The 288,358-nt window shown below is 37.6% G+C and overlaps 4 protein-coding genes and 1 long non-coding RNA gene across 6 annotated transcripts in view; 2 read left to right on the top strand and 3 right to left on the bottom strand.

Annotated features, from left to right (window-relative positions):
* Positions 1-7,755, top strand: part of Mocs2 (molybdenum cofactor synthesis 2) — a 25,968-nt gene extending 18,213 nt beyond the window's left edge. The window contains exon 6 of one of the 2 annotated variants that reach the window (XM_070041155.1): positions 5,153-7,755. In XM_070041155.1, the coding sequence (XP_069897256.1) occupies positions 5,153-5,221 (69 nt within the window). In that variant the 3' untranslated portion in view covers positions 5,222-7,755. The remainder of the gene's footprint in view (positions 1-5,152) is intronic. The other variant, XM_070041156.1, reaches the window with a different exon arrangement.
* Positions 7,756-11,507: 3,752 nt separating this feature from the next.
* On the bottom strand, positions 11,508-110,040 carry Itga2 (integrin subunit alpha 2). Its single transcript, XM_070041153.1, has 30 exons — positions 109,876-110,040; positions 81,339-81,459; positions 67,303-67,412; positions 65,279-65,370; positions 62,085-62,199; positions 61,795-61,922; positions 59,557-59,705; positions 56,898-57,048; positions 56,436-56,601; positions 54,618-54,694; positions 52,723-52,861; positions 50,875-51,020; positions 48,733-48,876; positions 47,444-47,647; positions 46,614-46,750; positions 43,994-44,133; positions 40,629-40,780; positions 38,460-38,570; positions 37,326-37,408; positions 36,470-36,611; positions 35,138-35,230; positions 33,837-33,913; positions 33,667-33,750; positions 27,622-27,724; positions 26,251-26,361; positions 24,851-24,955; positions 22,405-22,518; positions 18,883-18,972; positions 16,314-16,430; positions 11,508-15,756 (listed from the first exon to the last, which is right to left on the bottom strand). The coding sequence occupies exons 1-30, from the start codon at positions 109,952-109,954 to the stop codon at positions 15,676-15,678; spliced, it is 3,561 nt and encodes a 1,186-aa protein (XP_069897254.1). The 5' UTR covers positions 109,955-110,040; the 3' UTR covers positions 11,508-15,675.
* Positions 110,041-130,217: 20,177 nt separating this feature from the next.
* Itga1 (integrin subunit alpha 1) lies at positions 130,218-279,052 on the bottom strand. The gene is made up of 29 exons (XM_070041152.1): positions 278,507-279,052; positions 218,840-218,960; positions 205,463-205,575; positions 202,563-202,651; positions 202,335-202,446; positions 201,032-201,159; positions 189,228-189,376; positions 184,711-184,861; positions 175,657-175,822; positions 171,370-171,443; positions 170,262-170,406; positions 166,762-166,904; positions 166,008-166,151; positions 164,200-164,457; positions 161,228-161,358; positions 159,542-159,708; positions 158,095-158,231; positions 156,266-156,376; positions 154,413-154,622; positions 151,806-151,886; positions 148,702-148,778; positions 146,687-146,776; positions 144,084-144,186; positions 141,387-141,500; positions 139,357-139,461; positions 139,103-139,207; positions 137,876-137,968; positions 135,286-135,402; positions 130,218-132,868 (listed from the first exon to the last, which is right to left on the bottom strand). Exons 1-29 carry the CDS (start codon positions 278,565-278,567, stop codon positions 132,824-132,826), a joined length of 3,540 nt encoding a protein of 1,179 aa, XP_069897253.1. The 5' UTR covers positions 278,568-279,052; the 3' UTR covers positions 130,218-132,823.
* On the top strand, positions 185,076-202,637 carry LOC138840780 (uncharacterized). The gene is made up of 3 exons (XR_011376220.1): positions 185,076-185,158; positions 198,190-198,306; positions 202,566-202,637. It is a non-coding gene; the product is annotated as an uncharacterized lncRNA (long non-coding RNA).
* Pelo (pelota mRNA surveillance and ribosome rescue factor) lies at positions 257,516-264,027 on the bottom strand. The gene is made up of 2 exons (XM_070041151.1): positions 263,055-264,027; positions 257,516-262,774 (listed from the first exon to the last, which is right to left on the bottom strand). Exons 1-2 carry the CDS (start codon positions 263,778-263,780, stop codon positions 262,343-262,345), a joined length of 1,158 nt encoding a protein of 385 aa, XP_069897252.1. The 5' UTR covers positions 263,781-264,027; the 3' UTR covers positions 257,516-262,342.
* Positions 279,053-288,358: the final 9,306 nt, after the last annotated feature.

Genomic DNA, 288,358 nt, shown 5'->3' with positions numbered 1-288,358 from the left:
CATGCCTGTAATCCTAGCTACTGAAAGGCTGAGATCTTAGGATCATGGTCCAAAGTCAGCCTGGGCAGAAAAGACCCCATGAGACTCTTATCCCCAATTAACTGCTCAAAAACTGGAAGTGGAGCTGTGGCTCAAAATGGTAGATGAAGAATCCCAAATCTGAAAATAAGGCCACCGACTCAGTTAAACAGTACAATGAGTCTTTTTATTAGCTGTGCAGTGACTATACCTCTTTCCTTCCTTCCTTCCTTCCTTCCTTCCTTCCTTCCTTCCTTCCTTCCTTCCTTCCTTCCTTCCTTCCTTCCTTCCTTCCTTCCTTCCTTTCTTTCTTCTTTTCTTTCCTTCCCTTCCTTCCTTCCCTTCCTTCCTTCCCTCCCTCCCTCCCTCCCTCCCTCCCTCCCTCCCTCCCTCCCTCCCTCCCTCCCCTCCCTCCCTCCCTCCCTCCCTCCCTCCCTCCCTTTCTTTCTTTCTTTCTTTCTTTCTTTCTTTCTTTCTTTCTTTCTTTCTTTCTTTCTTTCTTTCTTTCTTTCTTTCTTTCTTTCTTTCTTTCTTTCTTTCTTTCTTTCTTTCTTTCTTTCTTTCTTTCTTTCTTTCTCTCTTTCTTTCTTGTGGGGTCTGAACTCTGGGCCTGGGTGCTGTCCTTCAGCTCTTTAGCTCAAAGCAAGCACTCTACACTTGAGCCACAGTGCCACTTCCCGGCTTTTTCTGCTTATGTGGTGCCTTAAAATCGAGCCCAGGGCCTCAGGCATGCCAGGCAAGCACTCTACCACTGAGCCACCTTCCCAGCCCTTCCCCACTATTTGAGTAGTGGGATGCAGTGAGAGCTGCATGGGAGGGGGTGTCGAGGCAAGCGAGCAGATTTACAGAAGCAAAACATAGCTTTGATTTGCAGAAGCAGAAGCAAAACACAGTCTTGAGCTGGTCAGCATGGCTAATGTTATTACTACTATAGATACTTGATTTAAAAAGTCAAAAAATATCCTTGGATTACAAAAGTCAAAACATATCCTTGGGTAGGGGTAGTCTATTTTACAGAAATGGTTTTTATTATAAGTTCCTAATACAGCAACAGTACATCTGGTGTTAAGCCTCAAGATTGTCAGTCGCCTTCAGCAAAGTTTATGGTAAATTGCAAAGCTGCCAGCTTGGTAAACTTGAGTGAGGGAGAGATGTTCTTTGGCTTTTTAGCAAGGATGGAAAAGGCTGAGGCTGACTACTGGCCATTTGACCCGGAGTTTTTCTCTACAGAGGGGTTCTGTCTTTAATATTTGGCCCCATTTTTAATAATCAATAATTTTGTCCTGTTTCTGATTTCACATGTTACATTCCTCCCTCCTTTTCTGTACATTTCAGATCTTTGATATGTGTCATCTTCCTTTCTAGCCAGGGGTGTATAACAAACCTACATATGTAGCACCATGAATATAGAAACTTTAGGCAAAAGACTGACCAAGTTAGGTGGGGTAGATGAACAATGTTCAAGGTCTCAACTGCTTCTGGGTTAGAGGCATCGCATCAGACGTGGCTTTGGTGTCAGGCTCTCTGCAGTATTATAGATGCCACTAGGTCTTTTACAAAGACAAGCTCTATCTTAAAACTCAACACATACCCACACCATCTTCCACTACTCGCACTGCTGCAACTTCTGTGGTTTGTCTTAATTTCCTTCTTTGAGCAAACATTTAAGACAATTCTTCCTTTTCAAGTCCTTTATAATCTTAACAGAAACCATTTTTTCTGTTTCCTCAATTCTCTTTCCAAAGTCTTTTCTTTATACTGTGTTATAAGCTCTGTCTTATAAAACTTTACACATTCTTTTTTCTTCCTGCTTCCTTATCTCATTAACAACTTTGTTATTACCCCCCCACACACACACCTTTTACATTTCTTAGAGCTTCTTTGCGGCTTGAGTTTAAAACTGTCCACTTTTTTTTTTTCCTTTGGCTTGTGGAACCAGGTTATCTTAGAATTGCTTCAAGACAGTTTACTGTGGGTCCACCCACAGGCTAAAGAAGAGACAGGGGCCAGCCTGGTGGGACTGCTGCTCCTAAGCTCACACACAGAAAGAAACAGGTTATTGCCAGAGCCAGCCATAACCATGACTATCATGAAGACAGAGTGGATTTCTCCGGTTCCTGGTGCCTTGAAGTGTCTAAGGCTGGCCAGAGATGATGTTCTGGCCCTCAATATCTACTGTGGGAGTAGAGAGGGTTACTGGATATCACAGAAGGAATGTCCCACAAAAATCTTAGTTTCAGCAGGTCTGAAGCGGTCTTCCAGTGGGAACCCGTCACAGGTGATGGCGTCAGGCGGAAGTCCAGTCCACTTTCACAACAGCGGAGGTAGTCAGGGTGATGGTGTGGATTTCCCTCCGGATGACTGTCAGGCTGTCTTTGAACTTTACCCAAAAGTGTGGGCAGTAGCAGCAGTAGCAGGGTCTCCTAGTGGCTCCAGTGGATGGTCACACCTCCTGCTGGGCTGCAAATTTCTACACAGGCTGGTTAAGGATACTTTATATAGGCTTGGCAGGCTGAGGCCCCGCTGGTTTTTAAGACAGTTCAGACAGTGGCCCAGGACAATTTACCAGGGTGACAACTTTTTACTAACCAGATATTTTCTTTTCTTTTCTTTTTTTTTTTGTTTTTTTTCCGGTCATGGGGCCTGAACTCTGGCCCGGGCGCTGTCCCTCAGCTCTTCAGCTGTCGACTAGTGCTCTACCACTTGAGCTTCAGTCCCACTTCTGGCTTTTTCTGCTTATGTGGTGCTGAAGAATTGAACCCAGGGCCTCATGAGCCATCTTCTCAGCCCCGAACCAGATATTTTCCTAAGCATACATAGAAGGCTTGGACTTGTAACCATCTCCAACAAGTGCAGTCTCCACATTTGCACACTTTCTCATGCCTCTTCTTTTTATCTATTTTGCCTCGCTTTTCCAAAACTGACTCTGGACCCTTGATCTTAAGTGGAGGTTGATGGGTGAAGATCCTCTTCTCTAACTTCTTCAAGCTGACTCAGGGTCTTTGACCCCACCTTGTCAGAAACCTAGAATCTTAGCCTATTTTACAAAGAGGTTACCAGGATTAGATGTTTAAGAACAATATTTTACTCCAAACTGGAAATTATATACGACTTTAATTTTTAACAACGGCACAGACCTTCTCTTGGGCTACAGCAGCAGCATAGCCTGTTTAGCACTTCGGTTTGCAAAAACATTTTTCTGGCTGGCTGAGGAACCTGATCTCTGTGACCCTAAAACCCAAGTTACCTGTGCAGGCCTTTAGACAGGTATCAATAGGGACACACTCTCAGGCTCACAAACTTCCCTTCCTGAACAGATGAATTTATGTGGCTGGTGCCAGTAGAATGCTAATCTTGAGAAAAAATGATTGGGGACAGAGCCTAAGCCCTGAGTTCAAGCCCCACAATCAACAAACAAACAAACAAAACAAGCATAAATAGATCCTGAGTACAGTAGTGTACACCTGTAATTACAGAATTTGGTTAGCTGGGGAGGAGGATCACATATTTCCATTCAACTTGGACTATACTGCAAGACCCTGTCAAAAAACAAAACAAAAAGGAGATTCTGGCTTGTTTCTATCAGTAAAGAGACCGTAAAAGAAGTCAAACCAACCAAGAGGAGGGAATTCTCGGTGCAATAGACCATTCTTAGGTGATAGACCCCTCCCTTGCCCCCGGTAGAGTACATTAGCTGCTGTACTTGGACAACTCTATTTTCACATCTAAGTCAGAATTGTCCCAACAGTGGACTTTTGAGAAGGTTGAGGGATTCCCTGAACAGCTTAGTGGATCAGAGAAGCAGAGCAGAAGACCGGGCATCCAATGGTTAAGCCTTGTCACTTTCCAGGGGGTTCCGGCATCAGTCATTGGGAAAAAGGAGCAAGTAGGACTTTAAAACCAAGGCCTGGAAAATTTAGGAGTCATAAAATCACAAACTCATTTTTTATTTCAGTAAAGCCCAAATATGACTGTCTTGCTATGACCTGAACAGCCACAATCTCATTAGAACATGAGAAAGGCTCAGAAGAGGGAGGGGCAGGAAGAGAATTGCACAGGAGCTATAGGCCTAGATGGCAAGGCGAGCTTTCTTTACCAGGACGAAGAGGATGCAGTCAGGTGGCAGAAAGCAGTGGCCCTTGACGATGAAGGACAAGGGCAGGAGTGGGGCACGGTCTCATTTTTATGCTTGGCAGATAAGCGAGGCTTTCTATTTATGTCTCTGTCTGTAGAGGCTTGGGGGATTTCAGGTTTTAGAAATGTATATCCATAAGCAGTTAGAGCAAATAAGAAACCATGACATCACCAAATGAAACAACACTTTAGTGTCCTTTAGGACTGCAAATTCTACAGATGTTTGTTTTGAGGAAATGAAATGAAGTAAATTTTAAGAGAACTCAGAAAAGCAACTCTGATATATGGAGATTGACAGCATTACCAAAAAATAAAAAAAAAGAAAGAAATCTTCAATTTGAAAACTAGAGTGAATAAACTCCAACCATTGGATTTAGATTCCTCTTCCTGCAGACATGGTATCCAATGAACATGGGGGGATAGTTCTATATATACTTTAGTCTCATTCTGCCTCGCCTGTGTAGATCATGTGATACAGGGAAGGGCACAGGTCAAGGAACACTGAACACTAGAATGCAGCTGAGCAGGAACTCAGTGGTGGAGTGCTCACGTGCCACACCCCTCACAAAAGAAATTATTTTCACAGGTAATGGAAATGTCTTATCTTAGAAAGGCGTATTTAGCATGTCAAAGTAGTAGGCATGTTTGGAAGAAAATGTGTTTAAAACTAAAGATTCTATCTTCTTCTGTCTTCTTCTACATAACCTAAACATAAAGTCTCTCATTTGAGTGGATGACCCAAATGGAATTAGTTGTTTATCCTCTGTGTCATGCAATGTGTAAGACCTCCTAGGATGACATGTTCATCATTGAAATTGGAGTCATTAAGTGGAGGAAACATGAATGTTTACTTTTTTGCTCTTGATGTCTTACATAAACATTGGTTGGTTTGTTAAACAGGAATGATGGGACTAGAGTCATTTGTCAGATTTGTTCAGATGTATTTTATTTGCTCATATTACAGTAATCTACTTTGATATGTTATGGTTCTGTCTTTCAGGAAATGTATGAAGAATCATCATCATCTTGGAAAACAAACAAAGAATGTTTTTGGGCCAACAACAAGTAGTCACATTTGTAGAACACTCAATATTAAATTTGGCAAACGTACTGCTGCTCACATTTTGATTTTTCTTCTCTACAAATGAAGATGATTCATTTATGCATCATCACTGAGGTGATGTCAACTCACTGACATCAAATTGGAGAAAAAGGAAGCAAATGAATTGATGTGAGTGATGAGGAGGACAGGATAACTGAAGTGTATTTGAGTATATTTACATATACTGAAATCAATAGGACAAGTCAGATGCAAGGACTGATGTCTATAGGTGTGTCTTTCCATGACTGACTTCGGATTGTCTCAGCTCAGGCTGAGGTGTGGTCTCTCCTGTTCTTATGTCTCAGAGAGTGTGCCCCTTCCCCAGATCAACTTTGTTATCAGACTTGATATTGTATATTAAATATTTTTTCAGAACTTATATAGTTTAGAAAATAAACCCTTGAATTCAGGAAGCTTAAAAATAAGCCATGCACCAGTGTCTCACACCTGTAATCCTAGCTACTCGGGATGCTGAGTTCTGAGGATCCTCTGGCAGAGAAATCCATTAGACTTGTATCTCCGATTAACCAGCAGAAAGCCAGAAGTGCAGGTGTGGTGCCACTTGACGCCTTGAGTTCAAATCCTACTCTACTGACACCAAAAAAAAGTTTAAAAATAGTATTTTTTTGCTTCTTAAAATTTGGTTATAATTGATAAAATATTTTATTTATAAAGTCTTCTAGTATTTTAGACCCATAATTGTGCCATAATAGTTTTCATATTTTTATTAGGTATTAATATGGTATCAATATACAAATTAGCATACAGGTGTGAAACTAGTAATATATGGTTTTTGTGTAAAAATATTAGTTGATGTTTAAAATTTGACCCACAGCTGTTTAAAGAAATTACGTTAAGGAAATGAATATAAAATTATATTATTTATTAAAGCATTTTCAGAAAATTTTCCTTTGGATATTTATACAACATTATCATTATTGAAGCCACAAATAGTTAATTTTCCAAGCCTTTCCATTTCCTTACAAATAGGGCGGTGTCATTCTTTCTGATGGAAGCATAGAATTCCATTATATGTATGTACTACATTTTCTTGACCTATTCGTCTACTGAGGGGCATCTGGGTTGGTTCCATATCTTAGTTGCTATGGTGAATAATGCGATAAACATAGTTGTGCTGGTAGCCTTGTTTGTGGTCATTTTGGTAAATACCCAGAAGTGGGATTGCTGGGTCATAGGGGAGCTCTATTTTGTGGAACCTCCATACTGCTTTCCAAAGTGATTGAACAAGTTTATACTCCCACCAACAATGCAGTAGGGTTCGCTTTTGGCCACATCCCCTCCAGCATCTGTTGTTAGATTTCTTGATTATAGCCATTCTAACTGGGATGAGGTGGAATCTCAATGTGTTTTGAGTTATATTTCCTTAATGGCCAGAGAAGTTGAGCATTTCTTCATGTGTCTATTGGCCATTCTTATTTGTTATTCAGAGAAGTCTCTAAGTCTGTAGCCCACTTATTAAAGGGGCAGTTGTTTCTTTGAGGATTTTTTTGGTGGGATTTAATTTTTTGAGTTCTGAATATATTTTAGATATGAGGCCCTTGTCCGTTGTATGGCTAGTGAAGATCTCCCAAACCGTGGGCTTTTTATTGATCTTGCTAGCTATGTCTTTTGCCATGCAGAAGCTTTGCAGTTTCATTCAATCCCATTTGTCCAACTTCTTTTGATTTGTTGTGTTTCTCGGTCTTTATTAAGAAAATTTTGGCCTGTGCCAAGGAGCCCTAGAGTTTCTCCTATTCTTTCCTGTAAGTGAAGTAAGCCAGACCCAAAGAAACATAGGTCCCATGGTTTCCTTCATTTGCAATAATTAGTATACATCTAGGATAATCTTTGCAGATGAGCTAATAGCTCAATAGCTGTGTACATAAGACCAGATAAGATGATACTAAGTGAAATGAATTACAAGACATGGACACAAGAGGTCCTTCTTTGTTGTTGTTTTTAATGTACAATATGATTTTTTGTTTCTTTTGTATGTTCTTTCTCCTGTGGTATATCCCCTGTATATGATTTTGGTTCCCTGGTATTGTATATATGTGTATTTGATTTAGGGGATGGAAGGGGAACAACAGAATGGCGAGACAAAGGACAAGGCGGGAACCAATGCAACAGCAACAGTCACAAGACACTATGTTGGAAATGATCTGTACAGCTTGGGGGTTAGGGTTGGGAGGGGAGGGAAAGTAGGAGAAAATTGAGGGAAGGGATAACAAGATTGACAAGAAATGTACTCATTACCTTACTGAAACCCCTCTGTACATCACCTTGACAATAAAAAATAATAAAAATACAAAAAATAGTTAAATTTTATAAAATATTTTTATATTAAACAATTCCTATACTAACCAATTTTTGGCTGGTCAACCCCTTCTGTCTTCATAGATATGAGTATGTAAGTCTCAGACAAAATATTTTGAAATAACTTCAGCTTTATTAAAGTACGTGTAACACATAAAAATTGTCGTGTATTTATCATATACAGTGTAATGTTTTGATAAATGTTTATGTTGTGAAGTGATTAGTACAGTGATTAGAGGATCACGCTTGTAGAACAACCCAGCAGAAATGTCCACAAGACTGCATTTTAGTGCACCATGAGGTGTCCCTGGCAGTGAACAGTGGCTACCTGTTGGGGAAGGGAAGCAGCTTCTAGAAGCTTCAGAATAAGTGAGGCGTTAGTAATGGAAGTCCCTTAGGTGGACAGGAAGCCGTGCTCCTTCCAGATGGCTGCTTGTGAATGGAGAATAGGATAGGCATATTTTGATATGTATAAATCTTAATCCTCTGACCCTTGGCTAGCGTTAAGGCCCTAGTGAAAGCTGTAAGTTCTGCCTTTTGTGAAGTAGTGCCAGGGGGGGAGAGAGAGGGGCAGAGAGCTGCTTTCAATGGCATAACCCACAATTCGGCTGCTGAGGGGGTAGGTGTGGAACTGCCATCTATGTACCAGGTATCTTCTGGGTCAGGAAGAGGGGCTTCGGAGATAGCTGTAAAAATGGGTTGTGAATCCCTCCAAGGTCTCTGTATAGGAGTGGGAAAGAGGGTTAGAATTGGATGGAATCAAAGTGGCTGGATTGAGAGGGGAGCAGCTTTCCAGGGAGAAGTCAGGGTTTTCAATGAAAGTAATATGAAGCAGCTGTAGGCAGGGAAGGGGAAGGGAAGACAGGGCTTCATGAATAAAAGGTCTGTGGGGGGAGCAAATGGTAGTGGGTTGGCCAAAAGTGAATTTTGTGCTCTCTTGTGCTAAGATGGCGGCTGCTGTCAAAGCTCAAAAGCAGGCTGGCCAGCCTTTTACCGTTAGGTGTAGTTGTTTTGAGAGGTAGGCCACAGGTCTAGACGAGGGGCCTGACATTTGTCCAAGAACCCCAAGGCCAATTCCCCACTTCTCAGTGACAGAGTATAAAGGATTTCTTAAGGTTGGGTAGAACTAGAGGTGGAGCCTGAACAAGCGCTTGTTTCAGTACCTTAAATGGGGTGTCAGTGGGCTTTGTGGGGTCCAGAGCTCTAGTAGAGAGCCCTTGGTTGCCTGATAAAGGGTTTAGCAAGTTAGCAAAACCAGGTATCCAAATACAAAGAAAGCTTGCAAGTTCCAGGAAAGACAGAATGTCCTTGGTTTGTGGGACAGAGAGAGACTGGACTTTTCTATCAAGAGTAATGCTTCTCTCTGTAGGAGTTATGGACAGATCTCTGGCTTTGTTATCTGGGCCTTGGAAGGGGAGAATCTATATCCTTTGGCCAATAGGAAGGTGAAGTCAGTTGTATATTGGCAACTCAAAGGGCTGCAAAGCAAGAGATTACCAACATACTGAAGAATGACACTAGCAGATACCTCAAGAGAGAGGAGGTCCTTTGCTAAAGCCTGTCCAAAAAATAGGGACTGTCTCAAAACCCTTGAGGAGGACTGTCCAGGTCAGCTGCTGTGCCCTGTAAGTATCTGGGTCCACCCAGGTAAAAGCAAAGAGGTTCTGACAGTCAGGATGCAAGGGCATTGTAAAAAAACACATCCTTAAGGTCCAGCAGGTGGTACCAGGAGGTATCTGTGAAAGGAGAGTATATGAGTTAGGCACAACCAGGTGAATAAGAAGGACTGCAGTGTTAACGCGCAGGTCCTGGACTAGGTGATAGGTTCCATCAGGTTTAACTACTGGCAGAGGGGTGTTAAAGTGGGAGTTAGTAGGTTTGAGAAATCCTTGTTTAAGAATGGGAAGGTTTTAAACTGTGCCTATGTTGAAGGGAAATGGGGTATTGGTATGTAATGGCTAAGGTCTTTAAGTTTAATGAGGACAGGAGTATGGTGTCTAGCCATAGTGGGTGTGGAAATATCCCAGAGAAGGGGGTGGACAAGATCTGGAGGGAGGGGGAAAGGATCTAGTTGGGAGGTCACAGGTGGGGTGCATCTAAGGATAAAAGTAGAATAGGCGTTGGCTGTTTGGGGACATATGCCTGTCATTCTAAGCCACATAGGCAACTGAGATCAGGATGATTAGGGTTGTAGGCCAGCCTCAAGGCTCCGCCAACATGGAGGGAAGTTGGATGTGGTATCAAGAGACCTTGTAATCCTGTTGTATCTACTGAAATGATTTTTGTGTAAGGACATTGGTTCAACAAATATTTGAGCATGCCCTCACTCCTATCTTGCAGTAGGTCTGCTGGGCTATGGCTGGTGTAGACTGGCTGTTACTGCCCTTGACACCCTTTCCTGCATGTCCCCATCTTGCCCTTCCTTTACAGATTCCTATGGTCTGCTTCCTGTCATTGTTTCAGTCTCTGATTAAATGATATTGCCACAGAGCATTCTGGGAGTACTCTAAGGAATCAAACCCAGAACCTCATGCATGGTAGGCAAGCATTCTACCACTAAACCACACTCTTAGCCCTGAGTATTCTATTTAAAACTGGAATACTGTCCCTTTACTCTGCCTCATGTTTATATTTTTATTATCTTTAAGTAGTTGTACAAAGGAATAGCCATTTCACAAAGCAGTTTATGAATATCATGTGTCTTGAGCAATATCAGCCTTTCCAATATTCTTAACCATCCCTCCCTCCCAAACCACCCTTCCCCCACTTAATTTTGTAGGATGTGTGTGTGTGTGTGTGTGTGTGTGTGTGTGCCAGTCTTGGGGCTTGTACTTGGCCTGGGTGCTGTCCCTGAGCTTTTCTTTTGCTCAAAGCTAGAACTCTACCACTTGAGCCACAGGTCTACTTCTGGCTTTTTGGTACTTTATTGGGGATAAAAGTCTCACAGATATTCCTGCTTGTGCTGGCTTTGAACTACTTATCCTCATATCTCAGTCTTCTGAGTAGCTAGGATTATAGGCCTGAGAGAGAATGCATTGAATTTTTGACTGCATCCTTCTCCCATCTCACTCCCCCTTTATCCACTGTCAACTTAATGTTACTTGCTGTGCATCTACTAGTTTGTCATACTCATTAGCTTATAAGCTTTATGAGATCAAGCTCATGTATATTTGTTGTAGGAATGAATACTAGTGCTGTTGATATTATGAATTGTTAAATATACATGACATTTACTGTAGCACTTTACCAATGTGAAGAGATATCTGGTTAAAATAATGAGAAGATAGGCACAATTTGTCTCCACCACTCCCTTTCTTTCTTCTATCCTCTGTCTTAAATACTAAGGAACTAATTAATTAGTATGTTAAATATCTCCGTCATGATTTGGGTGCTATAATTGTCTTATCCAGTAGAGGGCAGTATAGCAAGGGCTATAGTGAAAACAGCTTGAGTAGGTCCCGTTTTTGTTTTGCATGGAATAAAAAAAATGCACAACTGAACACATACATATACACAAACATATTATTGTGGGGGGGGGCAAGAAGGTTGTGGCAAGAGTGCCAAGAGGGGCGTGGGAGATGTGGACCCCTAATGCAGCCACCCACGTTCCATCATCTGTACAATGATGGTGATAGATGTACAGTGATGTCATGGTTTTAATCGTATTCACTTCAGCATGTTTAATTTTATGACAAAATATGTAACACCCCCTCCCTGCTTACTCTTCAAGTTTCTGTAACTGCTTATAACTATACCTTTGTAGGTTGCAGCAGTGTGGTGGATTTGTTTTCATAAGGATACTAGATACCTACGGCTAGTTACATTGTTAGTCTTCTTAAATCTTGAGTATGTTCTGAAGCAAAGCAAATCTGTAATGAAATTTATAACTTGTAAAAAATAAAAAGCCAAGGAAACTATATTTTCAAAACCATTTTAATATTCCTAATGTGGGAAGAAGAGCAATTTACAATGCAACTTTTAGGTTTTCTTCTCATACTACAATACAAATTAAAGCTCCTGGTTTATATTGATTACAAGTCCAGTTGGATTTTTGTTTCTCCAATGAAGTGTGCAACTTGATATACAAATGGATACATTCTTTTTTTTTATTTTTATGGAAGAGAAAAAAGACAAAACACATTTAACACCAAAGCCCTAATGCATCTTGTGTGAAGGAAATAGATAATTTCTTCTTTAAAAATATACACTTCCAACATAGTTGTGTGATATATACATTTACATTTTGACTTCATCTGCACAAACACATCAAGTACATTATAGGGCTTTCTATATGTACATAATAGACATATATTGTTCTTTAGATTCAAAGAAGTAGCTATGATTTTTAATTGCTTCAAATTTTATCCCTATGTTTACCTTTTATTTCTATGCATAATCTTTCAAATTAAAATGTATATGCCTAAATGTATGTGGAAGGAATACAAATTTATATGCACAATTTTTCTTTCTTTTTTTGGGGGGGGGGTCCAGTCATGGGGCCTGAACTCTGGGCCTGGGCGCTGTCCCTCAGCTCTTCAGCTCAAGGCTAGCGCTCTACCACTTGAGCCACAGCACCACTTCTGGCTTTTTCTGCTTATGTGGTGCTGAGGAATCAAACCAAGGGCCTCAGGCATGCAAGGCAAGCGCTCTACCACTGAGCCACCTTCCCAGCCCCACAATTTTTATGTGTAAAAGTTGAAAATATTAAATATGAACCAGGAAGCTCCACTAAATGTTTCCTCCTACCTTTTATTAATGATGTCTTAAAGAATGAGAATTTCATAGATTGAGTTATATCTGTATATCGGGATAAATATACTATAAAACTAAACCTTTTATAATAATTTTAGGATAGTCACTTTGGTGACTAATAGGCTTTTGTTTTCACAGTTGATATGCAACTTTCACTATTTCATAAAATAACATTGCTAGCTAGAAAAATTTCTGTCTAGTTCAGACTTCTCAATTTTCTGCTGGCATAAGCAATGTACAATTTTAAATCAATACAGTGTTTTCATCAAGCTACTTTGCTATTATTTTATAAGGCTTATGTGACAGTCATGCATAAAGCAACACGAAATTTTTACCATGTTCTATACACGTTGGTTATAGGCCATTTATGAAATGGAAACGTTAACATGACATCTTTTAAGGCCTTCCCTGACTTGCTTTTACAGGAAAAGTGTGATGGAATGAGAGCTGGGACTTGCTTTCAAAGGCTGTTTCCCCCACCCCTTGCATCAGTTCTTGCATGAAAAATAGGCACCTTTGCTTCAAAGCTCTAGAGAAACACTTGCAGGCAAGGTCTGCAGCCATGGCTGGCCTGAGCTGAGAGCAGGGGAAGCATGCTACCTGCTATCTGGTAGCAAGGATGCTGCTTATAGACATCCCTCCAGGCATGGGTCATATCCTCCTCCACCCAAAAGGAAACCACCAGACCCCAAATGACAGCAATGTCAAGACGGAAATGCCCTGAGCTCATGTTATTCCTAGACAAGTGGCTAAGCTTTTGAAACAGTGTCTTCCAGGCCATCTTCAGCCAAAGCTAGCCAGAATGCTCCTCAATATACGTAGGAGATGGCTTTTGTTTATTTATTTGCTATCAAAGGAAGAGGAGGCAGAATAAAATTAAAGCAATGGTGTGCTTTAGTCATTTGTATGTATATTGCAAAACTATATGTGCAATAGATACATCGTTTATTAACTTTTTTTGTCTACCTAATGACCAATGTCTCCACATTTTTTTAAATGAAAATTTTGGTTGGAATAACCCAGTGAATCCACACAGCTGTTAAAAGAATCAGGCTCTGGCATGGACAACTAAAGAATACCATGCTGTTTTTGCTATAAATCCCTGATGGCTTCCCTCCCCTCCCCCCCTCCGCCCCCATTCATTGTGCTTTGTAATACTAGGTAAGTCATTAACAGATCCAGATAGCCATCCTCCAGGGCTCAGGTCAGCAGAGCAGTCCGGGCTATCTGTAGGCACATTTGCAAATTCCCATTTTCCTTGGAAACCTCTGAGACATACATTCTCAGAGGATCGTCTGTTTACATTATATGAAATCCAGACAATAGAATTCTAAAACTAAATAATCTTCACTGCTGAACACAAGTCCTCCCATTCTATACTGAGAACACTTATGTTCACAGGGGCCCAGACTTGTCCAAAGCTTTAGGCATGCGGTATCTGACATAAAGTCATCCTGGCTACCTTTGCTTGATCCTTTCTCCTCCAGGTCCCTTAGAGAGTGTGTGGGTTCAGAGACAGACAGAAGAATGTGTAAGAAGTAGAAAAAAAATTGTATCCCTCCAATAAGGGGCCATGTATGTCATAATGACTGGATGCTGGTCCGGATGCAAATGTCTGGCCTTCATCCCACTATGGCCTTGGGCTGTGGTCCAAGCTTTGACTACGTTTGCCTCAGTCTTCTAGAAAGAACCACAGAGGATGCACCTGCTAATTCAGTGGTTTCCACCTTCCTCCTCCATATTTTTTTTTTTTAGAGATTCCTGAGACACTTGGCCTTGTTTATCACTGCATAAGCTCCCAACACTTAGAAATGTAATCAACAAATACATTTAGCAACAAAGGAAACTAGTGTCCCAAAGTTAGGGAGTTGGTACAGTAATTTACACAGTTGTGTGAATTAAATCAGATGACTTCTGTCCTCCCACCTGGCAAAGTAGTGGTTGGGGTATGGGAGATTTATATGAGGGGTGACAGGACTCTTGGAGATGAAGCAGGTCCAGGGGGCTTCTGACATGGGGGTTATGGGGTACCAAGGAAGGTGCCAGGAAGCAGGAGAGGGGTTCTGCAAGAGAGCTGGAAGTCTGCCTAAGAAATTGCTTGTTTCAAAAGTTCACTGAGTCTACCTGGCTGTTGTCTCATGCCTGTAATCCTAGCTACTCAAGAGGCTGAGATCTGAGGATCATGGGCAGGAAAGTCCATGAGACATTTAACCCTAATTAAGTAGCAAAAAAAAAAAAACTGGAAGTGAGGTGTGGCTCAAGTGATAGAGCACCAGTCTTGAATGAAAAAGCTAAGGGACAGCACATAGCCCCTGAGTTCAATCCTTAGTACCGGCATTTTTTAAAAAATAAAAAATCCCATTATATTCCTGCCAGCCAGCTAATCAAATCCTAAAAAAAAAGGACTGTTCTATATCCTAAAAGAAAGCAAATGTCCTCTTACTTCCTCTGACACAGGTTAGGCCTTCAGCAGGCAGCACTTGACCATAAATTGGTTATCTCATAGGTGATTAACAAAATCCTTTCTTGTGCTTTGGCTTCTAAAGGACTCCCCAACTCCCAACTGAAATGGAGTTGCCTTTGTAGAAGGTGACCTCTAAACACCCCTCTGTAATTCAAGCATGATTTAACAATTAGAGCAAGATAGGACTCTCAAAGAGGTATTCAGAGACTGGAGAAATGAACAGAAAGTTTAACCTAGTTTATAAATAAAATTGTCACTTAAAATATCCTCTGGCAACTTTAGGTGAGCAGCATAAATTGAAAAACAACCTGTGTTTTTGTTCCCTCCACTGCTGAACATGAATATTCATGACAGTTTTAAACACTGGAAGTACTCAGTATGGGATGCCATATTACACCCTCCTCCACAGTACGATGTGTTCGTATATGCTCAGTGATCAAATACGTTGGTAGGAAATAACATATATAATAGACTTACACCCTAGGTACTTCCACTTCTGTTGTTACTAATTTAAAAATCATCTTGAAGGGAATATTCCTTATCTCTTTAAACTCGGCAAAGTATAATTTTCTTCGCTTTGTCGGGCCTGGAAGCATTTCATGTTCTGACACAATACAGACTATCAAGTAAACTCTGGCTCAGCCAGTTTAAAGATTCCTTTTTCATCCCTGTATAAAATAATTGTTTTAACCCTTGATACCCGTAATGCCCACCCACCATTTCTTCAAACTGACCGGCAGTCTCTTTTATAATGCCAGGCTAATTTACCTGGACTGTTATTATAAAAAAAAAAAGTGGGACTTAAAAAAATAAACCCAATTGTGGTCATAGTAAGCCCTGGCTGGGCTGTGACCGGCCGTGGTCTCTGCGGTGGTATCTGCGGGGCTGTTCAGCTGTTGAGTTCCCTGGTCTCATTAACATCATCTGGGTTTTTCATCATTTTCTCATATTTTCTCTTGAAGAATCCAAGCTGTAAGGGGGTATGACATGAAACTATTAATGTCTACCAGAATGACAATTACCCTGACTTGATCATTACTCAGGGAGTATACATGCCAGATATAAGAACATCAAATTGTACCCACGAAGGATGCCCAACTCAAACAATACTCCTCCATGGCTTACATATGGCTTTGATCCACTGCTATCATGGTCACTGAGATCCTTCCAGAAACTTGAGGTGAGCGGGCTGCTGCTGTCTGCTACCTATCATCCATTTACTGGGGAAATTTATATCCAGAGAGTTTAATTGACCTGTACAAAATTAAATTTCTCAGGATCTATATATTTGAAGGTAAACAAAATGTTCAGGGTCCAGGATATAAGAACTTTCCTTTTAAAGGACAACCTTTTCACTGGTCTTCAAAGCCAAGAATAAACAAATTTCCATTTCTTTTCTCTGTGGTAGAGGAGGTACTAAATGATACTTAAGGATGTTTTTATTTTATTTTACTTTTTTTTTTGTAAGATAGTCCAAGGCAGAAATCTTCAGGAGCCTTGTATTTTAAAATAGGAAATTTTTCTTACCTTCCACAAAACTGCCACCAGGGCTGCCAGTAGAAGGATTCCAGCAATTATACTCCCTACTATGACCCCCGTTGGTATTTCAGCTTTCTCACCAGGTTTCATGATCATAAGGGCAATCTGCAAACAGATATTCACAATTCATTTTATCTCATTTGAGCACAGAAAGAGGTGTAATGGGACAGTACTTGTCTGTAAGCCTATAAATGCATGTCCAAAACTGGAAAGGACACAGGTCTCACTCAAGAGCAAGTTTTCTCTGGGTTTCTAAAATACTGATTTATCTTAAATTTGATTCAAACTTGGTATCAATTGTTGGAAAAGTTGTGACAATTATCTCAGGGTTCAGTTTGACCTTGACAGTGGTGACATTGTCCTTGTAGATAAACATGACTCTGAGTTTACTTCTGGCCAGTCTTTGTAGCACTGTAATGGAATGACAGCCCTAAGAGTTTTAACAGGAAAACTTCCTTGCCACAGTCTCTCATTTCTTCTTCTTCTTCTTTTTCCTCCTCCTCCTCCTCCTCCTCCTCTACCTCCTCCTCCTCCTCCTCCTCCTCCTCCTTCTTCTTCTTCCTGCTTCCTCTTTTTTTCTCCTTTCTTCCCTTCCTGTTCTTTATCCTCTGCTCTTCCTTTTCCTCTTCTTCCCTCTTTCCTTCCTTCATCCCCTTCTTCTTCTTTCTCTCTTCTCTTTTTGCCCTCTCTTCTCCTTTTTAATTGGGAAGATATTCATAACTATTTAGTTTACAAAAAATTCCCGAAGACTATGTTTTAGCACAAAAGAAGGGAATGATACCTAGTTCATTTACTTGAGTTAATGTTAAATTGCAGTGGCAAAGGCTTTGCTTTTGGTCATACATTTTGAGTTGGGAAAAACAGGAAGCTGAAGTTCATGGCTATTTCTCCTCATTTGAATCATCAAAGGCTAAAATAAAGTTTTTCATATGTCTATGAATAAAGTTACTATAAATTTCTGTAGCTCACTGTTTACTGGCACTCAGATACCTTCTTCTCTGTATTCAAGAGCTTCCTAATCTGGAATCTATGAATCTCTCTGGACCCATAGGTACAAAATTTTGTGCAATAGATATATAAATGGGCCAGGAGCCAATGGATCCCTGAAAAGAAATGATCATTTTTTTTCTATAGGCATGTTTCAATCTGTTGTTTGGATTCAACACATTATTTGATAAACTCAAAAACTATTGTTTGGATTCAAAACGTATTTTCAGATACACAGTAAAAGTTGATGTCTTATTTATGAACACTATTTAGAGGAAACCAGGAAAAGAAAAATCTAATAGGTTCATGAAAATTATTACTTTGACCTTTCAATTAATATGTTTTAAGATTGCTTTTTGAAAAAAAAATGACTTCAGCAGTTTTCCATGTTGTTTGAGCACTGCATTTTTCTAAAGTAAGCTTAAAAAAAATCTATTGTACTTTCTCCCTAGCCTAAGTTTACAGCTGTTTGAATCTGAAGTCTTCCATTTCCTCTGGCTCTGCTTCTGGTTTTCCATGCCCTGTCCCTGAAGGCAGGGTGTGGACTTTCACTGAGCTTCCTAAACTGGAGACCGAAAAGGGTCCTCTATTGTTTGGGATCATTTTCCCTGGGATAAAATGGGAAGGCAGTTCTGTGAGCTGTACTTTCAGGCATTGAGAGAGTCCCAAAGTTCATTGAGCCATTGGCTTTTCAACCTAGTCTGTAAGCTAGAGCAGTGGCTGGCGGCCAATTGCCCAGCTGGCCTCTGGGGCAGAGTCATGAACTTGCTTCCAGCTCTTAACAAAAGCACTGAGAGGAAAATGCTGGGGGCTCTGCCAGCAGATTAGCTGGGCATGGAAATCCTGCTCTATCTAAAAATGGCATGTGCTAACCAGAGTTTCAGTGCAAAGCAAAGTTGTCTATGCCAGCCCTAAGAACAGGGAGCTTTTGTTTTCTGTAAAAGTACAGTTCTCTGAAGAACTATTTATTATCAAGGGAGACATTTATAGTTCTTTATAATGTACGACCATGAATGGACATGTCACACATTGTTAGTGTCTGGTTCTAAGAAGTACTATTTGGGGGGAAAAAAGCTGGGAGGGGGGAGGGAAACTTTTATGCCTTTTTTTTTTTTTTTTTTAGAAATGCTTCTGCACTTCTTTTTAAAAAAGACTCCAATATGAATAAGCATGACTTATTTTGCAACCTGTGGTGCAGATAGATTTTGGCAGGCAGAGAGAAAGGGCGAGCTGATGGTGGTAGCTCAGGCATGGAGAAGAGTCACTATGGCATCTCAAATGAGACAGAGCTGGTTTTGTTATGCCTTTCTTTGGATCTCCCCACTTCTAGGAAAGCCAACTTTGCCAGCCTGGGAGGATGGGGATGGGGGGAGGGGTGGTAGCTGGAGGAGGGAGAGTGTATCACTGAGCTTTCTGAGAAGCCAACACCCTGGCCCATGCTCAACAGAATCAACATTCGCTGCTCAGAGGTTCGGAAGGACACTTCCACATGTACGTAGGTTAAGAGAATAAATATTCTATGATTTGGGAAACAGAACACCCATCCTAGGGAGGGAGGGGATGCACTCACTTTGACAATGTTATCTTCAATCACATAGAGCTGGGGATTATTTGTGTCGATTTCTGCAGCTGCAGTCAGCTGTACTGCCTGGAAAGTTGACTGGATCATAGGGGAAAAAAAGAGTACAATTTATCTTAACAGCAGACATTCATTGCAGAAAATGTGGCATGCTTATAATTTACTTATTTCCTGGTGGAATGTGACAAGAGCAAATACCAATCCTGAAGATTACAGAATCTTCAAGTGCTTGATATGGAGGTACATGAGGGTTGCTCATCAGATGCTGATGGACAAGGTTTAAAGCATGCAGAAGGAAGCTTATCATAGCCAATTAACCCAGTCCCTGGACATGACATCCAGACCTGGCCAGGGAAAACATCTCTTTGGGTGATCCAAACTTGAAAATGGTTGAAAAATAAGGGCTTAACAAAAATGAAGGTTTGTAGTTGGAAAGATTTCAAAAAGCTTAATGAAGCCAGAGACCCGGGAGAAAATTGCATATTTATATGCTTACCTAACTGAGTCATATAATGAAATGGAATGCCAACAACATGTAAAAGAAAATTTCTGTCTGGGCACATGTGTTGTAAAAAGCACATTACATACATGTATGAATATGTAAATGAAAGCCATTCATGTTTTTTTTTTTTTACCATCAATATAGACTCATTTAAAAAAAGAGGGAATAAAAGTACACTTGAGCTGGGCACTGGTGGTTTACACCTGTAATTCTAGCTACTCAGGAGGCTGAGATTTGAGGATCACAGTTCAAAGCCAGCCCAGGCAGAAAAGTCCCTGTGAGACTTTTTTCTCCAGTTAACCACTCAAAAACTGGAGGTGACACTGTTGCTCAAGTGGTAGAGTGTTAGCTTCTAGCACAAAGAGCATCAGGGACAACACCCAGGCCATAGTTCAAGCCCCCCATCTTTCCCAACAACAAAGTACACTTGAACTTGACTGTGCATGTCAGCAGCAAATACCTTGGCCTTTGGGCATGTTATATCACATCAAGAATATTTTCATATTTCCTCATCTGCTTGCTTCTATCACATAATCCTAGATGTGGCATAGGCATGTAGGAAGGACAATTTGCTTTATGCTGATGTCAATAGCAAGTCTCCTAGTATGAAATAAGTTTACGTGCATTCTTCAATGTAATTTTAGAAAAAAAACACCTATTTTTCAATGGAAACATTATTGATGTGTGCATTTCATTGTTGTCAGTGTTGGATCATTGTGGTAAAATACAGCACTCAGATTTTAGAACTGTTTTCACAAGCACTGGCTACTAAGGCTCAGTTTTTCTGGTTTCTAGGGTATAAGATCCAATAGACTCTGTGAAGTAATTTGCTGAAGTCTATGTAAGAGCCAGGAAGAGAGAATATATTTCCAAAAAGTGAGCAATTTATTTCTTTTCCACTGGCTCAGGCTCTGGTAATTCTTAATTCTCTCAAGATGAAAACTTGCATCATAACTTAACCCTGACCACTGGCATATGATGTATCCTACAAGGTTAGCTAGGAGAAGAAGATGTACTACACACTCCTAGAAGAGCTAGCATCTGGCAAGGTTCTCCTTTATAAATGGTGTCTAAGGCTGCTCTCTGTTTGGAAACTTGAGCAATCACTTTGTAATGAAATTACTTGAAGTGTGAGGTTGACAGAGGGGCAACACCAGAAAGCATCACATCAGTGGCCCATACAGGAAACAAGATCCTTATTCAAGACTGTGTCTCCCAGGTGGTCTAAGGAACATTCACTTAGCTGTTGATCCACTGTGAGGACCAGGTGATTTTCATGAAGGAGGAAGATGTGTAGGATGCGATAACAGTGCTCAGGTGGCTTCTCAGTTTAGCTCTCACAATCATGTTGAAAAAAATATATAAACAAGACACCTCAGTAGTTTGCTCAGAGGAATAAAACTGCTGCTTGTTGAATATTATTGACAAGATACGTTCAAAAGTTTTCTGGTTAAATGACGTACCTTTAAGCAAACTCTGGGAAACCCAAATGTTTTTTATAGAGCTGGTACGATTCTATTTGATGTGCAAAAGTCAGTGTTCCTTCCCAGTTGGCAAAGTTTGCTATGAAAACATTGCTCCTCAAATCCAAAGAGCCAATTGGTAAAACTTACACACCAAACTACAGTAACCAGGAAGGTGGTGTAGCTAAGAGCACATATTACATCTTACAGGACACTGAACGATCTTGGATGCTTTGAAGCAAATACAACTAACAAGAAATCAACTATAAATAAGTGAAAAAGCAACCGAATGCTTCATTTCTCCACTCCTCTGATACTGTATTTTCCTGTCATCTTTTACTACTCCCTTTTGATATTATGTCTTCATTTAAGAATATTGTTTGTATTTTGACTCCAGAAAGAGTCTAAGATGGAAGCTCTCTAATCCTACACTAATGTACCTAGTAAAGAATGATGGTTACTTTGTGAGACAATGAAAAAATTAGGGGGGGCGACTGGTTATATGCACCTTCAGAATGGATTCATTTGTTAGAAAAATAAATCCATTGAAAACCATACATTTCCAAGAGGTTTCAGACTAATTTATACTTTGTCACCTCAGTCTGAGGGTTGGCAAAAGGGATGAGTAAGCAGCCACTCAAGCAGCCAGTTTGAAGGTCAGTCTATGTTTACATTTTTTCATGCCAGATTCTAGCTACCCAAACTATCATAAAGAAGAAAACATTGACATTGTTTTTGGTACTTTCACTTCAATGGGAAGTGAAATGACCTTATAGTTGTGTTCTTCCTGAGCTCTCTTATTAGAGGAAGGGTAAAGAGGAGAGCCGAGTGGTTACCTGCTGTAATAGAGGAAGAGTGTCTCTCTGCTGGGTTCCCTGAATGAGAGACACAGACCTGTGCTTGTTGATCTGGATGTGGGGTTTGGGGAAGGAAACCAAGCAGATGCTCTCTGTAGCTAAGGTCAACAGAGGCAATCTTGACACTTTTCCTGTGGATCTTTCAGCTTGCTCTGTGTCTGTGTGGAGTCTGCAAAGCAGACCATAAACTCCTTCTATGATGCAGAGGCATAGCCAGGGGAAGTGAGCATTGATAAGCACTATTTTCCAGAGTAAAAGTGCTCTGGCATGGGTACTAGAATGTGGTGTGTGTGTGTGTGTGTGTGTGTGTGTGTGTGTGTGTGTGTGTGTGTGTGTGTGTGTGTGTGTGTGTGTGTGTGTGTGTACTGGATCTTGAACTCAGGGCCTGTGTACTGTCCCTTAGGTTTTTCTGCTCAAGGCTGGATCTCTACCATTTGATCCACCAGCTCTACTTCTGGCTTTCATTTTTGCTGGTTAATTGGAGATAAGAAGAATCTCAGACTTTCCCATCTGGACTGGCTTCCAACCTCAGTCCTCAGATCTTAGGCTCCTGAGTAGCTAGGATTACAGGTGTGAACGCTGGCTTCTAGCTAGGTACTAGAATTCTATTTCATTAAAGGGTAAGAACTTGATAATGAAGCCACACATTCCCTTGTGGTTGAAAAACCCAATAGATACAATGAATACTCACAGCAGCAAAAGTCCTATTCCAAATTCTGGTAGTCACATTGATGAAGTACTCTCCTTTCGTGTGAAGATCTTTCAGCCAGCAGGTGACATTACTACAGGCAACAGCTGGACAGCTCTTTCAGGTTGAAGTAAATAGTAAAAGAAGACAGCGTGTTAGGATAGGTGTAAATGCATAAGTGCTAGAATTTTACAAAGATAGATCAGACCCAACACTCAGTAGGCTCTAAGAAAAAAGGCAAAACCGTAAGCTATTCGTCCTTTAGCTCTTCTTCAAGGATTTAGATACTGTATTTCAAAATGTAAAATTATACAGGCAATTCTGTCTGTATAGTTTGCCTTAGGAGATAATCGGAAGAGTCTGGAACATAGGGCAGCAACCTTGCGATTGTACTCCTGAAGGTAAAATAAAATAACATTGTATAGAATAAGTAGTCAGACACGATGGTGCACAGCTTTGATCCCAGATGCAGGATGGTATTTAGATGACTACATGAGGATTTGAGGCCATCTGTGGCAAAAAGTTAAGGAGACCCTTGAGCTTGGTAGTGGGGGGGTGGCACATGCCTGTAATCCCTAGTTACTCAGTGGGCTGAAATCTAAAAGATTGGTTCAAAGTCTGCCTGCCTAGGGAAGTCTGTGAGTTTTATTTCCAATTAACCAGAGAAAATCCAGATGTGAAGATGTGGTTCAAGTAGTAGAGTACCAGTTTGAAAAAGCTAAGGGACAGTAACAAGTTCCTGAGTTCCAGTCACAGTACCCGCCCCCCGCTCCCCCCACACACACTCGAAAGACCCTGTCTCAAAGAGCAAAAATTTCAAACAACAACAAAAACAAGATGCAAGCTAGGTGTGGTCTTGTAAGCTTGTGGTCGAGCTACTGGACAGTAGGATTGAGATAAAAGAATTAAATCCTATCTGAAACAAAACTAAAACCAAAAGGGCTGGAGATGGCTGAAGTGGTAGAGCATCTAATTAACAAATATCAGGTCTTGAGTTCAAATCCCAGTACTAACCAAACCAACTAAACACAATGCAGTAATTGAATTGAACTTAATGATAAGATCATCTGTTTTTTTGGGAGGGGATGTGTGTGTGTGTGTGTGTGTGTGTGTGTGTGTGTGTGTGTGTGTGTGTGTGTTGGTCATGGGGCTTGGGCGCTGTCCCTGAGCTTTTATGCTCAAGGCTAGCACTCTAACCCTTTGAGCCACAGCTCCACTTCTAGTGTTTGAGTGGCTAATTGGAGATAAGAATCTCACAGGAACTTTTCTGCCTGGGCTGGCTTCAAACTACAATCCTCAGATCTCAGCCTCCTGAGTAGCTAGGATCACAGATGTGAGCCACCAGTGCTCAACTTAAAGATAACATTTTTAGGTCAACAAAAATGACAGAATCATGCTTATTAAGAGACAGGGAGAAGCACTGATCAACTTCAAGGCCGTGAAACTATTCCACATGAAGCTAAAATTATGGATATGGGTTATTATACATTGTCAAAAATCACAGGTGTGGATTTTTACAATGCCAACAGTGAACCTTAATGTTAACTACAGAGTTTTGGTGTAATGATAATAATGATGATGAGATATCACTGTAGGTTCATCAGTTGTAGCAAATGTATCACACAGATCCAGGATTTGGATAATACAAGCCATAGGCCTGATAGGATAGAAAATACATGGTAAATTCCTATAAATTCCACACAATTTTGCTCTGAACTGCTTACAATTTATGATACATTGTCTAAACGTCAACATGGCCCATTTATGTAGCAGCCTACATACACACACACAGACACACACACAGACACACACACAGACACACATGCATACACACATATACACAAACGTTGCACATAGGAAAAAACACAATTTTGTTCTCCTGTTTTTCCATTCCCCCTATCCTTCACAAAACAAAATAACTGCAGCAAAAAAACAAAGATATTTTAATATAGGGGAGATTTGTGGTTTGTTTGGGATTTGTAACTAATATGGGCCAAACACCACGCTTTACCAAAGAAGAAGGCATAGCTCAGCAGCAGGAGATAATGATACTAGGACCCAGAATTGGATAGCGTATTTAGCAGCTAAGTGAAAGACATCAGTAGTTATAAGTTAGGGAACTTAAGGGGTTTCATCTCTAAAGCATACTCCCAGATTCCTCACGACCCTAAGCAAATGTTTCTAAAGAACACATTGTTGAAACACAATAGTGTCATGTGTCCTTCTGACACTACGAATGGTGGACATGTATTCTGTTAGTCATAGAATAAGTAATCATTCCAAAAACATAAATTTGAGAATGTATTTTCTAAATCCTAACTGCTAGAGTTCATCTTAAATATGAGAATGCTGTGTGACAGGATGAGAACGCTGGTTGGAGGAAAGTTCTGAATTTCAGGTGAAACACAGGGATTGTCCAAAGGGAGTATCACTTGTTAACCGTTCTCACCAATTCTTTCATGCGCCAGAAGTTTTCACTCTTGAAAGACACAGAAGAGGAGGTCTGTCCTATTTTCAGTGGGTTTATTTCTGCTTTACAAGTGATATCACCAGTCTACAACAGAGAAGAGCAATGTCAGATTTGGGAAGCAAAATGGTTTACCCAGATCTTCTTGGCATGTCTGGAAATCTCACTGTTGCCCCAGGAGGTTAGTCTTTCGACTGTGCTTACTGGCCCAGACTTGTGCTTTGCCTAGAGTAAACGGCTGTGATGAACTGATGAACTTCACCTGCTTTTGCCTGGTGTGGATTAACCATAGTTTGTCCCTATAGGTTCACGAATTAGTATTGGAGGACTGGTCTACAGGGTGACAGTGTTGAGCAGGGATGGGGTCTGTAAGGGTTAGGACCTAGTGGAAAATCTAAAGGTTAATTACTTAAGAAGGGGTTGTGGCATTCCAGTTCCTCTCTCTACTTCGCAGTTTGAAAATGTGCCCTCCCCCCACTTACTTAGACTCCTACCATCACCACGATGCCCGTCTGAATTGAAATCCTGAGGATGCTGGCATCGTGCTCTTGAATCTCCAAAATATTATGTAAACCTCATGGTTTTTTCTTTTCTTTTCTTTTTGTAACTCTACCCAGTTTAGGTGTTTTGTTATAGTAGTGCAGAATGGACTGTGACACATCCCATCGGTGATGAAACAAAAACAAATTTGTAACAAAAACACCCTGGGAGTGATTTAGTTCAGGTTATTGGCTGTAGAACATTTTAGGAATTTAATTTCCTGTAGTTATTTGCACAATACAGGAGTCGCTTAGATCCGCTAAGTGCTGCATTAAAAGTGAGCCAATGTCAACCTGCTTTACTAGACAGGAACCTCTTGGTCCAGACTGCATGGCAAAATCGTCTGATGTGCATTCAGGATAAACACCAGTGACTTCATTGCCTGAACATAACAATTGTTTCAAAAGCTCCTGGGGTGATTCAAATGAATAACCAGAGTTGAGTTTAAGCTGGTGGAAGTCCAGGCTGATAGCCTGAAGACCAGCTACTAACTGAAGCTGTGTAGGCCTACTGTGTGCCCAGAGTATATTCAGCCTCTCACAGCTTGGACTTTTTCTCCAACAGGGCCTTGACAACGTCAGATCCTCACCTAATGAGACAGGGATGTTGAAATTATTTCTGCCAAATATAAATATCTAGAATCAGATATTTGTTTCCTTATAAGGGTATTCTACCTCTCATGTGAAATTAGATACTAGTTAACTGGGACCTGTAACACACAGGTGTTACCTTCTCCTCCTCAACTACATTAACTATCAAATGTCAGACACAATTGTTCTGAACTCCTCGGTTATTTCCATCCTGAAAGTATGCACACTGATGGGCAATTGTGTGATCCTTACTTTGTCTGTGTCCACCCCTGTCAGGTACATGAGTGGGTTCTTTTCTTTGGTGTACTGAGGGAGATGGATGACTACAGACGCCATGCTCACCGGAACAGTTCCTGTTGTGACCTACATGGAGAAGAAAGCATCCTACGATCACACCTGATCATACAGCACAAGGAAACCAGCAATTATCCTGGTCCTGATGAGGGGCCAGTATAAAGTGGTTACAATAGCAATTGACTAGCATTGGCTGGATGACCTTAACCTTGACCTTGCTTCAATGCTCATCTTGTTAAATAAAGATAATCAGAAATCGGGTAGATTTGTGCTGGTATACCATGTGCTATCACTGGTGAGTTTGGGTTCTAATTGGCCAATGTTGATGGACTACGGGTTGTTAAAAGTCTTTAACATTCCTAGAAATAATATGAGTACTAACTTGTCTGGGAATTAAATGGAATTATCCATATGTGTATACCATCTGATACAATGGCTAGTTTTATTACCCTCTGCAGATGTTAGGATGTTATTTATTTTACTTCAAATTGTCCTAGTAAAGAAATATGGCTATCATATTTTATAAATTAAAGTTTTGTGGATAATAAATCAAGATTATTTTATAATTTTTTAAACAATAAAAGTAAGGGGTAGAATCTATGTAATGTACAAAAATTGAATGTATTGAGTTACCCAGGCTGGTGAGTAAATTAATTTATTAATTTTTGACTTTTCCAAGTTCCTTCATATTATTATATTTTAAAACAGTTGCTTCTTTACAACAAAATTTCTCTGTACACAACTGCTTATCATGTTTAGACTAATAATTGCTTACTTACAATTATCCAGTCATATTTTAATTAATTTGACTCAAAATATTTTCTGATGCTCATTTTATAATGAATGTTCAAACTGTATTGGTCTCCAAGAACCAATTTGTATTATGATTTTATCCCAATAAAATTTATCCACAGAATTATCAGTGTCATAATTCCTTGTTGGTTAATATTGATGCCTTGAAAATGTTTCATTGGTAACTTCCCCAGGGCACATCACTAAGCATAAATTCCCGTTGTTTACTTATCTACTGTCTATCCCAGGGCTTCTCAGAGTATGGTACTTGGCCCCAGGTATCAGCATCAATATCCTTACCCAAGGATCTGATAGAAATGCACATGTTTAGGCTGACCCCAGACCCACTGAATCAGGAACTCAGGATGGAGCCCAGCCCTCTGTGTGATAGCAAGCCTGCCAGATGCTAGTTAATGCACGTTTAAATGTACAAACATTGGTGTATTCAACATCATCTTATTTCTGTTGTCTCTTCCCAGGGTAATTTTTTTTTCATTCCCTTTCCTCTTGACTTGCCATGATCACAAGCTCACCAACCTTAAGGGAAAAGACAAATTTTGGACCAATATCTTCAAAATTATTCACGACTAAAGGAACATTCTCCTCTGAAGAGACCTCATGAAAATTGATGTTGGTGGATCTGTTGAACGACACATGGAAAACCAAAGTTTTTAGTTTAGATGATATTCTATTTTTTAAGTATCTTCTACCTTAGATTATAAGTAAAGCATTTTAGCTTTAGTTACAAAAGCATCAAATAACTATTCTGCATTCACATCAAACTTTAAGAATTCACAGAAGAGAAAGAACATTTAGTATCTGTCCTTTTGTGTTTGACTACGCCCGGGAAGGTGAAGATAGAAACATCAACTACCATTGATTCCACCGTTGTATTGTCTTGATGCATTGAATGATCACCTTGTACCCCATAAATCTATCGTGTGTGAGTTTTTATTATAAGAATCTTAAAGTATTCAATTAAGATGATTTCTTATTATGGCCTATGCCTCTAAGACTAAAATATCATTTTAAAACATATCCTTTCATGGGCTTTCTGTCAAAAGTCTATGTGTTATGTGTTTATCAGTCAGCAAGTTCTAAAATAAGCATAAAAGTGCTACTTTAAAAATGATGGTTGGGGCTGGGAAGGCAGCTCAATGGTAGAGTGCTTGCCTTGCCTGCATGAGATCCTGGGTTCGATTCCTCAGCACCACATAAGCAGAAAATGCTGGAAGTGGCGCTGTGGCTGTAGTGGTAGAGCGCTAGCCTTGAGCTCCAGAGCTGAGGGACAGCTTCCAGGCCCAGAGTTCAGGCACCTCGACCAACAAAAACAAAACAAAACAAAAACTGATGGTTGAACTTGTTTTAAAATTAATACCAACTGATAGGTTAGTATTATGGACACTTATTTTATGTTGATTATATGCACAGAGTTGACGGGAAGGGCTTCTTACTCAGTAGGCTAGACTACAATGATGGGACACTGGTGAACTGCTGCTGCATTATGCTCTACTCAATGCCAATGAAACAAGATATACATTTCTCACATTTCTTCTTCTCCCACATCCTCCTCCCCTTCCCTTTTTTGTTCCCTTCCCTTCTCTTCCTTCATCTTTCTTTCTTTGATTCTATATTCCCTCCCTCCCTCCTTTTCTTCCTTCCTTCCTTCCTTCCTTCCTTCCTTCCTTCCTTTCTTCCTTCCTTCCTTCCTTCCTTCCTTCCTTCCTTCCTTCCTTCTTTCCTTCCTTCCTTCTTTCCTTCCTTCCTTCCTTCCCCAGCTCTATCTCTTTCTCCTTCCCTCCTCTCCCTGCTTTCTGTTTCAGTACTGGAGTTTAAACTGCCTGTGCTTTCTAGGAAGACTTTCAGCTTTCTGTCACTTGAGCCACATACCCAGCCTGCTTTTGCTTTAGTCATTTTATCAGGTAAAGTCTTATGTTTTTGCCTGGTGTCAGCCTCAGACCAAAATCCTCTAATCTATGATTTTCCAAGTAGCTTAGATCATAGGCATATTCTACTATGCCCTGGTTAAGTGACAATGAGTCTTCTTAAATTTTTGCCCTTGGGTTGGCCTTGAACTGTGATCCTCTCCATCTTTGCCTCCTAGGATTACAGGTGTGTGCTGTCATACCTGGAACCTTTTCTTTTTTTCTTTTGTACCAGTCCTGGACTTGAACTCAGGGTTTGGGCACAGTCTCTGAGGTTTTTCTTTTATTTCTTAAGGCTGGTGTTCTACCAGTTGAGCTACAGCTCCACTTCTGGCCTTTCAGTGATTAATTGGAGATAAGAGTCTCATGGACTTCTATCAGAAAGAATGACACTGCCCCATTTGTTAAGAAATGGAAAGACTTGGAAAAAATTATATTAAGTGAAATAAGCCAGACCTAAAGAAACATAAGTCCTATGGTTTCCCTTATCTGAAATAACTAGTATATGTCTAGGACAAGCAGAAGAGATCAAAAGCTATGTACATATGACCATATAAGATGATGCTAAGCGAAATGAACCCCAAGATAGGGACATAAAAGATTTTATCTTTCCTGTTGTTTTTTTAATGTATTTATAATGTACTATGTGATTTATTTTGTTTCTTTGTAAGTTTTTTCCCCCATGGTATAATGCCTGTTGTCACTGTATTTGATTTCAGTGTCTTGCATCTTGTATATATACATTTCTAATTTGGGGAGGGGAAGGGAAATAACAAAATGCTGAAACAAGGATACAGGATGGCCCATTGTAATAATGAGAGGTACAAACCACTATGTTGAAAATAAAGTTTACAACTTTGCGGCGGGATGGTAGGGGCAAAATAAAGGAGAGGGTAACAATGCTTGATAGGAAATGGACTCGTTACCTTGCTCATGTAATTGCAATCCCTCTGTACAGTATCTTTACAATAAAAAATATTTATTAAAAAAAAGAGTTTCATGGACTTTCCTGCCCAGGCTGACTTCAAACTTCAAAACTCAGATCTCAGCCTTCAGAGTAGCTAAGATTATGGTCATGAGCCACTGACACTCAGGTGTGTGTGTGTGTGTGTGTGTGTGTGTGTGTGTGTGTGTGTGTGTGTGTGTGTGTGTGTGTGTGTGTGTGTGTGTGTGTGTGTGTGTGTGTGTGTGTGTGTGTGTGTGTGTGTGTGTGTGTGTGTGTGTGTATTCCTTCATCCTACCAAGCTCTAGTTTCAAACCAACTTCAGTGGTTTAAGGATGGATTGAGAATTGATCAAATCTGCTTCCACCATTAGTGGGACACTAATAGAAAGGTGGGCCAGAGTTTTGATTGGGTAAGATCTGCTTCCACCATTAGTGGGACACTAATAGAAAGGTGGGCCAGAGTTTTGATTGGGTAAGATCTCAAGGCATTGATCTTCACCTGCTTTGCTTGGAATGCCAACAAATGTCTACAAGTAATGTAAGGCCAATGCTGGAGGGTCCTGCAGGCACCTCTCAGGTTGAGGGCGCATCTGCCACATTCTCACTTATTGCTGTGGCTTTGAGGCCAGACTAACTCAGCAGCTTATTTGGGTTGAGAGATGTGGGGGAACAGGTGGCAAGAAATGTGCACTGCACACTATCTCTATACATTCCCAATGACAATTTACCTTATTTATAGACGGTTGATTCTATTTCCTAATATAATTGCACTGGACACTTTCTGCTGTAGAATATGTTTGTTTCTACAAGGAACCTTCCTTCCCCCTGCTCTAAGTTGTTCCAAAGCTGAAAAGGAAACTATGTTATAGAGGTATTTAAACACACATGGAGTGTGTCAAGCTTATATGTGTGGAAGGAAATAATGATTCGTCAGCCTTTCATGGAAAATGGGAAGCCTGACTAGGACTTGAAACAGAAAGCCTGGCTATGTACGCATGAATTCATCTCTTTGCTTTCCAGACATGTCCATGCGAGTCCCTATCAGGGCCAATTTCTAAACTGATTAATGTGCTCTGACTTTTTGCATTTTAAAAGGATCTGACACTTTTCCATTTGCTATTTAAATTTTCTCTGGATTACTTGAGTTTTAAACAATATGGTTATAGTAGCGGTAAGCTATCCTCAAGGAATTTAGTTACCAAAAAGAAAAAAGAAAAAAAAGAATTTTACCAATTTTTCCATTTTACTCATCATATTTGTACAATGTAACTTCAAATGTATATAGTAGCAAATTGGTTGCTGAATGAGATATTCAATAATTGGTTGCTAGGGAATACACAAATTTTTTTCTCAAAGTTTGCCATGATAGTTACTAAAAGGTATTTCTTTGCAGTATTGCTTGTGATGGCTTAACAAACAAAATAAAAATGCAAACCAACCCAATATTTCATTAATATAGGAGTAGTTATATAAATTATGAACCATCCAGAAATAGAATAAATTAGATAATGTGTGCAATAATATGAAAACTTATGTTTGTACACATCTGTATATGTCTATGTATGTTACATGCACATATCCTGATTAAAAATTTCTCAGTAAATTGTTAACATCTCAAAATAATTCACGTGTGGAGCTTATCACCAGAGAAGAGCAATGGCTGACCTCCCTTCTCATTGTATTTCTGTAATGTTTGGATAGTCTATCGATGAATATCTGATGCTTTTCTTTTAGAATTTCTGGAGAATTGCCTGGTACAAGTTTAGGAGTTATTTTAGCTTTTATTCTCAATAATATAACTACACTTTTAATTATATATTTTAAAGAACAGTGGAATGTATTAGAATCCAAATTATCATCCCCATAATGAAAGCTAAGATGTCCTTTAGTAAAAGTGAAGGCCTATTTTCTCTTATCCTTCTTTCATGCTAAAGTATACAAGAAAACATTTGGCCACGGTAGGAGTGTGGAAAGACGAAAGGCTGTATTAACTAGAAGTGTTTAGGAAAAGAGAGAATCACAGTAAGATGGGAAAAGTTCAGCTAATGTGGCAATACCCATCCCTGTGGCTGCATTTGTTTTCAATGACTTATTTTAGCAACCAGAAATTCTTTGAAATGTGTAGTTACTGATTAATTTTTCAGGGATGGATGACTGGAGCTGCATTTTGCTTCTACTTGTGCCTTTGTAACTCACTTGATACAAAAACATTCCTTTCATCTTTGCTCATCTGTCTCAGCTCCAGACAGGGTGATATATTTTCCTTTTTGTTTTTGCTTAGTGAGTTATTGGGTGATCTGCATTTTCCATGCTTTTAGTAGTTAAGACAGTAAGGTAGGAATTAGAGCAGCCTGTCTCATTGGATTTCTTGGGAAAACACTGATGTGTGATTTTTGTTGTTTTGTTTTGTTTTTTAGATCATTGGTCTGTATAGAGAAGCTGCTTTGATGCTTCACCAGGAAGAAAGAGAATTCTGTTGTCAGGTATGGGAGTTGGCAGTCCCCATGGGCTGTCCACTTGCATCGCTGCGTCTATGCCATGAATCAACCTTGCTTCTGACTATGACTTATGGTGATATCAATCTCTTACCACCTGTTTCTCGGAACAATTTAAGACAGATGGTATTTGCCAGTAACATTTCAACCACTCCTCTTGGGTTCCCTTGCTTTGGGGAGGAAAGAATAGGAACAAAGTATTACTTCATGGATGGGTTCTTTTGGAAAATCCCTCATTTCCTCCTGCTTGGAAGAAAACCCTAATCAGGTCTGTTGAGAATTTTCCATTCAGAAGCTAGACTTTCCCAGCATGATAGTTCATGCTTATAATCCCATCTGGGGGGCTGGGGTTAGGAGAAGTTCAAGAATAGTCTAGGCAAAAAGAAGTTCACGAGACTCCTTCTTTACCCCTAGGTGGGTACAGTGGTATGACTCTGTCATCCAGATGTGCAATAGGCTCACATCAGGAGGACTGTAGTTCCAGGCCAGCCCATGAGATTCCATCTCAGTGGGAGAAGTTGGGCATGGTAGAACATGTCCGTCTATGCAACTACTATGAAAAACATAAAATAGAGGATCAGAGTCCAGGCATAGGCTCAAGAAAATCAAAAGAACCACTGTGAAAAAGGACAGGAAAGTACGACTCAGGTATAAAATATGCCCCAAACAGGCATGAGGCTTTAAGTTCAAATCTCAGTATGACCAAACAAAGACAACAAGAACAAAATCAAAGAGACTAGTTTTCCAATCTGACTCTTCAACCTGTGACTCCTGTCAATATATGTGGTGGATCTACTATGTAGAAGCTTGGTGCTGGGGTTTCCATGTCTAGGAAAGGGGACACTGCTTGACATCTCCTGTGCATAGTAGATAGTAGGACATGAGAAGGAAATTCTGGTTAACTCTCAGGGCCCTAAGCATCTGCTTCAACATCCCAGGAAGGTCTGCACCTCCTCTGAGAGTCTGCATGGGGCCTTCACCAAGGCAGAAGACTAAAGTACTTCTCCCTGACTTTCTAATGATGCTTTAAGTCGTAAAACCTGGATAGCCATTTAGACACCAATTTGTTTGTGGACTCCTCTTTGAGCTGCCAAGAGGAAGATAAATTATTCAGTGAGGACTAAGCATACAGAGAACTTAACCATGAGAAAACCGTGTTGTAAATCAGAGTGTTATCAACGGTCATAGGCTACCCATGTGTAAGAGGTTTTACCTACCTGGTTAAGTGAATTTCTGCATCATACAGGAGAGGAATTTTAAGGTCGACTGTATTATCTTCTGGATTAGATTCCTTACTCTCACTATGGAAACACATATTAAGAAATTACTTAAAGGGAAGCATTGTGAAAGAATGTCACCATCAATTCATGGCATCATTATGTTTTACCTGAAGGCTTGGAAAGAGATGGATGACTGATTCTGGACATTTTGGAGATCAAAATCAAAGTTGAAATTAAAAGTCACCTATACATGAAAGTAAAATTCATTAGTTTGTGATGCCTTATAGCCAGTAAAGAAAGTTTGCTATATAAACTCACTCCAGTTTGATCCTCCATTTTCTCTTTTTTACTCTATTTTTTTAAAGCATTTACAAAGGATTTGAATTGAAAATATGTTTATAAGTACAATGCATCTTGATCAATGTTACCCTTTCTGCATTTTCTGTATCTAAGGTGTGTGTGTGTGTGAATGTGAGTGAGTGTGAGTGTATGTGTGAATCTGAGTGTGTGTATGTGAATGTGTGTGTGTGAATGTGCGTATGTGTGTGAATGTGAGTGTGTGTGTGAATGTGAATGAGTGTGTATTGTGTGAATGTGTGTGTGACTGTAAGTGTGTGTATGTGTGTGAATGTGTGTGTGAATGTGTGTGAGTGTGAATGTGTGTATGTGTGTGAATGTGAATGTGAGTGTGTGTATGTGTGTGAATGTGTGAGTGTGAATGTGTGAATGTGTGTGAATGTGAGTGAGTGTGTGTGTGTGTGTGTGTGTGCGTGTGTGTGTGCGTGTGAATATTAGCATTTGTCTCAGGGCCTACTAACTGTTCCTTGGCTTTTTCACTCAAGGCTCGTGCTCTATCATTTGAGTCACCCCTCCACTTCTGGCCTTTTGCTGGCTAATTGGAGGTTAATGTCTTACAAACTTTCCTTCCCTGGCTGGTTTTGAGCCATGATCCTCAAATCTCAGACTACTGTGTAGCTGGGATTACAGGCATGAGCCACTAGCACATGGTTTACATGTTGTATTTTTTTGATTTGTAGACTGTCTTTTTTGTCTGCTTTGCTGTGATGTGCTCCTTTGAGGACTAGGAGAGCTTGAATTTCAATGACACTAGAAGTGATTGTACAACACACCCTTGTCAGAATTGCTAAGCCTCCTGCTTATCTGAAACTCCCTCACAAGGTTCACAGGACATCTTGATTCTGAAGGCTGCACTTTGTCTAATGTTGATCAACATACTCAAACAAAAAGAATTTTCCATATTGTATCTGCTTTGGGGGAAAAGTGCATAGAAGAAACTCTACTTTGATTCATCATTTCAAGGAAACAATTCAGTTAAAAACTTCTAAGTATGCTGCTGGTTGTTTTGTGATATCTATTACATGATACTTCCTTAAGACTACTTGTATTGGTAAATTAAAGAGTGCTAGCCAATATGGTTTTGGGAACTGAATAAATATATAAGCTGTACCTGTTGTTTGTTCTTTAAAGCCGGGTACCCCACATCACAGGTCACAGATTTTGGACGGGAATCAACCTCACAGGTAACTTCTGTTCCATCAACCTGAACCGGACCAAAGAAATAACAATGATTAATTGTGTGTGTGTGTGCAGGTTCCCAGTTGGTTCACATCAAAGTGGTTTATTGTCCACAGACTTGAAAATCTTAAGCTAAGTGAATTATTATTTTATTTTGTGTTGGTCCTGGGGCTTGAATTCAGGGCGTGCTATCCCTGAGCTTTTGTGCTCTAGGATAATATTCTACCACTTGAAGCACAGCTCCACTTCTGGCTTCTTTTTTGGTAGTTAATTGGGGATAATAGTCTCACAGTCTTTCCTATCTGGGCTGGCTTCAAACCACAATCCTCAGCTCACAGACTCCTGAATAGCTATATTACCGGCGTGGACCACTGGCACTTGGCTAAGTGCATTATTTTTTAATACTATTTTTATTATTAACTCTAAAGACTGTCCACAGTAAACCAAGGAATAGATTGAAAAATTGTCCTCCCCCTAGGAAAATAATGAATAGTTTTATTGTCTGAAACCACCAACAGATTGATACGCTATTTGGTATTCTTTAGCATATACCTTTTTCTTAATATTTTTGCGATGTAAAATTTCAGAGAACAAAATGTATGGCAACATTCACATTTTAAATACCTTAATATGATCTTAAAAAAAAGTTCGTCATAGGTGTTTCATTCTTAAAAGTAAGAAGTTACTCTTTGAGAAATTACCTTTAAACACTGAGGACAGGATAGTTTGAGATCTCTGAATCTATCAAATTTACATTAACTTTAAATGGGATAAAACCATCTTTTAATGTTTTCATCAAGTAGCTCACTTAAGAAATAGATTTTCCTTTGGTCCTTTTTTAAATGTCTGCGTGGCTTGTGGGTACAGAGGAAGGAGCAGGAGGAGAGCCCAGTGTGTTTCTGGTTTAGTGATCAGGTCAGCTTTGCTGGAATGTTGCATCTGGACAGCAACCACAACATCTGTGAACAAGTGTAGCACATCTGTGCGGTACATCTGTGTGGCACCACGGAAGCCTCAGCTCTCAGAGAATGTGACTGTGTGGCTGCCAAGTCAGGGGCAAAGGAAAGAGTGAGCTGAGCTGTCGAGCAGAATGGTCACCATATGGAACTGGGCCATGTTTTCAGGAGGTTTCACTAGCAGGAAGCCCAGGGTGGGATGGATTGGTTTGGCCTGGGATGTTTCTGCAGACCAAGTAGAAGCCAGGAAGGTTCCAGGAGAAAGCAGATAGTAATGGAGAGCAAGCAAGAAAGCCGTCCTCACATACCGGCATGGAGAATGAAGCGAAAAATAGGTTTTCTGAAAATTCAGCAACAATTTTAGTGTTGTAAGCATTTTCTTTTTTGTTTTTCAGTTGTACTGAAAATGTTAACCTTTTGTTTTGATTGCTGACGATAAAGGGTTGGTTTCTGTTGAAGCAAAGAAAAAGAAAAACATCATTCAAGTAAAACAGCAACAACAAAAACCAGAATTCAAAAACTTCATTTATTTAAGAAACAAGCTCTAGTTGAAACACTAAGACCATAGCTTAATAATGAAAAGCTTACTTTGCGTTCAGCTGATACTGTTATTTGGATGTTATCCAAATAACAATTTTATATTCTTTATTGCTTTGCTCTTTTGTGAATTATAGAAACTGAAATTTAGTTTTTAAAGGTCTTTATTATTATGACTGTTTCTTTTTCTTTGCTCTGTTTCTTTTTTGTTTCTATATGTGGTACTAGAGTTTGTACTCAGTACTTCAGACTTGGTAGGCAGGTACTCTACCACTTGAGCTATGTCCCTCTCCTTTTTTGCTTTAGTTATTTGGAGATAGTGTCTTATGTTTATACCTGGGCTGGCTGAGACTATAATCATCCTATTAATACTTTCCATATAGCTGGGATGGAAGACATATACAACTATATTCAGCTATTATTTGAGATAGGTCTTGAGATTGTTTTGCCTAGGTTGGCCTTGAATTGTGACCCATCTCTGCCTCCTGAGCTAGGATTACAGGCTGGGGCCAGTGTGCTCAATTGAGTATTGCTTTTATAGAGAAAAAAATCTCCAAAAATTGAATGAAGACACCTAGTGTGTCCTTTATTTCTACACTTTACATCGAGTTTCTAAATAGAACATACTGAGCATCTGGTAGCTGTTGGACATCCAGGACCAGATCAGAGATGCAAACTTTGTCACCAGCACAGTCCTTATGAAAAGGGATCTATGAAAAGGCAGGAGAGATTAAAGAGTTAAGAAATACAAAGTGCAAAGAAACACACACAGTATTATTCCAGTTCCATAATGTTCAAAGCCATGAAAAACCAAGCCATGTTTAACAAATACACTAGTGTTCAGCAAAGTCAAAGAGAAAGATGTTAGTAAATATAAAATTCAAGATAATGGTTTTTTTTAGGGGGAATCTAGATTAAAGTAGCTATAAGTGGGAGGTGGGTCATGGAACTTCAGATGCATTGGTCATAGCTTTTTAATCATGTTTTAATGGTCAATGCAAATTGCCTAAGTTTTCAAAAATTTCTTTAGTAAATATTTACTGATCATCTATGGTGTACTAGCCTCTTCTTTGGAGACCAGAAATAGCAGGGAAAAAGAAAAACAAAAACCATTATTTGTTTTTTTCATGGAACTGACATTCTAGTGAACTTTATACATAGCATCACTTAGTTCTGTCCTAAATGTGTGTGTGTGTGTGTGTGTGTGTGTGTGTGTGTATACATATATTTATTACCAACACTGAGGCTTGAACTCAGAGCTCTGAGATCTCATTTGGCTTTTTCACTTAACTTTGGTGCTCTCCCGCTTGAGTCACACCTTCGCCTGCAGCTTTTTGCTGGTTAATTGGTGATAATAGTCTCACAGTCTTTTCTGCCCCAGATGGCTTTAAACTACAATCCTCAGATCTCATCCTCCTGAATAACCACCAGCACTGTACTATCCTAAATTCTTTTTTTTAAATCTCTTGCTAGTGGTTTTAACTCAGGACCTAGGCACTGTCCCGGAGCTTTTGTGCTCAAGGCTAGTGTTTTACCACTTGAACGTCTGGCTTTTTACTTCTGGCTTATTTTTGGTAGTGAATTGGAAATAGAGTCTTGTGGGCTTTTCTGCTAAGGCTGGCTTTGAACCTTGATCCCCTATAGCCTCCTGAGTAACTAGGATTACAGGTGTGAGCCACCAGGGCCTGGCTATCCTATAATTTGAACACCACTTAGTGATAGGGAACACTGCTAGCCAGTTTCCATGGCAGCCACACTTACACTGAAAACCTTGACAGTCTCAGAATAGGCTTCAAGGGCAGGGCTGGTGCCAGGCTTTTCCAAACCGATGTCCACACGCACAGGAAAAGCATTGACGACATCAGTGGGCTTCTAAATATACACATGCAAACACAGAGAGTCCATTCATTAGAGCACAGCCACTTGCTGAGAAGAAACTGACCCTATATGCTTACGCTGAAGAACACAGACCATGTTCAATTACGTAGACTATCCTTGATTGGAATGCACCTTTCTTCTGTCCCAATTCTGCTGTCAGTCTCTAGACGAAGCCTCCGGAGACTGATTTCAATTGAAATCTAAAGCAGCAATTCTTAGTGAGTCTCAACTATAACCTCATTATTTATACACCAGTAATTACAATATTGAGATGATGTCCAGTTTTAACCCTCCAAAAGATTCCTATGACCATTTCCAGCTCCTTGGTCATTGGCTATCCATAATTCTTATTGCCAAGATTTAAGATTCCTTAGGTGTCCTGACCTAAACTCCCTAAGAGCTTCGTACGTCTCAGAAGAGAAGGTACCTGTGACTAGCTGCTAGGAAAGGGACATGAAGTTTCTCTTTATTTTGGGAATCAGAGGCCTCTTCCCCTTTTTTGAGGCTTCCTGTTTAATGAGATAACATTAAAAATGTCAATAGAGGGGTTACAGAAATCACCTTCCACCCTTCCTGGTTCTTGTCAGGAGAGATTGGTGTCTATTACTTAAATTTGTCTCACTGTCATGGAGCCTTGGCCAGCAAGCTTCCTCCAAGGTGTTCGCTTTTTTGGCCTAAGAGGATAACATCTTGCCTGTGAGACCAGGCATCCTCAGCTGGGCAGAGGGTGTGGCACAAGGTGTGGACCTCATTGCTATGGATGTCAAATGGTACACAGGACTGTTGAAACCTAAGGAGAAAATGGCCTAGTTGTCTTCATTCCTCCACAATGGATTACATGCAGAATTGGATCTACTTTTTGGCACAGGACAGGAAAGAATACAAGTGAATGTGTTTATGTGTGTTTTTGTTTTTGTGTCCTGCAAAGAATCTGTGTAGTTGAGATTTGAACAATCGAAAATCAAGGTCTTTCATGGACAAGAAACTTTTAACTTGAAGATGAAACAAATTAATTCAACTGACTTTAATTCACCTAAACATCCAGTAAGAAATTTTGCAACACTTAGCATCTTTTGAAGTGTTATTTCTCTCCCATCCATCTAATAAGAATCTATGGGTGCCTCTGAAATCTTTGTATTCCTTGACTCTCCAAATCTGAAGGAGGACCCAGTGTTCTAGATTTTATACATCTTTCTTATGCATCCTAACCTCTGAGAACCATATTCAGGAAAGCACTTCAATTAGTTCTTTCCAAGTGGGCTCCTGTGTGAATTGCACTTTCAAATACTGTTACGTTTGCTAAGGGAAAACATTTCATGTAATTTATGAAATAAATTTCTCGGGCAAAATTTTCTTCTGAGAAACATTTATGAGAGATTTTTCAAAATTGATCAGAACTATAGTAATATAGCGTAAGATTAGAACAAATAATCTTCACTTCATTATCTACCATCATTTTCCTAAATTAAATCAATAGTGTAAACCATAATTGAAATTATTTTTTTCTTGATGTTAGGCTCCACTATTTGAGCCATAATTCAAAGCCCCTTTTCTGCTTTAGTTATTTTTCAGATAAAGTCTTGCTGGTTTTTTTTTCCAGGGCTGTCCTTAAACCTTGATCTTCCTAACTCTACATCCCAAGCTCTTTACAGGTGTGAGCTACTGTGCCTGGTCCCTCCTAGATATTTTAGAGAACTGTATTTTTAATTTCTTTAAGAATCTTTTGGAGTCTTAACTCCCATTTTCTGCTTGGGGATCAGAAAATGGTAGGTTTTTTTACTTCATGCTTCTCCCTACTTTAATCCTGTTCACAAAAATAAATCCTTGCAAAACATATTTTAAAAGAATGTTTATATTATTATAATTGCAATCTTCAGTGAAATTTAATTCTACTAACTTACATAAAAATAGAATGTGACTGTAAGTATTATCATAAAGAAATGTTTCCTATTAGTGGGTAAGCGTTTTCTAGCCCTAGCTTTTATTTTAGACAATTAGCATCATTAGTCTTTAAGGTGAAAGGGGGTGGAAAGAGATGAGCTGAGGCCTCACTTGTATTTGAATCCTGTTGGTAGAGCACCTTCGTTCTTGAGTCAGTATCATACTCCTTTGCAAAACCCTTTCATTATTTTCCTCGAATACACCCCTGGAGGTCACTCTGGATGAATGGCCATCTGCATCCAATGTGATGTTCGTCATGATGGCTACAATAAACAAAATAAAGGAATGTCATTGCAAGTAAATTCTAAGGGGAAAGCAAACTTACTTGATTGTATTTTACTGAGCAAAGTCTGACTTCAGAGGTAAGCCTTATTTTGGTGGATTTTGAATGGATAGCATCACATGGCAAGTACAATTCCATATGGTATGACTGATATGATACAAGAAATGATATGTATAAGATAAGATGTTGTAAGTGACTGTAGACCCAACAGATGTGATTCGGAGAAATGTGGCTTGAAACAATGGTAAGAAAATTGAACTAGCTCCAGCAAATCTACTGGATAAACCTGGGCAAATTACTCTCTCCCTCACAGAGACACAGACAGGTACTATTAGATATTGAATGCCTAGTGTTGAACAAATTTTTGGATATTATCTTACACAGACTTTAATAGTAAACCTGGAAAATGCATAGTGTTGAGAATAAATGAGATTAAAGAATTCCTATTCATCCACACATTTAGGGCAAGTCAGAAATAAGAGGTGGATATTTTGAAATCAAAGCTCATATTGTTTCTCTTTCTAGTGTTGTAAGGATTGTACACTACCATGGAGACTGGCTAAAAATCCATTGAATGAATGTATGCCTTCTCTGGCATCTTCTGGATGGTTACATGAGGAGGAAATACATGAAACACATAGTTGTATGGGCAGAGTCAGATAGACTTGGTGTGAATGCTAATTCCACAGTTTATAAACTCTGTGACTTTGGGAAATTTACTCAATCTCTTTGAACTTCAACCTTTTAAAATTATTAAACAGAGATAAACAATATTAACTCAAGGAAGTGAAAATGTTATAACGGGAAATGTCAAATTGATGATAACTATGAGTTTCCTACTGAAGGCCACTGGCTGTATTTCTAAAATTGAGAGCAACTCTCTATTGTCATCTTTAGGACCAGCTGTTTGGCTTTATCTATCAGATTCTATTTCATTTCATTTACTTTTTTCATGGTGAAAACTGCCTTAATTTTTGTATGTGTATTTCTTTGCTTCTTTTGAGATAAGGTCTTGCTGGCCTTGAATGCTCAATCTTTCTCTCACAGGCTTCTGAGTGCTAGAATTATAAACAGGAACTAGGCCATCATGCCTCTATCAGATTTTATTACTTTCAATATGAAGATTAGCTAGACTTCCAAATATTATAAGTTAATTTTAAGGTATCTGTTAGAGATATTGCTTATTTTTTTCTTGCTTTAGTGACTGAATGGGGCCAATATAGGTGGACCAAACATAAGAGTACCAAATAAACAAACTAAAATTAGGTGTTGAAAATAATATAATGGAAGAATAGTGGTGGTAAGGCAAATTCAGTTAGGACAAATTAGTATACATTAACAATATATGCTTTTTTCAAGCAGTTTAGTGAGACATATCTAGTCTCATAAGCAATATATTAACATTTTATGTTGACTTTAAACTGGAGTTTGGTTCAGTATTAATTATCCAGTATTAATTCACATATTAATTACTATAAACTATATACTTCATAAATTCACCTTTCACAGTTGCGAAGATGGGATTTCATATCTCATACATGGCTACAACCAAGCAATGATACAACAAATGATCATAACTCATCATGGCCTGGCGGTATGGACCTCAATACATGCATGCATCAGGAAAAAGGATACAAGGGAAAAATCACCAATACTTAACAAAGCTTACAGACCCTCAGGAACCAATTAATTGCAAGGAAATTCTCTGAGAGAATTTTTCAAGGGTAAGCAAAAAAACATGAGACATATTCAGTGTGGAACATCAGGAAGTATATTCATGTTTTAGGGATTGGGCAGATGAGCAACCAGCCATTTCTGCCAACTAATTAGTTTTCCAATTTAATCTTCTGGCAGGTTAATGCTTAGGCAGCAGTGGTTTTCTAGTTAACTAATATGGATATTCAGCTGAATGTATCCTTTAATGCAAGTCTGCGAAGCATGTTACTTAGAACTGTGTCGAAACCTTATTGGTGTGTGTGTGTGTGTGTGTGTTTGTGTGTGTGTGTGTGTGTGTGTGTGTGTGTGTGTGTGAGAGAGAGAGAGAGAGAGAGAGAGAGAGAGAGAGAGAGAGAGAGAGAGAGAGAGAGAGAGAGAGAGAGAGAGAGAGAGAGACTGTGTGTGTGTGTGTATGTTTGAGCATGTATGTTGTACAGGAGCTTGAACCCAGGGCCTGGGCACAGTCCTTTAGCTTTTTCACTTGAGTTATAATTCTTTTGGTGGCTAAATGGAAATAAATTCCATGGATGTGAAAGTAGGAAAAAAGAGGAAATTGTGCCACACATGAATCTCATTTTTCTTTGTTCTTTCCTTCTTTGTTGGTAAAAGTTGGAAAACAATCTACCTGAACACTTTCTTATAGCCCTTAAGTTAGTTTATCTATTTGCCACCTAAATATATATAGGAAATGCAGATTCTCATATGATTGAAAGGGTGATTAGATCCCATAAAATAGCAGCAAGGGAAAAAAAATGTAGCTTGTAATCAATGTAATCAAATGTAGCTTGAATTGCATGCTGCCCACAGAGGGGAGGAAATAATGGAACTTGGAGGATGAAAATGAGACAGAGTGGTTAGAAAAGACTTCAGAGAGGATATGGACCTCAGCCAGGTCTTAAAAAGTAGCCAGCCAAAAAGGCAGAGGATGACAATTTCTGCTGACATTTGCCCACTTTCTTTTACTCACTTCTTTGGATAATCCAGAACTTTATAATAATGGACATGATTTATATGCTACTTTCCATTATCTTAAGTACAGTAGTTCTTGAAGAACTGGAACAAGTAGCATGCTTTTGCCAATCACATCTTATGTAGGTCTTGCCATAGCCAATTTATAGCACATTCATTCAATAAACAGTCAATACTCAGTGAAATTTGTGTGTGCCTAAGGATTGAAATAAAGCTCTCTGGGTTATAGAAAGTCAAAAGAGAGAGTTCAAGGAGAGCCCTTCATTATTCCAGAGATCTTGCAATATCCTGAATGAAAATGTCAGCATCTAAAGTAGAAGGGGCAAGTTCTAAACAAGTTTCCCATGCCCAATGAACCCTTCTCAGACACCTCAAGTATGTGGTCATTTAAGCATGTGCAAGCAAGGGATCCTTATTTCTTTAGTCCCCAGGCCCAACTTAGGTTCCACTCAGGGCCGAAACTCTATAGGCAATTTTATCTCTCTACAATTATTGTATGTCTACTTACCCACTTGATTATTTTGCCTTGTAGGTCTAAACTTAGCATTGTAGCAGATTTCTAGCATTATCTCAGCGTTCTTGTTGAGCAAGAGGATTTTGTCTGGTTGGAATAAAGCTTGTACAGATACTTCAGCAATACTTTGTGACCTGAAAACATAAATGGAAAGAGATACATGGACATAATTACTAATGTTATGATTACCATGTCACTACATATAATGACCTTTATATTGAGGACCCACTGTTGGATTGTTGGATATTTTCTTCCTCTCCCAGAGCACTTTCTGCTGGAAAGGTCTAAGATGGCGCGTAGGGACAATGTGTGTGTGTGTGTGTGTGTGTGTGTGTGTGTGTGTGTGTGTGTGTGTGTGTGTGTGAGAGAGAGAGAGAGAGAGAGAGAGAGAGAGACATACACACACACACACACACACACACACACACACACACACACACAGACACACACTCTACATCACCAGCACAATCAATGTGTGATTTTTTAAAAAAAAATTAAGGGAACACCTGCCTAAGCACAGAATAGGAATCTTCATCTCAAAGAAGTGTTATTTGTTGCATTTTGCTGACCAAGGTGAGGAAGAGGAGGGTAGGATGGCAGAATGGCAGGGTCCCTTTGAAATGTGGCATATGGCCATGATGGATGCCACTAGCTTGCTGCCATAAACGACCAAGGAGTCCACGAAAGGCAGGGTGCTCTAGATTTCTGATTCAGGTGCATCCCTTTAGAAATGTGACACAGTCTTGTTTACACCTTATGATGTGCATGGGAAATAGGTTGAACAAACATTTCAAATTGTGATTTTACCTTGGGAAAAGATCTCAGACATACAACATTTGGTGGTTTACCAAGGAGAAATTAGATCTAGAGCCTCCTAATTCCTCTGTTCATGGATCTTACACTTCATTGCAGTGATTCATAGCTGCATCTACAACTATGTATTAAGCAGCAAGTAACAGTTCATAAATTAACTGTTTTATAAAGCATCAAGAACATACAGGAAATATCTTCCAATCCCAAGTACTACCTGAAGGACTCCAGACAACTGAAAAATTATTTCAATAGTTCATAGGTACCTATGAAGCAGACTTGCCAAGAAGCAATCATAACAAATCTAGTAAGAAATGAAATATGTCCTCAAGTTTGTTAAGATCTAAAATGCTTAAGGGAAGTTATTTTTAGGCAATCTTTTTGAGAGATTGAGCACTTTCATCAGGGAGTTACTCAGAAAAAGCAGTCTCAGCACGTTATAGGAATGTAAGCACAACACTGTAGTACTTTAGCTCAATTTATCATCTTAGTACATTGATTTGATCTAATGTGTCTTGACATTTTGATTAATTAATCAAATACAAATTAAAAGAGGAAAACTTAGCCATATCATGGCCTATGTTACAAAGCAGTATATCGGAAAACCATGGTATAGAAAAAAATATAGCCTACTAAGTATGAGGTCTACCAATACGATTTACATTGTGAGACTTGCTGAGACATTTGGTTTCTTATTACATCACTTAGAAATCAACCATGTAATGATATCACAATTTATCTCTTTTTTCTACTCTTAAATGATTTATATTACTTTTATTTAGTAAATACATTTCTTGTTTCTTTGTCTCAAGTATTTTGTCTCGAATACTCTTTGTCATAAATATTGGGTTTTATTTTTCTACATAATAGCTTTATTATGCAAGAAAAACAACTCATTTTATTCACTAAGGCACAACTGGGATTTGTAAACAGTATCATGAAATCTAGAAGTGAAGTCATAAACACCAATGAATGTTTCTCTGCTGTCTATGTATTGGAACATATAAGGCCTATTTTCAACTCTCAGTTGAATCAACTTCTTTTGGATTCTTTTTCCTTCCTAGGTCCTATGCTTATTTTTGACCTTGGATCACCTGGCTTTTGAATTTCTTCTTGTTCTCCCAATCTTCTGCTTCTATAGGAGTCAATGAGAGGTTAGCTAAACCCAAATAATGGCTCTTGTTCACAAGTGATATTTTTAAAAATATACTTTCAAACCCTATGAGAAGTTCAGTTTACTAGCATCATTGAATGGTGTTTTTAGAGCACTCACACGAGGCCTTCTTGCTATAAGTAAAAGTAGGCTCTTTACAAGAAGGTACCAAGGGCTTTATCTTTTATACTTTGCTTCTCATCACTATATAAAGAGAAACTTTATTCAAATGCTAAGAAAGTATATGCAAGAATACATTTATTACATTATATATTATATATATGATATATAATAATATATGCATTTTATGTATGATATTTATATATATAATTCCCCCCAGGAAACTATTACATGTGTGTGTATGTGTATATGTGTGTATGTATGTTATATCCTCAGAAAAACTATATAAAATTTCCCCAGGAAAACTACATTCCTTACTTTATACAAATTAAAATATAATAGAATATTAATATATTATTATAGATAATATATATATACATATATATTTCCCCAGGAAAAATATATTTCTTTCTACAAATTAAGATACATAAAATTTTCTACCATCTTATATAACCTGTACAGTATTTCTTCATACCAGCATAGTTGGTTATTTTTAGTTAGCTCATTTGTGCTGAGAGCTTATTGACTCACCAGAGTTGAACCACTTGTCCAAAAGCACCAATGGACACATCAGTAATGGAATCCCCATTTAGATCTCCATAGCCATCCAAAGATCTCCCAAAAAACTGGAGACGGTTTCTGAAGACTCTGTCAGATCCCAAGATTTTCTGAAAACAAGAGATGCAGAGTTGAAGAAGAAAGAAAACAGCCTCTCCCCTGCATATTCATATTCACTATGTGATCATTTCCAAAATTCATTCCTTCTCTCCCTCCCTCCCTTCTTCCTTCTCTCCCTTCCGTCTTTCTTCCTTTTTTCTTTCTTTTTTGGTGGTGCTTGCTTTTCACTTGTTTGCTGGTGCTCAGCTACTGGAGCCATGCCTCCAGTCTTTTTCTTTCCTGATTTTTTTTTTGTCAGTTGGGGCTTGAACTCTGGGCCTGGGCTCTGTCCCTCAGTTCTTCAGCTCAAGGCTAGCACTCTACCACTTGAGCTACAGTGCCACTTCCTGTTTTCTAGTGGTTTATTGGAGATAGGAGTCTCACGGAGTCTTTCCTGCCAGGATTGGCTTTGAACCACGATACTCAGATCTCAGCTTCCTGAGTAGCTAGGATTACAGACATGAGCCACCGGCACCTGGCTCCTGATTATTATAATTTTTTTGGTCGGTCTTGGGCTTGAACTCTGGGCTTGGCCACTGTCCCTGAATTCTTCAGCTCAAGGCTAGTGCTCTACCACTTGAGCTACAGTGCCACTTCCATCCTGATTATTTTTAAGTGAATAAATGAGGTTATAAAATAACTAGGATGGATCTTTAGCATTAACGAATACATAATAATACGCCATTATGTAGCACATGGATTACCTGGGAATATTTTGTGCGGATAGTGTCCTGTTGACCATTGTAAATGTAAACAGCTCCAGAATTGTGATTTTCTAAAGGTGAGCCAACAATCACGTCATTAAAGCCATCCATGTTGATGTCTGAAAGAGCTGCAATTGCTGAGCCAAAGCGAGCATTTTCAGTGCCCTTGGGTCCTTCAAGAAACTGGTACTTATCCAAAATGCCCTTGCAAAGGGGAAAAGGGATGATTAAAGTTCACTCCACAATGTGTAGAACTGAAATCTGCAGCAATGATGTCCAAATCGATTTTCAAAATGTTAACTGTGGAAAGTGTTTTAAACCTAGAATTAAAAGTTCTCCATGCTGGGAATTATGAAAAAGAATTTCAGTAACTAATATCACAGGATATCTGTCCTTTCAGCTATGGTGAAAAGAAGTAATTCTTTTTACTGTAAAACTTTATAAAGCAATATTCAATCCTTCTTCTCTATTTTCTTCCATGTTACCATCTTTACCCATTGCCAAATCTTTCTTTGACTTAATATTTTTCTGGTGCAAGTCTAATTACCCTGAAGGAAACTAAAGTAGACCCAAATCAAAATAAAATTACTAGACTGGTATGATGGTAATCAGATAAGAAATGGGAGATTAGATTGTTAATATTCTATTAGAAGGAACACATAATAATTTTATCCAAAGGAAACACTATTTTCTTATAAAGTACACAATTTTTCCTTCAGGTTTTATAATCAGATATGGAAACATTTCATGACTCTAGAAGAAAGTAAAACTCATCTACCATGAAAATGAGTCACTGTTGATTCTTTCTTCTCTAGTATAATGTGATAAAATTAATTTATTAGAATAGTATTAAGAAATACTTTTAGCTTGAATGACTAATGACAATTTTGAGTATTTGACAATCCAGAAACATTTAGGAAAGTAGGAATTTATTAAACTTTCAAATAAATACATATGCCTATCCTTTATTGCACATAAAATATACATACTTCATATGGGCAATTAGAATTGTTTTAATTGCTCCTGTTAGAGAGTTAATTTTAAATCAATTTAAGTAACTAAGAAAACTATAACATATAATTGTAATTTTATTATATTAACTTCAACTTCTTTTCCCTTCGGAGTTGTCTAATGTCATCCTGTGCTTTTAACTTAATGACAGCATTGTCAAAACAGATGACATAAACTGTACTATGTGTGTAAACTATTATTCAAGAATATTAAACTTTCCTTCAAAGTGCAGATTGAATCATCATCAGTACAAAAGCAAAATAAAATATTTCTTTTACCTTTGTGATGGTAAACAGATAGACCCTTCCTTCCTCTTTCTTGAGGTCATTCATGTACATTGGTGCACCCACCAAGAGCACATCAGTAATGGTGTCTCTATCCACATCAACTGAGCACAGCACACTACCAAAATACGAGCCAATCTGTCATGGTAAAGAAAAAAGGTCTTAGAATTCTTAGGGTCAGATCTATCTATCTATCTATCTATCTATCTATCTATCTATCTATCTATCTATCTATCTATCTATCTGTCTGTCTCTCCCTCTCTCTCATATATATATATATATATATATCATCTATACTTACATCTATATCATCTATATCTCCATATCTCTCTGTTACCTATATATCTGTCTAAATCTAGATATATCATATAACTATAGATATATATCATATACATAATACATACTAAGCTGTTATTTATTCAATACATAGAAATGGTAGGCCTGCAAGGTGCTAGGAACATTAAACATCAGTGCCACCATTTAACTCTTAGTTCCTCAAAATTAGTGTGCATGTGAATCAGCAAGGAAGTGTCTTTAAAATACAGATCCCTGAGTCCCATTTCCAGAGACTCTGTACTGTGATACAGAGATAACATTTTCATTAAACATCCCAGGTATTTCTGTGCTAGTGGGCCAAGCAGCACATACATAAGAGAAATCCTCAGGAGTTGTGTAACAAGGTACTAGAGAGAAAGGCAGGAGGAGTAGAGGCAAGAGGACAAACACTTGTGTTTCCATCATGAAGTATACCAGAATTCAGACAGCCCCAAATCCTATGTGATCAAAATGCAGGGACTCCAGGTATGCTTACAAAGAAAGACATATGAAGACAACTTCTAGGAAGACAAGTTTTCTAGGTAGAAAGATATGGAAAAACAAATCGATGTCAGTTTCCTTGGCATGGTTCAGAAAAGGTGAGTTCTTACATGGTTTGAGAGACGCAGATGGAGATGAAATAAAACTGAGGCTGAGAATGTGAATATTCATCCCATTCAGTATTTCAATGCATGCTTTTTAAAACACCTCTCAGGAATTAATAGGATATTAATAACTCCGTAAAGTGTTCACTATTTTCTCAAAATAAAAACAACTTAAAGAGGAAGGAAAAAATATCTGACAATAGTTAGTCTATGGCTGAAAAATCAGGTATTATTCTTAGGAAAAAAATCTATAGAAACAATAGAATCAGACTTAATCCCAGAGAAGAGAATTCTGTGGTTAGTTATGACTTTAGGAAGGACTTTGTTGGTTGTAAGGGATCAAGGGTACTCATTTCTCAAGTGTCCTAAGCCCAGAGGTTAAAAACTGCTTAGAAAGAAAAGGAGCCAGCTGGCTGGTCTTTGCTCTGGCCACAAACTTTTGTAAATTGCCTCAGTAAGCTTAGTCGTGGGATCTGCTTACCACATGGCTACATAGCAGTAGGAAGTGGCAGAGATGGCGAGTTACCTGAGTTTTACAAATATCAAATCCAACAGAATACCTTAACAGGCCCAGATGTGGAAGCTCATTGCTTATGTTATTATACTGCTCCTTTCCTCTCATATTTTTACTCCAGATACTTGGGTCATAGTATGGGCTGGTCAACATGTATTACTAATCTGGGAAATCAAAATATGAACATCACTGAGTACTAAGTAGCTCATGCCTATAATCCTAGCTACTTGGGAGGCTGAGATTTGAGGATAGTGGTTTGAAGCCAGCTGGGGCAGGACAGTCTGTGTGACATTTCTCCAATTATACAATAAAAAGTTAGGAGTAGAGCTGTGGCTCAGGTGGTAGTAGAGTGCTGGCCTTGAGCACAACAACCCAAGATAGTATCTTGAGTTCAAGATCTAGGACCAGACCAAAAAAAAAAAAGTACATGGAAGCCAGCACACAAGAATGTGGTGAGCCATATAGAATTAATGTTAAGGATAGCTCAACCCCATTAAAGCTCTGTGATCTTAGAATTTTTAGCAAAACTTGAGATAACTTGTCCAAAGGCAATGGTAAATCTAAAACTGTTGTGAAGGCTTAAAGTCTACACAGAAAAAGGACATTACAGAAGCAAACATAGATGAGGCACTAAGTGAATGCTAATTTCCAAGAACCACCCACCTACTCAACTCTATACTTGCTCTGCTAAGTTGTAGTTACCTGCCCTCCTCTGTAAGACTGAATAACCGTGACATTGCCATTCTTATTCACACTGTACAGGACGATGTGGCCAGTGTAATTTGCCCGAGGAGCACCAGCAACAAAATGGATACTTTTTTCAGTCGAAATTGCAGCAACAGAATAACCTGGGAGCGAAGGAGTCACAGGGTGAGTGTGCTGGATATCTCAGCCAGATAAAGTTCTCAAAGCTAGAGATATCCCGAGGCTCTTCAGAGTTACATGGAAGGTACTCCCACTGGTACTGAGAACAGAAAGCCTACTTTATTCACAGATTTATTCCATGAAGCTTGGACCAAACACAGTAAAAATTAACAATAATTTTTTTAAATCAAAAGAGATTTTAAAATAAAAACCTTTCCATTTCCATTTATGCATTATGTAAGATAGTTAGTCTGTCCTGTATCTTCTGTTGCGTTTGGGTCCTTATATGATCTGTGAAGTGATTCCTTACTCCTAATGTTATGAAAATATGCCCCCCCTCCCAAAGCAAATGGTGCTCTAAAAGCAAAATAAAAGCTAATATTCTTCACTGAAATGATAGAGTAAAACATTCAGAATAGTTAAAAGAATACATGTCTTTAGTGGTAGCTTGGCAGTGTTATTATAACATTGAACAGGATTATTGAGGAGAAAAAATAAATTATCAGTAGTACAGCACTAAATTCCATGCATTCTCAGCAGGCACAGTATATTCTCAGCGATAGTATCCTTGGAGCCATAAAATTTCAGTAAAAGTTTTACTGCATATTATTTAAGACCCTCTTCCAATATTTAAAATGAATTATCACTGCCCTTTCACTAGAAACCCTGTTCAGCATAAGTAGGGTGTCATCCTGTAAAGCTGGCCCTCCATTCTTGGTTATCTTCGTCAGCCACCAATGGACTTGGTACTCAACACGTATGTCTTGCATGAATAAATGACCTGAAAAGGTAATATTGCATGGTGGGGAGAACATAATGTCATGCAGTTAGCCAGTCCCACGTTTCTCCTTTAGATTTGTCACATACTAGGTTGTTAAACTTCAGGTAAGTTATTTCTTTGGTTAGTTCTTGAAGGTAAAATAGCCTTCAATGAACCCCTTGAAAGGACTTAAATGTTTACAGGGATAGAATGGCCAACCAAGGAAGAGTCCTTAGAACATATGTTCAAAAGCAGTGGCTGTTCATTACAGAAACAAAAAATCACTAAGAGCCCCTAAAATAATAGACTACTACTTAATACAATGGTTTTTAGACATGATTTCAATTCTTAAAAATCATGTTCACAGAAGTCCAACTGACTGAGCAACCAACGGATGTGCTTGGCAAAGAGGTAACATATATATATATATATATATATATATATATATATATATATACACACACACACATATAGCTTTATATATATTTATATATAGTTATATATATATACACATACATACGAAACCTTTGCATTATCCTCTAATAAACTATATATATAAAACTCTCTATCATACATGTTATATATATATATACACATATCACTTTATATATTTATATATAGTTATTCACACACATATATATGTATATATAATGTATACATATATTACATATACATATATTATATATAATATATATTATACATATATAATATAACATGTAATATATTACATGTTATATTATATATGTATAATATATATTATAAATAGTTAGTTAGTTAGTTAGTTAGTTAGTTAGCTAGAGGACAATTCAGAGGTTTGATCTGCAGAACTGAACCTGAAATTCAATAGGGAGCTACTTTAATGGAAGATCATTTCAGTTTCCTGTAGATGATTTCAGTTTCCTGTGCCAAATACTACTATGCCTTACCTAAATATGAACTGTGATTTTTATCTTGCAAAATTTGTTCAAATGCTTTTTTAGGAAAGATTAAATGCCCATGAGATGTCTTCTGGACAACAGTTCCGCTCCAATCAAAAGCTCCCACTGCACCTAGCATCAGAATGTGCTGCAAGAATTGAACAGTAAAAATTAAGACAAGACAACTTTACTGAATAAGAATGTAGGGGAGGCAAAACACTGAAACACATTGTCTAAACGCAATGCAGAAAACATTTGTGAAAGTATTTTGATATATTTCAACATCATTACAATAAATTTGTCCTTTAGAACAAGCTGATCATGAGCTGTGCCATCCTGGGTAGTACTTATAATGTATGGATAAATCGCTGCAAGATTACATAGCCACCTTTAAATGATTTCTATTTGAAGCCATACATTTGCAAATGCTGTGTTTTTCTGGGCCTCTACAAAGGAGCCAGGTGTGGGCTTCTATTCCCACATATTCATAGGAAAAGCTCACAATAAATACTAGACAAACTTCAACCACTGGAAGTACAGAATCCACAGAAAGGAGAACGAAGTCTTTGTTTTGTCAGAAACATGTTTAGGCTCCTTCTTCTGACCAGTTGCATCTTTGTAGTGTTGATCACGGCCTAGGGCTTAAATTTAGGGCTTGACTTCTGACAATGAGCTTTTTTTTCCCCTCAAAGCTAGCATTCTATCATTCAAAGACTCTTCTTCCATGTTTTTGGTCGTTAATTGGACAGCTACAAAAGGCACTTGCAGCTATGACAGCTAATCTATTGGAAGAAAAATAAAGGCTTGTTTTCCTTCAGCCCTGGAGGGCAGGGAGAAGGTGAAGGAGTTATGCTACTCTGGATTGGTTCAAAACCACTGTGAACATCTAAAGTTATCAACCAACGTAGAACACAGGATTAGTCAGCATGACAGATATTATTTTTATATACTTGGTCTTAATTATCAAAAATATGTACATAGTTTGGGATTAAAATAATACACATGGAAATGATGTCTCATTTTAAGGATAAGAGACCATGAGATTCTGCAAATGAGTGAAATAAAATTGGAGATTGAACTGCGGGGGGAAAGGGGGTACAAGTGGACTCCAAGGACTGAACAACCTTGTGGAATCATATACAAAATTCTCTGCACAGATTTATTTACATTTTTCTATGGGAAAGAGTCAAAATTTTTATGAGTATTGTTCAGAATTGATAATCCAGAAAAAGTAACTTTTATTCTGGATAGAGAATTAGGTATGCTTGGTCCTTGAATCTGTTTATAATATTGTCTGAATTTTTATTGTTCCCTAAATAGTTCCTAAGGCTTCACATCTTTTTGCCCCTTTCCCGATATCTATACTAATGTCCTTGGAAGAAATAGAATCAGAGGCCTGAACTCAGATATTTCTAAGAAACAAAAACAGACTTCCCTGAGCTAAGAATACAGTGGTATTTTCCAATCCTACCTCACATTTTTTAATAATACCTACATTAAAAAATCATGTTTGATCTTAGCTCTCAGACTAAGATATTAAGGGCAACTCAGAATGCAAAACTGCCAATTATAAACATTTCAGTGTAAATGACAAGTATTTCTGAATTAGGGAATTCCCTAAAAGGCAACACTTGAAATGAACATACAGTGTTTGTGTCCTGAGTAGTGAAAACCTTCCTTATATATTATTTTTTCCCATTACAAATTTGTTTGGAATAGGGAAAGAAAGGCGTTGTTAACCTTCAAGTTTTATTTGATTAATCAGCAGCACAGAGGGTTGTGACTAGGACTCAGAACAGTTGGTAACTAGAGGACTGATTTGCCTACTTTATGTCTGAGCTACTTTGACTGGGACTGATGTGATGCCAGTGGCGGTATAATTTGAATTTATGTGACATACGCACATTCTGTGGAGAGTAATCTGCACTGAATCCTACTTGTGACATTTCCAACTGGAAGTTTTCTCCTCCTTGAACAGTACCTGGGAAAGACCATTTTGAAAGAATTATGACAGTCAGTAATTTTAAAGCAAGTTTTTAAATATAGCTCCCCCCGCATTCACACATTGCACATACAACATTTTGACTAGAGAATTCTGACAAAAAGAAATCATTAAGTGTCTAAGGTAGTTTTCAAAGTTGGTTTTAATTTTGTTTAATCATTAATATATTTAATAGAATACTTATGACATTCCTGATATCAAAGAACCTTCAACAAAGGAAGAGTGTGAGATAAAGTGAAAATTGAGTTTATGATTTGTCTTTTATCATGATTTTCTTTTAATGTATCAATACTAGCTAACACACTAACTGAATTTTTAGCCTTGAAATCTTCATATAACTAGTGCCCAAAGATCTCAGATGCAGCTGGCAGAATTAGGCAATTGATTTGTAGGAGAAAATGCAGACATATTTGGTCAGCCATCAGAACTCAAGATTCAAGACTTATCAATTGAAAAGTTTATCCTAGTTGTACATAAGAGTTTAATCTCTGTGTAACATTATAAGAATCAATTAGAATTCATTTTCTATCCATCCAGTAAGATTGGGGTCAAGTGGTAACATTTCACTAATGTTCGTTGAAAGGAAGCTGAACTCTTTACTACCACAAGACAGTATTGTTTAGAAGATGTAATAATTTATACATGATGAGTAGAGGGAACTTTTGTAAATAGAATAGTACTCCTCAAAAGTTTTCAATATTATATAGTATACAAAACATCACTAGTGAAGTTTTAGTTCACACTAGAGTTGTTTTTATTCCTGCTACTGTTAATGAATATCAGCATAGGTGGCTTTATATTTTTGTATTATTTCAAGGAACATTATAGATTTCGGTGATAATTTAAGTAACTTAGAAGTATTATAGGATATTTAAGAAGTCATATAATTTTTTGGATACAGATTTCCAACAGGTAGTCAGGAGATCAAGATCAGCCTGAAGCAATGAATATTTAACTTCTTTAATCCCCTGGACTCAGTTTCTAAGACAGGAGCTGATAGGTAGGTACTCAATAAAATACTCTTTTTAATGTAGAATTTAATTTGAGGTACCCATCTGGAGCCATGTCATGTGGAGCTTTTAAGCAACTTGAAAGGGTGTTCCAGACTTCTATATAGTGTGAATTTCTATATATGTTATATTGCTATACTGTTAGACTATATACATAAGGTATTATAAATCTAAAAATATACATTTTCCTCAAACTAAATTGTTAAAACTCTTTACTATTCTTTTATAATTTAAGAGTATGTATGCTTACTATAAACAAAAAACTTCCAAGATTATATATTGTAATATAAAACATAAAATTATAATAGAGATTGTTAAATTATTCCTCCAAGGTTATAAGAGCTTTCCATGTTCTTAACAATATATGCATTTCTTTGCTTTTCAGCAGCATCTATAAGATTAAACATTATTGATCTGGGTAAAAGTGCATTTTAGACAAAATATAAAAGTGGTTGAATTCGTATGTTTTAAATAATTACTGAAGCTAGAAATATTTTTCTTACGTTTGCTGGCCACTTGTGTTTGAGTTTTAAAAAATAAACTGCTTATTCATGCACTCTGTTTTTTAATAAATGGATTCATGTGAGTTTTAAAATACAGGTTATACAACTTTAGATCCATATGACAAGTATTCGATAATAAAATAACAAACTCTCAAGAACAGTTTTTAAAAGAAAATTCCTGGAATGGGGCTTTTAAAAAAAATTTACCTTCAATGCTGAAAATTTGTTCTCCTAATGTCCCAGCCTTTTCAAGTAGAGCTGCTTCATCAGATACATTGAAAAAGTATCTTTCTGTTGGAATACTAGCAATTGCTTTGATTTCTTTTATTAAATTTTTAGTATCTAGGGCATTTCTGTTTAAGTAACCAAGAACCTTGAAAACAGAGGAACAAGAGAAAAAAAAAAGTCATTCCTGCTCAACTCCAGTTTTCCTATTAGCACCTTTTATTTCTGAATATCACAGATCCCCTTGGGAAGGTAAATCAAGGAGCATTTCACAAACATTTGTTTAGTTGACAGGAATGAAAAGCAGTGCAAAGCAAAGAAACAGCAAAACTTCTCAATAATAAACTTGGAGCAGCCAGTATGAAAGTGTAAACTGAAAAGGTGAGGTTACAAATGAACATTTGCCCAGCGACTGAAAGACCAGTGGAAAGAAAAGCTACTTACTGCAATGCCAAACCTCAATATATTATCATTGTTGCATTGCTCTATCACTGTTTCCAGCTTGGCCCCATCATGGGATTCACCATCAGTAACAACAACCATTACTTTCGTAGCACCTCGTCGTCCTCCAGCAGCTGGTGAATAAGCAAAATCTCTGAGGCAGATAAAAATTTGAAAATTAATTTTCATAAGATGTAGTTCAGATGGGTGCTAGTGGCTCATGCCTGTAATCCTAGCTACTCAGGAAGCTGAGATCTGAGAATCGCTGTTCAAAGCCAGCCTGGGCAAGAAAGTCTGTGAGACTCTTATTTCCAATTAACCTCCAGAAGTGGCACTGTGGCTCAAGTGGTAGAGCTCTTGCCTTGGGCTGAAGAGCTCAGGGACAGCGCCCAGGCCCAGAGTTCAAGCCCCACGAAGATGAAGTTCATTTATAGACATCTAGCTCCAAATAGATCTTTTTTTTTTCCAGCACAATACATCACGGTGTTATAATTAAGGATGTTCTGTTTGTTCATTTCTTGCTTGATGTTAAAGATAATTTTAGTAGGTTTTGTGTGTGTGTGTGTGTGTGTGTGTGTGTGTGTGTGAATTTGCCCTTAAATATATTTATGTAAAAAATTTAAGTTAATATATACCAACAGAGAAAAGACATTCCTGTCACAAATTTTACTCATTAGACCTATGTGAATTTGCCATTTAGTTTTTAAAAGTAATGGAGATGCTGGGCACCAGTGGTTCACACCAGTAATCTTAGCTACTCTGGAGACTGATATCTAAGGATCACTGCTCAAAGCCAACCCAGCAGGAATGTCTATGAGACTCTTATCTATAATTAGCTACCATAAAATTAAAAGTAGAGCTGTTGTTCAAGTGGTAAAGTGTTAGACTTAAGCACCAAAGCTCAGGACTAGCATACACATACAGAGAATTAAAGTAGACAAAAAAATTAAACTTTTTACAAGGAAAAAAATGGACACTAAGTTCCTTTTTTAAAGGGTTAACACTATTTTGTTTCTTATTTCCTTCTAGAAAACATTCTATTTGGTTTTAAATGCATATATTCATAGTCTAAAAACATTTACACAAAGAATGCTGTACTTTCACCATTTATATTTCATCTTGGTAAATGATCTTCCCATAATGGAACATATAAAACTCTCTTTTTTATTAGTACACAATATTTCATTATTTGAACACACTGATTTATTTAACCTGTTCTTCAATATTTAGTCTGTATTAGTATCTCAATTGAATTCTTCCCCTTAGATGATTGTTACTGGACCAGGAAAGTTATTTCACACTGATTTATTAACTGTCCCATTCCTTATGAGATGGTTGGACTCAAAAGGATGCCATAATGGAAATCAGAGAGCTTAATCAGATTGTATCTTCTCTTATAGGGAACATACTTTTAAGACATGAGGAACATCATCACTAAGGGGAACAATGGCTAAAATATATATGCCCAGGAAAGAAGGGGGCAGGTATAATGGGAAGTACAGAAATAGAAATGGCAGGATGTGGTGATTGACAAGATCATAATCTAAGGAGGTGTGGAAGGAAAATAAAACCAAAAAACAAACTAACAAACAAAAACCCCCAAACATTAAATGTTTGTCTGAAGGACTGAGAGAAAGGAAGTGGCATGACTCAAAATGGCAAAGTTATGAGGGAAAGGAGTAGAAAAAGGAATGGTAGGGAAAGGAGTAGGGCCAGTTCAGGACATGTTGAAGTTGTTAGTGGGACACGCTCCAAAGAGAGGATCCAGAAGCCTCTGTGACTTTGGGGAGAGACCACTGACAACATGACAATGGAAACCCTACACAGAGCTGATGATGAAGCCAAGGGGAGACAAGATTTCTAAGAGAGAAAAGCTGTGAAAGAAAAAGAAGGGATGGGCGCATAACATTGGGAGTGGCCCTAACAATTTGCAATGTCATATGACAACAGGTTCAAAATAGCAGCTTGAAGGAGGAGGTGGGAAAGTTGAGACCAGACGGGGCAGGAGCACAGGGCTGTGTGTGCCTTGAGATGCCATCTGGTATTGGAAAGAAACTGCACAAGATAATAATATGGTGGAAAATAGATGAAGGAAAGTCAAGTTTATTGTTCTCCTTTATTTTTTCACAACAGAGTGGTTAGTATTTTTTTCCAAGTATAAAATAGAGAAAAGGCAAAGGGGTTGAATAACAGGAAAGCGGAGGTAAAGACTAACATAACTTGTAAATTTTACATATCCCACAGATTCTAACAGTGCAATAAATATATTCATTGCTTGTGGGGTCCTGTGTTCAATATTCTGTAACTCTTGATAATTTACATGAAATACTCCAATATTTTATTCTGTTTGTAGTTCTGAAAAAATTAATGCTAGATGGCTCATTGCCTGGTATTTATTTAACCTAAGATTTTCTCATTCCATTCAATTCATATGAAGTCATCTAGCAACATGTCATATCTTATTTTAAAAGTCCCAGAATCAAAGATTTTAACTTAATTTTGTATGTGCCTTCTTAAAATATTCAAAGCATAGAATACTTAGAGATTTGTCTATTCAGATTTATGAATAGATTCCAGATAAATTATGTTTCCTATGTTTTTTCTTTCTTTTTACTTAGTAGTCAGCACTTTTATATTGTTAATATTTTGACTCAAAACTTACCTTGCAAATTGAATTGCTTTGAAAGTATTTGTGAGGTCTCCACCCTGTTGGTTTGTCTGGGATGTAGCTAAAACCATTTCCTCTTTGGTTTTAAAAGTGTTCAGGTTAAACACAATTCTTGGAGAATTGGCATACTGAATTAATGCTACCTTCAAAATAAAAAGCATATGCTTATTAATGATCTGTCATCACGTTGTAAGTAATGTCGATTTCACCAATGTAATAAAAATGCTGGTGCATTTAAACAGGAGCTATTGACTTTAGGAAGCCATGTCCAATTTTGTTGTTGGCCATTACATCTCAGTAGAATAACATCTTCATTAGTGGCCAGTCATATAAACAGGAGTACCAGGTAGACAAGATGATGTGTGACAGGTTGTCAATAATAATAATTGGAGACTTATAAAGAACTTCCCTATAATATTTAATGTGGATAAATATCGAAACAAAACTTATAACCTACAGATTAACATAGACAGAATGGATGTAAGTTTGCAAACAATGACAAGCAATTATAGATACAGGACAAAAATCTCATGAATTGAAGATAACTATGTTAAAAGGAATCAGAATTAAATCTAAGAAAAGCCAATGTACTCTTAAGAATAATGTCAATTTGGATTTATTTACTATATTAGATTTCCTCTATTATTGGCTTGGGTATCTCTGCAGTCATGTTTTGTAGATGTGAATATGGTGTTAGGAATTTTTTATTTTTTTCCCCAGAAAATGTCATTTGAGCAAATTTCATAGAGAGCTGAGGAGGACTTCTGAATGAGAAGTTTGCAAAAGTAATCTAAGAAAGTCACATTTCTAGTCTTTGACATCATTCTGTAAGCCTAGGAGATGGGCTGTTATAAGTAGGAAATAGCAACAAGAAATCTCTGAGGTCATATTTAAGAAAGATACAAGGCCTGGATTTCTGAGTTCAGTCTTGTACTGTTTGCCTGGAAGGCAGTATTCTAGGCTTTAGAATGATGGAGAGAAATGTGGTGTCTCTCATCTCTTCCTTTAGGATGGGATACATGTCTTGAGAAATAGGGCAGGGCCAAGAAAAAGTAACTGTAGGTTTCAGCCCAATATTAGAGGAAGAAGGTGGTAAAGTGACCCCATGACACAGCCACAGAACTTCTAACAGAAAATGGAAGGGATAAAGATACTATAACTCAAAGAGAGGTCACATTTAGATGGTAAGAAAAGAGACTACTTCTTCTAGAGAAAAAGTATGATTCATTGTGGGAGGAAGACAGAGGAGAAAGGCCATGAATTCTGTATGAGACTGTGAAATAGAATCAGTTATGATAGGGTGGAGTAACCTGCTTAACTACAGGAAATAAGCATATACATGTACATATGTAGATACATACATACATATATATTTCTCTCATAGGGGCTTTATAGTATACAAGTCTCAGTAAACTGGATTTTCTGGTGAAAGTTCATACAAACTTCCAGCATTTCATAATTTATTATGTCTTCTTGATATTTAAAAGCAACATCAATATTTTATAATGTATACATTCATATAAATATGTGTATATAATACATATGCGTATATGCACATGTATATATAGTATGTATAGGCAATCAGAAAAGTATGTAGAAAAAAATATTCTCACAAAATATGGGGTATTGGAGTATTAAATGAAGCCCAAGGACATGAAGCAGTATTTTATGAACTCCTTCTAGGTATTGGTTCAGTGTGCTTCTACAATTAAAAAATATTCGTAAATGGAAGATCTAATGATAAATTTCAAAAGGAAACAAGAAACGAAGGAGGACAAAGAGAAAGAAACCATCACACAAAAGAATGACATCTTTCTTTTTCTTTTTAAATTTTTAGATAGGATCTTGCCATGTTGCCCACAGTGCCTTGAATAATCAAGTGAAGAGATTCTTCTGAAGTAAAAGCCCTATTGAACATTTGTTCAAATGGAAAAGTACATGATCCAATTTAAAAATGTATTGATGAACTCATGGGTTAGAGGGACAAAAATAGGCTTCTAAGAGAAGGTTAAAATGCTATGGCACTCATGGCTGTGTAAGAATGCCTTGGATCAGATCATAGGTAGAATAATAACCAACAGGGTTACAAGTCTCTATTGACTTTCAGGGTTACCATTAAATGCTTTAAATATGAAGATTTTACAAATACAAAAATTAAAACTTCATGGCTGACATTAATTTCTCAGAAAATAAACAGCTATGTATTTGTTTATGTACTGCCGAGGTACATACCTGTGTCTTTGTGGGACCTATTTCTAGGCCTTGCACAAATTTTTCCAGAAAATTCTTTACTGCATCCCAGGGATAGATACTGTTCGATTCATCACATACCACCACGACATCTATGAGGGAAGGGCAGGCTACACAGGAGAAGAAAAAGAATCAGAGGTCCAGGGTAGGTCAAACGTCACAGCCACATAAAAACAAGACTTAACAGAGAGCTGGGTGAGACTTTATAATAATCCACCCTCTCCTTTACAGGTAAGTCACCAACTCAAACCTTTAGCACATTCGCAACTTACTCTGAACTGCAGGTGAAAAGCTGGCCAACAGCTTAAAATCAGGACTGACATTGGAGCAAACACCAGTCGTGTAATACTGATTTCCACACTGCTGGGCCCACAGAGGACCACATGTCTTCAAAGAAATAAAAACATTATAAGTGAACATGCGCAGGAAATATAACCTTTCATCTCTCTACTGGCAGAACTAAGAAATCATGTCTACTAATCTTTTTCTTGAGTCTAGGATCTGTCAACTCTTAAAACTAACTAGCTATAAATCCCCTTGGGTAAGAACTTGCAGGGTACTGTGGCTAGAAGTGATGGAGAAAAAGGTGGCAGATGCTCGTGTCTATGGCTGTTGTTACTGTTTGAAGATAAAGTTTCCTCCTGTCCCTTCCATTTCTAATCAGCAGAAACTGTAAAGCCAAATGCCTCCAAGGGCCAGGCAGGATCCCTGGAAGATGGCTCAGGCTATGTATGGACACAATGGTGAATAAATCACACATTTTTACATGCAAGGACAAGCCACTCTGTCCCTGCTGTCCACTGTTATGAAATAGCTTGCAGAGTGTTTCCAAGAGAGTCAGAGAGAGCAGATTTTGTGTGAAAAATCACACTTTAAAACACAGTTGAGCCAGGTGTCAGTGGTTTATGCCTGTAATCCTAGCTACTTAGGAAGCTGAGATCTAAGGAAAGCAATTCAAAATCAACCAGGGAAAAAAATTCCCTGTAAGACTCTTATTTCCAGATAGCCACTCAAAAGCCACAAGTGAAACTGTGGACTTGAGCACAAAGAACTCAGGGACAGTGCCCAGGCCCTGAGTTCAAGCCCCATGACCAACAAAAATAAAATAAAAAATTAATAAAAATGTAAGATAAACACAAATAAAGTTTATGAACTAGTTTTTAACTTAGCTATGAAGTATTTCCTTACTTTGTAAGCTTTAAAACCCTTATTTCCCCTAAAGCTGGTGACACTTGTGTCTTTGACTACACTACCCACCCTCCAATTATTATGTCCACTAATATAATCCTAATTCTTTCCTTTCAGCAGGCCTTAAATGAATGCCAAGAACCTCTGATTCAAACATTATTAAAGCATATGGAAAATATTAGATTGAATAATATTAAAATCACTAGATGGAAAGATTGAGAAAGAGAAATTTTGTCAAGACACTGACTGTCTAAAGTGTTTAACATCTAACTCATGGATTGTATATAAAGCATTTCATAAACCAGTGATCTGATGTAGAGATCAATGGTTTAAATTGAAAAGAAAAGAATGGACTTTAGAGAAGCAATTGGAAAAAACAAAGGGGAATTTATTTGACCCAGTGTAACTGTTAGTAGCTTAGCAGCTAGAAGCAGCTGTGGTCTTATTTCATGCTCACTGGACATGATACAGTTTCTTATAAAATGGTCTAGTTTGCCAATTAGAGGACAGTTATTATTGGCACTTCTGGTAATTTACAAAATAATAGATTCTAATTTTTATCAGCATTCTTAAAAATTTTTGTCACCTTGAAAAATAGCTGAAGAAGTATGCAAGAATAGGGTATTAGTTTTCATTTCATAAGCAATGGAAAACAGCATTAAGAAGTTGAAATTAGAATATGCCAATTGTTGGTGCCAGAACATTCTTGCTTTAAGCCCAACACTTAGGAAGGTTAAAAAATGTGATGATTGTCAGTCTTTTCCACATAACATTTAGAGTATCTTATGATTTTGACCTTTCAAGTGTGTGAAGAAACTTTTTTCCCCTTTCTTTCAATCTTTACTATGTTGATACATTGCTTGTTAATTTAATCTTTCAACTTGTCTTCCACTATTATTTTACTAGAGTTACAGATTAAAAATTTTGAAATACATTCTATAATCCCCAACTCTTAATATAGTTCCTCTTCTGACTCATTCAATCTTAAAAAACAACAAGAAACCATGATAGCAAATCCAGGATCATCAAAACCTGGAAGATCTACTGTGGTATTTATTTGTATGCTGATTGAACACAAATTACAAGAAATATTTTTCTCATTGGTAATGAAGTTGCCTAAATATAAATATCTGTTACTACAAACAGAATGGCAATCTTCAAAATAAGTTACATTTTAAAACTAATCTGCTTATAAAGCAGACTTCCAATTTAGCACATCATGGTACAGACACAATAAACACAGTTTATTGTGGCTTACTAAAACAATTTTAACAGAACAATACTGTGAGACAATTTCTGTATGATCTGGTAGGAATTTCAAATACTATTGAAGTTTTATCTTTCAATATATAGGGGTGTGTATGGTTTTACATTTCTTATAAAGTCCAATCTCTCAACAATTTCCTATATTTCTTCTAGTATTTATAACCTTAGATATTCTTTCTCCCTTCAGAAAATTTCCATTTTCATCTTGCTTGTGATATGAGATCCTTAATTTGCTTGAAAGTTTATTTTGAGTATACGAGTTTTAACAAATTAATTATCCTCAGATGGCTTGCTAAAGATTCTATTTTGCAGATATGTGGTAACTTTTCTTTATATAGTTTTTAAAGCTGAATATAAAAGCTAGAGATAGGGCTGGGAAGGTGGTTGAGTGGTAGAGTGCTTGCCTCACATGCATGAGGCCCTGGTTTCGATTCCTCAGCACCACATAAGCAAAACAAGCCGGAAGTGCCGCTGTGGCTCAAGTGGTAGAGTGCTAGCCTTGAGCTGAAGAGCTGAGGGACTGCGCCCAGGCCTAGAGTTCAGGCCCCATGACTGACAAAAAAAAAAAAAGTAGAAATAAAAGATGGCACTGTGCCTTCAATAATATCACATTAGTCTGCCATTATAACTAAAGATTAAAAACAAAAGTATTCTTTTACCTTTGAGATCTAGTTTCTGAATCACTAGTGTCTAGCTTGAATGTTCTGCAGGAAGTAGAAACTAGAGTTGGAATTTGGATGCAATCAGCAACCACTACACAAATCTTCCAAGAGCATGGAATCAGAATTCTTTTGCTCTTCAACCTAGCTTTCCTTTTCAAAACTTACTGTAATAAAGGTTTTGCTGAATGCTCCAGATTTATTTTGTAATAGCTATCTTAATAAAGCATCATTGATCTAAAAGCAAGCTCAGTGTTTGAATCTCAAGATTCAGTTTGATGGGAAGGGTGAAGAGAAGATGCTGACTACAAACTTTCTGGAGAGAAATGAGAATAAGAAAGATAAATACTCACAAGAAACCCTCCGCTTCCCAGGTTCCTCTTGAGGGTTAAGCCAAGATTCATGTTGCTTTTAATCTCAGTGACATTTGGGATGCTTATTGAAGCTTTCAGAAGGAAAGAGATTTGAAGATGTGATGAAATCAGGTTCACATATGTTTTAACACTCATTAAATGACAGTCATACATCCAAGAGGTGGAGTTACATGGTGCAGTGTCAGGACTGGAATATCTTTGGTGAACAAGCAACTGCGCTCAGAGTGTATAGCTGCAGAATGCAAGACATTAGGGAGAAGGGTCTGGGCAGGACATTTCCCTATTTGGTTTTCTCCAAACAATATTCTAACCAAGCAGGACACAGCTGAAGATTCTGTTTGCTATTTCTGCTCTTTTCAGTTCTGCTAGCGGTTATCGAATACTCTTTTTTTGGAGGGGGTCCGGTCATGGGGCCTGAACTCTGGGCCTGGGCGCTGTCCCTCAGCTCTTGAGCTCAAGGCTAGCGCTCTACCACTTGAGCCACAGCGCCACTTCTGGCTTTTTTCTTTTTGCTTATGGGGTGCTGAGGAATCAAACCCAGGGCCTCATCCATGCAAGGCAAGCGCTCTACCACTGAGCCGCCTTCCCAGCCCCTCTAATACTCTTTGTTGTAAAATTTATTTTTATATTTTGCTGTAATATGGTTAAACAGCAAAAAAAGCCAAAAGTAGAATGTCTCAAATGGTAGAGCTGCCAATAGAGAAACAAGGTCCTGAGTTCAAGCCCCATTACTGGTATAAAAGTAAACAAATAAGCTAGTAAATAGGCAAGTAGGTAAAATGTCTGTATATGAATTGGGTAGACTGGCTCAAAACCACATACAATAAATGAATTTCTGCAGCTTCCCTTCTCCTCCTGAACTCGGCCTCAGTGGCTGTGTCCATTCTTGAACTACTGATCATTGCAATTCTTCTCAAAATCAGTGACTTGTCTTGCCCAATCCATCACCATCACCTTCATTTAGTTAGACTCCTCCCCTCACTTTCCATGGTAACATAAAACTCTCCCCTTCTTCTCAAGCCTTGAATTCAACCTAGATACTGTCAGTGAAGACCCTCTAAGGAGGCAGAAATGATGGTACAAATTAAGCATACAGTTTGTGTGGAATGCTTTTTCCCTTGCTTGCTCTTCTTAGTCACTATTTTAAAACTCTTTATTCCCTTGATTTTTTCCCCGTTTATGGTACTAGGGCTGAACTCAAGGCCTGGTTGCTATCCCTGACTTCTTTTTGCTCAGAGCTATTGCTCTACTCTTGAGCCACAGTTCCACTTCTGGCTTTGCCTGCTTAATTGTAGATAACAGTCTCTTGGACTTTTCCTGCTTGAGCTTGCTTTGAACTGCTATCCTCAGATCTCAACCTCCTCGGTAGTTAGGATTACGCGAGCCATCAATATCTTTCTTCTTTCCCTCAATTTTTACAATACTTTGTTTTTCCATTGCATGCCTCAATTCCTCAGGAGACCTCTCTGACACTTCAGCCCTGATTTTTTTTCTAAAGCTGATGTGATGATCATGTTGAGGAAGTTTTTACTTGTATCAGGAAATCACCCATTTATCTTTCTAAGATTGCATCTTCAGGAGCTTTCTAGCATTAGAATAGAAAACATCTGAGATGTTGATCACTAAAATAGAAAATAATTTCCAACTTTTATTATAATGTAATCACTTAGATATCATCCAAAACATATGAGTCATTGGCACCTCCAAATTCAACCCTAGAACTGATATTTCTGTACTTAAAGTGAAAGGGGGAGATATATCTGGATATGGAGAAAATTAATCAGCAAAATGATGCTAAAGGTTGATGGAAATCAGTCTATGTTCTGGGGACATCATAAATCCCATGCACTTTGGTAAAACCTTGGAAATTTATTGCCTCCATAGGACTACAGGGGAACTGTATTACTCCATCTATATTTCTTCAAGAGAAAATGAGGGTTGTGTTTGGTATTATTTCTCAGACAATGTATGACAAACGCAATGGTACTCACAGCAAAACTTACCTTGCAGGTTCAATTTTTCACATGTGGCAGTGGACTGACCAACAGGACATTTGTACACATCTCCCATTCGGTTCTGAGGAAAGCCAGTCCACGGTGAACCAACCAGTAACCTGGAAACACAATTTTTTTTCATTACTTGTAGTATGTTAAGCATTGTTTATAAAAGATAAAGTTGAGCTGGATTCCCATGGCTCATACCTGTAATATTAAATACTGTAATATTAAATACTCATACCTGTAATATTAAATATCAAAGACCTGAAGATCATGGTTCAAAGCCAGCTTGGGCAAGAAAGTCTTTGAGATTCTTCAATTAAGTACCAAAAAGCTGGAAGTGGAGCTATGGGTCAAGTGGTAGAGTGCTAGACTTGAGCACAAAAGCTCAGGTGCAGCACCCAGCCTCTGAGTTCAAGCCCCAGCACCAACGCACAAAAGTAAAAATAAATAAAAAGATAAAATCGACCTAGCTCTCTAAAAATCACACTTAATTTTATGTTGTATAATTGACTTTCTTCCTTCTTAGTTCATCAGATTCTAATAAATATAATCTATAATATAGTTAATATTAATAAATGACATTAATAAAACTAATGGTTTACATTGATATAATTAAAAGTAAGAACTTAAATACAATTGAAATAAAAAATAATAATCAAATAAAATTTAAATGAAGAATTTTACTAGAAAAAATAATAAATAACCTTAGTAAAAAAGCTAAGGTTTGAATTCAGGACTTTGTAACTGCTAGACAGACGCTCTACCAAATGAACCATACCACCAGTACTGTGCTTTCTGGTTATTTTTACATTAAGATCTCACTTTTTGCTTGTGCTGGTCTGAAATCTTCCTATGTACACTTCCCATTGTAGCTGGGAACACATAATCACACTAGCTTTTTCAGTTGAGATGGCGGTATTTCTTGCCATAAAACCCAGGGATTATCAAGTTGGCTTTGAACTGTGGTCTTTCTCATTGAAACTTCCCATGTAGCTTGGAGATAGTCATGAGCTTCCTGCCAAGGTTTTGGTCTTGCCAACATTTTTCCAGGGATGTTGTTGAACCATGATCCTTCCGTAATCAATCTCTACTAGGATTACAGACATAAATGACCACCTTCCAGGTAGGTGAAATCAACTTTAATAATATTTTTATTTAACTTGGTATAGCCAAACTAACATGCTGTCAGTATAAAAACTAGCAATGAGCTGCTTTTCATGCTTTTTAAATTATACATATATTATTGTAAAGATACTGTACAGAGGGGTTACAGTTACATAAGTAGGGTAATGAGTACATTTCCTATGGAGCATTGTTATCTCCTCCTTTGATTTTCCCCCACCATCACTTCCCTCCCCACCTCTCCAACTCCACCCTCCCTCCAACCCCGCTGACATTGTAGAGTTCATTTTCAACATAGTGTCCTATATATCTCATCGTTACAATGGGTCAACCTGCATCCCTATTTAAGCATTCCATTATGCCCCTCCCACTCCCAAAATTAGAAAAAAATGTATATACAAGATGTATAACACTGGAATCAAATACAGTGGAAACAGGGGTCATACCGTGGGGGAAGAACTTACAAAAGAAACAAAAGAATCACATAGTCCATTAAAAACAATAGTACATAGTACATTAAAAACAATAGCAAGAAAGAAAAAAACCCTTGTGTTCTCATCTTGGAGTACATTTCGGTTAACATCATCTCATATGTTCATATGTGCATAGACTTTGACCTTCTCTCCTTGTCATAGACAGGTACTAGTCATTGCAAACAAGGGAAACTATAGGACCTATGTTTCTTTGGACCTGGTTTACTTCACTTAATATAATTTTTTTCCAAGTCTTTCCATTTCCTAACAAATGGAGCAGTGTCATTCTTTCTGATGAAGGCATAGAATTCCATTGTGTATATATAGACTACGTTTTCTTGATCCATTCATCTACTGAGGGGCATCTGGGTTGCTTCCATATCTTAGCTATGGTGAATAAGGCTGTGATAAACATGGTTGTGCTGGTAGCTTTGGTGAGACCTTGTTTGTGATCGTTTGGGTAAATGCCCAAAAGTATCATTCTTTTTTTCCCCTAAGTGCTTAAATTTAGCACACATTTTAAATGATGAGTATTTGTTCATATGGATAATTGACGTCTCAAGATCCCAGGAACTACATGTGGCTAGAGGCTGCTATATGGGTGAGCATTGCTCTAGCAGGAGTACGGAACATCTAACTTGAGGGCTGTATGGTGCTTACAAGATCACTTGGTACATAACCTGATAGATGGGTGTACTTCACAGAGGCTGCTGCCATTGCCTGTCTGCCTGTATTGATTATTTTGTCTGGCACACAAATAATGTTATAAATATCCAAATGGCCCATGAAAGAAAAAAGCTGCACTCTCTGAAGAAATGAAATCATTTTAAAACTCAAAAGCAACCACTAACATTATTTTTTAGTTCTTCTGATGCCATAAGTATGGTCCTAGTTAGTTCATTTAGGGGGCAGATGCATTATCCAAATATCTGCATGAGAAATGTCTTCATAAGGGGATACTTGGAAAAAACATGGGACAAATATATGATGGTGCTTTCCTTATATGTAATGATGTGTTTGTATCTGGAATACAGGACAAGGCTGGTGCTCACATCCTTCCTTTGGTTCATTTTACTTCCTGAAGATCTTCTCCATCTGGAGAATATGCTGTTCCCTACACAAGTGCTCACAACACGATTATGACCACAAGAGAACAGGACAGTAAGAGACATGGAACAGTTTAATCTTTAGAAACTATAGCAGGTTTTGATGAATGTTCTGTGAATGGAAACATCTGTGCTTTAACCATTTGCTTTGTTTGTCAAATTTGGAAAGGGTAAGACTATGAAATTTAATTTAAATTATTTCATGAACATCCTGCTTGATAATTCACTACTATCATATAAACATGTACCCCATATAAGTGCTTTAGAAAATAAAGAAAAAATTTGGGAAACATCATAGAAAATAACAATCATGGGAACTGAGGTTCTATCCCTTGGCATTCTAAGATTTCTAATTAAAGTGAATGGGATGGCATTTTGTAGTGGATGCATGGCTTCCCAGAATTATCTAATTTAATCTGCAAAACATGCCGGAAATTGGGTTATCTCCAATTTATCCGTGTACCCGAATCTAAAGCCTAGGTTCTTAGCGCTCAAACTATTTCCTTTTAGCAACAGGAAGACCTGACACAAGTCCTGGATTGGAAAAATACTTGATCAGATTAAGTTGAACTCGAGCATGAAGTGGAGAGTCAGGTCAAACAGTGGGAAATGATATACGGTTGTGTGGTGCTGAGGGGCTTGACGATTGTGTGGGATCGCTCGCTCAGAGTGGGTCCCAGGCTGTGCTACTTTCAGTGTCAGGTAAAGACAGGAAATGTTCAGGTAATACTGAATTAGGTAATTCAGATGACTTCTATGATGTGCATTTCCACACATTCTCACCACAGCATAAAAAAGACCTCTGAGAAACAAAAGGTAAGTGTTTCTGACCTAAAATTGACCTATCTGGATCCTCAGAACCTCCAGCAGTCAGGCAGTACCACCCGTTGCCTGTTACCTCCTGGAGAAGGTACAAGTACAAAAGATTGTTCATTGCTTTCTATCCACCAAGCATATCCTGAACACCCTCTCCCTCGCCTCTTCCTGCCTCATCTAAGAATGTGATAACCTTGAAGTTCCAGGGAGGTTAAGACATCATCCCTGAGGCCCTCCTAAATCAACCAGAAAAGAAGAAAGAGAGGCAGGTGTCTATCTATCTGCTCAGCTATGCGCTGGTCAACAAGGAAGATGTGCAAGTAGTTGCAATACCCTGAAGAAAAAAAGCTTTCTAAGTACTATGTGATATTAAAATCTGAACACGACAGGTTAAGAACAATGGCAAAGCAGACTGCTGTGGTGACTGTTGAAGAACAAGGGTGTCCTCATCCTGTGTGACTCATTACGTGAATACGGTGAAACACATTAGAAAGTTGCCTCCCAGGCATACCAGTAACTACCTGAACGTTTTTACAGATCATGGCCTATCTCCTTTATTGGTAAAGTCTGGAGAGAATCTTCCTCACTCCTACCCTGAGGCCCCCATGGAATCCTTTTCTTCACAGCTCACCCTCATGAGAACCACCCATGACATCACCAGCCTATGGTCACTCCCAGGGAATTGTGACCTCCTTAAAGTAATCAGGCAAGAAGTTAGGGAGGCTGGTATTTTTAATCTATAAACTTTTACGGATTCAGCTGTTAGCTGGAAGAGACACATCAGGACGGAATGTTATGAAGGTTAAGGAAGAAGATCCACTGCTAGGCAAGTCCTCCTCCTGAACTATGACAAAACTTTGAAGCAATGGATTTAATTTAATTAGTCATCCAGACAAAGAAAAAGTTCATGCAGAGTTGTGCTGTTGAATAAAATCAAACAAGCATTTCAGAGGAGTTTCAAAAAACAGAACAATTTCTTATACAGAAAAATCACAACATTGGGGCTGGGAAGGTGGCTCAGTGGTAGAGTGTTTGCCTTGCATACATGAGGCCTTGGGTTCTATTCCTCAGTACCGTGTAAGCAGAAAAAGCCAGAAGTGGTGCTGTGGCTCAAGTGGTAGAGGGCTAGCCTTCCGCTGAAGAGCTGAGGGACAGCGACCAGGCCCAGAGTTCAGGCCCCACAACTGACAAAAAAAAGAAAAAAAAGAAAGAAAGAAAGGAAGAAAGAAAGATAGAAAGGAAGGAAGGAAGGAAAGAAGAAAAAAGGAAGGAAGGAAGGAAGAAAGCAGGAAAGGAAGGAAGGAAGGAAGGAAGGAAGGAAGGAAGGAAGGAAGGAAGGAAGGAAGGAAGGAAGGAAGGAAGGATAGAAAAATCACATTTAATCAAAGAAGATATTTTTTCAGTAAATAGTAATATTGTGGATGGAATAATACTTCATGAAATTTACATGTTGAAAGTATAGTACCCAATGTTATTATGTTTGCAGATAGAGGATTTATTAATTAGTACAAAATTAGGTTATAATGTGGGACCTTAATCTTATTGAACCACTTTCTTTATAAGAAGAGATCTTCTAATGCACATAGAAGGAAAATCATGGAGGATAGAGTGATAAGGGAGCTGCAAAGAAGAAAGATCTCACTAGCAATCAACTCTAATATAATCCTGATACAGGAATTCTTCAGAAGTATTGAAACCATCCAATTTGTGGTATGATACTACCATACTCTATCTAATTGGCTCATACAGATGAACTATGCCATATTTATAGGTCTGAAGACTGAAAATAATAAAATATTTCTTGCAAACTAAAAATTGTGTGTGCTGTTTCTCAAAGCAAAACAAAATCCCCAGATATAAACTTCTCTTTTCCTACAGTTGAAACTGGGAACTCTTCCAAGACTACTCTAAATAACACTTACCATTCAATTATCTTGTGGGAAAATAGTGATTATGTAGACTCCCAAAAAGTAGTCAATTTGCCCACCTCCAGTGGAATTTAAAATACTTTGTTTAGTCAGTAAACAGTATTTATGGCAGTGTAGGTAGGATAGTTGTAAGCCCACAATCGGGAAGCTGTTATAAATATCTTCCGTTTGTCTGAGACTCCAAACTCTCCAAAGTGTCCCTTCAATACCAAGGATGTTTTTTTCCTTCAAGGTTACTGATGGAAGTATACTGAAAATACTATGGCAAAACATTTTGTTTTATTCAGTGCAACAACTATTTGTAGAGCTCCTATGGGACTGGAATGTTGCAAAACTCCAAAGGGCGTATCCTCCTGTAGACCGTGTGCATTGGCTTATGAGGTACACAACCTGTGAGACTGTATATGGAGAAGAGGCCTACTATGTACTACACTGATATCTTGGCACTGGAGATACATCAGTATATAAATCACTCAAAGATCTCTGGTCACAGAGCTTACATTCCAATGGGAGAAAATAGCTAAGAAATGTAATATGTAAACTGTATGGTGATATTGGTCAGTGCTTTGGAGGAAAAATGAAACAATATAGTTAAGGGTACAGGACAGAAGGTGGTGTGCTCTTTACTAGAATGATTAATGAAAGCCTCACCGAGAGGTAATGTTTAGGTAAAGACTTGAAGGAAGTAAAGACAAGAGCTATAGAATTTGATAAAAGAACTCAGGCTATTGGAACACATGCAAAATCTCTGTGACTGGAGCAGGAGTTCAGGAGGGAGATAAGTCCAGACTGATTCAGGATCTAGATCATACAGAAATTTGTATGTAATTAAAAGCTTTGTTTTTTTTTCCTTCTGAGTCAAAAAAGTCTTTGGAGGATTGGTTACCTGAAGACTGCCCTGTTGAAACTGATTTTATTAAAGCAGAGGTGAAATTCTTTGAAGGTAATTGCAATAATCCATACCGGAGATGATGGAGGGCTCTCACTGGTAGAAGTACAAGTGGTGTGTTTGGTCCTATTTAAGACAGCATGTGAAAGTAAGACTAGTAAGATTTCTTAAGGGGTTGAGAGTTATATGAGGATATAAAAAAGAAACAAGGAAGAAAGGAAGGAAAGAAGGAAAGAAGAAAGGAAGGAAGAGAGGTAAGGAAGGGGTAGGGAAGGTAAAGAATGATCCCAAGACTTTGGGCAAAAAAAAAAAAAATTAAAGGAAGTAGTCACCGGGGTCAGATAAAGGGAATACTACAACCAGGCACATGCAGATAGGCAATTTTAGTACTTAAGCCTCAGACTTCTTTGGCTGTCACATTGTTTTGCCTAACAGTTGGATAGCTAACCTCTCCAAGTCCATCAGGCTCACCAGGCAAAGTCCACCAACCTCATTACTGCAAAATATCTAACTTATTGTCCTTCCTCACCAAAACCCCTACAAATCAGCTAAAAACCCTACAAACCGGGGCTGGGAAGGTGGCTCAGTGGTAGAGCACTTGCCTTGCATGCTCGAGGCCCTGGGTTCAATTCCTCAGCACCACATAAGAAAAAAGCCAGAAGTGGCGCTGTGGCTCAAGTGGTAGAGTGCTAGCCTTGAGCTGAAGAGCTGAGGGACAGCGCCCATGCCCAGAGTTCAGGCCCCATGACCGGACCCAAAAAACAAAACAAAACAAAGCAAAACAAACCCTACAAACCAGGAGCAAAAATATGAATAAAAATTGTTATTTCAACTTATCTGACATGCAGTTTTTCTGAAATTAAAATTAAAAGCTAAATATTCACCATAGAGCATGGTGATGATACAAATCCCCATTCTTGGACCTATCCTGATTTTTTTTTAAATTTCAATAAATAGTAGTTTAAATGTTGAGAGAAGTTACAGCCTTGGGTTCCTCCCTAAAGGTGACCTCATTTAATCTGTGTAGGAATGCCTAGGGTTTGGTATAGGTTACCATGTCCAGTTGATCCAGCTCCCATACATGAGAGAAAACATGCACCATGAATCTCTCGGAGCTTGGCTTACCTCACGTAGCATGATTTGTTCTAGGTAGGGGTGTGTAATATTTTACAGAGCAAAATATTTCAGAAATTAGACCTGTGATCTAGTATTTTTGGTGGTTTGGTATTTGGTGATTTTATCAGTGATTAAAAATTAGAAAAGCAACAACATTGAAAAATTGCATTATAGTTTATAAAGCAATTTTATATGCATTATTTCATTTGATCCTTATAAATACTGTATAAGTTTAGAACTATATCTATTTTCATGTAAAAAAGTGACCCTGAGTATCTATGTGACAACAAAGCTTAGATCAGCATCCATGCTCTTTCCTTCCAAGTTCCACATCATTTCCATTTTATTAAGTTCACTGAGAAGTCTTTTAGAGAAGTATGTGCTCTATTTCCCATAATCTGAGCCATAAAACAATTAACAAATAGCTTCACTGTGCCATCTAGCATCTCCCTTGCATCGCTCTTCATATAGACATGGATAGACATGTTTTCTGACAATTGGATGCTAGAAAGCAGTCTGCTATACACATTTAGACATCATTCCAGAGAGAAGCTTGTCATTCCATGACTAATCCATGGCATGTGGCATTTCATGGATTCTTGAACATTGTTTCATTACTGGAACAGTAAACCTCCCCTAAGTAAGATTACAAATATTGGGTGTCTACCAGGGCTTATATGTTTGTATGTGCATACTGAAACTTGTGTCCAGAAGAGGAAGGAAGAAATAATTCAGAGCAAGGCATAGTTAACATGTAACTTATGATGATCATTAAAAATAAGCCATACATACTATTGTAACTTACTGAGAAAATAATTAGCAAGCCTAGTGTGATGAATGTATGATATAGTAAATATGTGATAAGTGTAGATGAGTCAATGGCTTGATACTACATGGGCCTAGTGTCCTAAAATCTATACAAGAATATATTCTAGTTACATACTCAATGTCTTAGAGGATCAAAAATTAGACTAAATTATAAATAAGTAAAAATAATGGAAAAGGAATTTATATTTTTAAATTTTTACTTAAATTTAAAGTTTAAGCAAACCATTTGTTATGAAGTGGGAATGGGATCTACAGGCCCAACGGGATAATGTGATGGGAAGAGAATCCATCTCTGGAACATAAAGATGCTACTGGCTAATATTTAAGGGCCATAATGAAAGGCAAAGGCATGGCTATTTTGGAAAGGGGATCCAAATATTATTCTTTGCCAAGAATAAGAGGAAGAAACAGACTTGAGCCAATCAATGTTCAAGGACGATAATCTAGGAAAGGTATGAAATGGTTGAGGGACACAAGAATGCAACAATAAGGAGGAATTGGATTTTCTTTGTGTAATTTGATGAAGTACTAGTAAGAGTCCTTGAAGCGCTTTACTTTATCCTTGCAGAAGAGGCTTGCTTCATTCTGTCCCCTAAGGACAAAATGTGCTCTGTGCTCCAGAGAGGTTGTGGGACTGTCCCTAAGTCACCTAGGGAGTAGTGGTGGGGCTACTATGGGAAACACTGCTGTGCTGGAGCCCCTCACTTTGGATGAGGAACCTTTGTTTATGAGAGGATGAAAAGGAGAGTAGCAGCCATTGCCAGGCCCAGACAACATGCCCTGGTAAGGCCAATGGAAGATTGATGGGGTACGGAGAATAATAGAAAATTTAATTTCAAAGTCTGAAACCTTACCTTGCATTATAAAGTTGGTGTAAAAATAAAATTTAGGTCTTACTTAGGAATACTAACTATATCTTACCACTGCTTCCTTGAATGATTACAAAAAATTGTTTATTTGGATCATCTTATCTCTGTTTTGCAGTAGTTTGCCAACTTTATTATTTATTCGCCCCCAAGTCTTAGGTAAACTACCTAAACTTTCAAAGTTTAGCTCTTCTATTGGAAGAGAGGGTAAATTTTAACAAAGCTCCTAGAGTTATTTGAGTATAATGTGTTTGATACAGAAAGAGTACTTGGTTATTATCAAAGAATCAATTGAGGTTTGCTACAGAATTACTTTTTTAATTTCAAATGTTTCTATAGGCATATTTGAGGAAGGTGATATCATATTACAACATACAGAGCATTAGTATACTTTTTCTATATTGAAAAATAAGCCAGGTGCCAGTGGCTCATGTCTGTAATCCTAACTACTCAGGAGGCTGAGATCTGAGAATCGAGGTTCCAAGCCAGCCCGGGCAGGAAAGACCGTGAGACTCTTATCTCCAATAAACCACTTAGAAAACTGGAAGTGGCTGTGGCTAAAGTGGTAGAGCATTCGCCTTGAGCTGAAGAGCTGAGGGACAGCGCCCAGGCCCAGAGTTCAGGCCCCATACAGACAAAATAAATAAATATTAAATAAATAAAACAAAACTACAATATAATGTCATTACAAAAATTTTAAAATACTTTTTTTTCCTATGACATATGCTCATTCTCTGTTTTCCTCTTGTCTAAAGGAACTAGAACCCAGCAGAACCAGAAATCCAATTTCTCCAACTGGAAACATCCATCCTTAGTCAGTCCTCGTCACAAGAGTGACTGCAGTTTTGAAATGTTTTAGTCATATAATGAGCTCAGATTGTTCTTGGGGCCACCCCTTCAAAGGACAAACAGAAACAGTATCACCACAACTCCAGGAAATGATTTTAAACATATCTCAGATTGTTTGTGATACGAATTGCATCATCCACATCTGAACATCCTGTGTATAGAATAAAAACTCCAGGGCAGGCTAGTCCTCCTCCGCCTTCATTGAGCAAGAGCAGAGCACAGCTCTACTTACAGGCAGGGAACTCCTCTGGTGTTTGCTTGAGAAGTCATCCTGCCTTTAAAACTCTCTAGTCTGCTTGAAACTGTCGAAGGCTCTTGAGAATTATCAAAGGCATCTCACCTCTATTTGCTTGAAGTATAATAAAATGTCTAATAAATAAGACTAGTAATAGAGTCCAGATTGCTTTGTTAAAAACTGAGTAGATTCTGATATAAAATATGTCTGTAAATTCTTAGAAACACAAGACATTGGAAGCAGCTAAAATTTTATAATTTTATTTTATAAATAACATTGTGATTGAAGAACTCAGACTACTAGAGCCTTAAGAGAGTTGTCTGAGGTAAATAAAGGACTGAAAGATGTGTTACAGACTAAAATAGATATACAGAGAGTCAAAAGAGGCAGAATTAACTGGCACCAAAACCTCACTTCAACTTGCAGGCAAGCAGTGAGTGTGAGAGAGCAAAGGAATCAAAAGTGTGTGTGTGTGTGTGTGTGTGTGTGTGTGTGTGTGTGTGTGTGTGTGTGTTTGCACATGTGCATATCTTATGCTCAAGAGAAAAGACTCACAGCTTATTAAAGGACCTCATAGTATTACCATATTCTGGGCTGAAAGTTAACTTCATTAAGATCAGAGGAAAGTTAATGTTGAAACAGTTCTTCCCACATCTGCTACTTCCATAATGTCTGTGTGATTGTCATAAATTAAGAGTGGGGAAGGGCCTGGAGCCAATTGTCAAAACAAATAGGCAATTCTGGATCCAGACTTTCATATTATTTTCCTTGAGTGTTGCGAAGGCTGCCTGTCCTCACTGGGACCCACCTAGCTTTGGCATGGTGTAACTGTGGCCAGATCCTGGCTACAGCCTTGTCCTTAGAGCCAAGGCATACTGGCACAGCAACAGAGGTGGTAAAGAAACCTTGTCTCTCTCTCTCTATCTGGTGTCCCAAACCTTGGAAAGAGATAATGGGATCTTAATATTAAGTTAATACAGCTAGGGACACTGAAGGCACACAAACTGTCAAACAAGGGATTGGCATCAAATTTTGTTACTCATGGTTGCTTGCTTGGCATACCAGTCTTCTTGAGTGATCATTCCATGGTCCTTAAAATTAAGGTCTGTACTTTGTACTTTGTACTATCTGCATTTTACAGTATGTCTTGTCTACAGTGGATTAGAAGTGGAGGCCCTTGGCCTCTTTTGTTTGATTTGTAAGACAGGATCATAGAAGGGGCACTAACTAGCAGGCTGGCTGCCAGCTTTGTTCTCTTCCTTCCTGATTATCACCTCCACACACTTTGGCTCTTCAGGATAGACAGGTTCATAACATGGTGGGGTCTGCTCATACTGGATGGAGTTTAAATGCCGGCTGGAGAGCAGGAGGGTTTTGACCCTTGGCATTGAATATTGCACATCACCAGACAGCTCCACCTTCAAAGCACTAGTCAGAACAGTAACAGAATGAAGTTTTGTTTCCCAGAGCCATTGTCTTGTGTTTATGTTTCTTTCAGGAATGTTATGAGAAGACCAAGGCAGGATTTAGAGATGTCTGGTGTCCTCAGTCTTGACTTAATTCTATCAGCATGAGAAACTCAATAGAATCTGACTTGTCTTTCAACAATTAATTGAATGCTTTGCAGAGAATCCAACAGAGAAACTGGGGAGGTAGCTTTTGCTCCTTTTCCCAGGACCGTACTTGACAGGTTCCCATCAACAATTTATCCTTTTCAGTCTTATTTACCTTCCAATTAGCAACTTGGCCAGTTGTTGCATTCTCTTCCAATATGCAATTGGCTTCTCATCTATAATAACATTTATTAGTAATGGTGGCTTTTTCCCTTAAATTTATCATGTTTCTGAAAAAAAATAACCTCAAACTCAACTCAAAGTTGCCCTTATATGGGCTGTATTCATGTAGTACCCATTAGAGTTCATGAGAGAGTCTCATTTAAGTCATTAAATACTTCTACTGCTGTAAATCAGTTGGAAGTAGATATCCAACAGCGTTCAACAGTTACTGATCTTCTACTTGGCCCTGAGGGCACACCAGCAAACAAAACAAGATTCCTGAACTCCAGGCTGAGAGGTAGAGACAATGCAGGAGAAAAGATGATGTAGTAGAGACACAGGGAAGCAGGAGACAGGTTGAGAAGCTGCTGCAGAAGCATCTGCAAGAGCAGGTACTGGCTTCCACCAGGGAAATGAGAGCAAGTATTTAGACATAGCTCATAGTTTGTTGATATACCAATGGGTTTGGCTTATGGATGAAATATGCTAGAAGAAAGACCATAGAAGGAGCTAAGGCTTTTTGGTTATTAACTAGTATGCAGAATCAAGTATTTGTTTTCTTTCAGTTAAGTTTTATATATCTATTAGGTACTAAAGTAAAGATATCTGAGTCTGGATTCTGTGGGAAGTTAGGCCTGGTTATGTAGAATTATGGGTTCCTGAGAGCTTCATCTTTTAGTTTCCGAGCTCAAAACTTCTTACTACTTTATGCTTATCAAAGAAAAAGTTGACAATTAATAGAGACAATTTTTTCCTATCCCAAATGATTGTAGTAATTACTAATTTTGGGGTTTCCAACCTACTTTCTTTTTAATGCTTCTAAATGCAATGTATGCTGCTTCCCATAAGTTAACACTTATTTGCAGCCCAGTCATCTCCACCACTTTAAACCCACCTCACCATTCACCTCGTCCTAGATGCTTCCAGGACACACAACCCTCTCACATGATGATTTCATTTTGTTCTACAATCACACAGACAGCTTGCTCCAATATAATCCCAACTTGGATTTTAGACTATATTTTTGAATTTGGTTGTTTAGAGTATCGGACTTCAGTCATACACACACAAAAATACATATCATAATTGGCTGGATAATGTTCTAGAAGGTAGTGATCAAGACATCAAAATCCAGGTGATGGGGATAGAATGTAAACTTCGGCCTCAACAGGAAGATAAAATTCCAGTGATGGGACTACAAGGCAACCACAAAGGAAGACCTGTGGTTCTTCCTAAGTGCAATTTTCAAGATCATCTAATTCCCTTAAGTTTATTTGTAACACTATTGTCAGAACCCTAAACCAGCAGTAGGTATAAATATATAAAAATATAGATATAATACATTATGCACACACACACACACACACACACACATTTCCAATTTCATGAAAGCAGTTGTTTTTCACCAGGGAGAAAAACTATCTACTGTCTATAAATGTAATCCTTGCCCAACATTAAAAAGCTGAGGCCCTGTTGGGGCAAAATAAAAGATGCTAAGTGTTCTAGAGAGAGGTATGATTGTAACTTTCCCACTGGTGCTTCTAAGGACTGTCTCCCACATGGAAAGAAATAGACAAGCAGAAAGAGGGGAATGGTCAAAGCTTTGCAGAAGAAGAAAATTTAGGAAGCAATTTCATTATCTAGAAATGATCCCTACATATCATTAGCTTGCTGCTTATAAAAGCACAAAAATATCAGTTCATATAAGAAGTAAAGACAATATTTTCTATCAACCTATCTATTTATCTGTCTGTCTATCTGTCTTCATCCATCATTTACCTATTAACTTAACAGTCAAACTGGTATTATTAATTTGTTATGGGATATTCAGAGAAATTTTTTCTTTTTAAAAAAATTATTGTTATCTCATTAATTACCAGTCTGTACTTGTCAGAGCTTAAAGGCAGATCATTCATTGAAAATAGTTGAGGATTATCAATGAATACATATTCATATATACATTCAAACAATGAATTAGTTAAATATTACATACAGGTAGATTGTACTTTGTTGAGGGAAGAAGAGAATATTCTTACCAGTTGCCTTTTGGATTTATAAACTGCTGCACTGCATAGCCAAACTGTTCATTTGAAGGACCGGAAAATATTTGTGCATCTGGGAGACCAACATTGTATGCCAAACAGTAATTTAAAATGCCTATTAAGACAAATAAAAACATAGTCTTTATGTACAGTTTCTCAATATAATTGCATAAAATAGTTTTTTAAGGTTACTTTAAAAGACTTGTTTGACCTTGTGATTATTCTTATTAGTATTTACCAAGAAATAATAGCAATCATCTCTAAAGTAAAAAATTCTTTGGGTCTTAGAACCATGTTAAACATTTCATGTTCCTGTTATATTGTCTTCTCTATCCTTGTTCTCAGAAGATTGTTACTAATTACTTTGTCTTCAGAGATTTCTGAGGATCTAGGAAGTATCTCACAGCCAGACAGTGCTAAGAATAAGGACAGAATTTAAATACTTGCCTGGTTTATTCAAAGTTCTAAACTCTTAAATCACTGTATTTCTTCTGGAGATTATTTAAGCAATTTGCATTCTATTTGTCCTTTCTAACATTGTAAGACTCTACGCCACCGAAGGGCAGGGTCTGACAGTAACCTTCTACTCCTTCTGAATGCCTTGCTCATCTTGGCATGACCACTTGGAATGTCTTTTGGAAAAGCAGGGATGACCATGTCCAAGGAAGAAAAACTATCACAGCTCCTTGAAAATGATCATTTTTTCTTTCAGAAGAGATCACTTTTGGAAGATGAAAGTGATAAGATGGGCATCATATTTATCTATATTTACATATATATATATATATATATATATATATTTGCATTTATGTCAATGAGATCAACTGTCAAAAATAGCTTGTCTTTTTATTTTCCTTTCAGAATGATAATCTATGTTTTTAGAAATGGAATAAGGAGCAAATAGCATGCCACCTTGGTAGACTTCTTTTTTTTTAACATTCTTGTTTCTGATAACAAAAAAAGCAGGAAACAATAAGGTGAATTATGTTTCCTGCTCAAAGCAGACAGCACCAGTGCTGCAGTCCTGCATTCCATGGAAGGAGGAATTTGTGTTACATGTTTTCTGTGTAGATGGGAATGGAATTCACATCAGCATTTATCCATGCAGACACTAAAGACGGTGGACTATTTAAAATTGATACCAAAGTTCCATTAATAAGTGTTTTTACAAAAGAGCACTCTGGTGTAGGGCAACATCGAAAGTACATGGCTTTTCAGAAGTCTACAGTTCCAGGAATTGAACAGCTAGAAGAAAAGCTCTTCCTTGGGGCCTCTGAACTTCAGGGAGATTCTGTGGAGCACTCCAAAAGACACTCCAAGCCAATGAGAAAGCTTTGGGGATCCAATTAGTCAGTATGCTTTTCCATTTGCCTAAATCACTCTACTGGGGTTTCAGTGCAGAAAGCTCAGATAAATATTTCTTAGAAATACATGCTGCTAGGAAGAGAAGTACAGTATTAATTTTGAAATTCTCTGTAGCAAAAGCAATGAATTTTAATATTTTTTCCCATGGACACCATTAGCCCTTTTTACTTTTAAGGAAATAAAATGCCAAGGCAATAGCAGAGCAAATGATGTAAAAAAGTCATAACTGGCATTCAGAAAACATCATCTCCACCCAGTAGTATAGCACCCACAAATACTATTTTAGTATTTACTAACTGTCAAATACATCAATTGAAGCTCAGAGAGGCCACACTGCTCTCTCTTTTAAATTACCAAATGACTATAAATTTATACATAGGCTTAAGTAGTTCTCTCATTAATTTGACTTAGAAAATCATGTAATTGAATAACATTGTGACAGAGTTATTCTTTCATCAGCATTAATTGTTTTTGGCAGACCTGGGTTTGAAATCAGGGCCTGACTCCAGCTAAGCAAGTACTCTACCACCTGAGCAACAACATCAGCCTTTTATAGTTATTTTTCTGGTAAAGTCTTGAACTTTTGCCCAGAGCTAGTCTCAGATCACAATCATCCTCTTTAAGTGTCCTACTATAGTTGGGGTTATGGGTGCACACCCCCACATCCACCTAATTTTTTTGCTTGATTTGACCTTGAACTGTAAATCCTACCAATCTCATCTTCTTGAGAAGCTAGAATTACAGGTGTGGAGCTGGGCACTGGTGGCTCATGCCTCTAATCCTAACTACTCAGGAGGCTAGATCTGAGGATGGCCATTCAAAGCCAGCCTAGTCAGGAAGGTCTATAAGACTCTTAACCTCTAATTAACCACCAGAAAAACCAGAATTGGTGCTGTGGCTTAAAGTGGTAGAGTGCTAACCCTGAGCAAAATTGCCCAGGGCCAGTGCTCAGGCCTTGAGTTCAAGCCCCACCACTGACAATGATACATATTTATTTTAATATATGCATATTAAATTTACATCCATTCATAAAGACAGGCACACATTTGAAGAAATTTATTACTGGGTGATTTTGCCTTTGGCCAAATAGCATGTAGTGTACATAAACAAAGAAAGCTGTCTAGAACCTCCCAAGGTGATATACTCTTATAGGATAACCATCGTATATATGTCCACTGTTGGAGGAAATGCCATTATGCAGCATATATATGCAGCATATGAACATTATTATATATGCAGCATATATACATTTACTAATATTGATTTACAAAGAAAGAAAACTGCGGTTCACTGTGTCTTCTAGAAGTCTACCTTACTAACATTATGTGTCAATATACGTGTGGACACAGTTATGGAGAACTGAGTCTCTGCTTAGAATCCCCCAGGGTGTTGCCATTGCACTGATGTTAAAATCCTTCGCTGTATTTACAGAGTCCAGTCTGGTGCTCAAGTATCTGTCTGCCCTCACTTCCTTCAATTTCCCTCACCTCACTGTGTTCTAGCTGTATTTACTTCCTGTACCTTGACCGCGTCCAGCTCCCTCTGCTTAGGGTCCTTGCAGCTGCATTGCTCTTACATTCTCCCAGCAGCATTGAGGTCTTGGCACCTCATCATTGATCTTGGATCAAATAGGCCACTCCTCCCCTCACCCTGCTTTCCTTACAGAGCCCTCCCCTTGCTCCTGCTGTCCTTATGGAGTCGTCCTTTCAGTTCTGTTCTGCATACAGCGCCCTCCCATCATTAATCAAGCACAAAAACCCACTCCCCATTGTCTATCATAATAATTACGACCCTGAATCATCCTTTGTATATTTGTTGTTTAATATCTCCTTCTGCCTTTTAAAATGCAAGCTTCTTGAGAGACCAGACATGGTTTCTTTCATTCAGTCTTATTTTCTCAATGACTAAGATAGTGATTATTGAATGAAAACCATTTAAATTAATATATGTTCTTCATGGATGATTCAGAATACAGAGAATATAAAGAAAATTGGTGAGGCAAACATCATTTGGAGTGAAAGTAAAATTAATTTGAATACATGTCTTCTCAGTACCATCCCCTCTATGGTTTAAATTACAATGTGTATCTCAATTTGTATTCCACCCACCCGACACCCCCACAGACCCCCATTTTAAACTGGTGCTTGAGCTCAGCCAGAGCCTAATGCCTGCCTAACAAATGAAAGTCACAAACACAGCCAATTTTCTCTTATTATTTTCAGATAGATCTCACAGTTTTTGCCTGGCTCTGGCCTTCAACTGTAATCTTCCTATGTCTGATTCCCACATAGCTGGGATTGCAGGCATGAACCACCTTATCCAGTTAATTGGTTAAGACAGAATCTCTAACTTTTTGGCTAGGTTGGCTTTGAACTCCTGTTCTCCTGACTGCTTCTTCCCAACTAGCTGGGATGAATCCTACTATTTCTCAATGATTTTATCTTTGTGCCAAATGAATCATCCTGATTCATTTGAACATTGTGCAAAAGAAAGCCTAGCTATTATTATCAATTTACAAATAAGGAAATTGGAAATCATGAAAGTTAAGCATCTTCATTGCTCAGTGTCACCAAGTTAGTAGATGAGCTCTGAGTCTTGGTTTGGCTCATATCTCCCAAATTTATTGTCTAGAAATTCTACTCACAAATGGTCTGTTCCTACTCCTCACAAGTATGCCATTCCTTCATCCCATTGCCCTTAAATCTTTTCTTTCCTGGAATTGAATTCTTTCCTCAGGACCCTGCTTCTTTCAATAAATTTGGAAAAATCTTAACTTGTGACTTTGTTCTGGTAAAAAAAAAATGTTTATGATTCGGCATCTGTGTCATTGCTTTACACTTAGCACATTATCTAATCAGCTAATATAAACAATACTTTCCATGAAGTATTAAGCTTAACTTCATGTTTATTTTTTCTGTGTAATCCTAATGCTCATAAAATATGTTTCTGTAGCTGTCTTTATATCATATTTTCAGACTTTATGAAGATGAAGAACCATATTTAGTTCATCTTTGCTTCTTTGCAACCATGCCACTATATCTACATGTAGCAAGAAGGATCATTCCACGTTTATCCATGGCATCACTGTCAGAGCTTCAGGGCACATATTTAAGGCATGATTGGCAGAAGGAGGGACTAACCCACATGGCTCAAGGCAGACTCAAGCAAGTGTATGTACTGGAAAACCAATAGAAGGAGCTTCTCACAAGAGGGCTTATTTGCAGAAAGCCATAATAAGGGAGAAACCTAGGTTAAGAGAAGAAAAGCAAGACCCAAAGTGAGAGTTGTATTGAAGAAGGGCCAAGGTAGTTTTAACATCAGACTCTCAGTACCCATCCTGGCCATTTCTATAGCACTGCGTTGGCATCCCAGACATAAAACTGTTTCCATTAAATAGAGACCAAATGATATGAAGTATAAGGTCCACAGTACCATGAATTGAGAGCACATGGTGTCACTGCCTTTGGAGAGGGATCAGGTCCTCAGAAGCTGCAGCAGTGTTGTCACAGGCAGCTGCAGGCATACTGTCAAAAGTAGCTGGCCATGTATTCAGACTTTGTGCCCGGGGCAGGTTCAGTGGTGTCCAGGACACACTATTAGAGGCAGCTAAGATTTCCAAGAGAACTACAGTCAGCACCTAGGAGGACTCTAGACTTCCTAAAAGTCGAACAGCAACAGCTAGATGTAGGCTCCTGTTTTGTAAGTAGGTGTCTGGGTCACAGAAATAATATGATGCTAATCATGAGTTTGTATTTTATGTCACTAGTTAGGCAGCCTTTGAAAGTGTACTTCATTTATGCAGTTCTTTAATTTTTTTTAAATCTTTAAGTAGCTGTATGAAAGGGATCTAGTTCAAGATGTCAGTTGATGAGTACAGTGCATCTTGACCAATGTCTCCCACTTTTCCCCATCTTTCCCAAGCTCACCCATCCCCTCAATTTACCTAGTTCCATTTTCACACATATACCTTGATTATTATCACTGCACTTGCCCACCTGTTCTCTCCACATTTGTCTACCCTGTATCCCTTAAGAAATTAATTCTTAATAACCATAATTAATGTCCAATATAAGGACACTAAGTAAACAAGTGGTAGTATGCAAACTAGATGGGGAAGTTCACACTGTTGTTAAAAACCAACAATTGTAAAGACAGGTGGAATGAAAATGCCTGGTGAAAACAGAATAGGAACATATACTGCTCAGAATAAAAAACAAATTCTATAGGATAGTAACATAGCAAGTGGTACAATTGTGAACATACTTTGCTGCTTTCTGTATTTCCATTAGTGTATTACAATGTGTTTGCAAAAAATTAAATAAAAATAAAAAATCAGGGTAAGAAAGGAAACAAATGCCCCTTCCCCTACCCTAGCAGGACTATTTTCCTTCAGCCTTATTCACAAAGCCTGTTCTAATTAGCTCACCCATGAAGACATAATTCTGAATATGTAATGGAAGGCATTATCCTCAGGGGAAAATATGACTTCTACTTTTGCTAGATATGTACTATGTCTCTGATTTCTGCCTATTCATTTGATATAAAAAGGACAACAGTTATAAATATCTTTCATCTCAGTGTCTTAAGGGTCCAAAGGACAACGCTTCAGTTCCATGAAAGTCTGTCTATAATATGGCTTTCTCACATGAATTAATTCATATCAGACTGACAATATGTCTGTCTTCATAATTCTATGGCTCTCTTTAGTCCATTCACAACTGACCGTTATTCAAAACCAATGAATGTATGAAACAGCTATTTTCTCATTGATTCATTTTTATTCATTCAACAAACATTGACTCCGTGTTCTCTGTGCAGTAGGTGCTATTCTATGTGCCAGGATGAGCCTTATATCTCATTTAAATACTATCAGCTTAAAAGTCTGAAATCTACCATCCAAATCAGATATAAATGAGATTCTAGGTGATATGTTCTGGGGTAAAATTCTTCTCTATCTGCCTTGCAAAGAGAGAACATAAGTCATCTACTTCCAGAAATGTCCACATGCATGCATGTGATTGAACATTTTATTCCAAAAGGCAGAAACTGGAAGGAATAAAGGAGTCACCAGTTTCCCCAAAGTTAGATCTCTAGGAAGGAAAATTCCTTTAGGTTGCAAGGTCGGAGAAAAATTCCATTGTTCACAGCTCCGCCCTGTGGGCCCAAGAGAGCACCCATAGCTCTTACCACCCACAGCAGCTTTAGTGGCCTTGTGCCTCTGTCTCCTTCAGTTTTAGATGGCAATGCTTCTGCTAATGGAACATTCTTAAAAACCTTGTAGGTCTCCAACGCATGTGATCACCATCTATGCTTTAGACGAAGGGTCTCTCTTGGACAGCCACATCTCTATTTCTGGCCTGTGCTAAGGTAGATGAAAGGGTCCATGAATCACACAATCAATCGGCTCAGCAAAAGGCTGAGCCAATCCCTGGCCTTCTTTTGGTTTTATTCATTGTAATCAGGATCAGCTGAGACTTTTCTAAATCATCAAGGCTGATTCCCTTTTGTTTAACATGTTTGTGTTCAAGTTCCCTCTTCTCACATTTTATTCCAGAAGGCCACACCTTCAACATTTTGTTTGGAAATTGGTTCAGCTAAATATCAAAGTCCATTGTCTAAAAGTTGTAGGCTTTCCTGAGCACAGGTAGCTCAAACCTATAATCTTAGGAGGCTGAGCCCAGAGGATCTCAGTTAGAAGACAGTCTGGGCAGAAACGTCAGTGAGACTCTGTTTTCAATTAAGCAGCAAGAAGCTGGGCTCTGGAAGTGAAGTTCAAGTGGTATAGTGCTAGCCATGAGTGAAAAAGTCAAGTGAGACAGGAGGCCCTGAGTTCAAACCTAGTACTGGCGCATGCGTGCGCACACGAGCGTGCACACCCTCCCACACACATACAAGGTTGTATGCTGTCCATATATATATATATATATATATACATATATATATATGATATATATATACATATATATATGATATATATATGATACATTTAGACCAATTTTCTGTTGTGATGAAATAAGAATCACATTTTCTCTAGTTTCAAATACAATTTTCTATATTTCCTCTGAGTCTTCAAAAGTAGCTTGAATATTTTTTTCTATCAGTTTCCTCAAGGTACTCTATAAAGACCCTGTTTCTAAATAAGCAATAATTATAGAATTTTAGAAACTTGACTAGTGATATATTTTTGGAGAGATCATCATCTAACCAAAATATAGTAGGCATCACATATAAGATCCTGGATGCTCTTTATCTGGGCATTGGCTGGTTTATAGTGGATAATACTGTGGATGAAATAACAGCTCCCATTAGGATAAAGAACAGATTTGTGTACCCTTGTGTTAAAGCAACAAGTTCACCAAGTCCATTGCATCTTTCCTATAATGCAACCCTTTGTGGGCACAGAGGTCCATGTAATCTCTTGGCATAACTGCTTTGGGAGGGCTCTGGGGGTAGAAGAGCATGTTCATGCTGCTGACCATGCTGGGAAGAATACAGTCCATCCTTTTCCCTAACTCACTAATCTCACATCATCTGTCATCATCCATGAACCAATGACAGGCTAGTTTCTAAGCTTGTACCTAAGGAAAAATCAAATACCTAATTTGACAGAATAGAGAGCCAAAGCTATACAGGTGAACCAAACGATAAGGTAAACTCAACAACTTTCTGAGAGGTTAGAGGAATCTTGCAAGGGTACTGAATTTATTTATAAGGATAGAATATAAATTTGAATGTATGATATTTCAATTTTAGTAGTCAAAGAGACCGACACCAGCTGGTACCTGGATCATAACCTGCCAATGCACCTGGGTCTTGAAATGCTGCCCTTCACAACTGTATAATTGTTAGAAAAAATAGAAAATAAACTTCTGCCAGTTTAACAACCCAGTCTGTGGTACTTTGTTATTGTAGCCCTATGAGGTGAATATTATGGTAAAACTACTCTACTAGAAAGCTTCAACTCACTGCTATGGTTTCAAAGATTCTGTCCATGTACAGATGAACATATTTAAGTAGGAGAGGTATATACTGATTCCAGCTATGTTGTTTACTGCTCATATTCTGTGTAAAAATTATCAAAAGTGTGTGTGTGTGTGTGTGTTTGTGTGTGTGTAAAAGAACTTCATCAAGCCCTAGAGTACAGTGGCAGGTGGTCAGGTCATTTCAAGGCCTTTTAACATTTTAAAAATCCTATCTGGAAGGCAATAAACATCTCAAAAAGCCCTCTGTAATTGTTTCCTACATCCATTTACCATGACTTGGTGCCTCCTAACAACTCAATAGATTCTCTTCTTTTCCAAAAGGGTGCTGGAGGGTGAGCTTGCATCTGGCAGACTCTCTGTCTCCTGAAGGCTAAGAAGGAGACAGTGAAATCCAAGAGAAAGACAACTTGTTCAGCAGTTACAGGGGAGAGTTCAAGACTTACTGTCTCTTTGATTGACTTATTTTCTTACTTCCTCCTAACTCCCTTCTGTATGAAAAAAATAAATCCTTCCCCCCTTTTCTCCCTCCCTCCCTATCTCCTCTCCCTTTTAGATCAGTTTAATTTTTGGTGTAGTTAACATGCCTGTTGCCAAACCTATTAAGTAATAATAGATCTTGAGACAATGTATGGGGGAAAAAAAACCAGACGTAATTAGAATTAGTATTTTTTCTGCTGTTATATCTCTGACCCAACAAATCTGTATACATGTTTCTTCAAACTCCTGGATACTTTCCAATTGTATCTCTTACAGTGTCCTACCTGGAAATATGGCCTTGCTGCTCTCAGGTATAGCTTTTATTACTGCAGCTGCAGGATCAACTTCCTCACTTGACCTCTCCTTCCTGTCTACCGGAAGCTTACTCAGCTGGAGACCTGGATCTTACTCAAACACCTTTTCCTCCACCCTTTTCATTCTTCCAGTGCTTTTCCCAAATAGCTGAATATTTTCCTTCATTGCTTTCCTACTGTATGTCTCCCATGAATCTCTCAGAGATGCTTTCTCTTACCACCTGTGGTAGACTGTAAGATGCACTCTAGTGAGCTCCATCTCTTGATACTCCTGATACACGATTGTGAAACACCTTCCCCATGGCGAAGGCAAGACCTGTAACTTTAACCTATAGATTGGAAGATTCAAGAAATGGACTCAAATGTCATGGTGGGAAAACTATGACTACACAAGATTGCAACTTCCATCTTGCTAGCAGATGCTCTTGCCTTACTGGCTTTGATGAAGCAAAGAGGTTACCCTGGGAAGAAACTGAGGTCAACTTCCAGGTCAGAGCAAGCAAAGGAATGAGGCCCTCCATCAAACAACCCTTAAGGAATTGAATTCTATCAGTAATCTATTCAGAAAAGCAATCTTTCCTCAGTCATGCAATCAGATGAGACCTCAGCCTTCGCCAATTAGGCCAATGAGGCCGTGACTAGATTCCTGACCCCTAGAAACTGTGAGATGGCAAGTGTATAATTGGAACTCATGACAGTGTGGAAATTTGACATAGAGCAAAAAATAACTAATCCTACATAAATCTTCTCTCCTTCCTCTGCTCTCACTTGGAATTCTTTTTTACTCTTTTGATTTATTTTTCTTCATAAAACATTTGTTTTGTTTGTGTGTTTGTTTTTCAGTGCTAGGGACTGAAACTTTATATATATATATATATATATCATATATGTCTGTATATGTATGTGTGTGTGTCTTCTTCACTAATTAAAATCTGTAGTTGGAAATCCAAATTCCAGAAAGACTAATTTGAAGGTGAGATGGTCCTTAAGAAAAAATATATATATATAAATTTGCAAAATAAGTTTAGCTATAAAATTATATATTGCTTTGGAAGGAAAAGAGCAATCTTAGGAAATTATGTGATCCAAAGATTGCAAATCACTGATTGTCTAAAGCACTCTGTAATGCCTCCCAGCCTATCATTTATGGCTATACATATTTTGATTACTTCTTCACATGAAACAAATTCATTAAATAATATTCTCTAAAGAAAGGTTCCATTCCTTTCTTCTACTCTAGTACAATGAAAACTAAAGTTATTACTTATAGTGAGGACAAGATCCTTTCATTCTCACACCTCTGCACCTCTGTCACACAAATGTTTAGTATTCTTTTCCAATTTCACAGGGGAGCTGTGATATTCAAGGTACTTTATGTTTTCTTTTACTAGAATTCATCTAAGAATTCATTAAGTGGATGTACATCTTTGCCCAAATATGCTATGTTAGAGTAGAAATGACACAGTGACCTTAACTTTTGCATATTTAATAAAAATAGCAGGCAGTGTGAGCACACGAAAAGGGTTTGAGAAGGGAGGTCCCAGAAATTTAAGTTTTATTTTTGTCTTATGGTCAGTTTGCCTTTGTCATTATAAACAGGAAACTCGTCTGGTTTTTTATTTGCCGTTTTGCTCATACAGAGTACTACTTGGAGCATAAGCTGTGACTCAGAAATAGCTGTTAAATAGAAGGATATACTCATTATTTTACCAAACAATGTTACTCAATGGGAGAGCAGTAAAGATTGCTTAATGTAATAAATAACTTGGAATTCTGGGCTGGTTCCAAGCAAGATGTGGGAATATAGGCAACTACACAGATATATAGAGAGATGGACCAATAGGTTATTAACTAATAGAGACTACATCTGTATATGTCTAAATAGTAACAATGATTTTGATTATTGGTATGGTATTCTCTAAAATTATAGAAGCTGTAACTTTTCTTGTTATCTAGCTAGGTAAACACTGAAAAGAAAATTGAAGCCAAGTGCCAGTGACTCAAGTCTGTAGTTCCAGCTACTCAAGAGGGCTGAGATCTGAGGACGGTGAGTCAAAGTCAGCCGAGACAGGAAAGTCTATAAGACTTTTACCTCCAATTAACCACCAGAAAATCAGAAAAAGCGCAGTGCCTCAAGGCGTAGAGCACCAGCCTTGAGCAATAAAGCTCAAGGATATGCCTAAGCCTTGAGTTCTAGGACCAACACACATACACACACACACACACACACACACACACACACACACACACACACACACACACAGAGACTGATTATATTTGAAGGTGATGAGATGACACAAGTACACCAAAGAGAATTACAGTATTTTTTTACAACAATGAAAATCCACAAACTGCGCAAGGACAGCAGTGTATTATCATAGCACCTAAGAGCTTGGCCTTTGGAAAGCCCTATGGCCTTGGCCAATCTCATTCTATACAAGCCACTGCTTTCTCTCTTGAAAATATGTATAATGTATGCTCCCCGCCATCACATAATGCACATGAAGTCCACAGCAAATGACAACAAGAGGTAGAAACTCGGTGAAGTCAGTTTGCTTTGGCTTTAGCTTTTAGTGTCACCACACACAAACTTCTTGAGAAACTGGAGATCCCACTTCCCCTCTCACTTTGAAATCATATCCTGAATACATATTCTGTTTAAGTTCCTGAGGGGGATGTCACATTACTGCATTTGCTGATCTCCATGAAAAGCACCTCATACAAACTAAGAAAATATTATCAGTAGTCCACCAACCCTCCAGGAAGCCACACTAACCGGAAGTGGGGTTACTCAGACCATGATTCTGGAACTAAGAAAACAGACTTCAAACTCTATAGTGCAGCTAATGATTATTCAGAGTACATATGGCAACAGGAAATGGTCATAGGTCAGAGTAGACCTCCTGAGCATATACATAATGACAGGCAGGAAACCTCATTGTCAATAACATTGTTTCATGCTGAAGAGACAATAGTGTAAGTAGAAAGAAATCTACTCCAAAAGAAAAAAAAAGAAAAAAGAAAAGAAAGAAAAGGAAAGGAAAGAAAAGAAAAGAAAAGGAAAAAGAAAAACAATTAAATTTCCCTTTGGAAATGACCATATACTATATATAAATTAAAGCTTTATAATGTTTTGTTTATGGCTATTGCATTTTTAAAAAGTGCAAAACCCTCAAACACTAAATGATCTGCATGTCAATATAGCAGCATAAGAAACTTCCTCATTTTAAGGAATGAAACATCATTTTCCTTTGAAAAGTCTTTGCTTTAAGGGTCAAACTGTATATTCTATGAGGATTAAAGTACTACTGTTGTCCTCCACAGTGACATTAGAAATTGGAGAAAGAGCTCCTACGGGGGCTGCCCTAGATACCCCAAACCCTCAGTGACTGACATTCCAGTGCCAGACAAGCCATCTCTATTATTTTAAATTTCTTTGAATAAATGAATGATGATTTAAAAAAAGAGAATGAATTTCACATCTGTGAGAAACCAAAGATGACATCTTTACAATCTGAAAGACACTGTCTTTCCATAATCACACTTCATCTTTGCAGTGACCCAATAAAGAGAATAGTTTACTTGCGACTGATCTAAAGTCTGCAAGGAAAGTGACAGCATTAACTTATTCTGCAGATCAACTGCTCTATGCTGTCCCTGACATTGAATGTGTTTGATATATGCTGGTTTTGTACAATGGTTTCTCCTGAGGTAAGCTTTCTTATTTGGGGTCATTTAGTCATGTCTGATAAAGTTTTGATTGCCACACCTGGCAGGGGTTGGGAGCTGGTGCTGGGCTGTAGTGGAGGGAGCAAGACTGTTTCATAGCAACCTACAAGTGCTCAGATCAGATGGCTTCCACCTCCTTTCCTAGAAAGAATGGTCACGCCCCAAATGTCAATAATTCTAATGTCTAAAGCCCAGTCTAAACAGGGAGCAGTCTTGTAAGCATTAAGTTGTTTAAGTTACTGTGGTGGTTTTAAATCTTTTTTGGTGAATAGATGGCTGTTATATGATTTCTTAGTGGCTAGAAAAGTCTAATGTCTCCCAGTTTCCCTTCAAGGCACTAGATTTTATCCAAACCATCATGGAAGAAGTCTAGCCCTCCAGAGATTGCCATGCTGGAAAGATTGGGAGGAAAACTATGAGAAGAGAGAAAAGGCCATCTGCCTTCTGAGGGCAACACATGAGTGATCCTGAGTGAGAATGCTCCACCAAGCCAGAAGTAACTCCTGAGACATAATAAATGATGGACAAGGGTTTAAGCCAGTAGGTTTTGGGGGAATGATGGCTTGCATAGCAGTAGTGAGCTAGAACAATCTATGGATTGAGTTATTCAAAATCAAGTGCTCTGGCAAACAGGATCTCTCTCTCCCTCTCTCTCTTCCTATCTCTCTCTCTCCCCCGCCTCTCTCTGGTCTGATTGACAGAAGAGCAGAAATCCTAACTAGAAGACTGTCACTTCTCATTCTCAAGTGATATAATCAACAAGTAGGAAACAGTGGATACCAGAACATGTGCCAGGAGATTGATTGAAATGCATTTTTAAGTGATGTATATATTGTGTACAGTGCTGCAGGTTGGTTTCCTGGGCCTTAGTCATTTCAAGTTGGTTTCCTGGGCCTTAGTCATTTCAAAAGTCACTTATCACTAATGTGAGGGGTGAGGCCAAGCTGGAGGTTCTTTCAGGCCCAAATTCTAAGGCTATAACTGTTAACAATGTTCAAAATTACTCAAATATTCAACCTGCATGTTAAAATGATCACTTGAAAAGAATGCTTCTTCATAAAACATTTACATTCATCAAAGTCCAAAGAGTAAATGAAAATCTGGTGATATTAACATTGGTGAACTCCCACTTTACAGATGCTACACTGCCACATTGGAAACTATCCAGAAGGAAAAAAAAATTAAAAAAAATCTTGTGCAGTAACTTTTATAGCCATGTTATTTGTAAAAGACAGGAAAATCCCACAAGAAACAACCCAAACTTATAGGAATTATCACTAACTAACATATATTAACATAAAGATACAATATGAAACTTTTATGGAAAAGTACATGTAAAGTATATTTGCACAGAAAAGGTGAGTATAGGTAAGATAAATCATTCACTTTTAAATACCACGAAGAAATCAATATAAATATTTTCCTGTAAAGATGAACGTTTAAGTGTCACTTTAAAAAATATAGTCAAATTATTCTGCTTTATAAGAAAATTTTCTATAAACTGAACTCACATTTTATGTATCATTAGCTACATTTACCTCACAGCAGAAGGGAATGGTTAATATAAACAAATATACACATTTACAAAATTAGAACTAAGTTAAATTTGCTATAAAATTAAAAATTTCAAATGTTAACCAATATGGAGCATACTTTTAATTCATTTTTCAATAACAATCTTTTCCATTAATTAAAATGTCTTATCAATAAATGTATGCAGGAAAGTTGGAAAATTAGAATCAACATTGTCTTTTAAAGTAATCTGCATTTTTTCTCTTTGGGGAATAAAGGACTTGGTTATTTAGATCCCATATTGAAGATTATTGAAAAATTGGAAGAAATGTGAAAAGTATATTTTTACAGAGAAGAGATTACACTCTTGGTTCACTTTGTGCCTCTGTGAGAGGTGGAGAAAAGGATATTATTCAATCCTAAAAAGGGAATGAAAAATAAAATTCAGATATCTACACAAAGTGAGCTGTTAATTTACTCCATGATTAAGGCTGTGCTCAAACTTTAGATAGCATGTAAACCAGAAGTAAACCAGATCTTGGACTTATTGCTTGAGTGACTTATAAAGTTGTATAAACAGTGTTAAACAGAGAGGGACATGCTATTATTTCAAGATATTGCTTCTATAGCAGCAGATGAGAACATTCTCTTTAGAAGCATATCATCTCAAGCTTCTGACTGTTTTCACAAACAATTTCTTCTAATCTAATGATCAGGGGAAGGGATGGTATGGGGAAACAAAGGAGGAGGCAACAATGCTTGATAAGAAATGAACTCACTATCTTGCCCATGTAATTGTAACCCTCTGTATGGTATTTCCACAATAATGAAAAAAAAAAAGAAGAAGAAGAAAGAAAATAACTCAGGTGAAAACCAGCACAAACAAACAATGGAAATGAAAAGAGGTCAGACAATAAAATTAATGAGCCCAGGCTACAGCACAGCTTAAACTTACACAAGTTGTGAGAGAAGTTTAACAAAAGAAATTTAGAAAGGAGCCAAAATGAAATTGTCAAACTGAAAAATAAATAATCCAAATTAAGAATGCAATGAGCTATAGGATAAGCATCTTTAAATCATGTTGGTGGATACAAAGAGAACCATGGTAGGGGAAATAATAGGCACAAAAATATTGTGAAAAGTTCTCCTCTCTTTAATCATGACAAGTGTTGCTTCAAATATTGAACTGCAAACATGCAGCCATTGCTCCCTGGGAAATAAGGTTCCTGGGAGTCTCTGGTCTGCATCTATGCATGAACCAATGTATAGCTACCCTTGTTTTAGGTACATCTTTTTAAAGACTTACTACCCACCCTGAACCTTGGTCTGAAAATAGTCAATGGGAAAAAAAATTCCAGAAATCAACAATTCATAATTTCCTACTTGCTATTTAGAATTAGATGAAGTGCACTCCATCTTACCTAAATCATGAGTCATCCATCCTTTCACCCAGCATTTCCATGCTTTATATATCACCGGCCTGTAAGTCACTTCAGAGTCATTTAGTTAGCAGACTCTCTCCATCATGTTATTACAAGGACTGTGTTAGTAATGCACAACAGTCCGATGCCTTGTCACGAAGCCTATGTTATATACCTCCCTTCACCTTAACATGTGGGCACTATACCCTGCCTTATTAACACAAGAAGGGTGAGGAAAAATCATTATCTATATGGAAAAGAAAAGATCATTGATTTCTACCTCTTACAATTCTCAAAACTTAGTTCAATGATCTAACTAAAAATTAGAAAACAAATACATCTTTGTAATATACATGAGAATATATTCACAACCTTGAATATGTAAAGCAAAAATTTTAAAAAACCTAACACAAAGCCTGAAAATTTTAACTAAATTTGCATCAACAACTTGATTGATCTACATCATTAAAAGAGAAAACCATTCAAGGGAGAGGTTATATTTGCAACATGTGTGACTGGTTCATATGTAGAAGATAGAACTTACACAGGACCATAAAACAGACAACCAACCCATTGTGAATTTTATGATCATTTTGTTCCAAAGGTTATTTCACAGAAAAGCAAGTCTAATTTTCTAATGAGCCTGAAAATGTGATGAAGTACATCATCACTCAAAGAAATGTTATACGGAGACAGGATGACACATACACCAAGTTACAACACACAAGGTAGGAAAAACAAATGAATTCAAGCCTTTAGAAAGCCTCAGAATTTTACTAAAGGTGAGTATTTAAATCCTTATGCTCAAACAATTTTGTTCTCAGATACATACCAGTAGAAATGTGTACATGAATTTACCAAAGGTAATCGCAAACATATATTTAGTAAGACTATTCACATTTGCCTATAATGTGAACTACTCACCAGTGAGAATGAAGAGATAAATAAATTACAGTAGATTCACACAGTGGAATATATGGTGTGGAAAACAAAAATGCTACATCTATAGGCAACATAGATTAATCTCATAAACACAACGTTTGCAATTCAGTCATAGAAAATTATGTACTGTGTTAGTGTGTATTTGTACATGTATTAAGACTTAACACAAACACTTAAGTCTAGGAAATGTATCCTTCACTAGCTTAGGGACAAGAGCAAAACAAACAAAGAAATGATTGTCATAAAAGAGAGAAAAAAATCACAGAATCTGTTCAATCTTATTTACTTATATATTTTTCACCTGAATTGCGGTTACAAAAATTTTTTAAAATAGCATGTTAAGCTCTGATTGGAACACCTTTACATGGCTTTTTCACAAAACAGTTTGTGGAAGATGCAATACTCTGAGGACTCTTTACCATGCCATTTCTCAAAGTTGTGTTTACAAAAGCCACCTGGACGCCTGCAGAAATGTCTTCCTGGGGAGGAAAAGGGTGGTTTTCTATCTGCTTGCTATGAAATTCTAGGTTCACAAAGCTCTGTATTTCTTTCCTGCAATGTAACCTACTGCATCCCTCTGAACCGTCTCTGTTCTTCTGTGATTTGAGGGTGAGAGAAATCAATGCAAACAATGGCTTTCATGTTGTTTGTTGTGCCAAGAGTAATAAAGTCTCAGGGACTTTATTTATCTCTGATCCAGGAGATTCATGTCTTCTGGCAACTTCCATAAAATAATAGTCAGAAAATTAATTTTGAATAGCCCTGACACTGACAAGCTATACGCTTACTCTTAATGTATTTCTCTTTGCACGTGTTACACATTACAATAAAAAGTTTTAGCCTGAGTTCTATTTCTTTCTTTCTTTTACTGATCCTTCATTTTCTTTTTTCTTTCTTTCTTTCTTTCTTTCTTTCTTTCTTTCTTTCTTTCTTTCTTTCTTTCTTTCTTTCTTTCTTGCTTTCTTTCTTGCTTGCTTTCTTGCTTTCTTTCTTTCTTTCTTTCTTTTCTTTCTTTCTTTTTCTTTTTCTTTTTGTTGGTCCTGGGTCTTGAATTCTGGGCCTGGGTGCTGTCCCTGAGTTCTTCAGTTCAAGGAGAGCACTCCTACCACTTGAGCCACAGTGCCACTTCCAGTTTTCTGGTAGTTAATTGGAGATAAGAGTTTCACAGACTTTCCTGTCTGGGCTGGCTTTGAACCGCAATCTTCAGATCTCAGCTTTCTGAGTAGCTAGGATTATTGGCGTGAGCCACCAGCGCCCAGCCTGCTCCCTCATTTTCTAAATGCTTATATATACTAGGTTTGGGTAATGTATTGACATATAGGACAGTCCTGATCTTAAAGAATATATGCAATGGCACGGAGAAATCTGGCTGAAGATAATTAATTTAAAAGTAATGTCACAAGAACAGAAAACATGAAGGAAAGGGTTGAGGGTGAAGAGGATTTATGCACTGCCCCAATGCTTTCAGTAATCTTCTTACATGTCAGAGGAGTGGTTATATAGTTCAAGACAAAGCAAACAAACTTTGTCAACAAAGTAAAAACAAACTAATCAACTGAAGGACTATTTTGACAAATTCATATAAACTTACCATTGCCTAAACAAATGAGAAAGAATGTGAAATTTCTGAATTTGGCATTCCTCCAGAAAGAGTGTTTTTTATCCTACACTATGGTAGATACAGGCATGGCTCGTGCCGGCATGTCATTCATTCAACACAATGGGTAACAAGAATCGTTGGCATGGGGAAAGATATGGGCATGTCTCCTCCACAGTCCATAGGTTCTAACAGGTTATTATTGAACAGAAAGTGACCACTCTGCTATCAAAAGACCTATGTGATAGCTGGGTGCCAGTGGCTTAGGCCTGTAATCCTAGCTACTCAGGAGGCTGAGATCAGAGGATCACTGTTCAAAGCCAGCCCAGGCAAGGAAAGTCCATGAGACTCTTATCTCCAATTCACCACCAGAAAACCAGAAGTGGCATTGTGGCTCAAGTGGTCGAGTACTGGCCTTGGGCTGATCAGCTCAGGGACAGAGCTCAGGCCCAGAGTTCAAACCCCATGACCTACCAAAATAAAAGGTCTATGTGAGAAGTCCAACTCAAGTTGAATAAGAGGTGGGTATGCTTCCGGGTATTCCTGGGCCTCACTGAAACTGAGGCTTCTGTGATATGTGCAGGAACTTCAGTTAAGAGGAAACAGCAATGGCATATGATAGTAAGGCTGCAGGGTGCTTGTTTTTCTTTTTAATCTTGTTTTATTTTTTTGACACTAACGTTTGAACTTGGGGCTTCATGCTTGCTAGACAGATGCTTATGAACATGGAACCACATCCCCAGTCCTGTATTTGCTCTGGTTATTTTTGAAATATGGTCTTAACTTTTTGCTGGCCTGGACCAGAATCCTGTTTATGTTTCCCTCCATGAGATGACAGTCGTAAGTCACTATATGTAGGTTTTTCTGTTGAGGTAGGATCTTGTTAATTAACTAATTAATTTTTTTTTGGCCTGGGCAGTCTTCTTTGGCTCCCAAGTAGTTTAGCAATTACAGCATGAACCACTACAACCATCCAGCTGAGCCTAGCTCCCATGTGAATCACAATGTGCTTGAAGGATAGCAGAATGACAATACTAAGGTTTGCTTAGTTAGGGATATTTTATGTTTTAATAACTAGGAAATTTCTTCTAGGACATTTGCATTTACTAACCATTTTCAATTTTGCATTATAGTTTTGTTAGGGCTATCTATATATTACATTTTTATACTGAAAATAGAAGTAAAGGCCATATGTATATTCAATGTGTATCCACTGAAACTAAGAAAATTGAGGGGAGAGGTACAGTTGGGGTGGAGGACAGAGAATGATGAAATGGGTGGTATCAATCAAGATGCACTGCACTTATAATATGACCTGTTGTATGATAACCCCTTTGTACAACTACTTAAAGATAATTTTAAAAGAGGAGAGAAAGCAGTAAAGGTCATATAAAAATATTTCTAATTGCCAGGCTAGCTTTTATTTGATTTTCTCTCCCAAAGAGCAATGTTAAAAACATACTTAGAAAACTCAAATATTGTGAAATATATAATTTATGCAGCAGCAATAACAATATGATTTACAAGTGGTTGTAAAAATACAAGAAAGTTCATAATCTAACCTTGAGTAGGCATCTAAGAAACTATTTGGTTAAAGGAACTGAACATAACTGGTCAATGGTTTGGAATAGAGCTATCTACTGATATGACCCTGTGCCAGCTTGTGTTCAGTCTGCATTTTACATGTATCCATGGAAATGGGATCAAGCCTGCACAAAGACAAACAAAAGCCACCTCTAATGAAGTGGGGAAGTGACAACTGCCAGCATTTAAGGCTTCCATCCGTGCAATAGCTCTGCTCATGCTTTTCAACACACAATGAAACGATCTCCAACACTGACAACCCAGTGTTGAGAACTTTTATTTCTATGCTTTGTTTAATCATTAACCTAATTTTCTTATAGGAAGCCTTTCAGGTTTCAGTAGTAAAAATGGTCTCTAGTCTCTTCAAAGTAAGGAGAGAAAGAATTGCAATTACTCTTTCAGAATATAGAATGATCATGCAGTCATCTTTGCTGACAATACTGCAGTTTTTATTAAGTATTTGTACAACAGAACAGGTAAATCTCTCAATGGAATTAGAATACACTTCAAAGCTACTTACAGTGCTAATATTCTATGATATAAAAACATTGACAAAATAGGCGGTTTAAGTTTATCTGCTTAAAAGAATAACTTACAAGTAAAGAAATCAGCATGCACAGACTAGATAAAATAATTGAATATATACAATTGGAAGTAATCCTGACTGTCACAAAATAAAGAATAGACATCCATGTATTTTCTAATTTATATGATTAGATGAAACTGTTTCCAAATGCTTGAGACAGACCCTGACTTACACAGAAGAAAAGGCTTTATTTCTTTACTACTAAAACCTGCCAAAGCCAACACTAATTCTCTGTGAGAAAAGATACTGATTACTCCATGTTATCCAGTGATTACTATAAAGAGAATCTAAGACAGCTCTCTTCTCCTAGAGAGAAATATTAAAACGTTAATTGGAGAAACATAAATCTATATCTCTAAAAGAACTGGCTAGTTTACTTTCTTTTTTCTGGGAGGAAGTCTGACGAAAGCACATTCATTGGCAATCACAACTGGAGTGCTATTTTGAATTACACACCCTAAACCCAACATGTTGACAGCAATGACTTAGTGTGGTGAGAATGTTCTGCGGGATCCTCTCTGATCTGTACAATGGAGTATGGAAGGGGTCTTTTCCTGGGGCTCTTGCTGTCATCCACTGCTTTGCTCCCTCCTAATTTTGCTTTCCTCCCTTTCTATTTACTTGTGTCACCCTCCTCTCATTAATTCATATGACTTCTCCATCTCATATGCTAGAGCCTACTTTGCTAGCCGTCACATCCTTAGGTATGGACTCTAGACAGGCACTCCTATGTTCCCTAAGTGTTGTTGCTGGTCATTAATAGTCCTCCTCTCCTTTCTCTTTGGTATTATTCTTCCCAGATGTTGAAGCCCCACCCCCTTTGCTTAGTTTCCCTTCTGTTACGGACTTCTGCCACTTGCAGATCCCTCAACGCAATTTTAAAAAATGAACAAGTGTCCCATTCAATCTATCATAAGCAATAACAAAATTCAAAAGTCTCATTTCATAATTGTGTGCAAGTTATTACCTGTTCATTTGTTTTCTTGGTTGCATGGAAGCTTCTCCCAGCGTGCCCATCTCCTTTCTACCACCAGACACTCCATCACTATTTTCGCTTCCTTACCTCATCTCATTTCTAGGCCGCTCCATTCAGGTTTCTACTTTGGCATACCTTGGAGACTGCCTGTGCTCAGACAGTCAGACTAGTTTGACTTCCGTGAAGAAGTTGATGCTGATGACCCACTCTTCCTTCTTCAAGCCCTTCATCAGTCTTCTTTCTAGTTCTCTGGCTGTTCCCTCTCCATCCCTTCATACTATCTCTTTCCACCAGACCCTCTAAAGCAATTGCAAAGTTGTGGCCAGCAGCTTTCTCTAGTCTTTCTTTGCCTAATTCATATCATCAACACCAGGTCTTCATTTAATCTTTAGATGTGGAAGATTCTGGCCAGCCTTGGACACATGGATGTCTCAAAATCAGCCTGTCCAAGTAAGTGTTCCTTCTACTTGGCCTCCTTTAGGACTCCATGTGTCAATAAATGGTACTATAACTAAACAGAAACTCTAAAACTAGAACGGGTTCTTTACTAGATGATCCTGGTGACTTCCATCTGGGTTCGATCCATTTACCTTTTCTTCGCTGTCTCCTAGTTTTTTGAGCATGATATTTTTTTTCTAAGCCTTTAAAACCAATCCACTGACCTCAGGATATGACTCAGGTTGCTTAATCATGGTTTATAGGACCCAGACCAGTGACTACATTCCATGTTTCATTCTCTTTGAATAACTTGAACACCTTGTTCTTCTGCTGTCATTATATCAGTTTCCCATTCAAGAACCTACATAGCCAGGTATCAGTGGCTCATGCCTGTAACCCAGCTACTCAGGAGGTTGAAATCTAAGAATCATAGTTTGAAAGTCTATGTGACTGACTCCTCCTCCTCCTCCTCCTCTTCCTCTTCCTCCTTTTCTTCCTCTTTCTCCTCTTCCTCCTCCTCCTCCTCCTCTTCCTCCTCTTCTTCCTCTTCCTCCTCTTCCTCCTCCTGCTCTTCCTCCTCCTCCTTCTTCTTCATCGTCATTGTCAGTTGTGGGGCTTGAACTCAGGGCCTGTGCACTGTCTCTGAGTTCTTTTACCCAAGGCCAGGGCTCCACCATTTCCAATTTTCTGGTATGTAATTGGAAATAAGAGTCTCATGGCTTTTCCTGCTCTGGCTAGCTTTGAACCACGATCCTCAGGTCTCAGCTTCCTGGGTAGCTAGGATTATAGGTATAAACTACCAGTACCTGTCTCCATGAGACTCTTATCTCCAATTAAATATCAACAAGCTGGAAATGTACCTCAGTGGTAGAGTATTAGGGTTAAGCTAAGGGCCACTAACCAGGCCTTGAGTTCAAGCCCTAGAATCAGCATGAAAACAATAACAACAAACAGACAAACAGAAATACCCTTACATCTCTTAAAACAGCAACCAGGAGTTGTAGGTCCTACTGCTATTATGTTCCTCTCTATTTCATCTAACTATAGTGTGACTTATAGTCATTCAAAGTGATGAAGAGCTGGACTCCATGTTATCCAAGGTCCTTCAGGGCAGATTTAATGTTCTAATGATGGTTTTCTGTCCTTGAAGGTTTGACACTAACATGTTTCAGTGCTGTTTCTCCATTCCCTGAGCTCCACAGTTAGTTCTGCATTACTCATTAATTATATGTAAGTACAGGATGTCTAGTAGGCTGTAGAAACTTATGTTACAGCTTTTAGTTATGTTAAATACATAACTTTTAAATTATGTAAAAATGTTAAAGATGCTGTTGAAAATTTTTGGAGAATTTAGAGGCTCAAAGACAATACAGGGCACAATATTCATTCTATCTCTCTGTGACACTACCCAGAGTATATTCATTTTATCCTTAGGCTAGCTAATACCATGACTGTAAGATGGCTGTAGCTGCTCTGAACTGTAGCTGTTCTGAAGTCTGACAATATGTTTCTTACCTATTGTCTCATAGGAGTGAAATTTCTTTTCCCAGAAATCCCCAGCAGATTGTTCCCACTCCCCACTGGCCAACACTGAATTCAGAATGGATGTCTACATTGAACTCTAGTATGAGGTATGACTCTATCAGATTGCTTAGGTCAATCACTCACTGCCTTCCTTGAATCTCCTAGTTGAGAGAAGGTACTAACTTGAAAAATGAGCTTCTTCCTGCTAGAAAAGAGAATTTTCTTTCTCCACATTTAAGTGCTTCCTAATAGGCAACCTTTCTAGATCACATTTCAGGTTTTTGATTTGACATTATAGCTACTACAATGCCTTGAATGAAGTAGGTGCAAGATATGATCAAACAGAGTATGTTTTATAGAGCTCACTGGTCAGATAAAAGGTATCTCTTCATATAATCAGAAGGAGCCCAGGAATCACTGTCTTCTATAAAATCTACTGTCTCAGAGCTTGTGATATGAATGGCTTGTGGCCATTCATCTCTCTATTCTTCCTGGCAAATCAATATTCACCATAACTGAGAAGAGAATCTCTACATCTGATTTGCTGCTTAGAGGGACAAGCCTTTAGGCTTCTTCCTTTGTGCCATGCTACAGTTTTCCGAAGTATCTTAAGCTGAGCAGGGTTGGTAAAAAGCTTATGGCTTTAGTGGCAACTTTTACATGATACCAGGATAGTTTTGGCTTCAAATATTTTTCCCATAATTTTGCCCATAATTTCCCTGAAATTCCTCATTTTTAAACATATAAACAGAAGGCTGGTAAGGTGGTCAGTTGTAGAGTGCTTGCATTGCATACATGAACCCAGGGTTCTATTCCTTAGCACCACATAAACAGAAAATGCCAGAAGTGGTGCTGTGGCTCAAGTGATAGAGCCTAGCCTTGAGCTGAAGAGCTGAGGGACAATGCCCAGGCCCAGATTTCAGACCCCAACACCAACCAAATAAATAGATAGATAGATAGATAGATAGATAGATAGATAGATAGATAGATAGATAGATAGATAGATAGATATAAAAAACAAAAACATATAAAAAGAACAAGCATCTTTCTTTCACTGAATGCCTAAAATTCCATTATAAGAAGCTCATGTCTTTACATCAACTTCGCCCTCTTTAATATGCCCAGGACTGCTCGTACATGAAGAAAGAAAGCTGTCGGCATTTATGTTAGAGAGAATGCATTTCAACTGACATAATCTTGGTGATGAAATCTATCTAACTTGGTGGTCATCTCACTAGGCAAGACGGATAACTCTGGAATTTTAATGTGTTAGGAAATGGAAGGAAGCAATGATAATATTTAAGCACTCACTTCCAAACTTGATGACATACTAGAAACATATACAAGATTGTTTGAAAATGTGAAATCTTGAAGCCCAATTTATGACTTTCAGTCAAGTAGAGGCTCATTGGCCAGAGCAAAGCTTAACTTCAGTGGACCAGGGAAAGCTGGTGAGCAATGAGGGAGGAAGTTGCTGTAATAGAGGGTGGCCTAAGGCCACTGAAGATGAGGGAAGGTAGTTTAGATTGAGCCTCAGAAATGAAAGATTCCATCATGGGTTTTTTTTTCCTTTTAAAAATAAAAAATAGCCTTCCCTATACAATTTTTGTGTTTGTGGATGGACTCTTCTAGGGGTGGAAGATGGTTAGCCACAAAGAGAAGAGAAAAAAAAGAGAGGAAAAGAAATCAATGCAGTGAAAGGGTAAGGTCTAACCAGAAAAAGTATTCCTATAACCCCAAACATGATATAATCAGGTGTACTCAGAACACGTAATGGCATATAGAAGGTTTAGAGAGCATATACATGTTCATGTATGAAAGTGTGTGTGTGTGTGTATGTGTGTGTGTGTGTGAGAGAGAGAGAGAGAGAGAGAGAGAGAGAGAGAGAGAGAGAGAGAGAGAGAGAGAGAGAGAGAGAGAGAGAGAGAGAGAGTTTATGTGGGAGAGGATAGAACAGAGTAAAGATTAGATAAGTGGGCTGTGGCCAGATAGCAAAAAGACAGGCCAAGAAAATTGGACTTTACCCTATGTAAGACATAGAGACCTCAAGCATTTGAAACAACGAAGTGCAGTGATTAAACACAGGTAAATATTTTAGAGATAGCATTGGTAGAAATGAGAACAATGAACTGGACAGATAAGAAAGAAGCAGCAAAAGAAAACAAAACAAAGCAGAAAAACAGCTTAAATGCCTCAATAGTCAAGACCCAGCTCGAGGAGGGCTGGCCTGCTGGGGCAGAAGGGAGAAGGGACTGAACATGGAGGTGAGACTGGGAGGCTGGAACGCATGGATCAGTCCTTGGCTTCCCTATTTGCAGGGAAGTGTAGACAATAGAGGAGCAAGTTCTGGAGAGCAGGTGTTGAATTCAATTTAGAAAATGTAACTACAGGACATCCAGATGGAGAAAGCTAATGGTTGATGAAAATGCTAAGCTAGAACTCAAAGGAAGAATGAGGCTGGAGGTCCCGACTTGGGCCAGAGCTGATCCAGAGAGAACCCATAAAGTGAACAGGGGAAAATCCAGGGAGGAGCTCTGCAAACACCAAGATATGGACCAAGATGTATCTTTGAAGGAGACAGAGGGCAGGAAAATAAAAGAGAGAGAACAGAAGCCAGAGCTGGTGGATGTTTCAGGAAGAAATGAAACAGTGAAAGGAAGACTTTTCATTATAAGAAAAAGCAGAATGCTTACTGTCCAGTGGGAAGTTACCTCGTGGAGAGACTTTAATCAGGGGGTTGCAAGGGCAGTTAGAAGGCATGCAATTCTGAATCCAGGTGGAAAGAATCCTTGGCCTGTAACATCCTAGAGCATATGTGACCTCATTCATTTCAAAGTTGCACTTGCTTTTCCCCCTTAAGACATTTATGTTGCTTCCTGATTATCTAGCTCTCTTATCTATGTTCAAACTGCCTGTAAGCAACGGAAAGTGGTAAAATGGGACTACACTGTGAGTATGGTATTCTCTTACAGGCTCATGAGAAGTTTTATGGAAGGCATTTTTATGGAGTGCTAAAATGAGATTTGAAGGGAATATGCTTATGCATAAACTAGAAAGAACACAAGATGTCTAAACACACCACACCTTTTACATCCTAACTTCTCTATGTGTTTGCATGTCAGAATGAAACATGAACAAAACTTACAATTATGTCTATGCATGTTTAATGAGGATGCATGCTTAAAAAGTTGGTAGGGTAATGCCATAAAAATTTTAAACAATTCTGATTAGAATCTCAATTACTCCTAGTAATCCTAGATATCTAAGGTTCAAAGATGTAATGTTGCTTCCCTAAGAACCTCAATTGACATCCCAAATGGCAAAATTGTGGTATATGATTTATTATAATTTACAGATTGAAATAAAGAGAAAACATGTCCCTTGGATATACAATTAACTGGAGCAGGAGAAAGGAATAAATACATTTTAAATTGTCACTGCCTGCTTGTGTTGAGCTAAAGATTGGAATCTTTGTACCTGACAGCAATGCATTCCAGTGGGTGTTTCTCCCTGCTCTGCCCAGAACAAGCCCCAACACTTCAAAGATTAGAAAATGATGCTGTATTTCTGTAGCTTGTTTTAATATCAGCAATTAAAAGGAGATGAAAAGCTTGAAATTGTTTTTCTTTTAACTCTTAGGAAGGCTGTTGAAGATGTTTGGCAACCAGTCTTCATTGTCCACTTCAACTTGGCCTGAAACCCCAAATTAGAGTTGCTGGCCTTTCAAGCCAACACTTATGTCCCCAGGACAGTGGATCTGAAACAAGTGAGCAAACCTAGAAGTACTGGGACTCTGCTAGAAGATGGAGACCTTCCGTACTCTTTCTCTCTGTGTATCTGTCCCAAGAGTACATGCCACAGGTTTACTTGGATTAACATTTCTTCTACCATAAAGACTAGGACTGGCACAAAGGAAGACACTTTAGAAAGGGTTGTACTATTCAATATCATAAAACGATTTTAAAAGCAAAGATCTTTTATGCTACACATGCAAACAAACACACACACACACACAGAGCAATCCCAACTCCTAATAACAGTTATGTCTTTGTCTTTCCTCCAGGAGACTGAAGTCCTTAAACTTGGGCACACTGAGAGTCCACCAGGCTGGCCCAGGATAGCTCTGCCCCCCGCGCTCACTCCTGAACTCCCTACAAAAGGAAGCCAGGCCTGAAGCCCGCCATTCCCACTGTGCGGCCCACCCTGGAGCTGAGCTGCGGCTACAGCCACTTCTGCTATTTGGGCGTCTAAGATGACGACAGTGGAAAGAACTGACCGGTGCACACATTCTTTGAACAGACGGCTTAAACAATAAGAGGAAGGCAGAAGGGAAGGAAGAATTTGCCCCTGCCAAGCGAGTCTTGAGGAGACCCTTGTCCTCCCAGTTTTCTATGGGAAGACACACCAGCGCTGGGTGGGGGGTGGGGGGAGGCATGATTCACATCATTGGGGTGAAAAACCAGGCAATCGAATGCAGGGCAGCTTCCCGGCGCTGCGCTGGGATGCTGGGGCACAGGCCGGGCTCCTCCGCCTGGTCCCGGGGTCCCCCGGCGGGCCAGGCACCTGTCTGAGCTACAGGAAGTTAGACTGCAGGACTCGCGGATCTCCGACCACCCACGAATTGCAAGGACGTGCGTGCATGTGTGTGTGTGTGTGTGTGTGTGCGCGCGTGCGCGTGTGTGTGTGTGCATGTGTGTGTGTGCATGTGTGTGTGCGTGTGTGTGTGCAGCCCAAACGCCCCCAGAGGTAATTTTGGAGGTGTTTTCTTTTTAATATTATTGATGGATGCTTGACAGAGTGCAACATGCACTTTGCTCACCCGAGAGTGAGCAGGGGGGAGTGAAAATTGCGTGTGTGTGTGTGTGTGTGTGTGTGTGTGTGTGTGTGGTACGTGTGCAACCGTCTCTCCAAGCAGCGCCAGTGGCTGGGAGCCCAAGTCCACGTGGATTCAGGGCAGAGAATCCGCCTCAAGTTCCCCATCTCGGCACCCCGCTCCACACACACACCCCTCACCCCTGACGGGGTCCCCGGGACCCTGGCACACACCCCTGGGTCCCTGACGCACGGCCAGCTCCACACTCACCTGGACCGAGCGCCAAGATCAGCCGTAGCAGCATCCCCGGCAGCTGCGGCCGCGCGCGCCCCGCGGGGCCGGGTCCCATGCTGCCCCCGGCACCGCACACAAGGCCCTGGCTTAGCTCGGGGTTCCAGAACCCAGCCGCCCCGCACGAGCTCTCCCGATGGCTTCCCTTCCTGTCCCGGAGAGACCAAGAAAAAGTTGCTGGGCAGCTTTTGCAGCTCCAGGGCCCGCCCCTCCCTTCCCCAGCCCTCCCCCTCTCCCGCCTCCACCACACCCCGCCGAGCCCCAGCCTGCTGGCCCTCGGGCTACACCTTCACCCCACCGCACCCCGAGCCGCGCCTCCATCCCCGCTCACTCCTGCAGCCCCAGGGCCTGCGAGCTGGGGAGGTGGGGCCGTCACCCCCGCAGCCTGCCCGGCCCTAGCCCGGCACCTCTGGTGCGCCAGCGCCAGCTCTGGTCACTACTCACCCCTTGACAGCCTGACCTCTCCAGGTCCCCTAGAACCCCGGTTCTCTGCAGCCCCCGTGGCTCCCCTGTTACAGGAAGCCCTAAACCACAATGGCTGGGCTGCATGGCTCCTCCTTCTCCCTGCCTTTGACCAGGTGAAGGGACAAAAATAGGCTCTGAAGAGCAGGTTAGACAGTCACTCATCAGGGAATACATACTCTCAAGTTATGATTATCTGCAGGGTACTGTTTAAATGCCACAAAGACGTGTGTGTGTGTGTGTGTGTGTGTGTGTGTGTGTGTGTGTGAGAGAGAGAGAGAGAGAGAGAGAGAGAGAGAGAGAGAGAGAGAGAGAGAGAGAGACAGACAGACAGACAGACAGACACAGACACAGAGACACAGACACAGAGAGAGACAGAGACACAGAGGGAGACAGAGAGACAGAGACAGGCAGAGACACAGACACAGAAACAGACACAGACACAGACCGAGACAGAGAGACAGAAGACTGACACAGAGACAAGAGAAAGGGCACTGAGAGAAGAGATGGAAAGGAGAGACAAGAGAAAGAGGTGAGAGGGGAAGGGAAGAGAGAGAAGAGACAGATCATTTCTTTCCCCAAAGGAATAAAGAACTGAATGATTACTCAGTTTAAATGACTTATTTCAGGACAGGTGAGAAGAAGCCATAAGTGAGTGATTCTTCCTCTCTCTCTCCATCAACCTTGATTTTTTTTTTTATTCTGTCAGTCCCAGATCTGGGAAGAGAACTTTCTGAGATTATTTGATTAAACTATTAAAATACTTTTCACTTTCTCTGAATTAATATTCCCCCTGTAATACTCTATCCACAGATTCCCAACACACTTCAGAAACCAGGATTCCTCAGTGATTGTGTGTGTGTGTGTGTGTGTGTGTGTGTGTGTGTGTGTGTGTGTGAAGTAATTGTATCTTCTGGTTAAAGTTGTGTGTCTGCTCATTATTTGCACCATGTCAAACCTTTATGACTGAGGTCCTACCACTAAGCAAGCAAAGTGGTCTCAGGCAGGAAGCGCTGGATGATTTACTTATTTCGCTGGAGGGCTGAAATCTTGAATTTAAAGTTTGAACTTAATATTCATCCAATGATCATGACTATCACTTCAAGAAATTTGAACCTTAACTCATAGCTCCCAGGTACTTTCCCTGTTTCCTTACCTCTCACTTACTAATTCTACCAGTAATCCGGACATCCTTTTTTTTTTTTTGGTTGACCTGTCTGTGATATGGCATTGCTTACTAAGACACCAGCTACTACCTGAGTGTTCTTAGGTAGCTGTTCATGATAGGTGACACACAGAACAATCTCTTCACAGACTTCTTGCTGGAAGTCAACCAGGTTTCAGGGAGATGACTCTCTGTCTGTTTCCTTCTGACTCACTGAAATGTGTGCTTGGAACATACATTTGTTTGGGAGGCAGAATGGTTCCCTTAATGTACTTTGTCTCTGAGGGTTGGACAAGAAAGGACACCCTTCTTTGTTTTTGTCCTCGGAACTAGACACTTTAACATTACATTGTTACGAGGTACAGAATAGATCAGGAGCTGTACTTTCCCAGGGAAGGCCTTTTTTATTTTTTTTTTCTTAAGGAAAACAAAGAGCAAACTTTTCCCTTACAATAAGTTATAGCAGGAAGGGTTCCTGACTGAGAACCTCTGCTTAATTCTTCCTTGTGGCACTCCTCCTTAGGTATCATAGGCAAAAAATAAGGAAATTAACCTTGCTTAATGTCAGGCTCTTCACCTCCGGCCTCAAACAGCTAAAGAACTTTGGGTTATGTGATTATTTCGTTCTAATATACCCTATAAGAAATTAAGACAGATCATTCTTCACATGTATATGTGTGTATTGATTACTTTTAAACAATCATAAGCCCACTGCATATTAACCTAGAACACATTTCATGAAAAAGAATATTTTCCCCAAATAAAAGAATCGATGAAAAGAGTACATTTATTATACATCATTTGTCATTTTCTTCCTAATAGCTGATTTAAAATAGTCACTGTGTCTCATCTGTTTTGGCATTCAATTTTGATACATAGTTTGGGTCAAGTTATAGTGATTAATGTGGTATCATGTGTGATCTGGAAAGATATCAGTGACCTTTTGGTGGCATTAAAATTACCAGTAGCCATCATTGTTCTGGCCCCATCCAAGTGAATACTAACACAGTTTTTTGGGTTTTTTTAATTAAAAAAGGTGAAGAATATGTCAATATTATTACCGAAATAATTTTTACATTATTAAAGGGTTTTACCATATGCTGAAATCACTCATGGATAGATCAAAGCCTTTCTGTTTAAGTCTCTTAGGTTTAGGCAGAAGTTCTACTCAGCCAATTGATGATGTTCTTCCAGCATTTTCTTCTAATCTTTTCTACCTTCATGTCAGGCTTTTTGCTTCTTTTATTCCCCATTTACAGTTACTAAATAAGCAACTGCTTTCTTCCCTCACGCCAGCACCAGGCCTCTCTCTATATACCAAGACTCTTTGTCCTCTACCGTTTCTTCTTTTCATATTCTTTCACACATAATCTCTATGTAAACTCTATAATCTTTCTGTTCTTCTTTTTCTCTCATATCTAATCTGTCTTCTCTATCTGTTATCAAGCGTTTTTTTTCCCCTTTAGTGCTGGGAATATGAGATGTTTATAGGATACATTCAAGCATCTTAGCATTTAGGTCTTAATTCTACCTCTATAGAGGTATTTTTTTCTCTAAAACATTGCTTACTTTTATTTTGTTTTTACTGAAACTAGCTTTCTTTCTCTCTTCTTTTTAAATCTTTCAGATACTATTTCAAGGCTTTAGTCAGATTTTATATATGCAGCCTTTCCTATCCTCTTCATTCAGAATAATTTATTCCTTCCTCTCTCCTGGCTGGTGGCTCACCGATTATGTTTTTCTAAAATACAAATAATTTTCTTGTGAATGTAGTAGGTATGATGTGTTTGTTTGAGCGATTCAGTTAAATCCCATTATCTTGGTTGTTCCTATCACAAATCTAGTCTATTCCCAGTAAATGTTAAAAGTCTTATAAATAGTACTATATTCAAATTAAATTCCTAAGAGTTTCATATTTTCTCTTCATAACTGTAAAGGATTGTCAATGTGAAACTCTGTGTCTTGGGAAAGTTGAAAGGAAGTGACTCCTGAACCCTCAATGTTACCAAGGGAATCTAAGACGCCGGTGAGTGAAGCTGAGTATACTGAAAGTGAGTCACTCACCCTCCCTCAGACACTCATTGAATTGCTTAATATCCAAAAATAAAATAAATCTTCCAACTTAAAAGTAAGCAACATAAAATGAATTGATGCTTTCCACTTCCCTCTTCCCTGAACCCATCAAAACACATATTTGATTCATACTTTCATTCTGGTCTAGCTCTATCTGGGTTCATGTTCTCTCTGTTTCTCTCTGTCTCTGGCTGACAATACAAGTGATTGGGTTCATCCAGCTCTGCCCATTGGACTTCCTTAAAGTCCCTCATGTGTCCTTATCCAGAAGTTGTTGAGTCACATAACCCATTTTCCTCATTACTCAGACAGACACCTGGTGAGACTGAATTAATCAGATGCTTTTCTGGCAAGGAACTAAATGGACAAGATAATGAGTACATTTCTTATCAAGCCTTGTTTCCTCCTCCTTTGTTTCCCCTTCCCATCCCTTCTGATCCCCGCTCCCAAAGTTGTAAAGTTCATTTTTGACATAACGGCTGGTACATCTCATTGTTGCAATGGGCCCACCTGTATCCCTGTTTAAACAATTTGTTTTTCCCCTTCCCCTCCACAAATTATACCAACAGTAAATACAGTGAAAGCAGGGGTGATATGTGGGGGAGGGAAGTACAAAGCAACAAAGAAATCATCTTATAAATATGTTAGAAACAATAGCATGAAAGAAAAAAAAACATTTGAATACTTATCTTGAGATTCATTTCCCTAACATCAACTCATCTGACCTTTTCTGCTTGTCTCAGACATATACTAGTTTTTGCAAATAAGGGAAACCATGGAACCTATGTTTCTTTGGGCGTGGCTTACTTCACTTAATATACTTTTTTCCAAGTCTTTCTATTTCCTAACAAATGGGCAATGCTATTCTTTCTGATGGAGGCATTGAATTCCATTGTGTATATATACCACATTTTCTTGATCCATTCATCTACTGAGGGGCATCTGGGTTGGTTCCATATCTTAGCTATGGTAAATAATGCTGCAATCAACAGTTGTGCTGGTAGCTTTAATATGGTCTTGTTTGTGATCATTTGGGTAAATAACCAAAAGTGGGATTACTGGGTCCTAGGGGAGCTCTATGTGGAATCTTTTGAGGAACCTCCATACTACTTTCCAAAGTGATTGAACAAGTTTACACTCCCACCAACAAAGCAGTAAGGTTGTCTTTTGGCCACATCCCCTCCAGCATCTGTTGTTATTAGAGTTCTTGATTATAGCCATTCTAACTGGGGTGAGGTGGTATCTCAATGGTGTTTTGATTTGCATTTCTTTTATGGCTCAGGAGGTTGAGCATTTCTTCATGTGTCTACTGTCCATCCTTCTTTCCTCTTCAGAGAAGTTTCTCTTTAAGTCTTTAGCCCACTTATTTATTGGGCAGTTGTTTCTTTGAGGATTTGTTGTTGGGAGATTTAAATTTTTGAGTTCCAGGTATATTTTAGATATGAGACCCTTGTCCATTGTATGGCTAGTGAAGATCTTCTCCCAATCCGTAGGCTTTCTATTGATCTTGCTAGCTATGTCCTTTGCCATGCAGCTCCGTAATTTCATGCAACCCCATTTGTCCAACCTTTCTTTGATTTGTTGTGTTTCTGGGTCTCTATTAAGAAAATTTTGGCCTGTGCCAGGAGACTTAGAGTTTCTCCTATTCCATCCTGTAATGTTTTCAGAGTGTCTGCTTTGACTCTGAGGTCTTTGATCCATTTGGAGTTGATTCTGTTGCAAGGTGATATATGAGGATCTAGCTTTAGTTTTCTACAAGTAGGTAACCAATTTTTCCAGCACCATTTACTGAAGAGGCTGTCTTTCTTCCATTCTATTTTTAAAGCTCCCTTATCAAAGATTAGGTGGCTATAGGTTTGTAGGTTCTTTTCTGGGTTTTCAGTGCTATCCATTGGTCCTGAGGTCTGTTCTTGTGTCAGTACCAAGGTGTTTTGATTACTATGGCTTTGTAGTAGAGTTTGAAATTTGGTATTGATATTCCTCCAGCACTGTTCTTTCTGTTAAGGATCGTTTTTGCTATTTGGGGTCTTTTATTATTCCATATAAATTTTTGGATTGCCTCTTCTATTTCTTTGAAGAATGAGGTTGGAATATTGATAGGTATTGCATTGAATTTGTAGATAACCTTGGGAAGTATTGCCATTTTCACGATGTTGATCCTTCCAATCCAGGAGCATGGGAGGTTTTTCCATTTTCTAAGTTCTGTTTTGATTTCCTTTGCAGGTTTTTAAAGTTTTCATCATAAAGGTCCTTCACTTCTTTGGTTAATTCCTAGGTATTTTATTTTTTCTGGGGCTATTATGAATGGAGTTGCTTTCCTGATTTTAGCCATGATTTTCTCACTGTTGGCATACAGAAAAGCCATTGATTTTTGAGGGTTAATTTTATACCCTGCTACTTTGCCAAAGTTTTGAATCAGCTTGAGTAATGTGGGAGTGGAGTCCGTGGGATTCTTTAAATACAAGATCATTCTGGCAAGGATTTTTATTCAGGTTTCAGAGAATCGAGAATCTTTGCTGAATACAAGTACTAGGAATTTATGTTTGCTTGTGACAAACACTTTCTTTAAAGAGTATAGAAAAGCCATTTTTGTATGCCAACAATGAGAAAAGTGTGGCTGAAATTAGGAAGGGGAAACATTGTTCATACATACTAAGCCATTTCTTTGTTTTTTTTTTTAGTTATCAAAGTACTGTACAGAGGGGTAACAATTACATGGGCAAGATAATGAGAGTACATTTCTTATCAAGCATTGTAGCCTCCTCCTTTGTTTCCCCTTCCCATCCCATCCTCCCCCCACTCCCACCCAGTCTTTCCCCCACACACACCAAAGTTGTAAAGTTTGTTTTTGACATAACGACTTGTACATCTCATTGTTGCAATGGTGCATTGTTGTTGCTGTTTTAATATATCCTGTCATGGTTCAAGGCTGCTTAAAGCTGTCTCTGCTACTTTTTAAGAATAAAAACAAAATCAGTCTTATTTTAGCTAGCCTAAACCAATGTGTTGTTAATTGAAAGGCTATGGAGAAATTTTAGAGAACCCCAAGGCATCAATTATTGCCTGGCCTAAGTACCTAAGGTGAATATATAAATAAAAAACCATGATTCATTTGGTGCAACTTTTAAGGATTATAAAAATTCTTAAAGTTTCTGTTCTGTGCACCTGTTCCCTTCTCTCTGTAAAATACTTTCCTCTTTCCTCATCGTTCCCATTGCCTCTAACTTCAGTTTGCAAGAGCTCTGAGTTTTCCATGGCCTATCTCTTCTCTGAATGCTACAAGATCTGCCTTTTATTCATAAGGTTTCCTTTTCAGTTTGACACACCCATAAAACCACTCAATATGACTGTTTTTCTTTAAGTCCTCTGCCAAGAACATACTATCTTCAGGTAGTGTTAATGTTTCTCTGAAACCAAGACCCCCTCCTTTCTTATCCACTTTGCTACTTAGCTTTTAGTGCATCTCAGGGGTGACATTAACATCTATTTCTTTTGACGTAGTTTTGGTTCTACCATTTAGATTAGAGTCTGTCCTTTCAGATGGAAACATATTTCAAATGTTTAACATCAAAAAAACCTACCACAGAGCCAAGATTACCATTAGCATTTATTTGACAGGCAGACCAGTGAGATTTGCCTATAAATAAACAGAATATGCTCAGTGAAACTAGTAGAAGAGTCTGAACTTAAGTTTTCCCCAGAATCTCAGTCTAAATTGTTATCGAAGGCTTTTCTGCTTCTATAACCTGCTATATTATACAGAAACGTACTAGCTTCCCTTCCTAGCTCACAAATGTTGGCTAATTTTGTGATCTTCTCTCATCTGTATCTAGGATTTGTGTGTAATCCTTTTCTGGACTTCCATCTCTGTTTCTTGTAGATTTTCAGGAGATCTTTTTACTTGAATCTTTGCTAGGATTAAATCATGAATCTTGCAGTAACCAGTCTGGTAACTTGCTCATGCACTGACATGTTTATTTGGCATCTAGCATATACAAATTATTGGGATAAATAAGTGCTTCAGTGAGAATTAATATCTGTTATCTTCAACGGCTATCTTTGGTTTACTTAAAATTTCATTGCTGCATATCGGGTTTAGAGTCTTACTCTAGCTGGTCACACGCGCTAAGTGGAAAATACGTCATTCAGTCTCTTTGCCATATAGTGGAATGGAAGGGCACGTAAGTACATTTCTTTTTATTCCTATTGAACTTTTATAAAAGTAGTTATATGAAAGTTGGTTTGTGCCATCTAAACACTTTATATCTGTAAGTAAAATGTAGGGTTATTAAGGCCTACATTAAAAAGAACTAATAATGTTAAAGTCCTTAAAACCACTGGTTTTTTACATGGTATGCTATGTAATACAGTTGATTTCTTGTATTGTTGTGGCCTAGACATAAGGACTTTTGTACCTTTTATTAATTGCCAGTCTTGGGGCTTGATCTCATGACCTGGGCGCTGTCCCTGAGCCTCTCTATGCTCAAGGCTAGTTAGTGCTCCACCACTCCAGCCACAGTGCCACTTCTGGCTTTGTGTGTGTGTGTGTGTGTGTATGTGTGTGTGTGTGTAGTTTATTGGAGATAAGAGTCTCACAGACTTTTCCTGACCAGGCTGGCTTTGAACCATGATCCTCAGTCTCTTGAGTGGTTAAGATTCTAGGCATGAGCCTCCAATGCTGGGCTTATATATGCTTTTTGAGTATAAGATTTTACTTAGCTATTTTGTTCAATGGCTGCATATTATAAAACATATTTTATTTGTACAAGTTGGTAAATTTTATGTTTATGCTTTGAGTAAACTTTTAAAAATATTAACATGCATAATGGTATTAATATTTTGCGTGTGTATGTGCAACCCAGTGTATTTGTTTGTGTAGTTGGAAGTGTTACTTAAAGGAAGCTAACTAGAGGATTCAAACTGTGTCTAGTGAACTGTTTTAAGACATCACACATCTATTTGAATCATTAATATCCAGAGAAGAAAATTTTACCAGGACAAAGCTAAGGTATGAAATGGTGATTCAAAGAATAAGAAAAATTTGAGGGTCAAAATTTGTTTGAGTAAAGCAGTGTGTCAGTTCTAAATCCCAGGTGAGAAAGAATCATAGTTAAAAGATAACAACATAAACCTGGCAAAAATGGCAGAACCATACTAGTGATAGAGTAAATTGCAGCACTATGTTTTAGACTTAGAGAAAGTGGAGAGATGGGCGTTGTTATCATTTGAGAAGGCACAGTGCTATCAGAGGTCACCAGCCATGTTCAAGTGAGCATAATAAGAGCAAGGGAAGACAGTTCTAAACTGGGAACCATGCCATACAATCTGTGTTGAAAGATAGAATTTTCACAGCAAAAGAAGCTAAGGAAATGGTGAGGTGAGGACAGCATCACATCTATTGATACCTGTGATACATACTTTCGAGTGACTCCTAGGGGATAAGAAGAGAAGCCTGGAAAGTGAAGAGTTTCTGCAAATGTCTAGCTACAGCTTGAGCCAAATGCCTCTGACTGAGAATCCAAAGGCTGCATAATTCTGTTGATATCATTGCATGCCAGTTGCTACATCTTTTTTTTTTCTCTCACAGTATGTTTTCATGCCCACTTTCCAAATTAGGGCTTTCCTGTTATGGTTTTCTCATTAGTTGTTATCATTTGTAGCCAAACCAACCAAACTTCCTATTATAGATAAAATCTCTGGCTACAAAGATGAACACAGTGATGAAGGTAAGATTGGTAATGAGCACCACTGTCAGTCAGAAAAGTTAAACCAAGCTGGGCGCTGGTGGCTCACGCCTGTAATCCTAGCTACTCAGGAGGCTGAGATCTGAGGATCGTGGTTCAAAGCCAGCCCTGGCAGGAGAGACCGTGAGACTCCTATCTCCAATAAACCACCAGAAAACCGGAAGTGGCACTGTAGCTCAAGCGCTCGCCTTGAGCTGAAGAGCTGAGGGACAGCGCCCAGGCCCAGAGTTCAAGCCCCACGACCAACCAAAAAAAAAAAGAAAAGTTAAACCAACTACTTCCCCTGGTCACTTTCTATATGCTGCTATACCTGTTAATTTTAACTCAAATGCTAACTTTTACAGTTTCTACATGGTTAAAAATACAGAAGCATTTCTATTAACTGTGAAAAAATCCTGTCTATTTTTGAATTAAAATATTTGCTAATGCTCATTGCAATAGAACTCATAAAAGATAGCTACATAATTCAAATAAGTTACTGGTATATGAAGGAAAAAACATTCCTTTTCTTGCCTGAAATTCATACCAAGTTAAAAACAAATACATGTATATCCAAGAGACTAGTCGGGATAGGGAACTGTGAATGAGACAGTGATAAAATGATTTGACTTCCAAGAATGCTGTATCTATAGAATTTTAAACTTATTTTACTCTGGATTATCATACCAACTTATTAATGTGAGTAAGGAAGCTAATGTTTAGAGAACCAAATTCAGGCAACGTGTCTGAGAAAGAACAAACCTTGAATGGCAAGGCTATACTGCAGATTCAATTCTCCCTACCTACATCTTCTTCCCAAATTATGCTTGAGAGACTAAATTCGTGATTACCCCCTTGCAAACTACCCTTCAGGGTAAAGAATACCATAAGGGCAGTTGGCCATTTATGTAGCCTAGAACTTGAATGCAAATAAGTTCAATTCTAGGCCTGAATCTTTCCCAAGAACCATATCATCTTAGAGGAAATAGAACATGATAAAGTCCATCCATGATTGCACACAAGTATCAAAGACAAGAAAAGATAACTCACAAAATGTACAAATGAATATAATAAATATAACCATAGCATGCAGGTATACAATGAAATATTACTTAGTACCCAAAAGAATGAACAATTGAAATTTATGGCAACATGGATGGATTGCAAATACAATCTGATAGTACTAAGAAAGCAATACTCTGTCAGGCACAAGAAGCTATTAATTTTATGAATTCACTGACATGACAACCACTGAAAAGGCAAAAATAAAGGGACAGAGATTCTATCAACTGCAGAGCTGGAGATGAGAGGAAGTTGACTAAAGGGACATGAGAAAAATTTTAGGGGTGATAGAAATGGATTGTAATTGTAGTGCTGATGTCATGACTATGAACATTTATGCAAAACCCCACAAAACTGTGAACTTGAAAAAGATACAGTTGGCTGTGTGTAAATTAGACCTTAATAATCATAACTTCAGCATTTGAAAATTCTAACTAGAATGGAACACGTTCTGGGTCAGGCAATGTCATCTGGAGAATGAGCTGTGGTGGAAGTGGAGCCCTGGAGGCAATTTAAAGAAACAAACAGCCAATATTAATGCCTCGATGTCTCGGATGGGAGAGAGACTCATTCTTCATATTTAATCATTTATTTAAAAGGCATCTTCAATCCAAGCATATTTTCCTGGCTTGAAAAGAAATTGATGAGAGAGAATGGATATCTCTTTTTACAAAAGCTGAGGAGGTAATATTATAACATAAAACAAATACCTTACTAGAGATCTAGGTAGCTCCTGGGTGTCTGAAGCAGCTCTACTTCCTCTAATATTTTTCCATTCAAGGATGTCTCCCCACTAATGCCATTGAATAAAATTCAACCACTCTTCATTGGGAATTCTGATGTTCTTCTTCATTTTTCCCTTTGGCCAACCTCTCCATTCTGTGCAAGGAGGTATAATACCTTCTTTTCACCAAAGAGCTCGTGTTACATTCTACATACCATGTATTTATGGAACCTGTTATCATCAGTCATAGCCCAGAAAGCTAAGTGAGGTAAAAACAGACTCTTCACAAATCCTGCCTTCAGAAAGCAGACTGTCAGATGAAGGCTAAGAAATACTTACTCCACAAGGATGCCAGCCTGGACTTTCACTGTGCAGGTCTAAAAGATTGGTTGGAGAATGTGTTGATGTCAGTTTGCACTTGGAATTGAGGAGCTCATGAGTGAGCTCTATTATTTTACTAGAGAAGACAGCAATGATCCAGAATCTGAAACAATGACTACTTTGGTTAGAGAAAAGCATCTGGACTGACTCCTGTTGGAAGACTCAAATGAAAAAAAAGGATGTTTGAAGAGCTGGGAAGGTGGTTCAGTGGTAGAGTGCTTGCCTTGCATGGATGAGGCCTTGGGTTCAATTCCTCACCACATAAGCAGAAAAAGCCAGAAGTGGTGCTGTGGCTCAAGTGGTAGGGCGCTAGCCTTGAGCTCAAGAGCTGAGGGACAGTGCCCAGGCCCAGAGTTCAGTTCCCCAAACTGACAAAAAAAAATTTCAAAATAACAAATAAAAAGGATGTTTGGTGGTGGTGGTTTTGTTTTATTTTTGCAAGGAATGAGAGTATCGGGATGATGGAGGGGACCACAGGGCAGAAGGAAGGTCCCTTCACCTCCATTTCAGAAGAAGAATGCATGGCATCTTTATATTAAGGAGTAAGAGCAAAAATAGAGTGAAAATGGCAGATCCCATTTTATAATCAAGAAGGCTGTTCATGAGCATGGAAGGTTTTAGCACATTTTCAGAAAGAATTGGACGGTGGTTATTTTTAAGGGCCAAGAAGACTGCAGGTTTGTAGATAGAATGTTAAAAGTATCCAGAGGTGCAATTTGTTAGGAAATGAAAAGAGTTGGAAAAAATTATATTAAGTAAAGTAAGCCAGTCCCAAAGAAACATAGGTCCCATGGTTTCCCTTATTTTCAGCAACTAGTATATGTCTGAGACAAGTAGAAAAGGTCAGATAAGATGGTGTTTCTAACATATTTATAAGGTGATTTTTTTGTTGCTTTGTATGTCCCTCCCCCACGGTATAACCCCTGTTTTCACTGTATTTGATGTTGGTATAATTTGTGGAGGGGAAGGGAAAAAACAAATTGTTTAAATAGGGGTACAGGTGGACCCATTGCAACAATGAGATGTACAAGATGCTGTGTCGAAAAATGAACTTTACAACTCTGTCGGGGGCAGGGTGGAGGAGTGTACTCATGGAGATGAGAGGGCAGGGAGTGGAAAAACAGAGGAGGAGGCAACAATGCTGGATAAGAAATGTACTCATTACCTTGCTCATGTAATTGTAACCCCTCTGTACGGTATTTTCACAATATAAAACCTTATTTTAAAAAAGTATCCAAAGGTATTTGTAACTGTTAACAAGTCCAGTATTACCTTAAAATGGTCTGAAATACTATTCATAGTAGTGTGTATGTATAAAAAAATACCAGGTAAGGTGATGAGGATGGAGACTGACAACCATTATCCTTAGAATTCAGGGGAGGGAGTGATGACAGTGCAACAGACTTCCTTGACGGGGACACTGAGCTTAGGATTTGACATCTCTAAGAGAACATATTCTCCCAAAAATTGTCAGTAAATCATTTTCAGATGTAACTTTGTGTGTTAGTCAGTTTTCTGCCACTGTGACAAAATAGCTGAGATAAAAAGCTGACTTTAAAGGGAGGACAAGTTTCAAAGATCCCAGTCCATTAGCACTTGTTCCTCCTTTCGGCAGCATTGTACACCATGGCAAGATCATGTAGCCAGAAAGCAGTCAGCTAGAGAAAGCATGGCTGTAGAGAGGACAGCGGGGTATGGCCCCAGTATCCCTTTGATCATCCAATTGGGAGCATCCCCAATGGCCTGACTTCTATCTAGTCTCTATTTCTTAAAGGTTCTATCGTCTCCCAATGATGCTACCGATTGGGGACCAAACTATAGCATATGACTTGCATATACTACATAACGAATGTGCATTGAATTAGATTTAGCTAATGACTAATATACTAAATATTTAAATCAGTGTATAACTTTTAGGGTTTTCAATGTGTTTAGAAAGTTACTAGGTAGATTCATGATGTAGTTTGTGTTCAGTCATCTTAGAAAAGTACAAGCTCCTTTAAACGTTTACAAAGTTCTGGAGTTGCACAAGCTTCCAGAGATTATTTATGGCTTGAAGTTCTGCCCATATAAGTTTGAGGAGAGCTAAAAATCATGTTGGTTATATTTGAAATTCTGTTTGAGGGGACGTGAGCAGATCAACTTTAACTGATTCTCACTCAACTTCTTTCTCACTATAATGTCTGGAATTTAAATTAAATATTCTATTTCTCTTCTATTTGAAAATGATTGTGTAATACAGTTATAATCAAATCATTGCAAATAGAAGTCTACTGGAAAGAAGGATTTCTGGGTAATCTTTTTATGATGCTGATTTTTAAAAGAAAAGGTCAAACTAAACTTCTATATGCTTTCTTCTATATGCTTTCTTCAATTTGGCAAAGAGGTAGAAGTCCAAGGGACAAAGAAGTGACTGTGACCAAAACCAGGAAAAAAATCTAAGAGACCAAAGAGTTCCTGAGAACTGACCACAGTAACTAATCAACTCTAGTAGTCCAGCCTATTATTAATTTCACATCAAAAAATTAAATCCACTCTGATTTAACTTGTCAATAGTTAATAATTTTAATTAAATAGTTTTATTATAGCCTCTCTCTCTTATTCCAATAATATCTGGTTTACACATTTTTCTGGTTAAGTATTAAATATTTCAGGAGTGATTCCTTTATTATCACTTTATTTTTGTTTGATGAGTTAATGAATTAATTAATTTGTGTAGAGATTTGCACCTGCCAAATATACATTCACCACTGAACTACATGTACCTCAGCCCTTAAATTGTCGACTTAACATTTTTATTTGACTGAGTAATTTTAATTTTTTTCTGGAGAATGTGAGGCTTTTGAGATTAGTATTTCTGTGCTTCATACTTGTACATAAATGGAGATAGAGCTGGGATTCCAAGGTCATTTTCATTTTTACTCAAATCTCTGTTTTCTAGAAAAAAGAATAACAGATTTACTTTAGTAAAATAAAATTAAAAATATGAGAGTAAAACAAGGGAGAAAACAAAATAGAAGAGAATTAACATGAAAAACTAAAGAGCTCTGGCATTTTATCAAAGGTGGTTAGAGTTCCTAACATGGTTGACTACCAGATTTACTGATTCTTGTTTTATAGTCAATTCTGATACTGTGTTGAGGCCTTTCCATTCTTGCCTGTGGAATCCCATTTTGAGCTCTGTTATTTAAGTGAATTTACTCCATGCACACTGAAAGGTATTACTAAAAAAGAAGGTAATAACAAACAAAATGGAAATTAAAGGCCAAGTCTTTAGATTTTCAATGCTGCTTTTGTTAATTTAAGTACATAAAAGTTAAGTACTAGCCGCATTTTTATTGTCATTGGAATAGGAAATAGATCATTACAACTAGAATCTGTGCAAATGCCAGGTCTTTATGAACATAGTTGTTAAGATTTGAATTTTAGATAGTTGGCTCCACAGATTCAACCCGAATCCTCAGTTTCATTTCTGGTGCCAATAAATCCTTGAAAATTATTCACTCAATTCTTTGTCTTTGTGTCAACAACAGCAGTGTCTTTCTCTCTCTTCATATATTTGTATTTATATCTGTATATCTATATATAGATATGAACCTTATTTTAAAACCCTTATAAATTACGTAATTGTATTTCTTTAAAGCCTAGATTGAATAAATAAAGAAAATAATTATTTTTAGTTTCTTGGTATTTTTGTGCCTCACACTGTATAGTAATAATTTTGGAATATGAAGACGTTCTGATTTTTGTCCACATTACTTGGCTTGAAACTCCCTTCCCACAGAGGCCAGAGAACATATCTCTTCCCTAGGGCAGCTCATAGAAACTTTAACTTCCCCTACCTTTCTGTATTGAAGCTGGCCATCAGGAAATTTTCCAAACCATTTTATCTGATTACAGGTCATAAAACCTTCCTCACTTTTCAGGAAGCCTTCCTCATACTTGGGAGGAAAGGAAGGAATGCTACATTTCTGAACATACAAGTCTTGTTAGGTTGCTCCACCTACTCTATTGGCCATCATACTACGCAATGAAGTTTCCACAGACACTCTGAAGGATAAAGTTCAAGAGTTTGAGGTTAATTGAACATGTGGAGGTTCCTGGCATTTCCCTCATATTTTGTCCTGTGAATCTCTTCATTAGTATGCTTTGTAATTTCACTTATAATAAGCCAATAAATGTTACTCTTGAGTTCTCTGAGCCATTATAGCAGATTATTAGAACCAAAAAGGGGGCTATGGGGTTATGATATCAGAATAGATACTCAGATACCCAGAATTAGGAGTCACTCCTGCAGAACTACTTGTTTGATTTTCTGTGACCTCTCAAAATCACAGAAGTGATTGTTGTTATGAGTGCAGAGTAGGAGAAACTGAGTTTTGAGTTGGTTTTTCCTTTTACATCTTCAGAAATTCAACTATTATTATATAGTAGATAATTTATTATTAAAACATCTCATTAGGGGAAGATATGTAGTGATATAGATTGTGGTTTTTGTCTCAAGTTTGCAAGAGACTAATCACACTGCTGTTTCTTGTACAGGAAACGCCACAGACAGACTTAATTTGCTTTTTATTTTTTTTTCCTTTTACAGCACTAAAGTGAAATCTGCTAAGTAGGTAAAGTTGGGACTCTGGAAGAAGTCATGTTAATTTTGGGCAAAATTTATATACTGAAAAGCACAGCAATCACATTTTTTCTGAGTCATATTTTTTATTTAACGTGTAAAACAGGATGCTCATTTATCTTGACGTAAACTACACAGCTGATGCCTAAGATAAGGTGGAATTATACAAAAATATCAAACCTCTGATCTCAATTCAGTGTACAGGCAGGATATGTCAACATAGGATATAAGTGCTCTTTTACCCTTTTAGCTATTTCTAATTATATAAGCTAAAGTGGTGATTATCTCATAGCTAATTTTATTTGAAATGAGTTTAAGGATAGGGATGTAGCTCAGTGGAAGAGTGTTTGACTAGTGGGTAAGGCCCAGGTATTGATTCTCAGCATACAACACACACAAACACACACACACACACACACACACACACACACACACACACACACACACACACACACACACACACACACACACCACAAGCTGAAATTAGGCATGTAATAAATTATTACTCCTACTAGCAAAGATGTATACCATTATACCCTTACTTCTAACAAATTTGTCCTAGTCTTATGGAAATACACATGCTCTTGGTAGGCTATTCATTTTAATGGTTCAGTGCAAGATAAGTAAAAATATTGAGTAATGCAATATACTTTATGTTAAATCATAAGGAAAATGTATTTGAAATGAGTACGACAGATGCTTCTGGACAGTTGCTATTAAATGCAATAAATACAATGGATACAAATGGCTTTGCCTCCATTAACCATTTTGCAACCTCACAGTAATAACACACAGGGCATCATTTCTACAGGCTGATGCTGGCAAATCAGGAAGTGGAGCCTCTGTTACATCGTGAATAAAAGCATCAGGTGTCCCAGACATATCACATTATCAGTATATTCTTTATGAAATGGTTCTAGAAAGAAGCAGTTCTGAGCCTCTGCCTCAACTGACAATTTTACTTGAGTCTTAAGTTCTAGGAAATTAGCCCTGGTTAATGTGCAGATAAGAATATACTTTAGCTCTCACTTAATAATTTATATCTGCAAGTACATATTCTAGTATTGTGGGTAGGGACCACGGGGTCTCAGAGACTTAGGGTAGTCTGAAGAATAAGGCTATAGAAAAGATAAATAGTTTCATGTTCTCCTTCATCCCTATTTCTTGTCTGATGCATAAGATATGATTAAACAAAAATATCAAACCTTCATCTCAATTCAGTGTACAGGATATGTCAACATAGGATATAAGTGCTCTTTTACCCTTTCAGCTACTCCTAATTACATAAGCTCAAAATGTTACCTTGGCACAGGATCTCTCTGTGTTGGTTCCCTTGTGTTTGTCATCTCCATGGAGGAAAGAGGAAACTGGGTTTACTCTTTTTGTACACAACCTGTCTCTACCTCTTTAAAAGTAAGGGACAGGTAATGTCAAGAGGAACCAGCTCAACAACCCAATCAGGGATCATTTGGATGTTAACTAGAGGATTTCTTTTAATGTTTTTGTCCCCAGCTTAGCTGTATAGATCACACTATAGTACATCATTAGGTATCAAGTCTCAGATTGTGGGAGAGGTGCCTCTAAAATGTTGTACTTTCTTTCACAAGAATGTTATGTGAAATATGCAACAAGCCAAATGTAATCATAGTAATGAGTATCACTTGGTCCCTAGTTAATTGACATGATTTGCACAACGTGACAGATAAAAAGACTTCTTCGTCTTAGCTCACCAACAAAGGTAATATCCCAGCATCAAAGATGCTATATAAGGGCACAAGGCATAGAAGGAATGTCCTGCCACATTAACCCCAGACCAGAACAAAACATGCCCACAGTGGTTGAGAGAAAAGCAACCTGATGACAGAAGGGGGTGAATCCTGCCAATAGGCTCTGGCTTCTCTGTCCCATCTTCCTAGCACCACAATGCTCCAACTTTGCAAGAAGAAGATGCAAGCAAGTCTTGTGTTAAGGACTAGAGAAAGGTTTTGCTATATGTCAAACAAAAACCAAATGAGCTGACCTTAAAATAGTGTCCAAGAGATGTGACTGACCCTTGCACACTTTTTGGTGGAGTGCACTTTAGCAAGGGGTGCTGCTGATGGAAGAAGCTAGCTTCAGGCCTGAGAACAGTGTTAACCAGGCTTCTTACCATAGCAGAAAGGGCCACTCCCATCACTCAGCAACTAAACTTCTGGAGTGCCAGATGTCTGGGGGACAACCAAGCTGGGGTTCATGAGCCTATAGACTACTTTATTTCTCCTTAATTTTGATGGTTAAAAGCCCTTATTATGAATTTCTAAAATCAAGATTAAGTCATGAAGCAAAAAGACGCCGATTTGTTCACTAGATTGGGAAGGGTCAGTTTCTCAATGTTTTTATTTTCTACACATCAGTGTATTGCAACCGCGCCCCCATTTGGGAAATAGTGTGATGTCATATGCTTCCCCTCCCCCAAACACTGCCATGCTGGGAATCCAACCCCGGGGTTTCACACATGCCAGACAGCACTCAGTCACTGAGCTAGACACCTGGCCGCACAATGTTAGCATTCTGTAACATGCTCTGGCCTTCCTTCCACTGAAGAGCTGACATGGTAAACATCCAGTGGTGCTTTAGAGATTTCTCTGTAGGAAGAATTTAGAGACAACAGCCTGGTTACAAGGCAGAGAGTTCTCACCTTGAAGCTGTTTGCATTTAAATGTTTGGGGGTGGGAATTAACTTGTACGTTTAAGTTAAAATTATTAGCATCAGTTTGGGGATAAAGCCCTGTTTTCAGCTTTCAGACTATTTCTCTGGGTGAGGAAGTAATTCTGCTCTGACGTGATCCTGTATGGCTGTAAATCTCTCTGTGCAGCTGTATCTCTGAAATCCATTTCACGTTGTCTCTGCTACATTATGCCATGTCAACCCTTGGGGGAACAACAGGGAAACGAGGTTGGAAACCCTGTTTCAATGTCAGTTCACTGAAGCTGGTATTTACAGCAAATAGCACTTGTTCTATTAACAGACTTTTCCTTCAGTAGTCTTTCTAAAAAAAACTGCCCTTTGGGGAAAGGACTGGGGGGGCATGAGAGGTTTTGAAAACAAATAAGGAGTGCATAAGGAACCATTTTCCTTTTAACACTTTACTTGCCAAAAGCCATTTTGAGACAGGTTCTGAGCCTGGATCTTCTCTCATTTACTTCCTGTGCAGACAAGAAGGCAATGCACGCGGAGATGTAACATTCAGTGAAGACGTTGCCTGTGGAAAGCACACTTCACAGAAGCCAATGAACTGCCATGCACAGAGTGTAGGCTTGTTACCTAGGGAAAGTTGTGGGCATGGCTTCTCAGAACCACTACCACAATGCAGCAATGCTCTATTACAAGCCAAGCAGTTTTTCTCTGAGTGCAAGTATTTCTGTTTTCTAATTGATAGAAGGAAAAGAGAAAACGGCAATTGCTTATCTAAATACATCCATGCAGCTATAGATAATATGATGATGGTCCAACCGTGGAACTTGGCTAAAGTATCTCTCCTCCACGCCTCTTTTCAAGCACACCTTACACAGAATGTATTTGAGGTCCAAATTGCTCAGAGAAAAGTAGCTTAACAATTTGGACCATTGAAGTTTAAATTGGTTCTTAAAAGTTAAAAATATTTATAAAGGAAGACCTTTTGCTCTAGTGTCTGAAAGGCTATGGATTCCTCCAGAAAAAGCAACAGGTTTTTTTTTTGTGCCTATTGAATGGCTCTGATTTTCACTGTGAGCCAACCTTCATATCTCTTTTTCTCCCCTCAGGAATTAGTTTTAAGAACTTAAGTCTCTTCCTTCCTCTGTAAACTTCTATCATTTCACTAATGTTAAAGGAAGGTAAGACTTTTAGAAATGATTGAAGAATAGGCAATTTAATAGCATTATACTTTGCTGAGATTGATACAATTCATAGGTGTGTTTAGGTATGTATATATAAGCACAACACATTTGTGTATCAGTCATGTGATCTACTTTAATGGTGTGCTGAAATGAACTCATGGTTCATGAGAGCAGACACACATTTCCAGGAATTTGGTAAGCTCTTTAGGGTCATGTTCATAGTCTCAAAATAGTTAAGAAGTCATGTAACTTGGAAAATAATAAGGATGGGTATGGTTTTATTTCTCCTGGAGAAAAAATTGTTAAGTAATTTACCAATATATTCTCAAAAGTTTGGTCATGAAAAGGATGGCATATACACTTTTGGCTAGATTCCATTAAAAAAAATAGTGAAGTTAAAAAGAAAGTTTTTGGAAATTTACCTTAGCTTTTAAGTTCAAAAAAGTCTGAAACATCACCTATTTGTCCTATTAATTGTTTGAAAATGCAATTATAGACCCTAGAATATTAGAACATTCACACAAAGTTGATTGGAAACATTAAAAAATTACAGTCTCTGCATTTATGTTTTTAGACACTCATTAAAATGTTAGCTAAACCTAAATTTAAGGAAAATGAATATTATATGAAAAGTAAAGAAACTCAACTTTTGTTGCTGGTGTAGCTTTTGTGTTTTCAAAACCCTGTCAGTGTAATTTGGATATATGGTCTTTAATACATATGTACATGTATGTAAGTGCATAAGTCACATAACAGTATAAGTCATAACAGTAGGGAAATGAGATCACTGGTTCATTAAATAGTCTACTAATAACTAAGAATGACTTATGCTAAAATTGTGATAGACAAATGACGGGATAGCTATTTGATCTAGCTAAATAGCTCTTCCTCTATTTTCTTAAAAGACCAGAATTCCTTATTGTTTTCTCTTTGGCTAAACAATGTATTTAGGTTAAATATATACACACTCATACTTCAGTGCATGCTTTCCCTAGAAGTCACAGATTCCAAGAATAAACCTAAATTTATGTTTCTGCTTTGCTTCTTAGATGATGCTGAGAGAGAAGCAGTTCTGCTAAGCAGGTAAGCGCTGGCAGTGGACACTTGGGAACTGAAAAAGAGAAACCCTGAGTTTTATTTGGCAAAGAAATAGCCAGTGGGAAGAATGGTTTCTGAACTCAGAACAAAGTATGGAGGATAGAGGAAATATCTTCTTTCTTCCAGCTACTGATATCCTTGGCATCCCTCTGGCTTATCCCTTTAGTTTTCAGGGTCTTAGTTGTCAAGGTGGAGAGCCAAGAGGTAGGCAAAATCTGAGTCTTCAGGTAATTCTTCAGAAACTAGGCTGTTTTTGTTGTTGTGGTGGTGGTTTTGTTTTGTTATTTTTTGCATTAAGCCTCTGATATCCAGTTTCTCTGTTGCTTTGCTGTCTGGTGTTGTGATGGTAAATCAAGTGGAGTAGTAGGTATTGCAGAAGTACCGGCAAATTGTACAGCAGTATTTCACACACGCAGCTACTATACATTCAATTTTTGTGATTTTCTTAAAATCAGGAGCGACTTGGAAGCTTATGCCACAGCAGAGTCAGAGAAACTACACTAAAAAAATACATAAAGGTGTGATATCTTTTGGTTGCTTTGAGCTTTTTCAAGCCAGAACTTCTTCAAAATACATTTTCTGGGGTTCTACTTAAATATTAATATGCCACAATCAAAAGCAATGAGCTGTTGGTAGAATGCAATACAGATATGGCATACTGCCTTTTTATAAAAGAAATAAGAAATGTGTTTGGAAAGTTAAATGCCTTTAAAAAATTAAAAACAAATGTATTCTCACAGCTTGGGGGAGGGGTGTTGAATGAACTCTGTACCAATGAGCTGATGACGATCCTTCTTTATAACTGGCACCCTGGAGGTGCCCACTTGCCTTCATGGGCTGCTCCACCAAGACTTCAGTACTTTATGAGGCCTTTATTTCTGCTGCCATGTATCCTCCATCCAGAATCCTCCGTGGCACGATCCATGCATAATATGCTTTTCATGACAGCTCACTGTGATACTCCACAAAACTACTTATCGTGCTTTAAATTCTATATAGACTTTTGCATTTTAGAGCTATGTTTCAAAAATTAAGCACATTCTGTAAAAGATTAATCTATTCCATTCAGTCCACTTGTTTTTAAACAACTCTATCTGGTATATTCATTCTACATAGAATTTTATCTCAAATTGCACTATTTTCCAGTCACATGGGAACTAAAGAACCCAACACAAAGATGCTGAATGAATTTGTTGTGATTTAGTTCTGTTTTCAGCCAATATTGTATATGGATTCTATTAAGGGACCTTTATTAGTTTTACATTTATGCTTAGAGAAGTGGTTTTTTTCAGGCAATCATTTTTCTGGGCCATACAAGTGTGAACTATTATGCTAAAGGTGAATATCTGTCCACAATCAGGGAAACAAAGAATAATTTGAAAAATAAATGCTTCTGTGTTGATAAAGTTATTTGTGTATTTTCTTAAATACTTTGGGTGATGGTGATTTAACAAATAAACATATTCATATTGATTCTTCTTAAAAACACTGTTATTTACTACTCAACAAAAATGAGTAATCTTTTAAAATAAGTTTCATCACTTAAAAAATATACATATATTTTTGGTACTGTTTTTGGATCCAGCTTGATCTGTTATTTCCTATGTGATGAATTTTTGTTGGATTGCATAGAGTTATGTGACTCTGTCTTTGGTGTTTTTTTCTTTTTGTAGATTTCTTGTCACATGTTTGAGGCTAACCTGAGGAACATGGATCATTGAGTAATTGTTTTTCATTTTCTCTTGAAAAACATTTCATTTCTCCATTTTCTTCTTTAGTGGTCTTTTGAAGAAACCAATCTGTGGAAAAAATACAAAACACAACACAGTTATTTTAATTGAGGTAATCATTAGTCTCTATGTAGAATCTAATTTAATAATATATTTGCAAATATGGGCATACAACTAATTCAGATAATGGAGAAAATATTTTCATTGATCTATTCATATTTAATGTCAATAAATGATATTTATTCAGATTGCTTTTTTTACTTTTGACTTTTCATTTATTAAATCATGTCTTCTAGCAAAAAAATCCTACAAATATTTAACTTACTTACAGAGTTCTGGGAAATGTTTTGGGAGGCATACACACTGAAGCTGCTGGTACTTTGTTATTTATTTATTTATTTATTTACTTATTTATTTCCTCATGGATGTGGCAGAAAAATTTTCACCAAGTTACTGATAGTCATATGTAGAAGCTGTTAGAGTTGGTGAATGTGGCAAGTGCACATTGGATAGGAAATGTCAGGGAGATTTCTGACATCTCTGTAGGCTCTCTTTTGGAGCTTACAGCCTAGTGGGGCAAAATACTAACAGACATAAGCTGATGTACTATGTAAAGTCTTGTAGGTTATGGCAGGTACTTTGGCTTTTACTGTAAATCAGTGGAAAATCACTATAAAGTTTCAAACAAGAAAAAAAAATACAAGGACAGCCCAAAGTTTGTTAAATAATTTTTTGGGGGGCTTAAAAAGTTTACTGGATAGAAAAATGTGCTTATCTTTGTAGGTATGCATTTCCAGAGTAGAGACCACAAAACAGGTGGATGCAAATTCCTCTTTTATTTATTTGTCTAAAACAACTAATGGTATGAGGCCAGAGAGAATCTATGCAAATGTCCACTCTGCCTTTTCTCTTTTCTTGACAGTGATTTCCTAAAAGTTTTCCAGCAAAAGGAATGCTCCCACCAAAAACCAGACCAAAAGAAATCATCAGCTTGGTCTGTTGGAGAGGCGCTCATAAAGGAAGAAAACACTTCCTGTCTGATGAATAGGCCTTGAGTGCCACAGTGTGGCAAAGCCAGGCATTACAGAACACCGGTGTCTGACTTCAGAGGAACTGAGTATTGAATGTTTGAGGGTTCTGTTTTGGGGACTTTGCTAGAGAAAGACCAGGGAGACTACCAACTGAATTAAATGTCAACTGAAATGAATGTCACGTGTCTCTATCTTCAGCATAGGCTTGCTGGCATTTTCCTCTAGTAGTCACTCCCCAAAGATAAAGTTAGTCATTGTAGAAGAATAACAAAAGACTGAAGAAACCATGTGTAATCTGTTGGGAGAGAAAGCTGCCATTTTATTTTTTTTAAAGTGATTGGTGGTCATGTTTTAGAAAAACACATGTGTAGCTATAATCTCTATTTTAACATTGTTTAACCATTTAACAAGGAGTAAAACACAGGAATGTATTATGCTAGAATATGTGATGATTTTGTATAATTGGAAAAAGCATTAAGTTCAACTTTTCTATGGGATTTTATTCTTCACTAAGTGGATTGCGAAAGCTACTATCCCAGATTGTTTGAAAAAATGTTGGTGTTGTTGGTGTTAGTGTTGGTGTTGGTGTTGGTTTTTGTGGTGTTGGTGGTCCTGGAGCTTGAACTCTGGGCCTGGGCACTGACCCTGAGCTCTTCAGCTCAAGGCAAGGGCTCTCCCACTTGAACCACAGTTTCACTTCTGGTTTTCTGGTGGTTAATTGGATATAAGAGACTCAGGACTTTCCTGCCTGGGCTGGCTTTGAACCTCGGTCCTAAGATCTCAGTTTCCCGAGTAGGTGGGATTACAGGCATGAGCCACTGGCACCTGGCTGTTTGAAAAGTTTTATACAGCTGTTTGTAAAGTTTTAAGCTTCTCAGCTTAAACAAAATACCTATGTAAATGTAAATAGAATCACTCAATTTCATGAAAGGATTTGAAACAGGAGTCTTAGAAACTTTAAGAGCATTCTTACATCAATGAATCAGTAAATCAACCATCAAGTATACAAGTATTGCATAAAATGTGGTATACTTGCTTATATATTAGAAGTATTTAATATTTAAGATACAGAGTCCTGTGATTTAGTTCAGCTTGATGCTTTTATGTTCTTAAAGTTATATAGGAGTTCAAATTTTATTTTTTTATAAAATGGGGTTTCCATTATTCTCTGCTTAAAAAGTAATATAGATGTTAAAAATTTTTAAACATTCATTGATAATCTTAACCTCCAGAGAGATCCCCCATTGATTTATTGCATATGTCTATCTCAAAATAGGGTCTATATTTTTCTTTTTAAAAGTAAAACGAAGTTGTACACTCTCTATGAAATATTATTTTAAAATTTTATCTTGGTTATTTCAAAGTTCCTTTTATTATGACATACATCTCACAACCTAGGTAAGCTACTCAGCTTGCTGGTGACAAGAATAGAGGTAAAGGGACTTTGGGGCTTACCTTCCAGAGAAGCAGTATCAGCAGGAGCAGCAGCAGCAGCCCAGCAAACGCACTCAAGAGGATAACCCACAGTGGCACTCTGCCTGGGAGTCCATCTTTGGATATTTGAATAGCAAGCTGAAAATTATTAAACAAAGCCATTAACATCGATAAACACTCATTCAAACTAAACTATGAGTTCTTGTAGGCTATATTTTTCTACCAAACAGCATATTTAACCTCACTATTGCTTACAGAGGAAACATTGAGTTGCATTTGAATATGCCCTTCCATATCTTCTAAATCTCCTCAAATGTATTCCTATCACTGAAAATTACTTAATATTTCATTTTCCAGGATCTCATACATAGAATTGTCCATCCAGTATAGTGGCTTGTGCCTATAATCCAAGCTACGTGGAAAGCAGAAATAAGAGGATTGTAGTTCTAGCCAGCCACATCAGAAGTTAATGAGAATGTATTTTAAAGAACAAGCCAGGCCCAGCACTGGTGGCTCACGCCTGTAATCCTAGCTACTCAGGAGGCTGAGATCTGAGGATCACCATTCAAAGCCAGCCCAGGCAGGAAAGTCTGTGAAACTCTTATCTCCAATAAACATTCAGAAAACCGAAGTGGTGTTGTAACTCAAGTGGTAGAGCGCTCGCCTTGAGCTGAAGAGCTGAGGGACAGCGCCCAAACCCAGAGTTCAAGCCCCATAACCAACAACAACAAAAACAAAAAATTAAAAAAAACCAACAAGCCAGGTGCAGTGATGCCTGTGTGGAATCCTAGGTAACTGGGAAGCATGTATAGCAGGATTGTGATCCAAAACTTGCCCAGGAAAACAATGCTAGACCCTACTTAGAAAATGACTAAAGCAAAAGGGACAAGAAGTGTGGCTTAAGTCATAGAGTACTTGCCTGGAAAGCACAAAGCCCCAAGTTCAGACCTTTAGTTCTACCCTCTCCTTTTCGAAGAAGGGATTTTTAATGCTCTGAGGCAGGAGATTTCCTTTTAACTCAGAACAAACCACAGTACTATGTTCCAAAGGTTGTCTTGTTCATTATCACAGTAGCTTCAATTTAGGCTGGAATGTCACAGATTGTTAAAATCAAGACCTCTCTATTCTAATTCAAATGGGCTATGATTCAAATCATAAGAAAATATAATGTTCATGCAATAAAATGCACACATTTCCAGCACATATATGCATAGCTATCACAATGTGCTTTCAATGGTACTATACTGTCTCTTCTAATTGATTCATCACTCAGTCACTTATAATTTAGGACTTAAGTGGACTTCAGTGTGAAACAGGCAGCTTCCAGTAGCTTTTAGCTTCTTCTGACCTCTCAGTGTGGTGTCCTAACCTCATGGGAGTTTGTCTGTTCTGAGTCCTATGCCACAGGAATCTGAAGAAGGTAATAATAGTACAGATTCAGACTATTGAGGTAGACTTTAACCATGCCTGTAACATTGTCCTGAAATTAAGATGTGGATATGGAGTCTAGATAAAGGTATGTGATCTGCAGAGAGATCACATGATTAGAAAATGAGCACTTTTGGTAATTTTATCAATATAGGTTTAATTTTCCTTTAGTGTGTAATAAATGTCTACAGGGGCATTTGTAATTAACATTCAGGCAAAACCACATCGTTAAAATACATTATAAAAATTATAACATTTTAAAGACACCCTTTCAGGACTCAAAAATGCTTCTCCTCTAATAAAATCCATACATATATTATTTAAAAAGATGTTTGTGAATTGTTGACTTTTCTGTTGACTTTTCTATTGCCTTTTCATTTTGCATTGATGGGCCAAGAGCTCTTTATGATAAGCATTTTGTGTATGTATCTTCTTTGTGTCTAGAACTGTGTAGTGATCAGCAATCACTGACATCGAAATGGTTGGCAACAGGTAATTGTACAATAGCATCAGAATCATAGACAGCTTCCAAATTGAATTTTGGAAGCTTTTTATCCACATGAGATCATTAAATTCTCCAGGACTAGAGGGGAAATCACACTTAAGTACCTTGATCTATAACTACTACTTGGGCTTTATTTCATAAAAGGACAAGAGTGGGAAAACACTCAAACTTGAATCCAGGACTCAGCCTGAATCTCTAACATTTCTTGTTGTTAGTTTCAAATTTACCAGTGACCAAATACAGGAAACATTAAAAAGTTCACACATTTTCCTGTACAGTATAAAAGGCACTGCAAAAGGAAATTATTTTTCCATATCTGTTCTTCAGACATCAGTTGCATTTTATACTGTCAGTTTTTAAAGAAGGAAAAGCATAAATGCAGCATTTTCTATCAAGCTGAAAATGAAAACAACTGCAATAGTTACTATGACAGTTGGAAGCAATAAATTCAAACGTGGCAGCTTACTTGTAAATACTATCATTTCCTCACTTTCTTACAACGAAGAATAAGACTGAAACCATATTTGAAGCTAATGAAGTGGAAAGCAAATGGTAGCTGTCACTTGCACAAAGATGAACCAGACAGTGCAGTGAGACTACGTACAATTATAAAACATTGTGTCACAAATGCACATGGGTGAAATGCATCAGGGTTTCAAATCAGGCAGTGGGACGTACCTCTCTTTTTTGGTTGCTACTACTTAAAACCAGAGATGCATTTTGACTCCAAAGTTCTCCCCTGATTGTCAGATTTAAGCTGGAAAAATGTGCCTGAAAAGCAGATTAGAGTTATTTTTTTAAACAAATTATGTGAATCAAAATGAGAGTTGGCTGTATTTGAGGAGTGGTTATTAAATTGGTCATTTTTCCCCGAGAGTCACGAACACTGTCATTGTCCACTGATCTGTGGAAACCGATGTCTGGGCATTCAACATCCTTTCTTAGCATTTCTTCCTAATCCACACTGAGATCCTTGTTAAGAATAGGCTTTATAGAATAGGAAAAAAATTTAAACAATTTCCACTCAGATTGTTTCTTTGAAAAACAAACCTCCACCCCTGCCTACTTGTAATACAGTTAGGCATAAAATAGCTAAATGTTGGTAACAAAGTTTACATGTTGGCACTTATCTATGTTAAGTATAAAATTGCCAATATCCAACATTTGATGACTTACAAAAAACAGCAACCATATGATAAAAAATGGTGTTTTCATTTCTTTAGAGAAAAATAAAAATACTAAATAAAATATTTTTTTTTGTCAGTCGTGGGGCCTGAACTCTGGGCCTGGATGCTGTCCCTCAGCTCTAGCTCAAGGCTAGGGCTCTACCACTTGAGCCATAGTATGACTCTGGCCTTTTCTGCTTATGTGGTGCTGAGGAATTGAACCAAGGGCCTCATCCATGCAAAACAAGCACCCTACCACTGAGCTACCTCCATAGCCCTATAAATAAAATATAATTTTAAAGTAATTTGTTGTTAGATAGGTTTGGCTTCATCAGGAATGAGTCAATTATCTTTTAAAGTATGTTTGCATAGAGTCAAACTCCAGTTCTTACTGTGTCTTACAGATCTGTCCTTTGCTAATGATGTCAAGGATTGTCATAGGGATAAACAGAGGGATAAACAACGAATGATACAAGGTTAGTGGTGGACAGGTATTTTTATCCTATGGTATGAAGAAAAAGGCTGAGACAATAGCTCTATATCTGCAAGAGGATGTTGGAGCTAACTTATCTATTAATGCACAAAGAAGATGAAATGCAGAGCTTTGGCTTAGATCATATTCTCTGACATAGCCAGCCTCATCTGCTTTCCCCGACAGTGCCACACATACAAAGTAACATGATACATGAATATTTGTTAATTTGATTTGGTAACTGCATAGAACAACAGAACTACTTACTTTTATAAAAGTTGGTTTCCACAAGATAAGTGAAATGTTCACTTGGCTCAAGTCAGAAGGGATAAGATTGCACGTGATGGTAGCAAGCTTACACGTACTGCAGTCCTGTGTCAATGTGTAGAGGTACATATTAGTATTGTTAACATTGACTCAAACATTCTATATTAAAATACTTCAGATGGTTGTTCCTAAGTTGATGATCAACATATTCCACTTGGAAAGAACACATAAGGTAAAAATCACACTCAGTTTACCAGCAGTGTGCCTCGCTTGAGATCTTCTGATTTTGATATGATTATTTTCTTTCCAGAGTTGATTCCAAGAGGATCCTCAAGACTCTGGGGTCTGCAGATTGCATTCTAAGAAATGAAAACATTTCTCTTATCAGCCATTGCCAAATGTCAACGGAAAACAAATGAGTTCGGTAACACGAAGAAGCTGATATTGACAACCAGTGCCATATGTTAAGATGCGTCTGTGTGCTGTGCAGGATGGAAGAAATTGTGAGGCAGAGGCCATAGCTTTCCATCCTACCCCCTCCAAAAATAATAACTGTTACCACAGCATTGTGAGTTGTGCTGGAGGGTCTTATGGAAAAGAAAGGATGCAAATAGGATTCACTGTTTTATGAGTAGAATCCTCCTTAATCTATTGTTTTCTTCAAAGATTAGCTTGTAAATTCTCATCATACCAAGAGAAAAAAAATTGAAACTCAACTGAAAAGTTAGTTTTTTTCATCAGATGGATTCTTTGAGGGAATTATAGGGAAATTCCAGAGTTTTATTTTTCTCTTGTCCTTAGGAAAACATAAATGATTACAAAATAAGTTTTACTGTAGCTATTTCATGTTTCCAGGAATGCTTTAATTTTTAAACCATTCTTGTTAATATGATTTCAGTGTGCAAAATAATAGGTTTTATTATGACAGTTTCATGCATGCATATAATACATTAATCGTAGAGAATACTTATTGTTTTAAACTGTAGAGAAGAGACAGTTAAATGTCAAAATTGTGCATGCATTAATTGGATACTTACTGTTTTAGCACTAGATAATAATTAACTGGCATAAAATCTTACTGTACAAATACAGGGGGTACAATATTACTATTGTTTACAGTAATTAACCAGCATTCTATTATTTATATGCAGCCATATGTATCTAGGAGTAACTGGGAAGTCTGCAGAATTACTTGACTACCTCAAACAAATTGAAAGTGTATCAAACAGCTGGGTACCAGTGGGCTCATGCCTATAACCCTAACTACTCAGAAGGCTGAGATCTGTGGCTAGTAGTTTGAAGCCAGGCTGGGCAGGAAAGTCCATGAGACTCTTATCTCCAATTAAGCAGCAAAAAGCCTAAAGTGGATTTGTGACTCAAGTGGTTGATTTCAGGTAAAAATTGGTAATTAATAATTTTAATATCTACTCGGATGGGTTGAATATTGATTTCAAAAAGATTTACCCAAGTTGGAACACCCAGAACCTGTGAAATTAATCTCATTTGGAAACAGAATCATTGCAGAGATAATTCAATTAAAGATCAGCAGATGAGAGGATCTTGGGTTTCAAGGGCCCTAAATCCCATGATGAGTGTGCAAAAATGCACAGAGACAGAAGAGGTGAGCACATGGAAATTCAGAGAAGGAGGCCATCTGAAGACAGCGGCAGCGACTGAAATTACGCTGCTAGAAGTCAGGGAGCACTGAGATGCCAGCAGCCGCCAGAAACTAGGAAAGAAGGCATGGAACAAATGCTCCTTAGGTTTCTATGGGAACCAACTGAGTTGACACCTCATTCTGGACCTTTGGCCTTCAGAACTGTGAAGAATGAAGTTCATGAATTATTTATTTTTTGGGGGGGTCCGGTCGTGGGGCCTGAACTCTGGGCCTGGGCGCTGTCCCTCAGCTCTTCAGCTCAAGGCTAGCGCTCTACCACTGGAGCCACAGCGCCACTTCCGGCTTTTTTCTTTTTGCTTATGTGGTGCTGAGGAATCGAACCCAGGGCCTCAGGCAAGCAAGTCAAGCGCTCTACCACTGAGCCACCTTCCCAGCCCCAAGTTCCATGAATTTTAACCACCAATGTTTGGTAATTTGTTATAGCAGTCCTAGAGAATTATTTTACCTACTAAATAACCAGTGGAAGTTATTACTATTTTAAAATTTCCAAATGACCCTCCATGTTACTTAAATCAACCCACCACAAGGGAAGTGCAGAATAAAAGGCTGAATTGTAAAGGAGGAGGTCAACAGAAATGCCATGATTACAATGTGCTGGTGACTCACATCGGAAGAGGACCATCCAGTTGGATACAAGACAGGATAACCATCAGACGTCAAATTGGGGAATGAAACCGACAGCTGAAGTTCTGGCATTGGAAAATGTCCCCTTTTTCTAATCTACAGAGATTTAAAAAAAAAAAAAAGATGAAGAAAAAACATAAACCATTATCCTTCAACAGCTTCCTGTCCACTTTATGAAAGATGTTGGCTTTTAATTCATTAAGTTGTATAAAATTTTGAATTCCCTATATGAACACAGTTTATGACCGTGCCTAGGGAACTGGCTTAATTTAACCAGCAAGAAAATAATTTATTGTTGGTAACGTGTATTACCTATAAATCACATTGTTTTTCCATTCTCCACTCGAATACAGAATAAATGAAAAATCAGAATAAAATCAGAATAAACAGAAAATCAGAATTGAAAAGTTGTCCTGACTCATTATTTTCTTGACATGCCCAACATCTTTTCTAACATAAGAGGGTTTGGGAGAATCTGAAAGGAAGTCCACTTACTGAATCGACATGGAACAATTTAACTTACTTTTGCTTACCTTAGTTCAGTTTGTCATAATTCCCCAAGGTCCTCAATCATCTCTAACCTTGGCTAGATGGGACCTCCTACTACTGCTCATGGAAATCACATAGTGTCTTTTTCCCTTCACAATTTTGTCCTCAAGCAAAGGCTGCTGTCAATGGCTGTTTGATAATTCGATCTGAAGAGTCAGGTTGGTTTACACCTCAATCTCCTTTTGTTTTATCTACTAACAGAGAATCCTCAATATCATAGTCTCCTATCAGTGATGAATGTAAGTTTGTAGGGAACAGTGGACAGGATGAAATCCAGAGAAAACGGAACTCGCTATCCACAAGTCCTTGCCTGCTTGGAAAGAGCAATTGAGTTGGGGTACTGGGTACAGCGGGCTACCCTTATGCCACACAATCATCATCTGCAGGCTCCCAATCCTTTCTAAAGCACCTTTGAAAAATTGTATTAGCTGAGTTGGAAGTCTGATTTTGAGGAAATCCACTACTTACCTAACTAAGCTTGTTAGACTAAAAACTGCTTTGTCTGGAGAAATTCCCTGTGATTGTTGAACATTGAATACATATCTCTTAATCTCAGAATTCTGGGGACTCCTGACCAGCTGTTTCTAACCTTAAATATAAACATGTTTCTTGACTATCTTATAGTAATATGCTCTGGGCTTGTCTAGAATGGCTTTCCAGATAAACTCCACTTGTTTCCTGATAGTCAGACATTATATATTTGCTATGATCATTTTTTCCCTAGTAAAATGGGTTCCAGTCAAAACCATTGTAAACTACTAAAAATAAACAGAAAATATAATGGAGTATAATGAAAGTTTCCATATTCATTTTATAACATTGTATAAAAAACAAAAATTTATGTACTGTGTATAAAATTGATTATGATATAAAAACATGTAGATTCATTAAAAATATGACTGTTAATAGCTAAATAACAACCACTGTATAAAAACATTTGTTGTTAACTATGTGCTACAAGTCATACAAATCATTTTAGTAACATTAATTTCTTGACCTTGTTAATAATCCAAAAAGGTAGATTCCTTTGTCTCTGTTTTATCTATAAGGTAACAATGTCAAAGGAGTGTAAAAACCTTCTAAGATCATACGGCTAGAAAAGTACTGAATCAGGGTTTCTCGTTCCAAAATATACCCTCTATAATATTGCCATACATTGTCTTTCCATTCACTATATGATACTGTCTTCACAGAATATAGAATTTAAGTAACTTCACTTTGTTAAGTTTCTATTTCATGCTCATGTTCAGTTTTTAAAATATTGCAAACAACATTACCAGGAAGGTCACTGAAATCTGAAAGTCACTGGGTGTCACCTAAAGGAAAATTCTTCTAAGTACCACATGCTAGCCAGTTGCAATATTCGAGTTCTGGAAAATTCTTTAATTTTTATTATATCACTCCATAGAGGAGGGGGAATGAGATATTTAATGGTCAAATAAAGAAAAATACTCATAAGAGAATTTTTAAATGATCTGTTTTTGAAATAGTAATAATTATATTTTTAGTGACTTGGTGGTTGTAACCTAGAGCCTTGTATATGGTGGTCAAGCTCTCTGCCATTTGAACTACACTCAGTGGTCTTAATTACTTAAAGTATGTCTTTTTTTGCCGGGGGGGGGGGGGGGTTCCGGTCGTGGGGCCTGAACTCTGGGCCTGGGCGCTGTCTCTCAGCTCTTCAGCTCAAGACTAGCGCTCTACCACTTGAGCCACAGCACCACTTCCGGCTTTTTTCTTTTTGTTTATGTGGTGCTGAGGGATCGAACCCAGGGCCTCAGACATGCAAGGCAAGCATTCTACCACTGAGCAATCTTCCCAGCCCAAAGTATATCTTTCTTAATTATATTAAAAGTAATATAAAGTCTATATCTAGCATTATTAATTACTTAGTTATATAGATTTTTTTCTAGAAAATCATCTTAATTGTTAAGTCTTTTTATAGGGAAATTAGAGACTTGGGTTTTTAAAGTTGATTCAAAGTATAATAATCCTTAAATAAAATATTTTTAAATAGTGATATAGAGATATAGAGATTAAATATTGAAGTGTGTTTCTTAGTGTCAGTTAATGCCTTAATTTAAGAATTTACATATAACTTATTAGAATATTAATATGAAGGAACTTCCTTACCAAGTAGAAAATATTAATTTCACTTCCAATGTCTTCAGTGGAATTAATAACTTCAGGGATTGTCTCATTGGCCGAAATTGAAATATGATATTCACTTGCAGAGCTTAAGAAAATTAAAAGTAAAATGAAAAAAGTGTAACTTTTACTTGATCTCATTCTTTCTTTCTACATACCATGTATACTTAATAGAATTCAAATCAGAGAATTATTTTAACTACATCACTCAAAATTAAATCTTTGAGGAAGAAGAGGATAATTATAAAATTTAGTTCAATAGTAATTGATGCTATTTTGATCCTAAAACACTAGGCTATATGAGGTTTTTTTCTTTTTTTATCATCAAGGTGAGATACAGTGGGGTTTCAGTTACATAAGTAATGAGTACATCTTTTGTCAACCTTGTTACCCCTTCCCTCAATTTTCTTCTACTTCCCCCCTTCCCAGCCCCCTAAGTTGTGCAGATCATTTCCAACATATTGTCTTGTGTCTATCGCTGTTGCATTGGTCCCCCTCGTCCTTTGTCTCACTATTCTTTTGTTCCCTTTCTCTTCCTCAGTTCAAATAAACCTATATACAATACCAGGGTACCAAAATCAACTACAGTAACAACAGAGCATATGCCATAGGGGGAAGAACATACAAAAGAAACAAAAAAATCACATAGTATACTAGAAACAACAACAAAGACAAACTTCTTGTCTCCATGTCTTGGAGTTCATTTCCCTTAGGACCATCTTATATAGTCATGTGTATGCATAGCGATTGAGCTATTCTGCTCATCTGCTAAAATTATCCTAGACATATACTAATTATTGCAAATAAGGGAAACCATTGGACCTATGTTTCTTTGGGTCTGGCTTACTTCACTTAATACGAATTTTTCCAGTTCTTTCCATTTCCTTATGAATGGAGTAGTGTCATTCTTTCTGATGAAAGCATAGAATTCATATATATATATATATATATATATACATATATATATATACACACACACACACACACACACACACATAAATGTGTATATAGAGATAGATATAATCACATTTTTCTTGATCCAATCATATCCTGAGGGGCATCTGGGTTGGTTCCATATCTTAGCTATGGTGAACAATGCTGCAATAAACATAGTTGTACTGGTGGCTTTAATACTATTAACAAGTGAAAAGTTTCTGTAAATTCACTACCATTTACATTCAATGGTAAATCAGAATAAATTTTGACATTTCTGATAGGACTGAACTTTAACAAGGTGTTAAATATGTTTATTTTTTAAAAATTAAAAATCCTGTATTTATTGCTAAACTTAAAAAGTTCAATCTTCTCTGTATAGGAACTTAGTATAACTTAAGAACATAAGTTAAAGGAGCACTTTGGTCAAGAAAAAATGGATTTTAAAATTTTAGCCAGAATTTGATTTCAAGAATTGGAAAACTAAGAAAATAAACTTTGTACTCCTAGAAGTAGATACAGGAAAATATAAAACTGACAGCACTTGTTAAATGCTAAGGAATAGAAGCAATATATATGTTTACAGCCTGCAATCCTCAGTTTTCAGTCTCGTATTAGTAAAGATAGGGGCCACAGAAAATAAATGATAGGTCTGTGTGTTGGTGGCTTATGTCTGTATTCTTTGCTATGTAGGAGGCTGACATCTGAAAATCACAGTCTGGTGCCAGCGTATATGTCTGAGACAAGCGGAAAAGGTCAGATAAGATGATGGTAGGCAAAATGAACCCCAAGATAAGGACTCAAGTGGTTTTTCTTTCTTGCTATTATTTCTAACATATTTATAAGATGATTTTTTTGTTGCTTTGTATATCCCTCCTACACGATATAACCTCTATTATTTACTGTATTTGATGTTGGTATAATTTGGGGAGGGGAATGAAAAAAACAACTTGTTTAAATAGGAATACAGATTGACCCATTGCAACAATGAGATGTACAAGATGCTGTGTCAAAAAACGAACTTTACTATTTAGGTGGGGATGGGGGGTGAGGTGGGTATAGCTGAGGAGGTGGGAGGGAAGGGTTGGTAGGGGAAAAACAAAGGAGGAGGCAACAATATTGGATGAGAAATGTACTTGTTACCTTGCTCATGTAACTGTAAACCCTTTGTACAGTATTTTCACAATAAAAACTTAATTAAAAAAGAAGTTCTTAAGAGAAAGAATGATTTATGAATAGTGAAAGAAATAAATAGATTATGAATAAGAAATGTTTTAATCTGTGTATTCTGTATAGTCAGGCTAATAAGATCCCATGATTGGCAACCAGTGGCCAAGAAATACAGTGGTGATCTCTTGGATAGCTTTGTGTTTTGTAAAGGACTCCTAGGTCTTTGATTTGCATTTGGGTGTGAAGACTAGCTGCTAATGCAATCCAGAATCACTAGCCCCTCATATTTTGAGTTATGTAGTGTATATGTGAGAATTAACCTGGAAGACATATTCCTCAAGGAATGGTGGGCATCATTCCCAGATGTTCTGGCTCAGCTGGCCTGGGTGGGCAGGAAAACTTGCCTCTAATCTATTCTCAGGTGATGGCCTCAGACCACTCATTGGGAAGCATTTGATTAACAGAAAGGCATCGTTTCCTCCTACCTGTAAAACTGTAGTCCAACTTCATATTTTACTGGGATAGAAATATTAACTCCATTATCAAAAAGAGATTCAGCAGGCTCTTCACTGTCACTGAAAACAGACAATGCATTCAAACAATCATTCACCTTGTCTGTTTAGAGACAATTCTAAGCATTCAAAAGAGGTTATATTCACAATTCTTGAATTTTTATTTATTTTTAATTAGGGTGAGTAAGGAAGCAAGAGATAAGCATTACTGAAAATTCCCATGTTGATTCTGATGTGTAGCTACAGTTGAAACCACACTGACCTAACCTCACATTCCTTAGAAGTCTGTGACTGAAATGGTGAGCCCCACTACGCATCACTGCTACATCATCCAGATTACTGTGCTGATGTATATTTACTTGGTTCAAGTTGAGCACCAAGAATTTGTGTTTGGAGCACAAACCATCACAGGCTTTTGCATAGACTTTGTAATAAATGATGACTAAATGGCCAATCAGTGTAAAGCACTTAATATTGTATTTAGAATGTAAGATAACATTAAAAAAGGGTTAGATTTTATTATTATTGTTGTTGTCATACAGATCTCTCTAGCAACTAATTAAATACCTAGCATACAGTGTTACAGAATGGGCACTGAGTACTCTTGATGGCTCTGCTTCTTCCCAAGTACATACAGTAGCCTGCCTGGTGTGAACAACAGGGCAGGGAGTGAAGCATGCTGACTTGGCCATGGGCATAGCTGTGACTGAACTCTGTATGAATGATGGGTAGCATTCTCATTCATCTATCCCACAGTCTAGTATAGTATGTGAAATTAAGCTTCATAACGTGATTTTATTCTTCAAAAACTTTCTAATATGTCCAGTCCTGTTCCACCAAGACCAATTTTCTTTATATTGATGTCCAATATGTAGTATTATATGGTAGAATGCATACTTCTTGTTTACTTCCCATTGGTATCTTCTCTATTCCTTGTTTCAGCTAAAACTGATTACTCCAGATAGGTCAAGATACACAATCGTGTATCTTTTGAGTATTTGCTCATTCTATTTATTTTTCCTGAAAATATTCTACCAAATCCTAAAATCCAACCTTTCTGTGTAACACTATTCATGTTTTAAGGTTATTTTTAATTACATTTTCTTATTAAAGCTTTATGTGTTTCATTGACCAATAAGTACAATTTCATTCTCCACTAATTGAACCTCTGACACATGATTTATATATCTCCAATGGATTTTCCTTATTTTCTTATTATAATAATTTGTATGTTAGTCTAAATCTCCTACTGTAATATTCACCTGTGAGAATTTTTGTGTCTTTAATTATTTTTATATTTCTTATAGTGACTAACACAATACCTTGCCCACAATAGATATCAAATAAATACTTGCTGAGTTAGCTTAAACTGAATATGCAGAAATAATTATCTATGAATTCATTTCTCCTATTTGTTCATTTACTCTCCACTGACTTAATGAGTATAATACGTAGGCACTATGCTAGTTACTGGAAATAAAACAACCAAGATAAGATTTGACCTTTCCTGCAGTGGATCCTTCTACTTAGAAGAAAGTTAACCCATATCTCTATTTCCTTATGAGCCACCTGCTGTTTTTAGTCTACATGTTCTAGGATAACTTTAAGAAGCTTTGGCTGATATGTGTAAAATCTACTATACTACAAAAGATGTCACAAGATTTTAAGTCCATCATCAATTGATCTTGTTGGCTGCCAGTCAAAGTTGTAAGATGAGCTAATTCTGTTGAAATAAAATGGACTTTGGTACATGTAAGTTTTGTGTGATTATATTATGTTCTATACTTTATATAATCAATGCTTTAATACAACTGATTATCTCTATTTAATGAGAATTTCCTTATTTTTGCCCATGACTTATAAGGACGTTTGTTTGAAGTAAAGTGGTACATGGAATTTTTCTGCCAGTAACTCCATAAGGCAACATATCTTAGTTACATGGGAGAAATTCACACAAGGCATATATGTCTTCACACACATAAACCAACCTTGTTGCACTTAAATGAATAGTCACATTTTCCATGAGATATGATGTATTAAACTGAAATAATATTTTGAAAGTTACCTATGAAATAAAAATATATAGCGTTAGTAACAGATAAAATGTTAAACTCTGATTCAAACATTCAGCTTATTTAAATGACTGACCCAAGTTATAAAGTTATTTCAGAAAGATTATCTTACAAAATGCAGCCTCAAGTCAGGAACACAAAGAATTAGATACGACACACAATGGTGCTTTGACCGGTGAATATGGGATATGCTTTGTCTATTACTATGGTCTGAATGTTCCAAGTCCCTTCAGAACTCATGTGCTGAAACTGAATGGCTAATGTTAAGAGGATAAGAGGTTGGGCTTTTCTATAGGAGATTAAATCATGAGGGCCATGTGAATAGGACTCATCAAAGAAACCCTAAAATTCTCCTTTTCCCTTCCGCCATTTAGGATGCAACAAGAAGCAAAGTGATGCTACCAACCACATACTGCATCTGCTATGGTCTTGATCTTGGACTTCTCAGCTCCATAGCTGTGAGAAGTAAATTCCTCACTTACACACTGTTGTGTGATCATGTGACATGATGGTATAAAATGTAAGCACTTTATCAAATAGCATTAGCAAATGTTACCTATACGCCACAGTCCATCATCACAAAAGTACATCTCATTTATTTTATTATATTACCACAGCTTACCAAATCATCATAGTAAACATAATTGTGACATGGTCACAAATGAAGCCTCTTTAATATAGAAAGTTTAAGTACCAACAAGCATTGATATGTATTTATTATAAAATAGAGAAAAATATATTTAGATCCATTAATCTATACTTTAAAAAAAGTGCACGGACCACTGAAGAATAACAATAAGAAAATGATACCGAAGTCTTAGCTATTTAGAAAAAAGTTCAAATTATAATTTCAAAAAGGGAGTTTTGCTTTTGAAGTTTGTATAGTTAAGATAATACTTAGAAAATTAAAAATGTCATGCAAACTCTGTAATATAGGGAGCAGCTTTTTGATAAACCAAACCTGAACATGATCCTGGACTCTTGACAAACAACAGGCAGACCATAACTAAATTATTTACTGAAAGAAGCTTGTCATCTGCAATATTCTAGATCCTGAGAATTACATTCCTTGTTCTCAGAATTAAGTCTTACTTTGTGCAAACCAAAGAATTTTGGAATTTGGACCAGCAAAACAGAAAGTAAAAAAATTTAAAATGAATGACAAATATCTAAAATTTTATCTCTGTAATTAAGTGCTACACAGAGAAGGTCTGATAACCATAGCTCTTGAAATCAATCTAGGCACCATTCTGAGAAGGAATGACTAGAGTCACAAAGAATTGCCTTTTGCATTTTCTTCTCTTTCAAAAGAAAAAATATATTTTAAGAATTGCAAACTCTTCAGATTTTCCCCTTGCTTTGGGATAGTAATCACCATTCTAGTAGAAGCTTTACTTGATGGCTTAAACTATAATATACAAAAGGTGAAATTGTCTCGGTGGCTCAGTAGGCTCCCCTGTCCTGGTCTTTGTTTAACTCCCATGACTAGCATGGCAGGGCAAGTCTTTGAATTCTTGATGAGATTTTGCCTATAGGGAAAATTAGCAGAGAAGTGGGCTTGAAGAAGTTGCTTATTTATATTCACCTGATTCTAAAATGCTTACATTGAAAATCTCCATCCACCAAAAATATTTATTATTTATCCTATGGATAACATAAGAGATTCTTTGACTTAAACTTTTACAAGTAGCAAAAATTGACTGAAGAGAAGAAGAAAGTTAAGAAATGTAGTGAAGGACTAGGCTTTTCTCAAATGGTGTGGGAGGGCTGGATACCCATACGTAAAGCATGAGCTGTACTGTGTTTATACCATATACACACAGTTCCTCAAAATGGATCGGAACTCAAATCACAAAACTCTTTGGAGAAAACATTAAAAAAAGTTGTGTCCTTGGATCAGGCAAAAAAAAAATATTCTTAGATACAAAACCAAAAGCACAATGGCAAAAGGATTAAGTATATGAATTGACAACATCAAAGTCAAATACTTTTGCCCTTCAGAGGAAGATAAGTGACAGAATTTATAGGTCATATACTTGAAAAGAGACTTTAATGTAAAATAACAGGAAACTCTAAAATATAATGATAAAGAAAACCTAATTTAAAATGGGTAAAGGATGGTCACAGACAGTTAACTATTAGGGAGTAAAAAAAAAAAACGTGATTAGTCATCACTTCAAATACACCAGAATAGATGTAATAAAAAAGACTTCAATAATGTGGAGAAACTGGAACCCTAACCATTGCTGGTGGAAATGTAAAGTGGTTTATCCATTTGTCCACTATAAATTTTGTCTTGACTCATGCAGTACTTGGCTTCTGATTGTGTATAAATTTGTTTGAACTGTTATACCCAAATACCTTATGTTGACTAATTTATAAACAACAGAAATTTATTGCTCCAAATTTTAGAGACTGAGAAGTCTAAGATCAAAGGACCAGTAGATTTCGCATCTGATCAAGGTTCTCCTCTACAGATCATGTCTGTTGTGTGACCTCATTTGGGAGAAAAGCAAAGAACCTTCCTTGGTCCTCCTAACCCCAAAGGCCCCATTTCATAGGACTATCACTTTGGGGATTAAGTTTCAACATATGGATTTTAGGGAGACACAAACATTCAGATTATAGCATATTTCAAGTTGCTTTTTTGTTGTTGTTGTTGGTCATGGGACTTGAACTCTGGGCCTGGATGCTGTCCCTGAGCTCTTCATCTCACGGTGAGTACTCTGCCACTTGGGCCACAGCACCACTTCCAGTTTTCTGGTGGTTTATTGGAGATTAGAGTGTCACGGATGTTCTTGACAGGGCTGGCTTTGAACTGTGATCCTCAGATCTCAGCCTCCTGAGTAGCTAGGATTACAGGTGTGAGCTACCAGTGTCTGGCTCAAGTTGCAATTTTTAAAAATGAAACTTTTTCATCTATATGACCCTAAATTATCATCCAAAGGATTTACTATTAGGCCTTGAATGTGTTACATTTTCTAACTATTTGCTTCATGGATTTTATATAATCTTCTCACCATTTCTCCTGTTCTCAGAAAAGGATAGCCAACTTTACATGTGAGATTATGATTGGATTCACAACTGTCTTTTTGGATCCCCTAGAGAGAGAGAGAAAGTAAACAATTAGAGCAGAGAAATGAGAAACGTTTGAACTTATTTTAGAATTTCCCCAGCTGTGCTTTAGGGAATGGCTTTGCCAAGATTTCTCCCTCAGTTTAGATGAAGGAGTCATAACACTCTGGGGACCACCTGTTCCACAGCTTCTGGAAACCTGGAAACATCACTTGAGGGTGCCAAGAAGATGAAGCACACCTCACTGGCTTGCCTAAATACTTGGTTGGAAAAAATGAGACCATTGACGTCACCTACCTCCCAGGCTCGCATAGACGATATGACACAAAACAGTGCTCGGAGAGTCTAGAGCCTAGAGGAGTTTAGTGTAGTGGGTGAGATCAGGGGTCTCACCTGTCACCACCTCACTGCTCTGGGCCTCGTTTTCTATGTCCTTAATCTTAAACATGTCATTGGACATGAGATACACCATTACTCCATAGACCAGTAAGAAGGAAAAACAATGTTGCCACTTAAATAAGTGTGCTATCAACTGGAAAATTCAATTGCAGGAATGTTAACATGTGGAAAAATAGTTTTTCAGGCTTTTGACACACGGTAATATCTAATTTTTAAAAGAACCAGTGAAAATTAAATAGAGGAAATCTTTAAAATAATACCTCACATGTAACGTAACTCAAGAAAGTGTACAGTGGCTCTCAACTGTAATCCTAGCTATTTGGAGGCAAACATTCAGCCAACTAAAAGTTTCATGTGGTGATATGCATGTGTTTTCTTAACTATGTGGGAAGTCTAAATAGGAGGGCTGTGGACCAGTCAAACTGGTTTATACCCCGAGACCCTATTTGAAATAACAGGCAAAAATTATAGATGCCATAGCTTAAGTGGTAGAATCCCTGCCTTGCAAATACAAGGCAATGATTTCAAACCATCACAATTTTCTGTGTAATTATTGTTGTTATTGTTTTTAAAAGTAGAGGAGGTACTGTTGGTTTTATTGTACTGCCTCTCTTCTGAAGTCCTTAGTCAGTCAGAGAGGACATAAGCAATGATTTTGAACATAGTACTTTTTTTTTTTTTTTTACAGATACTTCAACATTACTTTGCACTTATATTTTGCATGGATATAACTACTTCACATTCATAATTAAGATTCTGAGTCCAAAATATGCTATACTACATAAAATAAAATCTATTTACTATATAAAATATGTCTCAGTTTCATGTCTCAAGTGATATCCTGAAAAATGAAAAAATACCAGTGAAAATCTGAATTTATGAGTACTAGATGACAATGTCTTAATACTATTTACACATGCATTCTTTTTTTTTTTTTTGGTCGGTCATGGGGCTTGAACTCTGGGCCTGGGCGCTGTCCCTCAGCTCTTCAGCTCAAGGCGAGCACTCTACCACTTGAGCTACAGTGCCACTTCCTAACACATGCATTCTTTTGCTTTTCTGAGGATTATTAACCCAAGGCCTCATGCAAGCTAGAAAATCACTCTATCATTGAACTGCACCTTCCAACCAGAACTGCTTTTAAAATACAAATCATATATTAGTAGCTCATATATCATATATATATTTATCTATATCTATCTATACCTGTGTATTTACAATTTTAACTTAAGGAGGTTCTTCTAGTGATAAGAATTAAATGCATACTTCAAATTTAGACATACTACTGACTCTAATATAGCACCTTTTACAGATGCATGCTCTTGTCAAATTAAACATTTTAGAGACTTACATTTTTGACAAAATATTTTTAAAAACCCTTCTGCTATGAATCAGTAAAATATAGTCACTTAGAAATATTTTGCCAAAGTAAAAAGTTTGAACACAGCGGGAAAAATATCTTGATTTTTCTGCATGTAATTTATTTTTTCCAGCACACAAGTCTCTGCTCCTGTGTTGAATGTGTTTTATTTTAGTTGTTATATTTTTATTTTCTTAATTCCAGTGTCAATGACTGAATAACTCTGTGAAACATTCAATTTTGACATATTAGCTATCCTTTGCTATCCAGAATCTAAGTAAAGACATATATCTCCAAAGAAATTAAAAAAGCGCTCTCTCTCTCTCTCTCTCTCTCTCTCTCTCTCTCTCTCTCTCTCTCTCTCTCTCTCTCTCTCTCTCTCTCTCTCTCTCTGTCTTTGTCCATTGTGGAGCTGGAACTCTGGGCCTGGGCGCTGTCCCTCAGCTCTTCAGCTCAAGGCTAGCACTCTACCTCTTGAGCCACAATGCCACTTCCAGTTTTCTAGTGGTTAATTGGAGATAAGAGTGTCATGAACTTTCCTGCCTGGGCTGGCTTTGAACTGTGATCCTCAGATCTCAGCCTCCTGAGTAGCTAGGATTACAGGTGTGAGCCACCAGCACTGGGCTTAAATTTTTTTTTAAAGCAATAGCTTCATTGTCATTAAACTAAGTTTGTACAAAATTCATTTTCTTACTCTAAATAAATTCTAAAATAAAAGCAAGTACTTCTGCAATATGACAAGTAGGTTCAATGCTTGTTAGGAGAATAAATAAATGGAAAAGTGCAGCTTTACCTCAATTCCTGAGAAAATGAGATTCGGAGAATACTGCACAATTGTTCTGGTGTTATAGGCACTGTCCCTTTTGTTCCTGACAGTGAGGCTGACATTGAACTTGTCGCTCTGCGACCTGACAACAAGCAGGTCTTTCTCTGTGGTGGTTACAGCCAGGGTGAGGTCTGTGATACATTTTTCCTTGTTTCCACAATCTTTGGCGAAGGGAATCTGAAATGATCGTGTGAAATGTATCTCAAAGTGGAGTTAAGCCTTGTAGAAAATTACCTCTCAATTTGTGTAACGGAAATGGCATAGTATCAAAAAGTCAGTTAAGCAACCTTCAAGAGAATTGATTATACTGCAGTCTGAAGGACTTATGTATTATTCCTGTACTTTATGGAGAGAAAAGGATGCACTTTTACTTGTAGATACTGATTTTTTCTATTCCTTTTAAGAATATAGTTTTCAAGGACATTTTACATTGGCATTATCCTGTGAGAGAATACCAGTTTTTTTTTAAAAAATCCAGGTCAAGTTCTACTTAACTCTCACTATGAGATTTTCAACTGAAAAGAATCAAATACTTGAGAATGTCATGAAGGTCCTTCAGTGAGGTGGGAAGTAGTCAAACTGCATTTGGAAACTTCACTTGTTTCTTCTTGTGAAGCCCCATTATGTAGTTTATCCTAAGCACTATTTCTTTCCTACCTCATTCACTAAATATGTCCCAAGTCCTTTCGCACATCTCTGTGTGTTACCTGAGTTAAAGCAACAGCCTACTAGCTGTTTTCCAGTATCCAGTCTTCCTTCCCTTCCATCATTCTCCTTATTCCAGCTGAAATAATCCTCCAAAAATATACATTTGGGTCCATCACTGAACCGAATTCATACCTTCAGCAGCACTGCACTGCTCTTCAATTTGTTTAGATCATGTGGTGGCAGCAAGATCTGAAAGACTTCACTCCTGCCTCACCTCCAGTCCCACCCTACATCACTCTAACGAGTGTAGTTCAGCTTCGCCAGTGCCTTGGAGGGCCTTCGTCTCCCTTCACCCTTGTTCAATTCCAATGTCACAACTACAGAGAGTTCTTCCTGAGTCCTGAGCCTGGGAAACTGACTCCTGACTCTTCCTGACTCCGGAGCTTGAAACTCTGAAATTCTCCTCCATAGCACAGGACTTACTTAGTGGTTAGTACCTAATTGCTAGCTTAATTCCTAGTTCTCTGTCTGGTATGTATAAGACAATAAAGACATTTGGAAGGTTGAAAGGGAGAGTGAAAGATGGATCCAGAACACGAATTTGTCACTTCTAAGGTTTTCTCTCTTGCTGCCCCACTGTGGCACCCTCTTCCCTCTCTGGCATGGGGCATTAGACTCTGACTTTGAAGCAAGGCTGGGGAAATAAGTTCAGTTCCTTTTCACTCCTCTGTTCTTGGGCTGTGATGTACTCAGAGGCAGCAGACATGATGCTTCTCTCTTTCACTCTTTGAGTTTTATGAAACTAGCTCCCACAAAGGAGTCTGGAGATGGATCTTCCCTACTGATAACCGGTTGGTTGTTCATGGTCCAAATCCAAGGTTAGCATGAGGACACCTTTCACCCCTAGACAGCCCCACAATCTAGTGCTTATTATACAAAGGGGTGGGGTTCATTTCAATTGACCCTGAATTTAGATGAACTAAAGATTGATACCATTTACTATTCCTGTAAGCTTTACAATAGAAGTTAAAAGGATTAAAAGAACAGAAGAGTCTAATTCCTTATACACACATACATAACTGATATAAGAATATATGCTTATGATTTTAGGCATTTTTCCCCTAACACATTCACAAGTTGGCACTGTGAATTTAAACAAAAATCTGACTTACATGTTCATGTACGGAGTTTGGTAGAGAATCATCAAGAACAGGCCCATTTTCTGGATCAGTGAGATTAAAATCCAAAGTTATCCTCACAGAATCCTGGAAATCATGCTTGTCCTAGAAGTTGAAAGATGAAGTATACCATTGGCATTGCCTTCACCCAATATTCGGATCTTACTGTGGCTTCGTTGTGCCTCTGTGAGTCACTGGGACATTCTCATGCATCTAATGTGATAAGCTGCTGTGGGATGGCCTTCCTGCTTGACAGAGGACACCACTGGAAAGCAGAGGGTTCAGGGTATGATCCATTGTCCCACCTCTACCTCCTCAGGGGGGCCTGATGGAATGACAGGACACCCCGAGCTGCTGGCATACACGGCTGTTTCTATCAAGAGCTCAAGCTAAAACTCACTTTTGAAATTTATGTCTCTCAAATTCCGCAGGGAAAATGTTTTTAAGTGAATTGTATTTCAATATAGGATAAATACAGAACTATAATAATTTCAGAATATCAACTGATACACAAATGGTTTAAATATGATTAATAATGTCAGTTATTCCAGCAATGATCATCATTCATCATGATCAAATTTATGAAGGTTAAATACTTTATTGTGCATTATTTTGATAGTCCTGTAAGATGAGTAACTATTATGGTTCTTATTTTACAGATGATACATTCAGACTCTAAGAAAAAAAAATGACCTTACTGAAGTCATTTCGAATGGAAGCTAGAATACAAACTCCACCTCTGTTGCTGGACACATACTAACATGTCCATTACAATCAAAAGGAATTTTTTTAACATCAGTCACCAGACACAGTGTAGACACTGACATTATTTCACATGTGTTTGGTGCCCATTAAGTTTTAAACAGGTTCTAACTCTTAAATGCTCTGTTCTAATGAACTAAGAAGGGATAACTGGTTTTGCTTCTTCCTATTATAAATTGACCTCACTGTGATAGAGTAAACTGAGATGTTTCATGTGGAATACTGACATGAAAATTACTGAGCAGGAATATACCAGATAGGGGCATCTCAGGGTGGTCATTTTCTGTCATTCTTCTGTCCCTAACTGTAAATTTCAAAACATAGAATATAAATACATCAAGAATCCAGAAGTCAGTCAGAGACAGGAATCCCAACATCATGTTCAAGTCTTTTAAGTTTTAGTCTTGGTTACTAAAACCAGCACCCAATTTGGATACATTTTTTGTTATAATTAATATTATACATAGTTAAAAGAAAATGTTTTAAGAAATTCCTGCCTTTGGTTGGGCATACAACCTTCTCTACAGAGAAATCATTAGAGATGAATAATTTGCTTTCTAAACCTCAGTACTCACTAATTTAAAAAGTTGAAGTAGCACAAAGCCCGAGAGGGTAAAAAATAGCAGCTTTTTCTCCCTTAATCTAAAGTCAGAGTACAAGACATATAGTTCAATGGGCCTCAGAAAGAAGATAAGACCGTTTGTCCTCTGGACCATGAATCATTTATCACATTCACTGCTGCTTGAGACCCACAGAATTGCACCAACATATTTAGGTTAAAAGAATACATGAATGAAGAAATGCATAAGCAATAAGACCTCTTGTCAACTGGTGCACTAGGTCTTTCACTGTTCTATGAAATGAATATCTGATACATACAGGGGAAATTTTTCATGGAAATGAAAAATCGGACCTGCAATTTTCTGATAAGCGCGAAAAAAGTCTGTTTTATGGTGTGCACTTTTGAAATCCAACAGAAAGAACTTGATAGACTTGAAATAAGACCTTTATACCAGATGCTTGATTTGGAATGAGGCAGCTACAATATATGATTTACTTGCCAACATGTAGAAGGAGTGCTTAGTACATTCTGAGTCTTGGACTGTGATGTTTCTTTGGATCCTTCTGTCTTGGGTTCCGGAGAAAAAACTTCGTGATATCTGTCTTAATGAATCTAAAGTGACACGGTACTGCATATCTTCAGAGGTATACAAACAAAATATGGAACAAAATTAAAATGAAAGAAACATTAACAGAAATGTTTACTGGGGAGTGATTTTCATATGGTTTAATTTATTAAATTAGCACTGTCGGATAGACAAAGTGATCTTATTATTTTGTATATCGCCATCACTGTAAGGAAGGTATTATTAGCAGCCACAAAAATAACTTTGAACAACTCTGGAGAACTCATCTGTGAATTCACTAAATACTTAATGTTTAATTATAGTAACTTTCAACATGTACTCATACACACATAGTGACATGCACATGTGCATACACATAACTAATTTAGTGACCATGTCTGTGGCTTCCAACATATTTCCTAGTTTAGAAATATTGGAACATTATAAAAATATTGGTTACATATTTCCTTAATTTCAAATATATTTGAATAGAGCTAAAAATAGACTTTCATAGATATTTTTCTATTTTTAAAAGAAAAAGGCAACACCATAGATTATGTTCAAGGCACTATTAACTTCAATAAAGTAAGTATACCACAATAAAAAATAGTCTTGTATTCATATGAAGGCCACAATCCTTATTTCATTGCTTTTTTTAAAATAAAAATTAAATACAACTGATATAGTGTAGCATATGAAAACCTAAATCATTAGTTGACATCCCTGTTTCACTTATCTTCGTCAGAGAATTATGTCAGAGAGTATCTATATGCACATATATAATTTAAGAAAGCAAGATTTTAAGAATTAATGTTTTTTCCCCTCTCTACTTATATTTAGTTGACAGAGGAAATTACTCCTCTCAGTCAAAGCTATGAAGAGCTTTGACTCCAGTGAATTTCAGTGTCATTTAAAAAACTGCCTTACAATGAGAAATACTGAATATAGGATAGGAGGGGAACACACAGGCTGACACATGCACCTGACAACTCCACACCAAGGAAGTCCAACTCTCAAAGAGGAACTAGCCTTCTCAAGGAAAAGTAACTGGAGACAGCAAAGTATTCAGATCTTACACAGTACCAGTGTTCCCCAGGAGGGGGCAGGAGATGGAAGAAGATTTTTGTGAAAATCCACTAGAAGGAAAAATGACACATTTTGATCCTATTTCAAATTGCTATCTCTGAATTACCATATGTATGCATATATAATTTATAATATATATATACAGAACTGTTTTTAATCTTCAGTATTACAAGACAAACATATTTCAATCCCTGTGGCTGAGGAAAATGTAATATCCCACTAGATTTTATCATGCCAGCCAGAGCAAATATATTATCCTTATCACCAAAGTACTTGCTGTAATTATTATGCTTACCAGCTTTGTAAACAGAGTCTTCTTTAGACTTTAGTTTCACATCAAAACATATTGTAGCATTTATACACACTGTTTCCTTTCCCTCCATATGGCAGTTTTTCTTTTGAATATTCACTTTATTAGGTTCAAAGTTCATGGTCACTTTAACCACAGCCACATCTCGAGACCTAGTACCACATAAAAATAGGGATTGCTCACACCTTTTTGCACTGGATGCATGACATCAGCTTGTGAGGGCTATGTTAACTTCTGGAAATGATTTTCCTTTATTTACCATCTTTGGCACAGAGGAGAGACTGTATCTTATGTTCTGAAAACACTCAGGTTATTTTTGAAACTTCATTGGATTCAAAGGCCAAAGATTTAGTTTTGCTTTTAATGGAAAAGAGATGGAACTGAGTTCCCAGAAGCAAACCCAGAATCAAAACTATCTTTTACAGACCTCTGCATTTCCCCCCATTTTGAAACACCTAGAAAACTAGTGGAACCTAGCTAGTTTTTAACTAGAGTGTAATAGTTGTTTGTCTTTGTGAGTTCAATTCTGTCCTTGTTTCTACAAAGAAGAAGCAGTATAATATTTGAGAGTGCATGTTTGTTATTTCATTTGCATGTTATGTTAAATAATGAGTACAGTAGTCACCCTTTATCCATAGTTTTGATTTTCTCAGTTTCAGTGAGATTTATGCTGTCCTTTTAACTCTATAAGAAACTGCTTATGAATATTCTGAGAACATTGTCTTTAATGGCAGTCTGCTATAGTAGCACATAAATATACCAGAACATAAGAATTCCATCACCTCTCATTCTTTACATTAAAAAAAACTAGTTGTTAAATACAGAGCTGTGATTCTGTAAACATTTTATATCTTTATAGTCAATAATTATAACTTTAAATTTTTACCAAGTAAATTCCTTGTGAATAAACAGAACATTTTAAGGTTTGAAATACTTACTGACAAAGACCGTCTACATTCTGACTAGTTTATATCTCATCATCAATGAATGAGCATGGCTGATTTGCTATTTAGTAAAACAGATTCTTCACTCATCAGATTGCCTTGATCAATGTTCACCTTACATAGCCTTTCATGACCCAAGTGGATCTTTATTAGAACTGTGGCTCAATCTAGTATATGTGGCTAAGCTCTCATTATCTTTTTTTATGGTCTCTGCTCATTACCTGTCATCTGTATGCTGTTTCTATCCCTGCTTAAGCACTGCAAAATTTCAACTTTAAATCCCAGAATCCTTGTTGAATTCTCCTGCCAATAGAACCTGGGTTATAAGAGAGACAATTTCTATTGCTATGAATCAAGTCAAGGAACCAAGTCAATTAACACTGAAAGCTGTGTACAACTCAAAGTTAGAGATGTTTGCTTGTTTGTATACTTATTTTTTGAAAAGAAGCCTTCTCTTTCGGTACAATTTCCCCCAAACAATATCTATTTTATTATTAAGTATATAATAGATGACCAAATTAAGAGTCATTCTACTCATCCTTTCCATATAACTTCTGGGTTCTTAAGACTCTGATTTCTCCCAGTTGGTGAAATGGGAAACTTGTATCTCCATGAAGAAGTGAAATAGAAATAGACATATAGTATGGCCAAAGCTCCAATCATACTGTGAGCACTGAAACTATCTGTGAAATGCCATCAAATCAATCACATATTATAAAGTACACACCAGAAGAGGGCAGCACCACCAAGGCCTCCAATAGTCACATCAGTCAGACCATCGTCATTCAAATCCATTTCTCCATGTATAGACTGGCCAAAAAATTTCAGTGTCTTGCCATCCCCACCTGAAGGAATACGCTGTGAGAAATGCCAACAGAGTTTTATGTCAGAATGTCTGTTCAGAATGAATATGACAGGAGACTAGATTGGCTAACAGAAAAAAAAAAAAGATCTTTTAGGAGCCAAGAGGCTCTCCATGTAGAGACAAGAGGAAATATTCAGATATTCCCAGAGGACATTGTTCTGTTAATAGTACAAGGACACCAGAGAAAGGGGAAATAATTGTATAATACCATCCTGTGTAACATCCGAGAGAACTATTATGAGTAACTGTCTCTGCTTTCTAGTTACTTCTCAATTCTATGACATAGAGCTATTTAAACATTCTGCAAACTTTGGGACCAGATCATGTAAGCAAGCAATTGGGGAAATAGAAGAGTGGAGAGGAGTTCATTTGCTAGGTGAAAGGAGTAAACATGGATTCACTGAACTTTGTGACTAGGTATAATCACTCTGTCAACTACACTGCATTAAATACATTTTCCAATATGCAATCTTCTTCACTGTGGGTCAAAAGTGTCTTGAAAGTTACAGTCAAAATAGCTCTAGCTTTACTCATACCTCTTACCCACTCATATCTATACACATGTAGGGGAGACAGGGGAATATGGAGTTCTTGGGGGATACTCTGAGCATATAACCTTGCATGGTATGTGTGATGTCTGCACCTCTTGACTCAGTGTTGGTGCCAGCTGATATTGTTTTGATAGAACCTGACATCAAGAAGAACAGACTGACAGAAACTCCTATATCTGGAGTACTCTCATCATCTTGATTTTCTCTTAAATAACATAAAAGAAAACACCAAATCAGACTGGCCAAATGGAAATAATTCTCATGTTTTAAATTTTGTGTCTCTTTAGGAATTATGGTCACTTTTTTCCAGTGGGAGACAGAGAGAGAGAGAGAGAGAGAGAGAGAGAGAGAGAGAGAGAGAGAGAGAGAGAGAGAGAGAGAGAGAGAGAGAGAGAGAGAGAGAGAGAGAGAGAGAGAGAGAGAGAGAGAGAGAGAGAGAGAGAGAGAGAGAGAGAGAGAGAGAGAGAGAGAGAGAGAGAGAGAGAGAGAGAGAGAGAGAGAGAGAGCTGTCTTGTTAGTCCTGAAGGAATGATTCAATTTGATTCAAGTTGTACACCAGCAACACATCTGGTTCCTGTGGAAACAATTAAGCATATCTTCATGTATTCCTTTAGAAAACATTTTTGCTAATAAGTAAACAAATCTAATATTTGGTTGTGGTATTCTTGTTTAAAGCTGCACCTTGATTTACCACTATTTCATTAAAACTTGCTTGTGACAACCTATTCCTAAGTGATTAAAAACATTCTCTGTCAAATGCTAGTCTACTAATGTTGAAGGATTAATACAGAGGAATAAAGCAATGGAACACAAGAGAGAAGTCTCTAGATGCATTTCCTGGTTCCATCATGCCTAACCACTGATACTGCATGCCTTTCGTTAAATACATAATGCTATGACTATCACTAACAGAAACAAACCATTTATCAAGTGGATGAAAGTATTGTTAGTGACATTGGCTCTTTATTTTATTCTCTATTAATGCTGCTATGGCATTATGAAAGTTAAACACAACTTTACAATATATGAATAGGGCTTGAACCAAAGAGACTACTTGGATGTAAAAAGAAAGAGCTAATGTTCTGAATTCTTTTCATGGCTAATAAGCTAAGTGTTGAGATATATTTTATTCATAAGTAATTGTTTAATGCCTAACCATTATTATATAAAACATACAATCACAGTAGAACTCTTTAAAGCTTTTTTGTTTTTTAATACTGCATGAGCCATTTCTGTGAATTAATATTTTTCTTATGTATGAAGAAATTAAATTTATAGATTAGAGTTATTAGCTGAAAAGAAATTGAAAACAGGAATAGCAGAACACCCTGCAGGTTAGGTTTAATTATTCATTCTCCCCCCAAGGGCTATTTGTGAGAAAATTATAGACCTTCAGAAATCTCAATTCATTTGTTGAAAATATACCAATTTAACCCATAAATACAAATTTAATAAAATTTTATTATAAGAACACAGACATTGAATATAAACACAATAATCACATCTCCTTTATTGGTAAACTAATGTAATTAGTGTTCTCTTTAGAATAAAACCCACTACAGATGTTAAACGGCACTCCTTTAAGGAGTCTTTCTTTGTTTTGATTTTTACCACTTAAAAGATCAGATCTTGGGGGCTGGGAAGGTGGCTCAGTGGTAGAGTGCATGCCTTGCATGCCAGAGGCCCTGGGTTTGATTCCTCAGCACCACATAAGCAAAAAGAAAAAAGGCGGAAGTGGCGCTGTGGCTCAAGTGGTAGAGCGCTAGCCTTGAGCTGAAGAGCTGAGGGACAGCGCCCAGGCCCAGAGTTCAGGCCCCATGACCGGACCCCAAAAAACAAACAAATAAAAGATCAGATCTTGGAGGTATGACAAATCACATCAGAAAAGATATTAGATTACAGTATAAAATATAGAGTAATTCCCCTATAAATAACATTTAGGAGGGCTGAGAAAGTAGCTCAGTGTTAGAGTGCTTGCCTTGTATGGATGAGGCCCTGGGTTTGATTCCTCAGCACACATAAGCAGAAAAAGCCAGAGATGGCGCTGTGGCTCAAGTGGTAGAGCACTAGCCTTGAGCTGAAGAGCTGAGGGACAGTGCCCAGGCCCAGAGTTCAGCCCCATGACCGATAAAAAAAAAAAGGACACTTAGGAGAGGATTACATCTTGTTTCTCACTGTAGTCATAAGTAAGAAATTAAATAAATCAAAAAGTCAGATAGATAATGCCTGGCATTGGACCTGCTTGGTGCTGAAGGGCGAGAACCCATAGACTGGACATCTTACTTGTGCATACTCTTTCCTTATGGTCTTGCCACTGCCATGATAAATGTACACAGCTCCAGCGTGGTCGTCTTCTAGGGGGGCTCCTATCACCACGTCATTGAACCCATCAACATTGAGGTCTTTGACTGCAGCAATCGCTGTTCCAAAGCGAGCCCCGCACGGTTCATTTGTGTTCTCTTTTGTGCATGAATTGTGCTTCAGAGATGAGCAGCAAGCCTGTTTAATTGGTTCCAGGCTCATCTGATATGAAAACCTTGTCTGGAAGAAAGATAAAAAGGATATTTAAACATTTCTATCACTGCAGCTAAGTAAGGTTGTAAAAGCACATATGAAATCAGCCCTTTTAAAAACCATTTGTAAGCTATATGCCCATGGCTCAGGCCTGTAATCCTAGCTAGTCAGGAGGCTGAGATCTGAGGATCGCAGTTCAAAGCTAACTGGGGCAGAAAAGTCCCTGTGAGACTCCCCAATGAACTATTCAAAAACTACCATGGAGCTGTGGCTCAAAGTGGTAGAGCTAGACTAACCTTGAGCAAAAGGGCTCAGGGATAGCACCCAATCCCTTAGTTCAAGCCTCACAACTGGAAAAACAAACCAATTGTACACAAATGGAAAAATTTATAAAATTAAAAAGTGTGCTGATTTGAAAGTCAGGTTAAGAATTTCAAAGCTTATACTAGAAACTTGAGAAAGGAGGAATATTGAGAGTTTCAATAGAGCCTCTCCTTGAGTTGAGCGTGTAATTAAAACCGTCTTTTTAAAGTCAAAGAACAGATTTCAAATCCACAATTTGTGTATGTCCTTTGTTAAGCCTTTCTCTCATTTCTTTAAAACAAAGAGAAAAAAATGGTTCAAAACACCAACTTGTTACTTGGTGTGAATTGCATACTGGAAATTCCCAAACAAAAGAGGCCGAGGCAAGATCATGAGTTTGAGGACAACCTGGGTTACATAGCACCTGATTCAACCTCTCCTCATCACCATCACCACCAAAAAGGAAAACAACCACCACCACAACAAAAGAAAGGAAACATTTATGGATGAGTATGCCTGCACCTCCAGCGTTTAGAAGGCAGATGCAGGAGAGACCAAGTTCTAGGCCACTGGGTTCCAGAGTATATTCTAGGCTTTATCTCACAAAGCAAGACAAAACAAGTCCTCAAATGAGCAACCTAGTTAAACATAGAAAGTGCTAGCAAAGAATGAACAAGAACGTACTTCTTGAAGGTTGGAAGATAAAAATGGCACATGATGAAAAGCAAACAAACTGACAGTAGAAAATAAATCTAGAAAAAGAGGGCAAGAATGACACACAATTTATTATTTTAAATAATTAGTAGAAGAGGCAATAAAATAATTTAAACCCTAAATAAAAACTGGCCTTTGTATAAACTGTGAAATATTCATTTTAACTATTCCACCAGATAAACAATGTCTAAAGTGAAGAAGGGAAAAGAAAACCTCAGTGGAGCCCAGTGAACTATTCTGAAACACTCTGAAGACCACAGGATCTGGGTTCCTTCTTGCTTTGAAGCTCCAAATCATTTTATCTGCTAATATCAGTTCCAGTCCAGAACTCCAGAATGACTCATGGCTAGGCTTGTGCAGCAGATGACTGAGATTTAGGTTTGTCTTCTTGATCATATGTATTTGGGTTAAAAAAAAAACACTGAGGGGTTGCTGGGTAAATGACTCTCAAGTCTTTACTCATATTTTTCAAGGCACATAAGACATTAAAATTGCCTTAATCAAAACTGAAGGAAAGGATGAGTTTTTTCTGCATTTAGGCCACACTCAGATAGCATTACCTTATTCAGGGTGTACACGTATACTTTTCCTTGTTCTTCTTTCTCTGTTCCCATGTACATTGGAGCCCCGACAAGAAGAATGTCAGTATTAGAATCTTTATCAATGTCGACTGTTGTTAAAACACTGCCAAAGTAGGAACCAATCTAGTACATAAGACAGAACAAAACAGCTTAATGAATGGTAGAAATTCTCTAAGAAGGTGAAATGTACATTTTTCTTCTGTCAATCTAGAAGAGGATGTAAGATTGGTTTACAAAAGAAATGGAATATAAAGACAAGTGCTAGACGAACAAGCTCTAGGATAAAGAATATTAGTCAATCTCATCTTTGAGGATTTAATAGCTTGAGAATAACAGAAGTGATCCTCTTTAGCTTTTACCCTGAAACTATTCTTTCTTCTCCACACATCAAATCAGCAGATGTCTACATGACTTCTAAGGAACTAAAATGAGATCTAGAGGAGAATGCATCGTGGAATGGTTTTGAACATATTCTAACCCAGCAGCGTGGGAAAAAATGGATGCAGATCTGTTATTTCTTTCCAAAGAATTTGGCAGGGAATCTTGGTCATCATAGGTATTGAATGAATTTGTCTGGGTTTATTTAGCAGGTTAGTGAATTTTACATTTGAGTTCTTGATCACATATATTCTAGTTAAAAGAAAATACATGTTCTTGCTTTTGAAAAAGTTTAGGACAATGGACTATTATATAGAATTCACAGACAAATTTAGGACAATGTTATCAAGTTTACCTGATCTCCATTGAGTGTCTGGAGAATCTTGACATCTGCATCCTCCATCCTGTAGATGATGACCTGGCCTGTGTGATTGTACCGAGGCTGTCCCGCGATATAAAGCACATCTCCAGAGACTGTGGCAGAGTTCACGGTGTAACCTAACCAAAGAGAGATTTCATATATACATCTGGTCCCTTAAGGGCGACATGCAATATATGATGAATCATTTTACAGGGTTGAGATAATAATTTTTATATTTTATGTGGGCATCTCATTTTGAGGTATAATTAGCAAGAGGAGTCATAGAGGTACTGAGGTCAGGAACGAAGTTTGTTAATGTTTTCTTACTGTGCTATCTTTAAATTTTTAATTCTGAACATTTGTTTTAATCAACTATAAACTGAAGTTTTTGGAGATATAAGGTTTGGGAATCTAAGAGTTGGTCTTTAAGGAATTTAATCATGTAATTATAATGCAGGACACCCAAAACACTTCAATATTATATTCATAATTAAAATATATGAATTTTATAGAACTTGTGATGATATCACAGATTTATGGACTTCATATGATACATTTAAAGTTTCTAAACATTTAACACTTAGTACAAACAATTGTTAATATCATGCACAATTCACCTGTATTCATTTTCTCTCTCTGCTGCAACACAATACAACCAAACAGTGGTTTTCGATGTCAATAAATGTATTGTCTTATAATTCTGTACAAATGAAAAGTCTGGCACAGTTCTCCCTGGGCCAAAGTCATGTAGAGGCCATGGAGAATAAGCTACTCCACCTTTTATGCATCCACAGATCATGCATAGTCCACAGACTGGTCCTTTTTTGGTTTTCAAAGCAAATGGCATTTTATCTCTAACTATTTTTACATAGTTATATCTCCTTTGGAAAAGCTCTCTGGGACTTTTTAAGGATGCTTGATCATACTGGGCCATGATAAATATTCCAGGGCAATGTATCCATCTCAAGACCTTTATCACAGCTACGTGGTTAATATGTTGGGGTATTAGGAAATGGAAATTGTTGGGTGTTGTTATTCTACAGTGCCAAAAGGAATAATTAGTGAACAACAGAACATAACAAGAAAATAATAGGCTACAACTATTGATTAATTTTCAGGAATAATGCTAAGTACCCTATAGTCATTAATTTAATAGTTGTAACAATCCAAATTATATGCAATGTAATTATTGCATTTTGAGAAATAAGCAAATTGGAGTTTTGTCAGATATAGTAACTTGTCTTAAGCCACAGGATCAATCAGAAAATCAACAAAAACCTCTGTAACCCACAGCCATCTTCCATTATACAGAGGGAACTGTAAACAATTAAAGACTTATAGGGGCTGGGAAGGTGGCTCAGTGGTAGAGCGCTTGCCTTGCATGCATGAGGCCCTGGGTTCGATTCCTCAGCACCACATAAGCATAAAGAAAAAAGCTGGAAATGACGCTGTGGCTCAAATGGTAAAGCGCTAGCCTTGAGCTGAAGAGCTGAGGGACAGCGCCCAGGCCCAGAGTTCAGGCCCCACGACCAGACCCCCCCCCCAAAAAAAGAAAACAATGAAAGACTTATAGCATGAATAGCTTTATCACTTTACTCTGATTATTATGTTTCATTAAGTGGATTTACTTCCTTGTCCTTTGGATATTTGTGTTAATGGTATTTCCTTCAATATCATAGATATCATTGGCATTCTTCAATATTGTATTTATTTTATTAGCTTCTCAGGAGTAGAGTTTCTGAGTCAATGTGGTCTACAGTCTCTTTTTGGCATGGCCAAACACAGTATCAGGTAACCTCCATATACAGTTATACCAATTTATATAGCATCATTTATATTTGAGCAAAAGTGTTACATAATTCCTCTATATGTGATAGAAAGACGGCTCAGGTTAAACTAGTTCTTGATTCCAAGGTATTTTACATAAAACAGTCTCACAGAATCTAATCTGCCCTCCTTCCCTCCCTGTCAGTTTCTTTGTAAGCACATAGCATAGCAAGAGTAATTGCTTATTTCATCATTGTTTCGCACCCAAAGCAATTTGCAGGTACTGATCTGCCTTGCTCATCTTGTCATTCTTGATTAGTAACTCAATGTGGGGCACACTGTAGACACTCAGTATTTGTGGAATGCTTTCCTGATCAACCTGGAATTGGGTATTTTGGTGACAAAGTGAACACTGGCATAAACATCAGTAGGACTAGACTGACCTCAGACCTATTACATGATTGTTCTATACTTCGCTTTCTTAGCTTAGAAATTAAATGTTTGATTGTTTTCTCTAATAGCTTTCTTAATGCTAAAACTTGATATGAATTTTACATCGTATCTTTTTTTAATCACAATGTTCCAAATATTTCATAGATGTGCAATGTTTACTTTGCTTTCTAAACTCCGGTTTCTTCAGGCTTTGGCAGAAGAGGGATTTGTAGCAGCAAAGAAACTGTTTCCAGATAAGGTTTCCTAAAGAATCTGTGGCTGGCATAGCCTGGTTACCATTTTGTCTTTGGAATGTGTGATGGTTTAGACAATGGAATATTCTAGCTCTTTACAGATAACATCAGAATATAATAAAATTCTATAAGAAAGAGAACTAGACTTTTATTAATGTGGTTGAATATCTTAAGGGAGTTTTAGCAGCCACAGTGTCCTTGATGTTTACTATATTTTCAGTCATCCAAAATCAAAGTCCCTTTTCTCTTCTTAAGTCCTGCTCTCTCTATAGCTCTGTTAGGTGTCCTTGTGTAGAAAATACATGGTGATACCACTTTCCCACTGAAACAGAAAGAAATTAGGAAATAGAGAGCAACAGACAGAGGATACAACCAAGGAATGCCAACATGCTATAATGTGAATACTTGAAGCTTAGGTATTTATTTTCTTTACTGCTACAGCCCCAACACCAAGAATAATGCTCAAAGCCAAAGAGGAGTTAAAAGTATTGTTGAGTGGTAGCTGAGAAATGATGTCCTGAAATCTTCCAGAGATGAGAGAGCCTTGTAATATGCCTCAGGAACTCCTGATATAGATACTGAATTACCTGGCATCAGACACATACAGCCTAGTTCCTGGCAAGATTTTAGAAAACATGATGGCATTATATTACTGAGTTTAAGAACCGCATTTGCCTGGTCGTGAATATAAGATAAAATTTATCTTTTTCAAAATTAGGACCCACAGAGAGAAACTTTAAAGATAAACATTATCTAAGAGGATATAGGAGTCTAGTCTTCAGGTGAAAGTAAATATCAGACACAGTGACACCGGATAAAGGTCATGAATCCAGCAAAAACATTTCTGCATTGGCTATCCCAACTGAGAAAGGATAGTCTTTAAGTTAGTGTGAGTCTTTCACTCCCTGGGACTGTTAAACTCTTTCATGAGTCCTTTAAAAAATTCACAGTGATCTTGCTATTTGGTATATACCTATCAAATTATAATCAGGAGTTTTAAAGATAATTTTTAAAGTATCATTATATACACCCAAACCTTACCTAAATAGGAAGCAAGAGGCTCATTCTCTTTGGCAGACTCAACTTGAAAGGTTGTGTTTTGAGGGATTACGATTTGATTGGCCTTCTGCATGACAACTGTTCCATTCCAGTCATAGGCTCCTACTGCTCCCAGCATGACCCAGTCCTTACAGGCAAATATACACAAAAACAATGTTTAATAAAAAATAGGGTCAAGCTTTCGCTGCATTATTACAGATACTATTCTAAAATTAACTTACATAATCCTTCCAAGAACATTATGGGCTAAATGCCATTTTATTGAAGAGGAAACATGTATACTAATTAACTTGTCCAAAGTTACATGGTATACATACATATTGAAATGTCAATATTCCTTTATATACTGCATGATGGCTTTTTCAACCAATTATAAATGAAACAGTTTCTATTCTTTATTTTTACAATATTTTAAGGAGATTTTTTTTCTTTATTTTATTGTGAAAATACTGTACAGAGGGGTTACAATTACATGGGCAAGATAATGAGTACATTTCTTATCAAGCATTTTTGTCTCCTCCTTTGTTTCCCCTTCCTATCCCTTCCCATCTCCCCCCTACACACACCCTCCCTGCGCCAAAGTTGTAAAGTTCATTTTTCGACATAATGACTTGTACATATCATTGTTGGAATGGATCCACCGTATCCCTATTTAAACGATTTGTTTTTTCCCTTCCCCTCCACAAATTATACCAACATCAAATATAGTTTCTATTCCTGTCTTTTTGATTTCTTCTCAGTGCTAATAATTCTTCTTGTAGATGTCAAAGGATTTTAGCAAGAACCTTGTATTTTTTGACATGGAGAAGGACATAGATTCCATATCTTTAGCAAATAAATTGTTTCATGTAGCCAGATACACAACTATGGAAAATAGACCTCTGATTGTCCAATTCACAGTTATTTATAAAATACAGTGAGTGGTGTGAGATAATGTTTGCTAGTATAAAGCTTATGTAATGCCAATTTTCCTATTTGTTGGAAACATCATCATGACTTACATAACTGCTCACACCAGGAACTGAAAATTACATTTGTTACAGCAATGACTGTAAAAGACACTTCATCTTCTACCAGGTGATCCTCATACCTGTGAATAATGAGCACTGAAACCGGTCTGAGACATTTCCATTTCGAATGATGCTGCTGACTGGTCAGCTGTAGCTACAAACAGGAAAAATATCACTGTAAGCAACTAACAATGTCTTTTAGTGCACTGCTAACCTGCAGGGTAACAGATACTTGGTAGAACTTGAGTTCTTATCAACCAGATCTTGGAACTATCTCAGAGAACTCTCAGTATAGCTCTCTAAGTCCTGAATTCCTAGGAGCTGAGTAGAAGAAAGAGAAAAGCAGTGAAAAGACTCCTGTCTCAGAGTTTTGCTCCTGCTTTCCAATTCTTACTGAAGAAATGGAGGTATCCTTTGTCATGTCTTCTGTATTCTAGTGTGCTGTGGATCCTATGGTGCCCTGGGTACACGTGGCTAAAGTTACCATAGTAGAAAACATTTGTCTTATTTTATATCTAGGAATCATGTCTAGGCTAAAACTGGCTTAAACTTTAGCAGACTAAAAAGAAAATTCATTAATACATTCAAAGAGAATTCCCACCCTATCTCAGCCACAGATTCTCTTGGAATCTCCTTGCCTGAGAAAAGATTTAAGGATGGCATGCAGCTTGTTTTTGCTGGGTATCTACTCCAGATCTGGAGGACAGTTTTTCAAGCCACACTCTAACCAATCACAATTTTTTAAGACTCTTAGACTCATTTTAAAACTCTTTACCAAGATGTAGAGACACTCCAGAACATTCTGTGGAAGTACTCACAATTATTCTCAAAGTAGTCACAGACCTGAAGCCACAAAGTCATGAGGGAGCTGAGGTTATGTTGGTTTACAAGTTTCCCAGTAGGGAGGTACTGATTTATTTGGCCTTAAAAATAAATTAAAATCAACACCCAACTTTAAAAACAAAAGCCAGCCTGCTCTTCTATTGAAGCACGAGAAACATCACGTTCATGAAATTAAACAAATTTAAATACATTAGCACTGGCCTTTTCATAGAACTTGATTAAATGAGGCAATCAAAACAGAAGCGAATATATAATGTTAATCTCATATATGAATTGCTCTCTATGTACTTCAACACATATTTGACATACACCATGCTCTAAGGTGTTTTTTTCATTTATCTTTTAGGCCAATGGTATGAATGCAGCAGCATAAACCTGAGTGTTTGTAGCACCTGATGTTTGCCATTGTGTTCAGCTGAGGAAGATGCTGTTTGACTTTTCCTGTCATAATGGCCTCATGGTAAGACTTACCTGCCATACACCTCTCAGCTCCATACCCTGGACCCTGCAGGAGGGTAAGCTTGCCACTCTTACCCCTGTACAACTTTTGGTTAGGCATGTCAGCAATTTCCCAGCACAGGATAGGAAGGGGACACAGAACCATTTCCTGATTTCGTGAACTAAGTTCTTGCTGTACTTGGCTCACTAGGTGGCACTGTCCTTGGCAAGCAGGACTGTTTTAATTGCAGCTATCTACCATCTTGGGATAAATGTTGACAGGAAAAGGAGTTTTTCCCAAGTAACAAGAATAGAAGCACTTTATGATCTCATTATGAAAACAATAAGGAAAAAAATCTGCTCAAAGCACTGCTTTTTGATTAGTCTTAGTAAGTGCCTCGGCAAAAGCAAGAAGAGGGCTGGGAAGGTGGCTCAGTGGTAAAGTGCTTGCCTTGCATGCCTGAGGCCCTGGGTTTGATTCCTCAGCACCACATAAGCAGAAAAAAGCTGGAGGTGGTGCTATGACTCAAGTGGTAGAGCATCAGCCTTGAGCTGAAGAGCTGAGGGACAGCACCCAGGCTCAGTAAAAAAAGCAAGAAGAGACATCTTTCATCTGTAGAGTTCCTCATAAAACGATTTCTTTTTCTTTATGTGCCAGTATGGGCCTTGGACTCAGGGCCTCAGGTTCTTGCTTAGCTTCTTGTCACTTAAGGCTGACCCTCTGCTACTTGTAACACACTTCTAGTTCTGACTAGGGGGTTAATTAGATCTGAGTGTTACTGATTTGTCTGTGCAGGTTGGCTTTGAATTGTGGTTCTCAGATCTAAGCCTCCTGTGTAGCTAGGGTTGCAGACAGGTGTGACTAGCACAGGAAGTAATTTCAATTTGAAACATAAAAACTTCTTCAAGTATTTGGGTACTGCAATGGGGTACCTCCAGCCTGTGCTCTAGTTAGTTAAATTGTCATGGACACAAGAGATTTTTCTTTGTTGTTGTTGTTTTTAATGTACTACGTGATTTTCTTTTCTTTTGTATGTTCTTCCCCCTATGGTATACCCCTGTTGTCATTGCATTTGATGGTACCCTGTGCCTTGTATAAACAATTGCTTAATTTGGGGAGGGGAAGGGGAATAACAAAATGATGAAATAAGTACACAGGATGACCCACTGTAACAATGAGGCTGATAAGACATTATGTTGGGAATGAACTTTACAACTTGTAGGGGGGCAGAGAGTGGAGGAGGTAGGGGAAGGAAGGGATAGTAGGAGAGAGACAAAGGAGGGGGTAACAATGCTGGACAAGAAATGTAGTCATTACCTTACTCATGTAACTGTAACCCCTCTCTACAGCATCTTTACAATAAAATTAAAGAGAGAGAGAAAAGAAAGAAAACAACAAACAATTTGCTTTTGTAAAGCAAAAAAGGAAAAAAATTCACTCTCCTCCACTTCGTGCCCCAGGGTGATGTGGGTTTAATCTCTCTAGTTTTAGGCTATATTTATTTGCTTGCTTAAAAGGATATTTCAAAATAATATTTACTATACAACTAATGCACCTGAGTAAAATTGTTGATATTATCTTTACAGATTGTTTCTTACCCTATGCTATCAAAAATTATAAGCTCAGAATAACTTGCAAGACTTTGTATGTTTTTCTTCAGGCTAGGAAAGCCATGACCCGGCTGTTTATTGGTTAAAAACACCACAATGGGTGTTACAAGACCAAAGCCATGTGAAAATGACTGCACCCAGAATACAAGACAGATGCACTCTTCAGAATGAGCTGCAACTTCAGACTGACAAAAAGTTGAAGTGCTTTGTTTCTGAAGGCACAGGGAGAAATGAGACCTGATAACAGCAAACTGAAGGGAAACTGGAAATTAAAGGTAACTGGAAAAAGGTAGAACGCAATGGCTTTCAATCCTGTTTTGATTGATTCATATAATAAGTCATGATTTCTTTTGTGAAACTTGATTTTAGTTTTATATGCACATGTATCTGTGCATAAGGTTGTAAGCAAAACACTTATTATCATGAGCTACTCAAAATAGGATTGAAAGCCATTGTGTGAAATAATTTTCTTTGTATATATTTTAGTATTGTTACTCTCTTTCCTATATTTTGCCTAGACTCCTAAAACTCAATCAGAATGTTCTATCTTTTTCCAGTTACCTCTCATTTCCAGTTTCTCTTCCGTTTGCTATTATCAGGTCCTATTAAGGAGACTGATGGATTTTTTGAAATGCTTATTTATATGATGCAGAATCAATAATCTTTTCAGGGAATCCTTATAAGGAGAGTAAATTGGACTTGGAGACATAATAAAAGGGAAAGAGTTCCATGTTGGTTTCTCTTAAAGAGAATCCAAAGAAGGAATGGCCAGTATGCCTGGTAGTACAATTATAGTACATTTATTTTTTTACTTTTTGTCAAGAAATATCTAGCTACAAAGCAATTTGTTACTTGACATCCCTGACCTAAGGCAGAAGAGGGAATAGCAGACTCAACATCTTTCACAGCCAGCACCACTGGGAAAAAAAAAATCAAAGAAAACTCCACACCGAAGCACATGATTTAGACAATACAGACAAATACAGACCATAATATATAGGAGTTTCATTGCCAGGAGACTCAAGGCAAAGTTCCAGAAAGATCTGCAAAATGTGCAAAGGGCAAAATCCAGAGGAAATAAATGAACAAAGAAGTTATTGTATTTATAATAGTTTCAGAGCAATCCCAGTGGAACCCAGAAACAAATGGAAAGACTAAACTAGAGCTGGTGGTTCCATATTCTAGAACTGTGTCACCGCAAAAGCACATGGAGACATTTTTCTCCTTGTGTATCTACTTTGACCACTATCTTTGTTGGTAGGTTTTCTCATTGACACTGTCAGCTTTGTACAAAGAAAGCATCTAGCAGCTCTCTTTGTAAACTGCAGGCTCATTGGCAGATTTATATAAAGCCTTGCTGGCTATTGTGCGCAGTAAAAAAGTGTTTGTGATGTACTGGGAATAGATAGCAAAAAATCCATTGTATTGAGTTTGAATATAAAGAAAGCTTCCAAGATGAAGAGAAATAGTCATACCTTCCAGGGCAAATATTCTTTCTCCCAAAGCTTTGACAATAGTGACAAGGGCCAATTCATCTGAGACATTGAAGAAATGCTTTTCGGTGGGTTCGCTTGCGATTGATTTTATTTCTGCCACAAATTTTTCAGTGCTTAAATTCCCTCGGTTATAGTGGCCAAGAATCTAAGATACAACAGAAACAGCAAGTATATATTTTAACTGATTTGTGTGAACAAATAAAGGATAAAAATTAAGGATATCAAGCATACTGTCAGCAAACCATAGTGTGCAGAGGACCTTAGCACAATGAAATTTTATATACTTTAAGAATACACTGTTTCCTCAATATTTACATAAATAAATCCTGTAATTGGTGTAGGATATTTTAAAATCCTGTGTGTGTGTTTGTGTGAAAATGTGCTCTTTTGCATTTCCAAGTCTCTATTATCAACTCTATCCTTGAAATCTGATAGCTCAAAAGTAATTGTGTGAATGTCGCTGACATTATTCCAGAGGAACATCACATCTGTTACATATGTCTGATACCAAATGAAATTGGAAAATGAGTTATGTGCATTATATAAATATATATGTCAAATACATGCAAGTATATATACATATACTCATATTATATATATGTATATCATATGCATAAATACATTTCCATGTGTGGTTCTTGTTACATATTTATAAATAAGTTGTATATATATGTAAATATGTGTGTAAGCCATACAAATTCATCTAATATTTGCATACATATTCTGAACATATACTACTCATAATTTAAGTTGGAAATCTAGAAGAAACACAATGGAGCACCATTGTTTGCAGCCAAATACTGGGTTAACAATAATTATTTATATTTCCAAGCAGATTTTTAAACTTTATTGATGTAATTTTATTTTTTAGTGTTGGAAAGTAGGATATTTTATTATTTTACATTATAACACTTTCCTTTTATAACCTATATACAGTGTAGAAAATTTCTATGGGTTTCTACTGTATTTTTTAAGATTAAAGAATGCCAGATATTTTTTAAAATATAATTTTATTATTATTTTTAAGGTGTGATGTAGAGAGCTGCGAGAGGCCGCACCTGGAAGATGGTGCCAGCTTCCGCCCTCCGCCTTCCCGATGGCGAGTGCTCTCTGTGGTAAACAACTCCTGATATGGCTAAGGCAAAGAATCTGGCTTGCTTCCGCGCACCTGAACCTATTGGTGGTTCCCACGTGGCGTATCAGGGTTGGCTACCCAGCGGGTACTTAAGGCTGTGGGGAATTCTCCCCAGGGTTGGGGTCAGAAGATTACTAAAAGGTCCTGAATAAACTGCAGAGAGAAGAGTCCGGTGTCGTGTCTTCCTTGCTGGTCGAGGCGGTAGCGACACGTGGTGGCCCGTACGGGGACTCAGCCATAACCCCAACGAGGACTCAGAACTCTCTGCGGTCAGGGTAGTGCACCGGTAAGTTCCCAGGTAAAAGGGGAATCCACGACAAAAGCGGGGATAAGTTCCCAGGTAAAAGGGGAATCCGCCACAAGAGCGGGGAGTAAGTTCCCAGGTAAAAGGGGAATCCGCCACAAGAGCGGGGAGTAAGTTCCCAGGTAAAAGGGGAATCCGCAACAAGAGCGGGGGGGATTTTTGCTCTTTTCGGTAGATAAAGAGAGAGTGAGAACCCGGGGCTAGTCAATAGAGTAGCCAAAAGTGAAAGTAAAAGTTTGTTTACCAGCTTTAAATGTTTAAAACATGGGCGCTTCTTCGCACCCAATTTTTTTGGCTCTCAATGAGCTACTGCACTCAAAAAAGTTAAAAATAAAAAAGAGTACTTTAGAGAGATTTTTGAATGAATGTGACACCGTTGCCCCATGGTTCGCTGTCTCCGGAAGCCTCACGGTGGCCTCTTGGGAGAAACTAGGGAGGGACTTAGATTTTGCCTCTGAACAAGGAACACTTAAGAGTGGAGTGAGACCAATATGGAAACTGATAAGAGGCTGTCTCGAGGACCAGCGTTGCAGTGAGGCGGTAGAGAATGGTCAGGCTGCCTTAGAAATGCTGCAGGAAGAAAGATCGGAAAGGGCAGACAGCGAAAAGGAGGAGAGGGGGGGGGGGTCATACCCTGATTTTGCCGAACTAGAGACCTCTGAGTCTACAGACTCAGAGGAACTACAATCACTCATAGAACAAATAGAAAAAACAAAGATAAGAAAGAGGAGGAAAGGGAAGGAGAGAGAGGACCCAGATAAAGACGAATGCACGCCCTCCGTGCACCGCCCCACACCTTCGGCCCCTCCGCTCTATGCGGAGGACCCTGGAAGTGGCAGCCCCGGCTGTTCTTTCAGCCCAGGCGTGTGGAAAGCGGTCAGAACCGAGTTACATCTAGCCTGTCCAATATTTCAGGATCCACAGGGACAGCGGTATCATGAACCCTTAGATTTTAAGGTGATAAAATCTTTAGCTGAGTCTGTGCAGACATACGGAATCACAGCCTCCTTTACTGTAGCCCAGGTGGAGGCCCTAAACAGACATTGCATGACACCTGGTGATTGAAGTGGGCTCGCACGAGCTTGTTTGAGCCCAGGTCAGTATTTAGATTGGAAGGCCTTTTTGATTGAATTTGCTAGTGAAGAGGCTGCGGCCAATCAGGCTGGGGGAAACCCAGCTTGGGACAGAGATATGCTGCTTGGACAGGGGAGATTTGCCAATCAGCAGATAGGCTACCCGGTTCAAGTTTATGAACAAATCAATAAAATTGGCATAAAGGCATGGAAGGCCTTACCAAATAAAGGCGAGGTGAGTGGCAATCTCACCAAAATCCTGCAGGGCTCTATGGAGCCGTTTTTGGACTTTGTTGCCCGTATGGTCGAGGCCACTGGCAGAATTTTTGGTGACCCAGACGCAGCCATGCCATTAATTAAACAGCTTGTTTACGAGCAGTGCACTAAGGAATGCAGAGCCGCCATAACCCCATATAAGAATAGGGGACTAGAAGCATGGATGAAAGTTTGCAGAGAGCTGGGCGGACCACTAACTAATGCTGGATTAGCTGCTGCTGTGGTGCAATTAACCCAGAAGAATAGGGCTGGAAAGGTGGCTCAGTGGTAGAGCGCTTGCCTTGCATGCCTGAGGCCCTGGGTTCGATTCCTCAGCACCACATAAGCAAAAAGAAAAAAGCTGGAAGTGGCGCTGTGACTCAAGTGGTAGAGCACTGGCCTTGAGCTGAGGAGCTGAAGGACAGCGCCCAGACCCAGAGTTCAGGCCCAGGAAAAAAACCTATTCAAAAAACGCTGCAAATTTGTCCAAACAGTTGTCTAGTTATCTTTTAGGTAATTGAACTGGGGAGTTCGACAGCCTGATGGAATAGCTCAGGGTTGCCATCGTCATGGTGAACTCGACCCGAGTGGATGCCAGATTGGCGGAGGGGTTATCTTCATGGATCTCCGCTGCTATGAATCATCTTAAGGAATGGGCGGGTTTAGGAGCCCTGACAGGCCTTCTGGTGTTAGCCTCCTTGGTATGTCTGTGGTGCATTTGCCAAATTAGAGGTTCTCAGCGTCACAGTGCAGCCATGATTATCCAAGCCTTTACAGTCATTGGAGCAGGTCAGTCCCCCCAAGCGTGGCTTGCCACCCTAAAACAATGAACACAGATTGCAAAGCCAAAGTACTGCAGTCGAGAGGCATGAGTTTTGCCCTCGAGGAGAGCATGTTTGATTGCACACGGGTTCGATTCGCCTTTTCCCGTCCTTGTGAAAAACGAATCAATGGACAGGCTGAGTCATCCCTAGAGAAGGCGCCCTCTGGGAGAAGGCTTGTATGCAGTCCTTGCAATTGCACAACAGGGATCAGACCTCTGTTCTCATCTGTGTTCTTTAAACAAAAAAGGGGGAACTGTAGAGAGCTGCCAGAGGCCGCACCTGGAAGATGGTGCCAGCTTCCGCCCTCCGCCTTCCCGATGGCGAGTGCTCTCTGTGGTAAACAACTCCTGATATGGCTAAGGCAAAGAATCTGGCTTGCTTCCGCGCACCTGAACCTATTGGTGGTTCCCACGTGGCGTATCAGGGTTGGCTACCCAGCGGGTACTTAAGGCTGTGGGGAATTCTCCCCGGGGTTGGGGTCAGAAGATTAAAAAAAGGTCCTGAATAAACTGCAGAGAGAAGAGTCCGGTGTCGCGTCTTCCTTGCTGGTCGAGGCGGTAGCGACAGTGTGATATTGAGGGGTTACCATTTCATAAGTAATGACACATAATTTATATTCATTTTCTAAGGCCTGTAATTGTAAGAATATGACACAGCTGAGGTACAGAATACATCCACTAACACCCAAAGTTCCTTCTTATCCACCATAGTTGATTACTTCTTTTTTTTGCCCACCATGGAATCCAGCTATGTGTTCTGAGTTCCCATAGCTTTGCTTTTCCCACAAGGTCACATTTAAGGAATGGTAGGCTTCCTCCTCAGCTTCTTTCTTTTTTGAGAGTGTATTTCAGAACTAGCTACACTGCTTGCCTTGTTCTATTGATGATTAAGACTTGCTACATGACAATTTGTTCACTAAGAACATTTGAGTTGCAAAAATTGATTAATTAAGCTGCTGTAAATATTTGCTTCTATGTCTATGTAGGCATAGTGTTTTGTTTTGTTTTGTTAAGTGAATTCTGGGTGGCATAGTAATCATAACTTCATAAGAAGGGCCCAGGCTGGGCGCCAGCTTATGCCTGTAATTCTAGCTACTCAGGTCGCTGAGATCTGAGGATTACAATTCAAAGCTAGCTCAGGTAGGAAAGTCCATGAGATTGTTTTCCCCAATTAACAATCAAAGAAACAAAAGCAAAAATCAAGAAACCCAGAAGTGGAGCAGAGCACTACCCTTAAGTACAAAAGCTCAGAGATAGCACCCAGTCCCTGTCAAGACAAACAATTTCCAAGGGTAAGTATTCCATTTTTCAACATCACTCCCACCAATTTCACTACATCCCTGTCAGCACCTGTTACTATCAGTTTTCCCTTGTTCACTTGTGTTGTTGTAGTATCTTATTTACTATATATTTCCCTGACTAGTGATGTTGAGAGATTGTCATGCAATTTTTGTCATAATATTTTCTTTCTTTGCTTGAGGTCTGTTCAATTATCTACTTGTTTAAATAAATACACGTTGATTTTTTTTCTTTTGAGAGTTTTTGTCCAGACTGAGGGTTATGCTTTCACTTTTTTTTAGTATATCATCTAAAATTAGGCATTTATTTAAAAAAATCTAAAAATAATTTCCAAGTTTAAAATACAAAATTTTAATATGAAGATTTGACCTAACTCTACATTTGAAGTTGAAAAATTTGGTGGACATTAAGAAAAACACAAATAAGCATTTGATAGCCATCTTTTGGATTGTGTTGATGTTGTTGTTATTTCTATTAGGAGATTGCATAGTTTCACTTTTTATTTACCTAAAAATATTTTTAATTAATCTCCTGGTAGTGAAAGCATCATTTTTCTAATAAGAAGTAAGTTTAGGTTTTACTTGAGTCCAAGTGTTATGTGCAGATTATTACTTTGGTTTTCACTTTAAGTAGCTATGAAACTTTTATTATAATAACTTATTTGAAAGGTCCAAATTGAATTGAGTGAAAAGGAAAACACAAAAGACCATCCTATGTGTGATTTCATTTATATGACAACATTCAATAGAGGACAAAACTGGCACCGGAGTGGAGGTGACAGCAGTGGCTGCAATGGAGGCCGTGTACTGAAAACAGAGGAAAGTGTGGAGAACTTTCTAGAGTGACAGAGCTGCTACAGTCTTGATTGGGATATGATCTTGATTGAAACGTTATATGGACATTCCATGCTATGGTATGTGGACATACGCTATTTCCAAGTTATTATTTCCTTCCCAGTTTCCAAATTGAAATACCACATCTCACTGCATAGAAACATTGCCCCAATTTTTAAACAATGAAGGAATTATATGGTCGTAACTGAAAAACCATAAATTATTAAGTTTTAAAGTTTCTAAAATATTTATACAGCATAGCCATCTTTTTATAAAGTTAAAAGCAGTAAAACGTTATTAAACTTAAATTTTCAGATTTGTATATGTAGATGCCAAAAAATATTACTAAAAAGAGGGCAAGGTATGATGAGTACAGACTTTGGGTAGTCTCTTAGGAATGTACATGCATTTTCTTAAGTTAGATTTAGAATGCTATGAAAAAAATAATATTTTGGTAAAGAAATGTACAGTTTTTCAATTATAGAAAGTTAGAAAAGAACATTACTATTTAAGTGCTACCTTTTATGATCTACAACAGACATGTATTTATTTGATCATAAAATACGTAACAGTTGAGAGCCCCAACTAACCACTATGTGCATTTAGCACATTAAATGCTAATGTGAGAATATGAGTTGTCATCCATCTAGTCAGGCAGGTTTCAAAGTGGTTTCTAAATATTCCTTTCTGGGGAAAAGTTGGTGGATTTATTCTTGATTATTCCCCCCTCTGCTTGACTAACAACTTTGCTCCCATTCTCTGGGGAGCAGCAGTGACTGGCCCAGAGGAAATACATGTCTCTCATGATTACAGGACTTTCTTTTCCTGTCTATAAGACTGCAGGACATCACCTTTTCTTAGCTTCCTCCCCTGTTACGTGGTTATAAGGAGAATACTAATGTCTGTGAAAAGTCTGTGGTACCTTGAAGAGGCACGCTATTAAGGAAGGCTGGAGCTGTCTATAAGGTAACTTGCTGGCCATCTGGGTAGCTTTGGATATTTTAAACTTCATCTCTACTCAAATATCTAGACATTGAGCAGGAAGGTGTAAACTAGAAACTTCTAAATGCCATTAGGAAAGAAGAAGTCAATTTCTGTGTACTTTGCTAAAAATGCCAAATGTGGGAGGTTAGTAACATCTGAACAGAGACTACTAGTGCTTTCTCCCACCTCAGCTGTGCAGTGAGGGAAGAAAATGAAGGAGAAGGTTATAGGCAGCAGCTTGGATAAGGAAGGAAAATTCAAATAGATATGGCCACAATTCCTCTTCCCTTTCCCTTTCCCTTTCCCTTCCCCCTTCCTTTTCTTTCCCCTTTCCCTTTTCCTTCCCTCCTCCCCTTCCCTTTTCCCCTTCCCCCTTCCCCTTCCTCCTTCCACTTCCACTTCCTTTCCCTTCCCTTCTTCCCCTGCTCTTTTCTTTTCCTTTCTCCTTTCCTTTGTTCTTTCCTTTTGTGGCAGTATTAAGGTTTGAACTCAGGGCCATATACATGCTAAACAGCTCTAATATTTAATTCATGCCCCAGTCCCTTTGAAATAAGGATACTGGATCTAAGTAATATCATCTTGGCATCTCAATAGAAGATGGGGACTTTGTGAGAACTATTGGGGTGACAGAGGACATTCTTTGGATTGTTAATGTGTCATGAGTGGTTGAGCTTCTGGAAAGTCATGCTTTCCCTACATAATTGGGTCCTGATGGTCCCTGGTTGTTCACCCAGATAGTTGGTTGTGCCTATGTATAACACTCATGTTGGGCTTGGGTGCCACAGTCAAACATGTGGCTTTTGTCTTTGACAGCTTTGCTCAAGTGCTGTTCTGGGTTGTGGGTCTTTGAGACAGGAATCTACCTTCAGACACAGGCTTTCCAATAAAGGCCTCCAATTTGACCTCTAAAAATGTGTCTTCTCTGTTTTCTTGTGACTGAATTCTGATACAATACCTGTGGTTGTTTTTAAATAGGTTCTCACTATTTATCTTGTCATCCTTGACTATTATCTTCCTACTTATACATTTCCTCTGTAGATGGGAACTCAAACATAGGCCACCTTACCTTTTGTTTATTAGTTCATTTGTTTCTTTCTTTTTGTTTTTTGGTTGAAATTAGATCTTGTAAATTTTTGGCTCAGCCCAGCTTCAAACCACATTCCTCAGCCTAGGATTACAGATGGGAGCCATGGGCCCAGAAGTCATTGTTCTTTATGTTAAATGAATCCCATATCTCATTAAGAAAACAGTTCTCAAGATACTTTCTTGATGTGGCCAGCTCACCACATCTAGGCAGTATACAACCCAAAATATGCATAGAAAAGGCAGGAGAGTTTCCAGAGAAAATATTATACAATGTTTTCCCTCTCTGAGTACACAGTAGAACTACCTTTTCTGTCAGCAGTTTTGTTACCTATGTATTCCTTTGGGATTCATACAGATTCTGAATTATATGAATCCCAGTTACCTAAATTAATCTGCAGATAATGTAACATCCTAGAATAATCTTCATCTTTCTTCTTTGGTTCTAATTAAGCATATTCTAGATTAACTGTTGGGTTGACATAGTAACTCCATTTTATTTAGAACTTGATGTAGCTGGAAATAGACATAAAACAAATCTGATGACTGTGTTTTAGGCCATGAATGACTAAATTCTTATATGTGATGTCAATATTCTCAAGTATTTAGCAGTCTACGTGATAGAAAATAGACAAGTGGATAAAGTTCAACAGGAAAAGAAAAACATGTCCAAGTGATATGCTTAAGGAATAAAAACAATAGTTATAAATACAAAGTAGAAGTATGAATTTAGAAGAAATATAAGGGATTTAAAAACAACCTGGATTTACCATGATTTGCACACCTATAATTTTGAAATATATAACATCACAGGTGATGTTAAATAAAAAAAATGCATTTTGATCCTTCATCTAAGGGACTGATAGCTTGTGTAAACATTATTTTCTATGAAGGAGAAAATTTTTTTTTTGTTTTTAAATAACCCTTCTAAATTTCTTCCATTTCACTCAATTCAAATATGTTAAGCCCAAACATTTGAAATTCTGCTATGATTTACCTGAAAAAGACATTCAGAACAGAGGCAGGTGTCAGTGAATATCATGTGGAAGCCATTTACATGCCATACAGTTGTCTTTTACTTGAAACACAAATGAAATCATAAGCTCTGTTCTGATGTCTCATTTTCATCTGAGTGCAGTAAGTGGCACACAGACATTATCTTCTAAGATTAGGGTCTGAATATAAATGCGCCCCTGACAACAACATTTAATGCCTTCAAGTGTGAGAAGTAGCAAGATACTTACAGCTATGGAAAATCGTTGAATGTTTTCATCTTCACAGTCTTGGATGACCTTTTTCAGATCATAGGAGTCATGAGACTCTCCGTCAGTCACAATAACCATCACTTTTTTAACTCCCCTTCGAGCACCTCGGGCTTCAGTGAATGCCTCCTTCCTGAAAAGAGTGCATACAAAAGATAGGCTGATCAAACTACCTCAAAACTAGGCAAAGTGAAAACCTAGACCAAAACCTAGCAACTCTAGGTCCCTGCTGGTATTCTCTGAGTTCAGCTTCAATATGCTTTGTTTCAGCCAGTAGGCTAATGATTCACGTTTGTAAATTTCAGATGCATTTCAAGGACTGTAGAGATCACCATGTTGCTAAGGACATATACAAGAGGCCACAATATTTTCTTCTTGGAAATTTCATGAAGGGAGAGTATGACTGGAATACCCATCAGCTTCACTGAAGGTCAGGTCTGTAAATATTCTCCTGACCTCTCCTTCCTCTACAACCACTCCTTCCCTGGCCTCTTCTACTTCCTGCCAAAGTTTTTGCTGGACACCTCATTTCCCAGCATCACTGACATTCACTGAACGGTGCTGAAATACTCTGTTTTAAAAGAACATCGTGTAGGAAAGTGTCCTGTGTCTGGGGAAGGGTGAGATATATGGGTTAGGACTGCAGATGGTGCTGGTCTAAATCAGTCAGGTTTGTGGGGTAAGAAAGGACTGGTCCTGAGCTAGGTTTTAGGACATAGATTGCTGAAGGAGCCATTGGAAGAGATGGCATGAAGAGAGAGGAAAAATGCTATAACCAAATTGCAAAAATTAACCAAACAAGAATTTAAGGAATATAGACATTTAAGGAGAAATAGACATTTATTTGTTCTACATATCCTATACAGAAAGACACAGACAGGCATATAGGCACAAACTCTTTGTGTCTGTTTAGCCAACTCATTTCCTCTCTGAGTTCTTGGAAGAGAGAAATACATTCTAATCAGGACTGCAATGATGAGTAGGCTTCTAAATTAGGCTCTGATCTGAGGCCTTGGCCTACTTAGTCTAGTTTTAGCTCATTTTGCTAAAGCAGAGATCTCTGTTCTCTTCTGACTCTGAATGCTGCCTAATCCATAGGTTATTCTTTGCTAAATAAATTCTATTAAATTTCATTTGCCCAAAGGTTTGTTAATTAAAGACAAATATCTAGTTTCTGCCCTTTGTTCTTGACACACAGCTTCCAATCCTTTGGAATTCCCCGAGTGCCAGAAACAGCTTTTCATTCTAGTCAGATGATGCTTCCTGAGGTACTGGATAGGGGCTGATCACCAGAAAGATAAGCTCTACCATGAGAGTTTGGAACTTACAGTCCCTACTCCCATTCTGCAGGAAGTGGAGAGGTCATAGAGTCCGAGTTAATAATCAGTTAGGCTTATATAATGAAGCCTCTATAAAAAAAATCCCTGAAATATAAGGTTCGGAGCATGTCCAGGTTACTGAAGGGGGGAATGGACTTATGGGACGGAATTCTCAGTTTTTAGAGTCTACATGAACTATGGTTGGTGCCTGAATAAAATAAATTGGAGGAGACCCAAGATGATATCATAAAATTGGTCAAGATGAGCCAGGACTAACATATGTGGTATCAGAAGTGGAGCATTTAGTTTTGAGAGTATAACAGGAGTTTTCTACTATTTACCTGCCTTCAACAAGAATTATGTTCAACCAATCTAGCAAGCAGCCCCTGCATCTCCATTTCCCTTTCAGTAATTGTCCACGGACTCCCCATCCTTTCCTGCATTTGTAAATCTCCACATTTCCTTGTTGTATTAAAAGTGGAGACAATCTCTCTTCCCCACTGCAACACTCCCAGTTGCAACGGTTCTTCGTGAATGCTGACTTTCCTACAATTTTCACCAAGTATATGAATGCATTTCCTTTAGCATACTATACAAGTAGAATTTCTTACTTCTTTAAGTCATAAACAAAGGTGAAAATAGAAGCCACAGGCTAGGTTTTCAAAGAAGTTTGGACATGGGTATCACATGAGGTTCAATCTTTTTGCAATTCTAATTCTTTAGAGGATCACCCAAAGTTCTTATTTTTCTTAAAGATCAAGGTCATAACTGAACTAAATGAATATCAGCTGAAGAAGATGATTAAAAGACTTTTCTTTAAAAAAATCTGGTTGCTCAGAAACCAGGGCTGACTTTATGTAATAGAAGAATAGCCAATGGCAGAACTTCCAAGTGAACCCTTTCTGTTTCAAATATATTCCTTAATGAATTGTTTTTGCTTCTAAAGCACCAGTATTCAATGTCCTTTCCTGGAATTATTATCCTCTTCTATTGCTTTTAAAAATTAAAATATTCAGGAGGATCTTTTTCTTTGTGACCAGAGAATCCAGGCCTTAGGGGAAAATCCTGGAAGCATATTGGTAGGAATGAAGTTTGGGATTAAAAAAGAGAGAACATGAAAAAAATTGAACTGAAATGAAGTGAATTAGTTGCAAATGGAGATAATTGTATGTTTTCTACCATTATTTTCTTCCTTCCTTCCTTCCTTTCTTCCTCCCTCTCTCCCTCCTTCCCTCTTTCCTTCTTTCCTTCCTTCCTTTCTCCCTTCTTCCCTCCCTCCCTCCTTCCTTCTTTCCTCTCTCTCTCTCTCTCTCTCTCTCTCTCTCTCTCTCTCTCTCTCTCTCTCTCTCTCTCTCTCTCTCTCTCTCTCTCTCTCTCTCTCTCTCTCTCTCCCTTTTTCCTCAGCCTGACACTGAGTTATGGCTTACAGCTTTATGGTAGTTATTGGATATTATTATCATTATTATTATTATTGATTGGATATTTTTGACAAAGTTAGTGTTGAACTGTGATCTTCAGATCTCATCCTCCTGAGTAACTAGGGTTACAGGCATGAGCCATTGACATCTGGCTGAGATAGTGGTTTCTAAGCAATGAAAACTGTTGTTTGAAATTAGTTCTACCTAAAAGGAATAAAAAATAATTTAAAATAGGCTTAGTCATGAAAATCTAATGTATGATAAAAATACTCATACTACAATATGACCACAGACTTTGTATGTGTATTCAACACTCAGTAAATGTTGCCTTACTGTTAACCCTTTTTGGGAGCATGTAACAAAATCCATTTAGGGACATATTTCTCACAGTGGCATTTTTACAGGTGCAAAGGGAGGCAGAATATTTCTTCAATTAGATTTCAAAGGCAAATGTTCATTTGTAAGTGGTATACAACTCAAAACTCTTATAGGCTTAGGGCTTTCAAAGAACATTTTGATTTATTTGGAATTTGTTGTCACAATCAATTATGGAATGCCTTCAGTACACTACATATATGTGTTCTCTGTACATGCAATTTGGTGATCCTACAGGTACGTAAATGTAAAATTATCCCATCTGTTTTGTGTTTATTGCTTCTTGATCTCTGTATCCAGAACCATATGCTTTTCAAACATTAATGAGTCTAAAGCTGCCTATGAAATTTTACACATTTGAATATCCAACCTTATGATATTCATGTGAACCATTTTATCCTCCTTAAAACACTGATTTTGTTAGTCAGGTCAAATAAGAGCCTGGGTAATTCAAAACCAACTGAGAGTCCAGAAGTTAAAGACACTTAATAGAATGATTCTTAACCTGAGACAAACTACTTTTTAGATTTTTTTGTGAAATGGGTTTGCCTGTAGTTTTCTATATTTAATAACATGGAAAGAAATAGGCCAGAGATAAGAACTGGATGAGATTGGAGAAAATACAGGAAATAAGATGTTCTGCATTTTTAACAGAGAATAGTTTGTAGGTTCTCATGAAACAAAATGAAATCACAGAGCAGGTTATGCTTTCTCCATGAAGAAATCACCAGAGAGGATGAAAGAAGGGTTGTAAACAGAAGGGAAATGAAAAAAAAAAGTAAAGAAGGAAACAAAGCATGAAAAATGAAGAAGTTCTTTGTATTTCTTTCATGCTTCACGTTGAAAAGGTTTTAAATTAACATATCTGTTTTAAATTAACAAATGTTTAAATGATCATGTTTAAATTAACATAGTTTCAATGATGCTAATTCAAGTACTAAAATATATGGTCATATTAATACATATGTATACATATATATTATATAGACATACATATTGAGTAGATATGACTAAATTTTATTTTAATCCATTACTTTAGATTGAGACTCCTAGAAGCTGAACATAAAGAATAAATGCAAAACAATAAAAAAGAACAAATGTAATAAATATAACTAATATTAGGTCTTTATACCCCTAATAACACAACAAAGTATACTACAGTTAACTTTAAAATTGTTTCACTGTAAGTTAGACCTTTGTAATCACAGGGAAACAGAAGAAGGGTGGTGAGTTTTCATTGCAGGCTAACTTGATTTTCTGAATCTAATTTTAAACAAGCCAATATGAAATATTTCCAAAGCAAACACTGAATCAAGTTCCAGTGGACAAGACTATGTGTAGTTCTTTCACATGGTCTTTTACTTTTGTTTGCTTTTTGTTTCTGTACCTTGCTGTGTCTATTCCCAGAGCTGTCATAGTCTGGAGGCCACCTCTCCTGCTGATCTTTTTTGCTGCAACAAGTACTTCTTCTGTAGATGAATACTTATTGAGGTTGAACTCATGGGTTACGTTTGCTCCATACTGTACAATTCCAACCTGAAATACCAAACCATGGGGAGTTATGCATCTAGCAAAATTCCTTGTTCAAGGAGGAGGTAACAATGCTTGATAAGAAATGTACTCATTATCTTGCCCATGTAATTGTAACCCCTCTGTACAGTATTTTCACAATAAAAAAAATCAAAAAATTAATCCTACATGTAAAAAAATTCCTTGTTCAATTTTTCTGGAGTTTAAATATGTAGATCTGGTATGATTCACATTAATCTTTTAGGTGACTTTATAAATCTATCAGTACACCAATCTTTCTACCTTAATAAGGACAATGATGACAATTTTGTGGGTATTAGAGGTCTAAAGAACAAAAATAAAATTGATATTGTTAAACTTCTTAATGATTGGATTATCTAGTCAATAATTTTTACAGATGAATTCTGGGAGCCTTAAAATATTTTGTGATTGGAAATTTGGTAACCAAATGATCACATTTTGTAGATAAGGAACCTGAGTTTAAAAAGCTCAGTTCATAGAGTAAATGTGGAAAGAAGTATAAGACATGTGATATACAAGGGCTAATTCAATTACTTACTGCTTCTCAACAAAAATGTGCCCCTTACAATTCTTCCATACTTTAGTCATTTTCCCACTAACTTCTGCTAATAAAAAGAGACACTGTGATACATTGAATTATGTAATAAAACACACAAATAAATAGATACCATTGTAAAAAGAAAATTGAATATTTGAATTCACCCTTGAAATTGTTTAGTTAACAAAGAAAGAATTAGAAAATATATGTAACTAATTCTAAGATGAGGTATATAGTACAATATGAATGAACAGGAAAATTGATTATTCTATTACTGTTTAGTTCTGCTTCTCTAAGGACATTATCTGTTTCTTACTATCATTCACTATCTGTCCTGAGACTAGGTTTTACTATATTTGGGACAGAGATGATCAGAATCCCCTTTGATAGCAAGGTAGGATATAACCACCTAATTACAATAAACATTTTTAAAAACAGATAAGGATATATCCATGACTTCAAATCATTTCTTTGACTTATAATTAATTGAATGTGATACACATTTTTTAATCTTTGCATAGGTTTAATTTTCTTCTCCAGTCACACTACAACTTTTGACTGGTGATCCTAGGAATCACTGACTAATTACTGAAAGGAACTCAAGTAGGTTTCACATTGTCTTTGTGAATATAAATGTTCCCTATAAAAAAGAGTGAACCAACTTAGTTCAGTAGTCATTCTGCTTAATTCTAGGTACCGAAGTGAATAAATATGGCTATGGAAGTTAATTGTTCATCCATTCAGAATAACTTACAGAGTTTATTTTGTTTTTATTTCTCCATGTTTTCATTTGATTGGTCTGGAGTCTAAAGAATTTTAAAAATTTTCACTTCTACTTTGGTCATTATCTGTGGGAATTTCAGCACCTCCTTGGATAAGCTATTGAGTAGCCTCACCTTTCATTCCTCTATCAATCTCACCTGCAGTATCCTTTCCTCTAATTCTATGACACCCATTCCAAAAATCTTGTCCTTGACCTTTTCATTTGAAGAGCTTCACTCAATTGAAGTTTCAATTGTTTTCCTCGCTGATTTGATCACTTTTGTTCATTTACCTATTAAATCTGATTCATGAATTTCTTGACTATACTGATACCTCAAGACCTCCAATAAATTCATTAATATTATGCTTTTGTTGGCACTTAGCCTGCATTCCATGGCCCAATCACTATAATCATTTACTTGCAAAAACTTAACTCCTTTAACCACTTTTTCACTCCATTAACTCACTTGGCTCACTTCCAACCTTGGTTAAATGCAACTACCTCCGTCGTGTGTTTTGGGACACAGTATTGCTGAACAAAAAAATGCACAATTTATTATCCTGCCCATGTAATTGTAACTCCTCTGTACAGTATGTTCACAAATAAAATAAAATTAAATTAAAATTTAAAAAATGCACAATTTATAGACTGGTATCCCTTTAAAATTTGGTCAGCATTTTTCAAGCAGGGGTGCACATTTGAGTATTGCTCAAGAGGTCTACCACTTCTTATTAAAGAGTGTTCTCTGTTCCTTTTTATTTATGTCAATAAAATTCTTGCTGTTAATTCCCTAGGAGAGAGTATTTCACTTGTACACAAAGGAGATAAAAGTGAACCAAACAATAGTTTTGTGCCAAATGTGGGCTAATACTTTATATATCTATCTGATAGAACCTTCTAAAAACTACTAGATTATCTGGACAAATTATTTTTCACACTAGGAAGAATAAAAATCTCAAAAACCTTGTTAAGTCAGACTCTCTCTCTCTCTCTCTCTCTCTCTCTCTCTCTCTCTCTCTCTCTCTCTTTTTACTATGGGTCACTCATAAGCTTATTTTTATAAATGTTAAGATACTACGTAACTTACAGCTTTTGCTTCCTTCATCTCTTGTCTTTCATTTGCTTCTAATTATTCTAACTGAGACTTCAGATGTCTGCCCTTAGTCTTCTATATTGTTTTGCACTAAAGGTTCCAAGTCAGCTCCCAGGATCTTTTCTTCCTCCTTGTCCCTCAACCTCTCCTTAAGCATTGCCTGAGTGCAGGAAATGAAAAGCCTACCAGGAACAATTCTTTTTCTACATGCTATCCAAACTCCCACTCCCCTTAGTCACCAATGTAACCCATAGACATTGACCTTTCCCTTCTCAGAGCTTAGAAGCAAACATATCTGAGTGCTGCATTCTTCTCAACTGATCTTCATGCTTTATCTCTGCAACTACACTTCAAGTTCTAAAGGGGCAGGCAGAGACTATGTCATGGCATATGACATTCTTTTATCCCTACTACTGTCTTGCTTTGCTCACAGTTGACCCTTATACATTCCCACTAGATGACTGTACCATTTCACACAGCGGAAAGCTGAGATAGCAGGAAAATGATGATAAGCAGAAAAAGAATCACACAAAGAAGTGTGGGAAATGAGAGGAGTGGGGAGTGGAAACTCAAATCTTAGGGAAATGACATTTAGTGTAGGTCTCTGGCTGAGGCTGGTTGCTTGTTTCCTTAGAAACCAGTCAGAATGAGATTTGTCATGAATCCTTCCCAGAAATGGATATGATTTATTAAATTTTAGTATAAGAAAAAAGTTAAATAACAGCAACACTACTACAATACACATGCACATATACATACATGTGTTATCCTGTAATAAGAATCAGGGAGAATAAGTTCAATAGACAGTTTAAATTCCCTCTTATAATTTAAGCAGATGAAACTGATTTTAAAGGATTAATGTAGAATCAAATAAGTCTGAGAATTAAAGATACAAAGTGAGCCAAGTGATGAAGACATATTACAAGGGGACATGAGAAGAGACAATCATAAGTACATCCAGGATCTCACATTGAAACACCTCATAGAAGAAGGAACATCTAGATTTCTAGATCTAGATCTAGATTTCTCAATGAGACATCCAGAAAAAGAATAGTTGACGGTTTATGAAAATACTTTGGGAGGGAATCAAGTCATATTGTAACTGCAACATGTCTTGATGATAAAGAATAGAATAAAAAGCAACCAATTGCAATAGTCAGTTAAATTGGAATGTTACAAAACCCAGAGTGTTGAAGTTAGAGAGGTGGTGACAAATAATATACATAGAAAGACTCTGGCAATTCTTCTAAATGGAAAAAGAAAACAGAAACTAGAGTAGCTCAAGGAAAAAACTAGGTTCAGTGTATATCTTCTGTAAGGGAGAATGGCAAAAGAATACCTGTCATCACCATTCTGTCATCAAAAAATGCACAGTCTACCAGGATAATAGGCTAGACCTACAAAACAAAGGAGATATGTTGGAGTGATAAGATCTGGACATGTAGCCTGGCGCCAGGGGCTCAGGCCTGTGACCCTAGCTACTCAGGAAGCTGAGATCTGAGGAACATAGTTCAAAGCCAGCCTAGGCAGGAAAGTCCCGAGAGACTCTTATTTACAATTAATCACCAGAAAACTGGAAGTGGTGCAGTGTCTCAAGAGGTAGAACACTTGCCTTGAGCTGAAGAGCTGATGGATAATGCCTAGGCCCAGAGTTCAAACCCCACCACCAACCAGAAACAAAAAAAGATCTGGACATGTGACACTTATGGGGATATGAGAGGGGAAGACATTTTTCTTGGGAAGGGTTGGGGAGATAGATCATCATAAAAAATTACAGCAAAGTGACATTTGAACTGATGTGAATATATCAGCTCACACAAAGGGATAGGTGGATAAAAGCATTCCAGCCACAAGGAGTCCTACATAATGTGAACTGGATAGGGCAGGATGAGGGCCTAGAGCTGAAGGGCAAGAGTTAGAACAAGCACCGAAGAAGCAGGGTGCCCTGGAAATGCTGGGGGCCAGGTTGTCAGATGCCTTTAAGTCTGCTGGAAAGTTTGAGTACTATTCAGTGGGAAATAGGGTACTATTCCATTCTAGATAAGGAGTGATTAGTCAGGTGCCTATTGGGTAGAGATGGGGTAGATGTAAGGCTAGAACGAGAGAAGATTTATTTCAATGACTGTATCACATCCAGAACCCCTAGCCTGATTGTCAAGGGGCTTGCTAAAGGACTCAATCAAGCTTCTTTTTAGACTTAAAAGCAATGAATCAGGCCCCATGTTTAAGTCTTCTAGAGAAATAGCTATAAAATGTGCAGTAAAAAGAAAGATAAATAATATTCCTAACATTTAATTAATTTCTCTTTTTTATTTTGCCCAGTTTAGTGCTATGCTACACTCCTGATGTGAACAATCTAGACATTGTTCCATTAGTATATTTCACTTTTATATCAAGCCTCACAATTTACTGGTTTTATTTAGGGTAATGCACTCGTATCTGACATATTTACATCATTCCCATTTATTATTAAAAACAATGTTATGCTTAGGTATTGAGGATCAATAAGACCTCCATAATGTTTATACCATCATATCTTTTATGGCAAGCTCAGAGTGTTTCAGGTTTGTTTTTATAGGTGGTTTTTAAAAAGGCAATTTTATAGCCTTTACTTTATCTTGGGTGAAAGACTGGCTGGCAAAATTCCTTCAGTATCTTTGTAAAAGTCTTCATGGGTCAATGGATATATGTATATATATATATATATATATATATATATGTATATACATATACATATATATAAAGAGAGAGTAACTATTTAAAGTGGATTCTTCCATCATTTTTCTTGCATTTCCCTAATGTATCTAAATTACCATGTGATTCACACAAGCATTTTTGTTATCATTTTTCTTTTCTTTCCCTCTCTCCTTTTTCACTTTTCTCATCTCTCCCTTCCTTTCTTCCTTCCTTCCTTCCTCCTTCCTTCCTTCTGTCCTGGCTTCTGTTCTTCTTTGTTGAGATAATTATTTCGAGGAACGTTTCATATTAATATTACCTTTTATTTCATTGATTGCAAATACTAATGATAAATCTGTGACTAAAACCAATCTTTCTATTGTACCAAATATATAATTGCAATCAATACAGCAAACAAAATCTCAGGATGTATAATCAGCAAGCAATTGCTTTTGGTGTGTATGTGTGGGGGCGGGGGTAGGGCCTACAATACCTTAAAACTTATATGAAGCTAAGTTTCTGTTATTCCTGGGTAGGAAGAATATCTTAGGACTTTTTTGATTATTCTTTTGAAGGTGTCTATCTCACTGTATTTTATTATAGATTATGCCACATTAAATTGTGTAAAATTTGTTCTTTAACTTTTTAAATTAATTAATTAATTTGTTTATTTTTGTTTGTTGTGAGGCCTGAACTCTGGGCCTGGGCGCTGTCCCTCAGCTCTTCAGCTCAAGGCTACTGCTCTACCACTTGAACCACGCGCCACTTCTGGCTTTTTCTCCTTATGTGGTGCTAAAGAATCAAATCCCGGGCCTCATGAATGCAAGGCAGACACTCGACCACTGAGCCACCTTCCCAGCACCTCTTTAATTTTTAATATTTTTTGTCCTGGGGCTTGAACTCAGGGTGTAGGTGGTATCCCTGAGCCTCTTTGTGCTCTACCACTAGAACCACAGCTCCACTTCTAGCTTTTACTGAGTGGTTCATTGGAGATAAGTGTCTCAAGAACTTTTCTGCATGACCTAGCTTCAAACCATGATACTGAGATCTCAGCTTCCTGAGTAGCTAGGATTACATGCATGAGACACTAGTGCCTGGCTAAATTGTATAATTTAATGTGGCATTCAATTGTGCACATTAAATTTGTAGGTCCAAAGAAATCCAAATATTTATATGGTTCTATCTAAATAAAAATAAAATAAAGAAGACAAAACATCCAAGTTAATTAAAAGTTTCATATTCTCTCCTGCTCCTACTGAGGATTTATGGGAGATAAAGGACCTACATTTGAGAATGTAGTGTGACAGGCATTTTCTTCATGAGTTCTCCTACTTGTTTTCCTTTAATTGTTAACTGTAACTTCTGACCTGACCTATCCAGAGATAGGGGAGGAAAGATAAATGAAGGATACAGAAATACTTAGTTTCCTAGGATGAATCAGGTCCAAATACGTGGTCCTTCAGCAAACCACTTCACTGAGATAACTCACCTGCACTTTTGCCCTTGGTGAATGAATTATATGACCTCAGTTCCTTGGAATTACAGATGTTTTCTGCTTTTCTCAACATATGTAGCCACTCACCACCAGGAGACTCTATGGATAGGATCTAACATGACCTAATGCTGGCTCTTGGTTTGAGTGACCCATGCTGATCCATGGGAAACACACATATTCTTTGTTCTAACAAATTCCTGGAGAACAAGCTAATCCCAAGATAGCTACCTTTATTCTGGTTGTCAGCAGACGGACAGCGCTGCTGTCAGCCCTACAGTTGTTCCAGGCTCTAGTCAGGCCCCAGTCAACTATGTGTCATTTTATGATCCTATTGAAGCCATTCTCAGTAAGATTCTTCTAGAAAGAAATCTTCTCCACAGACTTTTTCAACTCGGTTCTTAACTCCACTGATATGCATGAGACATCTTAAACACTCCATTCCACTGACTCTTAGCTTTCTATCTTTGCAACTTCTCAAAAATCTTTCTTACAATTTAATTTTATGTTTCTTCCATTCATGAACAGGACTAGAAAGGGTGAGTGAAGAAGAGGAAAAATACTAGAAGTTAATTTTTGCAATCAAGAATTGAATGCTTTAATTAAAACAAACAAGCAAACTAAAGAACCCCCCCAAAACAAAAGAATACATTAAGCATGCTTAACTTATGTTAGCCACTTAACATAAGTTAAGACTGTCAAAACAAATAGTCTGTTTTGAGACAGAATTTCCGTGAGGCCAATGAAAAGTAGCATGTTATTCTATGCAGAGTTCTTTGAAGTGAGAGTATCATTACAATTTTTTATGAATTAATTTCTTTTTTGAGTCTACTGAAAGAATGCCGAAGTACCTAGTTAAAAATCTCATTAAAAATGTTTAACAAATGTAATGGCTTAGTTACTTGGCCTTTCCCAATTTCTTAGAAAATTATTCATAAAATGTCATTGATGTAGCTTAAGCCAAACTTAAAAAATGAGAAAATAAAATATAAATAATAAAGACTAAAACCTATCTTAATAAACATAAAAGAACATTTTAATGCGAGTCAATAGGAAAAATACCATATTAAAGTTCTACCACTAGAGAAAATTATGGCACTGCACAAATTATGACCTTTAGTGATTACTGAGGGCTCAATATTACCCAGAGTACAGGGTTGGTCACGACTGAAGGTAAAAAGATAGCGTAGACTAGTATGATCTAGAGTATGTGACACAATAAAATTCATTAGTCTGGCATTTCCCAAACTTTAATCTGCTTTCACATGACATGTTTTTCTTATTTTAAAATATGGATTCCATAAGAACACCTATACTCTCCACCTAAAGATGCTGATTCTAAAAGGCTGGCACGTGGTCCAAGCATGTCTATCACTGGAAAGTAGAAATTTGAGGAGCCACAGGTGGAGTAACTATATCAGTCTGAAGTGTCATTAAGTAACAGCCATGTCTTCATCAGGAAGAGCCATGTCTTCCTCATTTTTACCTTTAACCAATTCGTAGCATAGAGCTGGTACATATTGCGCCTTCAGTACACACATCCGAATAATTGAATGCGTGTAGTTAAGCTTCACAATAAGTGAAACAAGGAAAATGTCATATAAAAATTAATATTTGATTTTTATGGCCAGAGATGTTGTACATTTCTTCATGTGCATATGATCATATAAAGTAATATTTTATTAAATTAACTTCAAATGCTGGAAAGAAGAGACTTTGTTGTTGCCTTTCCCTTTTTTCTTGTTTGTTAGCTTATTTGTCTTTAGGAAGGTAAAGTGGGACACAGAAAAAGTGAGACATATACAGCAGTGGTACTCATAGGATGGAAAAACTGGGAGTGAGTGAGGGAAGGGGAGACATGGTTCAAAAAGAAATGTACTTATTACCTGAGTTACGTAACTGTCACATGTCTGTATATCACCTCCACAATAAGAATAAAATATAATTATTAAAAATCATAAATAAGCCAGGTGCTGGTGGCTCACGCCTGTAATCCTAGCTACACAGGAGGCTGAGATCTGAGGATTGTGGTTCAAAGCTAGCCTGGGCAGGAAAGTCTGTGACACTCTTATCTCCAATTAGCCACCAGAAAACTGGGAGTGGTACTGTGGCTCAAATGGTAGAACACTCACTTTGAGCCAAAGAGCTCAGGGACAGCAACCAGGGCCAGAGTTCAAAACCCAGGACCAACAAAACAAACAAAAACCCCATAAATGCAGCCATTTTCTCTTTTCAGGTAGCAGGTTCTCTTGGGCCAAGTTAGAAGATATTACAAATGACCATACTCACAGTGTTACACAGTGGAATGGAGTTCTAGAACTAAGTGACATTGACTCTACGCTTCAACCTCAGGGTAAGTTCATTCTCTCTATTCTCTGTGGTATCTGGGCTCTAAGGACTGGTCCCCATGCCTCTGAATAGAGTCATTGTTATCTCTAAAAAAGACACAGAACTCTGTGAAGCCCATTCTAGCATGGAATTCTGCTGATAGACAAGTAAATAGCTCTTCTTAGAACTCTTAGTAAGACAAATTAATTCATGGCTCTGATAATGAAAAACATTAAAATTTCTACAGAATCAATCAAGCACATAAACAAGTAACTGTTTTTTCCTTCCAGAACTGAATCATTGATGCTAATCTTCATTGAAGCAGTAGCTATTATTTTTAAATCAGTTTTGAGATTTTCTTTTAGGAGTTGTGAGGCAACTTCAAACATGCCACGGCCACAAGTACTTACATACCATTTGTACAGTAAAATAGGAAAGCAAATTGAATGATAAAACTAAACAAGTAGTTTGCCATGCAATATTAGAAAATTCAAAAACAACAAGAATGTTATTAGGTTTGGAAGGAGAAGATTGGCTAAAAAGGTACAATAGATGTAACAGACATAACAAACAGGTGGAAGGAAAGAAAACACTTGTTAGCAAAACCATCTTGAGGCAGGGGTTACAAAAATGATAACATTTGAGCTCTGACAGTGATGAGATTGGAACCTGGAAAATCTGGGAAACCTGGTGTGATTGAGGTGGAGGGGAGTCCCGGGAAGGAGGACAGTCAGGTGTGGTAGAAGGGAAGGCAAAACTACTATTAGGAAGCTGAGTGAGACCAGTCTGGAAACTTAGAAAGTAGAGCTCTTAGAAAGAAAAATCTTGGGGACTACAATTCAAGAACTTGTGTGCTGATGTGTCATCAGCAAGCAAAGTGACCTTGAACACGCCATCTACCTTCTCTTGAACCCTTCACACATTGATGTGGGAAGCTCAATGACTTTCAAGATTCCTCCTAGTTTTCGGTGAAATCTTATTGATCAAGCTGAGGATGACAGAAAAATAAGAAAAGGAGGAATGAAAAGAGACAGAGAAAGAGGTCTTGAGAAGTACAGAAAGAAAAGAAACAGGGTCCAGAGGGAACAGGTGCCAGAAGAAAGAGCAAATCAAAGTTCTTGGATGGATATTAGAATCAGGCTGCTTTACACCTCATGTTAAGGAGAGATACAATATTCTCTCAAAATCTCTAGTGATTTACTTAAGAAGGTCAACTGTGCTTGAGAAATTGAATCTACTGAAAAATTTTCAATTTGTGATATATAAAAGCACACTTCCTTTAATGATTTTATGCTGCTTTCAAGAAATTCTGTATTGTCCAATGGGATGGATGGATAGATAGATAGATAGACAGACAGACAGATAGACAGATAAATAGATAACCTTACTCTTCCACCTACTCTATGAAATTTAGGATCTTAAGAAAATGACATTTCACTTTGAACTTTGAGTTCCAAAATGAAACCTTCAACTACCATCACTTTTTAAAATTATATATATATATATATATATATATATATATATATATATATAAATGTACCTGTATACACATATGTGTGTGTGTGCAGAGAAAGACAGAAATAAGTGAGATTTCTACAAAGATACACCTAGATGCATAGCTGTGTGTGTGTGTGTGTGTGTGTGTGTGTGTGTGTGTGTGTGTGTACTTTGTCTCAATCCTTGTGTGGGTGTGACAATAATTGGTGCCACTCCCAAAACAGTCTCAGATGGAAAGGGAAGAACATGAGACAGTACACACTATCTTACAGTCCCCCTATGCTTTCCTACCACTCCCGATCCACACAGCAGCCTTTTAGACTGATGCCATTGCTAATTCCTTCCCTCTAGGCACTGATTACTTGTTATCCATTTTTCCTGTTATCTACTCTTTTGGATTTGTCACTGTATGATTTTAATCAATATTAAATTAATTAGAAACTTAGTGTTTAATATGGAAGAACAGTGGGAGGTGTTCCACTTTGTTAAAGACAGTAAAGGGGCTGGGTTTAAAATACGTACTTATTTGTAGAATAGAAAGAATAGCTATTCAGCTTTCTGTCCCCCAGAACCTGGAGCACTATTTTTTATTTAAGGCAAAAAAGCAGGTATTAGCTGGATGCTGGTGGCTCACTCCTATAATCCTCCTATTTAGGAGGCTGAGATCTGAGGATCGTGGTTTGAGGCCAGCCTGGGCAAGCAAATCTATGAGACTCTTATCTCCAGTTAACCAAATGAAACCAGAAGTAGAGCTGTGGCTCAAAGTGGTAGAGGGTTAGCTTTGAGCCAAAAAAAGTCAGGGACAGTGCCCAGGTGACTACACCACCACCACCAACAAAAGCAAGTATTAATACAGAGAAAAATATACTTTAATAAATATCCAGTAGTCAATTACTAATTTGTTTATCTAGAATGAGAAAAGAGATCATAGGTAATTTTAGACTTTCTCTACAAACTCTGAAACTCTTCTCCGATATCACTGAAGGTAAGTTCATTTGTTACATAATTGAGAATTAAATTATGACTTTATAGAGATAAATTGAGGATAGTTTCTGAGAAAACTGAGAATGGCAACTTTCACATTTCCTCTTTAGGAAATAATATGATCTTAAATAAAATAATGGCTATAGAATGTAAAATTCATCCTTTGTTTACCTTTATGAGTTAGACTATTTTTCAAATATTCATATTCAATAAAAGCCTTCAAATTTTTTTGTTTAGAACAAGAGAAATATAAACCCAGAGCTATGTACCTGTGTTTGTTTCGGACCAATGTCCATTCTTTTAAGAAGGTCATTCAAAAAAGCTGTGACACTTTCCCAGGGGTAAATGCTGTTGGAGCCATCCAGCACGATGACTATGTCCAGCTGTGTACTGCACTCTGAAATAGGAAGAGGTGATTATGCAAACTCAGAACCTTCTTTTGAGAGGAGTGAGAAACTTTTCATGGTGGGAAGAAATTCATTTTATTTATTTATTTATTTTTAATTTTTTATTGTGAAAATACTGAGAGGGGTTACAATTATATGGGCAAGATAATGAGTACATTCTTATCAAGCATTGTAGCCTCCTCCTTTGTTTCCTCTTCCCATCCCTTTCCTATCCAACCCTCCCCGCCCCCTCCCGCCTGCCAAAGTTTTAAAGTTCGTTTTTCAACATAAGGACTCTCATTGTTGCAATGGTTCCACCTGTATCTCTAGTTAAACAGTTTGTTTTTGCCCTTCCCCTCCACAAATTATACCAACATCAAATACAATGAAAGCAGGGGTTATACTGGGGGGGGGAGGACATACAAAGCAACAAAGAAATCATTTTATCAATATGTTAGACACATCGCAAGAAAGAAAAAAACATTTGAATTCTTATCTTGGGGTTCATTTCACCTAACATCAACTTATCTGACCGTTTCTGCTTGTCTCAGACATACACTAGTTATTGCAAATAAGGGAAATCATGGGACCTATGTTTCTTTGGGCCTGGCTTACTTCACTTAATATAATTTTTTTCCAAGTCTTTCCATTTCCTAACAAATGGGGCAAAGAAATTCATTTTAGTTGGTAAGCTAATATGCTATAGACTGGACCTACTGCTTTTATGATTAGAAAAAAATAATGGATTTAGAAAAAGCAAAGGAGGTAAGAAATGCTCAGTGCATTCATCTAAAGTTGGTTTGGGTTTACAACAAACAGAACTATTTCTAATTTTCATCAATTTTGTATCTGGAAAAGTTCTCAATAGCAATTTGGGATGACATTTTCATTCTAAGCATACTTCAGATGAAGTTACTTTCCTCAAACAGGCTCAACTTTAAATACACATAACATGGTTGGAAGTTCAAACCTGACTCTGTAGAGGTTATTTGCACTAATATCAATTCCAATAATAGCATTGCAGCTTTATTATATATTGGCAAAGCAAACATTTACCTAAATTGGTAATGGTGACAGATGGAAATAAAAAATGCTTGTAGCTTTTTGGTATGCTTCTGTGTATACTTACGCCTCATTCATTGCTTATGCTTTTCAAACATGCAAGAATATTGCATAAAATATATACCTTGTACAGGGGCAAAGGAGTTCACCACTTGGAATGTGGGGCTGATGTCAGAACAGATTCCAGTTGTGTAATGCAAATGTCCACATCTATAAGCATATAAGGGCCCACATGCCTTTTAAAAAATTAAAAAAACAAAAACTATAAGATAAAAGAACAGATTTTTAATAACAAGATGCATAATGATGTGTTCCTGTTGTTACAAAGTGTTATTATTTTCTTCTTTCTTACCAGAAACCCTCCTTTTGGGTTGGTGACTAAAGTTGATCCAAAAGTCATATTCTCTTTTACATCTGTGACATTGGGAATCGATGTATTCACTGCAAAGAAGTAAGTGTAAGTGAGAAAACATGTTCCGCCAAGTGAAAGTGCCCTCTCCCTAAAAGATTCTATTTGTTTTGTTGATATCATAGCACATTCTTCTTTTGGTTCCACTCAGTAGACTTGCAAGTGTTACTAAGGAATACAATGAACTAGCGAGGGTTGAGGGGCTGGCTTCAATCCCAGAAACAGTCTGTATCACTGTTTCAAATAGTTGGGCTGAACTGTGAAAGAATACAGAACTAGCAGGGTACTGAGAATGTGAGACTGCTTTTCACACATCTTTGCTAATTAAAATGAATAAAATGCATAGTTTTATGAGATTGTAAATGCAAAGAAACCCTACATTCTTCATTATAAACAACCAGTGATGAAATGTGATTTCTGAGATGGAAAGAGAAGATGTGTAAAACAGAAAAGAAAAGTCAAACATAAAATTTTTTCAGCATGATTCTTCCAAACAATGAAGATTACAAAGAAAACTGGAGCAAGCCTAGAGAAGTGGCCAAGAAGTTTGGGTGAAGGGGATTCAATGAAAGGAGTACACTTGACATTCCATGCTAGAATGGTGGGGCCTCCAGTAATCTAACCTGACAAAATTAGCAATCTGTTTCACCTGTAAGACTGGACAGGCAAAACAACAGCTCCTAAACCCTGATTAGTAGACTGCATAAATACTTCAAGTTGGAGATAGATGCGCCTCACTGGTCATAGCTAGAAGGAGCCCTACCTGAAGATCTCTTGTCTTTGTATCTATAGACTTTATATTGACAACAGGCATACACCTGTATACCCAGCTACATGGGAGGTAATCAGGGGGATCAAGATTTGAGACTGGCTGGGCAAAAATTAATTGAGACCACATCCGAACTATGTGGGAGTGTATAGGTAGCAGAATTATGGTGCTAAGCTAGCCTTAGACCCCAAACAAACAAAACCAAACAACAACAAAGCAAATCCCAAGAAACTCTACCTGAAAAATAACTAAAGCAAAAGGGAATGGAGTGTAAATGAGGTGGTAGAATGCCTGCCTAGCAAGAATATCCTGAATTCAAAACTCAGCACTGTAGTAGAAAAAAAAATAGTAACATTAAGAAGAAGTTGGGGGCTGGGAAGGTGGCTCAGTGGTACAGCGCTTGTCTTGCATGCCTGAGGCCCTGGGTTCAATTCCTTGGCACCACATAAGCAAAAAGAAAAAAGCCAGAAATGGCTCTGTGGCTCAAGTGGTAGAGCACTAGCCTTGAGCTGAAGAGCTGAGGGACAGCGCCCAAGCCCAGAGTTCAGGCCCCATGACCGGACCCACCCCCCTCCAAAAAAAAGAAGAAGTTGGTAATGAAGCTGTGATTCAGGGTCAGTTTAATACAGTAATCTTAGCATTGGTTTATATCCAATAATTTTATGTGCTCTATACCTGGAACTGGGCTTTGCTATACACTGGCCTCAAATAATCTGGATATGAGTTTTTCTTACAAAAATGTTGAGCTAGGATAAGCATGCTGGAACCATTACAGGCCACTGTAGAAACGTCTTACTATTCTTGATGTTGTTTAAATATCTATGCTGATTTTAGAAAACAAAAATGTAGCTTCCATTAGTGGAAGAGTAGCTCCTCTGTGAACAACTGTTTTGCTGATGATTATTGTAAATTCTAGTGAGAAGAAGAAAATAGTTATGAAAAAAAAACATGAAAGTAAAGAGACAAAAAGAAGCTAGAGAGGAACCTGGAACAGGAGATTGGCACTGGTTAAGTGACTTTTTGTTATGTAGAAGATGTAGCAAAAACTAAAGAGAGATTTTAAATTACTTTTCACTGCAAAAAGTTCAGAATTCAATAATTATGTTCAGCCAAATGAAATAGTTTAAACAAAAAGTTGATACAAAATATATAGTAGGATCTAGACCTTCCATTCTTCTGTTAAAAAATATAATCCTGATTATGTTCCAGATATATAACACAAAAGAAGCAAGAAAATATGACTCAATCTCAAGGAAAATCAATAAGTAGAAAATGATGCTGAGATATTCCTGAAGTTGGAATTCTCAGGTAGAGGAACATAATATTCACAGAATAATGTTCACAATGAAAATCAGAAATCTTAAAAGGCAACTAGAGTCATGTGACTTGAACTCAGGGCCTGGGCACTGTCTCTGGGATTATTTTCTCAAGGCTAGAGCTCTACCAGTTTGAGCCAGAGTGGGGCACTTCCAGTTTTTGAATGGTTAGAGGTAAGAATCTCCAGAAAAAAGAAAGAAATTGTTTCTATGATATTCAATGTTCTACAGAACACTGAATTCTATAGAACATAGAATTAATTCTTCTAATTCCTGAATAATTCTAAAGGAATTTTCTGGTCATGTTCTAACTGCAGTGATATTTCTATCACATGTATCTGTTTTAATTTAAATGTATCTCCTTGTTCTTTTATGGGAATAGTTCTTATTCTTTTAACAAACTCTATCATTCTTTTTCTTGTTCTAGTTCTGTGTGAGAAGCAAGCACTAAATTAAATTTTGTTGGAGAATTGTGATGAACAAGTTTATTTGGCAAATTTCTTTCATGTTACCAAAGGATTTTGAACTGGAGGTGCCAAAGGTGGTAAAATTAGTAAAAATAATTCTAAATCTAAAGATGTTTCTTGATAGTCACTAAAGCAAGCTAAAAGAAGAGGGAATCATGATGTAATTCTATGTGAATTTGGATTTTTACTGAAGAATGCTTCTAGATTACATCTAATAATGTCTTTTTAGTCACTTGAAAACTTTTCACTGAGAATAGTGAGATTTGATATATTGTTTTAGGTTTTACTTACCTGGTAGATCCAACTTTATACAAGGTAATGATCCACCTCTCCCAACTGGACATTTATAAACATCTCCAGTTCTGGTTTGGGGCTGGCCAACTAAAGGAGAACCAATAAGCACCCTGAAAGTTAAAATAAAATCAATTCACATTTCTGAACAAAAAGAATTGTTTTTGTCTTAATTATTTTATGACAAATTTCTAGAGAGTTGACAGTAATCCCATAGACACAATAAAATAGTTATCTTGTTGGTAATTTAATTTTATTCAAATAGGCAAATCTGCAAATTTGCAGATTGATTTGAACTAGTGTATACTTTTTTAGGATATACTTTCGTTGTTGTTGGTGGTGGTGGTTGTGGGGCCTAAACTCTGGGTCTGGGCACTGTCTCTCAGCTCTTTGGCTCAGGGCTAGTGCTCTACTACTTGAACCACAGCACCACTTCCAGCTTTTTCTGCTTATGTGGTACTGAGGAATCGAACCCAGAGCCTCATGCACACAAGGCAAGCACTCTACCATTGAGCCACCTTCCCAGCCAGGATATACTTTTAAGAATAAGAAAGATCTCAAAAATTTTTGCCTTCTATTTTTTTATTGTGAAAATATCGTACAGAGGGGTTACAATTACATGGGCAAGGTAATGAGTACATTTCTTATCAAGCATTGTTGCCTCCTCCTCCTTTGATTCCCCTTCCCATCCCTTCCCATCTCCTACCCACCCACCCCATCCCCAGCCAAAGTTGTAAAGTTCGTTTTTCGACATAACGACTTATACATCTCATTGTTGCAATGGGTCCCCTCCCCAAATTATACCAACATCAAATACAATGAAAGCAGAGGTTATACCGTGGGGGAGGGACATACAAACCACTTTTTAGCATTGTTTTAAAATTTGAACTAATATTTATTAGCTAAGTCTGCCACTGTGCTCTTTTTTTTACAAAAGACCCACAAGCATTAAGAGATTTTTCCAATGAGAAATTCATCATTTCAGAGAGGATTCAGGAAATATAAACATGAAATCATTATGAGTTTAATCTTAACATGTACTAGTTTGTAAAAATTTAGACATGTAGTAGGTTAGAAATGACTTACTGAGTTCTTAGGCAGAATTCTGAAACCACTATAATAGTGACTAATGGAAAAATACAGTGATTTATGTCTGATAAGACATTTAACAGTCTCCTAGCTATCTTTAGGAATAAGATGGATGAATGTGGTTGAATGTTGAGGTACTTGGTGGATTCAAGTTGCTGGTTGATTGATGGCTAAACAGCTATATCCAAAGACTATTTCTTGCCATCAAAGGTTGCAACCAAAGGTTGAGCATCTGATTGTCTTAAGATATGCCTTTATTAATGAATTGAATAAAGACAGATACAGCATTAGAATACTTATAAGTATATATCTTTTTTTGTCGGTCGTGGTTAAAAGTATATATCTTCATAGGGAGCCTGTCATTTCAATTTAGCTGTACATTAGACAAAAAGAATCATAAAGTTAATAGAAACCTAAGTAAGCAACATTACTAAACTGTATACTGCTCTGTATTAGCACAGGATGTGGGCAACCTCATTTAATGGGAGTTCATGTGAAAAAGTCATGGTGGATTTCGTCAATAGCATATAAACATGAGCCAATGATGTATGTAGTGCCAAAAATGCTAATGTGACCTTAGGCTGCCTTGCTGGAAATAGATGCCCTGGTCAAGGAAAGTGATAGTCCCTCTGTGCTCTGCACTGGTTAGACCATGTCTGGAAGCTTCAGAGTCAGAGAGACATAGACAACAATGGAGTGTATTTAGGAGTAGGACTCAGATGGTTAAAGAGCCTGGAAGCTTTGTCAGGCAAGTGATTTTCATGGGAAAGTTAGAAATATTTATCATGAAGTGAAATGTCTAAAAAGAATTGAGAGATTGTACATGGTACAAGTGGATCAAGTGAATTTTTATTCTTATTTTTAGCTTTACATAGTGTTCAAAGTTGAGGTGTGCATTTTTAGATATTTTAAAGTCTATTGTATTGAAAATGATGGGATTCGTTTTGACTGTTTCTTTGGGCAAGCTCATATTCATGTAAATAAGCTCTATGACAGTTGTAAATACTGAGCTACTGAGCAAATGGTGCAAGTAGTTTCAGATAAGAATTTTTTTTAAAGAGTCGTTTCAGATGTGAATAAATAAACACAAAAATGTTTAAATTCATTAAGGTTTAAACCCTATTTTATCCTACTTTTACTCCTAGGAAATTGTCATTTTAAAATGACCTAAATATAGCGGGGGAAAGCTACTAGAAACATAGCTCAAGTGGTAGATTACCAGCCTAGCAAGAGTGAGGCCCTGAGTTCAAAACCCCAGTACCCAAACATAAATAAATAAAAGTAGAGAAAAAATCTAAATATAAGAAAAAAACTAAAAGCAGTATAGTCACCAACAAGAATTAAATAATAATTGCTGAGTAATTTTATAGATAATGTGCTGTCATTTAAAAAGTGGTTCACAAGATTGCATGATACAATAAACATTTTTATGACTTAATTTTGATATCAGATTATTAAACTCTATATAATACTAATAATATTAGCCAGCATTTATTGAATTTATAGCATGTGTCACACATTGTTCTGCATATTTTCCATATACTAAGGAATTTACTTCTTTCTGTTAAAGGCAGCACAAAGTTTGTGAACTCAAGTTGTGAATTTATCATTAATTAGCACTCTAGTTAAAACAGCTACTGGTTTCTTAATTTCTATGTTGATAGAATGGAGAAAGCATATTAAAAGCCTTAATGATAAATTTCTTCCTGAAATCTTTGTGGATACAAATATGCTTTACCCACTTTAAACCTTATATTGTATTGCAGATATCAAATTATTATGTGATATCTTATTACTGTGTATAGCATTATATGTAGATGTAAGTTTTAGGTTTTTTGTGTCACATAAAAATAAAGCTTGACAACACTGAAATTAAACCTCACCCCAGTTAGAAAGGCCATCATCAGAAAATAAACAACAACAAATAGTGACGAGGATGTGGCCAAAAGGGTACTCTAATAGACTGTTGGTGGGAATGTAAGCTTGTTCAACCACTCTGGAAAGCAGTGTGGAATGCAATGTAAAAAATGTAATATAAACTACCCTATGACTCAGGAATCCTACTCGTGGGCATTCACCCATTGGAACACAACCCAAGATTACAGTAATGCTACCAGCACAATCATGGTCATTGCAGCTCTATTTACCATACCAAGATATGGACTCAGCTCAGATAAAACTCAATAGATGAATGGATCAAGAAAACGTTCTATGGAATTTTATGGAATTTTATTCATCTATTAGAAAGAATGATATTGTGCCATTTATAAGGAAATAGAAAGACTTGGAAAAAATTATATTAAGTGAAGTAAGCCAGACCCCAGAGAAACAAAGGTTTCCTTCATTTGTGGTAGACTGTACCTATAAATCTAGAAGAAAACATGTGGGATGGGCCCTATGCAAGTGGTTACAAATGAAAGAACTGAAGTATAACCAACTCAATGAGGACTCAAATCAACACCAGGAAATATATACATCCAAGAGAGAGTGTGGGAACAAAGAGAGAAGTGTACATGAATGAAGGGGGAAAAGGAGAATTCAGTCAAGAATTCATTGTATATACCCCCAAATTAAAACAAATAAGGGAAGGAGTGGGTTGAAGGGGGGTGAGAATGTTGAAGGTGGTGATAATGATTAAGGGGCATTATATTCATAAACTTTGTTAAACAGCACATTTTTTCTACAATTACTTTAAAATGATAAATAAATAATGTCAGAAAAAGAAAAAAACTAGCCAGGTGCCAGTGGCTCATGCCTGTAATCCTTGTAACTCAAGAAGCTAAGATCTGAGGATCATGGTTTGAAGCCAGCCCGGTCAGAAAAGTCCCCATGAGACTCTTATCTACAATTAACCACTCAAAAAACAGAAGTGGAGCTGTAGCTCAAAGTAGTAGAGCACTAGCCTTGAGCAAAAGAGCTAATGGACAGGGCCCAGGCCACTAGTTCAAGCCTCATGACTGACAAAAACAAACACACACAAAAAAAACTGATAAAGGAATAAATAAATAAAGTTTGCAAACCTTTAAGGAATTTCAGAAGTATCAATTTCATTGGGTCATCATGAAAATTAAGTGGGTTAATGTATGTAAAATGCTTAGAAAATTATTTGGTGCATACTAGGCCAATCTAAATTGTAGTTATTATTGTTGTAACTTCATTTCAGATTATTAAACAATTAACATCTAAGTAACATATTGATTGCAAAAGAATGCACCAGAATGTAAATATGTTGTGATTATGCCAAGTTCTTCTAATATTTCCACTTTTATGTAAATGACCGGATAAACCGGCTTTATACTTAAAAACAGTTTAGGGAATATAAGTGAGCCTATTCTCTTTCTACATTGATTTGTTATTCCGATATTTTGCCAAAAATGTTTAACATACATATGAGATTTTAGGTGAGTCATTAGGATCTTTTAAATATAGAATCATATCATCTACAAATAGTTTCACTTCTTCTATTCCTACTTGTATCCCTTTAATTTCTTTCTCTTCCCTTATTGCTTTGGCTAGGAATTCTAACAATATTGAATGAGAGGAGAGCTTGGTCACCTTTGTTGTATAGTTGACCACTGCAGTTTCTTTGATGAGATGGAAACTCACAAACTTTTTACCAGGACTGAACTTCTATTATTTTTAAAAAATTGAAACAGGGTCTTAATATTTAGTCCACTCTGGCTGGTCTGAAAATTTTTATGTAGCCAAGACCATTTTTAAACCACAATACTTTTGCCTCAGTCTCAGAAGCATTGTGATTAAAGCCATGTGTCATCATACCTGGTTTCTGCTGAAGCTTTTCTAAAGGAATGTGCCATGGTCATTAATTATAAAGCTTACTTGCCTGCAATGACATGTATAAATTTCAAGAGAACAAAATCAGTTAGAGGGAGAAGGTAACAATTACTAAACAATCCAGATGAGACTATGACTTAAGTACAAAGAGAGGAAAGAAACACTGGTTCCATAAACATTTGTGTTATATGCTAAGTTTGGAATTTCCCCAAAGCATATTTGAGTCAAAGCCTTTGGTAGAGACATGCTTTTTTTTGAAGTGACTATGCTGAAAATGTTAAGAGGAGAGGAAGAAGGGCAATAAGTAAGGGGTTATATTTGTAGAAAACTGAGGTCAGTCTTGTTAGGGAACATCTTAGAAAGCAAGGAGAACATGTGTGAGCATGATTGGAGCTTGGCTGGGACCCTAACAGTAAACATTACCATGTTGAAAGAAAACAGAGTAAGAAGAAAGCTGAAAGATGACATGCGGGGAAAAATAGAGGAAGGAAGAAACTTACAAAGAAGAAGAAAATTAGATGTGAGAAGTGATCAAAGAGAGGGGCTGGAAAAGAGAATCTGAAATAGGGGTGTCATAGAAGGCAGAGAAGAAAGGAGAATCAAACTGTAGGAGAAAGCCAGGAGCAGGTGGCTCATGTCTATAATCCTACTACTCAGGAGGTTGAGATCTGAGGATCACAGCTGGCCCAGGCAAGAAAGTCCCCATGAGACTCTTAGCTCCAAATAATCACTCAAAAAATTGAAGTGGTGTTGTGGCTCATGTTGTAGAGCACTAGCCTTGAGCACAAAGAGGCTCAAGGACAGCACCTGGGCTCTGAGTTAAAGCCCTACGACTGATGGGGGGAAAAAAATGGAGGTAAGAATGGCTCCATGAATTTGCAGCTGACTTCAAGTCCTTGGCTATGCTAATAAATGTAGGTTTATGTCCCCCCGCCCCAGGAGAATAGCAAGCTGATGAGTGAAGAAAGCTTAAACTTATTATCAAAGAAACCTCTATGGTTAAATGATGCTTCAAAAATTAGGAATGACAAGAAAAATGCTGCAGCTGCAGGAGAGAGATGAGTCCCATGGCAGGCAGGTAGGGTGTGTGTATATCCAGAATAACAGGTTTGTTTTTAAAATAAAGAAGGTATTATACTCTTTTTTTTGGGGGGGGGGGGTCCGGTCATGGGCCTGAACTCTGGGCCTGGGCGCTGTCCCTCAGCTCTTCAGCTCAAGGCTAGCACTCTACCACTTGAGCCACAGCGCCACTTCCGGCTTTTTTTTCTGCTTATGTGGTGCTGAGGAATCGAACCCAGGGCCTCATGCATGCAAGGCAATCGTTCTACTACTGAGCCACTTTAAAGAAGGTCTCTACAGGTGGACCCATTGCAACAATGAGATGTACAAGTCTTATGTCGAAAACAAACTTTACAACTTTGGTGGGGGGGAGGGTTGGTTGGGGGAGTGGGGGGAGGATGGGATAGGAAGGGGAAACAAAGGAGGAGGCTACAATGCTTGATAAGAAATGTACTCATTATCTTGCCCATGTAATTGTAACCTCTCTGTACAGTATTTTCACAATAAAAAAAAAAAAGAAAAAAAAAGAAAAAGGTCTCCATCCTCCAGAGCTCCAGGTAACCCAGTCAAGAGGTCGGCAAGTGTTATTGATGATAAAGAATTCTGTACACCTTTGTAACATGACTTTGTGTCCTTCATTGCTTCGGGAAAAGAGAAATCTAGTTTACCACTGTTGAATCTGGAATTTGGTTTAATAAACTGAATGCAGTACAAATGACATTCTGACTTCTGAGCATGGGAATTGAAAGGACTTGTGAATTCCATTTTACCTTTTTTGGACATCTGAAAACACCATGCTGTGAGGACTAGTGTAGCCTAAGAGAGGATGAGAGGCCACACGGAGATCAGAAGCTTTGCTTGTGGATTCCCACGAACTGTCTGGCATGTGAGATAAGCCATTTTGACCCATCCAGGCCGTACCAGATGACTAAAATCATTGTTTCCCAGGCAACAGGGGAAGACTACAAATCTCATAACCCTGAGGAATTGTAAATCAGTGTTATGACTTATAGCTGATATATATGTACATTTTATACATATTGATATATGTTATACAGCAACAAGAAGGAAACAGGAAGGAGAGATAACATTTTAGCATTGTAGATTCTCTCTCTTTTCATGTCTCTTATTTCATCTTTGAAATAGTATCATTTAGTCTGATTTAGGAGAGAGACACTATGGTTCTGGTCATGGGCTGAGTCATGTAAATTGACACATGCTATTCAGGCCAGGAAGGGGTGGGTCATATCTGGTCTATGAAGCTCAAGTCTGTATTTGTTTAAATAAAAACTAAAAGACCTTGCAAATCCCTTCCAATTCTGAGATTTTATCAGAATAGAATAAATATAAGTGTGTAGAGGACCACTGACAAATTCCTGAACACCACAGTAGTAATAAAGTGACTGTGAATGATAAGGCAAAATGAAAGGGAGATTGTGGACAGCCTAGAGAATGTGAGGACACAGAAGAGTAAGGGCGAAAGCCAGAATATGACAAAGTAAAGATGAGCAGAACACAAAATAAAACTTCCATACACACTGGAGCAGGGGGTTTGGGATTGCATTTCATCTCTAGGATGATAGAAAGCATCTAGGAAATGGAGATAATTGGAAGCTGCCCTTAGATGGCAAATAGAACCATGGCCTACTCCGTATTCTGAGATAAACAAAGACTGAGGCGTGAGAGTTAAGGAAGTGGTAGAGTGTGGTACTAGGGATTAAGACAGGAAGTCTGGGGGTTGGGACCAATAGTAGAAATGGATTATCTGGATACAAAACAATTTTGTTTATTTTTCTAGGCTCTCTTTACTCTGACAGCAAGCATGTGGCTCTTCAAATTACATGTATCTTACTACTTTAATCCTAAGGAAGCTTCACTCTTTCCCAAGCTGCATAAAAATAACTAGATCCAAGAAAAGCATCAGCAGAGGGTTTATGGAATTTCAGAAATCTCCACTATTCCCAATCTCATTATCTTGCTCTACTTTTTGCCATACCGAAGTGATCAGTCTGTCCTATGATATAACCTACCTGTTTTTAAAGCTTATCATTTATTGTGTGTTCTTTCTTCCCCAGTGAAATAAAAGCTCCATGAACAGCAGGATTTTGGTTTTTTTTCATTGTTATTCACTCATAGAGACTAGATAGCAGATAGTAAATAACATTCCAAATACAAAACACAGTATTTTGTAAATACTCTTTGAATGAATAAATGAGTGTGACAAATACTCCACGAAGCTGAATAAAGCTGATCTGAAAATTTTATACCAACAAGAAACTCTGAATTGTGAAGTTTTTCTTTGCTTTTTTTTTAAGTGGTTGGATATTTTGCCTGCCCAGAATGTCATACATGCCTTTGGCTGATATAGAAAGCATTTCCCTAGCTTGAGGTTCTAAAGAATCCTTATTGTTGGAAGAAAAGAATTGGCTGCAAGTCAGAAGACCAGTTTCTCCATGTCCTGGTTTGTCACACGATTGCTATATAAAACCTGTGGCAATTCACTCTCTGAATCCTAGTTTCCTGTCTAGAAAATGGAGACAATGACAATAATATCCACTGAAACCTACAGTGTCAGTGTGAAACCGTGAGACATGCTGCTTTATGAATTAGTAGTGATCGTACCTTAAAACTTGCTTCAGGTTGGCTTTATTACATTTTATTTCTAACAGAAATATTTGGGCATTTTGCAACTATTTGTCTGTAGTTTAAGGGAATTAAAGAATAATGTGGATTATCATTATTGATCTCTAGAGAAATACCTGATGAACTCAAGAGATCATTGAAGTCTCTAAAGTGAGAGAAATATCTTTTCTCCATGAGAAGTTCAAAGTAAAATAAAATAGATTAAGCTGGGCTTTTTTGCAATTCATAATAGACATTCTTGACTTTGGGTGTGGTAACCCAGGCCTGCAATCCTAGCTACATGGGAGGCCTTAAAGAAGAAGCACAGTTCAAGGCCAACCCAAGCAAAAAGTTCATGAGACCCTAGCTGAAAAATTAATCTAGGTGTGGTAGTACATTCTTGTGGTCCCAGCAATGTGGGAGGTCATAGGTTGGGGGGGAGTATAGCGATGGAGGTGTGGCTCAGCTGCTTGTCTAGTAAGCACAAGGCACTGAGTTCAAACCCCAGTACTATCAGCACCTCAAAGGAATTATTATGACCATTATTTTATTTATTTGAATAGCTACTGATTTCTGATGTCCTTACTTCATATCATGCTATTTTCGCTTTACCAGATAGCTTCCTGGGAAAAAAAGGTGTTTCATATCTAATGATTTTAATAATATGCTTTTTACTTAACTTGTTCTTGACATCTAATAAAAGAGCCAACCAAAGGCACTCTCAGAGTGCCACACACCCCATCAGTCAATTTTTTCAAAAAATAAATAGAGTAGGTGTTCGGTCATCTTAGAGAATAAAACTAGAACAGTAACTACTCCCCAGTCCCTGCGGGTTCCCATTAGCTGAAGTGATTTTGGTCATGAAAGGCAGAAAGGTAGAAATGGGGTGAACCCAAAGAATGAACTGAAAGCTTCATTTACAAAGAGTAATTCCAATTTAACGAGGCATTAAAATCAACATTATATTAAAAATCTATAAGACACAGTTTCTTAAGCTTTAGTTCCTTAAACTTGAAGTTGTTTTATTTAAAAGACACAGGTGTTGGAAACAGGACATCAGTCAATGAGCCATGGGACCCCTTGTGTGGCAGAACCCAGATTGCTCCAGGGGAAAGACATGAGGAAAACATATGTGGATGTACATTAGGTGAATTAAGTATGGTGGGCTCTACAACCTGAAAAGCTAGCTTGGGAGGACAAGCCCACTGAAGCCCTAAAGAAGGATGCATGACAGCAGTTAAAATCAGACACAAACGGAGAAGGGCCAACAAGAAGTGGAAAGTCCCCAACCACATCTTACATTTCCCCATTTGCCTGACATTCCCATGACTTTGCCATGCTGATGACTACCCTGAGTCTGGAAATCTGGAAAACTCTATGCCATGCTGAGGACATTTAAGTTTCTTCTCTTCAAAGCAAAATTATTAAACCAATTATGCTCTGAATTCTTCTGAACCACTTTGCTATTACTTGGATGCTACAGCTCATTCTAACCATAAATGAACAAAGGCTGATCTTAATCAGAAGTAGGAAGTGTGCTGCTACTAAGAAAATGTGTGGTTTCTGAGAAAAAAAAAAGTAAATTACATTTCACAATAAACTCCTGGAAGGGAAAAGGGATAAGGATAGCTTTGGTATTCCTTGTTTGAATTCTTCCAAAAGAAGTAAAGCAATTTTTTTTTTTTTTAACACAGAGACAAAACTTGTAATGGGCCAACGGTTGCTCCTTCCTTAGACATACTACAGCCATGAGGTAAGATGTGTCAGGCTGATATTTAAAAACTACCTTGGATAAACTTCTAAAACATAGCAGTAAATATGATTTATGAAGATGTTCACCCTTAAAGAAAATTAAATAACCAACTCCATGTTTCCCAAAGTACGTCAGTTATTCCGTAGTGTGTGTCTCAATGTAAGTCTGTGTTTAATCTGGTTGTATAAACAATTACAAGATATCCAAACACCTCTTTACAATTTATTTTACATCACCAGTGCCTGGGTGTCTTTAGGTTAGGCTTGTATTAAGTCATTCTCAAAAGGCTTGGAAATTTAGCTACTAAAGTCCACTTACTTTATAATTCAGTTGGTTACATCCATTGGATTGGCCTGATTTTTCACATCTTGTCCACAAAATCATTGTAGATATGCAACATCCAAATGAAACTAGATGGCTGACATCATATACATTGAATATGCTCACAAACCCTCACATACATATGAATATGTGAAATCTTGTACAAACAACTATTATCAGAATGATTATCAACACTGCCTTTAAAAAATTAGTCCTAATAAATGAAAAGGCCTTAAATTGGGGTGGGAAGAGGTGTTAAAAAACTTGAGACCTATTTTTAATTCTAAGTAATGGCCTTTCTCCAGGAAAGTATCTTTTTAATAATTTTAAATTATTTAATATTTAATTATTTAAATACTTTTTACTGATAATAACAATGTATTCAACTAGATTCACTTACTTAGCCAATATTGAGTATATATACTTTTTGTTGCCAAAGGTTAGATAAACTGTTTTGTTAAGTGGCAATTCCTTTGCAAATCTATTCAAAGATAATAAAAAGATACTGTCTCACAAATGTGTATAGAATTCCAAAGGGTTTAATACATTATGGCTTCATTCAGACAGACCATCAGAACCATTTTTCACTATCTTATTTTCATTTCCTAATACTTGTCTCTTCCCCACCTACCCACCCATCATCTATCCCTTCACCTCTGTAAAGATAAAATGATTTGGGGAGGAAATATATCATGACATCAAAGCCTCCCTAGGAGCTGAATTCTCACTTCTCATTCCTTGGCCTTCTGTGTCTTGAGAGAAAGGCACTGGAGAAGTCTGAGGGTGGAAATCTCACATGAGGCTGGGAGGAAATATGAAGCTTCTGCTCTACTAAGTTCCATTCAGATAATCAAGTGCTTTACTAAGATCAGAGAGAGAGAGGACATAAACAGGAAAAATCGTGTAGAGGTGTTATACTAAAAATATAATGATAAAAGAAAATGAAATTTCATTGTCAACATTTGATTATTTAAAAAAGACATTGAAGTAGGTGGTTTAGATCTAAAGCTTGCTATTTACTATATTTCTCTTTGAAGTTTATATATATATATATATATATATGTAATTGGTGGAAGTGAATGCTTATATGTATTAATATATTAAGCTTTTTTTTTTTGTTGGTCATGGGGCCTGAACTCTGGGCATGGGAGCTGTCCCTCAGCTCTTCAGCTCAAGGCGAGCACTCTACCACTTGAGCCACAGTGCCACTTCCGGCTTTTTTTGCTTATGTGGTACTGAGGAATTGAACTCAGGGCCTCAGACATGCAAGGCAAGCACTCTACCACTGAGCCACCATCCAAGCCCATGCATTAAACTTTTTGAAAAGCGCATGTGATGTGTTTCAACAATGCACAAAGCAAAGTCCAGCAAGGAATCCATGCAGTATTCCCCATAAGCAGATCTCTGTGTATGGCAGGTGTAATTCCCATTGGTGTCTACTGTTTACAAGAATGACTTTCATGAAAAACTAGACTATGAATGAAGGGAAGTGGTAAAGGATAAATGGAGAGAGGTGAGATTTTTTTTCATATAAATTCTAGTATAAACCTAGCATTCAATATTCATACTCAAAAATGTAAGCATTCAAATCCTTCCTTTTGATAGCCTTTAAGGGATTATTATCAAATAACCATCTAAAACATAAAAAATTATATAATTCATGAAATTATGCTTATAGGCTGATAGGTCCCTGTTATCTGGTACATTTAAGTGCCTATCTCTTTCTTTGTCTCTTTCTTTAGTATTTTAACCAATGAGAAAGTAGTTTTTTAGTTTTTTTTGGTTTTGTTTTGTTTTGGTTTTTTTTTGTTTGTTTGTTTTTGTTTTTTTTTTGCTGGTCCTGGGGCTTGAATTAAGGGCCTGGGCACTGTCCCTGAGCTGCTTTTGCTCAAGGCTAGCACTCTACCACTTGAGCCACAGCACCCTTTCTGGCGTTTCTTCTGTTTATGTGGTACTCAGAAATCAAACCCACGACTTCATGCATGCACTTTACCATTGAGCCACCTTCCCAACCCAGAAAATGGCTTTTCTTAGTTTTACTAAACTGAGGTAAGGTTTAACTAACTGCTGCTTATTTTGCTTTATGCTATCCAACTTTAGAAATGCATATTTACTATAGGTTAAATGCAACATCAAAGGTCTATTTACTATTTTAATTTAAATTTTCAGATTCCTTAAAAAATCTACCTAATGAATTTAACCAAATATTAGCAGGTTTATAACTGTATCACAGAAATTCAGGAAGCCATTATAAACATTAGATTAAATTTATTAGATCAAAAAAGTCCCTCCCCCCCCAAAAAAATCCTTCTAATTATTGAAGAGATACTAACTCCTTCAAGGAGTGTCTTCAAGAAACTATTTTGTCTGCCTCCAAGTCCTTCCTGTCAAATTTTAGCCAAGTATTGAAGCAACCCTAAAATAATAACATTTTACAAACTCTTGCCAAAATAAAACAATTACTGAATAGTGACTATTTTGGATAAGAACCTTCATTAAGGCCAATCCAGGTTTCAATGGAATTATTAACTACTTCCTGTAAATCCCAGAAAAGCTTTTTTTCCTTTTCTTTTTTTTTAACTGTAGGTCAATTTCTATTAGCAAATGACTAGACTGCATTTTCTAGCAAATATGATTCATCCTGTCAAAGTTTCATTCATAAAAATCAATCTGTAGCCACATAATATTTCCATTTACTTTGTAAAATATCAAACCAGCAATAAAACCCAATGGCTTACCATTTTCCTTCTTCATTTTCATATTGTTGAACTGTATATCCAAACATGTCCTCCACTGAGCCCTTGAAACTCATTGAATTCTTCACATCAACATTGAATGATTCACAGATGCCTAGAACAACTTGAAGGAGAAACAAAAGCCAGTTACACAAAGTATATTAAGATCCCACCATGCTTTGAATTATGGCATTTTGAATTAAGGCATTCTTGAGAATACAACTGAAAACTGATTTTATTAAAAATAAGGGCACTGAAACTCAAAGGATGGGCATCTTAAAACTCCTGACATTAACTGTGTTGTTTATTTCTAAATAAAAAAAAACAACATGTGCTAATAGTGATATGAAACCCCTCAGCAATTTGATGTCTGTACCATTTCCAGAAGTAAAAACCTCAAGATGGTGTGGGAAAGTCACAGAAACTCATGACTAATAGAATTACAAGTTTCCTAGCAGTTACCCTTTCAGTAAATCATGACTATACAAAATTATAAACAGCTTCATTTTCCTGTTTTAACTACAAAGGATGCAAGTAGTTGCTTTTAGGGCACAATGGAGAAAATCTTTTTCCTTGTTCCTTTCTTTTTTTATTGTAAAGATGTTGTACATAAGGGATACAGTTACATGAATAAGATAATGAGTACATTTCTTGTCATACATTGTTACCCCTCCTTTGCTCTTTTTAAAGAGCAAGGCAAACCGGCCGTCTCTACCTGCATGGCTTCCTGTGTCTACATGAGTTGTATTCTCTTTCCTTCCCTGATCAAGCAGGGGTGGAAGGTTTTACTAAGACAGTGAAGCCCCCTTATAATGTGGAAGATAGTGATCACCATGCAGGTTGCTTCTGAGATCAAATTAGATGATGCATCTGGAAGTTTGCCCAGTGCTTGTCACATGCTATAGATTCAAGGAGAGCTAAAGGTTTCATTGTAATACAGCTAGTAGAAACCCTTTTGTAAATGAGATTCTCACTTTAAGGTGTTATGATATGAGGACTCAAATCCTCAGATAGATGGTGCCAAATTCTTCATTTTGTCCTGATTTTTAAAGTGTACTGTCGAAGTTCCAAAATGCTACCTCTTAAGTATAACAATTTTTTTCCTAAAGAGCATTCTTGTAAAATTATAGCACATCTTATTCAGAAATGATTGATGTCAGTCTCCTTTGTCAAAACCAAATTAAGCCACAAAGATTCTGAAAAATGTTATTTCCTGGTTGTGTAGAATCGAAGTAGATTTTATTATTTATATTATATTATTTCATATTATTATATACTTATGTATATATAATATTATTTGTTATTTATTTTATTTCCTTGGCCCTTTCTATATTTTTCCCCAAATATAGTATAATTTCAGATTATTTTCATTCATAATCTTCCAATTTTGGTATAGTAGTCAGTATTTGGTATAAAAATAAGTCTTACTGGATACATGTTTGTAGTTTAATTTAGAGAAAATGTATTCTTCAAACAAACAAGAAAATATTAATTACATTGTGTAGATTGATTTATAAAGTTTTCCTTAATCTCCGCTGTTTAGAAATCATCTAATTATTGAAATCTTTCATTTTGTGAGAAATTTTTTTTATAAAGATAACTATCATGTACTATTTGTAGTGTAGCTATCCATAGGAGATTGTTTTCCTAGGTCAGAAAAAATTTAAAAGCAGAGACTGTCTTATTCATCATTTTATCCCTTATCAAAGTGTAGCCCAGTTCCTGACACTGATGGGTAGTAACACATTTACAGTCTGGAAGACCACATGCTGAGGAGGGAGTGTGCCAGCTGTGGATGAGGACAAACAGACCACGTTTCCATCTTAGCTAAGGAAGACTTTTCTAGTTAGATTTTCAAAACAGAGAAAGATGAGGTTTGACAGCATAAAGAGAATGTGTACACAGAACTTGGAAAGATCTCAGTATGTAGCAAGACAGAGGACAAGACAAATACAGTTACAAGATTATGAAGAGATCTGCCTTGCTGGTGTGACCAAAGTAAAAGAAAGGATGGAGGGATAGGTGTTTTTAAGGACATTTCCATGATGGGTGGTAGAGAACAGCTGGGTACCATCTCCTATTTAATAGTCTTTCAGACATTCAAAGATGCTTTTAAACATGCCACATTCTCTAATCTAAATAGAACATTCTCTTACTCTTTATGCATGGGTATTATTTACTAATTTTTGAATAATTTTAATGGCCTCTTTTTGAGTGAGAAATGCACAAAACTACTTTGTACAGTAGGATTTCTCAACTTTGGCACTACTACCATTTGGGGTCAGAAGGTTCTCTACCATGAAGGGTTGAATGGTTAGCAATTCCCTTGGCTCTCACCCACACATGTGATGCCAGTAACATAAGGATTTTGAGGATCAATAATATCTCCAAATAATTCCAAACTGTTCTAGAATTGGCCTCTATCTAAAAAACAGTTGTTCAATGATAAGAACCAGAACAAAACTGACAACTAAAAGGAGGCTGGGCACCAACTATGGCCTGGAGACCAGAGGCTTCTGAAAACTCAGGTCCTACTGAAACTTTCCATGTCAGCATCTCTAGCCCAGTGAGAGGCTCAGAGGATCTGAGGAGCATGGGTCTGTAATATGCACAGGATCCATGCAGGATGTGGAATTTACCTCATTTAAAAGTACTCACCAGGGCTGGGAATGTGGCTTAGTGGTAGAGTGCTTGCCTAGTATGCATGAAACCTTGGGTTTGATTCCTCAGAAAAAGCCAGAAATGGTTCTGTGCTCAGTGGTAGAGTGCTGGCTAGAGCATAGAAAGGGACAGAGCCCAGGCCCTAAGTTCAAGCCCTAGGATCAGCACCAAAAAAAGAGAATAATAATAATAATAATAATAATAATAATAATAATAATAATAATAATAATAATAATAAAGTACTCACCAGACTTCAGACATAAGGGGTAAAATAAATTTCTTCTCTTGAGGTCAATTTTACTGTCTGGATTGATGTTTCCAGCACATCATCTTATATCATCTTTAGTAAATGCTCTCTTAATGGCCATTCTTCATACCCCTTCCACATAAGACTAAAAACTTTTGAGTTCCTTTTTAGGCCTATTTATTTTACATATTGTATGGAATGTCTGGGGTGTGTTGCTTTATTTTAAAATTTCCTGTCCTTAGAATTCTACAGGCAATTTGCCCTAAGTAATTGTAAATCAGTTTCTTTCATGTTTTCTGAGGCACCAAGAAGCACAAAGAGATGACATTTAAGAAATAGTTCACATCTTGTTCTTTTGATTTAAAGGAATGAGTAAACTGTAAAAGCATCTTCTCATAACTTTTGGTTCAATGTGCATTCTGTTATACTATTTCCTTGGAACTTTATGTACCAGAAGAAAAGCAAAATCATGTTTACTCTCAACCAAAGCAAAAAAGTAAAAAAAAAAAAAAACCCACCGAAATTATAAAACAGAGCTAATGGGAATGGCTTAAGGAGCAACATAAGAAAAGACTGACAAAATAATGAGGAATAAAGCCTAGACTATCATCTTCTATGTCAAAAGAAAATATTCATTTTACATGTACCAGCAAGAGAGACACATTCTATTATTAATAACTAAATCATATACTTTTTGTCATTCCTCATATGTTTTACCCCATTAAACTTGCTTATACCCTAGAATTAAATTCCATTATGTGATTAGAAGAGAGGAGCTTAGGAAGACCAAAAACAGGATTCCACAATACAAAGCATTAATCACCATTTCCATTGATTCAGCATTTATATATCCTGGCTCTAAAACTAGAAAGAGCTAATAAAAGGTAACACAGAAATGGTGTTAGAACGAAGGCCCATGTAATGAATTAGAATTAGCTTATGTCATTCAATCTCCTCAGAGGCAAATCTGAGGAGGAAGATGATCTTCACTGACAATGGACTGAAAAGGATGTTGAAAAGGAGTGAAAAGTTGGCTAAGGAGAGAATTATGGTTACAGATATCAGATCAAGCTTGAGAGACTTCAGTTGAAGCATACATTTAGGTGGTAAAGACTTAAAAATGCTTGTTCCATTTCAAAATAGTCACATATGCCACATATATTAGTCAAAAAATAGAAAAATAAAATGAGATCTTTGTTGTTGAGAGGTACCTGCTGCAATAAGTCATTTTGTGTGTGTGATTTCACCAGGATGACATGTATGTAAAAGACAACCAAATGAGAGAAACAGAGATGTAATATATACTCTGGAGTATTTTCTGCTTTGTGGACAAAAAAGAACTCAATACTGTTAGTGGGAATGTAAACTTGTTTACCTGCTCTGGAAAGCAGTATGAAGGTTTCTCAAAGGGATAAGTATAGAACCACCCTATAACCCAACAATTCTACTCCTGGGCATCTATCCAACAGAAAACAAAGTTCAAGTAAAGCCACTAGTACAACCATGTTTATTGCAGCACTATTCACCATAGCCAAGACATGGAATCAGCTCATATGATGAATGGATCAAGAAAATGTGGTAGATATACACAGTGAAATTTTATTCACCCATTAAAAAGAATGATATTGTATCATTCATAAGGAAATGGAAAGATTTGGGAAAAAAATTATTGTGAGAAAAGTAAGTCAGACCTAGAGAAACAAAGGTTGCATGGTTTCTCTCACCTGTGGTAGATAGAATGTGACTATAAATCTATAAGTAAATACATTGGGTGGTATGCAAGTGATTATAAATCAATTTATTCAAGTATAATAGACTCTATGGAAAGCTTAAATGGTATAATTTTCTAGAAAGACTATTCAAAACCCAACAAAATCAAGGAAATGGGTACATGCAAGACAGGATTATACCAAAGGGAGAGGGAGAATGAAGGGAGAAAAAGGAAAGAATGCAGTCATAAATTTACTGTATATTCCACAAAATTAAGAAAAGTGAGGGAAAGAGTGGGCCAAAGGGAGATGAGAATGTTGAAGGGGCTGACATTGATCAAAAGGCATTATATTCATATTTGCTTTTATTTTATTTTATTAAATGGCACCTCCTTTATACAACTACTTATAGATAGTAAAAATTTTATTAAAAATGGTCAGTTAATAATAGCATTGAGTTTTTCAGTAGCCTGCAGAGATTAAGCAGAACAGCAGTTGTATCTGTGTTGTGTTGTGTGTGTATGTGTGTGTGTGTGTGCATGCACACACAGGTCTTAAAAAAAGCTCAGAGAGGTTGGGTATTTGTCTAAGGCCAGATTGCATTAATGACAGAAGGAGTTCTGAGGTCAAGTCATTGACTTTTTGTAATGGAAGCACTATTCAGTTGGTCAGATTAATAACAAAAGCAATAAACCACCTCAATCTAACCCCCTAAAAGCCCCTAGCAGCTGTTAATTCTGATAGGGAAGAATTACAAATTCTGAGCCTCCAGCCAGAGAGAGTCAAATAAAAAAATGGTGACAAAGGAGAAATACTAAAATGTCATGGCCTTCTTTAATAACTTCCTACAAAAAATCAAATAATTATCATTATGTTTAACTCAACAAATGAAAGATACAAGATTAAGTGAAAGTAACAATAACTGCATTTTGTATAGTGAGTGAATGCATTTAGAATAAATGTCTTGATAGTACAAAAAGAAAGTGATCTTGGGAGATAATATGAACCAGCCAAATCTACAAATATAATCTGATTTTTTACCCCTGACATGTACTATACTATGGAAGTATAGTTACAATGCAATGATGTTCTGGCTCCCAAAGAGCTTGCAGCCTTGTTAGAAAATACCAGAGGAGCTGGTGGCTCATGCCTATAAGCCTAGCTGCTCAGGAGATTGAGACCCTGAGGATCACAGTGCAAAGCCAGCCTGGGCAGGAAAGACCATGAGACTCTTATCTCCAACTAACCACCAGAAAAAAACAGAACTGGTGCTGTGGCTCAAGTGGTAGAGTGCTAGCCTTGAGCAAAAAGAAGCTCAGTGACAATGTCCGGGTTCAGAGTTCAAGCCCCAGGTCTGGCAAAATAAAAATACAAAATAAGGTGCCAGAGGTGTTCTTACCTTCATGAGCCTCTATTCATCCTGTCTAAAATGAGTCACCTATGCTATGCAGGATGCTGGTACAAATACAAATCATTCATTAAAAAATAGGAACTCTAAATGAATGATTTAATGCAATCCATAGGTAAAACCCAGAGTTAATTCACCATCTTGTAGTTGAGAAGAGGATGTTTATCTTATTCCGATGAGTAGGTAATCTTAGAAACTGATACAGATGTGACACAGATGTAGTTTATCAGTACAAAATTTCCTATTTCTAAACATGGCTATAATGAAGCTATAAAAAAAATAAAGACATAAATGTTAAGCCTTCCAAGTAGAGAAGTTTGTCAGGGAAGAGGACTGCATATAACACCCACTTTTGTACTATAGATCCCTTGGATTTTGTAGTTATATCCCTTGGATTTTCAGCTCACTTTGTATCTGATCCAGTAACCAGTACAGACTTCTTTCACTCCTGTGATGTTTTGCTCTGTGTGGATTGTTGCAAGAATTGCAAATCTATTTCAAGGACAAGGTAACAGTGCAGTGACCCTTTTTAGTGTCCTATTCAGACTACACTACTTAACCCACAGCTGAGCCACCTGAGAATCTGAGAGCACAGCTATGGTGTACAGCAGTAGAGCCCCTTCATTTCCCATGCTTGAGCACAGGTGTCTCCTCGCTCACTCTTTCTGGTGTTCATGCTGGCTCAAGTGTCAACATACATACATATATATATATATATATATATATTACATACATATATAGAGTATACATATAGTATATATATGCTATATAGTATATATAGTATGCATATATGTATAGATAGTATACACAGTGCACATATATGTATATATAAATTATATATATATACATACACACACACACACACACACACACACACACACACATATATAGTTGAGGTTTGAAATCAGGATGTAATATTTGAGCCACACCTCTTCCACCCCTTATTGCCTTTGGTTATTTTTCTGGTAGGATTTTGTGCTTTTGTTCAGGTTGGCCTTGGACCATGATCTTCCTACCTATGCTTCCTGTTTAGCTGAGATTACAGATATGTAACTTTATGCCCAATTTATTTGATGAGATGGGATCTCCTTTTTGATTGGACTTCCCTTGAGCTCCAGTCTTCCTAATTTTTGCGTCCTGAGTGGCTAGGATTACAGGTGTGAACCATCATGACCAGCTTAAGAAAAATATTTTAATAATAAGTCAATAATAGTTGAAAGCTCTTTTCCCTACCTTGAGATAGGTAACAAAACACCTTTATTATAGCAGGGTCTATGTTATATGTGGGTCTTAAGTATTATTTTATTCTTTACAGGTTATGTAAATGGATCTCAATTTTATATGAATGGTTACTAAAAAAAATAAACTTGGCTGAAAGTATAACTGGATTTGACCAAAAATATTATAGTACTATATAACTCTAATTGATTTAAAATCTGATATGATTGTTTTTTATAGTGTTTAAATCTTGAGAAAGAGAACTCAAAACCCTTCAGTGGTAGAGATATAGGAAATAAAGGAAATAATGCCCTAATAGAGCCAAGACAAACTAGAATAAACATAAGACACATAACCTCAAATATAGGAAATCCATATTCGCTGCAAGAAATAATATATCTGTTTCAGTGTTTCCAACAGAGACAACTGACATTTCCCTTTACAGTGACATAAAAGAGAAATCTGGCTCAATAAATACCTCCATCCAGAGTGCTTTCATCAGAAATGATGTAATATGTCAGCATGATATTTGCCTCCTTCGGCAAGGCCAGGAAAGCCAAGTGAAATAAACATTTTCAGTTCATCCTGTGAAGCTACTTTGTAACTTCAGCGTGTTGTAGGGAATGAACAGATTTGGCTTTACTTTGAGAGTCCTATTGTGTCTCCAGTTGTTAACTGTGTTTAAGCTTCAAAGTGAATGTGTATACATGCATGTATTTGCAGTTTGATGGGAAGGGAGCATGGAAACAAAATTCTTGGCACATAGTAGGTGTTTCACACAAGTTTGTTCAGTGGAACAAGTTGGAATAGATAGAAAAACAAGGATTGTTAGTATAGCAGCCATCCTGGCTAGAGCTGTCCCCTTTCTGTGCACATGTATAATATTAAATTCCATCAGAATGTTTCCCAATCATTCTTTGTTAAAAAAAATCCCCCTTGAAAATTTTTCTACCTGAGTTTTTTTTTCTTCCACAATGATTATTTTTCCTCATAGTATCTACAGATAAAATTATAAGACAAGCAGTTGTTTTCTGATAGATGGTGTGTTTGGGTTCTTATACATTGTCAGAGATTGTACCAGACTTTATTATGTTAGTTAGATTCAAGGAATTAAAGTTAATTTATTAGTGCTAATAATGACAATCCAAGCATTAAACCAGTGTTTAATTAAGTGTACTATTAATAATCTTTAAAAGTCTATTAATAAACCTAACAAACCAATTACTACATGGGCAAGGGAACTAAAGAGGGACTTCTCAAATGAAGAAATAAAAATGGCAAAGAAACACATGAGGAAATGTTCATCATCCCTGGTGGTGAAGGAAATGCAAATAAAGACAACCCTGAGATACCACCTTATCCCAGTCAGAATGTCCCACATCCACAAATCAGCCAACGACAAATGCTGGAGGGGATGTGGAGAAAGAGGAACCCCATTACACTGCTGGTGGGAATGTACACTTATACAACCACTTTGGAAAGCAGTCTGGAGGGTCCTTAGAAAGCTAAAGATTGACCTCCCTTACGACCCAGTCATACCACTTCTAGGCATTTACCCTGAACAACAGGAACCAATATACAAGGACACGTGCACCTCCATGTTTATTGCAGCACTGTTCGCAATAGCTAGGATATGGAAACAACATAGATGCCCCACCCCAGATGAATGGATCCAAAAATTGTGGTATCTATACACAATGGAATATTATGCAGCCATTAGAAATCACAAAATAATGGCATTTGCAGGGAAATGGATGGAGCTAGAAGGAATCATGTTGAGCGAGGTAAGCCAAGAAAGAAAAGACAAATGGTACATGGTCTCCCTGATAAGCAGATGCTAAATCCAAAATGTTAGGCGATATGACAAAACTAACAGGGCTTAAGAAACAAAGAACTCCCACTCATCTGGTTGAACCACTACTAAATATCCCCATGCTGCTGATCACATATATGGTATATAACATGTGAACACCGTTATATGTTACAGACTGTGATAGACAATTTGCTCCAGGAAAGTTAGAATGAACTTGTGACTTTAAATGAACATCATTATTCCACAATACTGTGGAATCACTTAATCACAATTAAAAAAAAAAAAAAGAACCTTGGGGAAGGGAGGGAGGGGGGGATGGTAGGGGGAAAACAATGGAGGGGGTAACAATGTTCAATAGGAAGTGTACTCAATACCTCACTCATGTAACTGTAACTCTCTGTATAGTATCTTTACAATAAAAAAATTTCTGCTTTACATGAAAAAAAGTCTATTAATAAAAAAATAAGTAAAATGTATACCATTAATAAATAAAAATGCCCTTTCCTGACTGGTTTGTTTCAATCATTTTTATTAACTCCCACTGCACATGATTTCTGCTTTGCCAGTGCCATTCACACTGTCCCCGCTCTTGTTAGACATTCTTCATCAGCCTCAAAACCCACCTCCCTCCACCCTGTCAGCGTCGTCTTCAGGGTCTGTGTTTTAGGGAATATAAAAGCTGCCGAGCCTCAGGAGTCCCTGCGTCCCACTGTGGAAGCACAACTCGCACAACTCATGTGTTTATACACACAACATGAGCGTAGGACTCTGTTCTGCAGCTGCCTTAGCATCCTCAGTGCCAAACTCATTATTTCTGCACTGTGCAGCATGAGCGCTGCATATGGAAATGCACACTATACTTCAAAACAAAGCATGGTGGCATCCCAGCCAAGTGCTTATTCAGAAATAGGAAAAATGCAGTCTCAAGATATGGAAGAACTCCAATAACCCTTGTTGCTGAAATGCCTCCAATTGATATTTATTAATTTACATATAATCTTTTCTCAGTGATATATATGACAGCTATTTTTATTACTATGAACCATGGGTACTTCTGAAGGTCAGAACAGGAAAGAGGTAATAAACACAAACCGCAATTATTTTTAATTCACTTAGAAGCCTTGACTGGTAATTTCAAGTTCCAGAAGTGAAGAGATTCCATTATTGATTCTCTTCCTCATGTTTTTTTGTGTGACTTGGGTGTAGGTTTTGCAAGTTATACATACATATGTCCAAGTGAGTGGGTTAATGGAAGGCACAGCTTCAAAACTGTTCCATTGTTTGTTTTTGGAAATCAGGAAATGGAGTCTCCTTTCTTCAACCTTTGCTGTCACAAAACTACCTGTCATGCTTATTAATAAAAATATGGCCAGAACCAGCAATGTTGATGGCTTACACATTTCATTGAGAAAAATCCTATGTAAGTTAATAAAAACAAACCTGCCAATAAAGGGCTATTTTTATTTATTAATAGTATGCATTTTACTTATTTTATTTATTAATAGACTTTTTAAAATTATTAATAGTACACTTATCTAAACACTGGCTTAATGCTTGGACTGTCATTATTAGCACTAATAAATTAACTAATAAATTCCTTGAATCTAACTAACATAATAAAGTCTGGTACAATCTCTGACAATGTATAAGAACCCAAATGCACATCTATCAGGAAACAACTTTTAATTAGGAATTTCATATTCCAAATACTAAGAAGTATCATTATTGATTCATTTATACCCTCAACCAGGTAGCTTTTTTTTTTGTCGGTAATGGGGTTTGAACTCTGGGCTTGAGCATTGTCCCTCAGCTCTTCAGCTCAAGGCTAGCTCTCTACCACTTGAGCCACAGAGCCACTTCCCATTTTCTGGTGGTTTATTGGAGATAAGAGTCTCATGGACTTTCCTGCCAGGGCTAGCTTTGAACCGTGATCCTAAGATCTCAGCCTCCTGGGTAGCTAGGATTACAGTCATGAGCCACCAGCACTCAGCAACCAGGCTATTTTTTTGTCTGCGTGGCTCAATACTCTCCCTTAATACACACTGACACTTAGTCTAATATGACTCTATATGATTTTTCTTCCATCCTAGCTGCTTATTATAGCAATTTTCCATTATATCATTGACTACCAAACATTTTCTTCATTCAAAATCTTTTTGGTACTTCTGCTCAACTTCAAAGTTGTCCAGAGTATCAAGAGGAAATAATATAAGCCAAATGAGTATGATTTGTTGTTCACCTGGAAACATTTGGGAAATAAATCAGAAAGTATTTAAAGGACTCTGGGGTCTGTTTATGGGAAATGAAGCAAAGTCTCAATAGCCTGGAATGTTGAAATATTTCAGAAGGCAAGGGTCATTAGAATGCTTGTTTTCTTTCTAGAGGAAAGAGATAACTTTATGATGCTTTCTTTTCTGTTTTGAGATAACTCTAAACTTTGTTTCCTTAGTGATGATTGTTGCTAAGACCATGATCATTTTTTTTGCACTTAAAAACATTAGTTGAGCAGTAACATCCTTGGATCCAAACTCTATTCCTATCTGGTAGCATCATCTTTTACATTCTTTCCATTAGTTCACTAGAGGTCTTGAAGTGGAAGTAAATACAGATGTTACAGTCAGTATCTTCAAGAATGTCAGCCAATATTTTCCTTAAAAGGAAGCATTCTGATGCTCAGAATTATAGCACTAATTACTAAGCACTTATACACACACACACACACACACACACACACACACACATATAAATTCAAGGTACACCTTACCTCTGACCTTGGAAAAGGAGGAGAATGAAGTCCAAAAGAAGACAAAATGTGGCTCATATTTGTATGTCTGGATTTGATAGCAAGGGAAGGAAAAGCAGCTGAAGTCTGAAAAGGCATAGTCAGGATAAGGATGAGCCACAGGAAGGCAAAATGAAAACAGACTGGTGGAAATCCAAACAAGAGTAGATAATATACAATGGAATTCTATGCTTCCATGAGAAAGAATGACATTGCCCTAATCGTAAGGAAATGGAAAGACGGGAAAAATTATACTAAGTGAAATAGCCAGACAAAAAGAAACATAGGCTGCAGGGTTTATAGCCACTAGAATGTGGCTATAAATTGGTTTGCCTAGAAAGCAAACCAATGGACAGTAAAAGATAAATAATTACACCTGGACATGATTAATTAAACAGCAATGTAAACATTCACACAATGAGAACCAAGAAGGATTTTCTTAGGAGAGGATGGCAAGAACTCAATAGCTATGTGCATAAGATCATATAAACATGAACTCCAAGAAATGGAAGGAAGAGGTCTTCTATTAAACTATTTGTGGTTCTTTTTTCTTTTCCTCTTTCCTTTTTTCTTTGATAAACTCCCTTCTGTCACTGTTTTTTTATTTCTGTACTCTTTGTCTTGTTTTTAAGTTTATCTAATTTGAGGAGGGGGAAGAGAAGCACAGGAACTTTGGGGCAAAGGGTGAACCAATTCAGCAGAAACCCACTAGACACTATGTTGGAAATGAACTACACAACTTTTGGGGGAGAGAAGTTGGAAGAGGAAAAACTGGGAGAGAATGAGGGAGGAGGGGGACACTCTTCAAAAGGAAATGCACTCATTACCTGAATCAGGTAACTGCAACCCTTCTGCACATCACCTTACAATGATTTCTTTTGAAAAAAGGAATAGATTTTCAGTGGAGCTGTTACTTTACAGGCACATTTGGATATCCATCACCAAGTGTCAAACATCCAGGGCAAAAATAGCCAAAGTTGAAATTGGTGCTATAATTACCTAAATTTCAGTCTTCTTAAACCAATGTACTATCTCCAAATTCTTACCATAATTCCACCAGTTCTTTCTATGGTTTCTTATGTCAAATCCTAGTTCCATGCTTGTTAGAACAGTGCTTGTTCAGAGACCAGTAGACAATCCTTACTATGGAGCTAGAATGTACATTAAGAAAGAAATTTTAAAGTCAGACACCCATAATCCTTCAGTCTGAGAGAAGTTTAAGAAATAAGAAAATAAGCCAGCACTTGCTAATACTTAACAATGTTATGCTGGCCATTGCCATTTCTTGAACACTAAGCATTCAGGGAACCGGCAAAAGAAATATGTCATCACTCAATTTAGAATTTCTCAACTTGTTCCAAGTCAATTAAACATCTATTTCTAAGATTATAGAGAAAACATAAACATACAAAGATAAAAGGAATGAATGGCAAGGAGCTGTTACAATTATTAGAAAAGATCATTAGTACATGTAAGTTTTATGTAGATAAATGAGAATGTATAATGGACAATTTTCCTCAAAAAATTGCAGTTTTACAAAACTTTTGGATTGACTTCAATAATTTCCCACCATCCCATGTACTACTGAACATCTGCCTTCTTTTTTCATCTTTGTGTGTATGTGTATGCGCGTGTGTACACAAACGCGCATACACACACACACACACACACGCACGCACACACGCTCTTTCTCTCCAGTCCTGGGGCATGAACTCAAAACTTGGGCACTGTCTCTGAACTTTTTCCCTCAAGACCAGTACACTACCACTTGATCCACAAGTCCACTTACAGTTTTTTTGGTAGATTGGAGATAAGAGTCTCACAGGTTTTCCTGTCTGGATTAGCTGTGTACAAAGATCCTCAGATCTTAGCCCTCTGAGTAGCTAGGATTACAAGCACGAGCCACCAATACCCAGCTATTTGCATCTTCTAAATGGACATAAATTAGCAGAATGGAACCAATAATACCTTGTGACCATGGAAACTAAATGAAGTTCCTATATTAAAACACACACACACACACACACACACACACACACACACACACACACACACACACACACACACACACACACACACACACACACACACACTCTTCACTATCTATGAATTCCTTCCTATTGCCAGATGGGTATTTTTAAAAACATATAGCTGGTTATAATACTGTCTTATCCTTGGATAATTCTGCAGAGTCCAATAAATGCTGTTTGCCTCCACAAAGAGCAATGTTAGTCCTATTAAAATGAAGCTTCATTCCCTATTTCCAATCTCATCACCACTACTGGCTAAGACTGTCAAGTTATGGACACTTTTTATTTTTTTTTGAACTGTGCTTTTTAAAAATCAACTAAATTCCTTTCCTTTAAGACTCCTTTTTTTGTATACTTTTATTGTAAAAATACCATACAGGGGGGTTACAGTTACATGAGTAAGGTAATGAGTACATTTCCTATCGAGCATTGTTACTTCCTCCTTTATTTTTCCCCTACCATCCCTTCCCTCCCCACCTTACCTTCCCAACTCCTCCCTCCCTCCCCAAGTTGTAAAGTTCATTTTCAACATAGTGTCTTGTACATTTCATTGTTATAATGGGTCAACCTATATCCTTATTTCAGCATTTTGTTATTTCCCTTCCTCTCCCCAAATTAGAAAAATGTATATACAAGATGCAGGGCACCAGAATCAAATACAGTGAAAACAGGGGTTATACCATGGAGGAAGAACATACAAAAGAAACAATAAAATCACATGGTACATTATAAGTACATTAAAACAACAGCAAGAAAGATAAGAGCACTTAAAACAACAGCAAGAAAGATAAGACCACTTGTGTCTCTATCTTGGGGTTCAAGTTGCTTAGTGTCATCTTATATAGTCATATGTACATAGATTTTGAGCTTTTCTGCTTGTCCTAGACATATACTAGTTATTGCAAATAAGGGAAACCATGGGACCTATGTTTCTTTGGGCTTCGCTTACTTCACTTAACATAATTTTTTCCAAATCTTTCCATTTCCTAACAAATGAGACTGTGTGTGTGTGTGTGTGTGTGTGTGTGTGTGTGTGTGTGTGTGTGTGTGTGTGTGCATCACATTTTATTGATCCATTCATCTACTGAGGGACATCTGGGTTGGTTCCATATCTTAGCTGTGGTAAATAATGCTGCGATAAACATAGTTGTGCTGGTAGCTTTAGTATAATGGCCAATTTTTAATACGAGCAGTTCCCCTAACCATCATGAAGCTTGTCAGAAGTTTTCCTCAAATAGTTTTCTTCGCATTTTAGTCTGGCTAAATCTCTATTTTTAAAGGCCTTTCATCCTCCCTAATGCCCTCTATTGGATAGTCATTTTTTTCTCTGTGTTCCCATAGAACTTTTACACAGTTTTCATCTCATGCAATATATAATATTGTATTCCAGATAGCTAGTTGTACAGTTGTTCTATAGCTATGCAAATTTAGGAACTAGTATTTCATCCTCAATGCCTAGCATATACCAAGGTAGTTTAACTCATACCATTTCTTCCTTCTCATTGCTCATAAATATTTATATTATTTTGAGAGGTAATACATATGTCTGGAAAACTACTTGTCAATATGTATAACCTTATGACTTAATCATTTTGCCAATGAAAAGGAAAAGGAAATGTATGGGACATTCAAGAAGCTCCTTAAGACAGATGATTTATCTGAGAAGTTTGCCATTTTGACCTCTTCTTTCTTTTATCTTGCCAACTTTGCCATTCCTTCAATTATGAACTCCTAGATAATACCTGGAGCTCACTGTAGATTGTATTATATCCCTTTCAAATTAATATGTTTTAGCTTTCACACCCCAAGTGATGACATTTTTCAAATATAGCTGTTAGGTGGTCAAGTTAAATTTACAAGGGTGATTCTAACCCTACAAAACGGATGTCCTTGTCTCTCCCTTTTCTCCTGTTCTTGCTACTCTTCTGAAGAGAAGAGATCATATGATGTCAAGAAGGTGCCATCTGGGTGGGGAAGGTGGCTCAGTGGTAGAGCACTTGCCTTGCATGCATGAGGCCTGGGATCCATTCCTCAGCACCACATAAGCAGAAAAAGCCAGAAGTGGCACTGTGGCTCAAGTGGTAGAGTGCTCCCCTTGAACTGAAGAGCTGAAGATCAGCGCCCAGGCCCAGAGTTCAAGCCCCATGACCAACAACAACAAAAAAAAAACAAAAAAGAAGGTGCCATCTACAAGCCAGGGGAGAAGCCTTGCCCGAAAACAGCCTCAGGACACCTTCATCTTGTATTTTTAGTTTCCAGAACAGTGAAAAAACTTCGTTATTTAATTACCTAGTCTATGGTATTCTTCCATTAAAACCTAAGAAGAAATAACATGAGTAACAATTGGACAGAAGTGATAGGTTGCGTGGTGGCAGAGAAAGACACAGTAGCTTGGGCTCATGGTGATAGCAGAGTTGCTATACTGGCCTTCAACTGCCTTTACTGGTACTTCTTTCCTGGTAACTTATGCTTTATTGGTCATATTGCTTAAATGCTACACAAAGTAATAGATTTGTTGGATTCAGTGAAGCCTAATCTTAATGTACTCACTAGTATATAACTGTTCAATATACTTTGTTGAAGGAATGGCTGAATATATAATATAAATATTACTTTTCTTTTTCAGTCCTGAGGTTTTGAACTCAGAGAAATTCTACTCTTTTAAAAGTCTATAATTCTATCTACTTTTCCAAATATTCTTCTCTCTTTGTTTTCTTTTTGTCTCCAATGAGACATTTCAACTAAACTTAAAACTCTCTTTCAGGTAGCTAGAGCACAGATACAAGCCACATTTTAATTCAGACACACATTTCTCAGAACTAGTTAAACTTTATCTTTAAAAATGATACTCCTAAATAGACTCTTGAAGCAAATTCACCTCGGATCAAACTATCAATTTATGATTGTATAAAGGTAAAGCCCTTAATATGAATAAAAAATAACCAAGATGATATGTAGCATTAGTTAACACAGAATAAGCTTTCAAAAAACTCTTTAACTCTAGCAAGAGCAGAGCAGTAAAAGAAAATGGAGTAATTTAAGAGAAAAGTAAAATGCCTAGGATATGTGTTTATAGGAAACATTTTTTGAGAAACATTTTGTCACATGCTTTATATGGAGCTCATACTGCATCACATAATATTATGAGGGTGTTACAAGAGCTGTAGAGTTGTAGAAAGAATGTATCTTATCAAAATATGTGGATAATTAAGTGGCATTGGGCCTGGATATACTTATTTATTAGGTAACCATTTGGATCTTAAGAGTTTTGCCATTTTACTGTCTTTTCAAAGGGGACAACTGCTATTTATTTTTTTTTGCACACAGGTAACCAATTTCACAGCTTTTTCTTTCTTTTTTTCCCCTCTTGTGTCAGTCTTGGGGCCTGAACTCAGGGCCTTAGTACTGTACCTCAGCATTTTGGCTGAAGGCTAGTGCTCTACAAGTTGAGCCGTAGCTGCACTTTTAACTTTTGGAAGTTGATTGGAGATAAGTCTCATGGACTTTCCTGCCTGGGCTGGTGTCAAAACTTGATCCTCAGATATCAGCCTCCTGAGTAGCTAGGTTTACAGTCATGAGCCACTGGAAGTCATAGCTTTTTAAGGCTTAACAAAAAGAAACACCAATCTTTTGCTTCAACAATAAGAAAAACAAAATATTATCAGAAAAAATCACATGTATTATTTAGATATTTCTGTAAGAATTAAAAGGGTATTCCCAATACCTAGAATACTTGTCAGCATTCCATTTTCTATCCTAACATAGTACATAGAAAACTTGTTTAGATATTATAATTCCTGCAAGCAAAATATATTTGACTATAGGTATAATAAACTACTAGCTTTAGAAGAATTTACCTAAACTGTATCATAACTTCTAACATTTGATTCTTGATCAGTCATAGAATGTTATATTTGGAAGTTATAAGATACTACACTTATTATTTAATGATATTAAATAATTACATTTCATTACAGCTAGCATCTACCTTCTTGTATTCTACTCTAACCAAGAGTGTTAGGAGGTATAGCCATGTTTTTAGGTGACACCACCAGCAGGGCAAGAATGAGCATAAGATATCAAAAGAACCATCTAGTTTCCCAGTCTTTTTTTTTTGGGGGGGGGTCCGGTCGTGGGGCCTGAATTCTGGACCTGGGCACTGTCCCTCAGCTCTTCAGCTCAAGGCTAGGGCTCTACCGCTTGAACCACAGTGCCATTTCCAGCTTTTTTCTTTTTGCTTATGTGGTGCTGAGGAACTGAACCCAGGGCCTCATGCATACAAGGCAAGCGCTCTACCACTGAGCCACATTCCCAGCCCCAGTTTCCCAGTCTTCATGCCATTTTTTATTCATTTCAGGGTACCAGTCAGAATACTCAACTCTGTGACCCCCTGGTTGGTACATTGACCTGGGATCCTGTCCTTTTAGAGAAATCTTCACAGGAGGTTTGTGGACTGAGAGGACTGTGATTCTTGCACAGAAGCAGGCTTGTCATATGAAAGAATGAAATCAAGAAGAGAGGGAGAGACAATACTAACAAAACAGAAGGAAACTGAGGATGTCTTAGCCCAATGATAAGATTCTACAGAACTGTAGAAAGCTGATATGGCAGAAGGGAGGACAGGGAAAAAGAATGGGCAGAGAGGCAAAGAAAATAGACACTACAAGTAGACTCAAAAGTTCCTTATTACTCATATTCTTCAAACTATTCAAAAGTGTAAACACACACACATGTGTGAGAGAAAAACTGTCTGCTCTAGATGTAGATAGTATTTAATAAATGTACATATATGACTAAAGTAGAAATATATCACATTCAGTTAGTAAACATCAACAATCTCCCACAATAAAAAGAAAAAAATAAAGAGCTACCAGAGATTTTACAAAATGAGATAAATACCAATCCTGCCTTCTAAAAATTTATAATTACTTTTGAGACATACTAGACAACAAATAACTATTACATGATTTAAAGAAAAATATTGCCAAGTTCATAACAGATTACATTCGTTGTGACTCTTGCCATTGGGATGACAAGAGTATGAATCCAAACCATTCTATTATTTTCTTTTAATTATTGCTATCTCATAGCAAATTAGGAAGAGATATAGTTCGGGCGATCTTCTAGTATTATGAAAAAGTATGATCTCTTGTAGTTGACTAGGCAGATGATTAAATAAGTAAAATGTTCCCCGGGCAACTTTACATTTCAGGCTGCAAACTGCTTTTGTGATTTAATGCCTATGTTAAGTACTACCAGAGAGTATCACATAGAGCAGAAAGAACACATGACAGAGAACTCACACTGGCTTTCATAGGCAAGTCAAATTTAATGCTGGAATTTTCCATTATGCACCTAAGAATAATTCAATTATATACAAGCCAAGGAACAAGACCAAGGAAATGTCACCAGAGGACACCAGATCTCTGTGATAGGATGGACTTATTAAGAGGGCAGAGCTGGATGAGGCAACAGATGAACTATCCACCATTGACACCCTTGCCCAACATTAGGATGGAGATGCAGAGGTAAGTGATTCAGTCTTGTGTTACTGATTTTACAGCCAAACCCTTTGCATTTCTCCCTCATATTTTGTGCATGTACTGAGTGCTACTCCATTTACATGGTATGATCAAAGACAAGCAGCACAAGCCATATAGACGCTTTATAAATACTTGGCCCTTTCCTATTTTAAAAGGATAAAAGATCTTGTAAACATTAAAAAAATGAATTCCCTTAATTTTTAACCTTATACCAACAAGTAATGCCTGGATGAATTCCAATTAGTACATAAATGACTATTTTAAACAAAATATCTGTCAAGTATGGCAAGGGAAATTTTCCTAAAATATATACTCTATAGTGAAATAATTAGGATGTATTCAAACCCTTCACACACTCACATGTCAGAGTCCAAAGTTTGTATCTAAAACCATGTATTGTAGTGGGGAAAATCTGAGAGCGTGGCGAATGAAAACCTGTCAGCTATTTCTTAACAGCACTGTCCAAGAAGACAAGGAAGAAGAAAGATTCCAGAATAGCAGTAAGATGTAGAAAGTGGAACCTAAGCTTTGGGTCTTCTGAATAAGGCCATTAGACATATTCTTGAATTCTGTTCTTTTACTGAAACTCCTTCTCCCAGAGCTACTTTACTGCATCCTGCCAGATATTTTATATTTAGTGATTCAGATAATGTCTGACATACAGAGTCACAATTCTTGGGAAGAAAGTATTACTTTATTTATATATTTATGTAACTATGAAATGAGACTCACAACAAGGTTAATTAATCAAAAGCTGCTAGTTATATCGAACTAACAGAGATGATAAGGTTAAGGGTTAGGTGTAAAGTTCTTTTTATGACTTGAATCCTCAAATCTTATGGCTTGAATCCTCAGTTAAAAATAAGATCATTTGAGGGCTGGGAAGGTGGCTCAGTGGTAGAGCACTTGCCTTGAATGCCTGAGGCCCTGGGTTCGATTCCTCAGCACCACATAAGCAAAAAGAAAAAAGCCAGTAGTGGCACTGTGGCTCAAGTGGTAGAGTGCTAGCCTTGAGCTGAAGAGCTGAGGGACAGCACCCAGGCCCAGAGTTCAGGCCCCACAACTGGACCCCCTCCCAAAAAAAAGATCATTTGGAAAACAAACTTTACAACTTTGGCCGGGGTGGGGGGGGATGGTGGTGGGAGATGGAAAGGGATGGAAAGGGGAAACAAAGGAGGAGGCAACAAGTCTTGATAAGAAATGCACTCATTACCTTGCTCATGTAATTGTAACCCCTCTGTACGGTATTTTCACAATAAAAAAAAATTAGATCACTTGTTGGGAATCACATTGGTCAAATGCCCAAACCTTAATATTTTTTGCAGATTTAAGCACAAATGTTAGAAAGAATATGCCATTCATATCAATGTATACATGTTTATATATACAGATATATATAGATACTTACATATACCTGTATAACTATAGATATATGTATATATGATTTATACATATATGTGGATATGTTTATCATATGTATATATCATATATGTATATGCAGTTTTATACATATATATCTTATGTATTTTTTCTTTTCTTCTAGACAGAGTTCCCTGTCTGTAACCCCTCTGTACATCACCTTTACAATAACAATTAAAATAAATAAATAAATTTTAAAAAATGAAAACAAAACAAAAAAGGAAAGTCATCTTCATTTGTGACATATGATCATTCATTGAGACATAAATGATCAGGAAGTGAGTCCCATACCACCAGGACCTACAGAAAAGACATTTCCAGTATGAATGGAAGTCTTTTGGCTTTGTTTCCATATATAATAAGAAACGACTCAACAAAAGACAAAGAATTTTAAAAGACACTCCAAGTCATTAGGTGGCAAAAATAAAATAATGTAAAATAAAACATGGAATGATGTTTGATAGCCTTAATCATCAGGGGAAAGCACATCAAAATTACAATTATATACTAGGAGTTGCTCATCAGGAATGGTCATAGTCATAAAAACAAAAACAAATGAACAACCATCAAAAACAAACAGTATAGAGTACCAGAAAATAAGTATTGGCAAGGTGGTGTGTAATTGCAAATCTCATACATTGCTGATGGGTGTGTACAACAGCAAAGCTGACATAGAATCCAGTTTGTCACTCCACATTTAAAACAGACATAGAACTGACATATGACCAAACACCTCCACCGCTAGGTATGTGACCCTAAGAACTGAAATTGTATTCACAGAAAAGCTTGTTCATGGTTGTTCACAGAACTCCTTTTCTACTTTTCACAACAGCCAACTATTGCAAACAACACAAATGATCATCTACTGAAGACTGGATAAACACACACACACATACACAGGCACACAAATACACACACACACACACACACACGAGTACTACAACTACAGAAAGGAATGAAGTATTGCTAATTGCTACAGCATGGATGAACTTTGAAATTATTGCACAGAATCCAGGCACAGCAGGCACTGTATGATTCTATTTATACAAACTATCAAGAGTTGGCATAGTCATAGGAAAAGAAAGCAGATTTGCAGTTACTGGGAGCTGCTGTGGGAGGAATGGAGTGATGGCTTAATGTATGAGATTTCCATTTAGGGTAGTGAGAAACTTTTGGACCTCTACAGTGCTGAACAAAATTGCACAACATTGTATATTATTGAATGATACTGAGTTGAAATTTTTAATGGTTAAAATGATAATTTTTATTTTATGTCTATTTATAACAATAGTGCAACCCTGATCATGTGGGCTTTTTAAAAAATAATTAAATTTTTTATTTGGAGAAAATATGGATTCAGAGGCAATTGTAACAAACAATACAGTCTTCATATAGTTTTTGCTATTTTTTTCAATAATCTCTGTCTTTCTTAAAGTAATCAAATAAGAAGCACTTTCTCTTTGATAGCTAATATAAGATTGTGTAATTGGGACTTCTGTACCCTGGGCTTCCTGCCACTAACACTGGGCAAAAGTCCAATATGTTTTGCCTGGTTACTTATCAGTCGATTTAGAGAGAGAAATCTTTAGTTATTAAAATTTGTATTGGAAACAAAAGTAGTAAATACAAGTAAGGATAGTTACTAAAGTATAAATGATTTGTGTAGAAATTCAAATGCGTTTTCCATATTATGTATAGATTATATAAATGATGATTATAAACCTTTATCAAATAATTCAGTATGGAAATACATTTGAGTAGGTATATATTAAAATATGCAATTAAGTATTGTACTGTGGGGTTAGGCATTGTCCCTGAGATCCTATTGGCTCAAGTTTAGCCCGTACCACTTCCTGCTTTTTCTGTTATTAATTGGAGATAAGCGTCTCATCGATAGCAAGCTGTCAGTGCCTCACGCCTGTAATCCTAGCTACTCAGGAGGCTGAGATCTGAGGATTTCGGTTCAAAGCCAGCCTGGGCAGGAAAGTTCATGAAACTCTTATCTCCAATTAATCACCAAAAAACGGGAAGTGGTGGTTCAAGTGGTAGAGCACTCACCTTGAGCTGAGGAGCTGAGGACAGCACCCAGGCCCAGAATTCAAGCCTTATGACCTACTAAATAAATAAATAAATAAATACTCATGGACTTTCCTTCCCAGTCTGGCTTCAAATGTGATTTTCAGATCTTAGCCTCCATGATGAGCTAGGATTACATGCTTGAGCTACTGGCACCTGGATATATATTTTTTTGTTTGGGTTTTTTAAACTGTATTATTTTGTCATTGCTTTTTGGCACTGGGGATCAAACCCAGGATGTTGCATTTGCTAAGCATATGCTTTGCCACTGAACTACATCCCAGCCCTATATATTTCTTTTTAACCATGAAGCCAAACACAGTCAGGGTGGAAGCAACTAGTTCACAGCCCTTTAAGTCTGAGAACATAAAACACATGCAACATTGTTGAGGTACCACTTCAAAGGTCAGACACACTTTTTTTTTTTTTTTTTTTTGGTCGGGCTTGAACTCTGGGCTTGGGGGCTGTCCCTGAACTCTTCAATTCAAGGTGAGCACTCTGCCACTTGAGCCACAGTGCCACTTCCAATTTTCTGGTGGTTAATTGGAGATAAGAGTCTCATAGATTTTTCTGCCCGGGCTGGCTTTGAACTGCAATCCTCAGATCTCAGCCTCCTGAGTAGCTAGGATTACAGGCCTGAGCTAAGGGTGCCCAATGTACCATCTATCTTGAGCGCAGAACTTGCTAACTAAATCTTGTGTGTTTGTAAAATAAATTAGCAGGTGATAATAATGTATCCAATGTCCTTATAAGACTACCATTTAAATCATTTTTTATCTTTTAAGCATGTGGGGAGATTTTTTTTAATGGCAGAAGCACTTTCCCCCATTTCTTTGTCTTTGTTTTCAATGGTTTCCAATTACTTCTTTCATCTGTCTGAATTTCACTAATTTACTGTTATTTCTCCATCTACTGGGGTATATGACAGCCCAACCACAGGCTGAACACTGACCTAGAAAATAAGCATTTAACTGGTTGTGGATTCTGCCTTAAGTAGGGTCATAGAATCAAAATTCAAGCTAGAAGAGATCTCAGGCATTAAGTGGCCTCCTTTTCCTAAGGCAGAAATGCATTGGAGGATCAGAGATCAGTGCCATTCAGAAAAAATACATAGATTAGAATATTTGTGACTTAAATGTCTCTACTCAAATAATGAAATAGATAGTAAGATTGGTATGACATAGACTTACATATGAATTTTAGAAATGTTTTATGTGTGTATGTGCGTTTTGATCATACAAAATGTCTAAATACCTCATTCAATATCTTGGTCATCTAGCACTGGGATTCATCTAGAAGTTGGAAGGATGTCAGGACAGTCAGGGTACCACTGAGAGCCCTCATTTATCATGAAACTTGGTGGACTTGGTTCCTTGGAATACTCCTTTGAATCAACACTAAACAAACCTAAGTGTGTTCCTGAGGAAACTAAATAGGCTTTGGCTAGTAATGTCTTCATTAGACTGCCTACTTAGCCACCAAGATCTAAGCAGTTAAAATAAGTTTACTAAGATACTATCACTTGTTTACTCATGTTCCAAACCAGAAAATAGCTACCTTGCACTTTTCAAATTTCCCATATGAATCTATGAAACACAAGATAGAAAGATGAGGTGACAGTCCTCTGAAGCCATGTTTTTACTGGATAGGACAGTATCAGAGGTAGAGACTAGAATACAGACTGATGAGGCAGCCAAGTCAAGTGACAGTATCTGGCTGGGGCCACTAGCCAGAAGCTAACTAAGTGGCCCACAACTCTATGCATAACACCCAGTCCAGTAAACCCCTGGCTGTTTATTTGTCTCTCGGTTGTAGGTCCTGTGCACTATCCCTGAGCTCGTTTTGCTCAAAGCTAGTGTTCTACCACTTTGAGCCACAGCACCACTTCCAGTTTTCTGGTGGTCCATTGGAGATAAGAATATCATGGACTTTCCTGCTCTGAGTGGCTTCAAACCATCACAGACAACTAGGTTGCTAGGATTACTGGCATGAACCACCAGTGCCCAGCTTCCACCAGCTCTTTTATGAAAAGACCAATGTTGGTGTCTCTCTGGGTTTGAGATTCTCTAGCTCTGCCCTGGTCAAATTGAAAAAAATAAAACAAAACAAAATCTCTACACCAGTGGGATGATTAGCAGAGAAAGCCAGCTGGAAGAGGCCTGAATAACATCTTAGACTCAATGCCAATTTTGTTATTGACATTCTGTTCCACAAAATACATGCGATTTAAGTTGTAAGAACTCAGGCATTTGTGCCTGTATGATATATTTATTACTAAAAAGCAACTCATATTTTCTAGAAAGTCACACGAAAAATTAATAGAGATTACAGTAAAAAATAGATTTGGGGCAGCCAATTTAACTTTGCACCTTTTTAGCCAAAGCACAAACAAAGCCAAAAACAACTCAAAGAAAAATACTAGCATGATTTTAATGGCATGTTAAATCCTGAATAAATAAATGCTAGATAAAAATAGGACTTCAGTGGACAGGAGTAAGAAAGTGAGAAAGTTTTAAGGCTACAGAGTTCTTGGGACAAGGACAAATAAAATGTTTTAAGCCAATCATATAAATCCTTCTAAGAAACTACACTCATTTAAAAAAAAAAAAAAGCCATGGGCTGGAATGTAGCTCAGTGGCAAAGCACTTGCCTAGCAAGTGCAACATCTTGGGTTCGATTCCCAGTAGCAAAAAAGAAAAGACAAACACGCACACACACTCACACAACAACAAGAACAACAACAACAACAAAATACCTAATCGAAGCCAGGAAGAATAATGCAGGAGAATGGGTACTGTGCACAACACTGTATTGCTATCTTCTTTGCAGCAGAACTGGAAGTACTGTAATACTCCAGCCCTTTTAGAAAATTAGCAATGCTGGTGTCTCTCTTGATTTGAGATTTTCAGTGTTTTCCCAGTACTCTGTACTTTGCATTCAATAGTTGGTGCTTGGTAGCAAAAACATTAAAGTGTGACGAGCGCCGGTGGCTCCTGACTGTAATCCTAGCTACTCAGGAGGTTGAGGTATGAGGATTGTGGTTCAAAGCCAGCCCAGGCAGAAATGTCAGACTCTTAACTCCAATTAATCACACCAACTGGCACTGCGGCTCAAGAGGTAGAATGCTCACCTTTGCTGAAGAGCTCAGGTTCCCTGCCCAGGCCCAGAATTCAAGCTCCACGACTGACCAAAAAAAAAAAAGGTGTTGGGGAAAAACTGCAGCATGGTGATATATATTATAGTCACATGGCCACATAATTGCTCCTTTTACCAATTGTTCATGAGCTAATTTTCTGATAGCAAATGTACCAGAACAGATTTTTTTACATGCTTTGATAATGACCTTTTTATTGAATGAGGAGAGCTGTCTAAAAAATATAAATTTTGACTAATTTAGGCTCCTAAAATCCAAACAGGCTTTCCAGTTCAATCCTAAAACAATCAACAAATACAAACTAATGATGGTGAGTCAGTCACCTTTTATCTTCACATTATTAAGTATGACCAAAGTTACTGAATCCCAGTCTCTCCATTTGGTAATTTACAGAGCTTTAACTTTATTAATTATCCCAATGTATTGAATCCATAGAAAACTGCTACTTATTAGGATACATAATTGTTTTCTTTCAGTGATTGTTACTGGAGGAAGATATACATATACATAAACACACACACACACACAGTAAGTAGGCTACTAATAGAAAAGAATATATAACACATATCAGTTTAATGATGTTGTTACAGATTATACAGTTAGATAAGAAATTTATCTGTCTGTTGTTAGTGGGTACAGAGATTTTTGCTATTTGGTTTTGTTTTTATTTTGCATTCAATATGGAGTAGAGTTTTATATATAACAACCTTAAAATAAAAATAAAATACAAAAAAACTCAACCAGAGGGTTTGAAAATCAAATAAATGAAAACAGTGTTTTATTTTTTTTTTAGCCATTCTTGATTGATTTCAGGACCCAGCATGTGAACGGATTGCCTTCAATGATTCTGTGCCTTTTAGAGCTCCCAGCTGACAACAAACATCATGTTCTCATCTCATATTTCCCAACCTACCTTGTAGTTTGGTGGGGGCCATGTGGAATCATTTCCTTCAATAAATAATAATTTTTAAAAAGCTAATATTTTATGGCTTCCACCTGCGGCTAGGGTAGTTGAAAGTAGGGGTGGTGTTTACCAGCTGTCCCTCTTCCTATGGCTGTTATCCTGGAGCTATGTAGCTGTCTGTTTCAAATGGCATCCTACACAGGGGAAGAAAGTTTATCCAACTCACTCTAAAAGGAAAAAATAAAACTGCTGTAGTGTTCAAACATGGGCATTTGGGGGTCTTTTGAAATAATGAATTGTTTTTATCCTGTTCTTTCTCTTTTATGAAGCCTCTTTTAGGTACTCTCAAAATTGAAGCAAATCCAAAATAGAATGAAAATGTTAAAATGGTGAGATTGGATACCCTTCCACTGTGTATGTTGGTTTTGCGTATGCTTTGTCAAGGTGCTGATGATCGACCAGGAGTATTATAATATTGTAGGGGGGAAAAAGAAATGTACTAAGTTTTTCTAATTTCCCCAATTCTCTAATGATCTAAGCAAATTATTTTCAATCTCTCTCTCAAGAAAGGGATTACATAAGAAAGTTCCTAAAAGATAAGTGGGGGAAAGTTATCAAATGTTCAGTGCTATGCCTAACTAGTTTAATCCTTGCAGGAAATTCTTCACATACAATGGCTCTGATGCTCTCAGGTAAGGTGTGCCTGAATATATTTCCAGGAAATTCACAGAACATTCTTGTACAACAAAAGGAAATCCTGTCCTGGACCCTTCCTCAGACAATGAGTCTGAGTCAAAGATCAATAAAGCCTATTGTATAAGTAAGTGTGACTTAATTTTAGAAAAAAACTATTGGTGTAGTGCAAGCCAATTACAGTGTGATTGACAAATTGTCATCTCATCTGAATGTATTTTTGTACTCAATAAGCAATTACACTGAGAAAAAATATATATATATAATTTTAATGGCACACGCAGTTAATATTTCCCCTTTAAGTGAGTTATCTTGGTTATGCTAAATTTATAATTATATGCACTGTTATGGTCTAAGCCAGGGGTCAGTAAACTATGGGCCACATTCTATCCATGACCTGTCTTTGTAAATCAAGTTTTATGGTAATATACCCATGTCCCATTGTTACTATTGTTACTTTTGACCTATACAAGAGCCAAATTATAGAGACACTACAGATAGCCTGTAGCCTACAAAGCTTAAAAAAATCACCTTTACAAAAAAAATCCTATCTAAATTAAACTGAAACAACCTTTTAAGACAGGAGTATTACAATTTTTGTAATTTGCATGTGCAAAGATACATGTCTGTATATCTATTAGATGTTCATAGATCTATTGTCTTCCCAAACCTATACTATCTTACTTTTCCTATACTTAAATTACTCTGGTGTTATTTCTTTTTGTTTTTATCTTTGAACAGGGTCTCATAGGTAGTGCAGGCTGGCTTGAACTGATTCTCATATTTCTGCTGATGGAGTGCTGGAGATCATAGGAATGTACAACCACTACTGGCTTCCTACACTTTGTCAACGGCAAACAATAAGGGTAAGATTATGGCAGATGAAATAAATGTATCTTACATTGTTGTAAGTCTTTGGCATACCAAAGAATAATTATATAATTTTGTAGATTTCTTATCCTTTCTTATCTTTCCAAGTATGTTAGTCTCACCAAAAGAGGAGAGTCCTCGTATTCAGTATGGGGATTAAATGTAACATCCATTTTACATCTTATACCAGTAGCTCTAATACAGCTAAAGTAAAATCTTTCTACAGCCACAGGCTTTGCATTTATTGAACACATAATTTGTGTACCAAGTGCTTCTGTGAAAGTTTATGAGTTAATCATTTCCAGGTGCTGTTATTCCCTCTTTAAGGGTATGGCTCACAGTGGCTTATCCTACCAGCCCAAGGTCACAAAGTCACTCAGTGACAGGATCCACGTAGGGACCTGGTTCTCCTGAAATCAAACCTAGAGCACATTCAACCCTACCATTTCTGGGTACTCAGTCAGTTTAGTATATTCAACTCGAACTGGCATTTTACAAAAGCCAGAAAGCCAAATTAGGAAAAGGAAATTTTGGAAAGATTACCATCTTATTAGGTTTAAACCAGACTAAATGTTTAATGGAAAAAATTCCTCAGATATGATTTGTCTGTGGATAGCAGTTAAAGCTTTAGAATGCATCACATTTGAGAGGTTTTAAACTGCTCTAAACTGAGTACAACCCAAATGCCATTTATCACCCCAAGTGTTCCATCTCCCTTTGCTTTTAGGGTGCCAAGTCGGCCGAGGCAACAGAATCCAGCTGCTGGATGCCACTGCTTGAAAAACATCACCGCAAAGAAAATCTCTACCTGCTGAATCTGTCACAATACAGCTTTTCACTACTGTTTTTTGCCATCACTGAACAAAAGTGAAAAGAACTGGATGGAATAATCATAATACTTTCCAAAAATGTGAGTAGTGGAAAAAAACATGGCTAGGTCCCTTGGAGGGTAACACCTGAGGTATTTTGGGAGAAGCTATAAAAGGTAACCAGCTCAGAAACCTATTCTGACACTCCCTGCCCCCAACATGGTCACATCCAGCCCTTAGTGGGTTACCAGAACCCAGGCCTCCAGATACTATGAAGCTCATAAGTGAAGGCCTGCATCCCCAGCCCTTCTGAAGAAAATAGTGTGTTTATGTGTAAGAAGGGACAAAACGAAGTCATGCCACAGCTTGGAAAAATTCCTTTGGATTAACAGAAATAAACACTAATTTCATGGTTTACACTCCTAAGAGTGGCTTGCATGTTCCACTGACTGTAAGGCATCATTAAGTTTTACCTTTCTCTTAAGAAAATAGCTTTAATTTAAAAATAGGAAAATAGAAAATACTTAATTTGAAAATAAGAAAATTGACATTGGTTTCCTTTTATCATTGAAAGATGAGCTCTGATTTCATGGATATTTATAAGGCTTCAGGCAGATAAATTCTAAATATCACATATAAGAGAGCTAAAATGCTTTTGGTATATGCTCTGGATCAGGCATTTCAATAACATTAATAAATCTCATTTTTCTTTTACAACTAAACCTAGTAGGTTGCACATATTTTGTAGGTGAGGAAATTGAATTTAGTCACCAAAATCAATTAGAGACACTGAAGCTAGATCTTCTAATTACAGAGCCTTTATCTTTAGCCACAGCTCCATATTCTTCTTCTAATTATACACTGTTCTCAAGTTTAAGCTTTGGATTTAGTTCTTATTTAGTGATATATTTTAAATTATAGTTCTATAATTTATCAAGATTATAAACACTTATAATTACTACTTTTGTTTTGTAAGAAAATCTCATATGATCTTATGGCATCATAAACACAACACCTATTGTAAAAATATCTTATGTTTAGGTACCTTTGTGGAATAACATTAAAATAAGGAGACATTCATATATAGTCAAGGCTACTTTTGAAAAGCTCAGAGCACTGTTTCACTGACAAAGGGAAGATCAGCCCTTCTCCAGTCTTCCAACAAAGATCCCCATACTACAGCCAAGGCCAATTCTGGGCAGGAATACATTCACAAAAAAATAAAAATTAAAAAAAATTAAAAAAAATAATAATGTCACTGGGTGCCAGTGGCTCATGCCTGTAATCCTAGCTACTCAGGAGGCTGAGATCTGAGGATCACAGTTCAAAGCCAGCCCGGGCAAGGAAGTCTGTGAGACTCTTAACTCGAATTAACCGCCAGAAAACAAGAAGTGGCACTGTGGCTCAAGTGATAGAGTGCTAGCCTTGAGCTGAAGAGCTGAGAAACAGCACCCAGGCCCAGAGTTCAAGCCCTATGACTGACAAAAAAAAATCAGTCTTGGCCAGCCAAGTCAAAGAGATGAAAAGGAGAAGGGTTCTAGACACATAGATTATTATTACTATTATTATTATTATTATTATTATTATTATTATTATTATTAGTCGTGGGGCCTGAACTAAGGGCCTGGGCACTGTCTCTCAGCTCTTCAGCTCAAGGCTAGCACTCTACAACTTGAGCCACAGCACCACTTCTGGCTTTTTCTGCTTATGTGGTGCTGGGGAATTGAACCCAGGACCTCATGCATGTAAGGCAAGCACTCTACCACTGAGCCACTTTCCCAGCCTCAACACAAAGATTTTTAATTGAATATATACAATGAATAAATTTTTAGAATAAATATGCCTCATTTAACTGTCCATCTGCCCTGTGACTATAAGAAACTGGAAGAAAATTGTTATTGGCTAAAAAATAATTTTTATTGTGCTGGTCCTGGGGTGTGAACTCAGGGCTTGGGTACCATCGCTGGGCTTCTCTGTTCAAGGTTAATACTCTACCACTTTAGCCACTGTTCCATTGCCGGCTCAATTGGAGATTGAGAGTTGACAGACTTTTCTGTCTAGGATGGCTCCAAATAGCAATCCTCAGCTCTCAGCCTCCTGAGTAGCCTGTATTATAAGCACACGACACCAGCACCTGGCAGGGTTTAACTTTTTAATTTGGGATCTCCTCAAAATATATATTTAAATTTGAGAAAGTAAATTATTCTTTTATCTCAATTGTTTTTGGTGGCCTGACCAGCTTAGCATTTGGGTTCCAAAAGGAAATCTGGTATATTTTCAGCTCAATTCTTTTCCTCTTAATGCTTATAATTAGACAGCTGGATTGGGGAAAAAAAACAATGTCAAGGCTAAGAACAAGTGCGTACGTTGGAAGTGGGGTGGTATAGCATCACCTTCCTCTCTTTGGGCTTCCATTTCCTCCCAGCCCAAATGTCAGCTGGAGTACAACAGAGGAAAGAGATACTATGTCCTGCTTTGACCCAAGAAGCCCTGAGACTGTGGAAGCATTTCCTGAGATTCCTGTACTTCCTGATGATTCAGAAGTAATGTCAAATTCCTTGCTGAGCTCTCCCAGGCTGAGGATTTTTTAATGCTATTTTATTATAAAGATGCTGTACAGAGGGGTTACAGTTACATGAGTAAGGCAATGAGTGCATTTCTTGTGGAGCATTGTTACCCCTTCCCTTCCTTGTTGTTGTCCCACTATCCCTTCCCCTCCAACCTCCCTTACTCCTCCCCCCTCCCCCACCCTGCAAGTTGTAAAGTTCATTTCCAATATAGTGTCTTGTGAGTATCATTGTTGCAATGGGTCATCCTGTGTCCTTATTTAAGCATTTTGCTATCCCCCTTACCCTCCCCAAATTAGACAAACATATATACAAGATGCAGGGTACCAAAATCAAATATAATGACAACAAGGGATATACCATAGGGGGAAGAATGTACAAAGGAAACAAAAACAATCACATAGTACTTTAAAAACAACAACAAAGAAAGACCTCTTGTGTCCATATCTTGGGGTTCATTTCACTTAGCATCATCCTATACGGTCATATGTACATAGCTTTTGAGTTTTTCTGTTCATCTGATAAAAATTATCCTAGATGTATACTAATTTATTGCAAATGAGGGAAACCATGGGACCTGTATTTCTTTGGGTCTGGCTTACTTCACTTAATATGATTTTTTTTTCCAAGTCTTTCCATTTCCTAACAAATGGGCAATGTCATTCTTTCTGATGGAGGCATAGAATTCCATTGTGTATATATACCACATTTTCTTGATCCATTCATCTCCTGAGGAGCATCTGGGTTGGTTCCATGTCTTAGCTATGGTGAATAATGCTATGATAAACATAGTTGTGCTGGTAGCTTTAGTATGGCCTTATATGTGATCACTTAGGTAAATGCCCAGAAATGGGATTGCTGGGTCATAGGGGAGCTCTATGTGTAGTCTTTTGAGGAACCTCCATGTCTTTCCAGAGTTGGTGAACAAATTTACTCTCCTACCAACAGTGCAGTAGGGTTCCTTTTTGGCCACATCCCCTCCAGTATCTAATGTTATTAGATTTCTTGAGTCAGCATTTGAAATCCACCAATAGGTTGGGTATCTGTGACTCACACTAGCCATCCTAGCTAATTAAGGAGGCTGAAATTGGGAGGATTTCAGTTTGTATTTCAGTCAGACTGGAAGCTTGCCTCTAATGGTGGCTTTGGTTTATACACCATGGGCAGCCCAAGCCTCTATGGCTCACTTTCATGGTTCCTGGCAGGGTGAGGGTCTCCCAGTGGAGGCTAGCACTATGTGTGGCCCCAGTGGCACCTGTGAAGTTTGGATAAACCTCCCTGGTGTGAACTTCACATCTGAAACATGTCATCCTGTGTTCCTCCTTACTTGCTGTATCAGTGCCAAATGTTAGAGCTTTTTTTTTTTTTTTTTTTTTTTTTGCCCCAGGGAGACATGCTTTAGACAAAAAGTCAGGAAAACAGGGGAAAGACAGAATGATGGACTTGTCGACTGAGAGCTTCTGTAGGGATATAGGAAAAAAAGAGGCCTGAGGCACAGTTTTCACATCACACTCCCATGGCTGCTCTGGTGGTAAAAGGATGCAATAAAAAGGACTAAAAGTAAGTTAAATTGGGCTCCTATGAATTTGGGTCCAAGCATTTGCTGAAATCACTTTTCATACTCCTTGCACCTCTGGAAGGGAAGTTTTATCAGTTTCCCATTTTCTAGATTAAAATGTTGTGTATCATAATGGTATTATGACTGGCAATGTCATAAAGTCCATTAGTAGTATTCTTACCAAATTAGATCATTGAAAAACATTCAAAACTAGCTCAGATTCAAGAACCATCTCTTCCAGTGATCTCAGACAACTGTGCTGTCTCCCTGTTCTGAGTAATAGTGGCTTACCTTGCTACCCCATCCAGGAGTTTGTATTTTCACTCTGTCCTATACAACCTGTGCATCCTCAAAATAGTCTAATCTCCATTCTTCAAGGAGTAGGAACTTGATTTCAACTTTTGTTACCCTCACTCCACTATATCTAGTAACATACGAATATAAAAAACATCCATAAACATGATCAGTCTTGCTCCAAATTTTTATCAAAGCAATTCACAAATAAAGAGATCCTAAGTATCTTAATATCACACAAGCTACTAAGCCTAAGGAAGTACATTCCTCTCATGAGCTTTTAAACATTCTTCAGTACCTCTGTCACTTCTCTATTTTTAACCAAGCTTTTGAGCATTGTCACAGAAGCCATTATAGCCAACTGACCTACTCAGTGATGACAACCCATGATGTACCCTGGCCACAGATAAGAAACACTTGGGGAACTTCGAAAATGTACAGATGCCTGGGGATCATTTTCCAAATATTCTAACTTGTTAGAGGGTAAGGCTTGGGCATGGGTGTGATTTAAAAACTCACCAGGTGATTGGTGCTGCCCAGTTTGAGAAATCACTGGCCAAATGGGAAGAACATTCCAAGTAAAAAGTAAAGACCTGTATTTTTCTTATTGCCTCTTTCTTTGGGAGAGCAGGCTAAGTTGACAGGGGAGGAAAATAACAAGTAGAAAAGTGGCAGATAATAAGCAACTGGGTATGCCATTGGAATGTGACAAACTATTCAAAAATAGCTGCAAACCTCAAGATGTTAGTGTATCTATTGACAAAGTTGCTGAAAAAAAAATGTTCTCTCCCCTGACGCTCAAGTTTAAAGGCCCCCGACCATTTTTGAAAATATGGGAGTGTTTGGCAAAGCATTCCAAATAAATGACCCTCAGCTCTGGAATTTGCTCCTTCTATCAGGCTGCTTTCATTAGCAGTTGCCAAACCCAAAGTTTGGCAGCTTTTGAAAAATGGTGCAAAATAGACTTAAAAATAAGAAACCCCGAGAGTCACTAAAGATGTATTTAATACAACTTATAAAAATAGAAGTGTTGTCGTTGCAGCAAGAGACTAAGAAATAAAAATATTTCCTTCTTTGCTCACTGTATAGCCTCAGGATATAATGATTTCTTCAACATACACAATCTAATGGCAGCACTGGTACCTCTTGATCTCAAGATTCAAAGCACAGATCTCATCCAACATCCTCTCACAATGGCAATTCTTCTTTGTATCATACATAACTACTCACAAATTCCATGTTCTTACACATGGTCTATATTATAGTCTTTGGCAACTGTAGCAGGCAATGTTTAATTGTTTTTGTAATTTTTGGTGTATAATTCTTTCTACAGACCCAGTTTAATGAAATCTTATTGGACTACTATTGTCTTATTTTCTTGATCCTTACAATTAAACCTTCTAATGTACTTTGAAGAACATAGGTGAAACTATGAAATTCAAATATAAGAGCTTTAAATTTACCACAAACCATTATAGAAAGGTCTTAAAGGCCTCAGGACCTAGCTCAAATGGTAGAACACCTGCTTAGCAAACACAAGGCCTCACGTTTAAACTCTAGTACTCCAAAATAAAAAGAAATAGGGCCTTGAGTATCCATATTTCTGCCAGCTCACCCTATTTTCCATTATATTTTACTGCAACTTAGACAAACTACAACAGTGAGAGATAGCATAAAAATGATTCCAGAAAGATATGGAGAAGTTTAATAGTAAAATCTATTTAGTTGCAGAAAGGAGATAGGTCTGAGTGATGATAACCATGATCATATTTTATAAACAAATATATTCATATATATTTATAATCTATTTTCTCAACAATACATACATACATACAGTTGATGAGGCAGATAGTCAATTTTTCTCAGTTCTTCCTACCTTCACAAATTCTGCAATTCATTCTTTCACTTCAAGTTGAGAAACCACAATGCAAAAGACAAAAAAAATGAAATAAAGCTGTGAAGACTTAGAAGGATGCTCCCAGCATCCTCTGCCTTAGAGCTCAGAAGACCAGAGCTTCTGGAATTTACCGTTCCAGCTCAGGTAGCACCTTCATTCTGAAGCCAGGCTGTTAGGAGCTCCCCTTGAAAGTTCCCAAGCTCCTGGGATGATTGTATTGATATGGCTAATTTATCTCCCTCCCCGTCCTGTGTGCACTTATTTTGGAGAAGGGACTGTGGTCTTCACTCTTTCATTTAGATGTCTGGAGGACTGGGGAGTAGCAACACTTGATGTTGTTGGTATTTTTTTCAGAAAAATGTCTCATAGGATAAGATAAATGATATTCTAGGAAATGGACAACAGAGAGCGGTGTCTGAGTATCAGTGATACAACTCAGAGAGAAAACTGCCCTGCCAGAAGACAGAAAAGAATTCAATATATATTAGGGACTAAAACATTTTAAAACCTTACATTGTTCCTTATCCTTTCATCAAATCAACTCTTACTATGCATTAATGACAAGAAAATAGGGAAGAAATAGGAATGTGATAAATCAAATGCAAATGTAGCTTCCTGTTTGTTAGACTTTAAGCATTATCAGGAACTTCTCTGTGCCTGTTTCAGCTGTGTTGTGCAGTAAGTAGTTCTGATGATATGAAAGCTCCTTTATACTTTAACCTTCTAAGGTTCTAAGTGACTAGAGCCACCTTCTGAAGTGTATTTCAGTTTCTCTCTTCATTAAAACACAGAGGCACACATACAATTCAGAAGGGAAAAATAAACGATAAATTATAGTGAAAGAATTAAATGAGCTGAAATACAAGATTAAAATGTTTCGGGAATTTTTTTATCTACAGAGCAATTTTTCACAATGGTGTCAAACAAAAAGTTCTAGTCAGTGTTTACACTAGGACTTGATGAAAAATTCCAGACATAAAACTTCTGGAACTTAGACTTGAACTCAGAAGGACCTCCCACCTCTGAATAAATTTTACAACTAAAAATCTGTCGGAATTTTTTCTTTAGAAAGAAATTCCTCCTTTAGCAAATATGTGAGTTTTCTTATTGAGGTTATTATATTAAAAACTGTGGCTGGGATTCTAAATATAGGATGGCTATCGACTTCTAAAACTACCATTAACTTTGAATAGTTTGAGATGAATAGTTTGGTAGAGTATTTGACAAGCAGGCAGGAGGCCCTGGTTTCCATGCACAGAACAATAATGGTGCTAGTAATGATTATGATGGTTTTGAATGAAAGTCATCTTATAGGACGTTATACTTCCCTGACTTAAAAGCATATGCTGATTATCATTCAATGTGATGCCAGTTACTCAATAGGCTGGATTAGCATAGGAATCATAGGCAAAATGTCCAAGCACTGTTCTCCCTTTAGATGCTAGGTTGCAGTGGTTACTTCTGACAGCTATTACTTCACTGACTGCCAGGAAGTAATTTAATTTGCTGATTAAAGAGGAAAAGTTTCCTAATCATCCCTCTACAATTAAAAGTATCATAGATGCAGCATCTTGGGGAGCTTAGTAAATAGTTATTGAAGTAATACATGTATTAATATAGTAGGATTAGAAAGTAAAGGGAAAAAATAAACTTGCTAAAATAGGTATAAAATATAAAAATTATAAAAATAAATAGGTTATCAAATATATATTTTTTATTTCTAGGGTTTGACCTATTTCAAACAGAAACTTAAGGGAAAGAGCTAGCATTCTTCTGTTTTCTTATGCTTGATAGCACCTTATCACTTGTACTAGCCACCTGACTTTGGACACGAGATGTACATTGAAACCCTCCCAAAAGGACCTAGCCCTTAAGCAGTTACTGTTCTGATACATTGTCCATTTTCAGACTAGAAGCAAGTAATGGTGTCAATGTTGGGTACAGCCAGGCCCTGGGGCTGCTGAGACAAACACTTTTCCCTTATATTTTCTGCCTGGCAGATGCTGTCCCTGCTTCAGTATTGAGTGTTTATAACCAAATACGCCACCTAAATCAAAATTAGCTCTAAGTCCCTGAGTGTATAACATAAAACAAAAACAAAAACAAACAAACCGGGATTTTCCTGGAACTGACATCCTAAAGAAAGAGATTTTAATTCAGGCAATCTTAAGGGATAATAAAAAGGGACATTAAAAGAACTATAGCCCATGACCTCCAAATATATCCATAATACTGTTTTAACCATTTCAAACTAGCCCCAGGAAATATAAGAATTCCCTGTATCAATACCAATTATAAAATTAAAACATTTATTATAAAATACACAAAATTGGGACTGGGAATGTGGCTTAGTGGCAGAGTGTTTGCCTTACATGCTTGAGGTCCTGGGTTCTATTCCTTGGTACCACATAAAAAGAATAAAATTAATAAAAAATACACAAAATAATAAACTTCACACTTTAGATAAAGTATCACACACAAAGGTGTGCAATTAACAAAATTCACAATATTATTTCTTTCCCAGTGCTATGTCTCACAACAGACTGTACTAAATGAATTTTTGTCTAACACTTACACTCATTGGCTGGCGCTGTACAAACTGAATCACACCTCCAATCCCAAGAAATTATTCTAGAAAACAAATAGGCCATCTTGCAAAGTATATACTTGTAAATCTATACAGATCATTGCCTTAAGAATAAATATTGTTAAATAAAGAAAAACAATAAAGTTTAGCATTTTCACTTTAATATCTCTTGCTCATGTTTTTTTCATGGTCTTTCACATTTAAATTTATCACCCACATTATTGCTCTTAGACATATTTTTGTTTCTAAGTGAAATTTACCTGCTATTTGATGACTATGCTAAGGAATGTCTCAGATTATTCTCCTTATTTGTTCCCAAGACTATTACTTTAGATCTTATTTTCTAATAATTAGTTGCAAAAATTACTTGAATCTTTTCCCTCCCTCTCTTCCCTCCCTCCTTCCCTCCCTCCCTTCCTTCCTTCCTTCCATCTCTCCCTCCCACCTCCTCTCCTTCCTTCTTGTCAGTTAGGGGGCTTGAACTCATACCTGGGCACTGTCCCTGAGCTCTTTTGCTCAAGGCTAGTGCTCTACCACTTTGAGCTATAGTCCCACTTCTGGTTTTTGGGTGGTTAATTGGAGATAAATGTCTCATGGGAACTGTTCTGCCCTGGCTGGCTTCAAACTGTGATCCTCAGATCTCAGACTCCTGAGTATCTAGGATTACAGGTGTGAGCCACCAGCACTCAGTTGACTTTTGAATCTTTTCTAAATAAGGTATCAAAGCTCAACATTATACTTGCAGTTAAGTTCTTTAAAATTTATTTTGGCATTTTGATAATATTTCTACAATAAACTTTTTCCAAATTGACAATCAACAATACAAACATATCAATATTGAATACCTACTTTCTGAAATACTACATCTAGAATATATAAACTTAATTACAATGACATTAATATAAAAACTATTTTTTGAGGTTTTGTCTTTTGTTTTGTTCTGGTTTTTGTCTGTCATAGGGCTTGAATTCAGGGCTTGAGCACTATCCCTGAGCTTTTCTGCTGAAGATTAGCAGTCTATTATTTTGAGCCACAGCTCCACTTCTGATTTTCTAGTGGAGACAAGTGTCATGGCCTTTCCTACCCTGGTTGGCTTTGAACCGCAATCCACAGATCTCAGCCTCCTCAGTATTTAGGATTACAGACATGAGGTGCCAATGGCCAGCTACTCAGAGTTTTATAAATCTTATCTGATTTTCCCCCCCTAAAATAGAGTATCTTATGAAGCCCAGACTGTCCTGGAACCCTCTATTCTACTGCCCTAACCTTAAGTGCCAGCATTTATAGACATTCACTCCCACACTCAAGAGAGTGGTTGTTTATGTGTGCTCTGTTAGTGCTAGGGCTTGAACTCAGGGCCTTAAACTCTTGGTCAGCTGTTTTTTCCCCAGTTGACATACAAATGATAATCTGAGCCATGCCTCCAGACTGGCTTTTTCTGCTAGCTAATGGCAGATAGTATCTTACAGATTTTTATTCCTATTCCTGGCCTTTTTCCATTTCAGACAGGTCACTGGGTTGCCCAAACTAATCTGGAAGTTGTGATTTTTCTGTTGCAGCAAGGTATCTAGCATGTAAGTGGAGATTAGGAATAGTGATATGTAATTTAATAAATTCATATTCACAGCAACCTGAATCAATCTGCATGCTTCAGTTTTATTGAGACTAGTGGGAAAACGTAAATCCTTATTTACCCCAAGGGAAATTTCATTAGTTGAACATTAGTTAAGATTTCACCATATTTCATCACATGTTCACTAGCTGCTACTAATCAACAGCAGCTGAAACCACATTATGATTCCCAAAGATTCATTTTGTTTAGACAAGTTAAAAGTTATTACAAGGCTAGGCAGCAGGGTTCACAACTGTAATCCTAGCTACTCAGGAGGCTGAAATCTGGGACCTTGGTTCAAAGCCAGCTTGGGCAAGAAGGTCTGTGAGACCCTTTACATCCAAATAACCACCAAAAAGCCAAAAATGGAGCTATGGCCCAAGTGGCAGAGGAGTAACCTTGAGCAAAGAGGATCAGGTATAGCCGCTGGACCTTAGTTCAAGCACCAGGACTGGCAAGCACGCGTGCGCACACACGTATGCATGCATGTACCCACACGCACACACATACACATGCACACACAGTTACTGTTTTTCATTTTATTCACATTATTTTGTTATTTCCCCCTATGGTATTGAATAAATTTATTTTTAGTAATAATCCAAAGTGGTTTTTAAACTAGGAAGTTTAAGACTTTTTCTTATAGATGGTTGAGTAGACAAGAATACTCAGCTCTTGAAAGACCTTAAAACTATAAATCTATTATAGCTGATGACCCAGGCAGAGATTTCTGAGCCCTGCTAGAAAAGGCTATTGCCAATGCTCATAAGAGATTTTATGTAGAGCAATCACCTGGAGATGGTGGACTAAGTTGAAGCTGACTCAGTATGTCAACAGTAGAACCTTGGACTCTATTTTCTAACAAATTTTCATGGATGCTGAGGGTCAGGGTCTTCATTTTCCTGAAGCAAGGTCTGAAATACTGGTTTTCAGCCTTGATCCTTATTGGAATCACTAAACAAAAACTAACCCCATTATTTCTAGTGTCTAAATATTTATTTAATTAGTCTAGGGACAGTCTGGTCACTAAGTTTTAGGAGCTTCCAATGTGGGGCTAATAGGCAATTTAAATTTGCAAACTTGCATCAAGAAATGTCTTTTATGGGTTTGTCAGATTTTATTTTAGTGGTGCAGAAATTTTGAGTTAGAGATCCAAAATTCTTTAAATTCTGAGGTTATGATTATTAATTATGTGGTAACTTCCTTTCCATATTCTTACTAAAATCATCCAACAATATCTCTGGTTCATGCCTGTAAGCCTGTAATCTCAGGAGGCTGAGATCAGAGGATTTTGGTTCCGTGCCAGCCCAGGCAGGAAAATCAGGAACAGTCTTATCTTCAATGAACTACTCCCACAAAGCCAGAAATAGAGCTGTGGTTTCAATAGCACCTCACTATTCTTGAGCAATAAAGCTCTGGGACAGTTCTCAGGCCTTGACAGTTCTCAAGCCCCAGAACAGACATACACATGCACACTAACATTTTAAAACATTCATGAAATAATAATGACAATTTGGATTGTCTTTAGGTTAGGAGGCTGATACATTAAAAAAATGATTTGGAACAGGGACGAGGAATGTGGCTTAGTGGTAGAATCCTTGCCTAGCATGCATAAAGCCTTGGGTTCAAGTCCTCAGTACCACATAAACAAAAACAAATTTTAAAAAGTTAAAGAGAAAAAAATTTTAAATGAAATAAAATATATGAAGCAATCACTTCCCATCAACAGATGAAGAGGTGGAAACGAGTTAGGAAGTTAAAAAAAAAAATCCCAAACCTTTTACACCATGAGGAAAGACCACAGACACAAAAAAACACAAGCAAAAGTTTACTTAAGGTAGGCATCACTGAACCAGGACTTCTATAAGATAAACTGTTGTTCTATGACCTGTCCTAACTTTTATGTTGAGGTTTATAAAAGATCAAAATCTAGTTTAATGGGGCTTGGGATGTGGCTTAGTGGTAGAGTGCTTGCCTAGCATGCATGAAGCCCTGGGTTCCATTCCTCAGTACTACATAAACAGAATAAGCCAGAAGTGGGACTGTGGCTCAAGTAAATGCTAGCCTTGAGCACAGAAAGGCTTAGGGACGAAGCCCAGGCCTTGAGTTCAAGCCCCAGGACTGGCCAAAAAAAAAAAAAAAATCCAATTTAATTTCCAAAGTTCTCTGTTAGGAATGCACACGAAAAATACTTCAAAGAATACTTTAAATTAAGGTGTTTACAGATAATTCCTGATTACACTAAGAAGTGTTGGAGTACAACTGCCATGTATTAATGACAGGATTATTCAAACTTTCAGGCTATGCTGGTTCCATACTTAAAACTATCCATTAAGAATGATGTACAACTTGGGGGTGGGGGGTGGGGTGATAAAGTAGGAGGAAAATGAGGGAAAGGGTAACAAGTTTGACAAGAAATGTACTTATTACCCTACTTATGTAACTGTAACCCCTCTGTACATCTCCTTGACAATAATAAATAAGAAACATCTGAAATTAAAAATAAAGTATGGTGGGGCTGGGAATGTGGCTCAGTGGTAGAGTGCTTGCCTTGCATGCATGAGGCCCTGGGTTTGATTCCTCAGCACCACATAAGCAAAAAGAAAAAAGCTAGAAGTGGCACTGTGGCTCAAGTGGTAGAGTGCTAGCCTTGAGCTGAAGAGCTGAGGGACAGCGCCCAGGCCCAGAGTTCAGGCCCCACGACCAGACCCCAAAAAAATAAGAAAATAAAAATAAAGTATGTTCAAGCACTTAGGATGGTTAAAAAAAAATGTAAAAGCAGACTACCAAATATAAATACAAGATAGCATTAAGTATAACTTTGACAAGGCAAAAATAAAATGTAGTAGTGTTTCAGGGGAAACATTGCCTAGGCAGGGAAGTCCATGAGACTCATCTCCAATTTATCACTCCAAATCCAAAAGTTCAAGTGGCAGAGGGTTAGCCTTGAGTGAAAAAGCTTAGGGACAGCACCCAAACTCTGAGTTTAAGCCCTGGGACCAACACCACTCCACCCTCTCAAACAGAACAGAAGCTTTAAAAGAAATTATCATTATCTCGAGAATCTTGAGTAGATAAACTCTATCATCTGAAAATATCTGATTAGGTGGTTCTCAACAGAAAATATTAATTCTAGCATCAAAAAAACACCCAGAGTCTATTATTAACTGTGCTAATAAACCTAAGAAAAATACTATTTCTATTTTAAATTTACCTTGTGAATTTACTAATTATCTGGATACTATTTAAAATAGGAAATAACAGTTAAACCTAAGAAGAAAAGAAAAGAAATAGAATCAGATGGAGAGAAAAAAGGTCTTCAAATGTACTGGAAGAAAACCATGCAGAATCAAAACACAATGTAAATTTAAAAAAAGAAAAAGTGTGTCAAATGAAGTCATGATCTATCCTGAGCAATATGAAAGTATTCTCATCAGATATGTTATCCTAGTTAACAAAAAAATAGTTGTAATAAAGATTATTCTCTTTTATTGTTTAGTCTGAACATTTCTTATAACCATAAAATAGCTAGTGTGACCAAATACATAAGAAATCCTAGTATGAGTCAGAAAGTGGCACTCTTTGCAGCTTCCTGTCAAGGGATGCTGAGAAAATGTGAAGGGCTGAGGACAGGTTGTCCCAATTGTTTCTGTCATTAATCCTCTTCCGAACTGGAATCATCCTCTTGGTCAGAAAGGTCAGGAACAGGGAATCGGAGAATGGCAGCTACTCCAGTCAACTGGCTCAGCTGTTCCCCAGATACATGAAGACTGGAGAATATCCTAACTGTGCCTGCGTTCTCTTTCACACTGTCCACCAGCCTCACATACCGGCTCCTCGTGGCTACATCCTGGTGCCTGAAGAGCTCATCACTGATGAGTAATGTGTCGATTGCCAAAGCTTCATTGGCCTTCTCCACCTGCTTGAGTCCATAGAATGCACGGTCAGGTTCATGCTGTAACATTTTATAGAAGTCATCCAAGGCTTTCACTTCCCCAGCAGCTTTAGTGTCTGAAAGTCGGCTAGCTACAGAAGGGTCACAAAGCGCCTCTTTCAGGGAGTACTTGTGTCCAGAGGAGGCATGGACCTAGAATCACAATTATAGGAGACAAAATAATCTCTGAGACCATTCATTCATCAACCCACAGGGATAACGCCAAAAGCAAAAGGCGGCTAAGTTTGCTACATAAATATGCTAGAAACTGAACAAGTCTCTATTTCATTATCTCATTTACAGTTCTAGATAAGTAAAGACTTTCTCCTGTTTTACTTTTCCCAGAGCTAAAACTTCTAGAGTCGTTTCTATGCATTCTCTGGGCTCATTCTTCACTACCTCTAAGTAAGCAATGCTTTTTTTTTTTTTTTACCTGCAGAAATTTGGATCGGTTTTCCAGAAGCACTTTGTTGTCGGTCTTCACTGCCTGCTGAAACATGTAGTCACAGAACTGCTCCCGAACAAATCCCGGGCTAGCCACCAGGATGCACTTCACCACGTCGAAGTTGATGTGGCGCTGGATGGCCTGGACCACCTGTTCGTAGAACCTCTCCAACGCCCGGTCGTGCTGGGAGCAGTTGCCTTTCCGTTTCCTGGGGATGTTCACCTCTACCTTGGCCCGCGTGAGGGTCATGCTGGGCGTGACCAAGCAGACGTGGGCCAGGCCTTCCTGCATGACCACGGCGGCCACATCGGCGCTCCAGGCCGGGTCGCAGGCCTGCTCGATGCGCTCCAGCACCACACTGTCCCACTGTTTCTTGGCCAGGGTGAACTGGCGGTTGGGCTCCAGCTCGATGGTGTGGTACGCTCCCATCTTGACGTACTCGTTCTCCTGGATGTTGGTCCCCTTGACCCGCAGCTGGCAGGCCTGGGAGTCAAAGTCGATGGCCTCCACGCAGAGGGTGAGGGTGGTGCGCACGCGGTTGCTGCCCACGCTGCCCGTGGAGGACTCGGTCTGCACCTTGCGGATGGTGGAGGCCCGCAGGCTGTCGCCCACCTGCACCAGGTTGTAGGTGTGCCACATGTCCTCCGGCTCCTCGGGGACCAGCGTCACCTGGCCCGCGTTGTCCTTCTCGATGTCCTTCCTCACCAGCTTCATGGCTCCGGAGAGGAAGGGAGGGGTCCCCAAAGACCCGGGCCGGGGGGGGGGCGGGTAGGGCCGGGAGGAAGGGCGGCCGCGCCGCCGCGAGGGGCCCGGGTCCGAGCCGGCAGGGAGGAAATGGCCGCGGAGCGCACTCACGCCAGCCCTTCTTTCCTCAGTTTACCCGCGCAGCGCGCCTACCTGAGGCTAGAGACACCGCGGCGACCAACACCGACGCGCAGAGACTCGCAGTTCCGGCATCCAAGGCGGCTGACGCAAGCAGCGCGCATGCGCCTGCCTCCCTTTTTCCCTCCCCCCCCCCTCCGCGCGCTTACGCTCACGCTGCGCGCGCTCGCTCTCCCCCCCCCCTCCTTCTCCCTTTCCCTCTCCCTCTCTCTCGGTCTCTGTCTCTCTCTCTCTCTCTGCCTCTCCCTCTCTCTCTCCCCCTCCTCTCTCTCTCTCTCTCTCTCTCTCTCTCTCTCTCTCTCTCCACACACACACACACACACACACGCACACACACACACACACCGGGGGAGGTGGGAGCCACTGATGGCGCACGCATGCGCACTGAGAGGGTTTAGACCGTGTCTGTTTTTAGGACCGTGCCGTGAAGAAGTAGCAAGTGCTTTATTGTAACGCTGAGCTTGGACTTTCCTGAGTTTTCCCTTCTTGTATCCCTGTGTGCGCAGAACACACACACACACTCATATATATATGATATATATAATATGTAACATTATATATAATCTTATATATGCACATATAGTAAATACTCCCTTCTGGGTAGAAATCCATCCAGTTTCAGAACTTACATAAAATTGAAAAGAATTCTCCCAAGTGCAGACTTGACCCCCAAGGTCCAGCCTATGCTCGGCTTGGCTCATTGCTGATCTGCACGCCTGTTGGCGCTGGTATTTCCACAGGCAGTGTCTAAGATCTACTGGTCACTTCGGTCCGGTCTCCGGAGCAAAGTACCCAGCTGTTCTTGTGCTTGGTGACCCAGGCTGCAGGATCCAATTAACCCAGATGTTAGAGCCCTGAACCCAGAGACTGAAGAAACTATGTACGGAATTTACCCTGGGGTGGACTTCTCACGGGCTTGGCCTGGCGTCCCGGGAATCCCAGATCCTAAAGTAGTCAAATCAACTCTGTAACCTCTGAAGTGCTTAGGGTGGGAGCTGGGTCGCCAGCGTTTAGCACCTTTACCTTCACTGCCAAAGACAGGCTAAAAACGGGCTATGGGAAGTGGTGGTAAACTGAATTGTTGATTCTGACTGAAACCCAATCAATAAGTAGCTACAGTTACTTTGAAAGAGAATCTTTAAATTACATTTTTTTCATTTGCAGTGTGTGTGTGTGGTGGGTACTTGGGTATGAGGAAGAGTAGGGTGGAGAAATAGAATTGCTGTGTGTGTGTGTGTGTTTGTGTGTGTGTGTGTGTGTGTGTGTGTGTGTGTGTGTGTGTGTGTGCTTGAACTTGGCTCTGAGAATTTTTTTGCCCAAGGCTAATACTCAGCCACAGCTCCATTTCCCCCTTTTTGGTGGTTAATTTAGAGATAAGAGTTTCCTGTCTGAGTTGCCTTCAAAGCTCAATCTTCAGTTACCAGTCTCAGGAGTAGCTAGGATTGTAGGTGTGAGCCACCAGCCTCAGGCTAGGATTGCTTCTTGTTTAAGAGACCAGAGAACAGAAAAAAGCCCATTTGTCTTGAGAATTAATATACAAGGGAGAACAGAGGAGTCCTGAACACATCTTATTATCTTCCCTACTTTCCATGCATGGATGTTTCCTTGTCCAAAGATTGTCGGGGGACAAGAACATTCCCATCCACAATTGTAGTACAAAGTTAGAATCTCAACTTGTCTCTCCAGAGCCCTTTCCCTTTCTTTCCTTACTTCCCCTTTCTCTACACTGAGGGCCCTCCCAAAGTATTTTACTCAAGTTGTCTTCTTCCGCCAGTTCCCAGAGAACCCATAAAAGCTTGTTTAAAGAATGGATTAGACACACTGTCCACAACATGAAAGGCTTGCTGCTTCAAAGAAACTACAGGATCACACTGGTGGCACATAGTACACGCTTAATAAAAGATTTTTATTCAACCAGTATCCTATGCCCTTTCTTATCCTTTCCTGTACATACTATCCTAATTTTAATAGAATAAGAGAATAGACTATGAAGTGATGGTTTCAAGATCGTCTAGCTTTCAAATTCAGCCAGTTTAACCCCATGGCCTCTCCATTACCCACCCCTCTGCTATGAGTATTTGCAATCATCTCTACAAATGCAGGCTGCACGGCTCACACCGCCGCCACTTCCCTTATCTCTCACCTTTCTAAGCTAAACACTTATAATTGAAATGAACCTACAAGATTTGAAGGGCAGTGTACCTCCTACCCTACTTTTAGTACCTCCCACAGTTGTTAGATTCGCCTTTTGTTTTCCTTCTCCCAATCTTCCAGGTCATCATTGTAATTTTTGAGAGTGATTTTACTTTAGAAAAAGAGTCACATTTATGTCGACATTTGAAATCTATAGGCAGCCCACACTGATTCTTAGTCCATAGGATTTTTTGTGGTAACTCAGAACCTCCTCCTGGCTAAGTGGGAGCTCTGCTATTTGCATGCTTGCATGCAACCCTGCATTTTGCTGGTTATTTTAGAGATGGAGCCTAGGTAATTTTTCTGATCTAGCCTTCCTGGAACTGTGATCCTCCAAATCTCATGATTATTTTCTTAAATGATAAGGCAAACCTCTTTGGAATATCTTTTTTTTCTAATCTGACATTTTTTTAAATTTAATTTTATTGTCAAGCTGTTCAGAGGAGTTACAGTTACATACTTATTTCTTGTCAAACATTTTTACCCCCTCCCCCATTTTTCTCGCATTTTACCTCTCCTCCCCAACTCCCCTTCAAGTTGTAAAGTTCATTTCTAACATAGTGTCTTGTGAGTATCGTTGTTGGACTGGTTCACTCTGTCCTTCGTCTCACCATTTGGAGTATCTTTTTCAATATCAATATTCTTCAATGACTGAACGTAACATTTTTCACAAGATTAATGTTTGGATCTGGAATACCTAAGGTTTAAAACCTACTTTTAATAACTTGAGCTTATTGCTAATCAGGTATTTACTCCTAAATTTTATGGCTTAGTATTTCTCTACTAATCATTGCTTTTTTATTTTGTATTGCTAATTTAAAGAAAACTGTGACATCTAAGCCTCAAATTTCTGGCCTTAAAAGTTTTATTTCCAATCTATGACTTCATGACATCCCAAGGTCCACCTTCACAATGATTTCATTCCCCATACTTCCTGCTGCCTCAGCTTATACTGGTCTCCATATTTTCCATGTAACTTTGTTACTTCCATTTCTGTGAGGGCCAGCTTAATTATTATGTTGACTTGAAGCCATGCATCATATCAACTGGAAAACATTTGTATTTCTTTTTTTTGTCGGTCGTGGGGCTTGAACTCTGGGCCTGGGCGCTGTCCCTCAGCTCTTCAGCTCAAGGAGGAGAGCAGCGCTCTACCACTTGAGCTACAGCGCCACTTCCGGTTTTCTGGTGGTTTATTGGAGATAGGAGTCTTACAGTCTCTCCTGCCCGGGCTGGCTTTGAACCGCGATCCTCAGATCTCAGCCTCCTGAGTAGCTAGGATTACAGGCGTGAGCCACCAGCGTCCGGCTCCATTTGTATTTCTTACTGAACTCTGAATGAATTCATCTTGTATCCCTCTATGGTTCCCTCCTTTGATCTCATGAATGAATGCTCACTTAGATGGATCAGACCTAAAATGTGGCAGCTACATTGACATTGTTACAGAAGCTTTTAAGACACTGGTGCTATTAACGACAGTAGTTCACTTAAGTAATTGTAGTTTAAAAACTGCTATCATTATAGATGAATTTGTTTTTTCTTCCTTCCCCAAATAAGCAAAATCTTAAGAAAAAATACTGTGGCTTAATTCTATCGTTTTAAGTTAGTATTTTAGTTTTTTTAATTGGTTGTCTGAAAAAAAAATCTTTATAATGGTTCACATATTTTTCGTAGAGTGTCATATTTATATTAGTCTATCTTGAAGGGGAGGAAACCAGTATTGTTACTTTCAAATTTTTTAATTTGTTGCTTGTGTTGCACCTGAAAATTAGAAATCAAGAAAATTGTAGTTCTTACCCTTCATTTGATTTATTATAACTTTGCTAGCAAGCAGTCTATGAAAGTTTCATATACTGAGAATTAGAGGAATTGAATGCAAGGATTAAAATAAGTACAATAAAAAATAACTTTATGTATATATATATATATATATTTAGAAATGAAGTCACTAACATGTTGTCCTAACACATTGCTTTTGTTTTGTTTGCTCTGTTTTGAACTTGATTTTTTTTCTGTCTATTGTAGTAGTGAATGGCTGATCTCAAGTTTAATTCTTATATAGCAAGAATCAGCAAGCTTGGCCTACAGTCATTTTAACTTGGATTACTTAACTTTAGATACATCCTTTGTCATTTATAAACCTCAACTCTCCAATCTCTATGATAGATTTCTTTGTTTTGTCCTTTCATCTGACAGTTGTTCAGATTATGATACTTTGTAAATTGTAAAACTAGCAAAACAGGCAAAATACTATGGCAAATCTCCTAAGAATCCTGGCTTGAAGTTTGGAATCTGAATGTGACAAAGAGAATAGTGAGAATTTACTGTAATATGATCCGTTGGCCTTGATTTGGTAGAATAGATTGGTGCATAGTCTGCTGGAAACATTTATTGGCTTTAGCACGCACTTCACAAAATTTAGGTCAATTCCAGCTGTTGGAAATGGCTCATGGAACTCATTGGGGAGTTGGATAACAGTCCTTCCTGTGACAATTCTATGCCAGGACTGGTTTGTGTGTCAATGGTAAGAGGGAATGGGGTCCAGAATGATGAAAATCCTGTTTGCATACCTTGTTATTAGTGCAGTGACCCTTGAAAAGGGAAGGAGGTAGAGACAGCTGTGATTTTTCTGGTGGATATTGTGTCTGTTTGCAAGGCTTACTTTTTTTGTAACACAAATATGAGGGTTTTTCTTTTTTACATTCTTCTTTTTAAAACATTTTGGGAACCCCTTCAAATATTGCTCCTTTGTATGTCTCTTGGCTCTTTCAGATCATGTGCCAGTAGAGAACATGAATGACCTTCTATTTGTCTTTCTATGCCTAGAACTGAGCACCAGTAATAAGTAATCTTGGGAAAAGAATCATTTGGGTTCTTCTTTATTTCAGAGTTTTAAGCTTAATGATTAGTGGCTTCTGAAACTTGCAAAATAATATCCTATTGTATAATGTTTCTAAAAATTTAAGAGAGGTTTCTCCAAACCTATTTCAGGGTTTTTTGTTTTTTTTGGGGGGGTCCAGTCGTGGGGCCTGAACTCTGGGCCTGGGCACTGTCCCTCAGCTCTTCAGCTCAAGGCTAATGCTCTACCACTTGAGCCACAGCACCACTTCCGGCTTTTTTCTTTTTCCTTATGTGGTGCTGAGGAATCGAACCCAGGGCCTGGAGCATGCAAGGCAAGCGCTCTACCACTGAGCCACCTTCCCAGCCCTCAGGGTTTTTTGTTTTGTTTTGTTTTTTGTTTTGTTTTGTTTTGTTTTTTGTTGTTGTTGTTTTGTTGGTCGTGGGGCTTGAACTGTGGGCCTGGGCGCTGTCCCTCAGCTCTTCAGCTCAAGGCTAGCGATATACCTCTTGAGCCACAGCGCCACTTCCAGTTCCAGTGTTCTGGTAGTTAATTGGAGATAAGGGTGTCACAGCTTTTCTTGCTCGGGCTGGCTTTGAACCGAGATCCTTACATCTCAGCCTCTGGAGTAGCTAGGATTATAGGCGTGAGCTACCAGTGCCCAGCTCAAACCTATTTCAGTTTTTGAGATATGCATTCTCGAATACAGGAATAGTGATTTTAAATAATTCTTGCAAAGGAAAACTGTTAAAATATTTTGTTAATGTACATGATTTGGAAACTATCTTTACAGAATATATGTATAGCGAGATGTCTAATTGTGAATATCTAAGTGCAGCAGTTTCTTTAGAGAAAATCAACGTGCATATCCTAGACTGCAGATGTCCAGTGAGACTACCACAAGCAGAAGAGCTACGTGAGTGACTGCAAAGATTGTTCGGCTAATATAGGCAAAAGGGAAAAAGGGAAAAGGGGAAAAGGGAAAAGGAATTTTTCTTTTTTCTTTTTAAGGAACTTCTTGTGCTCACTATCTACGTTTCCTTGGAGTGAAAAAACTTACTTGCAATTGTCACAAAATAATACCAAACATACCAATAAATAAACAAAATCCTATCAACAAAAATGTGTGTGTTCCTATTTATGTGTCCTCATTCAGCATAACATCATGTTTTTGTTGAAAATATTATAAGAAATATTTTTAAAGGCTGATCAGTGTCCATGTGTTTTCAGACATCAATACTTGGTAAACTAAAAGTCTAGTTGGTGAGATGATATTAAAGAATTTTTACTTTGTATTATTATTTTGTATTGATAAAGTGCTTTGTTATAATGGTAACTTCTTTATACAACTACTTAAAGATAATAACACACATACATACACATATATATACAAAAATGTTTTGTAATAAAATTATGAAAAAATTTTAACAATTTACATTCTTAGATCAATTAGCTGTTCTAGTCAGATTTAAATATTTGCATTTATGAAAGCAGATCTCATATAACTCACACAAAGAGTATGTTCTACATTCAAGTTGATATTTGAATTATAATGCTTTTTCTATTCATGGTCTTGTTTATAAAGATTCATTGTTTGAATAAAGCAGTAATTATCGTTTGGGGATATAATATGAACTCCTAACAATAGCTAGTGTGTGTATTTTTTATTTCTCTTTGAATCTTAGCTGACATTTAGATTTTCCTTTAAGGTCATAGAAATCATTTGATTGAAATTAGGCCCTTCTGTATACATACAGCCTTAAACACTCATCACTGTGACAGAAAGCTCAGACTTTGCCAGAGTTAGTCATTGATCCTGCACAGTTGGCATGTTCTTGGATTACTGTATTGTCATCATTCTTTTGAGCTGCCTTCTAAAAGGTAGATACTGAGAAAGTTAATGTTTGGGGTCAATAGTGAGGCTGCTGATGCCAAGGGAGCAATTATTCCCCAAGTCAAGAGTACTGGAAGAGTACTGAAAAGAGGAGCATCCTTTATTTCTTCATATATGTTATATATTAGCCTCTTAGAAATCTTTTCTTAAAATCTATAAAGAAATGTGCCATAACATTACCGTGTAGATATACTAGTTTTAAATGTACATTTTCTCACATTTCAATATCCCTGTAACAAGAGTGCATTTAATAACTTAACTCTATATTGAATCGTGGGTGCTGGTCTTTTTTTTTGTTTTTGGTACATGAAGAACATGGTGCACTTCTCATTTTATGGTACCTTTCCTTTAATTACATATAAACATGGATGAGGAGTTATAAATAAAGCGAGTAATCTGAGCTTTTAATTGTTTTCCAGGTTTGTAGCTTATTCATGATTAATTCAAGGGGAAAAAAAAGCTTGCCTCTTCCAAGTGTTAAAGAACAAAATATCATGTTGTGTGTTGTAATATAGAATAAAAGCACTAATGATCCACATATCCCTAGAGAAGTGGGTACAATCTTCTCTGAGGGGTCTTCTGAGAATCACCTTTCCGTGGGGACTTAAGGATCAGTGGCAGTGGGAGTAACTGCTTATATAAAGACCCAGAGGCAACTCACTGTGGAGTTGGCATGATAGAGGGCCCGAGAGAGCTTCCAAACTCTTGAGGACAGGAATATATTCCACTCATTTGCATCTCTTGATATTTTTCTGTACTTTCTTTGAGACCAAATACAATTCTCCAGTCACAGCCTATCCTGAATAGACTATCTATTCGGACTTCAGCACTGTGGCAACAACTCCAAAAGACCTTTCATTTCAGTTTTATAACATGAATTTAAGTATCCCACTTGCATTTCATATGACAGAAGACCATAGAAGAGCAGTAGAGGTAAAGAACAGTATTTGGACCCTAATTTGCAGAAAATATTTTAAACATGAGCTAATATATTAAAATACTTAAAGGAACCTATAAAAATTGAAGAAGTTCTAAATTTCAGTGGGCGGTTTTATGGGCTGCAGGCTTTGGAATAAAAACAGAGGAACATCGACCAGAGGAAGTAAGATCATCAATGATAACCTGTGACTCAAGAGCTCAGGCATCAAAAGAGCTAGATTAATGTATTATTTGGTTTGGTTGATGAAGTGCCTGGTAGAATCAATTCAAAAGAGTAATTATGTGCTCTGGTTCACAGTATCATAAGTTTTTGTCTATCATGGTACAAAGGGAATGGTGGAGCAGAGCAGTTCACTTCAGGGCAGCTAAGAAGCAGATAAATACAAGAATGGGCCAGGTCAAAATTCAGTAGACCCTTGGTATCTATGACTATATTGGCCCAAGGGAACCACTGTTGAAAAACACACAAGAATACGCAAGAGACATAAATGTATCCTGCCTATATCATATGTACAATAGGTCTGAACATCTATAACTTGAAACCACCTGGATTAGACTACATTACTCTTACAAATTATTGTCACCAGGTGCCAGTGGCTCATGCCCATAATCCTGATTATTTAGGAAGCTGAGACTTGTAGGGTCATGTTCAAGGCCAGTCTAATCAAAAAAGTCCATGAAACTCCATCTCCAAAATAACCAGCAAAAAGCACAGCTAGAAGCAAGGCTCAAGTAGTAGAATACCATGATACTAGCCAAGAAAGCAAGCTGAGTGAGTGCAAGGCTCTCAGTTCAAAGCCCAGTACCACCATAAAACAAATAAAAAACAACAGAAAAACCACCTTACTATTGTATACTTTAATAATGCTTACTAAAATCTAGATCTTATTTCATGATCTTCATTTCAAGCACTATGTATGCTTGTTTCATTTTTTAACCCTCATCATGCAGCACAAAATCCTGCCTTTCAGCAAATATAAAATTTTCAACTCATCACTTAGTTAAGCACATCATGTACCATTTTTGGCTTAGTAAGATTACCAGGTCTTTTATCTTGTTTTTAAGGCAACCATTCTCAGAGAGATGCAAGGAAGGGCACAGGAAACATAAGTAAGTGATAATTCAGAACTGACTGAGAGGATCTCCAAATCATCTGAGATTCATAATGAATGTAGGGGGAAGAAACATTTTCATTTTTGAATTTTCTTTTGATTTAAAAGTATCATGTGTTTGTGACCTTAAGTATCACTCCTCCATTATACTGTGAAATATGTGAAATTTATGTAATCACCTAATCTCAATTTAAAAAAAGAAGAAAAGAAAAGTGAGAGAAGGGATGCATTAGGAGACATGGGTGACAATGGTATCAGACACTTTGCATTCATACACTGTTTTGTAGAATGGGGACTTCTTTGCACAACTACTTAAAGATAATAAAAAATTAAAAAATATATCATTCTTAAGCCGGGCTCCAGTGGCTCATGCCTGTAATCTTAGCTACTCAGGAGACTGAGATCTGAGTATCATGGTTCAAAGCCAGCCTGGGCAGGAAAGGTTGTGAGACTTTTATCTCCAATAAACCACTCAGAAAACCAGAAGTGGTGCTACAGCTCACATGGTAGAATGCTAGCCTTGAGCTGAAGAGCTGAGGGACAGTGACCAGGCCCAGAGTTCAAGCCCCATGACTGACAAAAAGAAAATCATTCTTTTTAAAATAACATATAATAAATCCTTCAGGAAGGCAAGGTTACTATTTAGCCTTCAACAAATATCCTGTGACCTACTTCCTACAACCATGCAGGAAGTCGACCCAACTTTCAGTAATTTTGAATTCCTCAGTGGATTAAACCATTCATTAGATCATTTTCCTCTAGAAAACTCTGGCACACACACACAGAAGTATGCTTCATTAATTTCTCGGGCATTTCTTAATTCAATCAGGTGACAATGAAGATTGACAATTAGTATTATAATAACACAGAAGAAAAGCAGGCAAACAAGTTTGCAAGCATATTCCATTGTTATTCTCATTTTCTATCTAGTAAACGAAGAACAGAAAATAAATCCCATTGATTCACTGTTGCTTTTTACAAACATGATGATGACTTACAGCTAAGTTTCACCATCCTCAGCCTTCCCTAACAATACAGCTTGCTCTTGGAGATCATTTCTTGAATGACTTCTTCCCCTTCTTCAGCTTTGTCTCAATGGACTTTATTCCAGATAGGAAATCCTACCTATGAAAAAGTCTTGGAAGGACATTGGGTTTCGAGGTGTATAAGAATGCTTCTACAGAAGATATAATGATAACTTAATAGCAGGCTAAATATAGATTTATATTGTTAATAACCAAAGATATGAATAGATGAAAGTTAGCCAGAAAGAAAAAGGAACAATAAAACAAAGGAGCCAGTGGACAGGTGTAACACCCCATCCGGGTACATTTTGACAAACATCCTGTTTCACCATTTATCTGGGAGTTATGGCTGATCACAGTTGAAGCTACTTCTTGGTACAGTAGCCAACAGTTCCCCAACAGTAATTTCCCTTCTTTGGTGATTAGCCAGAGACCTTTCCATATATAATATCTGCGGTTTCAAAGACACATTAAGTAATCCACTCACTGTTCCTCTGTTTTTGAAATGTTCCTCTATTTCTCTTACCCCAATCCTACCCATAAAAGTGCCTACAACTTAGGGCATTTGACTGGTTAAGCTGCCAGCATTCAATTTCCTTTGAGGGAGCATTATTTCTTTGAATTTGCTTTTACTCACAATAAATCTTGCTGTGCTAGAACTAATTTCATGGAAATCATGGAAATAACAAACCCATGTGCATCATTAATTACAACTTTATCTAAGTCTTTTAGACAATATCTTTGGATTACACTGGAGAGGTATAAATAAGAGGAGACTGCACTGACAGATAGGAATATTCCAGAGCATGAAATTTGAATCAAAAAGCTGAGTTTTTGGTAAATTTATCCTAATACAACTTTGAAAAAATGATATTAGCCCTTATCCTTTTGTTTTTTCATCTCTAAAATATAGATAAAAGTTGCAAACTTTTACACTTCCTTAGCTTACAATGAAATTTTAAGCCAGGTACTGGTGGCTCATGTTTGCAATCTCCTCTAGTCAGTAAGTTGAGATCTGAGGATTGCTGTTTGAATCCAGCCTAGTCAGGAGACTGAGAGACTCATATCAAATTAACCACCAAAAAGCCAAAAGTGGAGCTGTAGCTCAAGTGGTAGAGCACCAGCCTTGAGGGAAAATGCTGAAGGACAATACCTAGACACTGAGTTCAAGCTCTAGTACTGGTTCAAATAAACAAGCAAAAACAAATAAACAAATAAATATTGTGTACATTAAGTTCCTTGCATGTAATAAGTTACAGCATTAGGCTGTGTCAATGTCTCTTCTGTCTGGACCTTCGTGCTCTGGAAGGCTAATCCTACTATATGACTATTGTTGATGGGAGTTTTGGCCAAGGTATTACAGTAGAGGGAAAGGGGGGTATTGATTTTTCCTCTCCTTCCTTAGTCACTAACTGCATTCTTCTACATGTGATCAGTATACTGCTCTGTCCAGTCCAAACTGCGTCCCCCTACATAGCTCGTATTTACAGTTAAGCTCTTCAGGCTTAGGAGTAATCATGGCTTTTTTCCCCCCGCTGTGGCTTTACCTAGGTGCTAATTTTACCCTTTCTTGTTTCCCTTAAGGCCACCATGAATTCTGTCTTTAAGAAACTTGTGTTAGTTAGATCTTTTGTATGTGCCACTAGTTTATGCTGGACTTGGACTTCCATAAAATAACAATGAAGACTTTATTTGGAGAGGGGAGGGGGGATCTTCCTTGACAAATTGATAGATGGTGTAACAAGCTAATGCAAGAAGTTTTAAATGCAGTGGGAAACTTATTGGGGCAGTGTTCATTTGTTACTCTGATCTAAGTGCCACTTTGAAGGCTGGATTTTATTTAGATGGCAGGGGGTAGTGGAAAGGAAGGGTGGAGTTCTCTTCTACATGCATAAAATAACAAGATCATATGCACAATGTCAAGACGAACAGACGAATTGCAAAAAGAAGTCAAACAATGTGGATGTATATAAAGAGGATTTTGTCTTTGAGAAAGTTTTCATATCAGTAGGCGCCCACAGATGTCTTTACTATGTTGCCTGAAAACTGTCAGCATGTTACCTTAGATGGCAAAAGGGACTTGGCAGTTATGCTTAAATTAAGGTTGTTGAAGAAAGTGCAGCCCAGTGAGAATGGAGAGATCTTGAGGGAGGCACTAGTGTCAGAGATAGAGAAGGGGATATAACGATGAACCAGTGCCAGCAGGAAAGAGTTGAAGACATTACCTAAATGGCTTTGAAGATGAAGAAAGAGAACATGAGTCAAAGAATGCAAGAGTCTCTCCATTCCCTCCTAGAGCCTCCAGGAGAAATGTCTCCACAGCTCCTTGATTTTAGCCCAGTGAGATTTAGGACTATAGAACTGGAAACTAGCAAGTCTATGTTGATCTAAATCAGTGAACATATGATATTCTATAAGTCTACCCAGAGGAAACTGAGACAAGAATAGTAAAGTAGATTAAGTGAGTAGTAAATTGAGAACTGGATTTTATCTGAGAGGCAGCAAAAAAACAGCCAAATACTTTTGACTTAAAACTCAGTTTCAAAGCCAAGTATTCATAATCCCAACTCCTCAGGAGTCTGATCCCTGAGGATCACAGTTTGAAGCCAGCCTAGGCAGAGAAGTCTGAAAGACTCTATCTCCAATGAACCAAATTAGCCAAAAAGCTAGACTGGAGGTATAACTCAAGTGGTAGAACACCAAGAGAAAAGAGAAGTAGAGCTCAAGGCCTCACGTTAAAGCCCAATACTGACAGGGAAAGAACAAAACAAAAACAAAAAACAATAACAACAAACAAACAAACAACCCCCCTCAGATTCAATGCAGGAGTGACAGGAGAGAGTGAATTAAAGGTTGGATTCAGAGTGGAAATAAGTTCTTAGAGCAATAGCAAGCATGGATGGATATGTTGATGAGACTCTAGATTAAGAGACTCTAGATGAGACTGTGGATTCTATGACTTGATAAGCGATTTCTAAAGAGGAGCAACTGATCAAGAAGAGCTCACTGAAATGTCAACATTGAATTATATGTATATTCATATTGTAAGTAAACATTATTGCTTGGAAATATCTGTGGCTTGTTTTTATTTCCCATATTACATTAATGTGTACATGAAATTGTGACTTGTTCCTCTTTCTTCCCTCTTTTTTATTTTTTGATTTATTATGTCATTCTTTTCTTTTTAGAGGTTATGAAAACCTCAAAGAACCTTTTTTTTTTTTTACTATAAACAGTGCTTGTTTGGTAAAATTTAAAAAAATGAGTCATTAGTAAACTATTTAGATTTTGCAAAACAACAAAAACAACAATTTGGGTTGGAAAGGAATCCCAGGTCAAGTATGCATAAAAGCCAGTGGCAGTCCCTGGTCAATTAAGCCACTCTGTTCTTCTGAAGTCACCAATGGTTAGACTGCACACTTCCTGAGAAGTGGAGGATGTTTGCATGACAAACCAGTGGCTCATTATTAACTCTCTTAATACCACCTAGCTATATGGAAACAAAACAAAACAGTTCTGCTCGTTAATAACACATTTTTAGGCAATCTTCATAAAAACTAGCAATGCTTGGCTACCCAAAGCAGGGCTTAACTGGTGGTTTCTCCCAATTTTTATAGTAAAATGCAAAAATAACTAGTACTACTAGTACTAAGCGTGCCAACAGTAAAAACACAAAATAATTGAACAACAACAATATATTAAATCCAACCACCAATGAAGATTGGCCTTTTGTCTGCACTTACATGCTTGACCACTTTCTCTCACTAGTCTCTTTCCCTCTTCAACCATGTGCAACATTAAAGGCATAGATAGCAAATGCTCTATTTAACTTTCTTCTAAATTGGACACAACTTTGTATTTCTACCGTGGTTTTTACAATCCCATTCATAAAAAATACATATTTATACCCAACAATAGTAGATTTTGTAATTTAAAGAACAGTTTTTTACTAAATATTCACCGAGTCCAGACTCACTATTCCTTTCTCTAAGTCAAAATGTTCTTCCTTTTGGCTTTCTGACCCTGAAACAGCATGTTGAGACAACAAAGAGATTTGCACCCCTCTCCTCTTCCCTTGTCTGTAACAGGAAAAGGGAAATTCTAAACACTAGGCAGCAAGAAAATACGTCTTCCACGCCTGAACAACCTGAAGACAGGAACTCAGCATATCAACCAGACGCCCTCTAGCCACCCCTAGCCACCCCAAAGGGACAGAGCCATTCAGCAGATTCCTAAAATACAGTGTATCCTGTCAAGTCAACTCTAGTTAGAAAGTTTTCAGTGCCGCCCTCCTGTTTTACTAGTGGGCGCGAAGGGGTTGAAGCAACCCCAGAAGTAACTGATCTCAGTACTGAACGGTCTCAACTTCCTTCCAGGCTCTCTGGCCAGTCTACCTGGGGTGGCCAGTGTGGATGGGCGCCCCTGCTCCCCTTCTCCTCTCTGGCCCACCGCGCGGTGTACCTTCCCCCTGTCTCCCAAGCCCCGAGCCGCACCCCCCCACCTCCCACCCCCCCCCCCCCCAGCTCAGGAGATGCTCAGAGAGCAGCAGAAGTGCTCACCCGTGAGGAGCCAGCAGCAGGCGACAGCGACCCCTGGGCTGGCGAGGCGCGCGGGGGCCATGGCTGGAGCGTGGGGTCCCGGACGCGCTGGGTCCGCGGGCGGGACGGGACGGGACGGGACGGGCCGGGCCGGGAGCTGGTAGCACCCACGCCGACGCTGTGTGCTCTAGGCCACTTGGATTGCCTCTGCCGGTCCTGGTCCTGGTCCCCAGCCAGCTGCAGCCCCAGGCGACACAGAGGAGCGATTCCCTGGGTTTCAGTAGAACGCTGCTAGGTTTTCACATCCCAGACGGATTGCCACATCGCCCGCCCCTTCGCGCTCTTGGTCTGAAACTGGCAGCCTCCCAGGCTCTGTCCGAGACATGGACAAATAAAGCCAACTTCGCGGGTCCGTGTTTAGGCTAAAGTCCATGGGCTGCAAAGCAAACCTTAAAGGGACATCTGCCCTTCATTGAGAGGGTAATCTCGCTCTCCGGGGCAAATCCCCTAGGTGCTAGGCAGGCAGGCAGGAGCTGGCCCTTCACTGGGTGTCGCCAGCCCCGTGGCTCCGCCTTCGCACCCCTTCTCCTAGATCTGGGTGGGAAGGACACATTGAAACAAAACAAAACAACACAAAACACCCAACCAACCAAGCAACGACAAAAAAAACCACAAGTGATGCTCACAAGACACTATGTTAGAAATGAACTTTACAACTTGGGTGGGGAGGGAGTGGGGGGGGAGGAAGTGGGAGAAAACGGGGGAGGGAGTGACAATGTTCGACAAGAACTGAACTCATTCCTTACTTGTGTTACTGTAACCCCTCTGCACACCACCTTTACAATTAAACAAACAAAAACTGCTGGAGTACTTTAGCTCTTAAAGGGAGGCTGCTTTACCAAGGTCAAGCTGCCCTGCCGGGGGCCGAGGGAGAAAGATCAGAGATGGAAATGACTTGAGACCATCCCTTCCTTGGCAGGTGGACACTTGAACTTCTCCTTGAAGTCTTCCTGTCCTGACAGGAGGAGGGAGTGGGAGGGAAAGTCCTCACGATACCACTATCCCGTTTATGAAGAGCTTACTACTTTTTTATTTTATGTTACTTTATTTCTTCTTTAAGGTTTCTGGTTAAGGATGGTTACTGATAGGATTTTCTTTGGGAAGACTAAGGGGGAGAAGAGAAACAAACTTTGGAGGGCGAAGAAAAGGAGGGAGAAAAAGGGAAGAGGAAGGAGGGAAGGAGCGAGGGAGGAAAGCAGTTCCCTTAGAAATGGAATGTGTGTGGGCTATTTTGTTTAAGCTCAATTGGGATGTTTGTACACTGGGAAGTGAATCTTAGAAGAGCCCAGGGTACTGTTTTATTTTATTTTATTTTTCTTGCTGCAGACTTTTATGAGTAAGTCGGTTTGTAAGTCCTGTTCACAGTACTACTCTCTGGGAGGGTCCAGGTGCAGAGCCCAGAGCTCTCAGGACTTACTTAGGAGTTTGCTTCCCTTAATTACCAACCCCTTCAATCCAGTCTCTTTCATACATTGGCTTCCACAATTATTTGCTATTTTTAAAGCTGTTGATGCCTTAGTGGCACAGCCAGAGAATTTCACAAAAGAGAAAAAAGGGATGGATGAGTGAGTCTGGGTGCAACTGAGTTCCCTCCCTTCAGTTCAGCAAGTAACTGAGTATCTCTCTCTAACAAAAGCAGGACTAAGCAGGGCAAGAGTGCCACCCAAAGGAGGCCTCACTGCCCAGAACTGAAGAAAGGGAGAGAGAAACCCAAGGGTGGCGGAATAGATTGCTGAACAGAGGAGTGCACAACTGAAAGATGGGGAAGAAACATGAAAGTTTAATGAAGGCCAAAAAAAAATAGGGTGAACAAGCCGAGGATGGTAGATAATGCCTATAAACCCAGTATTTTGGAGGTTGAGGTGGGAAACTTGTCTGGGCTACAGTGAAACTATAGCCAAAACAATAAATAAATAAATAAATAAATAAATAAATAAATAAATAAATAAATAAATAAATAAATAAATAAACATATAACATGCAGAACTGAAAAAGTTCAAAGCTATCTTCCATAGTACCCTTACCCATAGCAAGTAATTATTTTTCTAAATTACATGCTTGGACTGATTTATTACTCAGTAATTTTATTAAAATCTTGTTTTCCCCCATTTTTAGCTTTCATAATGTGTTCTTTTAGCTAAAGCTTTGAAATTACCCCCAAAGAAACAAGCAAACAAACAACCTCCCCCCACAAAAAAACCGCATAAAACTCTCGAAAAACAATCTTGTGTTGTATCACAGATCAGTCTCTTTAAAAAATACTTGGGTTCTCTTACTTGATTTATTTTTTTTCATATTTTCTAATGAGACTTTCCTGTGTATATCATCTCTCTCCATATATAATCTAAGTATATCTTCTGCTTCCCAATATGATCCAGGGTATCTTGACAATAATAATTGTTGTATTCAACAATGTGTGGGCATTTAAAATCACAGCATAAAATTTCCTGACAATATCTTATAAAGTCACTTTTCAAACAATTTAGTACTATTCATCTATATATGTATTTATGCACAGATTTGCATATGTGTGGCATTCCAATTTAGTAGTATGCATTTCACTAAAAGAAAAAATAAATTATGAAATTATGAAATGTCATTGAAATACTGTAAACAAAATATAATTATGACTAAGGCTATAATTATTGATAACTTTTCTTTTCTTTATGGGGGCTATTATATTTCAATTTAAATATTTGCATCTCCATTCAAGTGATCAAAACTATTTCTATCAGTAAATTGTTTTAATTGTCATGTGTGTTATAAATCTGATGGCAATATTCATTGTCTTTCATGTCAAACCAGTTCAAATGTAAGATTGAAAAATAGCTATTACTAGAGAATTAATTTTAGAATAGGTGCTCATTTTCAGAATTGCAATATACCTAAATACGGATCCATGTCATGCAAGTTAGTTTTCCTTGTATTACTCTGACTGTTAGGAAGACATCATTGAGTAAACAGAGCTATAGTAAAGACAAAAACTCCCTTAGTATCACAATTTGATAATTACTGTATAATTACTGTTTCTGGGTGGGAAAGGCAAACTAAAACAACAACAACAAGTAGTGATACTCACAAGATATTATATTGGAAATGAACTTTACAATCTGGGGGTAAAATAACTAAAATTCTGGAATTATATATAATTCCGAACTCAGGTTCTAGAACCACAATGTGGAAGCTATGGTATGCGTAAAACAATCCAGCTTCTTTAGTACTCAGATTTCTCAAGTTTAAAATGGGGGTGTAAGGGTGAAAATTGTGTTCTTATCTAAAGATCACTGTGAAGACTGAGTAGATCAGATTACAGTCATTGAGCATAATACCCAAGTTGAAGTTAGTGGTCTATAGGGACAAGGTATTCTTCTATTCTAGAAAAATTGCTATTTGCTAGTAGACACATCAGCCTTGTGTGTAATGGTCATGTAGGAACTATTGTAATTTGAAGGTCATTATAAGAGGAATTTTAATTTAAAAACATCCAAATCAACTCTTATTATTATGTTTAGAGTGCTCACCTTTGGAATGTATATTTCAGAGGACAACATTATGTTGAAGTAATACGTATATACAGACATCAGAACCTAGTATAACATAAATTTACTGTTAATGTGAATTTACTCTTCAAATTAATCAGCTATCAAAGGGACTTGTTAAAACAAAAGTGAGTCAGAAGTGAGTCTAGAAATTTGCTCTTGGTATATTTTACTCTTTTTTGGCTTGGATAATGAATCTTAAAACCACAGAAAGAAAGTACTTACACCTAGAAGATGGCACCAATTTTTATTCAATAGTAAATTAAAAATTGTTTCAAATTGAAAAACCAGTCTTTTACATAAAAATTCAGAAAATGATAGTTTTTGTTTAAAGTTCAGCATGAAATTTCAAATAAATTTTAAGGTAGTAACAGAGTGCCAGCTCCAGCTTGCTCTTCAACTACGATGAAGACTTTCAATATGCAGAATTGTCTACAACTGCTGCTGTTTGTACAGAGATTTCATAAAGTTAAAAAAAGTTTTAAATTTTAATCTGTAAATCCTCAGGGAAGTATACGCCATAATAGATATGTTTACTTGTAGGGTTAATCAAGATGGGTAACCCAAACGATTGACCTAGTTAATTTAGTTTCTTCTATATGGTGGATACCAGACTATGATCTTCAGTGACAAAAATGGGTAGAACTGTTGTTATTTTACTGAAAAATCTGCTGTCCATTACTTTCTTTCACTGGTAACTGGAAACAGAAAATAAGTAGCTTTGTCCTCAATTCTAACACTGGCGTGTTTCATTTTAAGCCAATTAAATCAAGCAGTCTAAATGAGTTTTTGCTGTTATACCTTAAAACCTCATGAACAAAATAAAGTCACAAATGTTGTGGGCTTGAAGTTCACCACTAGCCAACCATTTGTTTTCTGTTATTGCATAATGTTCTTATGTGCGTGTTTTTTCACTTAAAATATTAAATAGGTGTTCCTCCCGCCCTATTTCCTGAACAAATCTGTGCCAGAAACCTCGTCCAAAGACATTTGGGCAACTGGTACTGAAAAAGAAAAAAAAAAACCCATTTGATTTCAGAGGCCTGGTGAGGTTTGGATCTTAACATTGCAGGAAACTTCCTTTGGCTTATTGGCAGACTTCAGTATGAGTGACACATCAGGGCTGCAGTGAGGAGGCAGTGCTAGGGTGGTACTCTGGCAGGAATATTCCATTCGTGGCACTTTCTGACTCAGAATAACAACCACTGATGAGCAGAAGTACTTCTGCTGCATGGCAGGTCTCGTAATATAAAATATGAGTTTATGCGGTCTTATTGCATTATATGTTCAAGTAATTCTAATTGTTAGAGAAGGATGATTTTGTTATTTTCCCTCAACCAATTTCTAAAATAGTTAAATAAATAAATAAATAATGTAACTTGGCTCTAAAATCCCAAGGTTGCAACAAATAATTCATTAGGAAATGAATCCAAGAGGGTATGCATTTCTTGTATCAAGATTAAGTCACTAAACACATATGTAATCAAATACTCTTTGTCTTTAACAAAAAAAATATTATAGGAAAAACAGTCTTATTTGGCTCAGAAGTAACTTTCATAGTCTAAATCTGAATCAAGGTAATCACTCATTTTTATATTTTGGCATCTATTACTTGTGAAGTGACCAGATTTGATATTACTATTGTTGTAGAAAAAAATGAAATATAGTCATGAAGCACTTTGTGAGCTATTCCAAGGAGTACTAATATGATGCTTTAAAAAATTATGATTATTTTCAATAAAAAAGCTGGGAAAGTGTACATTTGTCTTCAGCAAGATAACACCAATAATCAAAAAGATTAATCTTTGGTGAATCTTTTAAAAATTAAAAAGGTAAATATAAAGCCACTCAACATGGTGTCTAAAGAAGTTTTGATACTCTAATTGGACAACATATAATAAACATTAAATATTATTAAAGTTATGTAGCCAGTATTGACCTTTAGAGTTTTGGGGGCATTTGTTTTGTGAGAAGTAGAATGCTTTTAAGGGCCCTGCACTTTGGAAGAGAGCTTTAGGATGTCTCCTCAAGAAATTCAGCCATTACTACTTAATCCATCCTCAGAAAAGGAAAGCAGGAGGAACCCAGAGGATAGAAGCAGAGTCTGGGAGCTAAAAATCCACTGAAGTTTCTAGAGTAAAGCAAGAGTACAAGGTCAAATGTGAGTATCTACTGAAGAATGGATGTTGCATCACTGTGAGACCTACACGTATTTTTCCTCTATTATGAGTCCAGATAGGCCCCAGTGGAGACAGGGGAACCTTTTAATACTCTGCCATGGAGTTGATATTACATATATCTGAGATATAAATCCTAACAGATCAGGTGACTTAAAATTAAGTATAGGATGGTAAGGGGAAACAAAGGAGGAGGCAACAATGCTTGATAAGAAATGAGCTCATTATCTTGCTCATGTAATTGTAACCCCTCTGTACGGTATTTTCACAATTAAAAAAAAAAGAACCAAAAAATTAAGTACAATTTAATAAGTACAAGCTAGATAGAAGAATTTCATAGTGTGAAAGTATTTTGATGAGAACAAATTTCTTGCTCAAGCTCCCAATAGTAAAAGGTAATTTAATGTTCCATTTATTTTGGTGGGGGGAGGGGGTGATCTTTTCTTTTATGTAAGTCTTACTGAGAAAAAAGAAAATAGAGAAGACTATCTAACCAAAAGACTTGATTTTGTTTTCAATAAGAGTCACAGAAAGTTATGAACTTTTTTGAGTTAAAAAATAACCAAAGTTTTAAGAAAGATATGAGGATGGAAGAAAGAGGTAGATCCTGGGGGTGAATGATCTGTTTACCTATCAAAATATGGGTGAAAATGTCCATTCATTTCTCTATCCATACTTACAGCATTACAATTACTGGATACTACCTAAAAGCTATTTATCTAACTCAATCTAAGGTGATTAAAAACCTATTCACTCTGCACAGTATTCATGCACATTATGCTGCTACATGAGTAAGTAAAATATACCAGTTGTATCAGGACTCAGCCACTTAAACTATTCTATATCCCGTAGCTAGCTGTCAGGTTGACCCAGCTATGAACTGAGTCAGTGTACATGTGATTACCCATGAAGTCAACATAATGTTCAATCACCTAATTTGTAAGATCTCGATATCTGCAGGGGTATTGGTGGAATAGAGAATTAAATTACTTTCTCTATTACTCTTAACGTGTTTAGATGACTGAAGAACCAATACTTCAATGACTATCTAAGTTGAGTCAGAGCAAAGACAATTAACTGAGCAGTAAAGTGCCTAGAAATGAAGGCTGAAAACACATTGTTTAAAACACATAGTTAAGAAACACATGATTCTTTGCTTTGGGTCCTCCAATGGACAAGCCTCTTCTACTTGTCCCAACGTGCCAATGAAAGAAATGAGCAGTAGTAAGGGAGAGGAAAGGCGTTTTAGCTAATGTTATCACTCTGGGAAGAGGATTTAAAGACCATCAATTTATATTTAAGGAGCTAACAGGAAGCAACCTCATCAAAAGAAGGGAACTGCAAAGGCAGAAGAGAGAAACGAAAGCAAAGGTTGAAAATTTGTACAGCTAGGGGTTTTCATAGCTGACAGAGTATGTAATCTTTGTCAGACCATGAAGACAGACCATGGGCTGTCTGATCATTATCTCGTACTATTTCTACAATCCTCTGAGAAAATCATGTCTCAAAGGCAAAATTTGGTTCTCATTATGGGGTAATTGTTCCTGCTTAAGGGGTTGATTTCATAATGGGGTAATGGGTTCCATGAGGCTACTGTTGCTCAGAGTATTACACCTCAGTTCTTTGTTTCAAAGTTGTTTACTAAGCAAATATATTCTTCCTGGGATATAAGTACTGCAGAAGAGCATGACTCAGAAAGAAAATTAGTTAAAGAGGCAAAATGGAGTCAGAGGGGGACAAAATGGTGTTAATCAGAATAGTGACTAGGTCCTGCTTCAACAACGGGGCATTTACTTTAATCTCTTGAGATCCTACAACTCATTTTTATCCTATTCTCTCCATAACAAAAGTAATGAAAGTAGAAAAAATACTTCAGCATAAATTCAGTTTAACCAAGGTAGCATTTTGTCACCTTTACAATGCTTACTTTTGAAATTGTTTTATATTCTATATCACTAGAGATTAGGAGAAGCAAATTAAAATTTTCTTGTCTCAAAGTTATTTCTTGATAAACATGGCACTGTGAGGTCATGAGAATGTCTTTAAAAACTCTTGTATATACTATAACAATAGGCATGTTTTTAACAGTAGAAAAATAAATAAGGGGAGGGGAAATATTTACAGAATTATGAAGCAAAGGGCCTCTAAAAATCCATTCCTCCATGAAGCAATGAGAACATTGGCAAAAATTATCAAAATGTGAAACTACAGAACTTTGAAATTAACCAAAGTCTTGCATAAACTCAAACTATGAGGCTCAAAAAAAAAAAAGATTTTCTATAAAAAGCAAATAACTGTGTGCCATTGTATTTCTTTATTCCTATCCTCTCCTCACTCTCAGCTCTGTGGAGATCTTGATGGCAATTAGCCTTACAATTTGGGTGACTATGAAAACAGAAGTCTGTTAGCCTCTGGAGGTGGTAAAGAGGGCTAAGAAAACTATCACTATTTGAGCTGTATGTCAGAAACATTCAGAAAAAGCTTAATTTTTAAGATTCATCTTTATTTTTTCTGACTAGGAGATAGTTCTGAGAAAGCAACATTCCCAGGAAAATTATTTTTTGAGGAAAATGGCAATGCCAATTGTTTAATACCATAGTCGTGGCGTTACTGATGTCAAAACATAAAAAGAGAAATCAAGGACTAAAATGTCCACAGAGAACATGTAAGAGATTTTACCTATTCCCAGAAATGCAGGGGAACATGTACATTTTCAGGGATAGATGTACAGCATGGAAGGGTATGACAATACCCTAGTCTCACTTCTTTCTGGCCTCAAAGTCCTGAGCAATTACGAGGTGAATGCAGCTCTTATGCTGAAGATGCATATTCAATGAGAGCCAGAGAAAGAGAGAGCGAGAGACAGAGACAAAGAGACAGACAGACAGAAAGATAGAGAGACAGAGAACTCATCAGCCAAGACTGGAAGAAATTATCCCAAGTTATTTACATGAATTTCTATTTAATCATTTAGTTATTATTGACTTAATCAAGCAAAGATTTGTTAGTCAAATAGAATAGACTGGACCCTGGTGGTTCATGATTATAAGCTTAGCTATTCAGGAAGCTAAGATCTGAAAATCATGATTCAAAGTCAGCCCAGGCAAGAAAGTCCATGAGACTCATTTCCAATCAACCACTAAAAAGACAAATAGAGCTTTGGCTCAAGTGGTAGAGCACTAGTTTTCAGCAAAAAAAGCTAATGTAAACAACCGGATCTTGAGTTCAAGTCCCAGTACCAGCATACACAAGCACACACAAATAGAAAAAGTTAGGGGCGCCCTGAGATTGAGGCAGGAGGATGGGATTACTGTACAAGGCCAACATGGGCAAAGGGAATAAGACCTTAGCTCACTTATAAACAACAACAATAAAAGAGCTATTGTCATGACTTTAGGAGTAGAGGACTTGAATTTCTGGAAAGCAAAAAATGTAAAGTAAAACCTTTATAGAATTAATGCAGAAAAATCACTAACCACTGCCATCATTATTACCAACAGCAGCATGGCCAAAGACAGCAAAAAAACTAAATTATATTGCCATATTACAATATTTTAAAATGTTCAGATCAAATAAAATGTATGAAAGGGAATAAGAAAGCATGAATAAAACTTAGAAAAGAAAATGCATCTGCAAACAAATATCCCTTACAATTCCAAATTTTTGGGCCTGTTAGGAAAATAAAAATTTTAAACTGACTTCATAATGTCTAAAACTTTCCAGGAAGTAAGATTTGAAAGAATGTATATAGGATAATGATAGTTTACTTAGTACAGAGCATAAACAAAAAGATGAAAAGAGTTATGAAGTTGAAAACATAATAACTGAAACAAAAATTTCATGATATATTCACAACAGATATGATTTAGTGAACCTGAGATTACGTAATGTGGGGGATATAGTAAAAGAAACAAGAAAAAAGAAAAGAGAAATAAGCCAGGTGTAACAGTATATGCATAATGAAAACTCCAGGAGAGGAGAGTGAAAACAAGAGAAAACAAAACTAAACAAAACAAAGCAACACATCTGAGGAAATAATAGCTATAAACTCTTCAGTTTGATGAAAGATATTAATATCCATATCTAGATAGCTCAAT

This window comes from Dipodomys merriami, unplaced genomic scaffold (genome assembly GCF_024711535.1).
Source record: "Dipodomys merriami isolate MVZ:Mamm:240054 unplaced genomic scaffold, mDipMer1.0.p SCAF_30, whole genome shotgun sequence".
Lineage (NCBI taxonomy): Eukaryota > Metazoa > Chordata > Mammalia > Rodentia > Heteromyidae > Dipodomys > Dipodomys merriami.
This window is presented reverse-complemented; position numbering and strand designations above follow the sequence as displayed.

Excerpts from the sequence above, each read along its gene's own strand:
- Itga2 (XM_070041153.1), bottom strand. The coding sequence starts at position 109,954 with ATGGGACCCGGCCCCGCGGGGCGCGCGCGGCCGCAGCTGCCGGGGATG. Across the intron at positions 37,409-38,459 it reads AGACTGTCAAGGTTTTCAGT|ATCCCTTTTCATAAGGACTG; the intron begins GTAAGTGTGGCT and ends GCCTTTTCATAG. Across the intron at positions 24,956-26,250 it reads CAGGGGTGGACACAGACAAA|ACTGGTGATATCACTTGTAA; the intron begins GTAAGGATCACA and ends TCTCTGTTGTAG.
- Pelo (XM_070041151.1), bottom strand. The coding sequence starts at position 263,780 with ATGAAGCTGGTGAGGAAGGACATCGAGAAGGACAACGCGGGCCAGGTG. Across the intron at positions 262,775-263,054 it reads ACCGATCCAAATTTCTGCAG|GTCCATGCCTCCTCTGGACA; the intron begins GTAAAAAAAAAA and ends TTGTGATTCTAG.
- Itga1 (XM_070041152.1), bottom strand. The coding sequence starts at position 278,567 with ATGGCCCCCGCGCGCCTCGCCAGCCCAGGGGTCGCTGTCGCCTGCTGC. Across the intron at positions 218,961-278,506 it reads CTGCTGCTGGCTCCTCACGG|TTGTTCTAGGCATCTGTGAA; the intron begins GTGAGCACTTCT and ends TTCTCCTTCAAG. Across the intron at positions 166,152-166,761 it reads AGACACTCAATGGAGATCAG|ATTGGTTCCTACTTTGGCAG; the intron begins GTAAACTTGATA and ends CTTATGTACTAG.